Source organism: Pygocentrus nattereri, chromosome 10 (genome assembly GCF_015220715.1).
Source record: "Pygocentrus nattereri isolate fPygNat1 chromosome 10, fPygNat1.pri, whole genome shotgun sequence".
NCBI classification, from domain to species: Eukaryota; Metazoa; Chordata; class Actinopteri; order Characiformes; family Serrasalmidae; genus Pygocentrus; species Pygocentrus nattereri.
In genome coordinates this window covers 30,207,829-30,496,186 of record NC_051220.1, presented here as the reverse complement: position 1 = coordinate 30,496,186, position 288,358 = coordinate 30,207,829, and the positions used below count along the sequence as shown (strand labels likewise).

Sequence of the window (288,358 nt, the reverse complement as noted above, 5' to 3'; positions counted from 1 at the left end):
CTTAAAGCAATTTTATTGGCCTGGTTTAAAATCTGATGTTATGACGTTCTGTCATTCATGTCACACTTGCCAACTTGTGGGGAAGCCTAATCGGTGCATTCCCCCTGCGCCTCTTCATCCCATACCCGTTATAGGTGAGCCATTTCAGCATATGATATTATTGTGTGTAGGGCCTCTTCCAAAAACAAAATCTGGGAATCAATATTTATTAATTTTGTGTACTGCCACACGGTATCCAGAAGCAATTCCATTGTGCTCATTGCAAGCTAAAAGCACTGTAAAAGCTTTGGTAAAATTTTTTCCATATTTGGTTTACCAACATTTTTTCAAACAGATCAAGGCTTTAATTTTATGTCTCGGTTGTTTGATCAAGTATTAGAACAGCTGTCTATTAAGCACAATGTGTCTAGTGCCTATCATCCTGAATCTCAGTTTAATTGAGCGTCTTCATCTAATCTAAAATCAATGTTGAGGAAATATTGTTTTGATTCTGGTTGGGAGTGAGATGAGGGAATTCCACTTGTGCTTTTTGCTGTGTGTGAATCAGTTCAGGAGTCACTGGGTTTTGGTCCTTCTGAACTGGTTTTTACACACTCCTTTTGTGGTCCTTTGCTGAAGGAACAATTCCTCTCCGATCAGCCAAAACCAAGGAACAATGTCTTGGATTATGCTAGCTCCTTTTGAGAATGCTTGCATAGAGCTTGTTCCTTGGCTAAAGATGCGTTGCTAACTTCACAAAGAAAATGATGGGAAGTCTGTTTCTAGTGGTTTCCAGTTCGGTGACCATGTAGGAAATTGAGCAAGACAGATTGTCAAACGCACTCCAGAAAGAAGACATAAACTCCGAGTTTGTCACATCAATATGCTGAAGCGCTACATTCCTCATGAGGCTGCGTATGCAAACCCGATAGGTGAGGAAAAATGCACTGCTGCATTTTCTCTTTTGACGCCTGTTACTATGGCTGCATTTTTTTTTAAAATCACTTTTCCCCTAGGATTGGTGTTTGGAGAGTCTGATTGGATACAATAGGGGGCCGCTCCTGTTACTTAAGGGCCGTTGCAGCACTGCAGAAGGAGGAGAGGGCTGTTCCAGTGGTCGCACTGTGCCAACAGCCTCCACCTGACCAGACGAAGCACCTGAACCTTTTTGTGAACTCGTGTTATTGTTGTATGAGTTTGCCTAAATACCTGTAAAGCTCTCTTTTTCTAAGGGGGTGAGTGCTTTTGTTTTTTTTTTTGTATTTTCTCCTGGTTTGGTACAGTGAGAATTGTCATTTTGTTTTGAGTTAGATTAGTTTAGTCATCTTGTATCTAGTTTGTTTTGGCCTAATCTCACCCCTTGAAGGTATCTCTTGCATAAGCTCATTTGTATTTGACCAGTTTAAAATTAGACTTTCCAGCTTTAATAAGATGGTGCCTTTAACTTGAACAAGTTAAAAGAAAGAAATGCAGATAATTGGTCAAATATTTCTATTTGGTGGTGTCTTGATCTGGCAGTTGGGTGGCGTTGGCTTGGTTTCTTTTATGTACAGCATAAAAGCATTTACACTTTTATGTAAAGTGTTCCCGTAGACATAGTAGGTTGTATAAATATTTTCAAAAGGGCAGAGAGATAGATGCAGGGGTATAAAAGGCAAAAAGGCAGCCAATGAAAGCTTTTTCCCCACTATTGTATCATTATCCCAATTACATATAACTCACTGGATGTATTTGCTTTGTAGACCTCACAACCCCAAACATTATTTTTTGTTGCTGATGCAAACACTTGAAAAAGAAACGGATGTCTTATTTAGCAATTTTAACTTGGCTTGATCAAATTTTGGTTCTCAGTCCTGCTTTCATTATTTATGACAGCCTGAAAAGACCTGATGTTGTTTATGCTACCTTACCAATCTTTCTTCCTGTCCATTACAGGTTCCAGAGCATTTATATGTTCATCTTTAATTTATTTACAACACATTGAAACAACCTGTTAAATGAAACTGTCCCACTGTGAAAAAGTTCCTCAAAGTTCATGGTGGAGGAAGTGCTCATCTGATGACGGTTTTCCAGAGTCAGATCAGAAGGAAAAGACCTTGTTTTGGGAAGTTAAATCACAGTGAGGTGTATTTTCAGTTATTGGTTCACAATAAAGCTCCACGCTGAACTGTGTGTGCTCCTGAAGCCCTGCTTAGCTACCCTGTGCTCCAGTCAGTATAAGAATCATTCTGCAAGTTCAAAACTCATTTCAGACTTTTCAGAGTTGGATTTTAGTGATTGTGTGTATTTGAAAACAGGGTAAAATCACAGCAGATATGTTAGCATGGATAAACATGTCATGGCAGATGTCATATACTGTCATGACAGATCATGTCCTGCAGTATAAAATTCTCATGCTACCATTACTTTTAACTGGCATGACAATTGCAATAATGTTTGATGTCTAACTTGATGTCTAAACATCTGCCATGACATGTTTATAGCATGGTTATGTCAATTTTATAAAGTATATAAGAAATAGTTATACAAAGTTCAAGTAAAATGATATTCTATTATGGGCTTCCATGAAATTGAGGTAAATGCTCTTATTGGTGATTTGAAATGTTCTTTGAAATAAGTGAAAGGTAAAAATATGAGCTGTTTCTTCCTGGTAAGTTAACATTTACTGTGTGAATGTGGCAAGAACTCAGAAAAGCTATAAAAGTCATTTAATAAGTCAAAGAGAACAGTTTCTAAAATAATGACAGTGTGTGCATTAGACATGGACAAAAAGGAGCAGTGATCATAGTTAAATCTCACTGAATGCAACAGAAAAGAGAACATGGGAGCATCAGAAAACATTGGGCTTCATTCACCAACCGTTTTTAGGAAGAACTTTCTTCTTAAAACGCACTTACAGTTTTTACGAAGTTTCTGACATTCACAAATGTTTTCTTATTTGGGATTTGTTTTGGGGTAAGATCAGAATCTACACACACTCAAGCAGAACACTGCAAACAATTCTGTGCTTTAAGAACACATTATGAATCTGACATAGACGTTTTTCTTAGGGCCTTTTGTCAAGCACAAACTTAAGAACAAACTTAGGGAAATATTGGTGAATGAGGCCCATTGTCTCTGTGACTCAGTCTAATAAGATCTGTGTGCTATGAGCTTCACAAAGCTGTAAGTTATTTCTTTCCTTGAGTAATCCCACTACATTCAAGACTGGTACAACATTCCAAAGATTACAGCTGTTCTGAGGGTAGTCCTATTCCTTGTTATTAGGAGTTTGATAGCAATGTCTTGTTAAGGATTTGCATTATTGTGTCAAATTATGTTCCATTTTCTTAATTTATTACGCCTGTCTATTTAAATGTATAAAGGAAAGTTAGTTTGCTCACAACTGTGTAATCAGGGGTGAATATACACCTTGTTCTTGAGATATAGAGTCTCACAGAACTCTTAAATCTTAACAAGCTAGATCAGGAATGTTACATAAGAGCTGGAGCTGAACAGGGAGTTGGATCTCTATAAGCAGAGCTGTGCTGTTCTGTTCTAATTGCGAATACTGTTTATTTTTTTGTCTAAGGAATTACTCATATCATCTCTTATTTTAAATTTTTGCTGTTTTGAGAAAAGTTTCTACTATCGTGAGAATTAACATTTTGGTAACAATCATATCTTCCACCATGTACTAATGACATCACAATGACCAAGGACCTACACCATCCAGCATTTTTACAAATTTTAGTGGCCAATTTATTTCTATACTCTGTATCATCGTCCTTAGCTTTTATAGCCACTGATATTTGGCACACTATGTAAAATGCAAGACATGCTGGTAAATATACCACAGACATGACGTTTGTGGAAATATTGCTATGAAACACTGAAATAAATACCAGTCATAATGACCACATTGCCACCTGCTGGCACATACTGTGTATTGCTGTAATGCCAAACAGGACACTTGAGGACCAGAGATCAGCACAGGTGATCATTTCTCTATTCTAACAAGATCAACTAAACTACTGAGTTGAATCAGGTGTTTGCTCATGGAAATCACTAAACTGAGCAAGATTTAATCCCCTCAGGACAGAGGTTCCACACTAATGTGATAAAGATTGTAAACTAATTGTTCTAAATTCTTCCTCCATTCTAGTAGATGACAAGTTAAATTAATCAATAATTATTTAAAACGATAAGGCCCATAATAAGCATATTTAAAAGTAGACACCTGTAACCTGAGTGAGACAATAACCATTGCAATTTCTAGCAGGATAACGTGAGTAGATTGTATTCGTTTTCGACATCTAACCCTGCATCTAACCCTTTGAAAGTTCATTTGTGGTTTGCATTTCACTTTGAAATGACTTACAGTACAAAAGTCAGAGACCACCCTGCACTTCTTTCTTTTTGAATGAAGACACTATGTATCTTATGTGTATAAGAAGAAAGTGCAAAGAAAACAAGTGAGTTAAAAAGATGAAAGCATGGAAAATCATCCCCACACAAGGGTGGACACACTAAATACTGAAACATTTGATATTATATTTTGTTTATGAGGTTTCTGTATTATTTATCAAATATCCATTTCTGCTCTTTTCCTGTCACAGAAAAATGCATCATTTGTACCTAAAGCAATATTATATAATACGTTTTTGTTAAAACTGAAAGAAACTGATTATGGAGAAATTAGAACACACTAAAATATGCAATGTGTCTCACTGCGAGTCGCCCTGTAAAGCCTGAAATAATCCTTTCAAAGTCAGAGGCGGCGGGACTGATTTGGGGGGAGTTTTTCATGAGTCTTTACCTATTAACATCATGCATAGGGGCTCAAAAAGAAGGTCCAGCCTGATGTTAGGTCTCAGATGTAACATCAACAATATACTGAAGAAGACATGATGACAATAATAGATAATTCACTCACTTCCTCGGACGAAATGTCCTTCAAGTTTTGATTGACCCTGTATTCACTTCCAACACACACAATCAACAGATTCATCCGCTTGTAGGGGCCTGAAGCACAACTGACACTGCAAAATGTTCTTCCCGATATTGCATGCAGTTACATATTTCCAGAGACGTCTCCAAATCTCCAAATCCCCAAATCCTATAGTGCTGCCTTAATGGCCATTTTGACTGGAAGTTAAGTGTTTGACGTTCACATTTCCTGAATCAACCATCTCAATTTAATGAGTACACAAATGATTTATTGAGTATTCTGTCAACTTTGTGATATTATATCAATGTTTTATTGTGTGTGTGTGTGTGTGTGTGTGTGTGTGTGTGTGTGTGTGTGTGTGTGTGCTACATAAAGGCAACATTGTGTATTTTTCCCCAGACAAATCAGTAAACTTGTGATACAATATATTTAGGCAATATAAAAAGTGGTATAACACCATACAGCTTTAACAGTTAACTTCTAGACACCACAGGCAAAGAACCAAAGGTATATATCAATATCTGCATGGATTTCAGTTTGGGAAAATGTCTTTGGAACATGTGTAGCATCTCAGAAGTTGATGTCTGTTCCGCAGCTTTCCGATTACACGAATTTCAAATAGTGACAAAAGTAGTACTGGACTTGCACCACAGTTTTCCAGTACAGAGTATACAAAGTTTAACCACTGACTGGGTTACATTTGTAAATAAAAATGGCTAAGGGTGGGCAGTCCAAAATTATTTGACCAGAGCAGAAAGTTTGCAGTGCACTTCTGCAATGTGCTATGGGCTTTGTAATGCACTTGTCCATCCTACAGAGTCATAAACCCACCACATTTCCATTTGCGATTCTCACTTCACCAACATACACCACAAGTTCCTGTGCTTGGAATTCTAAATCACGACAACCCAGTTCTTCTCAGTTTATAACCAAACTCCTGTTCTTGGGTTAGCCTGGTACTACAATAACTACATATAAGCTTTTAAAAAAGATACAACAGTCATACATTCCATTTGAAGTTATATACAGTCGAATGGCATACCATACCAGAGGTTAATTGTTGCATAGCCTGAAATGTATATATTTTTAACAGCAGTTTCAGATATCGGGTGTAGCATACAGAGCAATAATAGAGAGTATGTTTGTAATAGTATACCATAGTGCATTACCAAGTTACATCACACTGAAAGTACACACAACAGATAATACTCTCGAATACAATATGCGGTCTTATATGGGTGGAAAACCACAATTCTAGTCCTATGGAATACGATAATATACTGTACATCACTTTTATTTGTAAAGTAACCTAACATTCTTTCTGAATACAGGTGATTTGGTTTATGTGACCTCAAGTGCAACATGATTGGAAAGAACAAAACTTTGGGGTTGAAGTTCTATGCTCAAAGTACACTGAGAGGATTTTTGCTTTGTATGTAAAGGCTAGGTCCTCCACGCGAATACTAAACAAGACAAGTAAAATAGTTGTCTTGAAACATCACGTAAGAATCCTGCAGCTGTATTATGATAAAGTAATAGAAAAAGTTATTACTTCTAACATAAGAACACAATGTTGAATTTGGATTATTGCTATGAATGTAATGACTAACGTGGAAAAAAGACATTTCAGAGTATTTGATTCCATTTTGGTAAGTACAGTGTTGAGGACATTCTTATTTTGATATGAGCACAAAGTCTGTCTTAGAGCAAAAGCACCGTTCCCTTAACAGGCTGTGGGCTGCAAGTATTGAGCCATGGACGACATGATTCCTGAGTGACAGGACATGCTCAGTGTTGAGAATCTGTCTTGTTTCTTAAGACATCATTCTCTGGTCAGCATTGGATTCTTCATCCGCACTAATTTGCGTATATTACTGTCCATCAGCTGTGAGTCAGTAAACCCTTATAAGGAGGTCTCCACGCAGGAGCCGTTCCTATGGAAAGAGCGGTGGTTGGGGCAGCTCTCACTGCAGTGGACGATTAGAACTGGGAAGCAGAGGGCATCTTGGTAAGGCGGGGGGTCATCCTCAGCGGTGGCGATGTGGCCAGACAGGCAGCGTGTGTTCTCGCTTGGGCTTTCAGGTTCGTCCAGGCTGCCGCTGCCACTCCTCCAGAAGCAGCTGCGGCGCGAGCCATACAGCCGGCCCAGCGAGAAGCGGCTGCCGCTGAAAGGGACTCGGGGGCTCCCGTTGCAGATGCTGAGGGCGCTGCGGGAGAACACGGAGGAGCTGCTGATGGCACGATGACAGCGCTCACAGTTCTGTCGGAAACCTCCAGAACGTTGGGCCAGGTCCATCAGACCTGCTTCTGAGTAGCTTGGCACCAACTGCTGATTGGAGCGGATGTGCCACTCCAGCTCAGTGCTGTCAATGGTGTTCACTCGAGGGATGCGCCTGCAGTATGGATGCTCGTCACACGGCGTAACTGGAATGTAGTCGACCCCAAAAAGCTTCTCCACTCGGTAGTGGACATAAGCTGTGCGGTACTCTGTCAAAACCCTCAAGGGCCAGGAGAACATGAAGAAGGCAGCCGTCCAGAAGACGTAATTCGAGACATACCAGGGATGGTTGTCTGGGTTTGAGAAGGCAATCATGTACTCTTTGAAGTCTACATTCTTCAGGTGCATCCCCTCACGTGCTTCCATGTAGTCGTCAAGACCCTCGTTGTCGGTGAAGAACCTGGCCCGCTGAGTTAAGTAGGAGTTCTCAGACTCCACGTTAGCAAAGCTAAAGCACTTAGTGAACCTCAGTTTGGTGATAGCTGACTTATCCAGGCCAACCAGCTGCTTGGAAACATCCTTCACCCCACAGTGGCCATAGTCGAATTCAGCCTCAGCCACATGTGTGTTCACCCTCTCGTGATACACCTGAGTGGTAGTGTATGCATCTCCGTTGCGGTAGCGCGTCACCTGCCGTGTTCTCCGTACGTAGTGGTAGCTGATGGCTTTCCACCAGATACAGGGCTTAGCCTGCTGCATCCTCTGAACTCTTTCGTAGATGCCCTCCACATCTACCTTGTACTGCAGCTCATTTCTCGCATGGCAGTGCCAGCACTCCACCAAGTAAACTACATACAGCATGACCAGGAATGCTAAGGGAATGTAGATGTAGCCGTCAGAGCAAGGGCTATCGTGGTACATCATGGATTTCCCTTTGTAGGCAGTGTCGAAGCTCAGCCGGGTGACCTTGGTGACATGACACCACACCATGGCACCCATACATCCGTACATGAGCATGGAGAGCACGAGGCATTTCCAGAAGGCTTCTCTGCACAGGGACTTGCTCAGGGATTGTTTCAGGGGCCTCTGCTGCTTGTTCACAGGGAGACACAACAGAGTACATGTGCAGTAGTTTAGTGAGTTGTAAAGAACAATAATACCTCAGTGTAGATGCACTGATGAACACATGGCTTCTGCAAAGGTGGATTTGAATGACTTTATGCACTTACAGAGGTGGATAATGAAGCCTATTTTCAGTACTTGAACACTGGTGTGGCATTTTATTGATACATAGAAACAGGGAGCACTTTACATGGCTCATATCATGGAAAATTAAAATATTCCTCACTTTTTGAATATAAAGTTTGATGCAGAATGTAAGCATTGGTAAAGTTTTTAAATCGTTCACAGTCTACACACTGAATGCAAGCTGCAAAATGGCCCATTTTGAAGTTGTGGTTTTTGTGATGGCACAAAACAAATGCATTTACATATTCCTGCCATTTCACTCTACACTGTGTGCACAATTATTAGGCAAGTCTTATTTTTGAGGATTATTTTTATTAATGACCAACTACAGTGCTCTCGGTTAATCCAAAATGTTAATAAACCTCAAACATGAATGTTTAAGAAAGTAAAAGTGAGGTTTTGGCTTTCTTAGGAGAATATCTATATGTGCACAATTATTGGGCAACTATTATTGTGACATATTTATTCTGACATATATAAAAAAAAATCAGTGACCAATACAGCCACCCTTCTTTTCAATAACAGTGATAAGCCTTCCATTCATGGAGTCTGTCAGTTTCTTGATGACGATCAACTTTTTGTGCAGCAGCAACCACAGCCTCCCAGCCCCTGTTCAGAGAGGTGTACTGTTTTCCTTCACTGTAAATCTCCCATTTAAGAATTGCCCACAAGTTCTCAGTTGGGTTCAGGTCAGGTGAGGAAGGGGGCCATGTCATAAGTTTTTCATCTTTAATGCCTTTACTGGCGAGCCATGCAGAGGAGTACTTGGATGCAAGTGATGGAGCATTGTCCTGCATAAAAATCATTGTCTTTTTGAAAGATGCAGACTTCTTCCTGTACCACTGCTTAAAGAAAGTGTCTTCTAAAAACTGTCAGTAGGCTTGGGAGTTGATTTTGAGCCCATCTTCAACACGAAAAGGTCCAACCAGCTCATCTTTAATAATACCAGCCCATACCAGTACCCCACCTCCACCTTGCTGGTGTCTGACTCGAAGTGGAGCTCTGTGCCCGTTACTGATCCAGCTACGGGCCCATCCATCTGGTCCGTCAAGAGTCACTCTCATTTCATCAGTCCATAAAACCTTTGAAAAATCTGTCTTCAGATATTTCTTGGACTAGTCCAGACACTTCAGCTTATGTGTCTTGTTCAGTGGTGGTCAGGTTTCAGTGTTCCTTACCTTGGCCATGTCTCTGAGCACTGAACATCTTGTACTTCTTGGTAGTCCAGGTAGGTTGCAGTTCTGGAATATGACAGAACTGGAAGATAATGGGTTCCTGGTAGCTTCATGCTTGATTCTTCTCAAATCCTTGGCAGTTAATTTGCATCTTTTTTTCTCAACATGTTTCTTGCGACCCTGTTGACTGTTTGCAACAAAACATTTGATGGTTCTGTGATCTCGCCCCAATATCTTAGCTTTCAAGAGTGCTGCATCCCTCTAGAGACTTTTGGTAATTTTTGACTTTTCAGAGTCAGTTAAATCTCTTTCTTGGCCCATTTTGCCTAAAGAAAAAAGCTGCTTAATAATTAAGCAACCCTTGATATAGGGTGTTGACTTCCTTAGGCCACACCCTCCGTCATTACACAGTTACACATCACCTGCTATGCTTAAATCCATTAAGCAATCAAGTTTATCCAGCTTGGAGTTAGAAAATATCCCTAAAAATCATATTATGTTCAAAATACTCACTTGCCTAATAAATGTGCACACAGTGTACTGTAGTGTTCAAGTTGATTATGAATGGCCCACAATACACGGCAGCCAATCAGGTAAACGTTACTTGCACATGCCTGCCTTAAATGCACATTAAATGCAAATTAAGAAAAACAGTCTGCTTAATTTTAAGGGATAAAGGGAGGCTGGGAAATGGTCATGTATAAAGGCATCATGATTACTTTGCATAAACCCACCACAAACATCACGATAAGACTGCAGGGGGAATAATGGATAGATAGATAGATAGATAGATAGATAGATAGATAGATAGATAGATAAGAAAAACGATGGCTATGGACCCTTTAAATGCAGCCTGGTCACTTTCATGTGACGTGATATCACATTTATTTAACACTGATTTCCCATTTACAGTCCTTCATATTGGTGCTAGTACTGTGCATTGGAAACACGCATAACTTCCTCTGCTGCAGTGGTCTCCACATCGCCTGCGCGGCCCAGTTTAGACCACAGGGATGAAAAGCCCCTATAAGACTGTATCAGGCGCGAGAGCAGGCTAATTAATGTGTTTGCTAATAAAATGACCATTAATACCTCCTCTCTGGGGCTGTCCGTGTCGTCCTCGAAAACCGTGGTGGTGCTGCTCTCACTAGCCGTCGCAGCCGAGGCTGGAGGGGACATGGCAGCTCTGAGAGCAGCGCTGGGCCCTGGAGCACCTCAGCCGAGAAAGGAAAATCCCAAACTGCTGAGTCGAGCCCTGAACAGCCTAATGTGGAGGAAAAAACTCGCTGTTTCCTGACTAACCGCCTGCCGTGTCGCCGTCCAGCAGCCTGAAATCAAATCTCTTCGCCAGATCTTCAGCGGAATGAGTGCTGCGGCTCTCGGCTAATAACAGGAAGATGGCAGCAGAGGGTTAAACGATATGAAGGGAAAGACGGAGGAGGCGAAACATGCGCTGGAAACGTCTGTGAGTCGCAGTGTTTGTGTCTGATTCAGCACTCAGCCTCGCTCCATACCTCAGGTTTGGTACAGACGATTTAAGACGGATTCTTGACGCCATTAAAGGATGAAGAGAAAGATGAACCCGTTTGCTCTCAGTTTTGGTCCTGCTGAAGGGGATTTGGAGGTCTAGTTGGAGGTTTGGAGGCTGAGATGTTGGCTCAGGGTGGAACCATGATGTGTCGTTGGGCCGCTAGAGGGCGCGCTGCTGCAAGCTTTGGCCTCACGCCTTAAGGCGACAATTGAGGGAAAATTCAATTAATGGTGGAAATTGACTGTTTTAATCAGGGGGATAGGGTTTTAATCTGGAAAAGCTGGAAACAGGACTGAAAAGGTTTTAATTTTCCTGCTTTTCTTGCTTTCATCTTTTCTTGTCATCTCCTTGTTTGTGGGTGTAAGAATAGTGAGTTTATTTACAGTTTATTTTGTCCTAACTGTCTTGTACGCCCTGAGAAATAAAATGTCCTAAAATTTGTCTTGTGCTTACAGTGCATAGTACCCTAGAGAAACCTTATCAATTTAGATTTCTTCACAGTGGTGGTGATGGGAACTCTAGATCATAATGCCTGCCGTTTTTATTTACTCTCTAATCTATCCAGTGAACCTACATGTGTCTCCTGTTTTTAGATATAATGTGGTAGATTTGAAAATATTTTTTTTTTGCCTTATAATGACGTGCATGTACATCTCCACCATGGATGGATTAAAACAAACTTACTTTAGACCAAAACTTTACCACAGAAGTGAATGGAGTTTAAAATAAAACCTTTTCTGAGAATAATGTCTCATATTTCTAACAGTTTGTGTTACAGCTTTCTGTGAGGTAGCTTTTAGAGGTATTGTCTGCTCTGGACATCTGGTTCCTATAACCACCACTGAACACTTTTGACTGAACTTTCTCTACCCTCTTAAAAAAGATGGTGCTTCAAGGTTTCCTTAGGAAATAAAAAAAACGTTCTATCTAGAACCTTCAACACTCAAAGAACCCTTGGCATGATTAAAGAGTTTTGCATAATGAAAGGGTTCTTTGGACTGATGGAAAATGTGCATGAATATGCTATAGATGGTTCTGTATAGCACCTTCTTGAAAAGGTTCTATATAGGATTCTTCTGTTGTTACAAGCTGGATGACCTTTTGGGTGCTTTATAGAAACATTTGTAAAAAGGTTCAATATAGAACCATCTACTGCACATTCTCCATCAGACTGAAGACCTCATGATGCATAGTGCACTTTAGTTATGAAAAGGATTCTCTGAGTGTTAATGATTCTATATAGAACCATTTTCTTTACTAAAGAACACTTGAAGCACCATCGTTTTCAGAGAGTAAATTGAACATTTCACACCAAACCACTCTGAATGAATCATTTACAATAAAAGTTCTTTGGCTATCCATTTGGTTCTTCCATTTAAAGGTCTGAGGTTCTGATTCTTGGGTCTTCATTTTGATTCAGCACATTGTGATGGCACACCTGTTACAGGAACAGATAGTACACAGTGGGGTGTTTATCTGTGGATTAGGTAAGAAGCCCAATGCAAATTCCTGAATAATCAGTATGAGTCTGTATCATGGAATATAGAAAATTTGGCAGTACTTATACATAAGTTGCATGTAGTATTAATATATATATATATATATATATATATATATATATATATTTTTTTTTTTTTTTTTTTATTATTATAAGTCATATTATATCTAATTATACTTTTAAGTAACTTGTATATAACATTTTGTTCAAAGGTAATAATTATAGTAGCTAATAATAGTCATCTAGGTTGCATTCCTATTGGATTCATTCTAGCAATTGTTAGCTTTTATGCTATGCATTTCTCAGTAAGGAGTATTGGGTCTAACATATTTCAGTCATGGACACATTGGAGAGCAGCCTAAACTGCAGTAATAAAACTGCAAACAGAAAATGAGATTTGGGTTTATTACACAGCCTGTAGAAAGAATACAGCATCCATCAATGGCCCAGTCTGTCTCTGTGGACTCTTCAGCACCACGGACAGCGCTCTAGTGCTTTACTACCGCGCCTCTCAAGCTTCAGGCTACCCTGAATGGGCTTCGAACACTATCATGTCTTTTATTTGATATTTTCCACATTTCTTTCCTATTTTTCATATTGGTTTTTTTCACCCATTACAACCTTTTCTTTTCTTTTTTTGTTGTATTGTTTTTTTTTTTATATTTACCTTAGACGGATTAAGTATATGAACAAAGCAACAAACGTTTAATGGGGAATTCCACCAATTATCAAAATGCCTTCATGAGTAAATTAGCATGTTAACAAACTCATTCAGAGTGGTTGAATGTGAAATTCTCCCATTCTAGAGACACTTACCAAGTCATTCACAGTGATGGTGAAGAGTTTAATGGATCAGAAAGCTACATCACAGAAAGTTATTACATTAAATGATTATGAATTTTCTGCTTGATGCCTGAGACAGTGTTCTAATTTTGAAAGGTTTTAGCCTTTTAAAAACCCTTTCATGGTAGAGAGAAACATGCAGTTTTCTAGCGCAAGCTAGTCCCTTCAAAGAACTCCTTTATTTCAAATTGATCTGTTTCATCATTATGAACATTACCTATAAAAACTCAGGGGACATGTGTATGAAATAAAATGGCAATATTTGTACTATGGCTATTTAGACATTGTGACCCCTGCATTACTGCCACTGTAAAGAAATCCAAGCTAATAAGTTTCTGTACAATGAATCAATTCATATCAAATCACTCTGAATGAGTGAAATTCCAATTTAAGAAGCGGGGGTGTATCCAGGAGAGTTACTTATTGCTATATTTTGCTATTATTCATAAGAAGTTATATTAGTAGCCATTATGGCGGGTTAGTAAGCTGTTTTGAAGTTTTAAATAGAAATCAGCAGCTTAATTTCATAAGTTAGACTGTCAGCTCTATTAATATTTGGCCTTTTCTCTGTCATTTTATACTGTGTAACAACACTAAAAGCGCTGGTGACAGGTTATTATTTAATTGAATATTAGAAGTGATATTTTCACTGTCCACCAGAGAGCAGCATCACCTCATGCTTGTTTTGCCATTGGTTCTCATTGGGGCAACTTGGAATTAACTCTTTGGAGCTTTACCTGATGATGTTCTCTTGTTTTTCAGTCTCCGTCTGGAGAAAGATGACATCAATATTAAGAGAAAATGCTGCTATTCTCTGTGAACAGCCTTCGTTAAACATTACGACTTCCTTCTATTGATGGTGAACCTTATGGAGCTTTTGAAGTTTGTAAATGTGGTTAGTTTGAGGATAAGACAACTTTTGCATATTAGATAATCAGATATATTGACTGATTTCTCTGCTTGCATGGCAAAAGTCTTGTAGTTCAATACCTGTACATTGTTTCTGAACACTTTCACCAATTTTCATGTACATTCTTGAAAGATATTTCTTAAGATATTGAACTCCAAATTTCATTGACATTCATGCAACTGTTTCCCCAAAAGTCTTCAGTGTATTACAAACTAGGACTTTTATTCTTCTCTGGGCACAAGCTAGAAATAACAACAGAGCTTATTTATCCAATTAGGTAAAATTATTGTCAAAAATCACAGCATCTTAGTGAGTATCTTTCAGTGGTGCATGCAAGACATAGAAGTTACTTATCGTTGTTGTGGGAAGAAAACCTCGCATTGCCATTTTTGATGTTTTTCAGTTTTTGAAATATGTCAAAAGTACTTGTTGCCCTTTACATTGTTCATAAATTTCATGATGATTGAACCTAAAATAATGACCCAGCATGACTTGGAAAAAGGTCTGATTCCATTGACTTACATGAAAAGTAAAAAGTGTGTTTTTCCTTCTCCTGTGAAGTTACCATTTTGGAGATACAAGGTTTTCTTCTGACAACAGTGTTATGATGTTCGTAGAATCTGCATTGCTGAAGTCAATTAAGACTTCCCAAACGACAGGAAGAATGTGTTGAGGATGACTGAGAAAGAAAAGGAAAGCTGGTGCAGCAGGAACTATGTTGCACAGTGATGAAAAATGTGCTAGGTTTATATAAGACAGCTAGCTAAAAAGAAATCAAAGTTCTTTGGGTTGCAGCTTTTTTTTACTACAGAATCTGGATGACTTTAATGTTGGATCTTTGAGTAGGTTGTTATGTTCAGGCCTTGGGTCTTTCTGCGACTAATATGGGGAAACTTTTTTGTCTCTCATCATGACGGCAAGTTCCTGAAGATCAAATCTCAAATCTGTTAGGTTCAAAGTGAAGCTGCTTCTGAAATCCATGTTAAGTTAAAAGCAATAATTCATGGAATAAAATTGTCAGATTTAACCATCACAGATGTACAATTCTCGCAATGCTTTTAGAAACAGCTGGAGGCCGAATGTGAGCCTTTCCAACCATGGGACAACACAGATCACCTACTTATTTCAAAACGTAATATGCATACAATCTGTAACATTACATATTAAAGAGCCATTGTTCAACATTGTCATGTATTTTGTCCACTTCTGACATGTGTGTGGTTTTATATACCAGAGGCTAATTTTAATTAATTTTACATGAGCAATCCAATGAATATCCAGAGTTTCATTTTGAGATCTTTATGATCTCACTGGTTCAAGTTTTGAGAAAACACACCAGAAACAGAGAGGACTGGGAATACTGAACTGCCTTTCTGCTTACAGTAATTAATTAGCATATTAGCGGGGCTTTTGCTTGTTCAGATATTGGTTGTTTACAGTGCCAGAGTCTATAATCCTCACTAAACAGTGCTGAGCTGATGCTATGAAATTATTCTCCTACAGGAGTGTTTGCCGAGCACATTGTCGTTTCTATGAAATATGGCTCCCACTCTGTTATGTATGTGACACAGATACAGGAAAGGAAATATTCATCATATTCAGTGAATGTGACTTTCCATTGATGTCCATCCATGATGCACGTTTTAAATCATATCTAATTGCCTTTTTTTCAATCGCATTCAAAGAAATACCAATGATATGACAAGCTAGTCTGCCTTTGTGCTTATTTGTGATATCTTTGCTATTATAAATGTAGAAAACACAAAGAAAAAGAAAACAAAGTAAAATAAAAACAACAAATCTCATGTGAGCTCAATAGTATTGTGATTTGATGCCGCTTCCATCTACAAAGATGCAAACGCAACTAGCTTTTGAAATTGAGGATAACTGAAAATCCTCCAATGTAGTTAACATTGAAATTGGAGATTACATTGTCTCCTTATTGTGCACTCACTGTGGATGGAAACCCTTATAGAGTTAGTATCTTTCTAATGATTTATGCAGTATTTGTTCATTGAAGCAATTACCTTTTTAATCATATCCTTTCATTAAAAAGCTTCATTTGCACTTTCCTGAATTATTCAAATTGAATTTGTGCATTAACATACAAATTAAATAATGTTTCGAGTCTTCCAACATGTGATAAGTTGCTGCCAAGAAGCCCATTTAAGTTTCTCTTTGAAATGTCACTTCTGACACTAAGATAACAATCTTGAAAGCAGGCATCCTCATTTTAGAACAATGACCACAGAGGCAACGAGAAGAAGAGCGTCACACAACGATAAAGCGGAAAATACTCTTCAAATGAATCTGGTTAAACTTCCTTTGCCGCTAGTAATACCTCTGGTATAATTTCAGCTCTGAATTGTGGTTCATTTTCTGCTGCAGTTCACAGGCGGTTTTCAGACAATTGAGGAAAACACTATCGAACTTTCAGAGCCAGTTCTTAAGCCTAGACTTGGATTTAATTGCACTGTCAGTGAGTGTTCTTCATTGACAAACCATTTTACTGCCAGAATGAAGTTTCATCTGCATCCTGCAAGCCAGCCGTACAGCTGGCAGTCCTTTCCCATCAGCCTGCGGTAAAGATACAGGTTCCTCTTTTCACACTGTTTTAATTGCTATGCCAGGCAGGTAATCGATACCAGTGCTGAAAACACAACAATACTAACTCGCTCTCAGCAGTCAGTTTTCATGACTCACTGGCTGCTCATTCAGCTTCCCATAATAAGCACCACACATTGATATTGGTTGAGTCATTCTATTCACAACCTTTGTGCTTGTACCATAAGAGTTCACTTGTTCTTAGTTTCTAGATGAATTTTGTTTGGGCCAGGATCAAATGGCATTCCTTCTCCCCCTCTGTGCCTTTTTCTCAGGGTCATATCCTGCTCTTTGTTTGTTGAGGAATTGAATTTTTGTGTTATTTGACATAATATCTTTATCTAATATCATAATATCTAAAGTTTCTGTTGATAGCTTTTAAAATAATATAAAATTCTAAAATAATTTTTAAATTATAATATTGAAAAGTAATGTCACTATTTAGAGACCATGTGTCAAAGGCCTACTGGCCACATCAGGCCCGGCACGTATAAATATTTTAATTTTCTATCAATATTAGCCTGTTTGACACCAGCAATGCATTACAGTCCTCAGCATGCACTGCAACGTAATGTACTCTGACTCTCCTGCCCCAGCAACACTCTCGCAGATCAACCAATATAAACACGGCACAGTTGCTCAGTAGCTCGGAAATTGAGCACAAGTATTAATGAAGTTAGTTAAATAGGTAAGTTTAAAAGACAGAGAACATTTACTTTTGGAATATTTCAAGTGTCCATGTAATATTTCAAGGTCTACTACAAGTGTCTACTACATTTCCCTGTTGAACTTTTTAATATTACCCTCTTTTACTGGTTGAGTTTGATGCCTCTGATTTAGAGTATAGGACAAAATACAAAACTTTAATGAAGTTCTTCATTAAAAATGCAAACAAAACATTTCAAAGAGGATCTGCTAATCATATCAAATTTTACTTGCGTAAACACTGTGACAAAGAACAATGCAGACCCAGCAGATATCTTTGACTGACAATGCTGGAGTATTCCTTTAAACAAAGCTACTTGGGTCACACAGATATACTAGCATCTGTTAACTAAGCTAATGACCAGTGTTAAAAATATATCAAAGCTCTGGCGGGCTTCAGATTAGTTGGTAATATATGTGACATTCTTTTTGAGTATATATACTAGGTCATTTCAAAATGACTGTAAGGCAACTTCAGGAAAGAAGAGTTCCTGCAGGGATTGATAGACACAAAGCCAATTACAAATCACAACAGGCTTTCCATCTGAAGGGAATGTGATAATAGACAATTCATTAAAAGTTCAAATTAATATTCATGATTGTTGCGTTATGAGAGTGTGTTGTTCAATTGACCGAGGACCAAAAATTCATGGATCTCACAGTAAGGGCATATTTATCCATATGCTTCACACTGAAGTGATCATTTAATCTTTGTTACAGACAATAGGTTATTTTTAAGCATGGAGAACATGTCGTTTCATCTAGAGCTCCACACTGGAAATAGCTCAGCTCTACTGGCTAGCATCTGGTGCAAATATCCTTCTGTATAAATCGAGGTGGTCAGAAAATTGCATTTCATTAAAAATGCAAACAAAACATTTCAAAGAGGACCTGCTGATAATATCAAATTTTACTTGTGGAAACACTGAGACAAAGTAACTTTAAAGAAATCTACATTCAGCCCAATAATGAGCATCGCTGAGGGCAAGAGTGGAAAGAACAAAATATCTATAATAACATGAAGTAAAATGTCTAAGAGGAGCAAAGACTTAAAAATGGGTGATACCGGATAGTGGAATTATAGCAAGTAGCAAGTTTACAAGTGAGAATAAAGTAATACATAATAATAATAATAATAATAATAATAATAATAATAATGAAGTAATAACCATATCTCTATATGTTACATCTGTAGTGTGTGGAAAAGAAAGAACACAGCAGAACAGAACCAATGAAAAGAATATCTGTTGACTCAAAGCCCTTTTGAAATAGAAGGCATTTACCATTTAAAAGCTCAATTTCATCACTTAATATGTATGCAATTGTTCTAATACAGGTATTTATAAATTAAGCTGTAAATTTGTATATTTCACTCTTTCATAGACAGCACACGTTGTTCAGAGGGGACAATTTGTGATAATACTAAGATTTATTCACAGATTTCAGCCTGTACTGTAAAAGTGCAGTGGTTGTATTTTTTAAATTTTCATTACAGATCTGTGCAAACGTCAGAGCCCATCAAATATAAGTTATTCATTTTTCAGGGGATATGTCTGAGGAGATTAGATATAGTATAATTTACTTGCTTAAGGAAGAGGAAAGACTTTTCAAAATTGGATTGAAAATTTAATGAGTAAATAAACACAGAGAGTAAAGGTAAAATGCATGTGACCAACAAATAATTTATGTTCTAAGATTTCCTACTGACCACCCAAAGTGGTGAGTCAGGTAGGGACAGATGCTTGCAGTTGCACACAATGCTCTGCTCACACAGATGTTCTCTAGGAGTCTGACATTCTGATTGAATCAAACCTTTGACAGTCATGACATATAATACTGTGAGAGGGTCAGCGACCGCAATTTATTTATTTAAATTTTCAGTCAAAATGGCCACATATTCATTTTTCAGCAGATATTTCATTACATGTAAGATAAGTCAATGGAAAAACCTTTCAGTTTCCAAAACATTTCCATTTTTAGAATATAAAAAGAAAAATAATACACCTAACAACAATTTGCCACCTGGAAGACCCAAACCTGTCACTATCATCTAAACAGCGCTTAAAGCTGTCATCTTTCAGAGAGAGGAGAAAATCAAGCTCCACTCTCACTTCAGATTTGAAAAATCCACAGTTGTTTCTGTCCATCCTTCCGCTGTGAAGAGACAATTCAACACTGTGAGTCTGAAAGGATGTGTAGCGGTCAAGAAGCCCTTACTGAGAAAAGAAATGGGCAAAATAGAAGACAATTTGCCAATTAAACAAAGAAGCTGCTGGTGTTGTCAGAACAATAGACTGGCCACCACAGAGTCCAGACCTCAACATCACTGAATGTGTGTAGGATTGTGAGAAGCATAAAATGCAACCAACTTCTAAGACTAAGATGGTTCGATCCCATTTCACCCCCTTGCCCCTACCACTCTGCCCTTACCCCTCTGATCTGTGTGTTCACACCTTGAACTTTATATAATCACCACAATGGCTTGATTAACTTTATATAACCTTACAAGCAGCCAACGAAAACCACAAATGTGAGTATTTTTTCTGTTTTCAAACACAATAACGTAGCATGATTTTGTTGCTAGCCAGCTAAATTTCCCATTCCACCTTAAGTGGAACAGGAAAATTAAAACAAGAAGCTAGTGAATAGCTAACTTCAGCTTCATATCACCAGGCAATAATAAATAATTGTCACATCCCCTCTATTGGACAGCATATGATGCCCTAAATTTAACCTTAGACGTGCGTGGGGTTGCCGGGAGTAACCTGTTAATGAAATAATGTTCCTTTTAATTTGAGGGCTGTCCCATTTTGTTGGGAAAGATTTCAACTACTACCCCTTGTAACTCAGTTCCAAGCAGCAAGGTGACATTTGAAAACGTAGTAGGGGTAAACACAGGAAATATGATTGGGCCCAAGTCTCTTTAAAAGAACTGAAACTGTAATAAAGGACATAATAATGTAATAAATGGGCATATTAAACACTGAAAAATGCAATATATTTAACTGTTGAGTTTTCTTTTAAATGTATTTTCCTGTTTTTGCCTGATGCTGAAAAATGAATATTCATTTACCTCATGGCAGTTTTGAATAGAAATAAAATAAATGAAAGATAATCTCTGACTTTTGCACAGTGCTGTATATGATCATGTATTATTAGTGAGTTTCAAGCAAGTTTGTTTTTATTTATTTCCTAAGGACAGAGAAACACATTAAAATTATTGTTTGTGGAGTTACTGTACAATGCAGATATATTTCATTGACAACGCTGGGGTATTCCTTTAAACAAAAGCTAGCTAATGACCAGTGTTAAAAATATGTCAAAGCTCTGGTGGACTTCAGATTAGTTGGTCATATATGTGACATTCTTTTTGAGTATATATACTAGGTAATTTCAAAATGACTTTAAGGCAACTTCAAGAAAGAAGTTATGAGTTCCTGCAGGGATTGATAGACACAAAGCCAATTACAAATCATGACAGATTTTCCATTTGAGGGGAATGTGATAATAGACAATTCATTAAAAGTTCAAATTAATATTCATGAATGTTGCGTTATTTAATGGTGGGGAGCGAGGAGGCGGATGCATACACTGAGATAAGCGACTCTTATTGAGGGCAAATCCAGGGTCGTGGTCAGAACAGTCCAGGTTCATATATCCAACATGGATAGATCGATAAGCAGACATGATGAACACAAAATACAAAAATCCAAAGCACTTCAAATAAACTCAAACAATCAGCACATCAAAACCAGCATACAAACAAATCAAACATGCATCCAAACAAAGACCTGCAACCACACAGGGGAAAACACAGGGCTTAAATACATGAAGGTAAACAAGGGACAAGTGGAAACACAGGTGGAGACAATTAGGGTGGAGTCATGAAACAAGAGGGCAGGACTGAAAACCAAAACAAAGAAGCATATGGACAGGACTGGGAAGTAAACACAACACGAACACATGGACAGGACTGGGAGGAGCCAATCACGGCATGTTACAAGAGTTTGTTGTTCAATTGACCGAGGACCAAAAATACATGCATCTCACAGTAAGGGCATATTTATCCACATGCTTCACACTGAAGTGATAATTTAATCTTTGTTACAGACAATAGGTTATTTTTAAGCATGGAGAACATGTCGTTTCGTCTAGAGCTCCACACTGGAAATAGCTCAGCTCTACTGGCTAGCATCTGGTGTAAATATCCTCCTGTATAAATCAAGGTGGTCAGAGAGTTAGTCTTTGGGGGGGCTTTAGGAAATCACTATTGTTCAGCCAGTACACCACTCCAATAATGCCTCAGGTACCTGGAGGCATATACAACTGGGCTAGTGTATTTGACTAAAACAGCAGCAGACACATACTGCCAAGAGGGATATTCAAGTACATCTGTCCAAAAGCCAACACCTTTCCATTTTCTTGCAAGAGTGTGTCCATCAGGGAATTAGCAGCAGGCCAACAACGAGTGCTAGCCGTTCCAAGCAAACCTCCAGTAGGGCAGGAAATTGGTCCCGTGGCAGCGGTGCACAAAGCTGCAAATGGACAGCAAGTGCAAGGCAGCAGTGCGACCTGAGGCCAGCTAAGACTGGACTACAGCTAACAGCCTGCTGCAGCTGATAAAGAGCACACGCTCCTCCATCACACAAATCCCAATCACCACTAACAGCCACAGACCACTGCTTGAAAACTGCCATGGGTTTATTTTCAGAATGGGCACCGGTCTGCTGAACTTACTTAACCAAGCGTTACTTTGTGCGAAGCTGGCCATATGCATTCCCCTGCAGCACTACAGCTCTGGATGCAGTTACACATTGCACTGCGCTGAAAAAATCATGCATTGAATTTCCCTGACTGAAATGTGTTTGTTTTTTTTTTCAGCGAATACATTTCATAACAGTGCTGTGAAAAGTCAAACCCCCCTACATATATTACATTTTCTGTCAAAACTGCTATTAAGTTCAAGTTACTCATCTTGAAATAAGCCCAAAACATATTTAACAAATGGTTACACAAAAGTCTCAACAAATAAATGTAATATCAGTTTTGTCAGTATAGTATTTAGTGTGTCCATTCTCTGGCTTCATTACAGCTTACATTGTTTTCAGAAGCCGTGCTTTCAGTTTCTCAAAGACATCTGCAGGGATATTTTTCCACACCTCCAAAGTTCATCTTAGTAGTTGGTTGCATTTTCTATTTCTCATGATCCAAGCAAACAGAAACACATTCTGTGTTGTTGAGGTCTGGACTCTGGGGTGGTCCATCCATTGTTCTCTCTTCAGAAATATCTCCTGAGAAATATGTGTCTTGTACCTAATGGTTGTTTAAACTGGATATGAATAAATGAAATAAATGAAGGGGTTTTAGCTCTTGCTCAATACTCCAGTGCAAACCTGAGAAGCTAAACATTTTGTTTATCTTACTGTGTATCAGTACTAAATTCAACGCTATTTTTTATTTACAGCAATAGATGCCATTACATTGGTTAATTAATGGTGTGACATATGAGTTTTAATGATTTACAATCATAAATCCCAAATGATGTCTGAAGGACAATAGAAGAGCTCTTTTTTGTGTTCAAGTCACGATTGCCCCTCCAGGTCCTGTCCATGTGTTCATGTTTTGTTTTGGTCTAGTCCACGTGTTCTTTGTTTTGGTTTCCTAGTCCGGCCCCTTGTTTTGTGACCCCCTCCCTGATAGTCGCCACCTGTTTTCCGCCTGTCCCTTGTTATCCCTGTGTTTTATAAGCCCCGTGTTTGCCCTTTGTATTTGTTGGTCTTTGTACTGTGTGTATGTACTGTGTGTATGTACTGTGTGCAGTTTGACATTATGGCATTGTTTGGATTCCGTGTTTCTGTTCGTCATGTCTAACTTTCATTCTGTTCATGTTGGCTATTTGAACCTGGACCATATTGACCATGACCCTGGATTTGCCCATAATAAAAGTCACTTATCTCAGCACGTGTGTCCGCTTCCTCGCTCCCTGTTACAGTTCACATTAGGATGTTGCACTTTGTCAGTGTATCAATGCCTAAAAAGCCCACAGAACATTACTGTACACTCTTACAAATGATGGTTATTCAAGGGTTCTTTAGTAAAGGGAGCAGTTCTATTTAGAACCATGAGTTCTATAGAGGCATTTCATACTTAAATGATTCTTTGCATGGTGAAGTTGATCTTCAGATTGATGCTGAATGTATTGTATATATTCTATGTAGCACCAAAAGGGTTCTGTAAGCTTGACACTGTCAGATATTGGTTCTATATAGATTCTTTTTCAAAAAGGTTCTATATACACATTTGTCATCAATCTGAAGAACCATTTCATAATGCACAGAACCATTTAGGCATGAAATAGTTCTATATAGAACTCATGGTTCTGAATAGAACCATTCCTTTTACTATAGAACCTTTGAAGGACCATTTTTTTTTATATGTACACCAACACAGTTACTGCCAACGTAACTAAAAAAGGCAACACTGTGTGTGTAAGTGATGTACTTACCTGAATCAATCAAATTCAGTGCTTTATGTTTTTTTCATTATGTTCTTTATGTTGTTTATGGGCTAAACAACTGCCTTCATTCTTCAGCCATGCATTAGTTATGCCAGAAAAGCTAAACATCCACATGAGGCTGACAACAAGACCTGATTTTGTGATTAAAAATGAATTAATTTAGGCTGATTTCTTTGTGATACCCTCCTGTTTCAACAATCGCTTAATCTGTGCACAGTGACTAGTTTTTAATATTAACAAGCCCTTTCCTGCAGAGATTTATATCATCTTGTTTATTTGAAAAATAACTCCCTGCTTCTCAAAATTAAGTGCGCCTCCAAGGACCAAAAACATGCTGTTCTGGACACGTGAAGCTGTGACTACATCGCAGTGTCTCTGTGTGCAGTGGGACATGAGAAATTTTATAAAGAATTCATAGAATGTAGACGTTTAATGAAAATGTCACATACCTCTCCACTCATTTCAGTGGGAACAGGGGTGATAGGGCGGATAAAGACTTTGCTAAAATTATATAAAATTGTTATATAACGATAATCAGGGTTAAAACAGATCCTTGACAGAAGGAAATGAACTAGGTGAGGATTCACTCCGACGCATTTTAATAGGTGTTCCATTTGGCAGGGTGTCCTTTTTGCAGTCTTTTTGGTTTAGCAGAAGTATATTCATTGTGTCAGACTCGACCCTGTTAAAGGCTGACTCCCTGCAGTGCACCCTACAGCACACTGCTTCAGTTCCGAACAATCAACTCAGCTGATCTCGCCTTTCTGCGCAATTTATTTCCATACCATTTAAAGCTCAGTTACGTATTCAAAGGAAATGCCGATTTAAAAAAGCTATGAAGGCAGAATACAGGATACATTTATCACTGTCAAAGTTGCCCCTAAAGCCAGTCAAAAGAGGCTTGTTAGCATGTCAAATTCTCCATTTTTAACCATAATCAACATTTTACGGCGCACTAATGGTGCTACACATTCAAGAAACAGCTCAGGTACTCAGGTATATTAGTAAAGCAGAGAAAGCAAAGAGAAAGACCAGACATTGTTGAATCGAGCAACGCTCATTTAAACTGTCTGTCTGCACCTACATATCAGGTCTAAATAATGCTTGATAGCAAGAACAATTAAGTCAGCAGTAAAGGGAATGGCAACATACACAATGCACCATGATGAAGCATCTGAGGTACAGGCAGACAGTGATTACTCCACCGAGTGCACAGTTCTACTGAGTTAGAAAGGAAATAAATACCTCGCTGAGCAATACAAAAGCAACAAGTAGGAATTAGATTGAGAGAGGGAAAGAAAACTTAAATGGCACATTGTAAATTTACATAATGGAAAACTGTGTATTTGCACTAGTTTTAAAAATAAAATGGCTTGATGTAGAGTGTGGTTTCAGGGTGTACCATTAACTCCCATGTCTATACACTCCATATGTGGAAATGAAGCAACAAAAATGGCCTGTTTTGAAATAATGGGGCCAACGCGTTTACGTGGAATTATGATTCCACCATGTTGGTTTGTAAACTTAGTTTTTTGTGTATACAAGTACTCACACAGAGCTTAAAGAGGCAATAAACAATGTTTATGACTAAAACAAACAAACAGAGAACAGGGCATCATCTATAAAAGTGATTTGTCATTGTGTGTATGTTTGTTTAATAACGTAGTCTCGCCTGAGTTGAAGCCTTAAATGACTTTGTAAGCCTGTATGAACCATTTTATCATAACAGGCCGCAGGCAGCGCCATGTTTTGATCAGGACAACAGTTGACCAAGCTCAATGTCGAATAAAAGAATTGATTGGTTAAAGCTGCTAAGGTTATGCTGGACACATTCTGACATACGATTCAATGCAGTACTGGACAAGTGAGTTCTGTATTGCCGAATATTGAATACTGAATGGAAAAAAATCTCATGGAGGATATACTATGCTTGTTAGCAAGTAACAGTTGGCTGTGTAAAAAATGCAAAATAAACAAAGGTAGAAAACTAAGAGAGCAGCATCAGCATAGAAGCAGGGTGAGCATCAGCATCAGGTTTTCCTGCTGGAAAGCCCTCATGAAGGATGAGTGCTCACACTTTTCATGCTACAGACTGAGCGAGCTTGTCAATCTGTCTGAAAACAGAAGTTTCCATTCTGCCGCGATGTAGTATTGATGTAATAGTGCTTTGTCCTTACCAGGTAGAGTGAATAATTCACTTGCTGTAAGTCACTTTTTCAGTATTGTCAGCTGCAAATATCAGCAAATTTAGGGAATAATTTTACATTTGAAGACAGATATCACTCCACATCAAACATCAAACAGCCAACATAATTCTGCTTGTTGCACTCGGTAGCTGCCATGTGTTGCTTAAACAGATAACTGTGGCTATAACTAAACTTTATCGTTATGACAACAGCCATGTCAGTTTTTGTCTACACAGAATCCAAAAACAAACATTTCTCGCAGTTACCAGTTAACTTACATCTGACTACAATATCTTTTGAGCGACACTGACAACACAGCTGTAGGCTTTCGTTCCACTGTTGAATGAGGAGAGGGCCCTCTCCAAAACACCGGGGGGCAGTAAAGAAGCTTTGTATCACCCATCAAAGTCAAAGTCAAACTTAAAGTCAGCTTTGCTGTCATTTCTTCTCATGTGTGTTGAGAGAGGAATGGAATGCAGTTTCTCCTGGACACAGTGCTACATTTAACTGAACAGCAGCAGACTACAGTGCAGACAATAAATAAACATTCTGTACCAACACTATACAATAAGACCATCTCTACAGTATACAATAACTACGACTATGCACAGGACAACAGACAAAATAGTCCACCTGCTGGTTCACAGCAGCAATATAAGTTGTGCATGTATTGATTATCATATTCTCTTTGTCTTATAAAGATTCTTCATGAGTTCTTTAGTAAAGAAAATGGTTCTGTATAGAACCATGAATACTCAAAGAAACCAATGCATCATTAAATTGTTCCTCACACTGATGGAGAATATGCTATAGATGGTTCTATATAAAGCCTTTTTGAAAAGGGTTCTACATAGCACCAAAATGGATTATTCTATTGTTATAGTGCCAAGCATGTAATAACCAAAGAACATTTTTGGTGCTATATAGAACCCTTCAAAAGGTTTTATATAGAACCATGTAAAACTCCATCAATCTGAAGAAGATTTCATGATGCAAAGAACCCATTAATCATGCAAGGGTTCTTTGAGTGCTCATCATTCCATAAAGAACCCTTGAGGAATCATAATTTTTAGCGTAGAGTTAATTAGTGGCATCTTTCACTGACATATTTACCTCAGTTACTGACAAATGCAACACAACTACTCTAGGTCTAACTCAGTTAGTGACATATTCAACTCAGTTAGTGACATGTTTCTCTCAGCCACTAGCAAATTTCATAAGCTATGGGCATATTTTACATTAAATAGTCTTGTAGTAAGACATGCTAGTATAGCTAGGTGATTAGCTAATGACAATACTGTGTATATTACATCCAAAAAATCCAAAGTACATCATTTGTGACTTGATGCTGAACATTTTATTCTATTAAATCTATGAAAGTACAGTACCAAATGAGCTTGGGCTTGGTGTTTATTCGCATTTTCACTGTAATGCATCCTATGTGATATTCGACTAGGGGTGTAGTTGAAAGAAAATGGTTCCTTTCCTATCTGTTTTCATTGATTTTGTCAGATCTGTAGCCAGTGGGATCCACATCCTAGTCTGCCAATGTTCTAATGAGCCCATGGGCTACAGATCAGGAAGGCAGATTCAATCAACTATTCAGAACCAGCGTAGATTGATTAACCCTGCCAAAATGGCAGACCACCCGTAAGACATGTTAAGACATCTTGTTCACACACCCAACATGCATTCATTCAGCTTACAGCAGTTTAGCTCTGTCTGTTCACATTGAGGTTGCAATAAACATGCCTTGGCACAACACAGTCAATCAGATCATATACATATATCAGTCTTAAAGGTGTGATGATAGATATGACGAAGAGCTGGTTAATGCTAAGGTATAAAACATAGTTAGAAATAGCCATTTACAAGTGAACAATGATTGATTTTCTACATAAAAGCACACAGATGTCTTAACTGGACCTCAGGGGAAAAAAATGAGAAAAATGTAGGACATAGGCCTTTTAGAAGTGAAGAAAAACTGTCTTGACAACGTTAGAAATTACTCAGAAAGTTATTGAGAAACATATTATAGGATCAGTATAATTTTTTTCCTGTATTTTAATGACCACCAGATGATGATGAATGAAACCACATTTATGGGAGACAAGAGTCATCAAGTATAAATTATTCCATAGTGATCCACTGATCACACGGCACAGAGGCAGAGAAATGATGGAGCGAATTAGATTCAGTCCAGTCAGTCCTCATGGAATCCCCATCCAGTCAACTCTTTTGTTCTCTTTCTTTTCCAGCTTCTAACAGGGAGTCAGTCAAAGTGCCTTGAATGCTGATTACCTGGGGCTGGAACAAAACAAGATCTGATTTAGGAGACTCTGAATTAGCAAGCATTTCACAGCAGCTCTTTACTCATACTGCAGCAAATATTTTACAACAAAGCAAAAAGAATAACTGATTTTGAGCTTTATGACTAACGTGTTGATCATTTATTGATCATGGGGTGGGAGGATACTTCTATAGTGCCAACACTTATATGTTTAACAGAAAATGACACAGAAGTCTCAATCATTAAACATGAGGTCAGATTTTTTCAGTTTTTATCTATATGTCCTTTGCCTTTATTACACTTTCTGTTCTCTAAGGAGACTTGCTTTTCAAAGAAATTTGCGAGAATATCTTTCTACAACTCCAAAGTTCAGTCTGAGAAGTTGGTTGCATTTTCTGCTTTCTGCTCTCTTGATCCAAATACTAATAATCCATATACATTCAGTGATGTAGAGGTGTGGACTCTGGGGTGAGAACACCAGCAGCTTCTTTGTTGCCTATTTTCTTTAACAGCTTTTTCTCTATGACATGTCCTTTCTGACCAATAAGTCTGACTCGTTGAGTTTTGGAAATGTATTATATTTCGAAACTTGTTCTTTGTATCCAGACAGATGTTTCTATTTATGCAACACTTGTATCCTGTGACACAGATATGTCATTGTGGCAGTCATTGTCTCTTGTGATATTTTGAGGAGGGAATATTTAGAGCTGTCAAAAATGTAAATAATGAAGTGGTGAGAAAGGAGCAATACAGTCTCAGTAGGTGTAATGAAAGTCTTTAATTATGCACAGATGAACAGACCTTTTGAATTCATTATGGTTAAGGATGTGCTAAATGGGCCATATCTACAGATCTAGCCCCCCTTCTCTTTTCGTTCTGTTCAGGAACATTCCTGGAATCATAATGCTTTAAGAATCTCAAAATCATGATGTATTTTGGTTGCCATGTCTCTGTCTCTGTTGCAGCCAAGCTTGCCATGTGAAGTTACAGTGCACTTGAGAAGCCATACTCGAGTGCCACAGATGTCATTTACTTCTACTGTCACTCATGCATGCAGAAGAGAAGTACCAGGGGACATGAGTGCTGGGCAGGCACAGAACATCGAGTTTTTATTGGATTGCTCAGCACAGGGCTGACAAAATGTGGGCTAATTGGAATGGAATGGGACTAATCCAGAATTTATATAGGCCACTGCAGAGGGCACGTCTAGGTCGCACAGCTACCTGACTTCAATAACAACAGGGAATAGAGTCTGGAAAGGTAGAGAGGTTTTTTTAAAACACTTGAAGCCTGCGGCCGTCCTAATGTGTATACTTATGACCTGTGCTGTATCCATATTGATAACAAGCCTTCGTAAACTTTATGTAAATCTATTAGTTTGAAAATGACTAAGATCAAAGTTATGCATTTGAGTTTATACTCATTTTTAAAATAGTTTAACATGTAAACATTATTAAAGATTTAAAACACACCGCTCACTCCCCATTCCACTAACTCAGCTGTGAAACCTGCCCGTTTTGAATTCAGTGTTTTTGTGATATTATAAACACAATGCGTTTACATATAGCTGCTAATTCAGCCTCCTGCAGTTTCATTTAGGCTTCAGTTATAAGGAGACTGCTTTTTGAACAGTTTGTCAATGACAAAGAGAGGTGGGAAAATGCTAAAATAAAAAATAAATACAACTGGTTTTACTACATAAAGCCACACAAATTTTATAAATGGACTTACAAAGTGGACAATTAGTGTAGGTTATGAGCCCTTTTTTCATAGCAGTACTTTAGACCAGATACGCCTACTGTTTTCCTATAGAAAATAATGTGTTTGAAAGTGTGTAAAAACAGCTTGACACATACATGAAATGCATATAGCTTCATACCAATATTAACATTCAAATAGAGCTAAAGGTATTTTTCTTTCTTATTGGCAAACTACATAGGTACTGAAAAATATTATGTTTGGTTAATCAAGCTAAATGCAAGCTAATTATTATCCGCAAGCAGTGGCTTGCACTGTACAATCATAAAAAACAGATCTCAGGATCTATATTGATAAGCTATTTTATAGAATCATGTTGCCTACATATCTAACAAAAAATAAAAAAATAAAACAGATCCAGAAAAGACAGAAACAGCATAACGGAAGGAGAGAGTTGAAACAGAGAGATCAATGAACAGACTGGATGAAAGTAGTATGGAATAGAGAATAGCGTCAGACAGGGAGGAGGCCTCTGGTGTGGTACTTCACCAGAGCATGGAATGTACCGAAGTTCATCCTTCAAGGTAACTTGTTTAATAAAATACTAAAGTAGTTCAGTTCATGAGTGTGTTTATTCAGCCAAATGTTAAATGTTTTTCTCTTGTTGTTGTTCTGTGCAGGTACATTTTTCATTCATCACAGTTTTTAACATACAGCAGCGGCCACTTTTATGCCTCACACACACACACACACACACACACACACACACATACATACATATATATATATATATATATATATATATATATATATATATATATATATATATATATATCCAATCGGGAGGCAGCTGTCTAAATAGGCAGCATTTGCGCACTCCTTAGACAACGGCTGTCCCATTCGGCACACACTAATAGACTCTATATTATAAATACATAGCTGAGAGAGGGTGCACTACTGAAGATGCTGCTCAAGTGGTGCATATTCCCCTGTAGGTACACATTAAATATCTTGCCATGGGCCACAATTTGTGTGTTGTTATAGCTAAATGCAGTACACAGTATAAAGTGGTCTACCAGAACAAGCCAAGACTCTGAGCATCATGGACAGATGCTAGAGAGCACAACCTGACTGAAGGACCATTTCTCATTTTTGGAAATACTATAAGATCTTCTAGAACCTCATGATTACACCTGAACAGCCCACCCATGCTCTCCCTCAGCAGCTGCAAAGAACAGGGCTGGGACATGGACAAAGATAAGAAAACTAACTATCAAACCTAACTTGCACCACCTGACTCCTGAACCATTCCACCTCAGAGGCCTTCATAGCAGAATCATGGTTGCCTCTGGCAATGAAAAACAGACCAAAGAGTGGGAGGAGGTAGCAGTCAGGATAAAGGATGGCAGTTTTGTTAGGAAAAAGAATCCTGAACATTTCCGAACTCCCACAAATGGACACCTCGTGTTCTTTGGATCACACTTCATTATGATAGTCCTCTATAGACTGTCTACAGATGTTTTAATTTTTTACAAACGATCTGTCTCAAAAGTGTTAGGTTTAAATTTAGGATTTGATGCTATTAAATGTTCATTAAACAAAATTTAGTTGCCTGTAATAAATTTTTGTTTTTAGTGATAGTTAAAGAGGTGGGCACCAACAAAGAATCTATGGTGGAACCTTATTTTTTTCTTTTCTTTTTTGTACCAATTCATCCTCTACCATGTCTACACCATATTGGCATCACTGCTGTGCTGGGAGTGATCCACCCACCCAAATATAGGCTATTAAAAGCATCTATTTTATGGACAGAATACATTAGTAGCAGAACTATAATCTCTACTAAATCATGTAAAGACCCAACTTACTTTACTGATAAATAAGCTCATATAAGCAGAAGATGGTATGATTTTTATGACAGCAATAAGCTAATGGATCATAACTTGGATGGCCTTTTAAAACTCATGTGCTGACCTGCATTTCAAGCCCAGGTGCTGTATAATATCACTCATGCGTTCATGTGCAATGGCACAAAAATAAACATCGGTTCTGCTGAATGAACAAGTAAACCTGCATGTGTAGAACTAAAAAGCCCACAGTAACAGTTCTACATAACCTTAAAATAACATGTTTGTTTGTTGTTGAATTATATTAATGTCAGACAAACATTCATTGTTTATGTATGATAGGGCATTGTGTAGTGAGAGACAGATGTGGTTAGTCAGTGTTTAGCTTCAGAGCTTCTGAACTTTAGGCTATATTGCAGTAAAGCCTTAGCTGCAGTGTTTGTGCTCTGAGGAGGGGCATTTTTTTAAAAGTATAATGAGTACATGAGCTCAGCTGTAAGTAAACTGCAGTCTGTGCCCATTTTGGACAGAAACATGGCACAGAAGGAGAATAAATTAGCCCTGTCTGAAAACACATGCCTATTTTTAGCCTTTTTAAGAGGTCCCAGTCCATATGTGACCATGGATGCACCTTCACACCACAAAAGCTTTCCTAACATAGTCTAGCCATTTGTGACCCCTCACTTTCAGGTCAGGTGAGCCAGTGATAGGAACAGAAGAGGCAGACAGGCGGCTGGAACACTGTCGGTGCATTTCAAGCACTCAGACATTACAAGCGATAAATGAAAACTCTTAAAATTAAAAGTCACGAAACTTTTTTTGAAGAGCAGCCATGCAATCTGAAAAACTATGCTTTTCAGGATGTAATTGATGTCTTTGTGGTGGTGCCCTCAAGGGTACATCTTCAGTGCCTTTAGTTAGTGAACTGTCTCATATTATGTTGCAGTTTTTTAAATTGCCTTGACTCTATACACCCTGTCTTGACTTCAGGCTTTTATTTTATTTTTCTATTTCAAAATAGGTACAAATATGCCTCTTTCCCTGGGAAAGTGAGTGTAAAGTACCCTTAAAACTCCTTCTTACTACAAAATCTGACCTTGTAGGTCCATTTAAATAGTTTGTAACTTGGGGACGGAGCCAGTTGGCCCTGCAATGGACCACGCAAATTATGCAAGGGTCACCTTTGTGTCAATGCTGCTTATTATTTACCACTTCAGGGAAAGGATGAAGTGGAGCTATCCATCTGGGAAATATTTCACAAAGCAAGATTTCTCAATTTACCAGATAACCTAAGCCCAAAATGAGGACTGGTCAACAGGAACACCCCTCAGGGTTGACTTTGGGTGTAAATTGTCTGGCTCAACTGAGAAACCCTGCTTTTTGAAATAAACCCGCAGGTCATGATGAAGGTGACTTGCAGGAACAACAATGAGGTAAACTTATATTTTCTCCTTTCCAAGTTTGATGTCAGCAAATAACAGTAACATTTAACAAATAAAAGAGTTTATGTTCTATGTTTGATGAATAACAACGGCCAACAGTGATTACAAACGGCAGCTTGGAGAAGATAAATGCATTGTGCATGAACATGTGTTCATAAGTGCGTGCATGAAATAAAACTCCTCTGTGGAGACAAATCCAGTCCAGACAACATATGGGCATGAGATACACTCTTCATAGGCACACATAATTTTAAAACAAGACAATGATTATCTGGTCTCTCAGTCAAAGTTGGAACACAATAGATTGACATTGACTATACTGAACTTAAAATGTTGATTAGGGGCTAAACTGGACAATATGGATGGACATTTCTCAATATATAATAACCATCTAGTTTTCAGCCAAGCCCTAGTATAAATAACATTTTATATTTGTTTATTTAAATATTTATTATTTTATTTTCAGTGGTCCTTCGTAGATGATTAATAAACTCTTAACAGAGTATCAGTAACACATCAATGACATATCAGTGAAGTAGCAGTAATCTGCAGTAACATCTGAATACATTGAGGTAAATAACTTGAAGATACTGTTTGATTATACTTTGATTATATAGTATAACTTGATTATACTGTTGATACATTACTTATGTTAAGTAGATGTGCTGTTTATACCTCGGATCATTTTGGCTCCATAAAGAACCTTTCAGTGGATGGTTCACTGAAGAATTATGAGATGCGCAAGAACTTTTTAAAATTAAAGGACTCCCAGAAACCAAATGTTTTTTTAGAACTGTATGTCCAAGTGAAAAAAAAACATTTAGGATCATATTATAGAATTCTTCATTGTCTTTTCCATGTTCTCTACATCCAGGATCCCAAAGGGTTTTTAAAGACATGCAGAAGTAATGATTATTTTAAGCAACCCAGTAGGAGGACTCTGGCTACATTTAATTCCGTTTTAAGGGTCAGATCTTTATTTTAATAATCTCTAACCCAGACTCTAGTAAATGAAATTTCATGTCACCAGGATACCCAGCCTAATGCTACAATGGCAGCAAATGGCAATTTGATGTACAATGATTTCCCATGGCTTCTCAGCTGCGTGGTCTCCCTCATCCATAATGAATAACACCAGGATCTAAGCCCCTACATTCTGAAAGGCTTTTTCCCCCCTTATCCCACTCACTGCCGTTTGATGCCACACATGTACAAGGTGTCATCACCACACCGCTCAGATTGAGTTTCAGATGAAAAGCCCACATTATCAGAGAATTGTGCTAATTAAAATGCTTGTTAATATGCATTTGCCTTTATTCTTTCTGCACTCTCTGAGACAATTGTTATTCTTTCAGTGGTGCTATTTGGGGATAAGTTGTCCAGTACATGCCATTTGAGCAGAATGAGGTATTTATATGTACTGTTCTGATTTCTATGTAATGTTCTGTTGTCTAGACACTCTCAGAAAAAAAGGTATGACACTATCACTGGGGCAGTGCCCTTTTTGTCACTGTGGTGGTACCCTCAGGAGATCATAACTGTACCATAATCCATTGAAATGATATGTTCTAAGATGTACTCACCCTACACACCCTGTCTCGTCTCCAGGCTTTTTATTTTATTGTTCTGTTTTAAAACATTAGTTTATAAAAAGATACAAATGTCTACTTTTCCACTAGGAAAAACTTACTTAAGATACGCAGTTGGACCTAAAAACCGCTGTTGCACCTTCGAGGGTACACTTACATTGTTTGTACCTTGATGAACGAATCATGTACCTGCATGGTACCTTTATTTCTAACAGCGTAATTTACTCTAATGCAAGTCAGATCATACATTTTATACCTGAACTTAGTACTTTTTGAAGAAATGTATGTCATGTACATTCCTGTGCAAAAGTCAGAGATTTACTTATAGACACTTTACTTATTTAATTTCCAGTCAACACAACCGAGAGGCTTGCTTTCAGTTCTCAAAGAACTCTTCAGGAATATTTTTTTACACCTCCAAAGTTCAGTCTTAGAAGTTAGTTGTATTTTCTGTTTCTCTCAATCCAAGTAAACCCAAACTCATTTTGAGGTTTGGACTGTTCTGAGAACACCAGCAGCTTTTGTTTGATTTGCAAATGTTCTTCCTTTTTGTCTGTTTTCTTTTCTCAGTAGCAGCTTCTTGAAAGCTACACATCCTTTCACACTCATAGTGTCGTATTGTCTTCTCACAGTGTAGGGATGGACAGAAACACCTGTGGATTTTTCAGATCTAATGTAGGAGTGGAGCTTAATTTTCTCCTCTCTTTTAAAGATGAAAGCTTCGAGTGTTGTTAAATGAATGAAGGGTAGCCTCTTTTACCCAGAAATGGAAATGAGATAACTAAAGATAACGAGATAACATGGTCTGCAAACCATGAGGAAGTATCTACAGTCTGGTTTCTTAGTTGGACAAACAACAAGTATCAAGCTAAATCACTTACAAATGTACATTATACAAAAAACATATGGGAGATTGGATGTAAACAGAGACATGGCACTGAACGTTTTATAGAACTAGAAGTTCATCTGTGAGGAGCATGAGTGAATGATAGTTATATGCTTCTAACTTTAATGGAAATGGAAAAAGATGATGCTAAATGCTTCAGCTCACTGTGGGAGAAAATGCCATGTTGCCATTACAATAATACTAGAACAAAACAATAGGTCACATGATTGTATTGAAAAAGTGGACTGAGTTTGGATAACTCATGTATCATTTGCACATGAATAGAATATATTACACAGATATCGACTCAGTTTGCTCACTTTTGGCAGGTATTGTGTTCATGTATTATGTTTTATTCATGTGAGAATGATGTAAACATTTGAATCAAGTCATTTCAGTGCATTGGTTCCACTGAGCTTGTGGGAGAAAAATGTAAGAGTATAGAAAACAAATGTTAATAGAGTATAGATCACTAGACCATTAGACAATGTCTACAAGCATGTTAAGGTTTTTATAATAAGATGTTAAGTTGTACCTTAGGGAGGCAGGGGTTGGGTTGGGGGGGGGGGGGGGGGTAAGATGGGATAAGTTAAGACAGCAAAGTGAGTAAAGTATGTTCTTCAATGCTTGATGATTGACACAATGGAAACTAATTTAAAGGGGATCTTGCATAGTTTTTCTACTTTCATACATTTAAAAATGATCATCAATTGATGTTTTCCACTGTTGTTTTGAAAGAAAAGCCAATAACAAGCTCTGATTCTTCACTTCTAAAGGGATCAGTGTTGTCTTTCATCTTCAATTACAGAAAGGTGTATATGTTGATGAAACAGAAGAGACCTGCAGAGGAATGAAAGCAGGAAAGATTTTAGAATCTTCACTACAGGATGCAGTAGAGGAGTGAAGACCTGACCCACATGATAAAAGATTAACTTCGTCCTCGTAATCATCAACCTCCTCATTATAAAATATATGATGCATGCATAACATTAGAGAATGTAGTTCAAAGACTGTACTATTTAATTTTATGTTAATAAACAACAACTACAAATGGGCAAGGGTTCCTAAGGGAGGTCCATCTGACCCAGAGGGTTGTGTCCTATCTCCAGCATCTTAGTTCAATAACCAGTAAAGCAGCATCCATCCCTGACCTCTTCCTCATAGAGAGCACAGCAGGCCCTGCTTCTCTCAGGGTGAAAGAATTGTTCAACTCCTCTCTCAAGGTCCATCTACAGTGATGTAGAAACATGAGCTTCTTTTAGGTCATGTGCTGCACACTGGGCGGTCATCACTCCCCCCCAAGCACACGCTGCTGTCCTAGGATGTTGCATAAGCAGAAAAAATGCCTCAGAGACAAAAAAACATTGCTGCCTTCACATTTCAAGATGTGTTGGTGCTACACAATAGAGGAGATTCAGACAGGATGGGAATTGGAATTGGAACGGGCAAAACTCCAAATGCATTATTAAAAAATAATTCAAAAAGGCAAAGTAATAAATAAATAATACCACCAAATGTTCCTAATGCGTTCTCCATTAATGAGTCTCGTTGCATTTTTGTTTGTTTGTTTTAAGTGGCTGAAGTTGTAAAACATTAATAGCTTCATGGCTCGTACTGTTTGTTCTTGTTTTCTATGGCCTAAAGAAAACTAAATGTAATCAAAATTACCATGAATTTATTCCTTGCCTCAGTGTCATGACTGCAAACAGTAGTCTAAAAACAATATTGGTAATGAGTTAAAATCCTGGAGTTTAAAGTTATTTTGCCCTGTTCCAGGGTTACTAGTGTTGTAGTACAACCCCAACATTCCAATGAAGTTGGGATGTTGTGTAAAACATAAATAAAAACAGAATACGATGATTTGCAAATCCTTTTCAACCTATATTCAATTGAATACACTACAAAGACAAGATATTTAGTTTTCAAACGGATAAACTTTATTGTTTTTTTGCAAATATTCACTCATTTTGAATTTGATGCCTATAACACATTCCAAAGAAGTTGGGACAGGGGCAACAAAAGACTGGGAAAGTTGAGGAATGCTCAAAAAACACCTGTTTGGAACATTCCACAGGTGAACAGGTTAATTGAAAACAGATGAGTGTCATGATTGGGTATAAAGGGAGCATCGCTGAAAGGCTCAGTCGTTCACAAGCAAGGATGGGGCGAGGTTCAATACTTTGTGAACAACAGTTTAAGAACAATGTTTCTCAACATGCAATTGCAAGGAATTTAGGGATTTCATCATCTACAGTCCATAATATCATCAAAAGATTCAGAGAATCTGGAGGAATCTCTGCAAGTAAGCGGCAAGGCAGAAAACCAACATTGAAAGACCATGACCTTCGATCCTTCAGGCGACACTGCATTAAAAACTGACATCATTTTGTAATGGATATTACCACATGGGCTCAGGAACACTTCAGAAAACCGTTGTCAGTTAAGACAGTTCGTCGCTCCATCTACAAGTGCAAGTTAAAACTCTGCCATGCAAAGCGAAAGTCATATATCAACAACACCCAGAAACGCTGCCGGCTTCTCTGGGCCCGATGGACTGACGGAAAGTGGAAAAGTGTCCTGTGGTCTGACGAGTCCACATTTCAAATTGTTTTTGGAAATCATGGATGTCGTGTCCTCCGGGCCAAAGAGGAAAAGGACTGTCTGGATTGTTATCAGCGCAAAGTTCAAAAGCCAGCGTCTCTGATGGTATGGGGGTGTGTTAGTGCCCATGGCATGGGTAACTTGCACATCTGTGAAGGCACCATTAATGCTGATAGGTACATACATGTTTTGGACTAACATATGCTGCCTTCCAAGCAGCGTCTTTTTCAGGGACGTCCCTGCTTATTTCATCAAGACAATGCCAAGCCACATTCTGCACGTGTTACAACAGTGTGGCTTCGTAGTAAAAGAGTGCGGGTACTAGACTGGCCTGCCTGCAGTCCAGACCTGTCTCCCATTGAAAATGTGTGGTGCATTAGGAAGCACAAAATATGACAACAGAGACCCCGGACTGTTGAGCAACTGAAGTTGTACATCAAGCAAGAATGGGAAAGAATTCCACCTACAAAGCAGAGGTGTCCTCAGTTCCCAAACGCTTATTGAGTGTTTTTAAAAGGAAAGGTGATGTAACACAGTGGTAAACATGCCCCTGTCCCAACTTCTTTGGAACATGTTGCAGGCATCAAATTCAAAATGAGTGAATATTTGCAAAAAACAATAAAGTTTATCAGTTTGAACATTAAATGTCTTGTCTTTGTAGTGTATTCAATTGAATAGAGGTTGAAAAGGAGTTGCTAATCATCGTAATCTGTTTTTATTTATGTTTTACACAACGTCCCAACTTCATTGGAATTGGAATTGGGGTTTCATTTTAGTCCCAAGGGTTTATGAGTTTAAAGGTAGTCCCCTGGGTTTAGTCCCAGGGTTCATTTTAGAACCTTTTGGATTCAGTCTTATCTTGGAGTCAGGGTAAGCTGGACTTGGAGCTTTTGTCAAGACCATCTGAGACCTTTTTACGTTGTTGAATATTAACAACATCTTCATACAAAATAAAGCAGTCCTTTGTCTACATGAAGTAAACTTTTGCAACTCATGACCCACACAAACCAATATGAAAGCCTCCATGGTCCACAAGACTTAGCCGATCAGATAGATTTTTCTGACTTACCCAATATGATAGCTTGTTTGACACTACTGAGTGCTGGATGTCAGGCTGAAGAAAGGAAAGCTGCAACCAGAGTTCTGACTCAGTTCAATAGGTTTAGATACATATTCAGTGTGTTTAATCTCTGAGTAACTGTGTAAAATTAATACATTATTTGAAAAGACCCCTGAGCAGCATTCCCAGTTCTCCCACACATGAAACACGCCAATGTATTTATTTCATTTCGGTTATAATTGCAACAAAAAATTATAGTGAGCTCAATATAAATATAATGGTTTTGAAAATAATCAAAAACGTTTATCCAATTTAAAATTGCATAAGGTTAAATGTCTATATTATATAAAATTTTCAATGTAAAAAAACAGCACCACACTAGCAGTACCACCATAGTCCAATATAATAATATAATAAAATCTGTGTGCTGCCAGTTGAGAATCTAATTGATTCTGCTTATATTTCCATGATGATTTATTATTTTTATTACTTATTATTTTTCTCTTGATGTTCTTTGGTTCCAAAATTCAAACATCCGCTTAGAGTAGATTGGAATGTTTTATTATTTCCATGTTATCGTTTAATAATAAAAATGGATGTATGTTGTTGGTTTATGTTCAGTTGGCTTTAGGTGGTGATTCTAAATAAGGTTTAGAGAAGAAGGACAGAAAATAACTTCACCACCCATTCCAGTAACAATGCAAAGCTGGACTAAGGCTATGACAGTGGTGCACAGTAACTAAGTAAATGTAATTTGTTACTGTACTTAAGTAGTTTTTTCATGTATCTGTACTTAAGTATTTCCATTTTGGGTGACTTTTTACTTCCACTCCACTACATTTCAAAGTCAGTTCTACTCAGTTCTACCTGATGAAAACTGTTTACCTTCAGTGTTTTGTGCTTATGATCATTTTAATAGACGTCAGCATCACTAATTAATGACATTCTATTAAAAGACTGGTTTACCAAGAGAGACACTGGATGATTTTCACCTAAAACGAATTCATGAAGTGAGTCTTGTTACAAAAATGATAACAGGACATCAGAGTCATAATTAATATTTTAATACTTTTACTTTCAATACTTAAGTATGTTTGAAGGCAAATACTTTTGTACTTTTACTCAAGTTGAAGTCTAGAGTAAGGACTTCTACTTTTACTGGAGTAGTATTTTATCTTGGGTATCTCTACTTTAACTCAAGTACATGATTTCTGTACTTCATCCACCTCTGGGCTATGATGTAAAAATTATAATGTAATAATGTTTAAGGCTATTTTTTTTAAGTAATGTTATATTTCAAAATATAGTATTATGTATTAATATACATGATATATGATATGATTCAAGTTCATTAATTACAATTAACTACAAACATGTTTCAGTATTTATATATATATATATATATATGTGTGTGTGTGTGTGTGTGTGTGTGTGTTTGTGTGTATAATGGAGTTTGAGTCTTGAGATCTTGAGTCTTGGTCTTGACTTGATTGTATGTGTCTAGGTCTCGGTCGTGACTCATAAATATGCATACATATATAGTCCAACACTTAGAAAATGGATGGATGGATGGATATAGTCCAATATATATATGTAGTTAAACAGGTTTCAGTAGAAGGTGCTTTTAATCATTTTTCAGCATTCACACCAAAATATTGTTTATATTACTATTTTCTTTTTTGAAAAAGGACCCTTTTCCCTCTTTGAGAATTCACACCTCTATTATTTCTTTGCCTTCTTGCTGGCTGTTATACAGCACCTTTTTGAAGCATGTATACAGCTTATAGTGGGAGTTAGTCAGGCTAAAGTATAGCCCTCGCATGGTGGCGTTAGTTTTAACTGTGACATATAAGCTTCCTTATATAAATAATTAGCCCATATCCCCCATATACATTCAAAACAGTTAATCTTTTTATTTTTGTTTTTGTTTTAATGTACAGATTCATCAGTAATGCACTGTAGATTATTTACTGTATATGAATAAAATATATTTCATTTATACTGTTCTCATATTTGCTTTTCTGTTCCTATGTTTGACTCTTTGACACTGACTCTTTTCAGTGATATATATTTCAATATCCTTTGAAATATTTAGGTTGGAAACCTTCTCTGGGTCAGACAGCATAGAACTGCATTGGATTAGTTGTTTTGCATTGATTTTTCAGACTTTTTAGTGATTGTTACAAGTAGCCGTTAGAATTAATCCCACCTACGGTTGTAACATTCAGTACTCACTCTTCTTTCAGATGAATAGGATTATGATAGAAAGGATATAATCTACACTACTGCATGTTTTAAATATTCTACTTTTTCTTGCCTTTTTTCCAAATTTGAAGTTGAGCTTTCTAGAAAGCAGGAATGCAAAGGAGAGAACTTCTTGAAAGAAATGAAGTCTCTTAAGTTTGCAGCTACAGTGTGTTATAGAGCTTTCAAAATGGTATGTCTATAAGATAAAAATGTGACTTTGTTGTATTGTCATTATTTTTACGGAGTCCTTCACGCCTGTCTAAAATGCATGAGCTGCCTCCCACAGTCAACACAATACAGCGTAAGCAATACATTTATATTCCTCCACAGCCGCAGTGTGGCTGAACATTTGATATCAAAGAGAAACCTGACTTTGATGTGCGACTCTGGCTGGAGATCTAACAGTTGACTGTGACAAATGAGCACAACTGCACTGAATAAGATGAAATGTTTTAACAAAGTTATGGAGCTCTGCTGATATTTCACATGGGCCAAAGTGAGCTATGTCATCACGTTCGGGACGGAGGGGAATTGCAAGATCACTAACACTGATTGGTGATAACATGTTAAAATGCTTTATCTTCCACAATTCCCAGGCTTATTGCAGCATAAGGCTTATTATTCAGCAGCTACATAGAAAGCAGTGCAACTCGCTGAATTATTCCTAAGTTATAAAAGTGAGGAATGGAAGTCTGGTGGCTCCTGGTAGCTGAAGGGATTAAAGGCATGAAGCTGGAGGCGGTCAGTGGAGTAAAGGCCGTAGATTAACTGACAAGGAATCAAAATACTTCACATGGGTTTCAATTATGCATGGTGTTGGAAGTAAGTTTGCTTTTTGGGTTACTGTTTGCAATAGCATGATAATGAGGGGAAGAAAAAACTCCCAGTATGTTTTGTTCCCTTTAAGAGTGGAAACCAAGAACAAACAGCTCAAGCTGCATAAACATAAACATAAAACTATTAATATTTTATGACTTCAGCCATTTAAAACAAATAAATGTGCAAGGAATCATTAATGTACAATTCATTGAGAAGATTTCCCATTTGGTGTGGTGATGAGTGACAGAGTATAATACTTTTAGTATTTATATTGAATTACACATTCTCTTTACATAACACAGACCTATGTCCAGTTGTTTTCCAATAGGACATCTAGGAAGGCACAATATGATGAAGGATGTAAAAGAACTCCAATAGCCCCCCCTTATAAATACAAATGTTATGTCATGTAATGGGGGATGTTGATGGTAACTGAGCTGAACAAATTCAATAGATTTACATTTGCCTTTCCAAAATGTATTGCACTAAATTTACCTGATTCAAATGCATCCAAATTAATAACATATGCATCAACATAATTGTTGCCAAAAGTAAGTAAACCTAAAGAAAGAATTCACAAAATATTGATGTGATACACACTGTATGGCTTAAAGTATGTGGATATCTGACCAACACAGCTATGTGAGCTTGTCAGACATTCCATTCCAAAACCATGGTCATTAATATGGAGTTGCCTCTCCTCCGCTTTTCTTAAAAGGCTTTCCACAAGATGAATAGTGTGTCTCCGGGAATTTATGCTCGTTCAGTCAAAAGAGCATTTGTGAGATTGATCACTCCAGAGGACACGTCTCCACTGCTTCAGAGTCCAGTGCAGTGTGCTTTACACCACTTCTGCCCATGCTTGGCACTGCACATAGTGATCTTAGGCCTGTGTGCAGCAGCTTGACCTTGGAAAGTCAAGTCACGCAGCTCCTGATGCACAGTGAGTTGGCATGGTCTATTGCTTTGTTGCTGAGCTGTTGTTGATCTTAGACACATTCATTTCACAATAATAGCACTTACAGCTGACCAGGACAGATTTAGCAGAGCAGAAATTTAAACAAACTGGCTTGCTGCAAATGTGACATCCTATGATGGTGCCACGTTTAAAGTCGCTGAGCTCTTCAGGACGACTGCCAAAATGTGTCTTTGGAAATTGCCTTAATTTTATACATCTGTTAGCAAGGAGTGTGGCTGACTCATCTGAATTCAATGTTCACATACGTTTTGCCATGTAGTGTATTTTATTCATGTGGAAGTTATACATACTTTACATATGCAATCGCAGTTATGATTCTTTACAGTGAAAAAAATTTAAATCCTTAAAAAATACAGTATGCTGTATATGCTACAGCAAGCTAACCACAGTTGATCAGGTCCTGTTCATGCTATTAGCTTTCATTTTAATTTTCAACAACATCAAATGAGCCATTAGGAAATTATAGCATGCTGGTCATGCTAGGAATTATAGTCATTTATAACAGAAATTCCTAATTTGCCCAAAGGCTTTGCTACATGCATTTGCTACATGCCTTTTTAAACCCGAGAGCAGCAATAATCAAAAATCATTAGCTTAGAAATCCATATATTCATTAATGATAGATCAGGAGTCATCCATGCATGAAATCTGCTTCTCTGGGCTTCTGTGAGCACAGCGAGAATGATTTGCGCAGATTGAAAGAGAGACACAGTGGAAAGCCATTCAAAAGAGACGGGTGACAGGAAGGGGGGAGGTGAGTGGGCTCGAGATGGGGATGGCTTTAGACATCATGACTGAAATATTTTACCAAAGTCTGCTGATAGCAGGGAAATCCCCATAACATCTTGTGCCAACTGCTCCAGTATGTACGACTGCGGACAGTTTCATTTGGAACTGCTTCAAAGAGATGGCACTGGATCTGTGAGCAAACTTAAATAATCTGACTGCTACATTTACGTGTCTGATTAATGTCATTTATGCCAAATGCTTCAGTTCTGTATTATATTTCAGTAACAGAACACAGGAATTTTACTAGCAAGTATTATATGAAGCATAACAAATGAAATTAGACCATAGTGAACTAGTGAAGGAGAATGCTGACACAAGTTTTCAAAATAAGAGCAAACCAGTTCCTTTAGGGCCGTCCCAAGTATGTAGTCAGGTTTTCACAATCAATTAAAAAACATCTGTTTTCGTTACATTACAAGACTGGATGCAAGGCTAAATATCGCATGTAAATTACCTTTTACAAGCCCATTTCCATTTCCAAAAAAATTGCAAAGCTGTGCAAACTGTGAATAAAAACAGAATGCAATGACGTATAAATCATTTAAATCCTATATTCAATTGAAAACAGTACAAAGATAGCATATCAAATGTTGAGAATGAGAAATTTTAGCATTTTTAAGAAATTTTTGCCCATTTGAATTTGATGCCAGCAACACATTTCAAAAAATTAATGTTATGCTACATATTATATTTTATGACTGTGGCATCAGTGTAGAATAAGATGTGGGAAATGCTTACAGGCAAATTTTATTGAATAGCTGGCAAGGAAAACCACCAGCCCAGGGCTAATCAATAACAGTGGATAGCAAGCAGGTCACTCCTAGCCATATGATTTCTCTTTATGGTAGACACTTAGAGCTTCTGCGCATGGCTAAACCTCCCAAGCTTCCATGGCAGTGCGGCCTGTGGCGGACACCACAACATTATTATTTTTTTCAATGTGCTTATCTTTTAATGGAATAATATTTGCAGAAAAAGCCATATTTAAGTGTGTTCCCTGTAGAGGATGAGCAGAACAAAGGCAGAGAGGGACAATGAATTAACTAATCTTCACTTAGAAAGATCAACGCAACATATCATTTGACCAGGGTATTAAGACTTTTGCATACGACAGCATGTGCAAATATTCCAACAACATAACTTTAGTCAAAACATGCAGATGAGACAATGTTGATCTCCTTCATCTGATTATAATCATATGCTCCTCTGGTACTTGCACTGGTGCTTCTGCTGGCACAGAGGGCACAGAGAGCTGTTTAGCCTACATCTCTTATGTTACCTTAGAACTTTGATACTTTTCTCTTAGAAGTAGCTGAAAGGCTGCGTTCCATAAATGAGATCAGTGTTCTTATTCTGAGCAGATAGATAGATAATCTAGATCACTAACACCGATCAGTGTTTGCGATCTAGGTCAAAAAAATGTACTTTTTCAAAGAAATCTACAGGGATATTTTCCCACACCACCAAAGTTCAGTGTTAGAAGTTGATTGCCTTCCCTGTTTCTCATGATCCAAGTAATCCCAAACATATCCATTCATGTTGAGGTCTGGACTCTGACATGGCCAGTCCATTGTTTTGAGAACACTAGCAGCTTTTTTGTTTGATTTGGAAAAATTGTCCTTTTCTCTTGACAGTTACCTATTCTTTCAGACTCATAGTGTTCTCACAGTGGAAGGATGGACAGAAACACCTATGGATTTTTTCAGATCTGTAGCAAGAGTGGACCTTGATTATCTACTCTCTCTAAAAGCTTCATTTGTTGTGACAGTTTTGGTGTTCTATCAGCTCTTCTCAGTTCTATTTTCTATGTATCTTTTAAGAATTTTCTTCTTTTTTTTACTTGTAGTCATATATATATATATAAATACAGTACTGTGCAAAAGTCTTAGGCACCTAAGACATTTTCAAAATCTATTTATTTGTGTAGTATGTGTATGTGTTTATTTGCTGAGACAAGTGTTAATATTTAAATAAACAAAATTTATAGAATTTTAATTAATAATGGTTTTATATATATTTATATATATATACACACACATATATGGATGTTAGTGTGTTTGTTTAATCATTTTCAAACCAAGGAAGCCCAGTATTATGTGTAGTTAAAAAGCAACTCCTGGTTTGACCAATCAGTGCTTCAGGAAATTGTGCTCATTATGTAATTGATGATATTAATAAGGCTCTCTGGTGGCTGTGAAGGTGTCAAGGAAAAATATGGACCCAAGAAATTCTTGTTACTTTTTATTGTTTTTATGTTTATTTGAATTATGAATATGACTTTATTCTAATGTATATTGTGATAATCTCACTGCTGAGGTTAATTGTTTAAAAATTAGCTTAGATGCCTAAAACTTTAATACAGTACTGTGTGTGTGTATATATACATATACACATATACAAAAAAATAATGGGAACACTCAAATAACACATCCTAGATCTGAATGAATGAAATATTCTCATTGAATACTTTGTTCTGTACAAATTTATTAACCAATGGGGGTCTGGATTTGGAGTCACACAAAATTAAAGTGGAAAAACACACTACAGGCTGATCCAACTTTGATGTGATGTCCTTAAAACAAGTGAATGAGGCTCAGTATCGTGTATGGCCTCCACGTGCCTGTATGACCTCCCTACAATGCCTGGGCATGCTCCTGATGAGGTGGCAGATGGTCTCCTGAGGGATCTCCTCCCAGACCTGGACTAAAGCATCCGCCAACTCCTGGACAGTCTGTGGTGCAACGTGGCGTTGGTGGATGGAGCGAGACATGATGTCCCAGATGCGTTCAATCAGATTCAGGTCTGGGGAACGGGTGGGCCAGTCCATAGCTTCAATGCCTTCATCTTGCAGGAACTGCTGACACACTCCAGCCACATGAGGTCTAGCATTGTCCTGCATTAGGAGGCACCCAGGGCCAACAGCACCAGCATATGGTATCACAAGGGGTCTGAGGATCTCATCTTGGTACCTAATGGCAGTCAGACTACCTCTGGCGAGCACATGGAGGACTGTGCGGCCCTCCAAAGAAATGCCACCCCACACCATTACTGACCCACTGCCAAACCGGTCATGCTGAAGGATGTTGCAGGCAGCAGATCGCTCTCCATGGCGTCTCCAGACTCTGTCACGTCTGTCACATGTGCTCAGTGTGAACCTGCTTTCATCTGTGAAGAGCACAGGGCGCCAGTGGCGAATTTGCCAATCCGGGTGTTCTCTGGCAAATGCCAAGCGTTCTGCACAGTGTCTGCACACCGCAAACCTTCTTGCCGCAGCTCGCATTGATGTGCCATCCTGGATGAGCTGCACTACCTGAGCCACTTGTGTGGGTTGTAGAGTCCGTCTCATGCTACCACAAGTGTGAAAGCACCACCAACATTCAAAAGTGACCAAAACATCAGCCAGAAAGCAACGGTACTGAGAAGTGGTCTGTGGTCCCCACCTGCAGAACCACTCCTTTATTGAGTGTGTCTTGCTAATTGCCAATAATTTCCACCTGTTGTCTGTTCCATTTGCACAACAGCTGTGAAATTGATTGTCAATCAGTGTTGCTTCCTAAGTGGACAGTTTGATTTCACAGAAGATATATATATATATATATATATATATATATATATACACACACACATACAGAAAGGCTGAACAGTGACAAGGCAATTTCACATTCGAAAAAGACGCGGACCTCTCTCACTTTCTTAGCTAGTGAACACCAAGCTGGAAAAAATGGCATGCCAAAATACATGACAACTAACAAGCCTCTCCAAAAGTTTCTTTGTTACAGCTGATCAAACTTTACATGCTCGTATCTGTCACTGTTGTTTGAGAAAGAGACAGAGATTGATAGTAAAGATGCACTACAATATCCTTCTGTGTCTGACTGCACTCTGAAGCATCCTTTCTTCAGCAGTGCTGCTCACTGAACTTTTGCATTTCTCAGTCTCAGTCCTGACAGGCTCCCGATCAGTCCCCTAGATTATGAAAGGCAGCGCAGGATCATGGCAGCTTTTCCAGTTGAAGAGCTAATGATCTCCTAGCCTCAAATCCAGAAGACCTCAGTGCTGCTGTACACTCCCACTCTGTGTTTTACTCTGCCCTGTGACTGTCAGTCCAGGCACATGTTAATCACTAAAAGAGGAATAAAAGGCTTATACAATCATTCTAAGGCCTTCAGGAAGCCCTTTTGCTCTGATACTCACCAGAACAGTGTGACTTTCCTGACAAAAGCTCTGATGTCTTACTTATCTTAGCAGCAGACGTTCTTTTTATTAAATCTCACAGCAGCTTATCACTTTGCGGGGCTGTTGTCTTTTTGTGGAAGAAGTGCATCAGGGACTCATCCATGTAATTTACACTGAATGTCGATTTCATCATTAAACAGGAGACTTTATATCCAATGTAATCCCTGGGGCTCATCTGCAAATAAGACCTTTTACTGCAGCACAATATCACAATATGTGTGCACCAACAAGAATACTGCAGAAAAAAGAACAAAAACACAAAATGAAAAAAGCACTTATGGGTTGTAATTTGTTGACAAATATCACAAGTGATTACAGGTAATTATTACAAATCATTTGGAAATAAATGGAAATGCAATTTATGCAATAAACTGATTACATGTAACCATTTCTTCCTCGACCACACTTGGTCCTTCTAACCAGCTCAGGTGTTAACTACTTTTATGAAAACAAAATTTTTTAATGCAAAAATATTTGTCATTCTGTTATACATCTATTTGAATCTTATATAGTGTTTTCAGGCAAAAGCCTTACTGAGCAGATAAATGGTACTGCATATCATTGCAGATGAAACAAAAGCTTGTATCTCCAGAACAGCAACTGTACAGGAGAAGGAGCCATTCTAATCTTTTAAAGGAACTTAATGTTACAAGTACAAGCATGTAAAAATAGTCACGAAAGTAGCTTTTTATCATTTGAGAAATATTGCTCAATGTGTCCTTTTCTATCTCAGAGCAACGAAGAGAAACTTGTTCATGCATTTGTTACAAGCAGAGTTGATTACTATGATGATCTTCTCACTGGACTTCCTAAGAAAACAATACATCCTTTACAACTCATACAAAATGCAGCAGCATGGATCCTAACAAAACCTAAACAGAGAGAGCACATCAATCCCAGTTTAAAAGAGCTGCACTGGCTTCCTGTATCTTTCAGGATAGATCTTAAAGTTCTGCTTCTAGGTTTTAAGGCTCTAAATGACCCTAAAGCACTGCTTACAACACAGAGTGTCTGTCTGTTTATGTTCCAACATGGAGAGGCTCTTTCAATTATTCTGCTTCTTAACTGTCTCAAGGTCTCAATTCCGACTTTTATTAGACAGTCAAGCTCAGTGCTCACTTTTGAGAAGCGTCTAAAATGTATCTCTTTAACTTCGCGTTTCAGTAAAACTCTACACCTCGTGTTATTTATCTTTTGATTTGAGTCATTTTGTGCCATTTCTTTTTGGTCCAGTCATCATCAAATTGGACACAATGTGAAGGGCAGCTGACTTTTTTAAATGGTGTCAAAAAACTAAAAATGACAAAAAATTGAGATTTAACATTTGTGTTGACAGTGACAAGACACATCCAAACCTGTAGTCATGGGGACAATAAAGAGTGCAGAGTTTACCACTTTTCTTAATTATATAGACAGTATACATCGTATTCATGATGTTTTAATGTACATGCTGACATTAATTTACTTCACTGTTTGAAGGGGGACCTACTTTTAAAATAGGAAACGGACAGACACTGGAACCTGTGCACTGTAAACATACTGACTGTATGCCCTCAATGTATATTACTAATTTTATCAGTACTATGCTGAACATACAGATATCATTTGTCTTCATTACAACCAAGACTGTTCCTTATGGCACTAATGCTGAATATTCTAACATCACTCAGAAACGTGCCACTGCCTCTCATATGTGTTAAGCAAACAAGTCAAACTGATTTTAATTAAAGTGTCACAATTTAAAAATGTATTTAAAGTGCTACCATTGAAAAAAACAGAATTATCCTAAGTGTTAAACAAGTCAAATTGAACTGTGTTTTTCAAGTCTCATGATATTTCCACCAGCTATCATGAGACCCACACACACACACACACACACACACACACACACACACACACACACATTTTCTAAGCTGCTTCTCCCTCAGGGTTGGGGGGGGTGCGGTGCTGGAGCCTATCCCAGCGGTCATCAGGTGGAAGGCAGGAAACACCCTGGACAGGTCGCCAGTCCATCGCAAGGCTCATGAGACACATCGCCAAATAAATAAAATCTGTTGTACTGAAAGCAGGACAGGAATAGGACTGACTGGCCAACACCTTCCTTCCACACTCTTCATCCATTTTATCAGACTTACTTACCACATAAATTGTTGGTCTACCTTGTAGATGTAAAGTCAGAGACGATAGCTCATCTGTTGCTGCACAGTTTGTGTTAGTTATCCTTTAGTCCAGGAGTGGAGACCTAAGGGCCAGCACAGTCTGGTGTTTTCCCTGCTTTACAGCTAAACCTGACAATGAACTGATGAGTCGAATCAGGTATATTTGAGCAACAATCTGGCCCTCCAGGACTAGAGTTCCCCACCCCTGCTCTAGTCTTCATCAGTTGTCACGGGACACTGCCTACAGGACGCTTTTGGGTGGATGTTTTAGTTGATGGATTATTCTCAGTCCAGCAGTGACACTGAGGTGTTTAAAAACTCCAGCAGCACTGCTGTCTCTGATCCACTCATACTAGCATGACACACACTAACACACCACCACCATATTAGTGTCACTGCAGTGCTAAGAATGATCCACCGTGCAAATAATACCTGCTCTGTGGTGGTCCAGTGGGGGTTCTGACCACTGAAGAACAGGACGAAAGGGGGCTGACAAAGTATGCAAACAGATTTACTAGTCTGTACTTGTAGAACTGCATCTACATGGTAAGTGGAGCTGATAAAATGGACAATGAGTATAGATTCAAGAAGGTGCACTTAATGAAGTGGCCAGATGGAGAATCCCACATTACTCAGCTATTTTGAGTTTGGGGAACCTTTTTTGATGATTTCATGTATTCAAATGAGATTTTCTAGTTGAATCAATGTATTGAAATTTAGTTTCATCTGTTGCCATCAGTAGCTAGAGAAACTGGCACAGTAGACAAGATTTTATTGGATTCTCGCTCCATCTGTTTGCATATTGGGCATAAACATTACATTTAGCCAATTTACATTTAGCCAAACTGTGTTGGATCACAGATAAAAATCCAGCCCAAAGTTTCCTTAAAGCCTAAAGCCACAGATCAGAAGCTGGAACTGATAATGTTATGCTAGGGTTGCATTTTCAAATCAGTTCAATTTGGTGGGAAAACTTGGCAACCCTGCAGGTAAAGAACTCATTTTTAAGTAACAAATACAGGTGATCTTGATTAAATCAGTGACATTATTTGTAACAATACTCTTACGCGCCACATGATAGGACAGAGACAATATTGTGGTGTCAGAGTAGAATAAGATGTGGGAAACTGCATTGCACTTTAAAGGTGAATGCTCTTTTATTGAACAGACACCAAGGGAAAACAACTGCTTGGTGGCTGGGATAGCAGGAAGGTCACGTCTAGACTTCTAGCCATACATCTTCCCTTTATGGTAGACACTAATACTGACACTACTACCCCACAGCTCAACACAGTAATGCACGAGAAAACATCAGCACCTCATTAAGCGAACAACTACTTATTTACAAAGAATGTTTCTCCTAGCTCCTCGCTTCCCGAGAGCACTCTTCATATTGTCGTTTTGCATGACCACGCCTCCTACAGTCAGTGGCGCAGTTTGCTTATCTGCCTTTTCAACACAAGCAATTCTATCTTCATTTTTTTCTATATCTCTTTTCTTTCTCAGAGCAACTAGACAAGATCTGTTGTCTGTGAAACATTAGACACCTGCACTCTCCCTCTCAAAGCAATGATATTCTGATCCCCAATCAAATTGGTGGTCTTTCACAAACAGACCCCTGCTGCCAGTGCAAATGAGAACACTGCTTGGAGAAGCCCAGGTCACATCCCACAGCCCCCGGATTTGAGAGGCTGCTCTGAATCCTGAGCAAGTTGCAGTTATATTGGTCGAAATGAGCCCAATATATAACAGACAACAGCAAAGCTGGAGGAATGGGAAAATTCAGCATCTGAAGAAAATGTGAAAACAGTAATAAGTTTCACTGCTGCATTTCACAAGCCTCAACCTCAGGGGTATGCCACAAACTCTGCAAAGAGCTACATGAGAGATCATGAAAGCCAGAATATTCTCTACATGTCACTGGATGTGCATCTTAAAAAGAAGTATGAAGGCAGACACTTGTGGATCTGTTAATTGAGGTAAAATTCCTGATATGATCTGCCCTCTGCAGAGTGAGAAGCATAGTGACTCATGCATATTTCAAAACAATTATAGCTCCCCAGCTCATATTAATGTATTCATATGATTTTATTGACAAAAAATGTGAAGTACTAATCTAGTTTAATGAGTACTTGAATTGAAATACACTATGTTAATTACAGGCAGCACTGTATGTATTTCAGAACAGTGTAGTGTTGCTTGAATGCTGTTAAACATACATAAATAATCTATACAAAGCAGTTAATAGCCATTTGTTGAAAAATCTCCCTCTCCAGGTTTTTATGTACAAAAAAAAAATCTTGATCGATATAAATGAGTTTGAAGCAAGTATGGGGAAGTGAGAGGAGAAATTATGCTTTGATGCCAAATTGTTGATGCAGCTTTCCTTGAAAATGTGAAATTTCTCCAGGGTGACCCACATCCTGACACGCAAGGAATAACAAACCATCGCAGAGGAGGTGAACAAAGCTGCCTCACAGGCCCATAGGAAGGTGTCTCCTACCACCTTGGCTAACTGCTTTGTCATGCTGCATTCTGCTGAGCACACCAGGACGTGGGTGGCACGAATGTTGGACCCCCCTCCTTTTCCCCTTGCCAAAGTTGAGCCCCTGTTGTTCGTAGAGGCCCTTCTGTCAGGGTCCCTGTGTGAAATGAATGTTTATCAGCAAGGCCATTTGAGCAACGGTGACCAACTCTTTCTGGAGCCAAGCTGCTGGATCTGTAGTTGGCCCCGTGCCCAGCCAGCCACGCTTTACCTCCCACATCTCATCACCCTGCATGTAGCATCACAGCAGGAAAGCACAAGTAAGGCGTTGAAACACTCTTTCACCATGCAGCGTGTGGCTTACAGCACCTCGGACTTGTGAAAGGCAGGAGAAAAAGAGGCCCATTAAATTTTCAGCTTTCACCTACGGGCCTGCTGGCCTTATCAGAACTGAAACAGCATCATCCAGAATGGTTAACACTAAGCAATGCAGTAATCAAATTGTGAAGAAATGAGGTTGAGCATCAGAACAGTGTAGAAGCAGGTTTTATGTTTGCTACATGTTATGGGCCATAATCAATTACCATCTACACAGGGCTTTCTGTGATATGTAAACGGCAGAAAATGCTTTACTTCACTTCTGCAACCTTTCATTTAAGTAACACAGGCCAAAAAGAATAACGTCTATGGCCGATGGCAGGCATCTCCTTAGTGTATTATAATGTAGGTCACTTGAGAATCCTTGCACAGCGCCGAGGTGAAGACACAGAAAAGGTTGCTAGTGCCCTCTAGCAGCACTCATGATCATCTTTGCTCGTTCATAGGCATCCCCAAAACGGCCTTACTTGGGCTATAAAGAACATAAAGCCTTTGAACTGTAGACTATACTATTCTGTTTCATTTCCTTCTCCTCTGAATTATTCTCAGCGCTTCAAACCGAAGGATCCACTTCACACGACAGAGCCGCTGGATAACCGCGTCGTGGCTAACAGTTTCAGCAGGCAGGCGCTTAACGGTTAAACCGTTGCCGTAGCAAACAGGCAGCAGGTGGAGAAGGAAACATGCAGTGCACCCGTATTCCGCAAAACCTGCCTCACGCGCTTGGGATTGGCTAGCAGTTCAGGCTCAAAAGCAGCCCTCTGAATCGGCCAATCCGGTTCTGCGAAGTGCTTGCGAGCATGAGCTACTAGCCAATCCTAGCTCACGACGCGGGAAAGGCATGGCCAATAAACAAGCTGAGGAGGCGGGACTGTCTGGAAAACGGGTGGGGTAAAAATAACGTACATCAGCCCGCTTGCCTTAGAACGGAACGGCGTCTACAACTTAAGACAGCGGTGTAACGGATTCGGAGGGACAGTCGAAACTTCATCTACTGCGTGAACTATGTTTCTTTTAAATCATTTTTCCTGTGTATTTCACTAAATCACTTCTGGTGGATGTCCTTAAAAGCTGGCACCGTTCAAGTAACCTTAGTGCACCGTGTAGCTTGACGCTTTTTTTCATTTTTTTTAAACCTGACAAGTTAGCCGTTTGTACGACTGAATTCCTCTCTCTAAACGGGATGAGCGGGAGATGCTCGGGTTTCTCCTTCTTCTGCAGTGCACGGAAAGACGACCACGGTGAACCTCGTTAACCGGGTAATACTGGATAAATGACTGAGCAAAGTGTGTTTGACTCCAGCGGACTAAGCCAGCGGCTGCATGGGAAATGAACGTGGCCGGCAAACATCAACCCGATCTGTTAGAGCGACCTGCTAGCCTTTTAGTACCAACATGGGTGAGCAAAGACTAACGTTAACTACTATTCTTGAAACTACACATTTGGAAAATGTGGTTTATTTAACTAGTGGACATGTAATGCCCATCTAAACAAGAGAGGCTTTTTTTGTTTTAACGGAAACGTACGAAAGGGAAATTATTGAAATGTTAACTACCCCTTATATTGATTTGTTATAGCTAGGCGAGCTTGCCTAACTAACTTTGTTAGCTAATGTCTGAGGTGAATGTGAGCATTGCCTTTTTAAACGCTGAAATAATATTCAGAAAAAAGTAAAGGTGAGTTTGAAATGCGAACTACTGAGTTCTTGGCTGACATGATGTAACTTGATGTTTATAGTGGGGGTGGGGTTAATGTCACTTAATAAGATAAGGATTTATGTCTTAATAAGGTCTCATGTTTCACCCTCCAAGTAGCAAGTGTTTAAGGTAAAAACTAAAACTGCAATTTTGTAATAGAAGATGTTAAACAAGACATTTTACCACAGGATGTGACACTTGAATGTGCCAGTACTACATGAGTATTTTATTACAATGCAAGGGTTTCCTTATGATAACAGCTGCCTGTATCAGATTTGCACAAATTCATGTTTGAGAGTGAGAGAAACCTCCAGCATACAGTATCTCTGGCTGGAGTATGAATAATTTGTGAAATAAAAATAAATACTGAAATCTATTTAGAAAGACCCCCTTATAGACAGAGGACTGCCTGAAACACAAGACATACCAGGAATCTGAAGCTGGAATTGACAAAAATAAGCTACGTCATTTTACAGTGCAGTATCATTTCGCTGTTTTTGTGATTGTTGTGGTTCCCACATTCCCGTTCAGAGAGATGATGTGTGACAGTGTATGGAACATTTCTATTCTCACCATTCACAGGACAGTCTCCGAGGTATTTTTTAAGAGCAGAGCTGTGCTTAGGCAGCTGCTTGAGAAGTAGCCGAAATGTGCTCTTTCTCAGCTTTTACTCATGGGCTAGTGGTGTTTCCCATAAGGTTGAAAACCACGTCCTTTTATTCGTCCTTTTGACGTCTGTATAAAACTGTTGGTCATAATTGGTCTTTTTTGGTACTTAGATAAAGGTTAATTCTAGGTATGTGTTTTAAGGTGTGCTCATTTTGAGAAGCAGGACTGGAAAAAGGTCAGGTTCCTCCTTTTTCCATTAATGCACAATAACTGTTTATAGCCTTCGTCAAAATGACCAAAAACAAGGAAATGCAGATTAAGTTCCAAAAAAAAAAAAACATATACCTTACGTATATCTTAGAAGAGACAATGTTTAATCAATTTAATGGGCCCTTCATGGACCGTTTGAATTTTCCTCAAATGTGTTTGATGTAGTAAGAACCCTATTGCAAAATAGTTGTGAGTAACAAAAAAATGCAAATAAAAACAGAAAGCAGTGGATTTTTAAAGTCAATTGCCTGCATTTAAATGAAAATAGTATAAACACAAGATATTTAATGTTTAGTTTTTTGAGCTTAATTATTTTTGTAAATATATACTTATTCTGAAACTGATGTCTGCAACACATTCCAAAAAAGTTGTGACGAGGCAATTTGAGACTTGAAATGTTACAAAATATCTAAGACAGGTGATGCAACAAGGCTTGGTTATGAAAGGAAAATCCTTTATGAGTGAGTCCTTTGTGAGTGAAGATGGGTAGAGGCTCATCCCTTTGCTAAAAAGGTGTCAAAATGCATTAGTAGTGAAGATTTTATTTATTTAGCCTTCTGTACTGCAGAATATCATCAAAATATTTAGAGAATCCACAGATTCAGAAATCCGTCACATGGGGGATCTCTGAGTGGAGCATCACAAACCAACATGCTTCTGTAATAAATACAACCACATGGTTTCAGAAAACCCTTGTCAGTAAACACAGTCTGTTGCCGCATGTACAAAACGCCACTGACTTCTCTGGGCTCAAGCTCATCTCAGATAGACTGACACAAAGTGGAAACGTGCTCTGGTCCGAATCAAATCATCGAATTCAAGTTGTTTTTGGAAATAATGGATGTTGTGTTCTCTGGGGGAAAGATGAAAAGGATGATCTCGATTTTTACCAAGAAAAAGTTCGAAAGCCAGCATCTGTCATGGCATGGGGGTACATTAGTGATGTGGGTCGTAACTTGTACATCTGTGAAGGCACTATTAATGCTGAGGGGTACATATGTTGCCATCAAGACTATGTCTTTTTCAGGGATGTCTTTGAATGTTTCAGCAAGACAATCCCAAGCGTTCTGGATGTGTTTGTAGTAAGAGAGTGCAGCCCATCTGCCTTCAATAATAAGAGTGCAGACTGGTGTGCCTGCAACCCAGACCTGTCTTCCTTTGAAAATGTATTAAGCACAGTACATGACAATGGAGACCCTGGACTGTTGAGCAGCTGAAATGTTATCAAGCAAGAACGAAAAGAAAATCCACTTTCATAACTACAACAACTGTGTGACATAACACAGTGGAATTATTAGTCCCACAACAGGGAAATTTCACCATCACGTTTAACCTATCCGTGAAGTGAAACACCATATCATACTAGTGAGCACACACACACTAGGGGGCAGTGAGCGCACCTGCCCAGACCGGTGGGTTATCCGGGGAGCAGTTGGGGCTTGGCTCTCCGGACACAGGGCTGGTTCTAGCCTATGACTGCCCCCATTCAAGGGCACTTCAGTCACATACTGCTGCCTCAGGGGATTGAACCAGTGACCATCCAGTCACAAGACTGGTTCCCTAACCTCCAGCCCACAACTGCTCACAACTGTGAGGTTAATTAGTTAAAACATGAAATACTTGTACTGGTTTTAATTGAATACAGATAAATAAGGTTTGCAAATTGCTGCTTTCTGGTTTTTATTTGCATTTAACCTACTGTACTAATTGAGTTTGTGTGTAAACATTGTTTACTCCCTATTCTGAACAGTCCATATGTTGAAATTAAGGTACAAAAACAGTTTGTTTTGAACACATTATTGTAATGTCACAAAAAATGAACATATTTACAAATATATGTCGCTCAGTTTAGTGTCACCCATTTAAGGAGTGTTTCAGCTCAGACGGTGTTTTGAACAAGGCGCAATAGTGAGCAGCCAATCAGAACAGAAATTGTGTACATATGTCAGTTGTAAAGGCAGATTAACATAAAAGCCTTTTAACTCTAAAGGATAAAAAGTGTTTGCAAAATGGTCATATAAAAATTAATTATGATGATTTTTGGTGCACACAACATAAAGGACAAGGCAAAATGCAGGATAAGGGCCCTTACCCCAGGAGGTGTGAAAATTAGCTTAGATAATACCAATTTTTTCTGGTCTGACTCTGATATTAACCCTGGGTAAATACCAATACCAATCCAGTCATTTTCTCTTGCAAAAAGTAACATACATTCAAACTTGGCATCTTCCAACAAAATTAGCTGTTTTTAATGAATATGCCACTCAGCATGAATCACATAGATTTGAAAAGTTTTTCATGTTGACTAGGTAGAGGGGCGGGTCAGCAGCAGTTCAGGGTCGTTATTCAGCCAAACCACAGATATAATATTTCATTTTATGGAAAAAAATAATTGTTTTCAGATGTTTCGGAGATGTGAAAAGAGAGCCACATTTTGTGAATGGTTGCATTCATTTTTGTGTGTTCAGATTTCTTTGATAGCTTTTGATCAGTGGCCAAAAAAATTGTAAGTTACCATTTGTGTGCACCCAAGAAAGCCAGCATTTATTTTTTGTTGAAATCGATGTACTTGAATTCTGTTGAATATCATAACAGCTATGAGAGCTTATCTGCTGACTATAATTTACATTGCAAATTGCGATTGTTGGGGTCCAAGCATAGCGCACCATTATGGAGATAATACAACTTAATTCATGGGCAAAGTGGGCCTGTGTCTTATTAATTGTAGGGTGTCAAAAGAAGATCTAAACTCTACAGCACTGTGGCTCACCAGGACTAGAGTCTGGCACTCCTGCCTTACCCGTATAACACAAAGTCAGAACAGTTAATCCATGATGACTATTGGCGTGGGATGTGAGAAGGCTACAGCATATTTTGCCTGCCAGTCAGACACAGAACTCAGAAGGGGAGTTGAGATGCTTTTGAGAAGTTTTCATCCTATGAATGAATGTGTGATTGAAAAAGACGCCCTTTGATTACTGTCTGATGATTGAAGAGGAATGCATCAACCTCTGTTGAAATAAGAAGGACAAAAGAGTAGGGGTTTGGGTCCCTACAAGGCCCCATCTTTATACGTACATGTTTAGATATGCAATCAGGATTTCTCTACATGCTCTAGCTTCCCTCTCAGGAGCTATGGTGTTAGAAGCCTTAAATAGCGCATGCTGGAGGTGCCGCAGCTCAAGGGAAACTCACATGGCAGGCAGTGGTCGGCACTTATGAATGTGTGGGTTTCAGGTTATTTCAATGTACCCATGGCTCAGATTAGATGCTTTTTGGCCAGGACAGCATTTTTGCACAAGCATTGACAAGTCTCAGAAGATCTGCATTGGCTGTCAACAATTATTGACCAATTAAATCCTCTTCTGTACATGACTTTTCAGTTTAAAATGAATCTGATTTGTGTTTGTAGTACTGGGAGGCTGTAATTAATGGATTCCTGTCGCATCATTCTTTAAAATCCAGGCCACGTTTGTAGCTGTCTTGTTTGAAAGATGGCTTTGTCATTTTTTGGCCATTGTGGCTGCAACACCCCAGCATATCTATCAGAAAAACACATTTATTGAAGGTCTTGCATGACAGATTTTGAACAGTGAACATTAATTAATCTATTTTTTGATCATTTGCTCTTCAGCGATATGGCTTGATGTTTGAATACCCATGAGCAACTAGCTACTTTCAAATTTACGTTTGTGTTTGGTTTCCATGCTGCTTATGTGTTCTGTGTCATGCTGTTTGAAATGCAGATTTTGGGGAAAAAACCTTTGCCAAAAAGTCTGCATTTGCAAAGGCAGATTCTACTCTCAGAGCAAAAGAGTCTTTCTGTGGAAAAACATAGCAAGCAGAATTTCTCTGCAGCCATTTGTAATGTCAAGCAGAGGACACTATAATCCCCCTAAACAGATGCTCAAAGAGACATGCAAATCTTGTGGAAATATGAGTACGGTCATGACTGTTCTTAGTTGGTTGTATAACAATATTTTCAAGCTCAAGATCATTTTTGATTCTGAAGTGAAGATTAGTTTGGCTTTGTAACAAGGTAAAGCCCAAACATTGATACCCCTAGAATTTACAAGCGACGTCAGAAGACGTCGGAAGAGAAGCTCAGTCATGTGTACTAGTGGATGCATGCAGTGCAGAAGCCCCCACTCCACACACACACACACACACACACACACACACACACACACACACACACACACACACACACATTACTTTAATACGGTGCACACAGATGCCTCATTTTGAAAATTGACAGTCATTTCCTCAAAAGACACATAATCAGAGACCTTCAGAGTTTCAAAATGTAATACACTGTTTCAGGTTTTTTTAAATACTGTGTAGAAATCATTGCATCCTTAGTACTTGAAATATTGACATTGGAAGTATGACATTATACTGTTTTGGTACCACTGGTACCACTTTTCAGCACTTTTTATGGATTTAATGCACTGAAACCTTCACATCAAGTCTGATGCACTGTTTTTAACACTTAGAATGCGAGAAGAAGACTCCAACAAGTACTTACTGCAAATAAGTTATCATTTTTCTTCTTTCCATTATGACTCAGAGACAGACACCAATCAACAGCCCATTCTCCTAAAATAAGTTAAATAAAAAAGTGTTTCAACATGGTGCCATGAACATTAAAATTTGTGAACAGGGGCAACTATGAGCTTTGATGTGAATTATATTAATGTTTTTAAAACATACATGTATGAAAAATGACAAAAAAAATCAGTAGCATTATTTTTGGCTTTTCGATTTATCAATTTCTCAAAGTTGCTTATTGTCTCAGCTCTAATTCTTATAGTTGATAAGATAAGGATTTTGGTCACGTGCATAAGTAATATTGTCTGCAAGTGTGAGACTTCTGCCTGGTTGTCCGTAAAACAGAACTGAGCATACTCAGGAAGTATTCTTCAGTTGTCATTCTGTCACCTGTGTGTCAGCTCTGTATACAGCTCTACAATCTCTACGGGATTCCTTATACCTTTAGAAAAAAAACCCTTATTCCTTACGTTTAACAGGTTAATATGTATTGCCGCCTTCCATTATAATCTGTAGAGAAGATGATGTATGTCAGTAACCTACATTTTATTCAATGCAAAATCCAATTTTTATCATACATGTCCCCACAAAATACTGCATGATAAATGAACTGTGGGATATTTTGTCAATATGTTGTCATTTAGCCATAATTTTACCTCTACTGCATCTTCCATCTGCACAAATAATGAAATACATTTACCTAAACATCACCTGAATGAAATGCCCAAAGTAATAGATGTAGTTCAGCATGAACTGGAATTGAAGCTGCTAGCAGACATGAATCATTTAGATTCGCATGTTGGCAGATGCATAGACTGCACGTTTGGATTCCCTTGAGGAATTATGAAATAAAACCTTCTGCCTATCTTTACATACCAGAATAAATAAATAAAGCAAAGATCTCCAGCAGTGGCTACCAGACATTTCCACCAGACTGATTTCTGTACATATCTTGCTGTTGTCTTTGGGAGTTGAGGGGTTTCCTAATCTGGGGTCTCGTGATGATTGCTGCCTGCTTTATATATATTTCATGTCAAGGTTATCTTATTGTATGTCTTATTTATGTATGTATGTATGTAAGAATTTTTTTATACAGTTATACAGTCAATTCACCATGTGTTTTACCAGGGCCCAATCCAGTAATACTAAGTACGTACACACTAGATCATTAGGTGTGCCATTTCACTGGCTTATGCTAATCCTCCTCAGTGGCTTTTAACATCACTGACTCATACAGACAACCATAATACAATCTCAGCTTCCAAATGATCCTGCAATTATTCTTGAGATCAGCTGGGTGGTACAGTATTAATGCTGTCCTGATTTGTTTACTGACCCAATAAAAGGGCCCGTATCCTTCCTTCATTATTCCTCCTCACCCCAGCTTTGCCTTTTCATTTCCATTTTGATCCAAAACAGGTATGAATTTTAATGCACACCCTTGCATTTTAAGCTTTCTCTCCTGAATGTTGAGATATTTTTAAAGAAAATGAGAATGATTGTTAAGGAAATGGCATAGATGAAGATGACACTGGCAAAGAAGTCATTTGTCTTTATCAGGTTCATAAAATTTTGAATAGAATGGAGCCCAACTAAAATATGATTAGGATGTGCCCATGTCAAAAGAAGGCTAGACGTTTCTTATTCAGTTATGACATTTTCTGAGTAAACAGAAAATGCTACAAATGATCTCATAGCAAATCATTGGCCTCTTTTCTATGGGAGGCAAATCCTGCCAAAAAGGAAATGAAAATGAAAGCAATAAAATGTAAATGCAAACCTCTTTTTGCTATTTCTTTTTCCAAACATCTGCACAAATATCCTGCCAAAATTGAAAATGAAATGAAATGCCTTCATTTGCAATTTCTGGCCAACATGCAAATATATGTTAATTAGCACTAGGCGGGGCTACGGGGTAAATTTTAGGATATCCTCAGCCGTCTGCGGCAGAATCGCCATCATTCCTCAAGATAAAAGACTTCGAGTCTCCAGAAAAAACACCGTCATGACTCAGATCTGGTGAAACTGAACATCAGACCAAACGCCGTCAGACCAAACGGTCTCAGAGAAAAGTTATCAGACCAAACTGTCCTAAAATGTACCCCATAGCCCCGCCTAGTGCTAATTAACATGTATTTGCACGTTGGTCAGATAGAAAAAGAAAAAGAAAACTGGAAAATGAAAAGTGAATCTCCAGCAGGTGGCACTGATGTTCGTTTTCATTTGCCTTTTCATTCTGACAGTTAAAGCGTGTCAGCGCTGAAAACAGAATCACAGACAGTCACTTTGCTGTTGATTTATCCATTTTCATTTGAATTTTGTCAGGTTTGCAGCCAATCGCTATAAAAAAGAAATCAGAAAGTAAACTTTGCATTTTGATTTTAGTTTTGACACCTATTCTGCGTTTCATGAAGAAAACCCAAAGTCAAAGTGAAGTTTGTGTTTTCTTTTGTCTGTTACCTTTTTCATTTTAGATTTGGCCGTGAAAAACCAGAATAATGACTAAAATGAAATGACAAATACACGTTTTCAATTTATTTTTATTTTTGTCACAAACGGCTCATGCTCATGTGGAAAAAGCCATTTCATTTCATTTTCAATTTTGGCAGGATATTTGCGCAGATGTTTGGAAAAAGAAATGGCAAAAAGAGGTTTGCATTTACATTTTATTGTTTTCATTTTCATTTCCTTTTTGCCAGGATTTGCCTCTCATACTTTTCCACTGCAGGGCTAAATGGTTCTGAGCCCAGAGGGCAATCGTTCCTTTGGCATTTCCACACGGAGAGCTTTAAAAAACCAGACGCAAGTTTTTTTGTCAGCGGGGTTTGCCAACTGTCCTTGGGGCAACGGAACCATTTGGTCAGATGACGTAGTGCTGCTAACCAGGAGAGAGTAGCATTAGCTTAGTTGCTATGCTGCTAGCTCTGCAGCTCTGCTTACCACAAAACAAGTTCGATTTTGCCTAACGAAAGCTTTACTGATGCAAGTTTAGGCAAAGTCAAGTGGCTGGTATTAAAGGGGCAGAAAGCCGAAATTAAACGTGCTCTCTGGTGTTTGGAGCGTTAGCCTCCTGGCAAAGCTAATGCCAGGTGGCTCCTCTGTCCTAGCTAACTTAGCTTAGTTAATGAGATTCAAACACCCAGTACAGATTGGATTCCACCAACAGTGCTCTGTTCGTCAGATGTATAGATAGTAAAAATATATGACAACAAGAGCAAAATCGGCTGATTGGTGTTGGAATGACGGCAAGCCAAAATCAAATCTGTTTTGTAGTATTTTAAGCTGTAACCTGCAAGGCTAAGCTAACATAAGCATGCGGTGCCTCCCACTGCAGTGCAGGCTCGGCACCAGTGAGTCGATGCTTAAAAACAGGAGGTTAAATCACACAAATGTCTGGTGTTGATAGTTTTGTGTTTTAGAATTGTTTTGTGGTTGTTTAGCTGTGCTCTGCTCACTAATGCTAACATTGTTAGCCGACTACAAGTGCAACCACCAAAGTAGAGGCTCAGTTTCAGTAACTGATGTTCAATTAACTCCTGTTTCGAGTATAAAGAATCTGAGAGCATGCCGAGAGACTGGTGTGGCAGTAACAGGTGGTACCAAATGTGTTTTGTGGTGTAGGTATTAGCCTGTTAACCAATATTTTGTGTAATTTTCTTTAATATTTATTGGTACTGATGTAGTGGCAACAGATGGAAAAAGAAAGTGTAATCGGTCTCATTAGTCCGCACAGTACGGCCCTGAGAACCATTTGGTTCGACGGTGAAAAAGAAGCCACTAATGCTTTACTGTTATCGTGTACTGTATTTAGTTAGAACGTTTCTTTTTAGCATTCATTTATGAACCATTTTTGTTGATATGGCACATCTGCCATCTTTGCCTCTCACAGGCAAAAACTAAGAAAGGTTAAGTTTCTTATTGTACCTTGAATATCACTATTGGACAGTAGAATGATGACTGCAATAATCTACATCTTTAAAAATGATGTTAAGACTAATGTTTTTTCGTGACCTTGGTCTGTTCAGCTATTTATGTCATTAGCTCAGTCACTTCACCAGCAGTTACTTTGCTTTGTCCCTGTACTGTAGATGCTGGTATTGTTTTAGGTGTTGGGTTGTGAAAGAAAACTCCTGCAATTACAGTTTGTTTCTGACAAGATTAGAGCAGGAAGAAGCATTTTAGGCTGAGAATGGGTACCTATCCTCCCCTTGACTGTGGGAATCCCTGTTGGAGTTTGCTGAAAAAATCTATTAAACTCATTATAGCCTTGAGTTTCATGGCAGTCATCAAGTCCATATGATTTGTCCCCATGCAGTGCTTTTCCGTCTTCCAGACAATCAGAATTGGTGCACAGGGCACAGTTCTGGAATATAGATTCAGCAGATTTACACTTTGCACCTTAGAGGGACTGTATATCTTTGATATGTGACAAGTCAAGAAACAAACTATTGTAATAGGTCTGATGCACCTAACACAGACTCTGTTTCCCTTTGAATTATGTTTTGGATGTTTAAGGATGTAATAAAAGCAGTTTTTCACTTGTCCTAGCTGTGGAGAAAGATGATATTCTTGGCTAACAGTGTGAGAGAACCAGCCCTGGAGGAGAGTAACATTATCAGGTCTGATCTCCAGTCAGCAGTTGACCTCCAGTCTCCTTCTAAAATTGCTTTGATTGAGGCAAGCCAGTGCCCAGATTCTCTGAGAAGATGCTGTGGCACTCTTCCCTGTATAAAACAAAGAGCAGTGTGTGTGGTTAATTATTTGAAGCAGGTTTCAGGGCATTTAGGTATATTTAAATAAAGACTTTCATATGATGTGTTGGCGTATTTTGTGCTGAAAAAACGCTGTCCTTCAGAAGGAAATACCCCGAAGAAAGAGAAATATCAGTAGATTTATGGCATTTACCGCTTGGTTGAGTTTACCACATCCACTCCTCATCAGCTGCAATGTTTCCTGTGCGGCATTGCAAAGTTGTTACGATTTGTAGCATGGAAAACACTGTTCAGTGTGCTTAAGCAGTGATTTTATGCAGTAAAGCCCTTTCTCTTGGGCTACTCCTGATTCTGCACTGTCTTCATAACCTTTAAAGTGAAACGGAAGATATATCAATCTTGGCAAAGAGCTACAAGCTCTCTAGCCAAAAACTCCATCCAGAGCTTGTCAATGTTGTTCCATAAGTACTGAAGTCGGTATATTTTGTATTAGTTGGTATGGTAAAACACATCCCAGACACTTTGAAATCCATGTAGATCTGTCATGATTACTTGATTAAAATCTAATACTCAATTTAAAATGGTCTGTTACGTTTACTTTCTCATTAAAATGGCTTAGAGATTCATCTGCAATTGACATGATACTTAGGATATCCACTGGTCTTTATAAAGCCTTATTTAGCAGGCATTGAAGTCACTTTTGCACATGACTGAAAGAGAGGAACCTACACCAGCTGGATCTAACTGATGCACATTTAGCTACAAATTACATGTAAATGAAACAAAATCATTTTTATAGATACAAATTGTGTGTATATGAAGTAAAAGATTTTGTGATTTTGTGAAGTAAAATGATTTTTTGACAGGCTAACAGACTCCTCCAATAATATTGAGAATTTGGCTTGTTATTTGTCTGTGCTTCATGCTAACATAACATATAGAAGCAGTAACAGCTTGTTAGCTTAACTATTTCTAGACCTCTCCTTAAGGAATTCCAGTATTTACAGTTACCATCCACTACCTGCTTCAGCTAATTTATCCTTGGTCATGTTAAATAAGGTGTGCTGCTGATGAAATTGAACAAATCCATATAGTGGATGATATATTTCATATCTGTATTTCAAGTACTACATGTGCCTTATTTAATTTGAAATAGTTTGCTAAATAATATTTATTATTATCTGAAATCTTTTATTGTTCTTTATAGATATTGACCAGTGAGTCACAAACAGTGGATTAGGGTTAGTCAGGGCATTAACAATCCATTCATTTATGTAAACACATTTCCCGTCGTCTCTGCTGTGAGTTTTCCAGATAATGATGTTCTAAGCATTTTCTATACAGTGCATTTGTAACTGTGGTGTTGTAATCAATAAACCTGCCTTTTTAAAACAAGATGATTATTGGAAGATGTTGTACAGTTTTATCTTACACCTTGTTAATCATTAGTCAACATTTTTTGGTTGTGACATTCACATGGGTCAGCAGACCAGCAGTGAACTTCATAATACAGTGTAGTTTATTATTAGCCTCACAGAGACTTACAGTAATGTGCTCCTGTCTTTGCCACTCTAGCTGCAGTTTGAATCCCAGAAGGCAGACATGCAGAGCCCAGTGGTGATCCCCTAGTGCATACTGTACCAGTGTTCTCATAGAGTCAGACCATGACTCAAAACTTTGATTAATTATCCTATCCCTGAGGAGCTATAGGGGGAGTCACTTGACCTAAATCTGTGTCTCATGGGAAAAATGTTTGCGGTGCTGGCAAGAGAACTAGGCCCGGACAAAGTGGCTGTAGATCTAGTTGTGGCTACAAGAATCAGTAGTGTCACTCTCACTGGGAGCAGCAAATATGACCATAATTAAAGCAATGTGTAATTTGTAACACATTCATCTCTTAGTGTGTCTTTATGGTACATTTTTTCTTTTTATGCTCTGTGTTTGTCATAGCAAGGTCAGTATAGAGGAGGATAGAATTGCTGACAGCAAGGATCTCTATAAATTAAGCAGTGAGGCACAAGCAGTTGTGCTTAGATTGCTTTTGACACTCTGCTTCCTGAATTTCCACTCGAAAAGTAGATGGAACCAGGAGGGCAAATCTTCTTTCTTCCATTTTATTCGTTCACAATCATTACAGACCTGTTTATATTTCACTCACGTTCTGAAGAATATTTTTCAATTTAACAGCTACAGGAATGTGCTCTTGGGATTAATTTCTGAGTGTAACTAAATTAACTCAGCCTGTAAAGCTTCATGTTATCTGTCCTTTGTGCCTTATTTTCCTGAAACAATGTTTCAAAGTGATGCAGACCTGAAAGCAAGTTTTCTTTACCACATATTTCAATTAACCCCTTGAAGTAGACAAATCTCTCAGTAGAAGTGTAAGATCAGTCCTCTGGACTGTGCCTTTAATCTGGTCTTGTAGTGGAAGAATAAATAATTGCTTTTTGTTCTCTGCAACTAAGAACTGGCTTGTCAACAAAGTCAAAAATTCTAAATATGTTTGCCTCCTAGATGCTTTTCGTATTTTTAAACAGCATTCTTGGTAAATTAAGATAGATTTCAGAGTCAACTGGAATGCTTAGGCAATTCAATATCCTTTGTTTTCATTTGAAAGCTGATAAATACTTCCACCGGAACATGCCGGATCAGCAGCTATTGAGACTAATACAATTTAGAGTGTTAGGAGTGTAGAAAGGGGCTTTAATAAATATAAAAACTCTTTATTTGCAGCACACTGACTAACCCTAATCCCAAATCATTCAAATAATTCAGCATTTTCCCTCTCTGTTTTGCAGACAAAAACTGGACTGGCCCTGCTGTATGACGAAGACACCAATAATACCTATGATATCCGTTTGAAGTTAACAAAAGAAATGTTGACCATACAGAAACAAGATGTGGTCTGCATAGGCGGTGGTGCACATCACTTAAACGTAAGTACTAAAGCTTTTTTCTCTTTCAATTTCACTGATGCCCTAGCTTTTTTAGTTGGTTGTTAAGAGCTGAACATACATCAACATTTTTTTGGCCTTGTGTGCAGTACCAGTGCAGTGTTGTGGGAGAGTTGCTGTGCTACTGACAGATTGCAGAGGATCAGCAAAAGGAGAGGCATTAGAATATTTTTCATTACATTTGATATTCCAGTGAAGCGGCTCATTCTAATTCATAGTTTGGAAGAGAGACACTTTTTCTTTCACAGTTTACATCATTTGGCCTTTCCTCAGTACCCTGGTACTGTCTTTGCACTGTGAAGTGCATTATATACAGTTTCTCACAGATATCATCGCGTTTGGGCTGGTACTGAATAAATATGTAATCAGGATGTGCATGCCAAGTTATCAGTGTTGTCATTGTCAAACATATCATCCTGATGAACCTGATGCTTAAATAATTTTACCAACTAAATTCCCATTTTTTAAAGCACAGAACTGTTGTACTCCGAAGACAGGCAACTGGAGGCCTTGGTCTGAGTATCAAAGTAGGTTTATTTTGTCTGCTTTGTTAAAATACATAAAGTCATTTCAAGGAACTTTACTGAGCATCCTTATGTATTAAGATGATCACCCTTTACCACAGACAAGAAGGATGATTGTTCAATATGAATCTGTTTTAGGGATCAAAGAGAGCTTTGTAGTAGAGATTAAGGCTCATTACACCATCCAGAAGAAACTTTGATGAGGCAATAGAGCTGGATGGGGCTCTAAGTTATGAAGTGTGGCTTCTATAATTAGTAGGCGGTAGGTGTGCTACTAAATCACCTTGATGGACTTTTATTTATTTCAGGGAGGAGCTGAGCATAAAGTGCCTGTGGTCATTTCGAAGATTTTCAAAGATCAAGTAGGTGAGGCACTATCAAGTTTTCCTCCCAATTACTGCACAACAATAAATTAGTTGAGGCTCAAGCAAGGAGTATATTCTACTCTCTCACAACTATCGACAGCGATTACCTCTTTTCAAGTTTGTAATTTAGACTGTCCGCAGTGCCGTGCTGAAATCCACTTGATCTGTAGCAGCAGTCCGTTTGAAAGCGTGTAATTAGAGGCCATCACCCGTGTTGGTTTGCTTATCCCAAGTGTGCAGAAGCTCTAGGATAGCACTGAGTTGTGGCTCTTATGCTGCCTCTGAACCATGAAAAATGAAAGGCTTTCTATAAGCATGCAACAGAACTTCTAAAATTCTAGTACATTAATAGGTTCTTTTCCAGGGAGAAAGGGAACGGCATCCATTACAAATCGTCTTCTGTGGGTAAATGTGAGTGAGTGTGTGTATGTGCGTGTGCAGGATTGTGAGAGCAGCTTTTTTATTTGAAGTGTTCTACACAATGGCTGCCATATTAGTTCTCTCATGCCAGAAATGACAGTGCTGATGATTTTTCTAGTGGCTTCCTGAGCCGACTTTCTCTCATGAGTAGATACAATCAATAGTTTGAAATTTCTGCTTCCATTAATGGTAGGTTGGGTGCAGGCCGATATCATACATGAACTTCAGGCTTCTCTGGCTCTGTAAAACAGCAAGAAAAATCCTGTAGAGTGACTGAGAGAGCTGCGGTACAGACTCATCAATCAAAAGAAAGAGGATGAAGAAAGGTGTGAAACGATTGCCCATAGCATCAGACATTAGGCTACATCTGCAGTATCTCAGCAAAAACTAATGACGGGAGCTTTCCCAAAGCAGGCATGGAGCCATATGTTCTGTTGCAGTAATACAAACATGTCAGCACAGAGTGTGCAGAGTGTTACGTTTGGAAACTCACAGCAGAGGCTTGGTGTGGGTTTTGGAAACCCATTTCATAATGGTTTGATTATATTTTGGTTAGGTTTTATAACTTGCAGTAAAAGATTATTAGCCTCTCTCATCTCCAGCTTAGCTATGCCTCTGAGACAGTTTGGCTCTTTTTAATTCACGCTAACTTTCAGAGCCGCATGAAAGTGTTTGGAAAGCTAATAAAGTCCCATTGTATTTGTCAGTCACGATAAAATTAACTAAATTCCAGATTTGTGTGAAATTTGGATTAAATTCCGTCTTGTCTAGCACATTGCTCAGGGCTTTATGGTGGGATTCATCAGCTGCCATTGCTGATTGCCATTTCTATCACATTAGCACATATGAAATGAGTAATTATATTCTAATGTTTCTATTAACCTTTGACTCTGTGTGTCTGGCCTACAGCGGATCAGACAGGAATGCTGTTTATCGGCGATGCCGTGTTACAGGTTAGTGCAGTGAGCATTAGCTCACTCTTATTCCTCACACTGCCCAGGGCCATAGGTGCATGTCAGTGCAATGTGCTTTCTGCATTCTAATGATGTCCTCCTCTGATTCATTTTCTCCAGGTTGACTGCTGGTTTAACCTTTGATCTCATTATACGAATCTGAAGAATAGCAATAATGAGGCTTTTAAAAAAGCGTAATCTTTTTTTGGGCCTTGTTACCACAAGTGTCTCAAATGGAAAAGAAGCAACGTAATGAAATGTTATACCTTTCATCTTCTAATTTAGAGCGGTGTCCTATTTTCTCCTAGACTAATTTCATTGGACTGTTTTTCTGCAGTAGATGGGATGTGTAGACATTTAGCTCTGTACAATAAACAAAGCTTCTATGTGCTCATCATTGAAGAGAGACCTAAATATATCAGTGACCTTGTAGTGTAAGTTCAGGTATCCTCGCTTTACCATGCTGTGGCACATTTATCAAGAAGACTGAAGTTTTGCTGGGTTTGACTTTGGAAGGCTAATAGGATTATGTATTAAAATACAGTACAAACTGGACAAAAAAGTAGTGTTTAGATTGAAATAATGTAGGGAAAAAGGGCTGATTGGGAGATTGAGCTACATTTATTGTAGTACTTACTTTGGGTTGGATATGAATATTAAACTAAACTAAAATTTACTATATTTTATGCAGATAGTCTAAGGTTATAATTGGATGCAGCTGTTCCAGTCTGTTCAGGTGCAACTTGGACCTCTCCTGCCATATAAATACATATGAAAAAATCCTGCACCATTAGTGCTATCCATGAAAGTTTATGTCCTTCAGAGATCAGGGCAAGGGCACACAGCAGAAGTGGCAAAGACCCCTAGGGCTACAGCTAATGCATCTCCTGCATTTGATAACAACTGTGTTCATGACTCACATGGTTGCTCCTCAGTTCTACTGAAACAAAGTTCCTAAGATACACATTTTTGATAAATGTAAACAGCATTACATTTGCAAAAAACAAAACACTGCGTACCAACATTAGATCATCAGCCCGGCTGTGAAGTATGGTGGTGGGAAAAAAGCTGCTTTATGCTGTCCCAGGGCCTGAATTAAAAAAAAACATAAAACACCAAAGACAAAACAAAAGCAATCCTTTACACGTTTGTCATTGGTTGACATTGTCCAATAACAATAAGTGCAAAATAGAAGCTGTCAATACAGATTGTTAAAGTTTATTAAATGTAAATGTTTATAAATGTGTCTCAAATTATTTAATTATGCATGTATTTACATTTTGCAGAGTGCAAAGGTTTAGGCACCCCAGGCCACAAATTACATTTATCTGCAATTGTTAATGCACATTTTATATTTGATGAATTTAAAAAATAGTAGCTGAGATGAGCAAAGGTTTTGACACCCTTCCAGTTGTGAAGTCTCATAACCTTAAATGACTCGTTAAGACTGGTTAGCCAGGTCAAGAATTGTCATTAGGAATTATCAGCTTATAGTAATTCCAGAGCACAATAAAGTCTGTGACTTTTCAAAATTTTGCTAACGCTGAGCAAATATGGTTTCTTTAGCATCTGGCTAAAGACATAGCAAATAAAGCTAATTGATGTCTACAAAGCAGGAGAGGCTTTAAAAAGATATTGAAGCAATTCTAGTTTGTAAATTCCACTGTCTGATATGGCATTAAGGAACGGTAGTTAAGAGAAACTGTAGAAGAACTGGAAGACTAAGAAGAATCTCAGATAGAACTGCTTGTATGTTGGCTAAAAAGGCAAAGCAAATCCCTTATATGAAAAAGGACCTGCAGGCAGTCAGGAGTCATGGTGTACCATTCTGATGTGCGTCATTGCTGATTTAAAAATGGAACTCTTTGGCCACGATCACTGTATTAACGTTTGGAGAAAAGAAGGAGCAGCATTTGATGAAAAGTACATCTTGCTGACTGTTAAACATGGAGGTGGACCTATTGTGCTTTGGGGTTCTGTGGCAGCCAGTGAAAGAGGAAACATTGCACAGGTAGATGGAATAATGAATTTCACTAAATATCAGCAAATCCTGGAAGGAAAGTTGACAAAATCCACCATCAACTACTTCAGAAAACACAAGCTGAAGTTTTTAGATTGGCCCTAGCAGTTCCTTGCCATAAATGTCATTGAAAAATGTCTGAGTAAATCTTAAACATGCTGTGCTTGCAAGGCAGCCAGTGAATATTGCAGAACTGTTCTGCAAGTAAGAGTGGGTGAAGATTGTCATTTGTCAGTTTAGAAAGTCTGCTAACTGACTACAAAATGTGTTTGCAAGCTGTAATATCTGCCAAAGGAGGTGGTACTGATTTAGTCCACTTTTGCACATGCCACAGTCACTATTTTTTTCTCAGGTCAGATGTAAAGTTAATAATAACATTAACATTTGTGGGGAAAAATGCATAATTTGCTGCAGGAGTCATGTTTATTTTACATCAAAAATGAACACAATATCAACAAATATGTAATTAAAAGTATGCCATTTGTTGCATCCTTTCCATTCATAACAGCAAGTGTACAAACATACTTAGTTTTCTATGAAAACAATTTCTAATGAGAACTCTTGTTTTGTGCAGGTCAATGGCATTAATGTGGAGAAGTGCACACACGAAGAAGTTGTGAGTATTTGCTCATCAATTGTTCCATTATTCCTGCCTGCAGTGTTGAATGGCAGTGATGTAGCATTGATCAAAGGTGCAGCAGATGTCTCATTGAAGCACATGCAGTCCTTTTATTTCTAACAAATGTTTCTCTTTTTTTCTTCCTGGACCTCAACCATAACAAATCGATAGGGAGTAGATTCATCACACGCAGGCCCTAGTGAGAATGAGCTGACACTTTCAGAGGGCTGTGATACACTGATGATTCTCTCTCTCTCTCTCTCTCTCTCTCTCTCTCTCTCTCTCTCTGTCTCTCTCTCTCTCTTTCTCTCTCTCTCTGTCTCTCTCTCACTCTGTCTCTCACTCTCACACTCCAAACAGCTGCGTTCTTACATCCAGGAAGTCAAAAGACATGATTAATGATCTTACTCACAGAAACCACTACCTGACAAAGCCAAGCTGTCTTAACAGTAACAATTTCTCAGTGGCCACTGATACTTGAGGGATAGATACTGAGGGAATCATGATCATTGTGGGTGTTAGTGAGGCTGTGAAGAGACACGGTTAGATTAAACGTATTCTAAGCTCAACAATGAAGGAAACCATTTAAGGCACAATTGTAAGCCACAGGAAGAGATTTGTATCTTTATTTACTGTTTTTTACCTGGTTTATGTGAAATAATTGTCATGGGATTATGTGACTATCTTGGTCTCACAAATTGCAAAATTCTAAACATTCACACAAGTCAATGTATGAAGTTATATTATCATTCAAAGGTTTGGTTGTGGATTTGGTTGCAGGTGCATGTATAAAATGATTCTAATATGATGTTAGTACTCCGCAACTTTATATGATTCAACTTATAAGAACAAAAGTATAAAAATATGACATTTTACTTAGGCCCAAAATAATGAACACAGCTGAGGATGATTCTAAAATGACTGGGAAAGCGGTATGGCCTTGAGTTATAATAGAATTAACACCCAAAATGCTTTGTATTTAAAAAGTGGTGATCTTGAAGTAATGTATTACAGTAAATAGATGATTACAGTGTATGCTGTTCCCAAAACACCTGAAATGTGAAATTTGGTCTTGGTTTGTTACAACGGTACTGGTTCAACCTCACCATGTATTGACTGTTTTGGTAGCAGTGCTTAAAACAGAGTTGTAGCATATACTGGTTTAAGCCTTATCCTGCCTGTTTTTTTGGATTATGAATATTGATTTGCTTCAGTTAACACTGCTATCTGCTAGTAATTTTGACCTGCTTGACATTCCAGTGAGTGCTGCAAAAGTCATAATGATTGCTCAACATGATTACAGCCTACTATCTCCTTTTCCCCTTATGACACAGTTAGATTTTATAGACTAAATCTCTCTATGCAGTGTCATTGACATGTCCCGAAGTTGTAATGAAAAGATGATAGGGTACTTTAAATTGTTCCATTTCACAGTCAGGATTTAGCCCCTTTCTTGAACTATATTCCTCTAAGAAAGGCTACTTTATGGGGACAAATGTTAATCTGGGTTTTTTTTTTAAATAATGCCATTTTAATAAAATATGTCTGAAGCATGAGGTGCCAAGCATATTACCAACCATGTTTTAACTTTGTTCAATCAAGAGTGGATTCATTTGAAGTGTTTTTTTTCTTTTTATTTCTAAGCATGACCTAAATAATGCCATACGTTGTGCCTAAGCATGTCAAAACAGGGAACAGACTCCACAGGGGTGTTTCTGGGAAAACACCCAATTTAATTTGGTGTCAGCCCTCTGTGGAAATGCTTTACGAGTACTTCAAGTTGATCAGAGAGGAAAAAATTGACTTCAAAAATGTAGTAATTCCTCTGTTTATGGTTATAATTATATGATCAAAGGCATATAGCAGATATAATCATGTACTGAACCAGTTCTGTTAAAGGGACAAAATGTACCAGGGTATTTGGAAAGTATTAAACAGCTGTTTAGAAAATGGAAAAGCAAAAATATTTCAGCACTGAGTTTTCTCGTGTTTGGACTGTGGTTTTAAATCCTGATGCATAGCGGATGATGCAATTTGAAGCTAGCAGACACTGAGAGGGTAATTACTTGTCTGAGCAGCAGTTAGCCAGCCTCTTACAATCACATGAAAACCCGGCTGAGGTTACAGAACTCTTTGTAATTATTCATGGAAGTTAACTTGAACTCTGCTGTGCGCTTACATTTTGATTACATTTGATTGTAATTCAAATGTTAGTCAATTAAGTGTGAAGTATTCATTTTATGCATTTGCAAGCTGTTCTTTTAACGATATCATCTTATCTGCTTATCATGTAGACTGTCCTGCAATGTTAAGAGGATCTCTGCCTCTATATCCCTCCCTCTTACTGCTTCTCTCTCTCTCTTTCTCTTTCCCTATTCAGGTTCATCTCTTACGAACTGCTGGAGATGAAGTTACCATCACTGTGAGGTACCTCAGGGAGGCACCAGCCTTTTTAAAGCTCCCATTAGGTGAGCTCTCAAAGCGCTGCTCACAGCGCATCTTCACAAGGCAAAGCTCTGCAGGGGGCTACAACAAAGTTTTAAAAAACTATAAAGCTAAGACCGTTCCGTGAAATGTAATGCTGCTGCTGCATAATGGCGTTTTACTGGATTGTTCAGTTTCACTATTGAATAAGTGCCTTTTAAAATATATGTAATCTTTTTTTTTTTAATTTATGCATTGTGTAAAGAAGCTTTGTGACAGAACTGCAGTCCTACTTGTCCAGTCGACGTCAGTGTTTTAGTAAACACAACCAGGCATAGTAGGGAAGCTAGACATTGTTACAATATTGTAGTTGTATATTTAACAAGCTGTCATGTTTTTTAGGCTCTCCAGGACCATCCAGTGATCAAAGTAGCAGAGCATCTTCTCCTCTTTTTGACAGTGGTTTACATTTAAATGGGAACTCAAGCAACACAGTAAGTGCATCTCTCTTTATATACAGCTTCCCACAGACAGTAGTGTAGTATTGTGTCAGCTGAAACATTATTCCTATGTAATGGATCTCATTCACAGCAGTTGAAAGCTGACTGAATGACAGTATCAGGTTGTAAATATAGCATTGTCAGGCAGAGAACCTTAAGAAGTTTACTAGAAGCACATTGTGTCAGGCTTGATAGTCAATAGAAATTACTGTCTTTGCTGTTTGGGCTTGTGTTCTATTTATAACCATGAAACTTTTGTTGTGGCTTCTGTGCATAGTAGTGAAAACCCTGTGCTCTGATTGGCCAGCATTACAAACATGAATTTCAAACATCTGTCCCAATGTTAAGAGGTGTGAATGAGATTTCAGTGGCTTGCTGAGGTGAGAAAAGAACGGGCACACATACCACACAGTACCTTGGAACAGTGTAATCTAGAGGCTGCTGGTGAATGGGGTCTTTTCTCACTGACGTTGGGGGGATCAGACACCTCCTCCATGTCTTGATTTCACATTACAGAGTTATATTAATACATTTCTAAGGATGTGATTTAGTGTTTTTTTCCATAGAGCGTCAGTGTCATGTCTACATTAGTAACTCCACATCTGAATTGGTATTCTGTACAAGAAAAAATTATTGGTGGTTACAGTAATGACTGCTATGACACCTTGTGGTAAACAAAAAATGTTCCAAATCTGATGCAGATATCTTTCCACCAAACATCGCTGGAATTTCTGAATTAAGAGGCTGGTCAAGAGGCAAAATTTGATAAGTTGATGTCATAAGACTGGCAACCTCACCAAAATACCCCACACAATCCAGCAGGTCAAATATGGTAGTTTGTCAGTAGTAGAGTACAGTTGTGTTTACCCCTGTTTTTCTTCTTCTGCTGATGCTACAGTACCCTGTGAAACCCAGCAAATTTTTTTAATTGTGATGAATTGTGATTCAATTGTGAAGTGACTTTGGCTACATCTTTGGTTTAGGTTACAATTTGAGTAGCAGATGTTATAGTGTAGTGTTGAAGAGTGGATGGTCACTGTAGTAATCTTGCTCACATGCAACTTAATGACATCTATTAAATGTGCAGAGAAGCTAGTTTGCTTGTAGCATGAATATAGCAAGATTTGACTACTATTTCCATTTAGTAACTACTTAATGAATTCGGTTTTAGCATTCAGTGTAAAAATACTTAGAATAAAGCATATCTGCCCTAGCGCGTTTTTGTTTGCTACACGCTGTGATAGTGGCAGAAACCACTACTTTTTTCCATACACTTTCAGAATGTACTAGACTGTCGGCATCCCTCTTGTCACTGGGAAGAACCCTCAAGGATGGGTTTCGAGGACCTTTAGTTTGGGAACATGAGTTTACTGTATTTCATTCTATTTTTTATTTTACCATATTCCATTCTATTCTGTAACATTAGGTTATGAAAGGTACACGCATGTACCATTTGATTACCTGATGAAACATTTATTGAAGGTACACAGTTGGACCTTGATGAATAAAAATGTACCTCCAGTGTAACTTTTTCTGACACCGTAGGCAAAAACAGCCCAAGCTCTGTGCGTTAATTATTAATTTGGTCTGTGTGGTAGATGGAGTTCAGCTTGTGCTCTGGCTGTGCTTGGAAGGGCGGGATTGACCTAATCATGTACTGAACCAACCAATAACAAGACAGCAGGTCATAAGGTTGCGTGTGGCCTGCTCCCTCTCAGACAGGTCAGGTAGCTGACACAGACTATTAGGCAGCTCTCTACCAAACAGAGCGTGCAGTGCCAAGGTCAACATGCAGTGGCCACAGTGTCTGTTCCACCAAAGCACCAGAGGTTTTCTCCAGATGAGTATTATTGCATATGTTTTTGAGTAAAATGATTGAATAAATAGCCTTCTCAAAGCTTAATGATTTCTTAATTGAGTATTAAGAGCACTGAAACAACGTTACTTAAAGTAGTAAATGATCTGAGAATAAATGCTAATACAGGTGATGTCTCTGTTCTTATGCTTCTGGATTTAATCTCTGCATTTGATACTGTGGACCACAGAACAATCCTAAATCTACTCGAAAACTCTGTTGATTGTACTGAATCTGTGTTAAATTGGTATTCTACATATTTAACAGAAAGACAGTACTTTGTGAGTATAGGTGAACATATTTCAGATAATCATGACATTCTGGGTGGTGTACCACAAGGCTCTGTTCTTGGTCCACTTTCATTTTCTTTGTATATTTTGCCACTGGCTGAGATTACTAAAAAGCAGGACATCAATTTTCATAGTTATGCAGACGACAAGCAACTGTATCTGTATTACCAGATGATGTCTCTGAAGTAGACAAGCTTGTAAATATATCTGTCCAGCATTATTAGCTAGATGAATATCAAATTTTGAAAACTTTACCCAAGACAGAAGTAATTATAATTGGTATTGATGCAAAGAGGAAAAAGCTATATGAAAGACTTGGACATCTGGCACTACCAATAAAAAAAGAAGTTAGGAATTTTGGTGTAACTCTAAACTCTGATTTAAATTTGCCAATCAATGAGAAGATACAATGTAATCAATTATTTATTTTTAATTAGGTTTAAAATAATGGTTTGGTGAAAAAAATCTAATTTACACAAATTTCTTCTTAACAATAGATCAAACATCTTTACTGTACCAGTTTTGCCTCTTTAGTTTAACACTGGAACTACGAGACTACAGACAACATATTGCGCCAAACTTCAAGACTTACTGGACATCATACACACATTTGGACACAGATTACATTCCAAGTTCTGTTCCTAATTTGTATAAACTGTTCATCTTTAAATTTATTTGAAAAGTTTGTAAATGGAAGCAGAAATCACAAGTCTAATCTAATGTCTCTACAAATGTGTGACATGGCTTCTGTGGGTGTGTTGAAATTTGGCACAACACTGCCATTGTCTGAAGTGACTGTCCGCTGAGTTTAACTAAACTGTTTATTTTTGTTTATTTTCATAGCTCCCAGTAAATCATACTGTTCTCTAAACCACATCCACAAGTCTTTATTGAACACCTGAATGCAGTTTGATTAGGTAGAGAGACGTTTTGAGAATGGACTTATGGAACATATTGAGTGCCTTTTGACTGTGAGCAAAACAAGCCTCGTAGCATCACTGCAAAACTACAAAAGAAAATTTGGACACCAATCATGTTGTGGCTAATTAACAACATTTGTGGTTAAGTGAAAAAAAAGGATTTTTGATCAAACCATTCTTTTGTATTTTTTAATAAAGTTTAATCGAATAAGCATGTTAGTCGGAATCATATGAATTACCATGCACCTTAAATGAGATGCTTTGTAATTGCCGAGGACAACAATTGTTCCGTGAGACATGGGCGCTCTTGACACTGTTGTGAGTGTGTGTTAATCAGCTCAATCATCGGCTCTCTCCTTTACAGATGTCGATGCCCTCGAAAGGCTGGATGGGGTATGTTTTAATGAAGTCCTCTGAATGAAATATGCTCTGCTCCATGACAGGCTAAGAGGAGTGAAGGGATTGTTTCTTTTTCATGGAAAACAAATGAGCAAACAAACCATCTACAATCTTTGCTGCTTCATTATTAAACACTGAGTGGCAGCCACTACATCCAATTACCAGACATGGAGGGAAAAAAGTTGAGTGCATTTCTTCTTTTGACGCGCTCTTTCTCTCTTTTGCTTTCTCTCACATCCTCTCAGTTGGAAGCCACAGATGAGCTAAAATGCTAAAACATGAGCCTACCTAATTGCTGAGTCAACAAGAAGTGTGCCTCCTTGTGTTCTCTAAATGAGAGCTTTTTTTTATCTGTCTATATTCTTGGCATTTCCTTCCCTGCGGGTGATTAGAATTCGCAGAGCTTGTCGTCCCCTCTAGGCTCCTCCGACATTGAGTTGACTGACAGTGTTTTGCTTTCATTGCACCCGCGGGTGAACATTGATTCATTTACATGCCTTCCAATAATTAGTGTCGCACCTCTCATTGCCTCAGAAATATCTCGAGGTATGGCAGGGAGACTAATATGAAGGACAACAATGTCAGCTGTGCTGGCGTTTGGCAAGGTCCTCTGTAGCAAACAGACATTCTGTCACCATAATCCATCTTGACACACTGACAATATTTTATTCCTTGTCATCTCAGGCTCTCTCTAGCATAGCACCACATGAAAGTCAAATCAACTTTAATTATCCAGCCTTGGTGTGCATAAACAGTGCAGAAGAGAGCATCTTTCTTGAGAAAGCACCTCAGACATAGGCCTAATTGGCAGTGGCACCAAACTTTTGATTTGATTGCAAGCACACGATTTGATTCTACTGAAGCCCTTCTAAGCGTTCTGTGCTAGGTAGTTATTAATACCTTCCTTTTCATCTGAAATAACTACAGTAATGCAAAGACCTTGTAGCTTTGAGTGCTTGTTATATGATCTAAACTGTTATTTCTGTTCATTTCTTCAGTCATCTACTAATAATCTTGCTGCAAATCAAATTAATAGCTACTTTCATTTTTATTCAGAGGTAATGCAGCCTGTAATCCAGATTATGGATTCACAGAGCCATTTGAAATTTTTCACTGTTAGATATGAAGTATAATTGTAGCACACTTGTGATTAGTGTTTATTGGTAGGGAAATATCATGAAACTACCGTTACTGTAGTAACAGTACTGTACTGTTACTGCTAATGTTACTACAGATTATAACAGTCATGTGCCATGGGCTAATTTAATTAAGGTTCAAATAATTATAAGCTTCTTTCTGACATTTTTGTCAAAATTGAGTTTGAATTTCAAATTGAATTTAAATATAGATCTTACATGCTACAGTTTTCTTTCCATTTATTTTTTCCTCTAAGATTAACTTATATATATGTGTTATATATATTATAACATATGTGTGGGTTTATGAACCAAAAACGTCATAATTCATTTTTACACAACCATTTTCAAAACTCTCTTTATCCCTTAGAATTAAACAGGCTGCTTTTGTTACTGTGCCTTCAAGACAGATATAGGTATATGATCTCTGCTGTGACTGGCTACCTTTTATTGTGCAGACCAAGCTGAAACACTCCTTATAACTTTAATATGAATGGGCGGGGTTTAACTACTGTAGGCTAAATGGGTGGATGTGTGTAAATGTTTTTAGAGAGGACAGTTATACAAAGACAGTTGCATTTTATGTAAAATGGTATGGTTGAATCTGTATTTTTATAAAGTGAAAGATTCCCCAGTGAAAATACTAATTAGTCATTCTATGCTTCTTTCTGTAGTGCACCAGGTGCATCTCCAAAGTGGCAGTTTTACCAAAGAAGGAAAAGATGTTCTTTTAATGGGAGTTGTATGTAGTAATGTAGTAATTTTCCAAGTGATTTTAGACATATTTCTGTTGGTATATTCATCATCAAATTTTTGCACAGTCTAAAGGAGGCTGTTTTCAAATACACAACTAAAAACAATTATAGTCATTGGACTTCTCTGTATAAGAGAACAGTAGTAAAATTTAAAATACACATTATCATAATGCAAACTGACAACTGAACCCTGTCGATTTATCAATGCAGTAAATTTTATTCACATTTTTTTTTTGCTTATCAGCATATCTGGCCTTATGCCCCAATCTCCACCAGTTTCTGAAGGCGGTTTTTCAATGTATTTAGATACCATAAAGACTCTTATTTAAGATTTGTAGAACAATGCACTTTTTGCTCTTGTTCATGCAGTTTCTGCAAGGGTTTTTTTTCACTTTCTAAGTAAATGCTCCCTGAAGTAAAAATACTTCCAGTACAGCTTTTCAGTCCTCTTTCCGCTATTGCTGTTTGGCACTGAAGCAGGGACGTGTAATCTGCGGAGGGTATAATTTGTGGACTAGACAATCTGAGCTTTTCTGGGTCAAGTTAAAAGACTGTGAAGCTCTTGAGGTCTCTATACAACAGAGCGAATTTTACTCTGCCACAACAGTTTCTTGGCTGTTTTAACAGAGATGCCTGACTGAAAAAATGCATATAAAGATGTAAACAAGGTGTTCTAGAACATGTTTGCCGGACAATATCATACAAGCACATTAACTGTTTTTGTAAAATCCAGCAAGATTTGGATCAGAATCATACAAATCTGCAAAGCATGTCCATCACTACATTAGCTGAGTTCTTAACTGTTGTAACATGACTCATGATAGAGTCAGTGTTTTATCTCGGTCCTTTAATGTTTCTGAGCCTTGGATCCAGTTCTAGGACAGGATTTAGGCTATAGTAGTTTCTAGGCTCTTTTAAAGACTAACATGAATAGTCTACAAACACTAATTTGTTTCAGCCTTTCATCCCTTGTATATCTTAAAAGGCTCAGAAGTTCCCATGCTGTTTGCATATCCGTGAAAGAGTATCATGCTTTCATATAAAGCACCCCCCTGGTTTTCAATCAAATCCTTATTCATTTATTAAATACTCAAGGATGATGGTGTTCTAATGAGCCAAAGTTATTATCTGTGGGTGGGTAGGCAGCATGCAGCTTCGCAACTTAAAGGGCTGCAGATACTACTGAATTATGAGACCCAGTTGTTGTTGGGCCGCCTGCACGCTGATCAAAGCACAGCGTAGAGAGGCTAAGATGAGATACTTGTCCTCTCCTCCTCACACTCTCTCTCTCTCTCCTCATTTCTCTCTCTCTCGCTCTCATTTATTCCATCTAGGCTCCGTCTTCGCCCTCCTCACCCTCGGCTAATGAACCAAAGTACGAGAAGCGCTGGCTGGATGCCGTCTCCCTCCCCCTGTCCATGGCCCGAGTCTCTAGACACAAAGCTGGAAGCGATAAATTAAGGTAATCCACTGTGATGCAATACCAGCCTCAAAGTGTGCCACAACCTGGCTGGCTGTTGGTTTTGTAAGCATTTTTCATTTATGTGAGAGGATGTTAAGTCTAATATCTATGCAGCGGCATGCAGCGTCTGAAAAGGTCACTGATGCACATCGCCAATAGAGGGACACTAAGGCACAGAGGTTGATGAGAAGTAGCTCTAACTTTAGTACACTGGCCTTGGATTGTGCGGAAATATCATGTATTGTTCCGGACCCAGTAGTCCTTGCAATAAGCAGCATAGCAAATCAATTAAAGAGAAAAATAAATATATAAAATCATTGCATTGAAGTTTAAAGATCATATATTCAATATGTAAAGTGCATCTCTTATGCTTCATTCATAATTGGGAAAGATGCCTCAGAGTGGATATATTTTATATCATAGTCTAATTTGATTAGACCTCACTCACTCTGAAAGGAATCGATTTATTGCTTTGCTCCAGGCACCTCTGCACTTGGTACTTTAAATGCCCAAGTCTAAACAGTTTGAAAGTGCCAGCTAACTTAAAGGAGAATTCCACTGATTTTTCCAGATTTCTGCATGGTCGTTAAGATGTAAACAAATTAATTCGGTGGGGTTTGATGTGAAATGCTCCATTTTAGAGAGAATTGCCAAGTTAGAATTGTCCAGTGGTGGTGATAGGATCCCGACATCCAAAGTGTTTAATGCTTCCAAAAGCTACTTTACAGAAAGTTATTATACAAAATGGTTATGAATACATGACCTGATGCTCAAGAATCCCATTGTTTTAGAATAGTTTTTTAGATAAGGTTTTGGCCTAAAATGTGTTTTAAAAGACGTTTGATTTACATTCTAATATCTATGCAGATTCTCCTCTGAAAATAGCTATTAGTCCCAGATTAAGGCTTCGTCTTGGATTCCTTGACTAAACTTTAACTGTACAAGTTTTCTTTAGATTATGCATCATGTGCTCATTCCCAGACTGTATCATATCCCCAGAAAGAGAGATTCATTGATTTTATCATGCAAAACACCTTTGTGAGCCTGCCTCCCTAGAGAGCCTGTATTCACATCACCCTTTTTAGACCTGAATTCTTTTGCCTTTCCACACCTTTCCTTCTCATCTTATTTGTTTCCACTCATTCTGTTATTCTTTGTCTCTGTTACAGCCCTTTCGCAATGTATGCCTAGGCCCAGTGAAAATGCACTACTCCAGACTAATGGATTTTTTATTGTGTTCTGTCACTCACACAGACAGTTTCTTGGTTTCAGAGGACTTGGCGGCAGTCCGCTGGTAGTTCAAGCAGAACATTACATTCTCCAGGCAATTTCTATCAGAATCAGGCCAAGCAGGGAATAGATGTACTGTGCACATGACCTGCATTAATTGGAATGATGGTACTCTAGACAACAACATTGAAAACACCCTAATTGTAATATACTGTGGTACTTTAGCTGTACTTACCTGTCTTCCTCGTCATGTTCATATATCCTTGTATGGATGACAGCTACAAATTAATTCCAGAGACTGACGATTCTTGGTGAGTCTTAAAATCAGTTAAATCAAGTAAATCTACATTTACTGCTATTGTGATAGCATTGGCATTCCTGCTGAGTACAGTTATGAGTAGAGTCTGTTCTCACTGGATTTTTTTGATAATTCCATTCATTTACAGTTCTCAGTTTTCAGTTACTTCTATCATGCTGTATGTGTCACCACATCATGAATCCACAGAGGCAGGTTTAACTATCTGTGGGTTAAAATTAGAATAATTAAATAATTAAATTACTGCCGTTCCTGTTCAGTGTGCAGTGTTCATGTGGTGTCCAGTTTTCACTTGAATGGTTTTCTTGCGTGCAGTGCTGTAATGAAATGGTAAAATGTCTGATATGCATTCTGTTCATAAAATATGGTTCTATGAAATTTGCAAATCATTACATTTTGATTTTATTTACATTTATTTACATTTTACACAGCATCCCAAATTTTTTGGATTTGGGATTGTAGTTTTAGTTAACAGGTATTAACCTGTCACTTAATGCAGCAGTTAAAAGGAATCAGAAGTTCATTTGCTCAGCAGGTTTGATTCAGAGTCAGTTTTTCTTTTTCCCATCCTCTGTTAGCTTATTTTAAAATAATACAGACATTAGTTTTGAGAGCTGTGCCGTGAGGTCTTAGAGACCATCATGATGAATGCAGTTGCTCAACCATTATCCAGATGTGTTTTGCCACTGTAGTCACAGTCATGTCACATTCTGTTGAATACAACGGATAGCTGTCATTAAATACTCAGTCCACCACATCAAAAGGTAATTCATCTGTGCCGTAGTCCAACCACACACTGAAATTAAATGTCAAAAACATCCCATTAAATACAATTGATGACAAGCGGCTACCGTGTCACGTTTTTCTTTTTATGAATCTATTCCATGGCCTGGTATCAACTGGTATCAATAACTACCTCACATGGAAACAAAAACAAACTGCATAGCAATGATGTAACTGCATACATGCATGACTATTTTTTCTGATTGTGAAAACTATGATTAATAAAGGATGTTCATATAAAAAGAATCCCCTGATAAAAGAATTTCAGACAGAAGAAATGTGTAGTTCTGCTAATTATATATATATATATATATATACACACATACATATATATATATATATAGACACAGTCTATAAAGTCTTATTTGTTGACATGTCATTAAGAGCAGAAAGCGGCTGTATTGCTGTAAAAAATTGATTACCATGGTATCAACAGAGAACTGCTCTTCTGAAGGCAATGAATTTTTCTATGCTTTTTAATATCAATGCATTCAGTATCTCCTCCTCCCACTCTCCCTCTCACCCTCTCCCTCTTCCCCCTCCCTCTCTTTCAATCAGGTCAAATAGTTTTGAAGTATTTGCCTTAGATGGAGTATGCACCAATGTTCTACAGTTTTGCACTGCAGCCGAAAGCACAGATTGGCTTCAAGCAATATCAACCAATATCAATGATCTGACCCAGGAGAGTGTGAGTATTGTCCACCATGCCTAGCACTGATGAGTGTGTGAGTTTATAGGATGCTGACTGCCTCATGAATATTTGCATTCCGAAAACACTGCTAGACACTGGAAGCTCAGCTAGGTGAAGCTAACGGAAATAAGACAATTACACCTAATGCTCATTTTCCACCCACTGGCGTATTCACAGCAGAGGATGGTGATGGAGAAATTGTCGATTGCAGCAGAGAGGTGAGGTAAAAGCAGCCCATTATTCTGTTTGAGCTGAAGCATAGCCACAGGAAGTACGAGTATCTGACAATAATAATGAAAAGCCCAGAATTTCAGCTGTGTCCTCTGCATCATGGTCAATTTCATGTAATACTCTTTTACTTCAAGCACTGACAGTTCTACTAATGCACTGTTCCATTGCATAATAAAATGAAAATTTCTGCCCTGTATCCAGAATCTTGTATCCTCATGCCCACTTCTCCTGTTGCAGTGTTCAAAAATCCTGCAAGAATATTGCCTAATGATCTCATTTCCTGTGCAGCATCTTAATTAGAGCACTGATGATCCAGTGGGCCTTTTCTATAGCCGAGCTCAAACATGCTCTGATTTACTGCCACGCAGCTGCCTGGTTTACACGCAATTACTGCCCTTACGTCAGCTAATTATGGATACAGAGACTGATTGCTAAATGTTCAATTAAGAACTGATTGTATGTGAGACTGGGAAACGGAACTCTGACTTTTATTGTGGTGACCTATAACCCATAAATAGACTGTGTGACACATGGCTTGGCACTGACGAGTAGGGGCGTTTAGAAAGATGTTATTTGACAGGTCCTGACCTGCATTTTCTCTGACAAGGATGTCATTACATGAGAAGTCAGCCTTGGCTCTGATTCAGTGCTTCATTAATATACTGTCAGTCATTTTTTCAACACAGTGGCTCATTAACAGAGAAGCAGCCCAGGGTGAAATTGTCAGATTTTGCAGTGGAAGATTTGAAAGTTGTAAAATTGTTGAAAGGTCAAATAAGATTTAACGAATGTGCAAAAACATTCCTGCATTTTATAAAGATAAAAACCCTTTCTCCTGCTCACCGGAAGTGAATTGCTGTGTTGTTTAGTTTTCTTTTGCAGCAAAACAAAACAAAAAATCATATTCTACCCCTAGCCTAGCAAAGCAGCCTTACATTTACAGCACATCGTCAGAACACTACAGCAGAAATTGTATCGCTTTACTGCATGATGCATGCATATTAAACACAGTGGGAATAAAAGAAATGACAGTGCTAGCTGCAGAGACGGTCTCTCTGATTACACTTGTATGCAGGGAACACGTGGTTGTAATTAAGGGCTGATTTTCCAGACACAGGTCTAGCTCTCAACAATGACACTTTGGATAGATAACCATCTTTAAGAGTACTTTAGTCCACTGCTACATTTAATCTATATCCAGAAGCACAGCCCTATGGCCTGCCTTGTACTTATGACAAGCATGAAACAGGTCAGTGGATAGCATCCCTCTCAGATAGATGGTTTGTACTCTTTGACCCTTAAGCTCCTTGTGCGGCAGGTGCACTGCAGGCTGACCCTGTGTTCTTATAACCCCACCTATACTCATGTGATCATGCTAATCATTGGTCTACTGTTCAGAAGGCCATACTTCTTTTATTTAACCCCTTCACATTCCAGGCTTATTACATACTAAGGCTTATTATTCAGTAACTACAGGCACTTCAATGTAAACTAACAGAGCTTTTCTTAGGTTATAGTGTGTAATTAAACTTTTGCAAAAGGATTGCAAAATCATCATATTCTGTTTTTATTTATGTTTTACACAACATCGCAACTTCATTGGAATTGGGGTTGTAATAAAGACAAAGAGTAGACACATTAAATGTTGAAAAATGTTATATTGTGTAATTTTGTGTTAAATATATGTTCTTGATGCTGAAAATAATATTTGCTTGATGCTGAATAACTTGTACTTAATGGATGCTTGACTGGAAATATAGTGTGGTCTCTGACTTTCACAGAGCAAAAGGATTGTAGACAGTGGTTCTCAACTTTTTTTGAATATTAAAAAAAAACATTTATCTGTAAATAAAACACATGAACCTCAGCTATCTATTTTGGAGTTTTGAAATATGGGAATATTTTGCAAACGTCTAACAACCCTTTCACTTGGTCAGTCTGAGCAAAGCAGTATCTCTATTTTCATATGCCTAAGCGTAGTACGCCAGTAGTCAAGTAATACTGATACTTTTGTAATGTAGTAAACTGAGCTGAAAGGTTAGCTATTTGGCTAAACACTGCTGCACACCATCACCAGTAGACTTCTTTTGCTGCCAGTCTCTGTTTTAGCATGTAACATGATACATTCTGTGTGGGAGATTTTATGGAGAAAAAAAAGCCTTTTCAAAATACGGCCTGCGTGAGTTTTAAAAAATAATCTTACGTTGCTATTCATAACTAAAAACATAATAAGATGTTAAATGTCTGTCTTTTAAATCTCTTAATCTCTTAAATGTTTGTTTTTTTCAGATAAAAACAGCAAACAAATTCTATTCTCCTGATGAGCAGGTAGGTTTTCATGTTTATTACTATATGTATATCACTATTATTTGGCTATGTCACGTATACATTTACAGAGAGCAAAAAATATTTGTATTTATACAACATTAACAGTACTTGCACTCTTAGTTTGTTGTATTTTTTCTAGCCATACCCACCATCTGTGGGCTAAAATGCACAATTGAGAGATGTGTCATATCACATCAAGTCCTTTCAAATGTGTAGGTGCCTTTTGTCAGTACTATTCTATTGTCAGTACTGTTTTGTGTCATTGTAACTTAGAATGCCAAGGGAAGAAGAAAGCCATTTGTTTCTATCATCCTGTGACAGTTTATTATTTCATGCTTATATCTGCATCGTCACAATTACTTAAGCAACTGAAAACAGAAATATTGCAGATTTACTCACAAGCAGGCCACGACTGGTGTGGGGGGAAAAAAGTCCCGTTGGTGTGTGTGCTGTGCTCAGCATGAGAAACTCTCTCAGCTGAGAGAATTTCTGCAGTTTCAGGGCAATTGATTTTTAGCTTGTGAATGTTTTTCTGTGCAGATCATCCATATGGGTTGGGTCTGTGAGCACCTTCACGGGAGTGATGCCAACCAGATTCAAAACTACAAGTTTCTGGCATTGAAAGGATCCTCTCTCTTCATTCTCAGGGGCCCTCCTGTAAGTCTGTAGCTATACAGAGTAAAAGTCAAAACACTTTTGCACAAAACATAAATCACAAAGAGCACAGCCCCACCCAAGGACACACTTTTGAGTCAAGGGGATAGGGCAGTCAATCATGAGCTTGGCTACATGTCACATAAACATCCTTTAGGCATCTTTGGTGCTTTGCAGATCTCAGCGCATCCTTCATAATCATGTATAATGAATCCATTTGTTTTTAATGGATTGTGTAGAGGGAAAGCTATTACCATGTTACCTATATTAATTGTGACAAATGTTTTGTCTTCTCCTTCCTTCAGTTGTGAAATGCAGCCTTATATTGTGTTTGTATCCATTTAAGTATTACGCATAAAACTTTCTCCTCTGCAATTCAGTGTGCTGTCACATTGGATTACAGTCATCCACTCAGTACAAACTGTTCTTTTTTTTAGATTTAGTAACATTGGCGTAAATGATAAGCATTACTTTATTAAAAAAAAGTATAGTATTGTGAAAAAGTATGAGACCATTTATTTGATTTCTAGTACAAATGACTGTGAAATACAAGTCATTAATTTTTCCACAGATTTTTGTGGAAAAGATTAGATTAGATATAAGACTCTCTTGCCTAAGGAAGGACAAAGTCAAAGGAAAATAAGTGAGAAAAAGGAGTTTCCAGATCTGGAGTTCAAAACATTATTGAGAGATATAGACAAAGTGGGACTCTCAACAACTGTGGAAGATCTGGGAGACCACTAAAACTGTCACTATCAGATAATCAGCACTTCAAGCTTTCATCTTTGAGAGAAAGGAGAAAATCAAGCTCCACTCTTGCTTCAGATCCACAGGTGTGTCTGTCCATTCTTCCACTGTGAGAAGACAACACTATGAGTCTAAAAGGATATGTACCTCTCAGGAAGCCATTACTGAGAAGGAAACAGACAAAAAAGAAGAACATTTGCAAGTTTCACAAGCTGTTGGTGTTCCCTAAACAGTGGGCCACCCACTCCAAACTCCACATCTGAACATCATTGAATGTATTTGGGATTACTTGTATCATAAGAAGCAAACAATGCAACCAACTTCTAAGACTGAACTTTGAGGGTGTGGATAATTACTTCAGCAGATTTCTTTGAAAAAAGCAGGCCTTCTGAAAAGAATAGAATCTATTATAAAGGCAAAGGTGAAAACACTAAATATTGGGAGGAAAACATATGACTTGACATGACTTTTTACCTAATGTATCAAATCTGTGGGTCATAAGGAGCTGAACTGCACAGATATGCCACTTTGTTAGCAGACAAAATTTGCCGAGCTGTGGTGCCACACAGAATATTTAAAGGGACCAAAAACCTATGAATGCTGAGCAGTCTGTAGTACAGTTTTCCTTTACTGTCTGCTGAAGGTTGTTAGCGGTATATGAGCACTAAATTGGATCTCACTGCAGTGTTTACTGTTTGTTTTCTCACATCAGGCTAGCGCGTCAGACTGGGCTCAAGCCGAGGCCACATTTAACCTCTGTGAGGTTCTCTTTAAGGTTCATAAGGTACAGTTTATTTCTTTGTTATTAGCATGTTATTGCAATGGTAGTACGTGCTCAGCTTGTGAAAAACAGGGCCACCATAAATGATCATGCTCTGTAGAACGCAATGGATAAAAACAGCTGTACTCTGTTGTAATCTGAATCTGTTTGTATGTGTGACTGTAGCTGTGGATAGCGGAGGACTGCTGGATTCAGATGAAGCTGTACCCAGGCCTGCAGCAGGACTGTGAGTTGCGGGACAATGAGCCTTTCTGCTTCAGTGTACTGGTGGGTCACGGGCATAGCCACTGCTTTAGTGTGGAGTTGGGCACAGAGCTGGCGCTCTGGGAGAAGGCCTTCCAGAGAGCCGTATTCATGGAGGTGCAGAGAGTAGGGGTGAGTATGGGGCCCAATGTGTAAAAATGCTAAGTTGTCAAAAATCTCAAGCTGGCAGCCAATGAAGTGTATTTTAACCAGATGTTTGGAGACATTATAAAGTCTCTAAAGATAACCCCTTCTAAAATATGTTGAACAGTTGAGTTGGATACTGCCATGATTTTAAAAAATGGGAGAAAAGTAGAATATAGTAATAATCATGGCCATTCTCTCTCTTGCGCTGTAATTCTCTCTAATCCTTTATAAGTAATATTTATTATAAACACACGGCCCAGTAATTTGCTATTAATTAACTTATAATAACTTACTCTTCTTTATTAGCTTTCAGTTAAATTTGAGTCTACATTCTTATGAATTGTAAATGAGTATGATTACTCATTTTAATAATTCACGCCCATTGTCATTTCCATCCAGTGCTTAATTTATTTTTCCAGACAATCTATATTACATAGCTCATGTAATTGTAAGAGATATTTTTAACATTAAAACAGTTGCAAGAGCAGACCCCAACACAAGCAGTCCACATAGACGATACAATTACAATTTCTAATTTACAAGCGAACCATTACTTTTAATTATCCTCAACAAGGCAGTCCATAACATGAAGAAATGGAGGCAAGCCTGAGTTCAACGTCTGATTTGTTCCTTTTCAAACATAATTTTTTTTTAATTAAATTTCTCTGAAGAACCTGTTTTGTAAAACCTCTCCTCATTGAGCCGTTAAATTGCCTCTCCTACACAAAGGTCGGCGGCATCATTGGTCTACTGATGAACTCCTTCTGGGTAACTCTTGTAAAGTATGAGCTGCCATGAATTCACGAGGTGAAGGATTTAAGTTTCAAGCTTTCGTTCTGCTCATTTCTCTTTAAAGTCTGTCAAAATCAGACCACAGATTCTCATTACAGCCCTACATGCATGCTTTGGATATATATGCAGTATTTTAGTATGGCTCCCATGCCCGACTATGTAATGAGCTGGTAAAGTCTGGCTACTAACTTGTGTTAAATTATGTGATTTGATGCTGCTGTATTGCACTCTGTCACTCTGTGTAAGCCATGCTGTGAATTACTATTGTTGCCAGTCTTCTTTACTTGATGTTATCTCTGGAAGGCTAGCTGTTAGAAAAGATTAAAATTATATTCATTCTAAGGATTCAAATTTAAAATCACATGTGATTATCCAATAAATTGCATCTTGTTAGGTTTTGTTTTCCTTCAAATGTATCTTTTGTAAAAAGTATATATTAAGATTGTGCCAGTTGTCAAGGATTTCAGAAAATGGCCTGCAGTGCTTGGTATAAATTTCCCTTTTCACTGAATAGAAGTAAAGGCTGAAAAAAGGAGCTCTGAGCCTGAGGGCTGTGATGCTTGGTACCCTTAACTAGAGACATTTATAAATAATAGAATGGAAGAAACCAGTCAAAAGAGATTTAAATTACTAAAATACTCAAATACAGCAAGCGCAAAGTAGCAAAGTGTAACCCCCCGCCATATCCTAGGCTATGGTTCGGTGACGACGTTCCTTACAAACCAAAAGCCACCGCTCCTGCAATTATCTGCCTCACATAGTATTTTCTATACCAGCCGTTTATAGCTTTGCAAGTGTATAAGCTGGGAGTACCGTAAGTAGACAGTCTGAGGGGTCTATGAAAGATATAATAATCATATAATGTTCTGTGGAGTATTCATGAGGAGAAGTCACGGGGAGTTCAGGATCGTGATTCATCCTAGTTCAATTTCATTCCCATTTAACTGTGTGAACAATAGATTCTAAGGCGAGCGCCTAACTCAAGAGGTGGAAAATGTTCACATTTGATATGGAGGGGAAAGCGAGGACAGCACTGCTCTTTCAGACCATATTAAGTGAGATTAAATATTGGTTGCTGTTAATCCACTCTGGCCAAGTGCTTGTAGGCAATGTGCACAACTGCAGTCATCAATGGTTCTGCAGCATGTAGTGCCATTACTTAGATGTAATTAAGATTAATGTCTCCATTAAGCGATTTGTGAACTTGCTTTTTGAAAGCTAGCGGCTTGGCTACCACATCATCATGCCACCAACGTGGTTCTGCGCATGATTAATTAAGATTTTACTGCTTGGTTTTGGTGTTGGATTTTGTAATTCATGATGCTGAGAAATTGATGGCTGGCTTAAAAGAGCAGAGTTAATGCTCCATGTGGTTTGGTTGCTGTCAACTTTCAGAGCCACTCAGGATGCTGATGAGTTTATTCTGCATGTGTGAGCATGCCCAGTGTGAGGATTATCCCGAGGTGTTTTTTTCCGAGATGTGCAGAGAAGGGTTGCACGCTAGGCTTCCTAAGTGCTAAGCACTTTTTCATGAAAAAGAAACAACCAAAAAAAGCACAGAAAATGATCAGCCCTCTTTCCCGCCTTAATGATGTAAACTTGAGACATTGTCCTGTGGGAGGCTACTGAATGTGATGGAGGATTTCAGTTTGTGGGTGATTCTCTGTTCTCCAGCCAATTAGTCAAACCTCCTGTGGTCTACAATAAGTGCTCAGCAGCTCATCTTCAACTGAGACTTGCAACTCAACAGGACACGGTATGAAATAAACATGAGTGAGCAAGAAAATAAAGGCTCTTTGTGTTTGTCCAGCTCATTTAAACATGATGGCTGTTTTAAGATCTGCAAATAACACCATGTCTCTTTGAACACATTGCAGGGAGCTACACTGTTTGAGGCATTGTTGTTTTTGCCACCAGTTGAAGAAGTCAGAGGAGGTTCAGATGCTTTAAGCATGCTGCAGCATTAAGCTTGTATGTTCTGAGTTGCTGCCTTCGTGCTTTGTTAAGGAGCCACTCACTGTTTGCCGACACTGCTGATCAGACTTCAGCTTCACTCAAGCTGACAGGAAGATCCTAGAGCACACCTCACTATGTGTTTTCCCAAATTCCCAGAGGAAGCTCTCCAATTAGCGCTGTGTAGTCTGCATTTTACATGTCACAGACAGCACTCACACTGGGTGACAGTAAGCAGTGGAAATCCGCCTCAGCAGCATCTTGCTTTTCTTGGCAGCTGAATTTGTCGTGCCTTCTAAAGCATGGCAGCGCATCTAGGAGGAGAACATGAAGCCCTGCTTCAGTTATTGCTGACGGGGCTCTGTGATTAAGGCTATTAGCAGTCCATCCCTGTCCTAGCTGGAGCATGGGCGCTAAAGTGCATCCCTGCTTAAAACCAACAAGTGCACACACATACAGCTTGCTAACGTGTCTCCACTGACGCGAAATTGGGTGTTCCACATTCAGGCCGCTTGAATTCCATTTGTACAATGATGAAGCAGGGGGTGTAGACATGCAGCAGTAGCGGAGAAGTACAAAGTGCTGCTGAAAAGGTTTATGCAGCACAGAAATGTTTCCAAAAGGACAGCATGTAAATGAGCTTAGGAACCTATTGACTTTGTGTGTACATTTTATAGTAGATAGATAAGAAAATAATGGAGCCCACGAGAAATCGCGAGAAAGCTAGTGCACATAATTTACACATTCTCTCCATATCAGTCGAGGATATGGAGTCATATGCAGGAAAGATGGTTTGTATACTTTAATAGCATTCTTCAAACCGAATAGATTCGCTGCTGTTGTCGGGTGATCAAAATGTTACTGCTAGGTGAACATAAAATCACTTTCTGGCTCTGCTTAATTGATTTAATGTGACCACTGACTCCATTCCCATGGATTTCATGCATACAAATGTATCCTCTCCCTGGAGGACTTGATGGAGATTTTAAACAGAACCCAGCAGCTTCGTATTGAGCAGCACAGCTGTGATGGAGAGCTTTGGTCAAATCTGGGCATTGTTCCCCTTTAATCATATTGGCTAAACACATACTGCCAATAATCTAATTACGGTGAAGGTTGAGCAGGAGATTATTAAACAGCTGAAGAAAAAGAAACACAATTACACCAGGCCTTTCTGGTCGCCACTGCTATCTTGACTCCTTTTCCATCAACGTCCATTAGCATGTGGCTCTTATTTCTGAGCGAAAGCAAAGGAAAACAGACTTAATTAGCAAAACACCCTCTGGCAGTCTGTCCTGTAAGATAGTTTACTAATAATATCTAAATTGTTCTCTATTGACTGCATAATATATTCATTAGATTTCAAACCCTTTGATTTTTCTAATTTCCCTTTCTGCTAAGGAGAGAAGTGCCGGGCAGCTGTTGCCATAGCGACTAAACTATACCTGTCCTATTCCTGGGGAAAGTGACTGCTCCACTGACAGTGGAAGTGCTGAAAATATTCACTTATTTACATAAATATGAATGAAACCTTTGGAAAGTATGGCAATAATAACAGGCAATAATGAACTGATGTGCTAAAATGTCCTTTGGATGCTGCCTGGTGTTTATTATGTTCATTATTAGTGTCATTTTGCAGGTTTAATATTAACTGAAATCATTCTTTTCATTTGACAGTCAAAAACCTACATGTGCAGTAGCCAAGGGAAGATACTGTGCTTTACAATTGACTTTGAATCCGGCTTCTCTTGTTCAGAGAGCATTTCAAAGGTAAGATGACTGAGAATATGGCAGTCTTTACTGTCTCTTCACTCTGAGGCTGCTCATTTTTGGTTTTAATCAGGCAACTAGAATATTTGTGTGTGCTCCGAAAGGAAGGAGAGCATTTAGAGTCCTCACAGCTATCAGCTTGTGCTCTGATCATTTCCTAAAGTACATTTTGAGGATACTTGCTCCTTATTACCAAAACATGGTTAGATGAAATGGCTCGGTATTATATCAGGATTACTATAATCTAGACTTATAGAGCAGTTTGAATATTAATAGGCTAACACGAGTAGATTTCAAGGCTGACAGACTGGCCTAAATCTGGGCTTTATTGTTAATCATTCCAAACTTATTTGCATAGGAGTGAGTGCGTGTTAGCTGATCGGTTTCACTCTGTAAGGCAGCCGTTACAATGAGTGGGAATGACGTATATGCAAACGAGGCCCGATCAGGCCTTTGAGCAGCTCATAATGAGCTGCTTTCAGTACAGACTCCAGCTGTCCGTCTTTGTTTGGGACTAAGTACAGCATGATTTTCATGGACCGCTACAGCAGTCCATTTGCAGAGTCACTCTATATGAAGCAGGTAATTAATACATTCCATTTAGGATGATGATGCGGATGCAGCTTGAAAAACTGCTAAAAATAGTGTACACATCCGGTGTGGGCATATTGTATCATTATTTGTCATATAATAACTATACATCATTGCCTGTAGAGTAAATAACTCTTACCATATCCTTTATTTTTAGTCTAAAATCTCCATGTGACCTAGCAAAAGGAAAATGTGCTTTGTTTGAATCCATTATTTTTATCGGTTTCCACTCAAGGTTTAAAACTGAAAGCAAACCCAGACGGAGTGACGAATTCTGTTCTTCAGTAGTTTGTGATGATCAATCCCAAAAAAGCCATTGCAATTCTGTATTCTATACACATAGCTCTGTAGTAATGGACATTTCTCAACTTTGACTTTGCTTTAGCTTTTTGACCTGCCTGCTATATTTGATTTCCTCTGGTCTCGTCATCCACAGAAAGTCATTTGGAGATATAAATTCTCTCAGCTAAAGGGTTCCTCTGATGATGGAAAGACAAGAGTGAAACTCTTATTCAAGAACTCGGAAAGCAAACAGATAGAAATGAAGGTAAGGTCTACGTCTGCAGCTCTCAGTATTAACAAAGTGAATACAATCTACAATTATCCAGTCAATAATGAAAATAACTACAGAAGTAATGTTCTAGTTATAGCACACCCCATACTCATTATTCACACAGAAATAAACCGCTCAAGTTTTATTTTTAAAGATCTCTTCATTTATTCTTCCATTTGGCCCAACCAGGAGCTGGAGTTTGCTAACCTGACGGCTGTTCTTCACTGTATCCACTCCTTCATCGCTGCCAAAGTGGCCTCAGTGGACCCGCTCTTTGTCAACAATCAAACCATCACACGAAAGTACATGTACAACAGCTAGGAGTACAAGTGTTGTCAAGAACACGTACCATCTCGTCTGTGGATTCAGTCTGCTATTTTATGCACAATATCTATGAATATATCTAGTTCTTGTTATTTTTATATGACTCTTATAAACCAAGAACGATGTAAAAAAAACATGAAAAAAAACTTTTGGACTAGATGATATTTTGACATGCATTGATTAACGGTTTGGTACTCAACTTCAATATGTTCATTGATCTGCTTCAAATCAGTTTATGTTGATCATGTAGCAAAGCAAATGTTCACATGTGGTATATGGCATTATGAGTTTGTTAATGCATGCATTGCATTTAACAATTTACAGACTAAAACGGGTGAACCTGGGAAGAACTTAAAGTTATATATGAACTCAATTTGTATTTAACTTCTGTCTCTGTCTCTTTCTTTAAGGGTATCAACTAATGGGTTTCACTGAAACTGTATACAGGTGCAACTCTTGAAAAAGATTTTTCACAATTATGAACTCCATCTTACTTCAAATATTATTTTGAAGTAATACTGATGTATATTAAAATTTGCAGACATCAAAAATCAACTGAAACAAGGCCTCAACTTAAACATTTTTTATTCTTTCGGCATGATCTCAAAACTATTAAATTTTGTAATCAATGTCCATAGTTTTTATTTTCTTTTAAATCTGAAATACCTTAATTATAACCACATCACACAGATTTGTAGTGTAGCTGTAAGATAATTGTTTAATTGAACAGTAATTAGATCATGTAGGGTAGCCAACAGCTGTCCTAAGAAATTTTCTTCTTTTTTCTAATCTGTGATAAAACTGAAGGCCCCTCATTTGCAGCTCTGTTCTGTATGGTGTTATCCACTACCTTTCCAAATAAAGGAACAGTTAATGAACTGTTGACAAAGAGGCGTATGATCTTTTTTGTGTTTAGATTACTGAGAAAACTGCATGTTCAAAACTAACTGGTCTTTTTGCTGTTGTCTCTGCTCATTTTTCATGTTTTTGGAATAATTAGTTAAAGAAAAATGATTATTTAGCACAGCTGCAAATACAGATACCAGATAAAAGTCCCTTACTTTCCTGAAATAGTGATTATAGAGTACATTGCTTTTCAGCAAACATTACTATGAAAAACATTTGCACTCATTATCTTTATTTTTAAGTGTATCATGATGCAATTTTCTTTGTTCTGTCCAGTACAGTACCCTGTCAACAGCAGAATATAGTTTTCAGGAGGCAGCACAAGCTCTTTGAACAAAAGAACCATCTGAAGCACTTGGATGCAAGGCAAAAAGCTTTGCAGGGTGAATTCTAAAGTAGCACTACTCAAAGTTAGATTCAAAGAGCTCCTGCAGTCCACTGGGCAACAGCGAGGCAGTCACTGGAAAGTGAAAATTGTGGTAAAATAAATGTTGTGAGGGAACAGAAATGTTGGAAGCAAAAGAATAAGCTGCTTTAAATCAAAAGACCTGCACACTGTCTATTACAATCTCAAAAGAGATGACGACACCAAGCTTTGTGGAGCACTTCAACACGAGCTCCTCACTGCTCAATTACCCACACATCTTCAAGGGAAAACATTCTTTACTGAAGAGTTTGTGATGCTCAGGCTTTACGTCGTGAGTTATTGTTCTCACAACAGTGATGGCAGAGCTACTGATGCAAGTTATACACAATGTTAACTCACGGATTGTGTGCACATTTTCTGACACTACAGAAATTTTTAAACTGTCTTTTATAATGTTACCCATTAAATATAGGTTTAACTCTTATTTTGGTAGATGTATTTAACATAGTAGTGCTACAGTTCTTAGTAAAATTTTTTTGAAGTTAAAAAAAATGGGATTTCCAGATGAACTGTTACAAAAAGGCAATCTAATCATCTATTTCATAATTCTAATGTATTTTAACATTTTATTTATTAAACACAATTTGTGTTTATCTTTATTGAAAAGATGGTTTAAACATGTTAGGTCAACTTGATGAAAAAAAACTTACCTTTGCATTCAGTGATCAGCTCCTTTACAGGCTGATCTTTACTACATAGTGGTTAGGATGTGTTTTGGTCCTTACACAAAACTGGCTCAGTATATTTTTGTGATGAACAGTTTTAATGGTCTGCTTTAGGTGACAACACAGTCTTTCATGGGGATTCAGTTCAGGACTCTGAGGTGACCCTTTTCAAAAGCAAAATCTCTTATGTTTAAGTCACTCTGTCACAAAGTTTCTGGATACTAGCCTGAAACTTGATTCTTCTGTGATAGAACTCCACATGACTATACTCCCTCCGCCATGCTTCACTGTTGGAATGAGTCTGGCGTTGGTCTGCAGCTTTTTCTCCAAACGTAACTGTATATTTATGTTTTGATGTGGAGGAGATGCCTGTAGACTCCTAGCTGTTTGAGAATTCTACTGCTTGCACTTGCACCGATTTTTGTTGGACAACCACGAGAGACGGAGAGCAGCAGCGGTTCTGAATTCCATCCCATTTTTAAGATGTCTGCCTGACTGTGGGCTGGTGGAGGGCTGAGATTTCAGAAATCCTCTTGTAACCCTCCTCAGAACTTCAACGTCTGAGGCTGCCTGAGATCTCTTTTGATCAGTCTACATTTCTCTTGAACACAATTTGCTTCTGAAGAATATGTAATCATCACTGTGTGGTTTTCATATTGCAAATCCACATCTGAATTGATCAGAACACCTGATTGACAGGAATACTTTATAAAGACATCATTTTGCATCAATTACTTTGACTGTTTATACCAGGGCTATGAAACCATTATTACTAAATGTGGGCCACAAATCATTTCTTTTGTTAGTAGACTTACTTCACCCACCAGACACCGTGGCTGGTTACTCAACATAGGCTATATTAAATCAGCTTAAACTGATGTTCATGAGTTTAAAAGTGAGCTGCATTCTGGAGGACCCAAGCATGAATGCTGTACACTGAGCAGGCATACTTGTCATTTAGCCATAGCAGACTTAGCTATTATTCTAGTAAAATAGATTAGAACAGATAGATAGTTAAGTCTGTAAGTCTTGCATAGTAAAGTTTGTTTGATGAACTCCACCGATTTTGCTAAATTACTGGAACATTTAATGGTTTAGATGTAAACTTAATCATTCGGAGTGGTTCGGCGTGAAATCCGCCTGTCTGGAGAAATTTCCAGAATGAAAATTGTTCACCATTGTACTAGGAACCAGACGTCCTTATGTCTACACTGCACATATCCCCATTTTATCTGCTATCCAAAATGTCCAGTGAACTTACATGTGTCGCAGACGTTGTATATGTCACGCTGATAATGGTAAAACAGTACTAAATGTAAAAAAACACGTTTTTTTCTGGGTACTGTTTTTTCCTTACAACGCCCTGCATGTACCCCTCCGCCCTGCACGCCCTCTGTGTGTGAGTGTTTCTCAGAGCGGGGACAGGTCACAGTCGCAGCTTGCCGGTTAGGTGTTCGCTTGGAGAAAATACAGTACGTTTTTTTCTGTTACTGTTAATACAAGGCGTTTTTAAAGTTGTGGCTAATTGTTTTTAACACACAAATACCGAAGTAGAATAACTAGTTGCATATTTGGGGTTTGTAGCAACCACTTCACCAACGAAGACTTCTCAAGGCCAGTAAAAAAATACAGATTTGTTCAAAGGCCGTCTGCTAAGGAAAACTGGTATATTTCCACAACAGAAACGCAAATCAAGTTAAGAAACCTAAGTGAGTGAAATAAATTAGCCGTCATTAGCCACTGTTCTGCCCTGCGATGGACTGGCGACCCATCCAGGGTGTATCCTGCCTTCCGCCCGAAGACTGCTGGGATAGGCTCCAGCACCCCCCCGCGACCCTGACGGAGAAGCGGCTTAGAAAATTGGATGGATGGATGGATAGCCACTGTTCGCTATTAGCTTACAGGCTGTCTAAAGTGGGCAACGCAATAAAATAACTGGCTGCCTCGCTATCCCACCTCATGAACTGGATAGCAGATTAGCAAGTACTTTGTTGTTGACACCATCAATGTCCATTCGTTCTGGGTTGTTCTGCTTCGTCGCCGGCGGGTTCAGTCTCAGTCTGTTTCTCTCTCTCCCTCCCTTGTTTGCTCTCTATTTAAGCCGCAGCAACTCATTTATGTCTCTGGTTCAAATCGATTTAGCTCTACGACATTTTGGAAACACCCCTCCTCGAGGTCCTCCGCAAACTCTGCCATCTTCCAAAATGGGTAAGAAACCCGTGAAAATAAACAGAAGACGTTACTGGCGTCAGCCGCGTTGAACGGCTGTAACAACAGGAGCACGTTAGCTCGCATTGATCTCGGTTGACAATGTGGTTTTGAGAGGAAACACGGACGTGATCCTGGAGTAATAGTTTATACTAAAATACGTTTTAGGCCAAAACTATTACAAAACTAGCACAGAACAATGTCTCAGGCAACAAGCAACGCATTCATTACCACGGGGTGTAGTTTTAAGAGCCGTTAGATGCGTCTGGTTCCTACCACTAACTACAAAGGTGAACATTCCTTATTGGAAAGGCGAATTTTCCACCGAACCGTTCAGAATTATTTTGTTTACATCTAAACCATTAAATGATTAATAATAACTATTTTAATAATAATAATAATTATTATTATTATTATTAGTAGTAATTGTGGTGGTAATAGTAAATTTAGTTAGTAGTGATATTAATAGTAGTAATGGTTGTGATTGGACAAAAATTACAAATAAACATTTACTAAAATGTGCTGAAGTGATTGTGCTTCTAAGTGTTATGTCATTAAAATTCAAACGAGAATTTTTTTCACATATTTTTGTTTAAATGTAAATATTAACATTTTACATAATTTAATATTCATAGATAAAAATGTTGGGACACTTTTGCATGGTCTGGCTAGTGGCCCCCAGGGCACTGGAGTTCGAGACCCCAGGTTCAGTAGAGACATGGCACGTAGTCTGTAAAATGTTGTGTGTGGTTGTTTAATTAAACTATAAAAATAAGTCTTTGCATATCAAGATTTTGTTCTGAAATTTCAAAACCATTCATACAATAAACCACTGACTTTCAAAAGGTTTTATCTCACAGCTGTATGTGTTTGTGGAGGTGTTTTGAGGTAATGTTGGACTTATCTAAGTGCACTATTAATGGGAACAGTATACAAGCTAACTGCTCTCCTTCTGAGTAAAGACACCGAGATTAAAGATAGACAGGCCTGGAATGAGAGACTGAAAATGAAGTTTAATTCCAACAAAGTCTGAAAATTCCATTCAAAACGTAAGCATCTGCTCTTTTCCAGGATCAGGCAGCCTCATTTCTGCCCAAGGACAGGATAAGAGAACTTCAAACAGTTGAAGGTTTTCTTAACTTCTTATAAATTCTCTAAACCACAAGGATTTTAATGGTAATCGGACTGTGATTTCAAAGCCCTGAAAAATTTGACATACATAGCTGTGCTGTGTGTTTATAGTTGATCTTCCCACCTACGTAAATCATGTGCTTGAAGAGCAGCAAAAGACTAGAGAATCAAGTGGCTTTTGTGTGGAGTCAGCAGGGTATGACTAGGCCCTCTCTGGAAGAGAGAACTCTGATGCAGAGAGAGAAGAGCGTAAACAGTCAGACTCTGCCAGAGATCACACCAGGAGAACACAGTAAGGAAATATTTACTTTTTAAATACTTACTTTTTTAATGTTTGACCTAAAAGATCTTCATTTCTGAGTGATTAGATAAAAGGTCTGGTGTTTGGAGATTTACATAATGTTAAACTTGGCTTGATGTTAAGCATTGAAAAAGAAAATAAATGTGTTACTTATGCGAGTAATTGCACAGTAATTATGGTTTGTAATGCATTTTTGATTTATGCCATGGGATGTTTTTTTATGATTAGTCTTGCTTCGCTTTCTAAGGTTGTGACAAAATGCATGGAGGGTTGGTCATGTGCCTTTCAGTACTGTGCAAAAGTAATAATAATAAATAATAATATAAAGTAAATAATTTCCAGTAAAAAATGCCTTTAAGTGAAGGTTCACTTTTCAGTGTCAGGAAAAGGGCAGGAAACAAATATTTGGGAGAAAATTACACAGAAGCCTTGGCAAGTAAAGATAATGTAATTTTTCAGTATTTGGTGTTTCCATGCTTTGCTTTACTCATTACTCGTTATTGCTTCTCATAATCCGTGTAATCCCCATCTATACTGAATGATGTGAAAATGAAATAAATGAGGGGTGGTCTCTGACGTTTGCACAGCACTGTAGATTTTCTTTTCTTTTGAAAAATAATGTTTTTGTTGTTGTTTTCTTTGTGTTAGCACTGTAGCAATGTCCAGCTCTTTGTCCTGGGTCCTGCTTTGCTGCACTTTGCTTTCGTGCTTGTCTGCAGATGCAACATCTATACGTAGGTCACATCTTTTACCTTTTCGCATCTTATTATATTGGCATCTTCTGGTTTGTTTTCAGTGCATGTTTCACTGTTAAAATGCCGACTGTATAATAGTAGTAGTATGTTAGTATATTAGTGTATTATTTGTATATTGCCATGGTAGTGAATAGTAGTGCAGTGATAATAGTGTAATATAAACTGGTCGTGTGGGCTGCGATGTACTGCCAACCTGTCCAGGGTGTTTCCTGCCTGCTGCCCAGTGACCACTGGAATAGGCTTCAGCACCTCCAGCAAACCAGAAGGATAAGTGGATTAAATAATGTGTGTATGTGTGTAGTCGGGTGGGTTAGGTGATAATATGATTGTGCAATTGTGATGAATTATGTCACAATGTGGTTTTTGAATATATCATAGATATTTTAAGTATCGTGTAATAGCATATGGGCTCAAGTATCATACAGTATATAATACACTATGTTGCCAAAAGTGTTCACTCGTCTGCCTTTACACACATATGAAATTGAGTGAGATTCCATTCTTAATCCATAGGGTTTACTATGATGTCGGCCCACCCTTTGCAGCTATAACGGCTTCAACTCTTCTGATAAGCACCTCCTTTCCACAACGTTTAGGAGTGTGTTTATGGGAATTTGTGACTGTTCTTCCAGAAGTGCATTTGTGAGGTCGGACACTGATGTTAGGCGAGAAGGCCTGGCTCGCAGTCTCTGCTCTAATTTATTCTATTGGGTTGAGGTCAGTCCAGTCAGTTCTTCCACACCAAACTCGCTTATCCATGTCTTTATGGACCTTGCTTTGTGCACTGGTGTGTAGTCATGTTGGAACAGGAAGGGGCCGTCCCCTAACTGTTCCCACAAAGTTGGGAGCATGAAATTGTCCAAAATCTCATGGTCTGCTGAAGCATTAAGAGTTCCTTTCACTGGAACTAAGGGGTCGAGCCCAACTCTAGAAAAACAACACCACACCATAATCCCCCCTCCTTCAAAATTTACACTTGGTGCAGTGCAGTCAGACAATTACCATTCTCTTGGCAACGTCCACCCAGACTCGTCTATCAGATTGTCAGACGGAGAAGCGTGATTCGTCACTCCAGAGAACACGTCTCCACTGTTTTAGAATCCAGTGGTGGAACTTTACGCTCTGTCATTTTATGTGGCCTACCACTTCGTGGCTGTGTTGTTGTCATTCCCAATCGCTTCCACTTTATTATAATACCACTGACAGTTGACTGTGGAATATTTAGTAGTAAGGAAATTTCACGACTGGACTTGTGGCACAGGTGGCTTCCTATCATGATACCACCCTGGAATTCACAGAGCTCCTGAGAGCGACCCATTCTTTCACAAATGTTTGTAGAAGCAGTCTGCATGCCTAGGTGCTTGGTTTTGTACATCTCTGGCCATGGAAATGATTGTATCACCTGAATTCAATGATTTGGATGGGTGAGTGCATACTTTTGGCAATATAGTGTAACACTGAACACCTGCATACTGTCAGGAAAATGGTGCAAAGCAGGTACAAAGGTACAAACAATGTAAATGTAATGGTTTTAATTATGTGTACCTCCAATATGTGTTTCCTTTAGGAAAAGTACATATTTGTATGTTCTCAAACCTAATGTTTTAAAATAGGACAGTAAAATAAAAAGCCTGGAGATAAGATAGGATATGTTGAGTGAGTACAACTTTAAATAATAATACTTTAAATAACTTTAAATAATAGTAGTGTTTCAAAGGATTATAAATTTATGGTCCCTAACTATAGGTACTGAAGATGTACCCTGAGAGTACATCTTCTGAGAGTGCATCTACATACAATAACATACAAAGGATTCAGACCTAGTATACAGATCCTGTACATAACAACAACCACTATGAAGTATCTGCATAAATTGTATAGTACCAAGCATTTGATTGGATCTCAGTCCATTTAGTTAGTTATTAATGATATTTAAATCTAATGAGAATGCCTGCAGTGTAAAAATAAATTATTAGTTACCTGTGCACTAGTTTGTTTGTGACTGTCTTAGCTCTGGTTTGAGTGCTTGTGTCCCTGATGATTAACTCAACTCTGATTTCTTTTAACTTCAGCTGCACTCAACTGGCAGCAGATGCATTATAGTTTATTCAGTATTTTCTGACGTTTATCTTGCAGTTTCCAGCCCAGCTGTTTTACTGCATTTGGCACCTCACGTTCCCCTGTGGCTCATTTGATTATATTTGCTGACAGATTAGGCATCATCCTTATTCACATGGGATGGCCATATAGCCATACATCCCCATAACATAATATGGAAAGTTGAAGTGATACAGGATGTTAGTGCACTATATGTGGTAAGACAGGCAGGATGACTCACTGTGTTGAACTCGTTTTATAATTAAGCCAATGAAGTGTGTTTTGTTCATGTCTGTAAAGTCCTTAATTAGACACAGCGTAGGCAGGGTACAATTATACCTGTTTGCATCATAAATCAGTTTGCTATATCAGAAGACGTTTCACCATTCACCTGGAACTTTTTCATGGTGCACTAGCCCCAGAGATTAACCTTCTGTGGTGCTTGCCATCACAATTCTGCAGCCTAAGATTAGTAAAAACTTGAGTTTGGTTCTATTCTTTCATTCAGCCAAGAAATCAAGACACACTTTCAGTTCAAACTTTCAGTTCTTTAGCAGTTTGCTGCTTTGTGATGTATTTTGAATTTAAATCTCCAGCTGTGGTCCAAAGACGTGCCTAGATGTGTAGACTACAGTAGAGGTAGAGTGTCACTTCCATACTCATTTACAAAGCACAAAACACATTTATAAAATGTCAGCTTGTGTTGCAAAGTCTTTGATCTGTGAATTTGGTACTTACAGTGGTCTTTTACTACAAAAGCTAAAAGCAAACATCTATGATTCCTGCATAAAGTCATCAATGGTAAGATAAAACTGTTCATAAACAGTTTTTTCATGCCTGCTGTGGCACTATCTATGCTACTCCTGTCACCCCTTTACTACCCCAGTAAAACTTTCTTAATCCACCACCGACTGGCGACATGTTTCAGTCAAGAAGATTTGACTGACAATGTATCAAGTTCAACAGATTAATTCAGTCTAATAACTGGGCATAGTGAATTGTTTTATGCATTGAGTTGCAGCCATGTGATTGGCTGATTAGCTATTTGTGTTAACAAGCAGTGTATATCGGTGAGTGTATATCATGAGTCATTGGTGGGTCTTTCATTTTCCATTTCATTGTATGTCACAGGGTGGATTTTTGCTGTTACAGTCTAACTTACACATTCATTCTTACGTGTATATTTGCCAGGAAAACTATACAAGCCTGAACATTTGCTACAATCGTCAATAGAGGAGAGTTTTCAGATGGTCAACACTGCATTAGAACATTCAGAAAAAGGGTAAACAATTTTCTTTTGAACTATAAAATGTGACTTTCTATTGAATAATAACATAAGCAGTACTTTTATCTTTGTTTTTTCTTTCTTTCTTTCTTTCTTTCTTTCTTTCTTTCTTTCTTTCTTTCTTTGTGAACAGCAGGAATTATACTCAGTCATCTTGCCTGCAGATGTTTGCTTTCTCCAGGCAAGCAGCAGCTACTCAGGGGATATCAAGAGCAGCAGAGGTCTTTCAAATGACTTTGCAACTTTTAAAGGATGAAGCAAGAAGGAGACAGAAACGATCTGTCCCTGTGGCAGGTAATTTAGAGCTCCAGTTCAATCCAAAACATAAATTATACTTTGTAAATGATACACTGAGCTAAAGGAAATGATGTTATATGCAGACGTGATCACATATTTTCATAAAAAATTACTGCAGTTTCCAAATGAAATAAGGTTCAGTGCATAAATGCAGGAAAACACTGCAGAGGTAGCAGCAGCATTATTGACCAGCAGTGAAATGTCAGATTTAATGTATTCGCACAGGTTGATGAGAGGTGCTACATTAAGTCCAGAAATGGATGCCGCTCAAACTTAAAGGGACTGTTTAGTTGAAGTATTGATTGTAATTGAGCTACCTATGGTCCACCCACAAATGTGCTTGTATTTAGAAACTGTTGTGAAGTTGGGCAAGTTTTACAGAATCTTAGGGGGGAAAAAATCATTCAGTATATTCAGAAACTCAAAATGCATTAATATTCAAATTGGACCATTATGATATTTGTTTGGAAAAATTTTGTCTACTAAGTTGCATTATGTAGTTGCAACATATATTGGTATGATGTTGTTACCAGAATGTTTACCTTAGTATCAAGATCACTGCACATCTTGGTAAAAAATTTAAGTACCATTGTTTTTAATGAAGGTGCACACACCATCACTGACCATAACTTGGGTGACCATATTTAGTTTTTCAAAAAAGAAGACATGGGGAAGGAAGACAGCATGGCGTAGACTGTAGAGGTCAAATTCAATGTGAAAGCAAAGCCAAATCCCAGACATTTTAGCCAATTTAGAAATACTGGAAAATGGAAATGGAATGGGGAAAAAACTACATCACCAGAAATATATTGGAAAAAGAGGATCAGAATTGTGCAGAATACTAGTGATGAAAATAGTAGTCATGGCTAAATATTGAACATACTCTTTTATTGCATTCAGTAATGTTTTCCATTGCAAGACTTAAAAAGTATCGTACTTAGAATACAACTAGAATACTTCTTCATATAGGGATGCACTCTAAATTTACATTTATTTTATGTTGTTTCTCTCTGTTTTCTTCGTATAATTCCTCTTTTAATATGTTTCCTGAAAAATTCACTGCCATCTCTCAGGAACAGAATCTTGCGAATTTGATCATAAAGTGGGCAGCTATGTGATTTTCTGTTAATGAGAAATATAGCTTGCTATGAAATGCCTGCATGAGTCCAGTACAACAACAATGTTTATATTTACAACAATGTTTATCACTGGTGAACATGCCCACTATGAGGAGAGTGTTCAGTTCCATCATCCCTCAAACTGCTTCAGTAGAACTGAGATTAATAACTGGCTCACATTGATTTATCAGTCTACTCAGGCTTTAGCAAGACTTTCAGTGTTTTCATGGAAGCTTTTTCTTGAGTTCTTCTGTAGAGTACATCAGTGTACTCATTTTAAATAGTTCATAAAAAAGCACAGATGGTGTTTCTTTTACCTTAGTACACTTTTTTTAGTGAGTAAGTATTCTAAAAGTATTCTTCTATAAATTTAAATGGTAACTGAATACTCTAACCGAATACGGTTACTTCTATATTCAGAATACAAATAAAGTACCTGTTTTCCATTACAAAGTAATCCTGAAGTGGATGTATGCTCAACCTACATTAACGTACATGCTGCTCAGCAACTTTCTGCAATTCTCATTTTCTTACCACAGAGTTCAATAGTGCACCACTCAGCATTTTATTAGTGGGTTACATGTTGCCTGAAATTTAAGAAATTTTCCCATTCCCACAGAATAACATCTGATCTGTGCTAATAGTGTGACTTGTCACATACATGCAAAATAAATAACATTTGAAGTAAAAACTCACTCTAAGTTTAGCCATTTTAACAAAAAATGAGGTTTGCACTGCAATATCATCATTGAGAAGAATAGGACACTGCTAATGCTCGGTAAAGCTTGATCAACCTGGCAACAGTTTATGAAAGATAGTATTTGTGGGTGGAGCGAGGAAAGGTCAATTACTCAAACTGATTAGCTGATTTTTCCAGAGCTCCTTTCCATGGAGGAAGTGGAGCTGATAGCAAACCTGTCTGGATGTCCTCCAGCCTTTCAACCAGCCCACTGCCCCAACGGTGGTGATTCAGAGAAATACCGCACAATCTCTGGAGTCTGCAATAACAGGTATGTAGCCTCTTTCTTAATAATTCATCCATAATATACTGTTCTGTGGAGCAACAAGGCGCATCTTCTAGGCTGTTCTGAAACCATTCTAATCAGCCGTGTGCTCTCTCAAGCTAACTGGACCCTGGCATTTTGCTGAGGGAACAGGGCCAAGTTGATAAGATGACCCATGACAGATAGGACGGGTCAGGGCTAGTGTAGCAGATGGAGGGCAGGCTAGTCACAGCGTGAGGGGTGAGAGCAACGAGCAAAAACAGCACTAAGCAGCACAAGAATGATGCATTCGTGCACGAAGCTTATCAAGCACACAGAGAGACACTTAGAATCAATATTTAAACCTGTCCATGTGGACTCACAGTGGTGCACCAGACCTCCTGTGAAGGTGGCTCAGAATTCATTTAATTAACTCCATTAAAAACTAAAGATGAAGTCCATTAATATATATGTTGCCTTTTGAGCTTCCACTTGATACTCAATATAAAGATGCTATATGTACATTACATTCATGGGATAAGAGTGTTCTGGCTGTGACCACATACGTACATGCATGTTCTCGTTTCTCCTGATTAGCATTTCTGTGTCTGTAGCAGCTGATGAATGGCTTTACAAACAGGATCAGCTTTACTGTGCATGTAATTACTGTTTCATAATTGTACATAATCGTAAAGATGGTGTCTTTACATGAATAATTTTTTCACAGTGTGCTTCAAGTGACCCCTGAGTCCACGATAAATTTCTAAACTAAAGATTATTTGAGTGGAAATGTAGCCTATATCTCTTTGCCGCACATTATGCAAAGATATGTTTTCTTATGATGCCCCCAGAAACATTTCAGGTCCAACCTATACAGACATACTTTCTTATTCAGAAATAACCCTCTCTGGGGAGCAGCCAGCACTGTCTTGGCCAGATGGCTCCCGGCGGAGTACGAGGATGGAGAAAGCCAACCAAAAGGCTGGAACGATGGGCACCAATACAGCGGCTTCCAACTTCCCGCAGTAAGCCACAGACTGCCACCTTTTTTAATATCACAATCACAAACGAAAAGAAACATGTAGCTTAGTTACTGTATAAAAACAACAATAACTAAATAAATAAATATGTTTTATGTATGTGTACAGTACAGTGTAAAGCTGCCATTAAATAGAAGGTATTCATTTTTTAGCGTGAGAAAAAAAGCAGAAGATATACATGTGGTAACACCAAAGCCTCAACAGATTAATGTAACATCAGATTCTTCAGTGTTTAGTGTGTCCAGCCTTTTTAGCAGACTCACTTTCAGTTTTTCAAACTAATCTGCAGGGATATTTTTCCACAGTTCCAAAGTTTGGTCACAGAATTTGGTTGCTTTTTCTGTTTAGGACCTGCAGCATAATCGTTGGGATAGGGATTAAATTACTCTGCAAGACCCAGTCGTTTTTAATTGTTAATCATTATCAATCTTTGTTTTACGAACATTATTAATTGTGCACCAGCTACTTTTAATAATTTATTTCTAAGCCAGTCAACTAAAACAAGTACAAATAAAGTAAGTATTTGTAAGGTTTTATATATTGCTTTTGTCATTTTATTGCTTTTATTGTTTATTATAATTACAACAGTTTGGAAACTTTTTTTACCTTATCTTACGCATATGTTGTATATTTAATTATGCATATCTTATGTATTACTCATTTATACTTAATGGTTTTCACCATTTTTGAAATCAGTGAGGAACAGTCTCTGCGCAGTACTGCACATATCAAAATTCAGTTGACCAATTCCTCTTTCTGAGTCTATATACTGATAGAATGTATATGATTTTGCCACTACATAACAATCAACACAAGGATAAAACAGTGGAAAGGCCTGCCAAATGAACTAAACAGTGCACATACTTAAGAAATCCCCATTCTGGCTTGTTTAGCCACCACACACTGCCCTTTCTTTGTGGCAATCTCCCATTAAAAATTCAGCACTGTGCACACTGTTTTAAATATGCAGACCCTGAGCCTCCCACTCCAGAGAGGCAGCAGAACACCATCGCCATGCTTTCTCTCCTGAGTGAAAGCATTTTTTAATGAGGATGAACCCAAAACATTTCAGTGTGATAAGTGCCAGGACAAACACGCAGCTCCACGCCTCCTGAGATCAGCAATGATGGCACAAGCGCCGCTCCACAAACACTTTGATCACATATAGCATTTATATGAAGTGGAAGTGTTTCTCTGATGAAACTTTTATGCAGATAAACAAAGGCTAAAAGCAGAGGCTGATTTCACCTATTCTGTGCAACACTGTGCAATAAGATTGAGGATTTTGTCTTAATGTTGTTAACTATATCAGACCTTTTGGATTGTAGTAGATTCAATCTTTTTCACAGTAATGAAACCCGTTTCTTATCTGTCATAGCAAGACTTTATCTGCAAAATGTTAACTTAATAGGAGGAAGGTAAATAGTGTAACAAGATTTTATCAGGACCAATTCTGTAGTTACATTTGTTGTAAAATGTTTAAGCTATACAATGCATGTATTTTCAGATGATACCAGAAAAAATGAGTTACAAAGTTTTGATCTGACAGTGCTGAAATGTTCCAGACTCTGAAACAAACTCTTTGGCCTTCCCTGACCATCTCTTAAGTAAATGGAAAAACTTAGTGTCTACATTAAAATGCATGAGCTTCAGAAAATGTTTTTTTTTTTTTTGGAAAATGTCTGAGGCCTGAAAGCTGAAGAGAGCAGCTATAAAAACAGCACATAAAATTATGGAAGAAGTTTGGAACTGAAGACATTAACCAGATTAGTCTTGTCTGCTTTGAACATCATGCCAATCATGCTTTTGAAGGTTCGGGAAGTCAGCAACAGCATTATGCAAAGCTCCAGCCAGGTCACATTGGAAGATGAGGCATATTCCCAGCTGCTGGTGGACTGGGGTCAGTACATAGACCACGACATTTCCTTCACTCCTCAAAGCACAAGCAAAGCTGCATTTCTGGAGGGTCTCGACTGCTTACACATGTGTGAAAATTCGGATCCGTGCTTTCCAATTCAGGTAACATCTGTTCCAGAAGCTACAAACAAATGACAGTAATTTGCAACAAAAAATGACAAGTGAGATATTTTCAGCTCTGAGTGCTTTGCTTTCACTTTTTAGTCTTTTAAATTGATTGACCTTGTTGTTCTGATAAATTCAGTTCACCTCCTCCATATAAGGGAATATCAGAATTTTTTATTTGCCAAGTATGGCTGATGCTCTTATCCAGAGCAACTTACAATTTGATCAATTTACACAGGTAGGCAAAGGCAGTGTTAGGAGTCTTGCCCAAGGACTCTTATTGGTACAGTGTAGGGTGCTTGTCGAGGCAGGGGATTGAACCCCAGTCTACAGCATAGAAAGCAGAGGTGTTACCCACTACACTATAACAACCACTACGACAGTATAAAAGTACAGTAGTAATAGTAATAATAGTCTAAAAGTATCATGAACGACATGCAGATTGTAATTGTTGTAATATGTCTAAATTGTCTAATCATGCACATCAGCAGTTGAATGTTTTTTCTCTCTGATATGGCCAGCTTCTGTTGTCAGAGGTGTGAATTTGCCACTAGTTCAGGGCAGTTGATTTTAAATGTGGGTTGGGGGTGGGGTTAGATGGAGGGGTTTCAGGGCCTGTGGCAGGAGTTTAAAATTAAAAAGTATATATCTCATTGATTGCTTCTTTATCTCTGTCAAACCACAAACACCAGTGAAAGTAGCGAGTCACTGAGGCGACTCTCTCCGGATAGGGCTGCGTTTGAGACTCCTTCAGGGCAGTGACTGCTCATAGAAATATGGGGGATATTACTGAGCAGTGTTGTTTTGTAACTAATCTCAGTGTCCCCAGCCAGAGGGAAGGAGGCAAGCACCACAGATATACAAAACAGCACATTTTATTCCCATCCATGCTGAGCCCCAGCACACACCAGCCTCTGAATACTAATACTGTGAGATTCATCAGGATAAATGACAGGCCAGAAATATCAGAAAAAGTGTTGATCCATACAGTACACTCTGAAGGACATAGTAACATGTAGCCTTCAACTGATTGCAAGGCAGTGCATTCTGACAAGATCATGACAAACAGATATGACTTGCAGGTGCCTGAAATAAATTCCTGAGGACTTTATCATGTATAAATTCATTGTGCAAATTAAGCGTGCATGATGAATCCTATTTTTATCCTCATTGGGATGTGAGTTTCTGCAATAAACTCATGGCAAAGGCTTTAATAGCTCAAAATAATTACTCATGCACTGCACTAGAGTGAAATCTTTTATGGGTGAATTGATGGTAATTAAATGGCTACGAGTTAAGTGTGAACACAAGCTGGAGTTTGACGTGACAGCTTACCTCCATGAGACTTTACAGTTCCTGGGAAATAACCCAGAGGGCTCATATGCATACAGAAGCTGTTACATTACCAGGAAATAAAGGCCCAATTCAACAGCAACCTAAACATTTCATCCCTCCCCTGCCTGCAGTCCTGTGTAACTGGTTTCCATCTGCATTAGTCACAGCTAAAAAAATGGCCATGTTTACATGCAAAGATTTTTGCCAATTCGATTGAATACGTTCTGAACACACATTCGCACAGCGTATTTAAACTTTCTGATTGGGAATGCAATTGGATACAGGCGTTTATGTGATTGTTATTTTTCTGTTTAATTGATTATTTACAAGATTATCCATCTCGTTTAATCAGATAGAAATTGTGTTCTGAATGGAGTCAATCAGACTAGTCTCATTAAAGTGTATACGTAGACGTATTCTATTCTGTTTGAGCTATTAGTCGGACTATTAACGGATTATAAGGCTGCGTGTAAATGTGGGTAAAAACTGTCATAGATCAGGTTTGTCTTTAGTTGGCTTTATTATCATGTGTCTCTCTTTATGAAGAGCACTTCCCACAGCTAAAGGCTGTTTCTTTAGCATGCAAAAATATAATTAATGTGATTCTTGTGATTGTTTCTAGTTAAAACTATTTTAGAACTTCTGCTTAGAATGAGTTTATTTATTTTACTGTTAGACATTATTTATGCCAATTATTAAATGACAGTTATCATTTTATTTGAGAAATGCATTAATTTGCATAATTTCTCAACACATATCTTAACCCTCTCCAGCCCACACTTGGCTGGTCATTTACATTTACATTTATGGCATTTGGCTGACGCTCTTACCCAGAGCGACTTACAATTTGATCATTTTACACAGGTAGGCCAAGGTGGTGTTAGGATTCTTGCCCAAGGACCCTTATTGGTATAATGTAGGGTGCTTGCCCTGGTCGGGGATTGAACCCCAGTCTAGCGTAGCGTAGAAGGCAGAGGTGTTAACCACTACACTAGCCACCCTGTCCCACCTATGACACTGAAAATAAGCTCTGCACCACAAAATATTGTGTGGACCTGTACTGGGAAAGACAGTGGCATTCACTGTGACCTGCAATGTTGAACATCTCTGCAATGCTTTTGTTTTTACTGTGTTTTCACGAGTAAAAAACTTTACGGCTGTGTATTTTGTGCATGGTTAGTGGAATATCATTAAAGAAAACCAGTAAAAAAAACTGAGATTTGTGTATGTGTGGCGCTGCTGGGCACAGGTTGACTTTTGTTTTTACAGTTGAGTTTGTGTGAGAGAAAAAGGTCACAGGAATGTATTTTGTACATGACTGAGCAATGAAGAAGCTGTCAGACATTCATGCTTACGTGCATTCCTACAGTAATGAACACCGTTTATGAGCTACCCAACTCAACTCCCAAAGCTTAGTCATATAAACTTCAAAGGCAGTTAAGCTCTAGTGTTTATGGTAGTTGAAGTCTGTCAGGTAGACTAAAGGAATTTAAATATTTGTAAAGATTATAAGAAAATCACAAGATAATTAAAATCACACATAGTAAAAAAAATGCCTAAAATTTGTTTAGTTAGGGGCTGTAATGTAATATGAAAAGCCAGCAACAATATATATGCTTTGGATTCACTATCATTCATTAAATCCTTATTCATTAAATCCTTTTTCATTTCCCACAATTATTGTGAGGAAATTTAATCATTTCAATGTCACATACAAACGTGTATATTATAATGACTTCTTATTATTATGATATCTTTGGAATCAAAGTACCTCATAGACCTGGCTAATTCACTCACTCACTCGCCCACTCACTCACTCACTCATGTTTAGCAAGCTTAAGATTGTCCACAAGGGGGTCGCTATTACAACCTAAGTACTTTATAAGGGCACTGCTTTGCATCAATGACACTTTGTGTTCTTGTTAATATTGGTGCTACAATACACTTGCAACTGTTCTAGCATGGGTGCTACTTGCTCAAAAAGTTTACAAATATCAATGAAAATAAAATCAATGAAAAATATTTCTATTTGAAAAAAGTCTTAAACTGGCTACATTAATTACATTACATTAATACATCACAATATCCAGCAACTTTATCATACACTTTTTATCCTCATTGTGCAGCCTCATTCCAAATCAATAAAGCCATTTCAGCTTAATAAACATCCGTCCGATTTAAATACTTTCTAAAGATGGATTACAGGAAATGCAAATAAATACATTGTGCACAGCTAGACATATTTCTCTAAGCATGCTGTAGAGATCAAAACCGACTGCATCTTCAGTATGCGAGCCTGCAGCACTAAGAAGTGCCCCCGAGCAGCAGCGCTATTTTAGGAACATGCAAGCTGTGTTCCAGAGAAGAACTTCACAACAAGCAAAATATAGACCAATTGAAAAGAATGTGACCTGCCAGTAATCGCTGCCTGAGCATGGCCCTTTTTTCAGAAGTATTGCCCTGAACCTCTAGCCTGCAGCTATGGTAACCCTGCTCAGGGGTGTGTAGCTGCAGAGTATGCTCGTTTGCAGATTCCTCGGCTCTGAAACTGAACCAGAGGGGATTAAACATTTTAGAGGAATAAAAGGAAGGCTTTAAAACTGAGTTTATGAAGGTGAGGCAGTGTTAAACTGTCAAAGCACTGCATTAACAACACACAAAGGAACTCTGATATACATTGGCCACTACATTTGGATCCTATTAGGAAACTGTAAAACGTTTTTGCTTACAGGTAAAACATTTATATTCTCATGGTTTCTTTAAGGTGAAGTTCTTTGGACCCTGTTCACCTGGTCCTTTCGTAGGACTTGGTTTGAACCACATGTATTTACACTTATAAAAAGCATCTCTGGCTAGTTTAAATACCTTTTCTGTGTATGCAGTCTGCAGATCAGTTCATAACAACTAATTGCCTGTGTTCCTCATTTGCATTTTTCCTGTTCTATGCAAAGGATGGCTGCTGCCTCAAAAATGTGATTTTATATGCCGTTGCTCTTTTTGTTAAACATTCAGGAAGATGCCAGTCAGTGTTTACAAGATTACAGCTGTTTAGTCTAATTAGCCTTCTGTATTGTCATTGCAGTCATGGACCATGTGTCCTATGACATATTGTATTGTGAGGGGTGTTATTGGCTTGAAACTTGTTTAAAAATGTATAAACTTGTATAATATATGGCTAAAATACATCTCAGACAACTTCCTGAAGTGGTCTTTTAAAGGAGTCTTTCACAGATTTTTCTAAATGTCTATATAATTAAATCACTGAGGTGTAAACAAAGTCATTCAGAGCAGTTTGATGTGAAATGTGCCATTCTAGAGAAACTGCTAGAGGAACGGATAAATCAGAATTGTTCACAGTAGTGAGATAGGAACCTGACGTCTGAAGAGTTTAATGTCTCTAAAAGTTCCCTCACAGAAAGCTATTATACAAAACGATTATGAATATGAAGCCTGATACCTAAGGCATTGTTGGCGGAAATTTTTTAATTACATTCAAGGTGTTATAGGGCAAAATAGTATCCAAAGCGTGGTAAAATAGGTGATGCCTGATTTGCCAAATGGTCTCTGGGCAGTAGGTCTTTAACTTTAAAAAGGTCATTCTTTATATAAGACAGTATAAAGAGTACTACATGAGACTGTTTACAACACTAGCACACCATGTTTGCTTGTATGACAGTTGTGGTGACAGCTGCACAGAGGAGGCAGCTAAAGGTTAACAGGGCAAACATAAATAGAGCAGTTACTCTTCTAATACAATGCACTCTCCTTCTCTCCTCCTTATGTGTGTGCGTGCCACAGATTCCTCCACATGATAAGCTGTTTGGAAGTAAAAGCTGTCTCCCATTTTTCCGTTCTACGCCAGCCTGTCTCAGTAGTCCAACATGCACTCTGCAAGCCCAACAGATGCTACAGAGACAGCAGATGAATTTAATCACGTCATTCCTGGATGCCTCCACTGTCTATGGACACTCTGTGGACTTAGAAAATGCTCTGAGGAACCTCTCGAGCTCTGAGGGCCTGCTGGCGGTGAACAGCAAATACACTGACCATAGCGGTCACCCGTACCTGCCTTTTGTCAACCACGCTCCATCCACATGCATTCAGCAGCCTGGCACTGGGCCGAGGGAGCGGGTGGAGTGTTTCCTTGCTGGAGATAGCAGAGTGAACGAGATTCTGCCCCTCGCTGCTCTACACACAGTGTGGTTGAGGGAGCACAATCGCATTGCCACACAGCTGAAACAACTGAATGCCCACTGGAGCTCAGAGACAACCTATCAGGAGACGCGCAAAATCATTGGAGCTTTGCATCAGGTACGAGATTTCGTATTACAGCACTATCTCTGGCTCTGCTAAATGATCAGCAGGACCAGCAGTGTGACTAGTGATCAGAAACAATCACTCCTTTCTGCATCACAGCACTCACACCATGTGGAGCGAGAAGCATCCATTTCATAAAGCTGGGAAAATCTTATTCAAGTAACACCACAAAACCCAACCATTAATATCAATTCACATGTTGATAAAGTAACATTTAAGACTGGAATGAAAATTAAAAATGATTCCTAAGACCAAAAAAAAAACATACAGTGTGATTAAAATAAAATTAGCTCTAAGCTGAACAATGACTGTAATGGAACCTGACTTCTTAAGTTAATTTATGTAAAATATATTCCACAAATTACTTATGCATCAGAAACTTGACCTCCGAGGGGCAATTTCTAATGCTGAAGTTATGCATATTTGGGTCCTAACTGATCGAAAGTACATGCCTCAGCATTAGAGTGAAAATGAAAATAGTTATAATGTTGTACTATAAACAGCTTTAACACATAGATGTATTCAAATCTCTTGAATATCCACAGATATTTCATTGTTCACATCACTCACCAAATGATTTACATGAAATGCCATGAATCATGTCTTCTGACTGATGACAAGTAGGCTTGACAAAGCCAGCTAATAACATTTCAAAGGTTAAAGTAGTTGCATCACATTGTTGATTATTTTTGATAACTCAGTAGGTTTTATATAGTAATTCCAAATAGTTGCTTTGGTTTTGCTATGTTGTTCCAGTTTGTTGTTGGGGCATTGGATGGTGGATGCTAAACTACTGCTGTGGTATCCAACGTGGTTGTTAAAGTGTTGTAAGGCCATAGTCATGGCATCCCAGGTGGTTGCTAATGTGTTACTGAGCCATTGCTATGGTTTCTTGACATCTTAAGTTAATTAAATGTAAACTATGTTTCATAAGTTATTTGTGCTGCTCAAACCTGATCTCCAAGGGGCAATTACTAATGATGAAGCTATGCCTCCCTGAGTTTTATTCTCTTACCTGGTAGAAAGTACATGCGTCAGCATTAGGGAAAAAATAAAAGTAGAATTAATCACTAATTATGTAGCTACTAAATAGACTTCTGACATGATGTGTTAGTGCATCATGTTACTTATTTTTTTTTTTTTTAGCACTTTATTATACATTCCAATGAAGTTGGGACATTGTCTAAAACATAAATAAAAACAGAATACGATGATTTGAAAATCATTTTCAACGTACATTCAGTTGAATACACTACAAAGACAAGATATTTAATGTTTAAATGGATAAACTTTGTTGTTTTTTGCAAATATTCACTCATTTTGAATTTGATGCCTGCAACACGTTCCAAAGAAGTTGGGACAGGGGCAACAAAAGACTAGGAAAGTTGAGGAATGCCCAAAAAAATGCCTGTTTTGAAACGCCTGATTCCACAGGTGAGCGTCATGATTGGGTATAAAGGGAGCATCCCTGAAAGGCTCTGTCATTCACAAGCAAGGATGGGGTGAGGTTCCACACTTTGTGAACAACTGCGTGAGCAAATAGTCCAACAGTTTAAGAACAACTTTTCTCAACATGCAATTGCAAGGAATTTAGGGATTTCATCATCTACAGTCCATAATATCATCAAAAGATTCAGAGAATCTGGAGAAATCTCTGCAAGTAAGCGCCAAGGCAGAAAAACAACGTTGAATGCCCGTGACCTTCGATCCCTCAGGCGGCACTGCATTAAAAACCGACATCATTCTGTAATGGATATTACCACATGGGCTCAGGAACACTTCAGAAAACCACTGTCAGTGAACACAGTTCGTCGCTCCATCTACAAGTGCAAGTTAAAACTCTGCCATGCAAAGCGAAAGTCATATATCAACAACACCCAGAAACGCTGCCGGCTTCTCTGGGCCCGAGCTCATGTGAGATGGACTGACGCAAAGTGGAAAAGTGTCCTGTGATCTGACGAGTCCACATTTCAAATTGTTTTTGGAAATCATGGATGTCGTGTCCTCCGGGCCAAAGAGGAAAATGACTGTCCGCATTGTTATCAGCCCAAATTTCAAAAGCCAGCATCTCTGATGGTGTGGGGGTGTGTTAGTGCCCATGGCATTGGTAACTTGCACATCTGTGAAGGCACCATTAATGCTGAAAGGTACATACAGGTTTTGGAGCAACATATGTTGCCATCCAAGCATCGTCTTTTTCAGGGACGTCCTGCTTATTTCAGCAAGACAATGCCAAGCCACATTTTGCACGTGTTACAACAGTGTGGCTTCGTAGTAAAAGAGCGCGGGTACTAGACTGGCCTGCCTGCAGTCCAGACCTGTCTCCCATTGAAAACCTGTGGCGCATTATTAATTAAAGTGCAAAATACAACAATGGAGACCCCGGACTGTTGAGCAACTGAAGTTGTACATCAAGCAAGAATGGGAAAGAATTCCACCTACAAAGCTTCAACAATTAGTGTCCTCAGTTCCCAAACGCTTATTGAGTGTTGTTAAAAGGAAAGGTGATGTTTACACAGTGGTAAACATGCCCCTGTCCCAACTTTGGAACATGTTGCAGGCATCAAATTCAAAATGAGTGAATATTTGCAAAAATATTTGAAAATTAAACATTGTTTGAACATTAAATATCTTGTCTTTGTAGTGTATTCAATTGAATATAGGTTGAAAAGGATTTGCAAATCATCGTATTCTGTTTGTATTTCTGTTTTACACAACGTTCCAACTTCATTGGAATTGGGGTTGTATTTATGCATCACTTTATTAGGTGCTCCTACCTTGTATCTATCCCTGTCCATTTTATCAGGTCCACTTTGTAGTTCTACTGTTACTATCACCAAAATAATACCTGTTGAGCAGTGGTCCTTGGGATCACTGATAAACTCAGTAAAGGAGGTTAACAAATTATGCAGTGAAACAGATCAAATCAAATCAAATCAAATCAGATTTATTGTCACATCACAAGAGTACAGGAGTACAGGTGAGTGAAAAACTTGGGTGCAAGTTCCCACTGAATGCAGCGACAGTAAATACAACATGGAGTACAACAAAAAATAAATAAATAAAATAAAATTATATATATATATATATATATATATATATATATATAAATATAGAAATATACAATAAACCAACTTGAACAATATACACAGACATTATATACATAATTATATACATAATCTTATTGCACTGAATGTGAGGTAAAAAGTCATAAAATAAGGATACTGCAATGCTGTGTACATGTGCAATAATCTATGTATGTGTGTAAGTACGGAGATAGTCCAGTAGGTGACTATAATGTGTAACTGTACAAAATGCATCTACAGTGCAAAAGTCAAGACACTGCCCTCTATTTAGTTATTTAATTTCTAGTCAAAACAGCCATTAAGTTCAAGTTCTTGTTTTTAGATATATGTCTGAGAACATTAGATATTAAATAATCCACTAACATAAGGCTGGGATACATCAAAGGAGAATAATTCCTAAAACAGGAGTTAAAACTGGAATTAAACAACAGGTAACACTTTATTTGGATAGTCTACTGTAGGTGCATTGTAGACGCTCAATCTATTTTTCTTAACTAACATTCAATTAAATATCTATTCAATGCAACTGAACTTAAAGTTGTATGTGAAAGGTTCTGTTAAATCTAAACCTAAGCCTAACCTCAAGGCAAAACCTGCACCTACTCCTAGACCTAACCCCGACCTTAATGTTGTTGATAATCAACTGCGTACCACCAGAACATTTGTTAATAATGTGCTGTATCTGTAGATTTTTAATAGATTATTAATTAATTGGACCATCCTATTAATCCAAATTAAGTGTGACAAAAAAATTATAATAATACAAATATAGAGAGAATGGGACTCCTAAGCATTGTGCAAGACTTAGAGGAACACCACACTGTCAAAGCTGGCAAATTTCTAAATTAAAGAAGGTGCTGATGTTCTTGTGTGTTTGTGATTACTTGGACCACAGCAAGCAGAAAATGCAACCAACATCTACAACTGAACTTTATAGGGGTGGAAAACATTCCTGCAAATTTCTTTGAAAAACTGAAAGCAAGTCTAGTGAAAAGAATGGAAGCTGTAGTAAAAGCAAAGAGTGGACAACACGAAACACTGAAAAATATGATATGTTCAGTTGTTGAGATTTCTGTGTAATTTACACTGCAACTTTTAACTGGAAATTAAATAAATGACAGTGGACTCGGACTTTGCACAATACTGTATATGGTGAATATACAAAATTAATTACCATGACAAAATTAATATAAATTAATGACCATTAGGCATTATGCACATGGCAACATGATTTCCTATAGTATGAAGTATGCCTTTTAGCATCTGCAGTTAAAAAAGAAACATTGTGCTCAGAAGCAAAGGTTCATTTATTCCAGGGATTTTGCACAAGCAGCTAGATGGATGTAGAAGCAGATTTTGTTTGACAGCTAGCCAGCTTTATTGAGAAGAGTGTAGGAGGAAAGGTTAGTTTAGTCTTTTTAGACTTCAAATCCACCTCTAAGAATTTCAAGATGCTTCTGTTCTTGCTTGCCCTTTAACCCATACTGAGACTACAGGTATGCCACTTTTATTCTGCAGCAGAGCTGATTCTTTTACATGTGTAATTAATGGTAACAGGAAAATGAATTACCTTATAATTTGCCAAATGATTTCCAACATGGATGCAGGAGCTATTCTCCGCCTTTCAGTGCATTGCTGTATTGTTCCAGTTAGACCAGTGCAGCAATGATCTGGAGTGCAAACAGAAAGGTGATTCACTATACTGGGCAGAGGCAAAATTTGGGGATTAACGGCCTTGAGCCACACAACTAAAGCCTGTCCTCTTTGAGCAGTCTCTGCTGGATCAAAGAAACATTTCATTGCCCACAAAAGGATCTGTAAGGTTGAATGCAGCTCAGGCCCCTTAAATTAAAGTGGCAGAGAAAGAGACTCTGAAGTGTTACAAGAGAAGAAGTAGATGGAATACATCAAGCAGAGTGCACTGTTTTAACAAAGTCCCAAAGGGCCTGACTTCACAAAACCAATAAAAACGCTTTCCACTTTCTGCTACTGAGGCTGTTACATTATAGCTTCATGGACAGTGAGTTTTGATATACACATGCCTGCTGCTAAGGAGACGGTGGAGAGCAACACTTCACTCAGACAGACATGTGTCATTGCAATGCGTGCTGGAACATCTGCAGTGTGGGTGTTGACATTCTGGAGGTGAGCAGGGCTTATTTTAAATGATGTTTTTAATAAACTGTGATAAAGCCAGATGATTTTATGCAGCATATCAAAGAGGAAGGAAACAAGCAAGCAATCTTATCTTATCTCCAGCTCAGGATGTCTCAAATTGTGATCTCAGGCACAGATTTCAGTTGAGTACGTGTATAGACTTCTGTGAGAAAACCTGGCCTCAAACTCGGCCTACTAAAATCTGTTATCATAAGGTTATCTGGAATTTTGAACTATCATTTGATGCATCTTTTCTCATCTTGTAGGTGCAGTCACTTGAGAAATGAGCACTAGAAGTTTCTGAGATCTTTTCCTGAAAAGATATACAAACATAACCGTACATATGTCCACTTTACAGATCATAACCATGAGGGATTATATTCCAAAAGTCCTCGGAAAAGACGCTTTTGATCAAATTATTGGACCCTATGAGGGATATGATGAGACGATAAACCCTTCAGTCTCCAATGTGTTTGCCACCGCTGCATTCCGCTTTGGCCACGCCACCATCTCAGCACAGATGAGGAGACTGAACGAGAGTTTCCAGGAGCATCCACACTTTTCCTCCTTGGATCTGCATAAGACCTTTTTCAGTCCATGGAGGATCGTCAGAGAAGGTACATCACCCTCTCTTTGAAGTGCTGCTGCTAGCTTTACTTCATGGCAGTCGCTGTGTGATTTTCCCAAAGTAAACTCTAGTTGAAGTAAGGAGAACTATCTAACATTAGTGTCTGGTTGAATCACAGATGCAGGACAGTGGACAAAAATATTGAATTTATCAATATTAAATTGTGACTGCTCATCTGAATGAAACTGTGAAGTCCTAGTAGACTCATTAGGGATGGCACTGCATGATCCCCCCCTGGCCCCCCTTTGCTGTGTAATTCTAGAATGAATTATCAGAAGTACACATACTCCTAACTGACATGTCCAGAAGGCATTTTCTGTACTTGTCAGATTGTAGAATATAATGTACAAGAACATGGTTTTAAATGACATACAAATACAGAAGCTGCAATATAACAAAGATCTGTATTACAAATATGAACAAGACTAGGCAAGCTTAGTTTTGCTGGACTGCAGTTGACTGGCATTTGTATCTATGGTACAGGACATAAAAAACTCCAATTAACATTTTGGTCCACTTGCCTGCTGTGTATGGTGAATTCTCACAGCAGTTTTTTACCAGCCACTTTATATAAAATACAAGCATACTGGCATAATAACACATTCTAATGTCTAATTTCTTCTAATGTATAGATCTTAATTTATAATTTCTACTCGCACAAACACACACGAATGTCTACAGTGTGCTGCAGTCACATAGAATCATGTGACGTCAATCAAGTTTACCATTTGCACTTGAAAGTGAGCTAAAACCAGTCATTCTTTAGCTGCTAGCACATAGGCTAATAGCACTATCATAGTACCATCCAAGATAGCTAACGTTCCATTGACAAACTGTCCTGTTTCAATTAATGTTTATTGCATTATTTTATCATTTGCATATTTTAGCGCTACATTCATTTAAATAGGGGTAAATTGACACTCATGGTTCATCTTTGGCAACACTTGCGCATACATGTTGAACTCAAACTATAACGGAATAACTAATGGATGGTGAAAAGCTATATGAATCCACCTATGATACGTGTTATTGTCTATTATTGTCTGGGATTGCGATTTGTTTGTGAAACGCTCATAAATAAATAAATAAATAAATAATCATAGCATCTCTGCTTGGTACACCGAAAAATTTGTGAAACAGCCCTCAATGTACGTGTGTGAGAAGACCCACAGCACATGTACATCTGGGCTTCTGTGTATGCTTTGACTCTAGAAGCAACACCATCTCTGATTTGTTTATATTGAACAGATTCCTGGATGGTTATTATTGATCCAGAAGTTGATTTTGATCTCAGAATATTTTCCTCCTACAGTAAACCTGTTTTACCGATGTTTATACACAGAGCAGGTGAACATTGATCAGTTTAGATGTGAGTTAGCTCTGAACACGTTCTGTTTGGAGCTTTGTTCATAGCGCACATGACTTAAACATTCAAACCTTTGAAGATATTTCCGAATGCTCTACCTACAGTGTACCGTATTTGTTGATGTGTGTAAAAGTTCAAACACAGCCTCCTGGGCTGATTCCTGGTTGGCGTTTACACACTGCAGGAGGATTAGATCCAATACTGCGAGGTCTCCTGGGCAGGCCTGCTGCCAGGCAGAACCAACAGCACCTGATGACTAAGGAACTGACAGAGAAGCTGGTGGTGCTCAATATCCCAGAGGCACTGGACCTGGCAGCTTTAAACCTCCAAAGGGGACGAGATCATGGTCTTCCAGGTGACTGCACAGCCATAACCATTACAGAAATAACACTTCACATGTTTAGACAGTTCATTTTTTTTTGTTTGTTTGATTTTTAACACCTTGCTCCACATGTGAGCATTTTGTATTGTACATTTCTATTTTGGCTCACATCATAATTCTTTCATTTCCATGTGTTAACTCATGTTGCTGAAATTTAGAAAAATGTGCAGTGTTAGGGCATAGAGTTGTAATGTTATTCACATTTCTGCAAATATTTTATTATATCTTTTCATGGGGCAACACTATAGAAATGAAACTTGGATATGACTTAAAGTCCTAAACTAAAGTCCTCTGAAAATAACTCAACACACAACCATTAATGTCTAAATAGCTGGCAACACAAGTGACTACACCTCACAGTGAACATGTCCAAATTGTGCCCTATTGTGTTGTTGTCCCTCCCTGGTGTCATGTGACTCGTTAGAGTTACGAGGTTCCAGGTGTGAAAGGGGAGCAGGGCTGTTAAATTTGGTGTTTTGGGTACAATTCACTCACATACCACTGGATATTCAACATGGCACCTCATGGTAAAAAACCATGAGGTTGTGAGAAATAAAATTGTTGCTCTCCACAAAGATGGCCTAGGCTATAAGAAGTCTGTATATATATAAATATAACTGCTAACACCCTGAAACTGAACTATAACACGGTGGCCAAGGTCATGCAGCAGTTTTCAAGGACAGGTTCCACTCGGAACAGGTCTCACCAGGCTCGACCAAAGAATTTTAGTCCACTTGTTCAGCATCATATCCAGAGGTTGGCTTCAAAAAATAGACGCATGAGTCCTGCCAGCATTGCTGCAGAGGCTGAAGAAGAGGGAGGTCAGCCTGCCAGTGCTCAGACCATATGCCGCACAATTCTTCTGAAGCTGACGCACAAGAAAGCCTGCAAACAGTTTACTGAAGATAAGCAGTCCAAGAACATGGATTACTGGAATCATGTCCTGTGGTCTGACCAGACCAAGATAAACTTGTTTGGCTCACATGATGTCCAGCATGTGTGGTGGCGCTGTGGTGAGGAGTACCAAGACAACTGTTTCTTGCCTGTGGTCAAGCATGGTGGTGGTAGCATCATGGTCTGGAGCTGCATGAGTGCTTCCGGCACTGGGGAGCTGCGGTTCATTGAGGGAAACATGAATTCCACCATGTACTGTGACATTCTGAAGCAGAGCATGATCCCCTCCCTTCGGAAACTGCGCGGGCATGGCAGTTTTCCAACACAATAATGACCCCAAACACACCTCCAAGATGACAACTGCCTTGCTGAAGGTAAAGGTGATGGACTGGCCAAGTATGTCTCCAGACCTAAACCCAGTTGAGCACCTGTGGGCCATCCTTAAGCAAACGGAGGAGGGAGTGCAAGGTGTCTAACATCCACCAGCTCTGTGATGTCATTGTGGAGGAGTGGAAGAGGATTCTAGTAGCAACCTGTGCAGCTCTGGTGAATTCCATGCCCAAGAGGGTATCTAGCAGTGCTAGATAATAATGGTGGTCACAAAAAATATTGACACTTTGAGCACAGTTTGGACATGTTCACTGTGAGGTGTACTCACTTGTGTTGCCAGCTATTTAGACGTTAATGGCTGTGTGATGAGTTATTTTTAGAGGACAATAAATATACTGCTATACAAGCTGTACACTGACTACTTTATATGCAAGTTTCATTTCTATAGTGTTATCCCATACTGTGTCTGTATTCAATTTATCCATTCTTTACTTTTATGCACTCTACTGCACTTTAACTGGGCCATCCTTCCAGTCTTAAAACCAGCCAGTTACAGCTGTGCTTTCCCAACAAAAGCTGCTCCCAAACACTGACGTTATGTTCCCCTTCAAAGTGGCTCTAACATCCACACAAGCAACTACCCAAACTTAACTGCCTTCATTTCTTTCTGATGTGTACCTACAATTGGAGACATTTCTGGGGAGATTAGATGTAAGATAATCTTATTTGCATAAGGAAGGAGTAGGTTGAAGAAAAATAAGTGAAAAAACAAGAATTTCCAAACCTGAAGTTCAAAAATAAATAAAACATACAGAGAAACTGCATAAATAGGTATATAAAGAAGAAGTGAGACTCCCAGCAACTGTGCAAGACCTGGTAGACCACCACATTGTTACCATCAAAAAGAGGAGAAAGCCAGGCTCCACTCTTGCTTGAGTCTGAAAGGATGTGTAGCTGTCAAGAAGCCTTTACTGAGAAAAGAAATAGAACATTTGCACTAAAACAACAAATCTTGAAAGTCACAACCTGAAGAGTCTAAAATTGTAATTGAGATTACTTGGATTGTAAGAAGCAGAAAATTCAACCAACTTTTAAAACTGATCGTTGGAGTGGTTTACAAGAAACACTGAGAAATATCCCTGCAGTCTGCTGTAAAGAATGGAAGCTATACTAAAGGTAAAGGTGTACTTGTATAAACACTGCTGTGCATTTTTTTTGGTGAAAATATGCTTTTTTGTCTTGACAATGAAAAATTAGTAATTTGGACTTAGGGACCATTTTGACTGGAAAAAAATGAAATGATAATCTCCGATTTCTGCACAGTACTATACGTAATAGAGAATTAAATATGAATATGACTCAAACACAATCATCATTAAAACACATTGTACAGACTTCAGAGAGATGCTTCAAGCAACACTTCAGGCTATCTAGTCTATGTGCCTTTAATATCTTCCCTATCAACTGCATTTCAGGTTACAATGACTGGAGGGTGTTCTGTGGATATGACAGAGTGGAAAGCAAAGCAGATCTGAGGGCTGTGGTACGTGACAGGGCTTTGGTTGAAAAGCTAATGGATCTATACGGGCATCCCAGCAATATTGATGTGTGGCTGGCAGGGCTGGTGGAGGATCTGCTACCTGGTGCTAGGATTGGCCCTCTCTTTGCATGCTTGATCGGAAAACAGATGAAGATGCTCAGGGAGGGTGACAGGTAAGACGGTGAGGCCACTGTTATTGTAAGCAATGAATTGTGTTTTCAATTCGGAGGCCTTGTCAAATGAAAAATCATCTCCAAGTCCCATCATGGGTAAACTGCACTATTTTACAGATCAATAAAAGAGAGAAAATGTTATTTTCTCTATATTAAAGTGTTGAAACATACGATTCAATTTATATATTTTATTTTAAACTACACAACTCTGTAATACTCTCTTGAGTGACCTAAATGATATGCCAAAACTACTGGGCCTGTTTCAGGTTTTGGTGGGAAAAGCCTGGCGTGTTCTCTCCATGGCAGAGACAGGAGCTCCAGAGTCACTCCCTGTCTCGAGTCTTCTGCGACAGCAGTGGAGTGACAGAGGTTCCCCTTGATCCATTCACTGTGGGAACCTACCCTGATGACTTTCTTTTGTGCAGTAGTGTACCATCATTAGACCTAAATGCATGGAAGGAGGATCCTGAAAAAGGTAGAACATATTCCTTCACTTTTTTAAAAAAAGCCCATGTGGGAGCTCCCACAGCATGAAATCAAAATTATGTTTAAAACCATGAATAATAAACAGAGGCCATCATTTACCAATGATGAAATTACACAGATAAGTCTACAAGAGAGAAAAAATGCCTATTTACTCTCAAAGTGAATGGCTTAAATCTCTCCCGTTCAATTTGTGGAGAATAACCCTGCAGGCTCCCAGGTGAGATGGAGAGTGGCTAGTTTCTTGCAAAGCTGACAAATTCATTGTGTGGGATTCGTTACTATGGTTATACTTTAGGAAGGTGCTATATTTAAGCACTAAGCGAGCCGACAAAATTTAACAGCTTTTTGAACCACTGCTGCAAGATATCTTTGATTGCCTCGAAAGAAAGGTCCATATTCTACATTGTTCAGGTCCACTAGTGATGTTTGAGTTTATGTACCAAAAACAGTAATAATTCATTAAATGACCATATTGCAACCTCTCTTAATCCCTTAGAATTAAACACACACATTAAATCCCAACTCTCATTGGGCAGAAGGCAGGAAACTCCCTGGACAGGTTGCCAGTTCATCACAGAGCAGACACCCAGACATACACTGATCAGGCACAACATTATGACCACCTCCATTTTTCTGCGCTCATTGTCCATTTTATCAGCTCCACTTACTATATAGGTGCACTTTGTAGTTCTACAGTTACAGACTGTAGTCAATGGACTCTTACAGAGCAGGTGGATCATCCTCAGCACTGCATTAACACCGACGTGGTGGTGGTGTGTTAGTGTGTGTTGTGCTGGTATGAGCACTAGAATTAAACAGTATGTAAGTAACCTCTGTTTTGATTTGCTGCCGTGTAAAAGGCTTTATAATTTCAATGTAAGCAGAACTAAACTGCTGCAGGCTGAATTGTTGTTTTTTGTGATATTACAATGGGTTGTTCTTTTAGCTTTGTTCTTCTTGTACAGACTTGGTAGTAAATATAATGTCATGAAATAATGTTCATTGCATCAAAATGAGTTTTTCCTCGATGTGGGCCCTTTAAAGATTCAAGATTCAAAGATTCAAGAGTTTTATTGTCATGCACAGCAGAGCAGACAGTTAAAATGTACAATGAAATTCTTACTTTGCTGTTCCTCCATTCACCAGTATAATCTTATTATAATCTTAGAAGAAAATAGAAAATATAAGAATAACACAAAACAATAGTAAAAAAAGTACAGTTTTATGTGCAAAGTTGAAAGAAAAATTATTACATGTGCATATGTGCATCTCTGTAGAGCAGCTGTTTCTAAATTGCATGTTGCAAGTAACAGATGTAAACAGTAGTGTTCTGACAAAAGCAGTACAGTGTATATAAGGTGCAGTTATTGAGTGCAAGGTTGGCCAAAGTTAAACTGGTTCAGAGTGGGAGGGGGGGAAGAGGTAGTGAGTGAGGAATTCACAAGCCTGATGGCCTGTGAATTGAAACTGTTAGTCAGTCTTGTAGTCTTGGACTTCACACTCCTGTAGCGTCTGCTTGAAGATAGGAGTGTGAAGAGTCTGTGCTGGGGGTGTGTACTATCCCTGCTGATGTTGTGGGCCCTCCTGATGACCCTGGCATGATAAATGTATTGTAAGGAGGGGAAGGCTGCTCTGAGATGTACTGTGCAGTTTTGATCAGACACTGAAGAGCCTTTCTGTCCTGAGCAGTGCAGTTTCCATACCAGACCGTGATGGAGCTGGTAGGAACACTCTCGATCGTACTCCTGTAGAAGGTGCTGAGAATTTTGGCTGGCATGCCAAATTTCCTCAGCCTTCTCAGAAAGTACAGTCACTGCTGGGACTTCCTGATGATGAGGTCTGTGTTGTGAGACCAGGTGAGATCCTTACTGATGTGGATGCCAAGGAATGTGAAGGTTTTCACCCTCTCCATCTCAATCTCACCTATGTACAGGGGTGTGTGCAGCTCCTGCTTCCTTCTTGGATAAACAGTCATTTCCTTGGTCTTGTCTGCATGGAAATAAAAAGATTGTTGTCATGACACCAGGCCACCACCTCAGCCACCTCCTTCCTGTATGTTGTCTCGTCCCCACCAGTGTTACATGTTAAAATTCTCAAATTGATGATTATAACATGTATTACACTATCAACAGCAATATTTATGCTCAACAAGCTCCTGTTATGGTCAACAAAGTTTTGAATGCCTGTGAAATTTCCTGTAATCGACCTCTTGGATTATTATTGAGCCTCAAAAATCTCAATATCCTCTTTAAAAGGTCTTTAGAGTTGGGAATTTTCATGGGCTCGTAATCTCTTTACTTCTGGAATTCTGCCCAGTGGCAAATATCGATCCATTAGGGAACTGTAGCTGTGCCAAAACAATGAAACACCTGTTACACAGAGGTGTTTATCTTTATAATGAGTAAATACATATTCATTTGTGCATTTGAATTTCGAGCGTACTCCACAGTGCACAGGGATTATTTTATAGTGCATGTGAAAAAGGCTGCATTTGAATCTCTGCCTGTTCTGGATTCTGCTTGTATAAATGGAAGCACTTGTCATTCTGCATAGTTCCAGATATAGAAGCAGAGGCAGATTTACTTTAGCCTGGTCCTCTGACCTCTGAGGTCCTGCCATACTCTAGACCTTTCTCTAGTGTTTATTCAATCTACCTCTGCAACCTGCCTATGTAATAGGCTGCTGCTGGCCTGCCATGGGCTGAGATAATGTCCTTGGGAAAAGATAGAGGCAGGAAATGGATGTCACAGTAATGCCTGGGCCTCAGGCCGCTGAGGGCACACATATATCTCTCGCATGGTAAGGGGCTCCCGACTGACAAAAATGACTCTTTACTCCTATGTGATTGCCTTGACATTCTCAAGAGGTATACAGCAAATAGGTTATTTTAATAAAGCACCAAACAAATAAAGCAGAGAGCACTGTGAATTACACTTAAGAGCCCTTGTCCACCAGAATCCTCTGGATGGGTTCCTGTTTTGTTCATTTCTGTTCATCTGTTGGGGAAAAAGTCCGAAGAGGATATACCTCCATATCTGTTGGATTCACGGATGAGAGCAGATTCTAAAGTCACAGTGACGACCTCAGAGTAGAACATTTCAGATATTCCAAGAGACATGGCTTCAAAATGACACTTTTACGGAGCCATGCCTAGCTTTAATTGCTCATTGCTCTCTGAAGTGAACTTAAACGTCTTCAGAAAAGTGCTTCAGACGCACCTCAAAAAGAATCACACATCAGTGGTTCCTGATTCATGCAGAGCGTCAGACTATTTAATGTATAGCAGCACCTTCTTTAGTTCTTTAACAGGAAACGCAGGATGCACGTCAACCGTGAACACCCTTCTAGAGCTGGCAGATTAAGGCATCTGATTTCCCCTTTTCTCTCGCTAACAAACAAAACAGAAATAACGGAAAACACAGTTTCGGTCACTAAATTACCACAATGCCTTGATTGATGGAGGTCAGCTCTGTCTTAAACTAACTTGTTTAGAAAGCTTTTAAAGTGCTTTGTGTACCTGGTTCTTGTTGTTTGTGCAGTCGCTGTTGCTTTCAGTGCTGTTTAATTAATTTTTTCTGTCTGCAGACATAAGTGCCTTGGACAGCTCAGAAAGGCATGTATGACAGAGGTCATCTGAGTGTCCAAAGGTGTCAACATCACAGCTACCTGGAGGTACACCAGCAAAGGTCTGTGCTAACACCCAGCTGCAACAAGAAAAGCTGAACAAAACTCAAATCAAATAAAATGAATTGTAAAATATCCTGTTTGTGAGTGTTTTTAAAGAATGACTACAATTATGACACATGTTTATGGACAAATGGGTCATTTCTGCACAGAAGGCATTATTATAGAATTTGGCAGCTCTCTTATTGGGCCTGTATTATTCAAAAAATGGAATTTTCCTTGCTTTTCTAAATAATCACACAGTAATTCAGTAATTGCAGAAAGTCATATAATTATATTTCTGCTTTGCAGCCAGCCAATAAAGTCACAGAAGAAGACGTGAGGTAAGCGTAATGTATAACTCAGACTTTATACTGTGGCTATTTTTTTAAACATTGTGCCACTTTACCTGAAAATATGAACATACATCATCTAGAAGATGTCGTCGAGAATGTAGTTTCAGCATCACTCCAAAGCTGTTTTACTGCCATCTTGTAGTAACGCTGCTTGCTTGTTTCCTGTACCACTGTCTGTTTTCCACATGCGCTGCCTGAGAAATCAAAAAAATCTGAGTAAGGGGGTACATGACCTTACTCCGATCCAAAAAAACCCAGAGTATTTTGTTTAAATGATATTTAAATAATCAGATAACTGCAGAATGAGTGCATGTCAACAGAATTTGAGTACATGTAAACTCACTCACGTTTAAAGTTTCAGAACCATTTACTCCCCATGCCATAAAGTCCATAGAAGAGCCAAACCCATTTACATATATCCATTTATCCAGCCTACAGAAATTTAGCTCCACCCACTCGTGCTGAAGTTATAAGGAATGTTTCAGTCCGGACTGCTTTATAAATACACAGCAGCCAATGAGAGATCATTTGAAGAATTTCATTCCAAAATGCTGTATATTTGTTTACTTGAATATCACAAGTAAACCTCAATGGAGAAAGTAAAATTCAAGAAAAATGTAGGACACTGGCTGCCATTACCAGTGGATGAATAATCTTTATAAATGACTGCGCTTTGTTCCTCCACATGGTACAAAAGCACTACCTGCTTTTTGAAAATAACTGGGTATGCCTGTATGCACAAATCTGCAGCAGGTGCACACTAGCACAGACATTCACTGGTTTTATGCCCAAAGGATGAAGTGTGCCCATGAAGAGGAGGACAGGGTGATCCTAAGAAAGAATGTAGCCTTTTCTCCTCTTTGGCTTTAAATGAGCAGGGATATATTCACGGATGTGGGCTACATTTACATCTTAAACATGAGATGGAACTCTTTAAAATGCAAAGGCTCAGGTTTGACAAATAGGCACAACATTTACATAACGTGATATCTCGCCCTGGTTTTGTTTCAGAGATTACAATGCAACAGCAATCAGCTGAGGAAAAGGAGATGGCCTCTGTTCGGGTCCTCAGATCCTTTGAATTAAGTGGAACCTACAATTTTAGGCAGATTAATGCAGTGCTTGATACTTTATCCAATTACATGTTTCTCACATGACTGGTAAATCAGAGCAAAATTTTTAAAGTGTCCAGGCTGGTTTGATGGCATCCTCCATGCATTTCCATCATAATTAAAGTACAGAGATATTCTAAAAGAGAGCAGGTTGTACCCAGACAATAAGCAGAAATTACCAAAAGATAGAATTAGCGCTACTGACGACTACACGAGCTATAGTGATTTCATTTTGTTAAATGGCCAAAAACAATGTGTATCCAGCTTCACTGCAGGATGTCTAACACAGTGTCACAGATATGATCACAGAAGAAAAGCTTTTCTCTGGATAAGAACAGCCAAGGATTACAATGCAAAAAATTCAAATGCACAAAAAGCTCCTTTATACCAGATTTCATCAGATTCAGCCTCTTATCTGATTTTTCTCATACTATGCAAAAGTAAGAGACCACCCTTATAATTATTTCCTAGTGAAAACAGACATTAAGTATAAGATATAAATTTTTTAGGTTATATTTTAACAAAATATTAACCTGATATATAATAATGAACAAAATATCTATAAAAAAAACACTCAACGAATATGGAGTGTGCTAAATCATTACTGGAGCCTATCCCAGCAGTCAATGGGCGGAAGGCAGGATACACCCTGGACAGGTGATAATAGCTATCAATATGTACAAATAAATAACATCAAGTCTAAACTATTGAACGTCATTTGTGGAGTGTCACAAGGTTCCGTTTTAGGACCCATGTTTGTATTTGTTTACATTGTATACAAATGATATCTGTAAAGTGTCGAAATTTCTAAATATTTGTTTTATGATGATAATGATGCTGATGATACTAATTTATATTGCTCTGGGAAAGGTTTGGAACAGCTACTGAATACAGTGGAAAGGGAATTAAAAGTTTTAAAGCAGCGGTTTGATATTAACAAGTTATCTCTAAATTTATGTAAAACAAAGTTTATAATATTTGCAAATTTACAAACCAAGAATAAAGTTAAAATTATGATTGATGATGTTGAAATAGAAAGGGTTTATGAAAACAAATATCTGGGTGTGATAATTAATTTATCATACATTTTGTTCGAAACAGCACACCAATAATGTAAAATCAAAAATGTCTAAAACTATTACAATATTATATAAAACTAAAGATATCTTGAATGAAAATTCACTATATATACTGTACTGTTCCTTCATAATTCCATGCATGACCTACTGTGTGGAAGTAAGTGGAAACACATACAAAATCAACAACAAACCTATTTTCATGATATTTTTATGCTACAGAAGAAAGCTATAAGAATTGTAAGTCGATCAGACAACTATGAACCAACAAATAAACTATTTATTAAATTGCATGCTGTAAAATTCAGTGATCTAGTCGACCTTCAAACTGCACAAATAATGTACAAAGCACAAAATAATTTGCTATCATACTATTCTGAAGCTGTTTGCAATTAGAGAGAGCAAATATGGAAATAGGGAACATGTATGTTAAATTAACCAATAGCAAGGAAAATGTGAAAAATATTTGTATACTATATTTGAGTATTCAGTGACCCATCCAAATCATCAAATTCAGGTGTTCCAGTTACTTCCATGACCACAGGTGTATAGAACCAAGCACTTAGCTAAGCAGACTGCTTCTACAAACATTTGTGAAAGAATGAGTCGCTCTCAGGAGCTCAGTGAATTCCAGCATGGTACCGTGATAGGATGCAACAAGTCCAGTCGTCAAATTTCCTCACTACTAAATATTGCACAGTCAACTGACAGTGGTATTATAACGAAGTGGAAGCGATTGGGAACGACAGCAACTCAGCCACAAAGTGGTAGGCCATGTAAAATGACAGAGCGGGTCAGGCGCATAGTGTGCAGAGGTGGCCAACTTTTTGCAGTCGATTGCTACAGACCTCCAAACTTCATGTGGCCTTCAGATTAGCTGAAGAACAACGTAGAGAGCTTCATGGAATGGGTTTCCATGGCCAAGTAGCTGCATCCAAGCCTTACATCACCAAGCGCATGCAAAGTGTTGAATGCAGTGGTGTAAAGCGCCACCACTGGACTCAAGAGCAGTGGAGACGTGTTCTCTGGAGTGATGAATCACGCTTCTCCATCTGGCAATCCGATGGACGAGTCTGGGTTTGGTAGTTGCCAGGAGAACGGTTCTTGTCTGACTGCATTGTGCCAAGTGTAAAGTTTGGTGGAGGGGGGATTATGGTGTGGGGTTGTTTTTCAGGAGTTGGGCTCAGCCCCTTAGTTCCAGTGAAAGGAACTCTTAATGCTCCAGCAGACCAAGGGATTTTGGCCAATTTCATGCTTCCAACTTTGTGGGAACAGTTTGGGGATGGCCCCTTCCTGTTCCAACATGACTGCGCAAAGACCATAAAGACACGGATGAGCGAGTTTGATGTGGAAGAACTTGACTGGCCTTCACAGAGTCCTGACCTCAACTCGATAGAACACCTTTGGGCTGATATAGAGCGGAGACTGCAAGCCAGGCCTTCTCCTCCAACATCAATGTCTGACCTCATAAATGCGCTTCTGGAAGTATGGTCAAAAATTCCCATAAACACGCTCCTAAACTTTGTGGAAAGCTTTCCCAGAAGAGTTGAAGATGTTATAACTGCAAAGGGTTGGGCAGACACTTTAAACCCTATGGATTAAGAATGGGATCTCACTCAATTTCAAATGAGCGAATACTTTTGGCAATATAGTGTATGTCTGTCAAAGGGGTGTGTTTATGGAATGAGTGTGATAAGGAATTGCAAATGTGAGTTTTGTCCATACTGTAAGAAGACAACTCAACACTATAGGTCTGAAAGGATGTGTAGCTGTCAAGAAGCCATTACTGAGAAAAGAAAACAGACAAAAAGGAAGGAAATTTGCAATGAATAAGCGATAAAACAATGAGCTGACCACCACAGAGTCCAGACCTCAACATCACTGAATGTGTTTGGGATTATTTAGATTGAGAGAAGCAGAAAATACAACCAAATTAAGGCAGAACTTTGGAGGTATGGTGGAGGTGTCCTTGCAAATTTCTTTGAAAAACTGAAATATAGACAAAGAGTGGACACAAATAAGTATAGAGTATGGTATTATATTGAGCTGTCACTGAGAAAAGAATAAGCTGTTTTGACTGGAAATTAACTAAATGAAATGCACAGTATAGTCCCCCCTACATGGTCAAGATAGAAGAGATCATAGACACACATGAAATAAAAGCTAAAAAGGAATTAACCAATATCAAAGGCACAAATGGCCGTAACGTTTGCCGTAACACTCAATGTCATGGCAGCTTTGTGTGAGTAGGTGGCAGAGAAATTTGCATGGCGATGAAAATGTGAATAAAATGCAATATGTTTGAAAAATGTTCAAATAGCACATCTGGGACTCGGTGCTAAACGTCATCTGTTTGAAATGTAACATCAGAAGCGATCAGTACAGTGAGAGGAAACCTGTCACATGTATCTGATCATCCAGAGCATCCATTAACATTCTGTCCAAGCGTCACTGATAGCCACAGTGTGTAATACAGAGCAAAGACAGATACTACATTCACCTCACATCGGCTCGAGCTTCTCATGTTCATTGTTGTAGGATAATGCTAAAATGCAAACATTTTACAATCAGCGCTTATGTATTCCTCATGTAAGATGTATTCTGCCATCTGCTGTTTGAAAAAAAGGACTTGTGGGACAGTTGCCTGCATACTTTATTAGTTAGAATTCACATTGCAACTGCTGTAACAGTCTAACTGAACTACCAACACTTATGGGAACTTCTAAATTAGAAGTATGATCATGTAAAAAAACTGCAGAGAGCCATAAATTATCATAAACTACTTGTAGAGCACACAGAGCGGGTCTCTTTACTTCATTAGTATTAAAAGCAAACGCATTAGTGAGAGCACAGAAAATCCTCAGCGAGTTTTTGTTATGGCTCTATGGTTTTCTCCTGTAAGTGACAGAATCTCTCATTAAACACAAATGTATTTAACTTGAGAAGATCTCTTTCTTTTCTATGCATATGCTAATACTTTATTATACATGGTTGTTTTATACTCACAACTATTAAACACATGACGAAAAATAGATGGCAATGCCAAGGCCTCTAACACATCTTCACAGTGAGCTTCTGTCCCTTCTCTATATTCATACATGACCTGATAACTGCACACAGCTAAGCCTTACAATTGGTATGCAAAAGTTTGAATACACCTTGTTGAATGCTTGATTTTCTGAGTGAAATCCTCATGCGATATTGGGAAAACACACACACACACACTGGAGGCTGGAGCCTATCGGGCGTAAGGCAGAATATACCCTGGACAGGTCTATTGGGAAAACAATAAAATATAAAATATGGTCTAACTTTTGCACAGGCCACGTTTCAAATTTTTCCAAAAGATGTTAAACTTAGCTAATAAGCAGTAAATGTGCATTAAAATGTGCAAGAAGTGTGCTCTCTGTAGAGGATGTCTTCACTCAGAAAATCAACAAAACTGGTCATTCCCAGTTTGGAGTGGGAGACCATGTCACAAAGGTTGCAGGTCTTAAAATAGATACTTAAAATATTAGACACAGTTTCAAAACTTCGTATGTACATTGACACAGTTGACCTAAGATTATATAATACATTTTCCTTATGATTCATCTGATTTTTATGTAAAACAGCTTGTAACAAAATGAATTTTAAACATTTGAGAAACCATTTTTAATATGAAACAATATTTTTAAGAGGTTTAAATGTGGAATTTGTATGAAACTGATTCCTGTTTACTTTTTATATAATTCATGTTATATTACTTTAAAAATTATGTATTTTATTTTTGGTCCCTGGTGTTGTCAGGACTTTAACAACTTTCAACTCTACTAAACTGCTTTTTTGGGTCAAAGCTCATCAGAGAGGAAGCATCTCAAGTCCATACATGCTTATTATATTACATGAACTTATTAATCATTGTTTTAAAAGCAGCACATAACTCTATGTGTCACTGGTGTTATGTGCTTTAATGGCTGGGTAATAAAATATCATCAAAATAATGTTATATATCACTTTTTTATGATTTTAAACAGTTGCACAAGGTCATCTGACCACCAATGAGTCAGCTAATTTACAAAATCCTCAGTTTTAACCAGAATGTCACTGGAGTCACAGTCACTGGTGTTACATTACATTCCTATATAACCAGTGACATGTAAATCATGTTTGGAATTAAGCTCTCTTTTTTGCATATATGATAATAGGAGATAAATAATGGACATATTAAGATTAGTTCTATGTCATAGTCATGTCATAGTGTGTGTAAGTGACTGTTAAAACAAACCTACTTTAGTGAAAAGGCAAATGCATCAGAGAGCAACCAATAATGTAAGTGAAGCCATCAGTCCCCCTCTGCAGATTGTTCATCTGATAAATTTAACAGTTGCCAACAAAGACTCAAACACAAACAACAAATAGTTGTGATTTAGTGATGAGCATCAAAATGTTTCATAATGAACATCCATATCTACTGGGTATTTATATCCTACCACCTCCCCATCTCCCTTCAGTCTTTTTATCTTTAGGTCCTATGCCTCAGTTCTTCAAAGCAGAATATGCCCAAATTCCAATTCCCAGAGTTCTGACAGTCATACAGTCTCTGTTTGTACTACAAACTTAAGTTGAAAGTTATAAACATACACAGTACTAATTAAAAGCTATTTATTTGGGCAGTAATTGTTTAATTGCTCAGAAAAACACTAATATTAGATTAAATACAAGGATTATTAAAATAATGAACAGTGATTATGCCTGTCAGTGTGTTTGTTTAACCATTTCCAGAACTCTCCAAGTGGCAGCAAAATAATATCTGTAGTCATCATCCAAAACCTAATCAATCAGTACTTTATCATGTTAAATGAAGGGTGCAGGTGATGGGATTTAACAAACGCTTGCGATGGCTGAGGGTATCCAGGACAAATCTGGAACCAAGCTTCAAACTAGCTCATTAAATACCAACTACTTAAAATTGTATTTTACTGTAATTATGTTTGTTTAAATTTATTCTAATTATATCTGTTGTTTTTCAAGCATAAACACAGAAACACATAGCCAAAAGAGTTTGATGAGTTTGGTGTAGAGGAACTCCAAGTGACCTGCACAGAGCCCTGACCTGGAACATCAACTGCAAGGTGTCTTCTCATCCAACATCAAGGTGGAGTGGAAGCCGTTATAGCCGCAAAAAGGGGGGGGGGGGGATGTGGCTCATACAGATGTGAATGTCAGGTGTCTATATACTTAAGGCCATATAATATATATATGTATATACACTCACAGCCACTTCATTAGGTACAATAAATTCAATTGCTTGTTAACACAAATCGCTAATCAGCCAATCACATGGCCGCAACTCAATGCATTTAGGCATGTAGAGGTGGCCAAGACAACTTGCTGAAGTGCAGACCGAGCATCAGAATGGGGAAGAAATGATTTAAGTGACTTTGAACATGGCATGGTTGCTGGTGCCAGACGTGCTGGTCTGAGTATTTCAGAAACTGCTGATCTACTGGGATTTTCACACACAACCATCTCTAGGGTTTACAGAGAATGGTCCGAAAAAGAGAAAGTATCCAGTGAGTGACAGTTTTGTGGAGGAAAATGCCTTGTTGATGTGAGAGGTCAGAGGAGAATGGGCAGACTGGTTTGAGATGATAGAAAGGCAACAGTAACTCAAATAACCAACCAAAATCTCTGAGGAATGTTTCCACCACCTTGGTGAAAGTATGCCTTGAAGAATTAAGGCAGTTCTGAAGGCAAAAGGGGGTCCAACCTTTTACTAGCAAGGTGAGTGTATATTGTCACTGTCTACAAAACAGCTCCAAAAAAGTAACTGGAAATCTTCTTCTTCTTTCGGCTGATCCCTTTAGGGGTCGCCACAGTGGATCATCTGCCTCCATCTTGCCCTATACACTGCCTCCTCTACTTTTACACCAACCATCTCCTTGTCCACCTTCACTACATCCATAAATCTTCTCTGAGGTCTACCTCTTCTCCTTCTGCCCGGCAGCTCCATCTCCAACATTCTTTGACCAATATATCCACTATTGCTCCTCAACACATGTCCAAACCATCTCAACCTGGCCCCTCTGGCTTTATCTCCAAACTGCTCCACCTTCACTGTCCCTCTGATCTGCTCATTTCTAATCTTGTCCATCCTTATCACTCCCAACAAAAATCTCAGCATCTCAGCTACCTCCAGCTCAGCCTTCTGTCCTTTAGACAGAGCCACAGTCTCCAAACCATACATCATAGCAGGACGCACTACTGTCTTGTAAACCTTCCCTTTCACTCTTGCTGCTATCCTTCTGTCAGACATCAGCCTTGACACCTGTCTCTACCCACTCCATCCTGCATGCACCCTCTTCTTCACCTCTTTTCTACACTGTCCATTGCTCTGGATGGTTGACCCAAGATATTTGAAGTCATCCACCTTTACGACCTCTACTCCTTGCACCTTCACCTTTCCACCTGCCTCCCTCTCATTCACACACATGTATTCCGTCTTATCTCTACTGATCTTCATTCCTCTCCTCTCCAGTGCAAACCTCCACCTCTCCAGATCCTCTTCCACCTGCTCTCTACTCTCACCACAGATTACAATGTCATCTGCAAACATCATGGTCCATGGAGCCTCCTGCCTGACCTCATCTGTCAACCTGTCCATCACCATTGCAAACAAGAAGGGGCTCAAAGCTGATCCCTGATGTAACCCTACCTTCACCTTGAAACCATTTGTCATTCCAACTGCACACCTCACCACTGTCTCACTATCCTAATACATGTCCTGCACCACCCTAACATACTTTTCATTAATTCTTCAAAGTACTCCTTCCATCTACTCAACACTCTCTGTTCACTCACTAATACATTTCCCTCTCTATCCTTTATCAGCCTAACCTGCTGTACATCCTTTCCAGCTCTATCTCTCTGTTTAGCCAAGCGATACAAGTCCTTTACTCCTTCTTTACAGTCCAGCCTCTCATACAGCTCATCATATGCCTTTGCCACCATGCTTTTCGCTATGCGACTAGCCTCACAGTACTCCTGCCGTCTTCCTTCATTTCTCTGGTTATCCCACTTTTTCTTAGCTGCCTTCTTCTTCTGAATACTCTCCTGGACTTCCTCATTCCACCATCAACTTTCCTTGTCTTCTTTCCTCTGACCAGACGAAACACCCAACACATTCTTGCCAGATTCTCTCACCATCTTAGCTGTATTTTCCCAGTCCTCAGGTAGCTCCTCACTGCCCCCAAGGGCCTGTTGCAATTTTTCCCTGAACTGCCTGCAACCATCCTCCTCCTTCAGCTTCCACCATCTAATCTTTGGCTCTGTCTTCACTCTCTTCCTCTTCTTTGTTTCTAATCTCATTCTACAGACAACCACCCTATGCTGCCTTGCTACACTTTCCCCTGGCACCACTTTACAATCTCCAATCTCCTTTAGGTGGCATCTCCTGCTAAGGATATAATCCACCTGTGTGCACCTCCCTCCACTCTTGTATGTCACCCTGTGTTCTTCCCTCTTCTGAAAATACATGTTCACCACAGCCATTTCCATTCTCTTTGCAAAATCTACAACCATCTGACCTTCTGCATTTCTGACTTTCACACCATACATACCCAGCACCTCTTCATCCCCTCTGTTCCCTTCACCAACATGTCCATTGAAGTCTGCACCAATCACTAATCTCCTCTCTAGGGACACCATCTACCACTTAATCCATCTTACTCCAAAATTCCTCTTTATCCTCTAACTGACAACCAACCTGCTCTCCTGGACACACAGAATATCTACCTTCCTTCTCTCCATCATGCCTGCAAGCTCTCTGCTTTTACCAGTCATTGTCCCTTTGTTCAGAGTCCCTACTCTAACCTCCACACACATCTTTCCTTCTCTCTCGCTGCCTTCTAACCCGCCTTCCTCCTCACCTCTTTGATGGTCTTTGACCTACAGTAGTCCAATTTCCACCGACACCCTGCTGGTCAACAGCACCGGAGGCGGTCGTTGTTAACCCGGGCCTTAACCGATCCGGTATGGCAATAATATTTGTTATCCGCATGATAGTTTTGGCACAAGTTTTACGGTGGAAGCCCTTCCTGACGCAACCCTCACCATTTGTCCGGGCTTGGGACGGGCACCAGAAGTACACAAAGTACACCCCTGAGGAAAAAACTTTGGAAGTTAATAGAACAAGAGTTTTTCAAGTAATCTTTAATTGAATTTTTTTTATTCTTCTAAGTAATTTTGGAGCATGTCTATTGGCCTGTTCAAGTAAAAAAGTAACACAATGTGAGGAACAGTGATAATTTTTAAATTCAGAAAAAAGACAAAATAGAAAACATTGATGTACAATTATATATATATATATATATATATATATATATATATATATATATATACACACACACACACAAAACTTAAACCTGCATTGTTGGATGATTGAAATACCTCTTATAGGTCATTCACCATAATAGTTAATAACATGTCATACTCAGCCTGGAAAAGATTGCTTCAGCTGCATAGATAGAAATTATCCTTGAAATAGGGATTAAATGAGCACTCTTTCATCCCTTCAGAATCTCCCCAGCGCTCATAAAAGCACTTTATCACAGCATATGCTTTTCACAATCATCCTGTCATTTTTCTCATCCTTTTCATCACGTATTCCCACAAACTGTTGTCTTTTTTCCAGCACATTATTTTTGATTCCACTTATGGCTGAGTCAAAATTTTGTCACTCTAAGAAAAAAAAAGGTTGAACGCTTAAACGTGCCATAGCTGAAATGATAATTGCACACTTTCCTGCCAGGCTCCCCCCAAAACAAGGGGCAGAATACATATCTCTGTGTTTGCGTGTGTTAAAATGTCAAACCGTAATCATCTGGTAAGGGGAATAATGACGAAGTGCTTGTGACCTAATTGAAGTTTCTGTCTCTGAGTGGCATTCATGCTATAATTTTAGAACTCCTCCGCTTTAGTTCTGTCTCTTCCACCATGCTGCTCTGACAAATGAGTGGTGTTCACTTTCCTCCACCAGACACATCTACGAGTATCATCTCTAGGGCAGCAGGCCAGAGCGAGTGAGGGAGAGAGCACAGCAGTAACACTGTCCACCCTGTTGAGTGACTACATAATCCCTTCATACAGCAGTAAGTGAATGGATCAGACCTCAGGCTGTCTGCTGCTCCTTAATGCACATTCTCTCTGATACTTCACACAGAGTTCCCTTTCTTTATCCATTTTGTTATTCACCGTGATTATATTACTGGCTTGTGAAATATTCTCAACAGCCAGTGAGTGCATTATGATGGCAGACTCAACCACAGGCAGTGCTTAACAGGTGCATATAATTTAATGTATTTAACTCTGTTGTAATGTTATAACAATCAGTACAATAAGGTCAGGAAAATATTAAGTGCAATAAGAAGGGGGTCAATCTAATTTTGTTGATGACGAATGAGATAAAATAAAAAAACAAATTATTAACATTAATATGGAAGGAGGAAATGGTTTAGGCCTACTAGACAACCAGTGTTGAACACACACACACACATTTTCTAAGCCGCTGTTCCCTCAGGGTCACGGGCCAGTGTTGAACAGTTACTTCCAAAATGAACACATTAGCAAACATATTAGACATACCAGTGGTGTGCCATGACTGTTAGAGCTAAGCATTCAGTTCTGGCCACAGATACCAAACTAAGCCAAACATTAGGGGGAAAAAACACCTCTATGATAATTCTAATTACAGCAACACTTGTGGGTTTTTAGTAGTATATCAGTGCTAACAGTGATTCACATTAACATTTTTGGCTGCTCTAGATTAAATGCAGGCATCTGAAGCTTGTGAAAGACATTTTATGTTTTATTTGAAGCTTGTATCAGACATATTAAAATATATTTTGCCTTGTAGCAGTTTTAAAATGTAAAGAAACCTGACACTGAGCTGCTGCTGTTTCACATCTGTTTTACATCTACATCTCAGTGACGCATTTAAGACTTCTAGAAGGACTAGAGTGATGTTATTTTGCAATTTCTACTAATGTTAGTGGTTAATTTCTAATAATATTATTGGTTAAATAGATATTAGAATGTTCATTGCATTCAATTCAGCTCCTGGATTGCTAACCTAAACTTAATAATGAAATAAAAGATTTACTACAGCACTTTCAGAGATGAAATGCAATATGCATGATGATTTTATGAAATAAAAATGAACAAAAAAGTACAGACATTTAATCATTAGACCTTCTCTGAAGGCCTAGAAGGCCCGGAGGGTTCCCCACTGAGGCCTACTTCTTACTTTAATTTATGGCTAATTAATGCTGCTGTTTTGCCTGAGTAACATTATAAAATTGTAACATTGTAAAATTATATGCTGTATACTATTACCAGACTTGAACAAGCACTAAATAACATGTGCAGGTTTTAGAAGTTGAAGGGTAGACAACGTAAACGTACAGTAAGTTGTGTAAAGTTATATTTCATTCCTACCGACTACTAGATACAATGAAAAGCACAGTACTCATCCTGTGCCTGCAAAAAAAATCAATATCCCAGAATGACCTACTGCCAGATGTGTGAATAGCACCCTTGCTGACTGGCTAACCACTATCTTGAGAGAGCCCTCTCACTAGCACCAATTGCTGCCACAAGTGGTGCCTATACTGTTGGTTTTCCTGAAGTGGTCTGTCTTCAGATACTGCAATAAGGTGACTACTGATGTAAGGCAAGTACTGAAGAATGCTATAAAAGCTATTATTGTGCAGCTAGCTACTGTCTCCATAGCTACCTACACCCAGCAACTTGGCTAAATTTACCACCACCTCATCTACCCCCACCTTACGATAGACCACCACAGCTGATTGTTGCTAAGTGTCTGCCATTATGGCACTTAGCAGAAGCTAAGTCATCTACTAGGTTTATTAGCTGCTTCACCTTCAGAACCAGACCTGGCACTGCAGGTATGCATTTGGCTTTCACCAGGTGTCCACCATCCTGGTGTCTTAACAGTAGTTCAGCAGAAGCTAATGACTACCCCTTGGCTAACAATGCCTGGTTGTGCTCAACACCCAGCACTAGGCAGAAGTTTGCTAAGAAGGCTTTATCTTTACCAGTGGGGTTGCAACAACATTCTAACTCTACTGTGAACAGTGCACCATGTGTTTTATCACAAAGTGTTCAACCTCCTCCCTCCCTGAGAGCCTTTCTATGACTGTAGCGGAGTGCTTTTCAGATACTCTTCAGAGGTAAGGTCATATGTAGTCTCCTGCCTCTGCCGTTCATCATATCACTCCAAATTTGTGTTAGAACAAGCTGAACATCTGAGATGTGGGGTAAGGTTTGATGGACTGATAAATTTCATTTGTAATTTGGATTACTTGGATTATGAGAAGCAGAACATGCAACTAACTTCTAAGACTGAACTTTGATGGTATGGAAAAATATCTCCCTAAGCCAAATAGAAACCTGAAAAGAATAGAAATTGTAACTAGATGTGCATTTCCTGAAGGAACTGCAAGAGTGCTTGAAAAGAGCTGCAAGTGTGTGTGTGTGTGTGTGTGTGTGTGTGTGTGTGTGTTTGTGCGTGTTTCTGTGTAGGTGAACATCACCTTAGGTATGTGTCTGTTTGTGTGTGTCTGTGTGGTGTGTGTGTGAGGGAGAGATGTATGTGTTTGAGAGGCGGTGGGGAGTCATTCAAATGAACTCTCTTATTATGCAGCTCTTAGTGGAGAAGCCTTGTTTGAGTCCAATTTGCATCTGGAAATGCTTACTCTATCGCTTAACTGGATGGATGGTGTGAAATAAGACCCCTTGAGAATTATTTTGGTGTAATGTGTGTATTGAGAAGAAAATGTCTGAGTTATGACGAGTTAAACACAGAGAAAATCTTGAAATAAGCAGATTCTGATTTTGAGAAATGTACATGGGAGTGAATGGGGCAATTTTCTGTGCCTAGTGCCAAACAAATGCTCATAACCCTAAAGCTAGTTGATAAAATGATGAGATATTTTGAGGTTACAGAAAGGACGGGTTTCTCTACCATGTAAAACTGCAATGGAGTTTCTAGGTGAAAGTTTAAGGATTTTAAAGCAGATTCCCTGCGTGATCAGCTGTGTCTGTAAGACTGAGTGGCCTGCTGTGACATCATCAATGTCAGTTAGAATTTGAAGTTCTGAACATTCAGCCATTCATTCTTATGGGAGGTTTTTAATTTTTAAGTTTAATTTTATAAAAACTACCAATCTGATCGACTCCAAAAATACATAGCACAAGTCACAGCGCTGAGACCTTTGAAACGCAGTTTGTATGGAGTCTGTACGTTAAGCGGTTCGGGCTGTATTAATCGCAGAAGAATAATTAATGGAAGAAGAATAAGAAGTATGAGAGATAACAATAGAGTGCTTTTTCAAGCACTCTAATAAAGGCAAAGTGTTGACACCATAAATACTGAAATACTTCATATTTAGTTGTCGAGTCGGCTGTGTATTTTTCTGTTAAATATTTCTTTTCTGAGTTTTTCCCTGATGATAAAAAAAGGAATAAATTGTACTTGGCCATCTTGATTTGAAAGTAAAATAAAAGGCTGGTCTCTGATTTTTGCAGTGTGCGCATGTATTAGTTCTCAGTAGCTATTGAGGAGGATTTGATAATGTTTGATAGAAAATAGTACTCCACATAGTGAGTTTGTAAATTTAGTTTTTTTTTTAAAAAAGGAATCACAGAATTTTCATTCTTATACATTTTACCAGAAGACCAATAAGTAGTATCTAGTCAGTCTATAAAGAGTGGAATAAGGCTATAATTCCATTATTCCTTTCCAATAACTGCAAGAAGATCAATAACAAAATGCTAAACAAAGTATATTATTAGACAGATGACTGTCAATTGTCAGTTATTATCACTATTCTCAGCAGAGTGTGGGTTTACCATCAGGCTGAATACAGCTGAAGAAACATGTAACTGCCTGGTTCTGTCTGTCACAGCAAACACACATTAATGTCCTCTATATCCGTGGGGAGAGAGGAGTCTTGCCGTGCTTTCAAGCTACTGAGAGCATATTTCCGTTTTTTTCTTCAGCATGACTGGACACAGCAATGACTACCTCACTGTACAATATTATGTTGGCTTATATAAAGCATTACTTCAGTAGATTTATGTACAATAACATTCTCAGATCTAGCTTACCCTCCAGAGTTGTCCTAGCCCTGTTTCCCAAAAGCACCTTAGTGTTATAGATTTTGATAGTTTTAACTGGTAGAGATAGCATTCGATGTGATGCTTGCTCATCCATTTAAACACTTCTTATGCTAAGATACTTTCAGGAAATCCATGCCAGTTTGGTTGCTGTACACTAAAGATCTTGCAGAGAATCAAAAACTGTAATGACAGTGTTTTACTAGTAGGTCTGTGTGGTTTCCACTGCTCCTCATGCCAAGGCAAAACAATCCACTCTTTAAGCTGCTAACATGAGGGGATCTCAAATTGCACTGAAAACTGCCCTTTTATTTGCAATTACCTGTTATATTTGTCTAGCTGTGCTCATGGTGGAGTTATATCACTCCACCACAAGGGAACAGTATTCAACAGTGGTGTTATGTAGCATTTCTGACCAGGTTTCAGCCTTTCATTATGCGAATCAGTGGATGGAGTTGGCCTCTGCATTGACAACCAGGATTCATGTTACTCTGTTACACCTGGAGAGGCTATTTGGTCAGCCTGCAGGTTATCTCTATTTTAAGTTATTGCCCTCCCCTTGTTGGTATTCAAAGTCAGTGAGCACCCTTCATTTAAAACAGCCACTGAGCACAAGCTCTATATTTTTTCAGTGTCTGTAGAAAACACACTGCAGAAGCCTCAAGCTAAACAAAATATCAAACATTTTCAGTGTTTAGTGTGTCTACATTTTGCCTTTATTAGCCTTCTATTCTTTTCAGAAGACTTGCTTTCATTTTTTTCTCAGAGAATTCTGCATGGATATATTTGCACACCTCCAAAGTTCAGTCTTAGAAGTTGGTTGTATTCTCTGCCTCTCACAATCCAAGAAATCTTAAACACATTCTGGGCTCAGGTTTGGACTTGGTCAGTTCTGAGGACACCATCAGCTTCTTTGCTGATTTGCAAAGAACCTTCTTTGTCTTGTCTATTATCTTTCTTTTCCACTTAGGGCTTCTTGACAGCTACACATCCCTTGTCTTCTCACAGTGGAAGGATGGACAGAAACACCTTTGGCTGTGTTCAGATCTGAAGTAAGAGTAGAGCTTGATTTTCTCCTCTCTCTCAAAGATAAAAGCTTTAGGTTCTCTTTATCTGATGGTGACAGTTTAGTTGGTCTCCTAGGTCACACATGGCTCTTAGGAGTATAATTTGCTCAGAATCTTTTAAAAATAGTTTTTTTCCTTTAACTTTCCCCTGCATTACGCAAGTGGCTTATCTAATATCTAATGAAACATCTCCTGAAAAATAACGTGTGGCCATTTTGACTGCAAATTTAAATAAATAAATTTTAGTCACTGACCTTCTCACAGTACCATATGTCATGACTGCCAAAGGTTTCAGTCAATCAGAATGTCAGACAAGATTCCTAGAGAACATCTTTGTGAGCAGAGCATTCATACAAACGTCTGCAGGTCACGCAACTGTCCCTAGATGACTTTGTTGGCCTATGAGACCTTTTTTATTTGCACTTCTCACTGCTTCAGGCGGTCAGTAGAAACTTAAATTATTAGAACAGTAGAACATAAATTATTTGTTGGTCACATGCATTTTTCCTATTTGTAATGGCTGCACTTGCATGAAAAAAAAAATCTTCTTGCCTCCATTTCAAGACGGATATCAGCAGCTAAAGAACTGCATCTTCAACAAGGCACTCTAAACATAGATATCATAAAACATCATAAAAATAATGTACACTCATCATAAAAACTTATAGCCCACAGCTTCCTAAGAAATACTCTGCTAGGTTCCATGGTGCAAGTGTTTTTTGCCTTTATTGTACCAAATGGGGAGCAGGCTTGTAAAAATGATGATGCCACCATGATGATTGAAGAAAGGTACATTAATGGTCCTCTAAGCTATTGTTCCCTATGAAAGAAGCTGAGCTTATGTTCCATATTAAGTGCTAACAGACACCCCACAGCACATTCACCCTACAATATAACAAAAGTAGAGAGGTTTGGAATAATTTCCATGAGTAGCTCCAACAATCATTTTACAAAAAAGTAATCCATAAATAAATAAAAACAGTATAAATAAAAATAAACACTAGTGCAAAGGTCCATAGGGAGCAAGAGCAAAAGTCATTTGCCTTTGTATTATTAATTATAGCACAGTATTACAATATGATCTGGGACTGAGGGGTGTTTGATCTGCATAATATAAAACATGTGGGAAGTGCAAGAGAAAAGCCAGTCTGGGCAATAAACACAGGAACAAAAGAGAAAACACATCACCACAAAACACTGCGCTCTGTTTGAACCTCAATACAAATCCTTGATTACTGTGGGAGACTTGGCCAATCCTATGGCAAGCCTGGCAGTGTATAATCCATAACAAAGAGGGCTTGATAGACAAAAGGGGATTTCTTGCAATCCATGGTCAACAACTGTGGTTTCTGCAAGGATCAGCAGGCATTTTATATGGAGGACCATTCAGAAGCTATACATTACAGCAGCTAAATATGGTCCTGTAGGCTTCACTGTGCAACATGCCATAAACAGAAGCCTAAACCAAAGTACACAAGTCTGTGTGAAAACTGCGGGCATTATATTTGAGATGAAAACAACAACTGAGTACAAGTTATTCATTTTCAGTCAGAAACAGGCTCCGACATTCAGTATTACATCAGTTCTATCAGTATTTGATTTGTTCACTCTTTACTTTTGTGCACTCTACTGCACTTTGAACTCTTCCATCTTTTCAATCTTAAAACCAGTTACAGCTGTGTCCTCCCAAGAAAAGCTGCTCCCAAACACTGACACTATGTTCCCCTTCAAAGAGACTCTAACTTTCAAACAAGCAACTACTCAAACTCACCTTAGCCACCTTCAAATTTCTCTCTCATGTGCATCTAAAATAGCTAAAGGAGATATTTCAGATATCAGATGAGATATTTAAGATAATCCAAGGTAAAAATCGATGAAAAAGCTCAAAGTCCAAAACACTTTCAAACAATACAGAGAAAATGGGACTCCTACCAACCATGCATGACCCAGTAGACCCCCAAAACTGTCACCAAAGAGGTGGGAGTAAAAGAAGCTTCACTTTTGCTTCAGATCTTTAAAAATTTCACAGGGTTCTGTCCCTCCTTTTACTGTGAGAAGACAACTCAACACTGTGGGTCTGAAAGGATGTGAATACAAATATACAGAAAAGGAAATAAAATGCGCTAGAACATCCAAACAAACCTCGCAACAAGAATTGGAAGCTGTAAAGAAGCTGAAGTGTGGACACACTAAAGAATTTAGCAGTTTGTTGCTGAGGTTTTGGTGTAACCTTCTGTGTAATATATTTTCTCCTTTGTTTCCTGGTGCTAAAAAACAAATAACATTTACTAACTTGATTGGAAGTGTAGTGTCCTGACTTTTTTGTTGTGTTGATGGAAATTCATCATGTTTTTTAGAAAACAGTGCTCCACATAGAGTATTTGGTACATTCGCATCGTTTCCAAATGAACCACAGACATGGAACAGATTCACTCTCATACACATTTTGCCAAAAAACCTATATGAAATGTCCAGCTTGTCCTCAGTATCAGTTGAATCTATATAGAGAGAAAGAAGGCCTGCTTTTCCAATATTCCTTTCCAAGCACTGCAAGATCAATAACAAAATGCTAACCAAAGTAAACTATTAGACAGACGATTGAATCGTCAGTAATTATTGCCATTATCAAAAGAGTGTAGGTTTCCCATCAGGCTAAACGCACTTCAAGAAAAATGTAACTGCTTGTCTTTGTCTGTGTCATAGCAAACACACATTAATGTCACCTGAATTGATGGGGGAGAGATGAATCCTACCATCCTTTCAAGCCACTGAGAGCATATTATAGGCAATTACAGCCCACTATCCTGGACCCACATGGATAGGGAATGACACTACAGGGGCTCAAATCCAGCTCTAGAGGAAGTGAAGATTCAGCTCATCAGCTTTTTCCAGAGCTCTACACAGCTTTGGAATGATCGCTCTTATTAATATGGCTGAGATGAGGATCATGTCAGTAATGATGGCCATGAAGAAGAGAACAAGAAGACTTTCAAACCTATAGAAATGATGAAACTCCAGGCAATCAGCTGATTAGATATGGACTGCATTATCATGGAAAAAGGAACAGAAGATTCTGCATATAAATGATTTTGACTTTTCATTTCCTGCATTAAAGTTTAAAGCAGTCTGCTTATGTGAATTAGCAGTTAACGTTATACATTACAACAGTATATAACACCTATTAACACATCAGTAACACTTTACAATGCCTCAAGTGCTGTGTCATTTTCTAAGTGTCCAGACAGTGTAACTAAATTATACTGAAAGTTCTGGCTTCTAAGATGAAAAAGGTAAAGTGTTACAAAACCAACTCATAGTTTAGTTCAATTCATGTACAACAGATAAGAACAGCACCTCGTTTGAACTAAATCATTGCTTTGGCATTGCTGACCATCAGTTTCCTGTGTTAAAAAGGAGCGATCCACATATTGATCAACATGTATGCATTTTCTGCTCCTAACAATCCAAATAATCTCAAAACATGTTCAATAGTGCTGAGGTCTAGGCTTTGTGGTGGCCAGGCCTGCTTATCTGATGATAGTTTTGGGGGCCTACCAGGTCTTGCTCGGTTGTTAAAAGTCTCATTTTCTCTCTGCATTTTCATCATTTTTAGAACTCCAGTTTTGGAAACTTTTATCTTTCCCGCTGCAGTTTTTTTTACTTTGCTCTGTGGAGAAAGTAGTTCTTACAGACAGTTCCTAAGCCGTGGATGGTTAATCCTGACTTGGCTTAAAAAGGGTCGAAGATGTCAAGTGTCCAATTAAAGTGTTCAAATACATTATTTGGAAGAAAACTGCGCAACTGACTTCATCCATCTTCTCTGTTTAAGAAAGATATATAACAAAATATATTACAAGTAATAACACATTGAAATTGCTTTATTTTACAATGTCCCAAGTAACAAAGTAAATGTGTGATACAAACTCCAAAGTGTTGTGTAATTATCTTGAAATATTGATAAATACCCAGACAGTATAAATACTTGTAATGAAATTCCACACACATTTTAGCTATTACGGTGAAAGAGGATCTACTAAAATATCTCATTGCTTAATCAAAATCTTTTTAGTGCATTTCAAGTATACACTTATACAGTACAATATGCTCTTCAAAATATTAAGAGAAATAGAAAGAGAAACGCTCACATCATTCTTAAAATATAATCGGGTAAATGCATAGCTAAACATTATTATAGAATATTACAGAAGACTGTCCAATATAACTGTATTGCTAATTCTTAAGCAGGTTAAATATGTAACTATAATGAGAACATTATCTCTGATAGAATAAGCAGTGATGAAAAGTCCAGCTGATAGGCTTTTCACTAGAGAATCAAGCACAGAGGAATCTGATTTGTTCCAGGCAACACAAAAAAAAAATGCATGCACACGCACACAGAAGCCACCTGACTCTAAAAAGCTACACTCCAATGTCCATCCATCACGTTTTGCCTGTTGCATGAAAAACAAATCTATCTAGAAATGCCCTCAAATCTCAGTTAAGGACCTTTACAATAGCTAGTTTATCATTTTACCCCCAAAAACGGTGAAAAATAAAAGCTTTTTGTAAACATCTTTGTGCTCCCCAATACAGTTCTCTAGGGTTCTAGAAGACTGCAAGTGATCTCATAAATATTCAAGTTCTACATTGTGCCCCCTCCTCATTTATTTTCAGTGCACTGTGAATCATTGTGTTTAGTTGATGTCATGACTAACAGTGGAAATCAACCCGAAACAAGATTGGAAAACTAAAGGCAGCCCAATAGGCTCAAAACAGCTCCATAACAAAGAAAATAAGAGCTTCACTGTGAAGGCAGTTCAAATCTTGTGAATTTGACTGAATGCACATATCATAGAGAATACATTCTGCTTAGGATAATTTATTCATGTACAATTGAAGGTTGTGAGTTCTCATGGTTTGCTGTGGCTGATGGGTGAGCATTGTTATTTACTGGCTTATTTATTTATTTGTTTGCTTGCTTGCTTGCTTGCACTACCAGCGTCAGTGTTCTTTCATTCCTCAGATACATATCTTTGTCCAGATTAATGTTTGATGTTTAACTCTCAGATGACATCACCAACATTGTTAATTGTATTAAGACTTGTAATCAAATTACGCTCAAACGAGTGCACCAACTTAAGTAAATGTTTCATATGTCTCTACAAAACTTTTACCCTGAGAGTCTGAACATAAAGTGTTGCAGCCTATAAAAAAATCGAATCAAACACCTTACAGTATACAGTAAACACCAAGCAGGAAATAAAATCTTCTATATAAAAATTGACTATATGAAAACATCTATATAAAAGTTTTTATAAAAGTAATGCCCACTTTCAGGATATATTTACTTAAGCACTGAAACATTAAAATATAAACCTATATATCTATACAAAATACACTTCTTAAACCTTTTATATGTATTTGTTCACATGTGGTCAAGCACCCTACACTATACCAATAAGAGTCCTTGGGCAAGACTCCTAACAACATCTTGGCCTACCTTCATAAAATGATTAAATTGGAAGTCGCTCTGGATAAGAGCGTCTGCCAAATGCCATAAAAGTAAAATGTAAATGGTTAAGAAGTGATCAGTTCTTCTTCTTCTTCATGCTGTGCAGGTGCTACGTCACTCTGGCCTGTAAGAAACACCACAAAGCATCAGTACTGCAACAACAGGTACACAAATGCATAGTACTTATTTCTCCATATCAATTTCAGATGCATCTTACTCAAAATTGGAAGGAAGTTAAAAAGAATGGAAACCTTCCTAAGACTAGAATCAGGAGTGGAGTATAAATGAATGAAGAATTGTTTTTTTTCCATCAGGCAGTACAGTATGACATGGTAAGGTTCTTAATCCAAATCAAGAACTGTCTGAACCCTGGTTGAGTACTTGTGTCCGTTCCCATTATATAATGGTACCATGAAAGTAGATGGATGTCTAAAGGCTGTGTGGTGATGTTTATCAGGAGGAGATGCTAGTGTTAATAGTGAGCAAAAAGAACACTAGCAACAATGGAGGAGCTTCAAGCTTTGATTGAACTTTTACTCTGCTTTTCCAATTCTACTTGCTAGTACACAATGCTAAAAAGCCTAAGGCTAAAGGCTAACATGTGCTTCCTCTGAAAGACGTGAGCCACTACATCTTTTCACTCTGCTGCAAATGTAGCTTCAATGTCCAGTTCAACATTCTTGGAGGAGAACACTACTGCTAGCATTGGCTAGCATCGTGCTGAAGGGGAGGGACAGAGTGGAGCCAGTGTATGAAATACTCTCTTGTAATCAGGGCATCCCCATGCTGGCCGGCTTCTCCGGCATTGGCTAGTTGTTTAACTCAATTGCCATTGCAGTGCTGATGCTAGCCTGAATCGGAACAAAATCTTTGCCATTTATTTAACAATTGCTCTCATGGAAATGGACTTTTCTAGTTCGCTAATGCTCTTTGCCTCACATTGTTGAGATCTTGGTGTCTTTGGTTTGAGTAACAGTTCACTCTTTCCACCAGTCTCTTGGGAAATTGGGCATGTGTTCAGATTCACAGATATGCTGCGGCATATTATGAAGTTTTTCAGAGGAATCGTGAGCATAGTTACAGTTCTGCTCTCTTACATTATGCTCTCTTGGGCTTCTCGCCATTGATGGCTGTGGCATCACTGGGAATCAAACTTTCTAAGATCCAATGACAGAGCCCATGGCGGTTGTCTGACTTGAGTGATGGCGCATTATGATTCTGTAACTATTGTATTTGATTTATCAATGGTCTGCATCACTTCCAGCTCCATCTAAAAATTCTGGCTAAATATTCTTGGTACCCTGGCACAAAAGGTGCCAATTTCAGCACTGGTACCCAGACATGGTACAGTTCACATGGTAGAGGAAATAATGACAACACGCATATTCATGGGTTTGTAACCTTATCATACGGTGTTATATAGCACTGCACAGAGGAAAGACGCCTTACAGTGGGGAACATTTAGAGAATGCAGGTATCCTTGTCCATAACAAGAACATGCTGTAAATAAATATTTTATTAAAAGATGGAGAGTGCTGCTTGTAGGAGTAGAAACATTTTTGGAATGCGGATCAAAAGCATAACAAAAAGTTATAAAAGTTAAAAAAAAAAACTCCCTGATGAAGGCTCACACTAACATGCACAGAGATTTTTGCACATAGACATGCAATTATAAAGGCTTTTTAATTCTATGAAGAGTGCCATGGAGATTTACTATCATTACATATTTATTACTTGTAGCTCATTGAAACAAGTAGAGAAATTCTGTCAGAAGTGGTTTGAAACTTTCAATTCATTTTTTTCACTTTTCATTAGTGAAGAGAAGATTATTACAATTTATAATATAATAGGATTAAAAGTATTTTGTAGTGCAGAGAGTCTTGCTTTGCAGAAAGAAAGTCCATTGATTTTTGCCATATTTTTGTCATTTTCTGACACTGAAACAAAACTAATTCTTAGCTCCTCAATGGGACTTGACTATGTTTTCAGGTCCTGTTTGAGCTGGTTAAATATACCATATTGAAAACCTATGATGTGGGCTTGTGTGATAGCGGCAGGCATGCAAGAGTTGTTTGCAAAACAAAAAAAGGAAAGCATGTTCTCCATGTTTTCATAGACAAAGTTGCCTCAAATATTGGCTGAGAGGCTGCTATTCACCTACACACTGAGGAACCTCTCAGTCAAGGTTCAAGGCATCTTTCTCCAGTATCCTGTTTCAGCATGGCAAGTAATGTGGTAATGGCTTAAACTGAAAATAAACATGCTAATATTTTACTTAGATATGTGCTAACTTACCAAACCAGTTTTTTCTAACTGTGTATGATGTGGTTTGTTTAATAGCACTTTTACAGTCTATAAATCACTTTCTGTCCAAATGGCTAAAGCTTACTGTGTTAATTTGGCTTATATTTCATTGTTATAGACTATTATTGTTATACACTGGTTATAGGCTGTTATAGATCAAATTTTCTTTAGATTTCAACAGCCTTGATGGAATGTCAGAGAGTTAAGCCTTCGTTCATGCGTCACAAGGGAAGATATTCTTTAGGCTGAAGGCTACAGCATGGCTTTATCAGTTCAACAAGAATGCTGCCTTGTTCTGCTTTAGACCATTTTGAAGTTGGAGAACATATTAGGACTGATATAATGCAGGGACTATGCGCTATAAGAAAACAATTTACAAGATGCGTATTGCTGTCGTCGGAACAAAACCTTGCATCTCCAAAATGGTAACTTTACAGAAGGAAAAAACCTACTTTACTTTTAATGTATGTCAATGGAACCAGACATCTTTCCAAGTCATTTTGGGACATGTCTGTTGGTCCATTCATCATGAAATTTACATACAATATAAAGCACAACAGGCATTTTCAAATTATGTAACAAAACTGAAAAATGACAGAAATGGAGAGACGAGGTTTTGTTCCAACAGCTGTGATATACTTTCTTTCTGTGCATCTTAAAGCTGCATTTTCTGACATTTCTAATTGTCTAACTTGACAGCCATTGTACAGTGCATCCGGAAAGTATTCACAGCGCTTCACTTTTTCCACATTTTGTTTTGTTACAGCCTTATTCCAAATTTAATTATATTAATCTTTTTCCTCAAAATTCTACACAAAATACCCCATTGTGACCATGTGAAAAAAGTTTTCTCGAGAGTTTTGAAAATGTATTAAAATTAAAAAACAAAGAAATCATATTTACATAAGTATTCACAGCCTTTGCCATGAAGCTCAAAATTGAGCTCAGGTGCATCCTGTTTCCACTGATCATCCTTGAGATGTTTCTACAGCTTAAATGGAGTCCACCTGTGGTTGATTGGACATGATTTGGAAAGGCACACACCTGTCTATATAAGGTCCCACAGTTGACTGCATGTCAGAGCGCAAACACCAAGCATGAAGTCAAAGGAATTGTCTGTAGACCTCCGAGACAAAATTGTCTCGAGGCACAAATCTGGGGAAGGATACAGAAAAATTACTGCTGCGTTGAAGGTCCCAATGAGCACAGTGGCCTCCATCATTCGTAAATGGAAGAAGTTCGGAACCACCAGGACTCTTCCTAGAGCTGGCCGGCCGTCTAAATTGAGCGATCGGGGGAGAAGGGCCTTGGTCAGGGAGGTGACCAAGAACCCAATGATCACTCTGTCAGAGCTCCAGCGTTCCTCCGTGGAGAGAGGAGAACCTTGCAGAAGGACAACCATCTCTGCAGCAATCCACCAATCAGGCCTGTATGGCAGAGTGGCCAGGCGAAAGCCACTCCTTAGTAAAAGGCACAAGGCAGCCCGTCTGGAATTTGCAAAAAGGCACCTGAAGGACTCTCAGACCATGAGAAACAAAATTCTCTGGTCTGATGAGACAAAGATTGAACTCTTTGGTGTGAATGCCAGGCGTCATGTTTGGAGGAAACCAGGCACTGCTCATCACGAGGCCAATACCATCCCTACAGTCAAGCATGGTGGTGGCAGCATCATGCTATGGGGATGTTTCTCAGCAGCAGGAACTGGCAGACTAGTCAGGATAGAGGGAAAGATGAATGCCGCAATGTACAGAGACATCCTGGATAAAAACCTGCTCCAGAGCGCTCTTGACCTCAGACTGGGGCGACGGTTCATTTTTCAGCAGGACAACGATCCGAAGCACACAGCCAAGATCTCAAAGCAGTGGCTTCAGGACCACTCTGTGAATGTCCTGGAGTGGCCCAGCCAGAGCCCAGACTTGAATCCGATTGAACATCTCTGGAGAGATCTGAAAATGGCTGTGCACAGACGTCTCCCATCCAACCTGATGGAGCTTCAGAGGTACTGCAAAGAAGAATGGGCAAAACTGCCTAAAGATAGGTGTGCCAAGCTTGTGGCATCATATTCAAAAAGACTTGAGGCTGTAGTTGCTGCCAAAGGTGGTTCTACAAAGTATTAAGCAAAGGCTGTGAATACTTATGTAAATATGATTTCTTTGTTTTTTAATTTTAATAAATTTTCAAAACTCTCGAGAAAACGTTTTTCACATGGTCACAATGGGGTATTTTGTGTAGAATTTTGAGGAAAAAGATTAATATAATTAAATTTGGAATAAGGCTGTAACAAAACAAAATGTGGAAAAAGTGAAGCGCTGTGAATACTTTCCGGATGCACTGTAATACATGCAAACTATCTGCAATTCTTAGTTCTAATCATCAGTCGGCTCAAGCCTACCACAGTGACTTTTTTTCAACAGAAGACAAGTGTCCTTGATATACTGTATGATGTATATACATACACTGGATCTGTGTGTATTCTGAAAAAGCATAAGTCTCAAATCTTTGTGCATGTTCTCTACGGCCTGCACAGTGCATCGAATGACAGCTGTAGGTGACTCTGTGCTTTGAGGGTGGTTGAAGAACCACATCAGCTAAAACAGAACAGTATTTTCCCTCAGATCAGCTCAATCGCTTCAGCAGTCTGAGAGAGCATGAGGGATGGAGAAACACTTCACAGGTGTGATTCATTGCACTTTCATAGAGAGAAATGAAAGAATCATGAGCAAGGAGGCATTGTAAAATTGATTTGTGAATGCAAGCTCCTACCTTGATGCTGCGATTTTGAATGGTGCGATTTCAGCAGCTAGGTTAAAAAACAGAAAATCAAAGCAAATAATAAAACAAAAAAGATTGACACAATCCCAGTGAGCAGATAATGATGATATTTAGCTGAAAGTGATAGAATAATTCTGCATTAGAGAAACTAATGCTCTACCTCAGCGATATATTTATCCAGCTTCTCCAGTTGTTCACGCTGGGCTGTCTGGAGCTGTTCAATCTCTTTGGACTGGCTCATGGCAAGCTGTCAGTCAACATCATAAAGCTTATTTGATATAATTAAGGCAAAGCAAGAAATAGCCTTAAGCAGTTCTTTCATGGGGTAAGAGCTCCATACCCGTTTTCTCTCTGTGAGAAATTTTCTGGTGTTGTTGCTGTTCAGCTCTCTAACTCTCCTGTGAGACAGGCAAAAAAACAGAAGATAAAAGAACAACAGCATCACACTGGACACTGGCTACAGACTATTACTCTGTATAAACACAGTCATTTTTGCGCTAACCCATTTATGTTCACTTGTTTATTGCACTAATGTACTTAACCCAGATACAAACAGATTTTTTACTGCAGAGAAACTTTGTATTGGCTGCTTTTCCAGTAATGGAATCATTACCGTTCTCGTTCAGCCTTGTTTTTGATGCTTTTGTCCTGACTTATAGCTCTGCCGTTCTCCATCGAAGACTTTGCTTGGCTGGCTCTCATCTCCTTGCTCTGTCTGAAAGAAAATACAACAAGCAAACAGACCTATTCATCAGATCAGGAGTAATATCTGAAATGGAAATAACATCTACTTGCCTTAGGACATTCAATTCCTATTAACATTACTTGCTAAGTTTATGGCTAATGTTTATAGCCTGTCTCTGTAATATATATGGTAGCCTGCAATGAGGAGGAGGGGGGGGGGGGTCTCAGAGATTATAATATACTATTATAACTTTGGGAACTACTTGAGATGATCAGCAAAAAAAATAATAAATTAGACCAACTATGAGTTTCAGTGCTGAATTGAGCTTATCTATCTTTTTAATGGAAAAATAACTATGGTGTACAATTCTGGGGGGAGAATATCAAAGGCCTGGGTGTTGCAGGATCCAGAAGGCATGCTTGTTTTGTTATAAACAACTGCAGACAGCGCGGCCAGAGCAGAATCCCACAGTAAACAGGCTGACCTGAGGCTATTATTTGGCACTATAGGGAGGCATGAGGCCATCGCTGAGTTTATGAATAAATGAAGTAACACAAAGCTACATCCTTCATGACATATACATAAAGTAGTGAGTAGTGAGTGCACTGTCTCTGTACAGATTCTACAATGGCTGTGGAACGTTTAGTATTCATGAATGTGTTGACGTCCACCTTGCGTGACATACTTGGATAATGCTATAATTCTTTTCCCTACATGGAACCATTGACTGTCCTACATTGAAAGAAAAAAAAAAAAGAAAAACACAAAGCACCTAAAACATACGTGTTAAAACCAACTAATATTGTGCTTTCTTTTAGCACATCTGTGTGTTCAGATGAGGTGAAGACATTTCATGTTACTTTAAACTAAGGAGCCCATTGTGAGCTTCAAGTAAAAAAAAAGCTAAGAAAAATCTGCCAGTGGCCAATTTGACTGTGAAGAAATCAGACTCAGACACAAAAAGTTCATACTTGGTGCATCCCTACTTTTAACACAACCAATGTAACATTTAAAACAGGCAATGTTTTCACCTTTTTAACACTATATTGTGTTTTAATGACACTCTTGTGCTGTGGCCTGACACAAAATGTTTTAATTAACACATTGGCTGAAAATATACAAATAATTAATGTCTTAATAATGATATTGTAATGAACCTATGCTATGGGGGAAAACACATTTGCTTTCATAAACTGAATGGAAGCCTGACAGTTCACAGTTGGCAGTGACAATAATCTCATTCAGTCACTGGAGTATAAAATTATATAAAATTAAATATGAAAACATATAAAAAAAAAGCTGAAAGCACCCTTCATTTATTTAATTCTCAAAATCACTATTAAGGTAAAAGGCAAAGAAAAATATAAGAGAAAATGCAGGAGTTTCCAAAACTAGAGTTAAAAAAAATGTTAGATGATACAGAGAAAGCATGGCACCTAATAACCATACAAGACCTGACAGACCACCAAAACTGTCCCCTCAGATAAACAGTACTTAAGCTTTCATCTTTGAGAGAGAGGAGAAAATCAGGCTCCACTCTTGCTTCAGATCTGAAAAATCCAAAAGGTGTTTTTTGTCCATCCTTCCACTGTGAGAAGACACTCAACACTATGCCTGTTTTAAATAACATGTTACAGTGGTTGTGTTAAAAGTAGGGATGCACCAATTATAACCACCGGCTGCTTTTTATTAGCTTGTCTTTAACTCAAAGCACATAATGGGCCCCTTAGTTAAAAGTAACTGTAGTAAATAAGTAAATTTATTTCTAATTTAATTTAAATATTAATTGTTTTTAACTCGCCTGTTTTGAATTTACTATTCTTTCTTTCAATGTAGGACAGCCAACAGTGTGTTACATTCTCATTTGGCTTAAAGAATTACAGTATTATTAATGTGTGTAATGCCAAGTGGATGTTAACACGTTCAAAAACTCCACTTTTGCTTCAGATCTGAAAAATCCACAGGTGTTTCTGTCCATCCTTCCACTGTGAGAACACTCAATGCTATGAGTCTGAAACGATATGTAGTCAAACAGCTGTTACTGAATAAAGGAAATAAAAAAAGAATGTTTGGACTAGATCACAAAGTTTACACACTACGTACTGAAAACCAATATATTTTGTTGCAATATATTTAGCTTGTATTTAACAACAACAACAAGAATAATGATTATTATTTATGTAGCGCCTTTCATACATTAAAAACGCAGCTCAAAGTGCTTCACAATACAAAGTAAAAACAACAGAGGAAGAAAAGATAATCAAGAACAAACTAATAAACAATAATAGCAGAACATGTATTAATAAATACAATTAAAAAGCACATCATAAAAGTGTAAATAAAAAGAAAAAAGATAATAAAATGCAATTAACAAGAACATAAAAATAATAGTAATATTCCAGTAAAAACAAAGGAAAAGCAATACTTTAACATTTTATTTTTTAAATGTAAGACATACATTAAATGTTTTTTAAAACAATGACAGAAGGAGCCTGATAGATGTTTATTGGTAATACATTCCAGATCTTTGGTGCATATAAACTAAATACTGCCTCTCGGCTATTTTTAAGTTTCATATGTGGAATAAGAAGCAGGCAGCACTGGATGATCTTGAAGCTCGATTAGGAACATAATCTATCAGGCACTCAAAAGTATGAAGGTGCTAAAACATTAGGAGATTTAAAAACTAGTAGTAAAATTTTATATTCGATTCTAAGAGAGACAGGCAGCCAAGCTTAAGAAAATTGCTATTCATCCAGCTAACTATGCTGGACAGATAGACATCTACTGAACTAACATTGTCTGGAGCCATAGATATATATAACTGTGTATTAATCTGCATAACTATGAAAACTGATGCCATTCTTCCTAATAATCATATACAAAGAAAAAAGAAAGTGGACCTAGTACAGAGCCTTGTGGTACATCACAGTGAATATCATGCTTATCTGACATATGCTCACCTATGTTTACAAAATACTGTCTTCCAGTTAAACATGTAGAGAAACAGTTTAACACAGTTCCATTTAGACCAACATTCTCCATTTTACATACACCCAAACAGAACAAAACTAATTCCATCTCCCTACCTTTTTCTGAATAAACAACCACCCACCTGTCCACTGACGGACGACTGCCTGTCGAGCTCTCCTGCTAACCCGCTTCAGACCAGCTGCTGCCACTTGCCTTGGACTAGCTGCCCACCCTACATTGAAGTTTTCATGGAATTCTAGCTATCACTACTACGAATACTACCACTATTAATATTAGTTGTATAATAACTTTGTAGGTAGTTTGACCAGAGGAGGATAGGCCCCACCTTGTGAGCTTTGGTTCCTCCCAAGGTTTCTTCCTCAGCTCTGAGGGAGTTTTTCCTTGCCACTGTCACCCCTGGCTTGCTCACATGGGGGCTTTCACATGTTAAAACTTTGTCTTTACTGGAATTCTCTGAAGCTCCTTTGTGACAACATCAGCTGTAAAAAAGCACTATACAAATAAATTTGATTTGACTTGACCAATCAAGCTCCGATTTAGACGTATTCTATGGTCTATAGTATCAAACGCAGCAGTTAAATCCAGAAGCATAAGAACTGAGACATGCCCCAAATCAGCATTTATTCTTAGATTATTCACTATTTCACTAAAGTGGTTTCAGTGCTGTGATCTGCTCTGAAGCCAGACTGGAATTTATCATGCATATTGTGTTCATTTAGGAATTCATTAAGCTGTGAGAAAACTATTTTTTTTCAATATTTTACTTAAAAAAATGGAAGGTTAGAGGTTGGACTGAAATTTCTAAGAACTGAGGCATCAACACTGTATTTCTTCAATAGAGGTTTTACAACTGCTGTTTTGACTGTGTCTGGAAAAGAGACAGTTTCCAAAAAGTGATTTACAAATGTTCCACACTCTTATACAAAGGTTGTCAAATACTTAAAATGCTGTTGGAATAGGATCTAAAACACAGGCAGGGGAATTTAACTGCATGACAACTTTTTAAAATTGTGTCTCAGTAATCTTTTTAAAACTATTCATAGTGTTTTGCTGTTGAATAAAAAGAGAGTCTACTATTGGTTGAGTTGGAGTTATAAAGTAGTATTTCTATCTTTCTGTACTGCATTGTTATAAATATTAATACAATTTTTAATAATTTCATAATGAATAGCTTAGTTTTCCTCCATTTCAGTTCTGCTTTGCGGCAGTCCCTTTTTAGTTGGTTTGTCTGGTTTATTCATTTTTCCACTGCATTTTTGTAGTCAAAGACTTCATATTTTTTCCTGGTGCAACAATATCTAACACAGATCTTAGGGTACAGTTAAAATGCTGACCATGTTGAGTTAATTGGAAGAGAAGGTTTGCCACTGAGAGCATTACTAAAAGTATCCGCTGTTGATGTGTTAAAATACTGTCTTTTCTTCATTTTTCTTTTAAGCCAACTGAAGCAGACATACTAAAAACACACAGTAGTGATCAGAGATAGTGATATCAAGCATTTCATTTATGTCAATAAATCTCATGACATGAATCTAAAGTGTGGTGGACTAGATATGTGCTGAGTAAAATCAAATGTGTTTAAATAAGTTAATAACATTCAAATTAAATTAAACATTTTACCACTTTAAAATCCAGTATCATGCACATTTTCAAATTGTCCAATCACTAGTCTGGAGAAGACCTCTACAGATTCTAAATATAATATACGGCCAGTGAGGCAGTATCTCTGTGCATTGGAACTCTAAAGGCTTAAAAAAATCCATGTTGATGCTAGGGCACCATGTATTCTCAGCCTAAACATATTCACATTGAAATCTTGGGAGTGCTTCTACAATGAGAAGAGCTCACCGATCATGGTGGTGTGAGAGCTGCTGCGTCTGCTGCTCCTGTGTCATTAGCATGAGCTTTCTGAGCTGCTCACACTGCTGTAGCACATGCTGATCTCCAAGCTCCTGACTTTCAGCACTGAGGGCCTTCATCATCTCAGCCCACTCACAGGCCTGGGCAGCAGCCATATCTTTAACCTGTTGTAATAGTAAGAAAAAAGGGGATTGCAGTCACAGCACTGTCTAACTGAGCACACTGAGCACTACATAAAGCGCCGTGCGAACTGCTCTGGAGACGAAGGAACAAAAGGAATGCAGCACCTTTGTTTTGTGGTCTGTGGTTATAGTCTTCATCTTCATTTCTATTTCTCTCCCCATTTCACAGCAGTTACTTTCACTGAGGTTGCATGAAAAATGGAAAAAGAACTCGTTCGGTTTCGCAGAAAAAAACAAGATTAAAAATACATTCTATTGAAAAACCATGGCCTCCACTCAGCATCTTAAGTGTATGTTTTTATGAGCAGATTATTTCACGCCTCCATGACTCACAGGCCCTGTGTAGGGTGTAGGCTGTATTCATGAGGCTGTCACATACTTCATACCTGACTTTCTTGCTGTTTTTTTCGAGTTGCTTTTCTAGTACTCGCTTTTCCTTTTCGTGTTGCACAGCAATCTTGTCCATTTGAGTGGAATGAGACCTCTGCAATGCAGTGTGCGCCTGTAACATGGAGGAACAACATCATTGCATTAGAGTTCACTACTTCTGCCCCGCAGGCTCACACTCCTGACACTACATCTTGTAAGCAGTAATTACAAAAGCAGGAACAAAGTGCCCATAATCAAATTACCACACTCGAGAAAATCAAAGACTTCACTCACCTTTGCATGCTTTTTCTTCAGTGCATTACGTTCCTTCAGCTGCTTCTTTACTAGTTTTAAGTACGCCTGAAATATTACATAAAAAAAGCCAGAGGTACATCACAGTTCAGTACAATAGACACATAGGAATAAACAGAAATTCATGTAAAGAATACTTTAAGGGCCCAAATTCTACATTTCTCACTTCCATATGACTATTTTCCACCTTCTCTTTATCTTGCAAACTTATAGTGTTTTTGTTCTTGAGTCACTGATATGAGTCATTCCACAAGATTAGTGCCAAGTGGACATGACAATTTATTTACTTATTTATTTTATTTACAAGAAATCAAGAAATTTCATAGCTTTAATGACATTGTTTCAATTACATACTGCTCTCCCCCAAAAACAGATCTTCCCACTTCAGTAACAATGAGAATTATAGCCTCATCACACCAAGGAAATGTGACAAAGTGGAATATCTCAGGCTAAACTGGCTGCCATGCTGCCTGTTATCAAGCTCAGACCTTCTAAAATCAGTTTTTAGACAGTTAATTACAAGACTTTTCTGTAAATATTGCAAATAAATTAATAAAATTCATATGATGGGGCTGTTACGGAATACATGTGTGTGAATGAGAGGGAGGCAGGTGGAAAGGTGAAGATACAAGGAGTAGAGGTCATAAAGGTGGATGACTTCAAATATCTTGGGTCAACCATCCAGAGCAATGGACAGTGCAAAAAAGAGGTGAGGAAGAGGGTGCAGGCAGGATGGAGTGGGTGGAGATGGGTGTCAGGGCTGATGTGTGACAGAAGGATAGCAGCAAGAGTGAAAGGGAAGGTTTACAAGACAGTAGTGCGTCCTTCTATGATGTATGGTTTGGAGACTGTGGCTCTGTCTAAAAGACAGGAGGCTGAGCTGGAGGTGGCGGAGATGAAGATGCTGAGATTTTCGTTGGGAGTGACGAGGATGGACAAGATTAGAAATGAGCAGATCGGAGGGACAGTGAAGGTGGAGCAGTTTGGAGATAAAGCCAGAGAGGCCAGGTTGAGATGGTTTGGACATGTGTTGAGGAGGAATAGTGGATATATTGGGCAAAGAATGTTGGAGATGGAGCTGCCGGGTAGAAGGAGAAGAGGTAGACCTCAGAGAAAGTTTATGGATGTAGTGAAGGGGGACATGGAGATGGTTGGTGTGAAAGTAGAGGAGTCAGTGGATAGGGCAAGATGGAGGCAGATGATCCGCTGTGGCGACCCCTAAAGGGAGCAGCTGAAAGAAGAAGAAGATATGATTGGGCTGTTGCTATGCGTAACAGACCCTGTCAAGATAAAATGAAATAATTTATATTGAACAAAAGAAATATTGACCAGATCTTGAACTCTTCTGAAGATTTAAATTATATTATTTACTTATGTCACTTAATGTGACAATGAGTCATTTTTATAATCAAATGTCACAGATACGTTAAAAAAGTATGCATGAAATTAAATGTTCAGGTTTTAAGCTGATACACATGTTAACATTACTTTTATTTAGTATTATTTGAGATGGAGCTTAAATTACTGTCTACATGAAAATGTATGGCTATTTTTTAAATACATTTTTTTTTCATTTGTAATAATAAAAAATATTATTAAAATTATGTTAATGATGAAAGCCAAATTCATATGTTTATGCATCAAAAACAAATTTCTGCCTCAAATACTAGGCACTGAATGTTGTGGACTCAAATGGCACTCTTTTTATGGAATAACCTGTATACATATATAAATGACTTCCCTTCTAATTGGCCGCCCTGTACGTGCCCTGTTCATTCAAAAAGCTTAAAATTAGTCTGCGCTAAAACAATTCTTATAACTTCAGCCTGAATGAAGAAATGAAGAAAGTGCTGCAGGGTGAATAGATGAATAAATGTAAAACATGTTAGTCTTTGTTACATCACCAAAAGAGTGCATTTAAAACAGGCTGTTTTTGCAGCTCAGTTTCCATGTATGCACTGCATGGACTGGGGAATAAACAGTGAGTTTTGCAAATTCACTTGTCCATGTTATGGGCCCCTATTTCTTCCCCATGTAAAACTTTATACCTTCATCTGTTTCAGGTCATCAACAGTGACTTGAGGCATCGCAGCGGCCATATCTGAAGGTTCAGGAAAATAAAATAATACTGTTAACTTGGGGGGAAAAAAGCAAAACAGAGCCAGGAAGATTATGCAAAACTACAGCAAACCATGGAAAACAAATGGTTCTGAAAGACATGCTTTTCAAGTGTGCTTATGTGATTCAGAATGCATAAACAGGTTGATGAGTGCGTACCCTTTTTACTGAAAATGCTGGCATTCTGTCCTGAAGATGTGCTGTGTGTCTCTGAACTCTTCTGAGGTGACACAGCCTTTACCTGGCTCACCTTTCCCTTCTTACTCCTCTTCGAACTGTCATTCGGCACATCAGCTATCTCCCACTGCACAAACATGTAAAGGAATCCTTCTCAAGAACAGGAATGATCAGTTTGGAATGTCTTCAACTAATTTCAGTCTTTTAAATGCACAATGCAGGCATATGGAACTGAACAGTGACTTTATTTTCTGTAAGTTGGACTTTAAATGAGGTTAAAATGCTGAATATCTGCAGAATGTGACAGATCCTGTCAAATTGAGGGTATTTGTATCTATATCGACTGAACTATATAAGAATAAAAGCCAACATAAACTTCTCATGGTTAGTACTTGGTTACAAATGCTTTACAGGTAATGTCTATGTGAATCTGCAACCCACAGACATTATAAAATCTTCCCTGCTGACACTCTGCCAGCCCTGTACTACAGCCATTTTCAGTTTCTATTAGTTTCAGAAGTTTTTTGTTTTCAGTCAATGAAATGTGTATGCACATGATTGACTTGGATTCATGTTAAGTTCTGGGTTGCTGTCTTGTAGGAAGATGAGGCACCATCAACTAAATTCAAGGAATTTGGTTTGATCTGAGCAGATGTTTCTGTACATTTCAGAATATTATCCAGCTGCTGGTGTCTTTCAATCACATCATCAGTAAAGACGAGTGATCCTGTCATGAGTGTGTGCATCCTAGCAGCCACATGCTCACGCCACCATGTTTCACAGAGGTGGTGTGCTTTGGATTATGAGCACTTTCTTCCTTTCATCACTGTATCATCTCATCTATCCATAAGACTTGGTGCCAGATGTCTACAGCCTTTTCTTGTGGAATAACTGAGGTTTGCCTTTTGCGGATACACCTCTGAGAACCAACTGTTGTATTCTTGCCTTTCTGGTAGTCTTTTGCGCAAGAGTTCAACAGTTTTCCTTCAGTTCTGAAAGGATTTTTTCAGTCATTCAATACTGTGGTCTACCACGCTACCAGGCTCTGGCTGAATTGTTTTGATTTTTCAACCTCATGATGACCTACTTTACTGAAACTTCTTTAGTCCTCGTGTTGAGCAGTAGGCACCAGATGCAAATGCCACATCCTGAATCAACTGTAGTTCATGTACGAGAACTCAAAAAGCTGTAATGATGCAGCTGGCTAAGAAACACCTGAACGTGTAACACTAGGTTTGTTATAAGCAGGCACCTGGCCAATTTTTTTTATAGTCCTCCATAAAGTTGGACTGAATATATGGAAATCAATCTAATTTCCTTCAAACACTAGCTGACATTTTGCACTTTAACCTCACAGTCAAGGTTTCGTTTCAAACCCAATATGCTGGAATACAGAGCCAATCCAACGAAAATTGTCACTGACCGTTCACTTTTGGAGGGCACTGTGTGTATTCTCAGGCAAGGCAATTTCTCACCCACTCACATGCACCTACCAATTTACTCTTGATTAAAGTGGACGTCAACACTGCAGTGATTGTATGAATTTCATTTTTAGAAAACACTCTTACTGATTTCCCTAATTATGAGACAGAGGAAGGAAAACTATTTATTTTGCCTCTTTATTCCTTGTATTGCTTTGCTCTGCAACAGCATGCTAATATTTTTAAACAGATCTGGAAGATATTGTACAGTATTTACTATAGTTATGATTAAATATCAGAAAGTTAATATTGAGGTGAGATACACAATAATGGTAGTGTGTGAAGGCCAGGTGCAGCAATGATAGAGATACTCACTGTCTCAATGCCCATGGCTCTCATTTGGTCTGTTCTCTTTTCACAGATGGACAAGAACTTTTTGGGATCAGACAGGGCATCAACAATGGCTAAAAGGAAAGCATTTAAAAGTTAACACATTGTAGTTAAAAAAAAAATACACAAGATCAACAGACACTGTAGACACTCACGTGTGACGAATAATAGAAATATTGTTTGGTTTGGAAATCAATACGAAGTTAACTCCTTTTTACAGTTATTAACCTTACCTTAAGGCTTATATAGCAATAGCAAAGGTACATATAGCAACAGCTAAAAGTTACAAAGTAACTTCTATCAAACTAGCATGCAAGTCAGGTAGATATAAGAGTGAAACTGAAGTGTTGATCTGCTGACAGCACCTTAGAGACATGAATTTATTTCTTGGAAGTTTAAACTTGCAAGACAAGACAACACTGGCCTCTCTATAGGCATTTGTGTAGCAGATACTGTTAAAACTGCCTGACCTCCAAACCCGTCGGGTACGTATGTTTTTAAGACGATATTGCAGAAGACAGTGGGCAAAGAGAGAGGCTTGTTGCCCTCGTTTCGTAGGGAGATGTGTCTGTAGCCAGCCTCCAGACCGTCCAGGGGGAGAATCCTCTGGCCAATCAGCTTATTGTTGTCATCATACACCGCTATTCTGAGCACTGCAAGGTCCGGTAGGATTACCTTTGGGTTGGCAGAAAGTGTATTATTCACTCTCGGTTGAGTGTGTGTGTGTGTACGCGCGTGTGTGTGTGTACATAAGGAATTTCAGTGATAAGCAGAAATCCACAGTGCAGTGAAGCAAAGACATGAGGACAGAGCAGAGAGGCATGAAAAGACACACAGTAGCTTTTCCTCTTATATTGCTTTTATATTGCTGTAGCTTTCTGTAGATTAAACTTAATGATTTTATAAAGGATTTATGATACCAAATGATAAAATGGTGACAATAAAACATAATTAAATGGTAAAATAAACTGTACTGTGCAGAAGTCAGAGACCATCCTTCATTTATTTAATTTCCAGTCAAAACTGCCACTATGAACCTGCATTTTTCAGTTCCAAGGAAAAAAATAAACAAAAAACAGAAAATTACACTGAAGCCTCAACAACTAAATACATTTTTTTTTTCAGTGTTCAGTGCATCTACCCTTTTGCCTTTATTACAACTTCCATTCTTGTCAAGAGGTTTGCTTTCAGGTTTTGTAATACATCTGCAGGGATACTTTTCATAATTTCTCGTACTCACTGATATTCAGTGATGTCGAGGTCTGGCCTGAGGGGAGGCCAGTCCATTGTTCTGAGAATTCTTGGCTTCATTAATAAAAAATATTTTGTCTGCTCTGTCTGTTCTTTTCTTCCTTTTCTCAGTAATAGCTTATTGACAGCTACACATCCTTTCAGACTTAGTGTTGAGGAGTTGTCTTCTCACAGTGGAAGGATGGACAGAAATAGAAACAACTGTTGATTTTTTCCCCCAGATCTGAAAGCAGAATTGAGCTTCTGTTTATCTCAGGGGTGGCAAACTCCAGTGCTGGAGGGCCAGAGTGCAGCAGTTTGGTGATTTTTTTGTTGTTGTTTTTTCTCAAATACAACTGATTCAACTTGCCAGCTATTTGCCAGGTTTAGTAGGTGTGTTTATTGCAGGAAAAATCACCAAATAATGCTGGACACCGGCCCTCCACGACCCACAGTTTGCCACCCCTAGTTTATCTGATGGTGACAGCTGTTGATACTTTTTTGAACTCCAGTTTTGGAAACTGGATTTTATTTTTTTCTGCAAGTGGATTACCTATTCTCTTTGTAAATCTGATGTAATATTCTCTTAAAAACTGAATAATGTCTAATTTCTAGACTTTTTGACAGGAAATTAAATAATAAGGGGGTATATACATATTTTTGTTAGTTTTTTGGGTAATGTTTACAACACATAAAGGCCACATCAAATACGCTGCAAAAGTCTTAAACACATAAGCAAATAGTTTAAAACCATTTATTATGAAAATAGCTGTGTTTTTGCTCATAAAGAAACACCACATAGCATTCAAGCAAACAGTAAAAGTTAAAAGTAACAAGAATTTATTGGTTTCAAAAAGGTATTTGATATCTTGTGTGTTAGTTAGAAGAACAAAGGTTGGTTCTGGTTGCTGCTCTTCGATGTCCCCAGTCATTGCTTAGATTGGTCTAAATCTATCAGCAGCACACCAGATTTCATTGAATGAAAGGTAACTTCAATTAATACTGGACTGGTAAAAGGAGAGGTCTGGAAAGAGTTAAACTAAAACACTTAAAATCCCTATTTATTGTGTTAATGTTATTTGATTTTTTTCTAATATTAGTGTTTTCTCAGCAGATAAACATTTAATTGTTTTTTTTTTAATCTCAGGTGCCTATAATAATTTATATACAATGCTGTATATGCCCATTCATAGTAATATAGAAGATCTTAAGCTTACCTTTCTGAACACAAAAGGCTCCTCGTTGTAAACAGGATTTAGTCCATTGTTCATTACCATCCTGGTGCGAAACTCTTTGCGAATGGTATCTGTGGGCAGACCATACATGTCCACCTCCACATATGTGCCAATCTTCTTGTCAGACAAAAACTGGCCTGAAATCACCTTAAACATGACAAAAATGAGAAAAATATTTTCTAGCATTCGGCAAGAATTCTTGCAGCAGTTTTAGGCTTCAAAACAGAAACAGAAAAGTTCAAATTCGAGAAGGGGGAATACGAGACTTGGATGCCAAGGCAGAGGATTGCAGGCACTTACATGGCCTTCCTCTGATCTCTGCCATCATACACACAAGTTAAATACCCCAAGTGGCTTTAGCGGGGAGCCCTGTCTCCCCAACCCACTGCACACTTTCAAAAGATCAGATACTACTCAATGCCACCCCCCCCCCTTCTAAACCCCCATCCCCCCCCGCGCCCCCCCCCGAAAAGCCTCAGCACCCCCACCCCCCAAAAAAGGTTTAAAAACAATAATCGACATCTCAAAGGGAATAACCTGGACGCTGCAAGTAGCTGCAATCACTCCATCAACAGGAGTCTCCGAAAAAGGATCAAACATTCGGTCGGGACGACGCATGAAATCTGGCTTCAGCAAATATCTGCCAGGACAAAAAAAAACAAAAAAAAAAAAACACAACAAGCAGGCTGTCAAAAGCAGGGTGGCTTATTTGCATTAAGGTGCCACTGAGTCGTTCATCATTACAGCCATTATCTTCAGTCACCTTAGAGCAATGACCCATTTAATTAAGCCCCGCTTGTCCTATATTCAATTTACACTTCTGAACATAACACTAATGGATACTGCACAGCTTTGCCTTGATGAATGTGTTGATTAATATGTTTAGAGTTTTCACAGTATCACAGCTCTCTTCACAGCGTGCTTCGCACATCGTTACTTGATGCAAGTAATTAACACTGTCAACTGCGGCAGTTCTATGGATTATGTGCTTTTCAAGGAGCAGGTCCACTGCACTCACAACTAATTGGTGCATAATCCAGAGTAAATATACTACAGGATACACACATATTACATCCTCACTCTTTTTTTTAGCTCTGTTTTTAATGAGATTTTAGCCATAGAGAAACTGAGCGTGAAATTGAACACAAATTTCTAAATTTATCTGTTCTAAACTGTTATGAATATTTAACTTTTATCTATTAGAGGCACCACTGAAAGTTAAGTATAGTAGGGACAGTCCCACTTCTCTGCTATATAACAGTATATAATTTCTATTAAATACACAGAATACAGTGATTGAATAAATTGTGTTTGACATATTCAGTTTAATGTTTTACCACTAAATTGTATAACCTTCATGAATTTGGATGCCAGTACCCTGTTCCAAAAACTTGGGAAAGGAGCATGTTTACCATTGTGTTATATCACCTTTCTTTTTAAATACACAATCATTGAGACTGAAAACACCAATTGATCTAGTTTTGAAAGTGGATTTTTTTTGCCATTATACAGGTATTTAGCTGTTGAGCCTCATGAGGTCTTTATGTTTTGCACTTCATTATGTGCCACACGTTTTCAATAAGAGACAGGTCTGGACTAAAGACAGGCCAAGCTAACACTGCTCTGATTACGCAGCTATGCTGTTGTAACACGAAGAATGTGGCTTGGTGTTGTCATGCTAAAATGAGCATGTACATTGCTGAAAAAGACATAGTTTAGAAGGCTAGAAATGTGTTTATGTTTTCAGCTTTAACATCGCCTTCACAGTGCAAGTTGCTCTTGCAGGAGTACTTATACACCCCCATTCCATGACAGGCCCAGACTTCTGAAATTTACATCAGTAACAATTTGGATGGTCCTTTTCTTTTTAGGCCTGGAGAACATGGCATCCATTACTTCCAAAAAGTTGACGTCAGACCACAGGACGTTTCTACTCTGCATCAGTCCATTTCAAAAAAGCTTGAGCTCAGAGAAGTTGGCAGAGTTTCTGGGCATTGTTAATATGTGGCTTCCGCTCTGCATAGTACAGTACAGAACCTGAATTTGTGGATGCGGTGATGAACAGTGCATACTGATAGTTTTTTGTCAAAGTTTTCCTGAACCCATCTGGGGTTGCCCTTGTCCTTTACGAACAGAGATTTCTCCAGGTTCTATCAATCTTTTGATATTATTCACTGCACAGGGTGAAATACTGAAAATCCTTACAATCCCTCTTAAAACTGATGGATTATTCATATTTTTTTTGGCAAATAGCGAGGCTCGACTCATGTTTGCTTATAAAGCTCTAGGCCTTTCCTGGATGCTCCTTTTATACCCAAGCATTATTAAGATGCTTTTTTGAACATTTCTCTGTCTCATTTTTTTTTCTGGAATGTGCTGCAGGGATAAACTTTAGAACGAGTGTATATTTATAAAAAACAGACAAAACATTAAATGACATGTCTTTGTACCGTTTTCATTTAAATACATGGCTAAATGGATTTACAAAATCACTGCTTTCTATTATTATTGTAATTTCATACACTGTTCCAACCTTTCTGGGATTGTGGCTTGTATTTTAACCTTACATTTATGGATGAATTAGCATTATCTAATCTGATCCAACTTTATTAAGTGAATCCAAATGTAATACTATAATTCACGACCAATATTTATAACTGTTTATGACCGCTTTATGATGTTTGACTTGATAGTTTATTTTATATCACATTTATAGCCAAGAAGAAATAGCTCTCCTTCATTAATCAGGTACACATACAGATGCAATCCTAAATCAGCTAAAAAAAACAACTCAAGCCTTATTGGCTGTGTTCTCAGCACTCAAGGAAAGATTAAATATTAGCACAACTATATTATATGCTCATAAAATTGTAATTAAACTTTCAAAATAAATGATCCTCTCTAAAAGCAACTTACGACTTAGTGGTCATCTTTAAATGTTAATGGTGATATAATATTCACTTACCCACATGATCCGTTGTACTCAAACTTTCCTTGGTTCAGCTGCATTGCCAAATCTAGAAAACACAGTAGGTAACACTAACAGGACATCATATACTAAATTAAAAATTTCCACACATGCTTTCCACCATCTGGATTTCAATACTGACTAGGAACTGAGCCTTTTTCAGGCTTCACCATAGAGCTGACAAGACACATGTGGAGATGGGACACTGATATGGTGGGACCAGGCACATGTCTTTTAGCTTAACAACTTCAGGTTTTGGTTTGACTGTATATTTGAGATATTAATATGATTTCTTTGCACGTAGCTGCTATTACTTTCTGTCTCGCGAACAGTGTGTGGCATATTCTGTCTCAGAAGACAGCAGTAGTACAAACAGGCCGCTGATTGCTGAGCACACACTCATCTGCGTTTCAGGTATGCAGAGGATATCAGAACAAGCCCTGAAATATGGCCACTCCAGATGTCTTGGAACAGCACAAAGGTTCCTAGATTGAGAGCTTGTCTTTAGTATTCAAAAATATTCCTTCTCAAATAAGCAGCAAGGTGAGATGTAGTGAGACTTTTTTTAACCCTAAGAAGTCAAGGTACTGCCTTCCTTGGCTACACAATTTAAATGAAATTATGTAATTACGCATTTCTGAAGCCTTTATGATGGTTAAGCAATGAATTACACTTTGATTTATATTCTATGGAGACTATGGACGTGCATTCTATGCACGAGTCTGCAAAACAAGGCATTAAGCACAACAACGTCCAATCAATTTCAAATCACCATAAAATATCTCCTCTTCTACTTAAAAACACAAATGTGTTATTAGCTAGAGGTGGGTAAGATGATATTTTATTGTTATCATGATAAATTACAGTACTGTGAAAAGTAAGCAACCACCCTGCATTTATTTAACTACATATTTTTTCAGTAACTAGCGTTCACTCTTTGCTTTTATTGCAGCTTCCATTATTTTTAGACACATGTTTACAGTTTTTCAAAGAATTTTGGAGGGACATTTTCTGCACCTCAGTCTTAGAAGTTGGTTGCATTTTCTGCTTCTCACAATCCAAGTAATCCCATTTTCTCTATCTTTTAACAATTGAACAAAACTTTGAACTTCTTTGACTTTCTTTTCCTTATGCAAGTTTATCTTGTATCTAATCACCTCAAAAATACATCCTGTAAAAATAATTATTTTTACTTGACTGATGTTTTGATTAAATTAAATAAATGAACGATGGTCTCTGACTTTTGCACAGTACCGTATGTAGCATGCTTTTCTGTGTATTTTGTGGATATCTTTAGTACTTAATTAAGTACAAACAGCAAAAGTAGTGCAGCACTATATGAGAAATGCTGATTTTTTAAAAATGAGACATTATTGATGGATTGGGTTGGGTAAGTTATCAAACTCAGAAAAACTAAATATCATGTATCATGAAAAAGTTTTTCAGTGTAATGATGTTATGTTTCGGCCACACTGACCAGCTATAGTATTGTCTGAAAATTGTAAATCAGCATGTCTGAGCTATAAGCTATAAGTAAGAAACATGTCAAATAAATGTGACGTGTAAGGGTTAATGGTCACATCAACCAGTTTTAATTGCAGTATTTAACATTGCACAATGTTTGACACTTTAAATTTGCAAAAACTGCACCCTAGTTCTGCATCCTGTTCTGATAGGAGTGGAAATGGAACTGACTTTTCTCCTTCATTTACTCACAACACCCAACACTGTTCTACAAGCAGACTATGGTCAAATGTGATGCAGGCGGTTCGATTGTGGCATGCTGTGGAGAATAATGTACGTGTTAGTGTGTCAGTGACCGCAGTGTGAACAGAGGGGGGTTACGGCAGCATGCAACAGCAGCAGTGGTGTCTGCATTACCTGGGGTTTGAAAGTTCAGAGAAACCATCTGGCAGCCGGCGTTCCAGAAGATCTGAGGCATATAATTACTGGAGTCCACTCTGCCTCCTTTGGGGTAGATCCGACTCATCTGCCGCTTGTTGTAGCTGTGCATCTCATTCAGCGAAAAAACCACGGATGATTTTTGAGATTGAAGAGGAAACAGTAGATTATTTATAGGTTACACTAGAATCAGGTTTATTCTATGGGACTGTTGTTTTTGCAGCCCACAAGCACACTCATTTTTAAATTCATCTTTTTGGACTAGAACAGACAGAAATTTCACTCTCTACTCCAGTGACGCTTCTCCAGCTACTCTAGTCTTCTTTCGTTTTTTACACGTTTTTCTTACATGTTCTTAGAAATGCTGTGCATTTCCAGTTCCACAAATATTTTCTCTTCCAAAGGCCAGATAAAAATCTATTCATTCTACTGTTCTTACTCACTTCAAAAAGCATTAAAAGCTTCAGCCAGAGAGGCAGCTCTTAAGCTTGGTATTGTTTCATTCATAGCAAGAGTGCACTTACTATTCACTGCGCACTCCTGCCCCTTGGCAGTATTATGATATATTGCAAGTCACACGCAACATTTGTAAACAGTTAGTCAGAAGCTTAGATTCAAATTCAAGTACAAGTGTATACAAGCCCGAAGGAAATGCAAAGGAATATTTCCCAGTGTAGGCCAAACCCACCACTGACAGCCATATCCAGTTCCAGTTGTGATCAATATAAATATATCACTCATTCTGAAGACAATTTGTAATTCATGGCACAATGATAGAACAGCTCACTTGAGGTAAGTTACCCACTTTATTTCCTTATGGAACTCATCTCATACAAAAGTCAGCCATTCTCAATAAGTCACTCAGACACAGCAGTCCCTAGTTGTGAAGGTTCTGAATATGTCAACTAACTGCCTGTAATGCAAGTCAAAAAACATTAGAACTGGGAGTACATCATGACACTGAACCAGAACCTGTTCAACATGCTGTGTGACAGAGATGGCACTGTAATATTCACAATGTAGAACGTCATAAGCAGAGGTCTAAGCACTACAACAGCTCAAAGGGGTTTCCATAAAAAAATATCCATTAGAGCGCAGTCAGAATGGGCAATAACCTACAAAGGAGCAGCTAAGCCCTTGGAGCTGTATGTCAACCAAATAACTTCCACAGTCCAGAGTGAGAGGCACCGTCTCAACAAAGCGCGGCCTTAAGCCGGTCTGTTGAAACAAACGAACAGTTGCATGCAATGCCAGTCAGTCTTAGAGGCTCTGCTTGCTTGGGTGCGGTGACAGATTATTCTTCCTACAGGGTCCAATGTGCATCAGCTCTGTGCCTCAACCTTGTCATGCCACCTGCTTGGCTGATAGAGGCGAGCAATGGGCTGGCAGCATTAGCACGATAGGCCCAGTGTTGCAAGTACAACAGACTTGTCCTAAACGGCTTGCACAACATTTGTCTTTCCAAAATGCTCTTTATGTGTTCTGTTCAAATATGTGCACGACACCATTTGCAGAACAGGTTTACAGAATGTTTGGAGAAACTGGAATTTTAACACGGAACCAAGATGACAGGTAGTGGCGAGCTTGTGAATTAAGCAGCTATTAGTGGATACACATGCTTGACAATGTAGCAACAGCTAGTCAGTCCAATAAGGGGCAAAAAAGGTAGTCAAGCACTTCTTGCTCCCCAAATCTGGCACTGTAAAGTACTTTTAGAAGCATTTAGCATGAGTAAATATATGCTAGCAAGGCCTGGTAGCAGGGTTTAGCCAACTGTTATCACTGAGGCTGGCTTATGAGGCTGCACACAGCAACAATGGTGGAACAGTATGTTTCCCTGCTTAAATGTGCTGAAGAAGCTTTAAAAAAGCACTAGAATCTGCCTGTGTAGCCAGAAAAACAGTGCAGCATGGCAAGGGAAAAGGGCACTAAAGTACAAGCTGACAGGTTAGGACAGACCGAAAAAAATAGCTCCACTTTTTGTAAGATTAACAATGATTCTGGAGTTGAGAAAGTTTAATATCAGTGCAAGAGAGAAATTATCTAACCAATTTTAGGACAATTAGTCCAACTGCTTTTGCCTGAAGATATAATTAAGTTTTTAATGATTCAGGTGAAACAGCAATTTCCCTTCTGTGTTACACGGATCCTTTTTTACAGAGCTAGCTGTTTAATAAACCCTTACGTTTCTTTTTTCACACATGCTCCATTCACAGCAAAAAGGATACTTGACAAATTCAATGGCATTGGTCCTTAAGTACCCCAGGCCTACAGACTCATTAAAGGAGGACATGTTGTAGTGAATGTTCTTCTCTGCAAAAAGAAGAAAGAATTAGAGAATGTACAGAGTAGGCATTCATAAGAAGAATGCATAAATGGATCCAGTGTTGAAAAGGAACTCTGAAGGCTAAGTAATACAAGAAAACTTGCCTTCAGCCTCCTCAAAGCCTGGGAACTTCACAGCCTGAGCATAGTTGATTATACTGGATAGGTAAGGATGAATATTAGTGGTGGCTGCAACGTATGTGTACGACTGAATCAAAGCCTGCTCATCGGCCACGCTTGGCTCACCAGCCTGTACAGGGGAACGGAGTTCAGACAAGTTAAGAAATAAATGGCATAAATACAGTTGCAGTAAGTACACTGAACTTGAGGAGCCAAGATCCTACAGTTCAAAAGAAACTTAAACAATTAGAAAAGGAAACCAAAATTCACCTTCTTTCCATTTTCTTGACATGAGGCTTCAAGGGGTGTTTGTGCTAATGCGTCTAATACTGCAACATCATCGTTTCCCTTCAGAACATAAAATAGTGATACACTATATGGACAAAAGTATTGGGACACGCCTCTTAATCACTGAATTCAGGTGTTTCATTTAGTCTCATTGCCACAGATGTATAAAATCAAGCACATAGCCATGCAGTCTGCCTTTACAAACATTTGTGAAAGAATGGCTCATTCTAAAGAGCTCACTGAATTTGAGTGTGATACTGTAATAGGACGCCACTGTTGCAACAAGTTTTCTTTCCTCCTAGATATTCCACAAACAACTGTGAGTGGTATTCCTGAAAAGTGGAAGCGTTTAGGAACCCCTTTTGTCCATATAGTGTAGCTGCCATTAATACAAAATAGAGATGTCATTACTACAGTACTGTTTCCTCGATCTGGAACAGAAAGACAGTCTTATCTGACATTTTAAAGTTGGTATGACAGACCATGACAGTTTCAAATAAAAGAAATAAAAATTCATCATAATTACAAAACCTTTTCTAAAATCATTATGGTCACTCAATTAAAAAAAAACAAAACTTAGCAATTAATATTCAATTTGTTTAGCTGTTTGTATAATAATAATTAATATATTTAATAGATAAGAAGAGAATGGTAACAAATCCTGACACATTTATTTATATGGATTTTCATCCAAATAGTGTTTTACACAGTACTGAGAAAAATTAAGAGACCACCTCTTTGTTTAATTTCCATTAAAACAGCTATTAAATACAAGTAATTCATTTTTCAGCAACAGTAAAAAAAGAAAAGAAAAAAAGCATAACAAAGTATTACACAAAAGCCTCCAACACTACATACAGCATCAATATCATCAGTATTTGATTTGTTCACCCTTTACTTTTGTCCACTCTACTGCACTTAAACTCTTCCAACCTTCCACTCTTAAAACAAACCAGTTACAGCTTGTTCTCCCCATCTGCTCCCAAACACTGACATAATGTTCCACTTCAAAGAGACACTGACACTCACACAAACAACTACCCAAACCTTTTAACCTACCCAAACACACTTTAACTGCCTTTTTTTGGGATGTGCACCTAAAATGGCTAAAGGAGGTGCTTCTGAGGAGAAGTTCATATGCATGAACTGTCAGAAAGTCAAGGAAAAACGGTGGAAAAAACAGGAGATTCAAAAACTGGAGCTCTAAAAATGATAAGACGACAGATCAAATGGGGCTCCTAAAAACCGTGCAAGACCTGGTAGACCACCAAAACTGTCACCATCAGATAAACAGCACTTAAAGCTTTCATCTTTGAGAGAGAGGAGAAAATCAAGCTCAACTCTCATTTCAGATCTGAGTTTCTGTCCATCCTTCCACTGTGAGAAGACAACACTATGAATCTGAACGGATGTGTAGCTGTCAAGAAGTTTGTACTGACAAAATTCAACAGATAAAAAAGAAACTGAAATTGACTGGAAATGAAACAAATGAAGGGTGGACTGTATATATTTTCATGTGTCATGTAAGTATACAAAAATTTAGAAAAGCTATACATGGTATGTCTGTGTGCAGTTAAATGTATCTTTACTGATTGGCCTTTTACTCAGGAGTAGTACCTCATCATAAAGCAAGTGAAATGGATATAAAAAGAAAGAAAATGCAAGTGAGGAAATAAATATATGGGACAACCTTTGTGGCCCCGAGCACACTTCCCTCACTATTAGTCGTCTGCCCAATGACAAGGCTGCCACATATCCGCTCTGGGTGAGCTTCATCCACAAGCTCTGCTACACACACACACACACACACACACACACACATGGACACAAATGGGCATATTTCCTCCTTAAAATGAAGACAAAAATCCATCAAGTACTCATTATTCATCTTCACTTCGCAATATAAATGTCTGATCTCAAAATTTCAGCATGATTCAATGTGACTCAGCATGCAGCAGGAATACCATTAGATTTGACTGCATTTAGCTAATGCTCCTACAACATCTAGGGACAACCAAGTGTGCCTTATAATGAGAGTGTGTGCTGTGCATTTTAACAGCTAGAGGACCACCACTGTCCTACCAGAGCCAGTATCCTCCTCGTTCTCATCTTCAGACATGTTGGTGGACATGTTGGCTTCTCCAGCTTCCATATGCTTCCTGAAGTGCTCCAGTTGCTCTGCCAAAAAAAAAAAAAAAAAAGTTTAGTGAGCACTAACCAGTTTCTCTAGTTCTGTTTTTATTATTCATCTCAGCAAGAAAAAATAAAGCACACTTTTTTCAACTTCAGGTTTTAATCTTCTGTTCTTAATGAGAATTTTTCCTTTAAGGTCATTCGGTGAAGGCAGAGGTTGTCCGGGCTCCATCTAAGATGCAAAAAAAAAAAAAAAAAACAAAACAAAAAAAAAAAAGAATCTGTCTTCTACAAGAATGCCATTAAACTTAATGAAGGACATTATCCATTCAAATCAAATGTAAAACTCGTACTGGGAAATAATCTAAAGGCTGTCTGAGAAGCACATCTCCAAAAATGTCTTCACAGTATCTGGCAAGCTTGTACTGTTGATGCCTCCTGAAAAACATGAAAGAAAAAAAATGTGGACAATGTAGGACTGCATGCTTAACATTTGTAAGGAAAAAAAAAGTGGCTAGAATATAAAGGAACAGCTTGAAATTATTCACTCAATCCAATCCTGAACACTTTACTGCAGCCTTACTATTTGATGAGCTGTAAATGAATTAATTTTCTACTTATTAAATCAGTGTAGAAATAAGAAACAGGCAGTAAGGATACATACGAGCAGTGGTTCTCAAATGAAAGAATTACAGGGTACTCAGATGACACAAATGCAGTTTCTTTAATGGCCTGAATGACATCCTGGAAAAGTAATAGATCACACCATTACAAACAAGTTCCAATTTACATGTACTTATAGGCTTTTAAAAGGCAGAACATTGATCAACTTCTTTGCTGATAAGCCTTGAAGGATGAAAAAAGCGATGCTGCTAGATCTTAAACGAACACTTCAGTATCACGAATGTCTCTCAGGATGTGTTTGATGCATTTGGAGGGGCTATTCACCTTGAAAAGCACATCTGTGCACATGGCTTTGCCATGAGTGATAATAGGCTCTTGATCCTCTCCCTTTCCATCCCAGCAGTCTAGCTCCACACACCTACAACCAATATAATCACATCCCGGTTCAGTGTACGCATTTGGACGCAAGGAAGTGCAGTCAGCCCCAAATACTGACCAATTGCATTTGTTTAGCAAATATAATAGGTAATATCAAAATAGCTAAATGCTGTGTAATAAAGATGTGCTCATGTGTACATGTTCATTGTTAATAAATTAATTAAGAAATCCATTTCTAGATAAGACTAAGTAATCAATCTCTGTGTGTGTCATCATAGATAACAGCAAATATTTCCTTTCCAGTTGCCAAAATGTTCCTTTGTTTTGCCAAATTATGAAAATCTGGCTCGTTTTATGACTAGGGTAGAGATAGAAATATGTAAACCCAGAATTATGTCAACATAAAAAATAGACTGCTGGAGTTGACAGATGACACCACATCTCCTCACTCAGATCATCCTATCTTACAGGAATCTATTAAAATTTGTCAGTTATAATGAAAGTCCATTTAAAAAAAGATGTTCTCTACATGGCAAATGGCACAACTCAGTACCAGGTATTTTTAGTATTAAAACAGCAAAAAATGTAATTAAACAATTAACTACATACTTGCCAATTTATTTAAAAGAGAAAAAAACTGATAAACAGCTTTGGATATATGTACAAAAATTTCCAGACACCTGCTCATCTAACATTGATTTCAAAATCAAGGGTATTAATAGGGAGTTTGCTGTAGTAACAGCCTCTACTTTTCTAAGTGTGTCAGGGGGAATGTGTGCCCTTTCAGTCAAAAGAGCATTTCTGAGGCCAGGTAGTGAGAAGGCCCGGCTCACAATCAATGTTCAAAGTTCATCCCACAAGTGCTCAGCAGGGTTGAGGTCAGGGCTCTGTGTAGGCCACTGCAGTTCCTCTCGCTTTGTCAGCAGTCTTCCCCAAACTGTCATCACAAATTTGGAAGAATATACAAAATATACACCTTTGAATTACTACCCTTCACCTGGGCCTAAATCAAACTCTAAAAAACAGCCCCAGACCTATGCACTGCGGTAAGTAGCGTCCCCTGTATCCACCAAACCCAGATTCATCCATCAGACTGCCAGATAGTGAAACGCGATCCATCACTCCAGAGAACATGTAAGCTTAAATGTTTAAAGTCACTGAGGTCTTCAATACGACCCATTCTACTGCCACTGTTTGTCTCAGGAGATTACATGGCTGTGTGTTTGATATTATAAACCTGATAGCAATGGGTGAGGTTGAAAAATTGTAGATAAATAATTAGGAGCGGTGTGTGCATAATTTTGCTGATATGGTGTAAAAGCTGCAATTGAATACCTGTGCCAGTAATAGGCACCTTAAAGAGCTGAATTCACTCTGGACATACAGTGTTTGTTAAGTGGGTTCTTCTACGGATTTTAAATCAGAGGTTTAGCCTCTTTAGAGACAAATGGAAGCCTTTTCTCAGTCGTAGCTCAGATGTACTTAATGCATTTGTATCCTTGAAGCATTTTGTCATATGCAAAAGTTTAGGCATGCCAGACAAATCACATTTTTTGTTAATTTTCTAAGTTAAAATGATGCAACACATCCTCTACTACATTTTAATCCACAATTCCTGTTCATTTACTATAACATTTAACATTATTAAATTGTAAACAAATAAAACATAAGATGTGGCCTGGATGTAAGTTGTGACATATTTTGTAATTTTTGCTTTAGGTTTTTTCAAATAGACAGAAATTGTGCACTAAAATGTTTTGAGAAACAATGTCATAAACTTTCAAACTATTCAAACCTTTGCACTCAGCTGTACATCAGAATTTGAATTAATGCAATAAGCTCTTCTATGTGAGCACTTCAGCAGACAGCACCTGCAGCCGGACAGCAGAACCTGCCGATACATCTCCACTGAAGACTTCCCTCCAAACTGCCTGCCCGTCAGGTAAGTGTTATGGGAGGAGCTGATGAAGTAGTGGGCAAGAGGTTGGTCCATGTCCTGATAGAGTTCCAGTCGGTCTAAAAATACTGGAGCGTTCTCATCAGACATTAGGTATCGACAAAATCCATCACACGACATCAGCCCTGAAAAGCAGACAGTTATTTATGTGTCCTGCAAACAACTGTAATGAGATCCATTCATGCTGTGGATGAACTAAAGAAAGGTCAAGAGTGCCCTACGATTTATCAAGTGCTGACATGCATTAACCACTACAAGGCAACTGTAAAAATGTTTACTTTCCACCACTAGATGGAACTCAGTGATCAAGATGTGGTCAGTTTTACAGCAAGAAATGATCCTGTGGCTGGAAATGAATGAGATTCATGTAAAACAGTTATAATTCATACTTTTATAGATGACACTTCACAATGCCTTTTACCTTTCCTTTTCAGCTTCTCATCAGTCTCATAGATTTCTATGATTTGTCTTGCACGCTTGGAGTCATAAAATGGGAAAAGAATCTCGTTAAGCCGAGGGTCCCGCTGGTTCTGTGTGGAAACAGGCATTTTAACATCAACAAAACAAGATTTTCTATGGGAGCAGCTACAGTGCTTCTGGTTGTAAATTTGTATAGTGATGCCACTTTAAAGTGAAACCACATCAAACACACAAGAAAGCCACACTTACAGAGCATGACCACAGATCACTTAAAACATGAAAAGCTCTTATTATGAGCACTGAATTTAAACTACTGTGCTACTACAAAAACTAGTGATATTGCATTGGTACAGATAATAAAAAACTGTATGCGCTGTAATGATCTCAGTAAGTACGCAAAGTTATGGAGATAACTTGAGATAAATGTTATGCTCTGCATGTAAGTGCTTTAAGAATACTTAATGAAGCTAGATTTAGGAGAGAGTCAGAGAAAATGTGCTTAAATCAGCAGAAGAGTAAGCTTGTGGCAGGAGAGAAAGGACAAAGTTGCACTTTGCTACAAGTTCAGAGTGGCTCTCAAAGGGAGGGAAGCAAGCTGGGTGAGGTACGACTTATGCAACTTTAAAAAACAGGAAGTTCAGTTTGGAACAGGAGCAAGTAAATGAGTGAAAAACTCTTACTTCATTCAGAAAGCTCACTAATTGGTCTATGTTTAAATAATCACTCTTTTCTCCACAGCTGAAAAAATATCAGACGAAAACAATCAATTACACAGTGAAACAAAATCATGACCCTTGTCTATGAATTTAAAATTGCCTTGAAGGTAAAGTGCCCTTTCTGTAAATTAGGCTTAAATAATTTCAGCAGTTTAGTTTGGTGAAGAGGTTAATATTTAAACTGCTACAGTCAGGCACATTTCAGACAAGTTAGTAAAAATGAATGGCATTCAATTATCTATACAGCCTTTTTGGTTATAAAAGATATAAAAGGGCCTATTTTATTGATCAACCAAGAAGCATTCATTGAGGACTTCATATGTATGTCTACTCACAGTTGCTTGAATAGGACCTCAATGTCAGTTCTGGGGCAAATCTTCTGAGTAAGAGAGTAAAACTTCTCAAAGGTGAAAGCTTCTGGCTCAATTTCATCATTCTGCAAGCATCAAGAAAATGGGTCAAAATTAATTAAATCTGAAGCTATCTGTTTAAAGGCATATTTTACATTTTTTGCATAATAAAATTGTGAAGACATAAACAAAGTCATCCAGAGTGGTCGGATATGAAATGTGACGTTCAAGATAAACTTAATATGACAAGTGCTCACAGTGGTGGGGACAGGAACCAGACGTCTGAAGCATTTAATGCCTATGAAAGCTCACTCACAGAAAGTAATTAAACAAAACAATTACAGATACAAATTGTTTTATAATGTATAATATTAGAGTAGGTTTTGGCCTAAAACATACTCTCTAACATACATTCATTACATAGTGTACATGCATGGCTCTGTAAGCCAAAATAGTGCCCCCCCAAAAAAGTATTTTTTCACATTTACCATCATTTTAACATTATAAACACTACACAGAAAAACTCAAACTCAGGTAATTTTGGATAGGAAAGAAAATGGCCACATTTACATTATAGACATCACAACCCCACAACCCTGGTTCCTATCACCACCCCTGTAATGAAAGCCAAATCGCTAACTTTCTCTAGAATTAACCATTTTGCATCAAACCACTCTGACTGACTTTTGAAACTATGAAAATCAGTAGAATTTCCATTTTATTGCATTTAGTTAGAGGTAGAATGTATTAAATGGTCTGCTGACAGTATAATTCATTATACTTAACAACGTCTGAAAACAGATGAGGCCAGTGTATCAATTAGGTCATGATTTAAAGCCCAGCATTGTAGCTTCTCTAAAATCAGCAGCATTTCAAAGTTAAATCAGAATGCTTTCCATTTTACCTTTCCACTGGGTAGGCCAAGATCTTTCAGTGCTTGGAATATAACTTTCTCTGTTTTTCCTGAAGCAAATGTTCTTGTAATGCTACAAACGAAGAAACAAATACCAGCATGCATTAAAAATGGCTTTTTCAAATACCAAACACTGCAGTAATTACACTGAGGTATAAAAGCTACCATTCTACCAATGACGAGACACAGAAGTATTTACAAAGAACTTCACTAATTATGGCTCATTATTTAATTTTGAAAAAATGTCCCCCCCTTCACCTTCTCACTGGGATTTTTCCATTCATGTTGGTCAAAAAGGACAGCCGCATCCAGCTACAGTGGAAAAAGCTCATTATCTATCAAGACAGAAACTTGTGTGATCTGCATTAACAAACATGCTTTCAGCATATTTAGGCATAGCCATAATCAGATGTAGAAACAATGTTTGATCCACTGCTTAGGGCAGAATTATGACCATGAATGCTTTAAAAGACTCACAAATTAGTCTGCATACAATACATTTCTCTCCTAAAATATATCAGGTGACTTATTGCTTGGTTATGTTTGCTAATGGCGGTCTGGCACTCACTGCTTCCTTAGACAGGTCATTGGGCACACATTGTTTGCCCGGCTGTTGTGAATCAATGACCGCAAGCTGTCAGTCCATTGCTGCAAACAGAGGCAGAGTGGAAAATGTATGGGTGAAATTAAAGTGCAAGGGGAATGCTTCTGCAGCAGGCACAGTGTTCTTATGGCAGTGAGAATGAGGTCATATATACAGTAATAATAAATATAAAAATAGACAGAGAAAATATACATATTTTATTTTAAAGATCAAGATTTTTTATTATTTCAAGTGAAAATAGGACATCTTCCAGGCAGGGGAACTGCTCTCATTGAGCATTCATTTCAGGCCTTCTTTTCAACTTTTATGAGAAATTATGGCAGTAAAAACATGAAACTTGTATTTAGATTTAAAGCCCTGAATGATTGATGGGCTGTTTTTGATATGTAAGAAATGATGCCATAAACATCTAGACAGAGCCTTATCACTCTGCATAAAAGTTTCATGAGGGAGCTATTTTTACAGAAAATTCCAGGAGACAGACGATGCCTCTTCTACGGCTTAAGTGTGAGGTCTTCAAATGTACTTGAGACAAGCATTCTCCCCTCCTTGGAAACATAATGATGAATTGAGCTTGTGTTCCAGACAAAACAGTGCGGAGAGACAAGCCTAGTCAAGGCTCAGCGTTGCAGCTACTTGCTGGATCAACATAAGTGCATACAGCCTTGGGGCAATTACAGCCCTTGGGAGGAGAAGCTTAAATCAGTGTCTTTTTAGGAGATGGCTGTGGATTACCCATCAAGATGACAGCATAAAAATGCTTTGTTCTTGATCTCAAAAGCTGAAACCGAAAGTTTAGTGATGGTTCTGGTTTCTGTAAAGCATATTCTCGAGAATAACGAAGGGAACAGATTACCTACTTCTTTGGTGAAGTTACCTTTGCAATGCTAATGTTTTGGGCCACTATGTACATGAAGCTGAGATTGACCAGGTCAGTGCCGCTGCATATGCAGATGATCCTGCCCTCTAAGTCACCCTCACTCTTCCCTGTGGCCTCCAGTGCTGAAAGAATCTTCAGATCCTGCAGGGCCATGAAGCAGAAAGCTGAATACATTACCGTACACGCTACTCTAGAGCACGTACTGCAATGTATGCTGCAGGCTAGGTCATGGATGCAATAAAAGGACAATGATGGCTGCACTCTGGGCCACAACATAACACGAACCAAACAAAATACATTAAGAATCCTCTCTCTTATCACAAGCCTGAGAATGTTTGAACTTTTTATTATAGTTCGTCTTTATGTATGAGATCCAAGTCACATTTAAAAATGCAATAATCTCTGCACGTTAGTGACCTTACCTTAGGCACATTTGTGTTCCGTATGCTGTTGATCAAAGAACACTCCAGAACCTGACCTTCCTATAGTTGAAGCATTGAAACACGGACACCGCATCTGTGACAAATCCCTCACGCACAAAAGCTGAGTCATCAACATCATAGTGCAAACACAGACACGGAGTTAACACAAATTGGCTCTGTAATCCATTGAAATGACTATGAAGTTGATAGCTTTACTGAATTAGTCTCACAGGAATAATCATACCTTTCCTTCGCTCTTCCACGTGACAAAGAAGCCAAAGGTATCCACTCTGAAAAAGCAGTTAGGTTCAAACACAAACGGGTCCTAGAGGAGAAAAGACGTTTAATGAATTTTAATTTAAAGGGGAATCCCACCACTGTTTTTTAAATTTCCACATAATTAAATCATAGATGTAAATAGAGCCTTTCAAAGTGTTCTGATGTGAAACACTTCACAGTAGAGGACTTACCCAGTCAGAAGTGTTCACAGTGGTGATGATAGGAACCAGACGTCTGAAGAATTTAATGTCTGTAAATGCTAACTCACAGAAAGTCCTTACAGACATAATTGTTACAGGTATACTGCATAATGCTCTAAGGCATTGATTAATTATAGTTTTGAGAAGGTTTTAACCCAAAATCCAAAAAGGATCTAAAAAACACACTTGTAGATCCATTCAGGGTGGAGAAATACATGTAGGGAGCTACAAGGCAAAATAGTCCCTAAAGGAAACTATTTTTTTTTTTTTTTAAGATCAACCACTATGTTACCATCAACAACATTACATATAAAAACTCAAAAGCTCAGAAGACATGTAGGTTCACAGGTCATTTTGGATTATAAACAGATATACATGTGTTATAGTCATTGTGACCCCTAGTTCCTGCCACCGCCGCTGTAAAGAAAATCAGAGTCTTATCTTTTCTCTACAATTAACCATTTCACATCAAAACACTCTGATTGACATTGTTGCAATTTTTTTTGTTGCAAGTTTTTATGTGTTATAATTTATCCTCATGGATACATCTTATGTTTCTTATTCTTGCCAAGATGGTGTTCAAAGTTACCACTTCAGTCTGTCTGGTTGTAACAGGAGGGAGCAGGTGGTGACTGGTAGCTTAGCATTCTCTGTAAGCGGTTCCTCACATCAGTGATGTATTACTTGTAACAATAATAAAGCAAGCCACTGATGTGCTTTATTAATAAGATTTTTTTCTGTACTGATAAACCCACAGGACCTCAATGTAGGTTTACTTATGTGCTGATCAGAACCTAATAAACACTACACAAATGAACACACTCAGTGCTGACCTTCATCTGAATACAGAGAGGGTAAACAAGTATTCAGACACTTGTTTGTGTTATTTAATATATTTCCCGTACATATACCAATTTAAAAGTTACACACAATGTATTTTAACTTTGCCCTTATGAATATTAACAAAAAAACTTATTGAAAAAACAGCATTCAGACAGCACATACAACAATAATAATAATAATAATAATAATAATAATAATAATAATAATAATAATACTTTGTAACAGTCATTGTTGGCAATTACTGCTTCAAGACATTTACGTTAAGAAGTAGCTTTTTCTTGCATTGTAGCATTTTTGGCCCATTTCTCTTGGCAAATTGCCTCCAACCCTTGTTGAAACATCCACCTTCTCTACACATGCAGTCTCTCAGCTTATGATATGTTATAATCCATCATTCACTCCTGTTTCCTTCGATAACATGTGATGCCTCAATACCATTTGTAGTGAAGCAGCCCCATATCATCATATATTTCTCCAAAGCTGACTAGAGTACATTATTCCAAACAATTCCTGATTTGTCTAAATGTTCGTGTGCAAAATATATAGACGTGTATCTCAATGCTCCTTTTTTAAGCAGGCAAGTTCTGCATTGGCTGTTGGCACAGTGTAATTGTTGTTCTGCTTCTTTCAAGACACCCTGCAACTCTTTCAAACAGCTGTTGATTTCTCTCTTGCTTTCCTTATCATGAGAAATCTTGCACGCTGTGCTTGTCCAGCGGTGATTAGTTGTGGTTCTCTGAACTTTCTAAATCGCAAACTATTAAATCAACTGCACTGACAGGGACGTTTAAGGTCTTTGCTAGGGCTCTGTAGCTTTTCCCATTTAAGGGTCCATTTAAAAGGCTCCTTCACCTCCACCACTGGAAGTATATTAAATAATGATAACAATAGCGTCTGAATGTTTGTTTCTGCTCATTTTATATATAATCAATTGATTAATATGCAGTAACCTAATAATGTATATACAACTTGTGGCTTTATAAACAGTTGTTTAATTGGTAATTCAAGTTTTTCCATATTTGCATAAGCAGCTCATTTAAGCCAGCAAGGCCTTTAAATCCAGTATCACCTCACTGGCATCTTCAGTTGAAGCACTTTGTGAAACTCAGAGGTACTGTGGGAAATTCTCTCTTTACATCTGTGTCTGAAATAAACTTGAATGGCCTTTTTATTTATGTCCTACCGAACTTCATAGATAAGGCTGTTTTGGGAAAAAATAAACAAAGCAAAGACGCCACATAATAAACATCAACATATTAAGATCTATCCTTGCTAATGCCTGTTTTAGAATTCCTTGTAATTCACAAAAGAAACACAATGGATTTTCAGAGGAGATTCACTAACCAAACAAACATGGCTAAACTTCCTTTTTAATATGAACGGAGAGAGAGAACTCCCAGAGCGCTTTGTGAAGCCCTGGGGAGATTCATACTTTGACAGCTTGAGCCTGGTCACTCACACATCCTACGTGAGAATACAGCCTTCCAAAAATGTCCAGTCCAAGATAAACTTCCATGGCCTGACCAGGAATTCTCAAGGGGCATTTGAGAACACAGATGTCCCCAGCAACTGACGACTTTCAAAGATACAGAATCCATGGAATGACTGCTTTAGACCAAAGGCAACATGAGCTGAAGCACATGCATGCACAGAATCTCTGAGGGAGCGTGCAAATATCTGAAACAAAAACCATTAACTGAAAGCTGCTGTTCTTTAAATTTCTGTGACTGAATAACACTAGACTAAAGATATCTGCACAGAATGAACATTTGTTTTATGAAACGGATAGTTCAGGTCCTAAAAACTGTAATAACCGCTTAAACAACTGAGCCAATATTCCTACATAATGTGCAATTCCGACATAATGCACTGTGTAGGGACAGAGGAGCCATTTCAGATATAGCACCAGTGTGGAAAAAGGGATGCACACTTAGCCTTAAGCTAATAAGACTGCCAATTGCATAGATGCACTAATGGAAATTAGCATTGTCATCACAGTGGTAACTTGCTGCAAAAACTACTTATAAAGCAAAAGATTTTGCATGGAACAGGACTACGGATATGTACACAAACCAGACACTTCATTAAGTACATCACCTTGAATCTACACTTTTTGTTCACTATAACAGGTCCGTCAAACAAAAGCACTTTGTAGTTCTACAACTGCAGACTGTAGTCCATCTATTTCTCTTCATAATAGTCAGGACCCCAATAAGACCACCACAGAACAGGTATTATTTTGGTGGTGGGTCAATCTCAGCACTGCAATGACTAATGACATGGTGGTGGTGTGTTAGTGTGTGTGATGCTGGTATGAGTGGATCAGACACAGCAGTGCTGCTGGATATAAAACATTTATACTCTAAACAAACTTGTTTTATGTTGTGTGCTGTAAAAGCAATAAGCTACACAAGGCAGTGCATAACAGTGATTTTACTCCACGTCAGGCCCCATAACACCTTTACCCACAATAAAATCACTGTTAACACAGGCCAGTATAATAAAAGAAATCTGTCTCAGAGTTTCCATTAGAGTGAGTGAGATATTAGTGCAGTACTTTGTAAGAGGACACATTTATTATCTTTTCTTTCAGGAATGAACTCAAAGGCACTACAATGATGCACTCAGAAAAGGTTTTTGGTGCGATACAAAAGAATTTATTTCTGGTTCTCAAAAGCATCTTTCTGTGGACATGAGATGTGTAAGTGTGAAGAACAGTTTTAAAGTTTAATGTAAGTTTAAAGGTCGTGTCCCGATGAAAAGTTTTCCAAAGACCATTAAGGAACCCTTATTCTCAAGAACGTGGAGTAGATAAAGAATTCAAAATAATAAGTCCTAAGAAACAAATGAACAAAATCAACATATCAACCACATGAAAGACAGAGTAAATGATTTGCTTACCTCATCAAATCTATCAAAATACGCTCCCTCTTGCATACAGTAAGGCACTGGCCGCTGCCAGTTAAACTCATACGCTTTTGCCATTTGACCTACAAGAAAGAGGCAGCAATGTGGGCAGATGGTAACAAAAAAAAAACAAAAGAATGGCATCACAGAGGACACATCAGGAGAAGATACAAACCAGGGCAAGCATCCATAAATACAAGCAATGGGTGGTGCCACAGTGCTCCATTGGTTTGACTGGTTGTAGATGTGACCCAAAACATTAAGCTTCTCTTCTGTTGAAGCTTTTTGAAGCTTTCACAACAAACAGAGATTTATTTATCATTTATTTATTTTGTTTAATCTGTTTACCATCTCAAACTTATATCCCTTTAGATGTGCACTGATATCGATCAGTACCAGGCCAATTCAGTAAGAGTTTGATTTTTTGTGAGTGATTCAGTTCTATTAATTTAGAACAACTCAACTGAATAAGCCCCACATATAAAAATGTTATTAGACCTCTCTATGAACAATAATTGAACTAATGATGTAAAAAGCAGATTAGGCTTCAAAGCGTGCTGTTGTTGTGCGTGTGTGTGCAGATGTATGGGTGCGAGTCTGTGTGCATATGAGTGACACTATTGCTCAGGCCATGTTAAAGCAATCAAAGAGCAGGCATGAGTCCTGAATTCAGAGTTATGCTGTTGCAAATTTAGTCAGTAACTCCCCCTTGTGAGATTGTATGTGAAGGCCTATATCGTAGATGTCACATGAAGTTATGTGCTGGACAGATGATGATGGATTGTTTTCTAGCAAACTCACATAGTGAAAATATTTTTTCATTGTGGTTCTATTATCAGAAACGCTTTTCTTCCCTTTTGATTCAGAAGATTCAGGGCAAAACAATTCAGGGAAAATGCTCAATCAGTCCAATAACAATTCAGTCCTCTACTACTATTAGAGAGTGGTTGCAGTGGAAAGTAGAGGTGGGCAATATGACGATATTTTGTTGTTATTGTAATACTTGTCTATCATGATAAACAATATGACTTCTGAACACATATAGAAGAGTCATATCCGTACTTAAAGGACACTGATCAACTTCATGTTTCATTAAAAAAAATGCTCTGTTTAATTAGATTTATTTATGTGAAATGCTGAATAAAAATCAATGTGCCCAGAGCTTTCGATGGCTATTTTTAAATGTGGCACCATTATTGCTTTCTGTCTGGAGTAAAATATTGTGATATGTGTCATGTAAATGCCTTTAAGAATCATACTATGACATTTTTCACATATCCCCTACCAGTAGTTGAAAGCATTACAACTGGTCACATAATAAAAACTGATTAACTTAAAATGTCAATCTTTTCACTAATTATATTCATATTTCAATGGTCCCTATTGGCCTAATAGTACATTACAATAGTAACGGCTCTAGAAGTGGGTAGCCCAAAAAGAGAACTCATAACTTCCTTATGTTAATTTTACATTTGAATTAGGAATAAAGGAAGTAAAGAAACAATATAAAAAAGTATTTCTTGCTGTTTAGACTAATATATGTAAATGATGTCTGTTCTGATGGGCTGATTTATATTTTGCCTCATTCAAAGAGCAGCCCAGGTTGACACATAATTTGAAAATACATGGTACACTTTACATTGTGTGTAAATGTCTTGATGAATGGACCAAAAGAAAGAACCCAAAATGAATTGTAAAAAATTCTGGTTCCACTGACTTACATTAAAAGTAAAGTAGGTTTTTTTCCTTCTCCTGTGAAGTTACCATTTTGGAGATATGAAGTTTTGTTCCGGGAGCAGCGATATGTTACATGTGACCTGTGTGGGCTGGTTTGCAGTTTAGTTTCCATATATGGGCTGTATGGATTAGAAAGTGAACGGCACATTTACATGTATCTGGAAAAAAGGGTTGAAAACCTCCACGCCAATGAGGTCTTTTACGCCTTACATCAACATGAGTCCAACAATTAAAACTTTCCAGACACACTCAACTGAAGTAATCAAGAGGACCTGAACTGATAAAGCTTGAGTCTGCATATTTTGTCGTCACTGGCTAAGCCCCAAGAAATACTATAACCGAACTTGGCCTTTACAAAATCCACAACTTTACCAACATTCCTGAGGTCTAAGGTAAAACATGTTTGTCATTGTATGTTTGTCTGCTTTTGCTCCATGTTTGTGATCATCTACCAGCAATAGAAAGCTTATCAAATCAGAATGGGCCAACTGGAGTCCATTACAACCACTTCAAGCTGTTGAAACTGTCAAGCTGATTTGAGCTGCTTCACATGTAACATGAAGTATACTGTTCACTCATGATATGTTATACGAGGCCTCAAAGGTCCTGAATTAAGATCTCAGTAATGCATGCTGAACTGAACCAGAAGCTGAGGCTTGATCCTGTGGAGCTCCACAGGAAAAAAAAAACATTATAGACCAAACCTTTCTTGTCGCAAATGCAGCAGGTTTCTCTAGTCCTGCAACTGGCCTGCATCACGATAGCTTTAACAGCAATGTTATATAAACATACACAATCAATCACACCCTCCCTGTCTGGGTGGAGTGCAGCAAGGTGAGAGGCTGGTGCAATGTCAATAGTGACTACAGGTGTTTATCTGATTTAAGACCATTAAGGCCCAACAGAACTGGACCTACCGGACAAATTAAATGGGGGAAAAGTCCTAAATATGAACATGATGTGTTTATTTTGCTAGCACAGACCTAGACATTTTTAGTGATTCATCTACATTTATACAGCACATTTAGACTGACATGATTAACTGTTACTCAGACAAGCAAGGAGGTTTAATGAACCAAAGGAGCAAAGACACCAAACACACAGGCCTGAACGCTGTCTGCTCTGATAACAGTGCAGGAAACAGACATATCAGGGGTTCCTCTCAGTGATGGCACCGTAAAGTTCAGCTGAAGGCCTCGAACAGACTGAATGCTGTAGAAGAAGCACTATAAAAGGACGAAAAACTTAAATGGACTAACTCTGATCTTCCAAGTCAGACTCCTACTTAAATTACTCACACAAGAGACTGAACTGCCACTACTGTCAAGAGAGACTGAGAGAAGAATCCGATGGCAGCTTTAAAGGAAGCCACAACATCTTTTAGCATGTCTCTCCATGGAGATGGCTTCGTTAAAACATGCAGCCCAAGGCAATTCCCACTGCACCGCAGCGCGCATGCTCGGTGAAGTTCCCACACACAGTCAATTACACCAATGCGACCATAACGATTACAATATGTATAGCCTATACCAGGTCCAGGTCCAGATCCAGGTGTACCCAGGTCCACTTCACTACGATCTCAGTGACCATATAGTGACCATGCAAAACACAATCCATGACGCTCACGTGCAACTTTCTCCTCTCACAGCTTCTGTCTGTAGGAACAGCAGCGATTAACTGGCTGATATTTTCCATGGCATGTTAGCCAGCTCTAGGTAACTGGACAGACGCGCGGTCAATGTTTTCCTGGTTCAAGAGCAACACATGAAGTTGTTTGGGTGAAAAGCACTCACCCGCTGCGCCGCTGCTTCCGAGGGAAAGAGTCCATGTGGGACTCCTCTGCATGTGCGGCCCCATGGAGGCTGGAAACCGCGACGCCCACAGGCTGGCAGCGGTACTCACTTTCAGTGCTCTGTACCCGTTTAGTCTGAACTTAAAACTATGAAGAAAAATGCATTATTTTATCATTTTATCACTCACTTTTTCTCATTCAGTATTGAATCTGAAAGCCATTTAAAATGCGTTTACCCATCTCAGGAACAATATGTTTGTACAAGGTTTATTTGCCGACGGCTTAAAGGGGAATTCCACCTATTTTTTCAAACTTTCTGCATAATTCAGTGGTTGAGATATAAATAGTCATTGAGAGTGGTTTGATCTTTATGAGTGGAGAAACTTAGCAACTCTGATGTCTTTACAGTGGTAACAGGGGTTGCAATATGGCCAGTAAAACCACTGAACTGAACTTACTCGTGTCCACTGAGTTTTTTCTATGATACACTAATGATGGTAAAATAGTGAAAAATCTGAAAAAAAAAGCTTTCTTTGGAAAAGTTTTGTCTTAGAACACAATTAGAACATCCCTCTGCCATGAAGGATTAAAACTGCCTACTTTAGACCAAAAACTTTATGACAAACTACAGTAAAACAATGTCTCTGACATCAGGCAGTGGATTCATAACCATTTCATCTTGCTTTCTTAAGGGAGCTTTTAGAGACTCTGGTTCCTGTCACCACCACGGTGAACACTTCTGACTCTGCAGGTTCCTCTTGAAAGAAGTTTCACAACAAAACACTCTGGATGACTTTGTTGGTATCTTCAACATGTCATTTTTATATGAGTTACAGGGATAAAAGTAACAGGGTTAAGCATTTTAGCATAGAATTAGCCAACACAAACTCAGTTAACTAGCATCCATGCTAACAGCACAAGGACATTTAACACACTTGATTCTCTAGAGATTTGATGAAGAAATCCGACAAAGCCGTTATTTTAGCTCAGTATTCAGATTTCTCAGCGCATGTAAACCCTATACAATAAATAGCTAGCAGCACTCAAACATACAGTGCACAGCCAGTAGTCTTGACTATGCATGGTTGGTGTTAGGACATACCACTATATACCACTAGGAAACTGGGAGAATCATTTGACAGATATACTTGGAACTGATGTACTATATTAGGATAGGACCAGCACTGTAACTGTAATCTATGTGTGTACACCACAGCCCTCAGCAATGGACTTGAATGAATGAATCAATAATCAGGCCACAGACTACAGCAAAAAGAACTGGCTTAGAGACCACTGTTTTGGATACGCTCATTAGATACATGCCAATAGATGTAAAGCATACCAAATTCCACATTTCACAAAAATGTTTTATTAAAACTCATTGCACAGCACAAGCACGACTTACATCCAACAATATTCATCTCTGAAAAATGATCATATGGTGATATTGATAATGTAACTAGATTTCTGTTTCTAAGCAGTGTCTGTTTTGTTATTGGAATCAGAAGCATGTCTGAAATAAATTGCCAAAAAAAAAAATAATAATAATAATATATATATGGAAGTGTCACTCAAAAGCATACAGTCAATAATCTGACAGTTAAATATTTTAAAAGTAAATCTTTAGTATAAATGTCTTAAAAGTGCGTGCACAGTGTATACAAAAAAGAGAGCTCTATACATCAACACTTTTTACATTCCACATCTAACACAGGTAACATTCAAAGGCACAGAACCTCACTTTAAAACGATCAAAAATAAGTTCAGTCAGAAAAGTATTTCAAGTAATCTTACATTTGCAAAAAGAGTTTGGTCAAAAGAAAACAACCGTACAGTATTGTAAAAAAAAAAAATTATATAATGTAATTCAATACAGTGACTCTTAAAGGTGACCACACTGAATCACATTTACATGTAAACTATCAAGTGTGGGAATCAGTTCTGATGAACTTGATAATGTTACTGTAGACGCAGCAACATAACGTCATTTTTCCATGACTATAACGTATGTACTGCATTGGATCGCTACTTTGGGCCCAATATACTTTCAAAACGAATGTCAGATTATCATATACATTATTAGTAGATGTCAATCAAGAGATTAAACTGACAGAATTATACAGCTTCATGTTTTGAGGATTCATGTAGGACCTGCACATTTTTGGCACTTTGTTTTAATGGTCCATATCAAACAAATAGTTCAATAAATACAAAATATGAATATAAAAAAAATCTCACGTTTACATGAAGTTAATGTAACAGGTTGAATGCAGTAATCTGTTCATACTAATTAACTTAACCAGAATTAACCCGAAACTATCAGTAGTAAGTGAAAGTAACCAGAGCCAAACACCAAGAAACCACTAAGGGAAGTATGGCACAGTCTGGAAAAGAACCAACACAACATTTCACTTGGCATTGTTAACTATATTTTTGACCATGCTTTACATCCTTAACTGAATCAGTAAAATGGAAACATACTTAAAAGTATCACTCAAGTAGAAAGATTGCATAATAATGGCAATACCTCATGAAATCCAAAGTGCATATCCATATTTCCAACATTATTTCCAATATGGAAATATTTCCATATTCTTTCCTTTATTTTTTTTTGATAGTGACTAGACTATTTAACTATAGTATTTATGGAATGGAGTATAATTCTGTTTGTTAAGTATACTGTAATAAAATTAAAACACTGATGTTAAAAGCTAACAAACACAAAATATGTGAGAAAAATGGTCCCTTAATAAATGAATAAAAATAACTGTATTTAAGATACTGTTAGAACTATATGTAGATTAATATATATTTGTATGCTGTTTAAAAAAAAAAAAAAAAAGATAACACCATTAAACACGCCTTTACAGATAAATAACCACATTACATCACATAACAAGCTACAATGTACAAATGCACAAAATGATCAAAGCACTCTATTCATGCATCCCTGAAAACTTTAACTGTTACAGTCCAGTACAGCGTATTGGTACCACTTAGTTCAAATCTTATAGACTGGAGTATCTAATCAATCCAAAAACTACCAATATCAGCAGCAACATTAGCAAGATAATGAATCTACATCAGCAAGCCACCTGTGCTTGCAACCTAAAGCAAATAGTCCTAAATTCAGTGCAAATGTACAGTGTGAACCATTCACATACCTATACTTACACCTGTAAAAGAGATATGACGGCTACAGTGATGTACCTGTGTGAGCGCCTGCCCTTCATGAGACACATTTCACATCTTCTCCACATCACAACATGGGTGCTCATGCCCTGCACCTTCCTAAACAATGAACACTAGTCAGTTACTGGCCCTAAATCTGTGAGGAGAATCATTATTTATGAAGAACACATAATAGTAAATATAGTAAAAAAAGAATACTATACAAAATTGGTTTTGAAATAAATACTCCATTATTACAGATGAAAGAAGTGTGCACATTATTAAGCCAAACGCTCTGTCATCACAGTCTGGTCCATTATAGTTCAAGTGCTTTAACTGCCATTTCTTTCCTTTTCACAACTGCTGTACATTCTCCCACTGAAACAAAGTTCAACGCTAAAGATGTTAAATATTACAAAAAACAAACAAAACCAAAATGAATTAGGAAGAGTGCCTGTGGCACAACAGAATTCTGTATGCTTCAGTATGTTAGTCTTTTTTCTCCTCTTCCATATCGTCTTCAGACTGTGCTCCTTTATGGCTGAGTTTCTCCAGTGTAGACGAGGAGGGGAGAGACTCCTGATCGCTCCCTTCAGTCTTTCTCTTAGTGGTTTCCTGCACAAACTCCTGAATTTCCACCGGGAGCCGGCGAAACTTGTCCTGATACTCCTGATCCAGTTCGTTTTGAAGCTGCAAAAGACATTTTATCAGATATATTTAAAAAAAGCAGGGCTCCAAATTCTCTCCTAATTAATTAATTAACTTAATGATTAACACTGCAGTTTGATAAAGGTCACAGTAAATGCATCAAAGCAGACATTTCAAAGCTTTCAGTTTTACTTGGAACAAAGAATGCACATCTTTTTTGAGAATAAGTAGATATTTTCTGGCAGTGCTTCCAGTAATACTACCAAACAACCCACTAAATGCATGCTTTCGGCATACAAGAGGCTGAAAGAACAGCAGCTAATGGTGATAGAGACCCGGTGCACTGCGCCTGCATAGTGATGAATACTACAGTATTGACAGCTACAGATCAATATCCATTCACTGAGCTTTAGACATGTTCTCTTTAGAGTAGCGCTATCCGGCAGCAGCATTCCACAGCATTCTCTTTCCAAACACGGATTCCATTTGGTCCAAAAATCAACCCACAACTGATCACTACACTAGAACATACAGTCATGCATAAAAATGTCTGAATACTCCTGTTCAAATTTTTCAAATATGTTTTGATTTTCCTAACGAAAATAAGAAGAAGGGAAGAAACTTCAATAAACCAAGTTTCTGCAATTTTTAATGCACAATCTCTATTTTTTTGCAAGTTTAACATATTGGGGGAAAAATGCCATAACTTTCACAGGCCACTTTTTTAATGTATCCCTTCACAAAAATGTTAAATTCAGCAAATAAACAGTAATTGTGCATTAATCTGTGCAGAAGTGTGTTCTCAACCCAGGATGTGTTTCACCTAGAAAATCAACAAGACATAATTTGACCGGGGCACCCAAACATTTGCATATGACACCAACTTGCCAGTTTACTAGGTACTTCTACACTATAGATACAAAAATATTGGGACACCTACACCTTATACCCACAGGAGCTTTTATGACATCCCATTCTAAATCCATAGGCATTAATATGGAGCTAGTTCCCCCTTTGTAGATATAACAATTTTCTCTCTTCTGGGAAGCTTTCTAAGCCTTCCTCAAGATTTTGGAGTGTCTGTGAGAATTTCGCCCACTCAACCCCTCCCCAGTCCAAATTATGCAATATGATCTTAAGTGTGTAGCTGCTCGGCCATGGAAACCCATTTCGTGAAACTCCTAATGTGCAGTTCTTTTGGTGATGCTTTTTCCAGAGGGAATTTGGAACTTGTTAGTGAGTGATTCAACAGAGGATAGGCACTGTGCGCTTCAGCACTTGCCGGCCCCACTGTATGAGTTTGCGTGGTTTACCATTTTGTGACTTAACTGTTGTTACTCCTAGGTGCTTCACAATAATCGCACTTACTGTTGACAGGGGCAGATATAGCAGGACAGAAATTTCACAACTGACTCGGGGCAGAGCTGGCATCCTATGACAGTTCCATGTTTAAAGTCACTGAGCTCATCAGTACAACCCATTCTACTGCTGGCATTTATCTAGCGAGACTACAAGGCTATGTGCTTAATTTTATCCATTTCATATCAATGGATGTAGCTGAAACACCTGACCTCAATTATTAGGTGTGTCCTAGTACTTTTGTCTATACGGTGTATAATGTACTTAGCTACTTTGCTAATTTACTGGAAACACCTACCATATACACTCACTAGCAACATTATCAGGTCCACTTACTATATAGGTGCACTTTGTCAATGTGTTTCTCTGTATCATCTGTTAGCGCCCCTTACCCTAATCATCAGTGGTCAAGACCCTCACAGGATCACCACGATTGGGTATTATTTGGGTGGTAGGTCTTAGCACAGCAGTAATAATTGGTAGTGTGTGTGTGGTGTTGGGGTTGTTCAAAAGCTCCGTGTCACTGCTCGACTGAGGATAGTGTGCAAACCAAAAATATCCAGCATCTTTCGGCCAAAATCTAACTACTGAAAAAAGGACAAAGTATGACTAACTTAGACTGAGCTGTCATCTCTAACTACATCTAACTAGGTGGACCAACAAGGGTGTACAAAGTGTTGTTAGAGTGAAAGTTTGCAGGTTTACAGTTACTATTAGCCCATATATTGCTGCACAATTTATTAGGCTCCTTCTACTCTGCCTATCAATGGAAAGAGACCACTCTAGGATCAGACATTATTTTGGTGATGGATCATTTGCAGATGTCATAGTTCTCTGGTAGTAGCATGTTAGTGAATTTTAGTTTCAGATAGTATCACATATTTAGTATTTACTGGGGGTTTTAAATACTGTGTACTAGCTTCAGCAGCCAGTAGTTTTATACTTACAATGTACACTTATATGATACAAAAATGCCCAATGAGTGCAGGCTGAGGCAGCAAAATCACATTATTTATTATCAATTATGGTAAATTATGTCACAGTGCATCACAATATGCTTTTCTGTTGTAGATTTCATCAGTCCTAAATGATGCTAAACAAAATCAGAAAAATGTGATGCATGTTGTGTATTGCAATGTAGTTTCATTTATTTGCCACACAGCACCTGCCTAGTGTAGGTTGGGTGGGTATGCCTTATAAACTGCTAGCTCAGCATATAGATCTGAGTTCAAGTTGAGCATGTTCAGTATTTGTGAATAGGAATAGTCTAGGTCCAACACTAACAATATATTTGTGGCATGCACCCAACCCCTAACACTCAGCGGTGACGAACCTTGGTGAGGACGCCAGGGAGAGAGCCGCGAGTGTGGAGGGGGCGAAGTGCAAAGCCCGAGCTCACCGGACGGACGCGAGGTACGAGAGTAGCGGTGGGAGGAGGAGGACGAGGACGCTGGGGCCAACCGTGAGAGGCATCACTGCAAGGAGCAAGTCCCAAGCTCCGCCACCCGGGCCCCGCCTCCTGTTATGCAGCGAGGCCGCTACGTTCGACCCAGGCGGCTGAGCTGCCAGCTGGAGGCGGTAACGGGGAGGCGGAGCAGTGAGCTCTCGTTCCGGCTCTTAATGAGAGCCAGCTGATTCTCATCTGCCTGGCAGCGTGAACGCCTTTAAAAAGAGCTGAGAGGGCAGAGAGCAAGAGGGACAAGCAGCAGCAAGAGACTGAGAGAGCTGAAAAGCTTGAGACAGAGACTGAAAAGTCTAGCTTAAGCCACTGAAAGGTGGCTAGCATAGCTTTGGTTTTGGTTGTTTGGTTGGTGTATGTTTTAACATGGAAAGTTAAAGTGCTACAATATTCATGCTGTAAAATATTACTGCTGATACTGGTAAGCAATGTCTGTTAGCTCTTCAACAGCTTGTGCAGTTTTCACGTCATTTGCAGTCTGTAGCAATTTGTGGGAACAGATATACCTGAGGGTGCCCTAAGGCCTACAGGACTTTGGGGAAAGGGGAGGAGCCTGCAGAGTAGGAAAAAACAGCTCCTGAACCTATCAGAGGCTCAGCAGTACATTCAGTTTGAAATTTCAATACTTCCAAAGCAAAGTTTTCAGAGTGCAAGAACTGTTGCAACTCTATTTGGGCCAAGGATACGCTACTGAAAATATTATTACACTGGAAAGCAGCACAGAAGAATGGTTTGTCAGTGGTAAGTCAGGTGAATGCTCCTGAGAAGTTTAGATTCTTAGATATTTACACATTTAGACACGAACTCTGTAAATGAGCTGGAAATAACATCAATCATTAAACACAGAAGACAACATCAGTGGATGATGCGTCAACCTCATGATGGCTGTGAAATATGCATACACCCGCAGTGTCATGATGCAACAAATGGCGAACATACTGTAACAGTACACAACAATAGTATACTGTCACAGACGTGCTACGAGGTTAACATTGCTAACAAACATCAAAAGTCATGTCACCCAAATTTTTTTCACAAATATGTGCAGAAAGTTATCTTAACCTGCACAAACTGCTACCAGGTCTTCCTTACGGTTGTGCAGATGTGCCTTTGTGGCTAACTGCACTATTCAGCTACACAATGAAGTTTTATTCATTTTTACATTTCACAGTAAGTGACCTTAATACAGGCATGGATGTAGGTTGAGAGAAGTTCTGGGGATGTATTAGGAAAAGGATTTGGGTGACTACTGACTTAGTGTTCATTAGCCTCCAGCGCTAAACTAAAGAAGCAAAGTTTGCCCACCAAGCATATCTTAGCTGATGGATTACATCTGAGGTATGTGACAACTGTATACATTCTCACTGAACCATTCCTTTAGCGTTCAGCACCAAACGGTGTGACACTATTCAAAGTAGGGCTGAAACGAGTAACTCAAATAATTCGATTACAAAAAATGTTTGAGGCAAATTCATTTGTAAGGCGGACAATGTAGTGCAGAGTATACACTGTAAAACGGACCTGGCCTACCATAATAGTACTTCGTCAATGCTGCAGCACCTGAACCGAAAGCATCCTCACATGAACTGCACTTCTCCAGGCGGACTCAGAGCCTCTACAGCATGTGTTTACGATTGCTAACTGATATGAACACTAGCGTTTGGTAGAACGTACAGTATTTGTAATTATTTGTAGCCTGTGTTATGAGTCGATAGTGACAGCAAATGCACCAAGATCTCACTCATGTAATGTATCTCTGCTCGTCTCTCCCTCCCGCACACGCATACACACACACACACACACACTCTCTGATAGGTTACATCTCAAAACACGCCTTCTCCATACATAAGGTAGTAATTATGAATGCAACAGATGGACAAATTAATTTATGACTACATTCACTACACCCTTTTCCCCTTTTTTATTCAGATAGAACTAAGGACAAATAGGCTAGCCTATGTTTGTGAAGCTGTATTTCATAGTTTGTGATGTACATCATAAGTTTCACAGAAAGGTTAAATAAATGGGCTTAGTTCTGGAGCCAATAAGCCAAAGGTTTTAAGCGTTGATCTAGTAAAAGTGTAGAGTTTGAATAAAAACCTTTTGTGAGGAATAACAGCCAAAAGAGGCCTTTCATGTTGTAAAACACACTATCGATATACTTTGGGGCAGTCGTGGGCTGGAGGTTATGGATCTGGCCCTGTGACCGGAAGGTTGCCGGTTCGATCCCCAGAGCCGACAGTCCACGACTGAGGTGTCTTTGAGCAAGACACCTAACCCCCATCTGCTCCCCGGGTGCTGTGGATAGGGCTGCCCACTGCTCCAGGCAAGTGTGCTCACTGCCCCCTAGTGTGTGTGTTCACTAGTGTGTATGTGGTGTTTCACTTCACGGATGGGTTAAATGCGGAGGTGGAATTTCCCCAGTTGTGGGATCAAAAAAGTATCAGTTATTATTATACTTGTAAAGTGGGATTTATCCGATTACTCAATTAATCGATGAAAAAATTGACAGAATACTCGATTCCAAAAATATTCGATAGTTGCAGCCCTAATTCAAAGATCCAGTGATAGAATCTTAACTACAGTAACACAAACCCAAAGTGAGGACACATACCTTGGGTTTTTCTTCTATAATCTGTTGGAGGATGTTCTTATTTGTCTCCACAAGTTTTTCATGTCTTTTGGTTTGAGCATCTTCTAGCTGTAGATAGGATTTAAGAATGTCAACAACAGCAAAAAAAAAATGAACCAAGTTAAAAACAATGAGTTTTGTCGGTGACAAACACAAAGCATCTTACCCTCTTGATATGCTGCACCACTTCATTAACGTAAGATCTATTGATCTCCAGCTTTTCCCTTGGAAACAAAAACAGTTTGTAAAAAAACATTTAGACCATCAATTGAATTCAAAACAGGCAGGTAAAGCTGCTGATACCAGAATACATCCATTACCTTTCTAGTGATGCCAGACTGTATAACAATAGCACAATGATTAATACTGATTACATCACTAGCTGGCTGGTGACAATAACATCACAAAAACAAAAGAGAGCATATTTTTATAGCAGTTGTTTTTTATGTGAATATGACATACAAGGTAATTCGGCAGCTCTAAAGCACAATTCTAGGATATATTTGGTCTTTCACTGCCATCTAGTGGACACTTTAACGTGTTGCTATATTGATCTGATCTGAATCAGCCACAGGCATTGAGTCCCACTTTCATGTGTGAATTTGTGCTTATACTTTTGTATGAATGTTTTCCCAAAATAGTTGAGATCCTTCAAAAACTTACTACTTAAATTTGCTCCTACCATACAAAAAATGTAGAACTGCCTCAAATCACACAAATGCAATATTCACAGGATACCTGAGGACTTATTTAAAATAAGAGGTCTATAAATTAACATTGTTAACATTGTGTTAATCTTTTTTTCACTAGGAAAAAACATCACAGAGCTAATTGTTGGGCTGGGTGTTTTCTCTGCTTGCAAATAAGCATCTGCAGACAGTCTTACTGTCTGACACAGCCTATCAAACAAGCACTTTTAGTCAGGATTATAATTATTTTCAGTGTGATTAGGTAATTTGCATGGCAGATAACAAAGGTGTGGGGACCAGTTATTTTTTCATGGGTTCTAATAATGTGGAAATAATATTGTTAAGTTTGTTTTTATGTAAAGTACTCAGCAAAATATTATTAAAGTAAAATTTATTGTTAATTTCTATCATAATGGTTTAAATTTACCTACAATGGGCAGTCAAGAACCAAAATCTCAGAATTTCTAGTATTTCTTATTTGCTTGCCATGATGGCTACAATATAAAAATATAATCTGTTTGTTTACAATAGGCCTACCTATTTGATTTTGATACCTCAGGTAACAGTTTTATCTGAATATGAGGACTAGGCTAGACACCTGTGCAATGCTTTGGAATTATTCTGGCTGTAACATTACAGCAGAAGAAAAACAACAGCAATAGTCTAGACTCCTATAAGGGTGGTTTAATGGACTTGTACCAAGTTGAAACATTATGAAACAGTGGGAGCACTGAAATCATGCGCATGTGATTCAGCAAATCTGTAGAACGAGAAGAGGAGGAACCACTTCACAAGTCATGATCTTGGAATATGTAAATGCCAGTGGATGCAGGCATATCTAACAGTTGTCTGTCAGAACCATTTATCATACTAACTAGTTAAGTACAATTTATTTATTTCAGTGTCAGGAAAAAATCTTAAATATCTTTAACAGAAAATTACACGGTAACTAAATATGTTTTTCAGCATTTAGTTGGTCCTCTCTTTGCCTTTATTACAACATCCATTCTTTTCAGGAGACTTGCTTTCAGTTTTTCAAAGAAATCTGCCAATAAATGTTGGTTGCATTTTCTGCTTCTCACAATCCAAAAAAACCCCATTACAAATTTAGCCTCATCAGTCCACAAAGTTCATCCTCAGATGTCCACTTTCTGTGTTTTTTTTTTCCAGAGTGGGCTTCTTGACAACTACGCATCCTTTCAGACTCATAGTGCAGAGTTGTCTTCTCACAGAGGAAAGATGGACAGAATACCTGTAGATTATTTCTGATCTGAAGAAAGAGTGGAGCTTGATTTTCTCCTCTCTCTCAAAGACTAAAAACTAAGTACTGTTATCTGATGGGACAGTTTTGGTGGTTAACAGGTCATGCATGGTTATTAGGAGTTCTCTGTATCTTTTAATACATTTTAGAAACTCCTGTTTTTTTTCCCCTTCATATTTTCCCTACATATATTCCTTTGACCACTTTCATAAGTAGATTATCTTATATTTAATCTCTTCATAAATATCTCCTTCGGCCATTTAAAAAGCACATGAGAAAATCTGCTGAGCTTGGGTAGTTGTTTGTGTGAATGTTAATGTCTCTTTGAAGGTGAACATAAAGCCAGTGACTCCCATGGGTGCAGTCTTTGTTGGTATAACACAGCTGTAAAGATTGGAAGGATGGAAGACTTCAAGTGCAGCAGAGTACATGAAAGTAAAGAGTGGACAAATTAAATACTGATAGATCTGATATACTTAGTATTTGAGGCCTTTGTATAGATTTATGTTAAATGTGTTCACTGCTTTTTTGTGAAACTGAAAAATGAATAACTTGTACTTAACCGTCATGACTGGAAGTTAATTAAACAAAAGTGCGGTCTCTGACTTTTGCTCAGTACCCCATGTGTAAAGAACTCAAAGCTCTACTTACTCCTCTGTTAAGTGTTTCTCTTTTGATTTGGCTTCATTGAGCTTCTCTTGTCTTTTCTTGTCCATCTTCTTTTTGAGCTCTTTCTTTTCTCTGAGGACATAAAGACAGCAGTAAGGCTGGTGTCTAAAATGGATGTTATCACTCTTATATTCATTCATCTCTCACTTACTTTTCACACAAGTCTTTCAGTTTCTTCATTTGGTTGCTCTGACTCTCCTCAGCTACCAGGGTTAATTTCTCCATTAGCTGTGTAGCATGACAAATTTCAGTCAATTGTGTTAATAACATAGAAGAATTTTACTGGATAAAACAAAATTCTCTTGAAATCATTTAAATCTCTGTAATTGTGTAGATGTGTGAATAAAACATTTCCTTCATTTTAGCTCTTTAGATGACATGAGATTTATTTTTTCAGACTGATCTCTCTGAGAGACGTTACAGTGAGTTTTCACTGCACCTGCTTGATGTGTTCTTTCTTCAAGTATTTCTCGCTGTAGTACTGCTCCTGTCTGAGGTTCAGTAGCTGCTGCTGCTGCTGCTCTTTGAGCTCAGCCAATTTCTGACCACTTTCCTGGTCCAAGGTCGCCAGCTCCTGCTCAAAGAACGAGGCTCCATGCTCCGGGCTGGAGGAAAGACACCTGAGAAAAACACTGCAGTCTGACTTCCGATCTATTCTAAGTTATTGAGTACTTGTCCATGAGTATGGAGCAGCCTACCTTTGGGCTTCTAAACAGGGAACAACAGTGAATTGAGAGCAGAAGAAGCAGACCTACCTCTTCTTACCGTCTCTTTTTGCAGATTTCTGTAAAACGGCTCTTCTGCGCAGATAGTCATGCTGAAACTCGTTGTATTTGGCCGTGTGTTCTTTGATCATTTCAGTGGTTTTCTTGTGATGCTTCTTCATCAGGTCCTTCATTTCTTTGTAGTGTCTCCTCTGCTCCCTGACAAACACCTTCTGCTGCTTCAGCTCCTCTAATGTATGAGCCTCCATCTCTAAGGTGGTGCAAAATTAAAAAGGGTTGGATTCAGACAAAAAAAAAAAAAAAAGATTTTCGCAAGTGATTATAAATCTTGGTAATATATCTTATTGTTGTAATAATATTCATATTATAAAGATTACTCAAACTACTTCGAGATAGTCCTTTACATCTTTTAAGTCCTTTTATCTAGTGAACCTTTATCTGATTTCATTGACAGATAATTTTGCTTGTTTACTTTAACAACAATGAAGATAATTTCACTTAAGATATCATTTTTGCAATGTATTTGGCACATTTCTCATTAAACTACTATTTACCTGCCTAAATTATGAAACTTTATTTTATACCTACGGACTATTTAAATATTCAAAAAAGGTTAAACTTTCCACACTTGTCAAACCTCTTTGACCCTTTTTACAGCAGCCATAAAATGGTATTTCCACGTTTTAGAGGTCTCTCAGTTAAACTTTGCTTTTTTCCCCTTCAATAACACTGATAGAATACTTTTCAGTGGAAATGTGTATTTACAAAAATGAAATCAAACTGGATTTTCTTCTTCTCTACTCGCGTCAGCAAGCAAGTCAACATTTATGAAAGTGTTCAAGTGTTTTTATTTATTAGTATTGCAGCTGTTCACAATTTTTGATATAAAGAAAACTGCAGTCCATTTCGTCTCCATCTTTGTAGAGTGGTATGAATTGTTTTCTCTTCTCATTGCTCACTAGCATATACAGATATTTTATTTCATTACATTATTATTATTATTATTATTATTATTATTATTAAAGTTGAATACTACTCTTTAGGTGGAATGGCCCCAAGAGGGCATATAGTAAGAGGCTACACTGAATATAAAGCAGAAACTTAGTGTTTAATACTAATCTGGGGTTAAAAATTCTGGTTTTGGTTTCTGTAAAAATCCTGGTGCAGTTGCATCCAAAAAAACAGAAATTATCAGTGCATTATTGCTTATATTTTTGCCAATTTCAATAAAACCGAGGGTTGTAATGTCTGCTGATGTTATGCAATGATGATCATTGCTCAAATGATATCAGCCAGATTCACAGACAACAAATACAAGAGAGCGGAGGTATATTAGTATTCAGACTACCTTGTTTATTAATCTATTTCGGCTGTCATTCTGCATATAAATTGAAGTTACAGGTCCCCTAGATAGTGACCTAATTAGGAATCTCTGATAGCAGTTTCTAGTACAAGCAGTCACTGACCAGTAAGGACACTCTGAATGAGATCTTCGGTCTTTGCTGCAGGTTTAGCTGATCCTGAAACACACACACACAGACACACACACACCTCTGGAGAAATGCTTTGCACATATTCAAGGTGACCACCCTTAAGCTCTAGACAGAATTTTCATATAAAACTGTTCAAACAAACCCATGGAAAACCTCATAAACCAAGCCATGTTCTTTTTTTGTGATTGTGAATTGTTACTGTAGGATGTTACCTGCAGGCTGGGGCTGTGGGGAGAGTTGTGAGGCTGGTTTGGGTGTGGCACTCGGAGCATGGCTCAGCCCATTCTCTATGGGCACAGGTTTGGGCTCACTCTTCACCTCTGACGCCTGCTCGATTCCAGTCTCAGTCTGACAAACACAAGAGTTGAAAATGGAGATGAAGTGGTGAGGAAAATCGCATTCTATAAAGATTGTAGGTAAGAGTTATTTGTTTTTGGTGTGTTTTCAAATGTGAAAGCATTCCAGTCAAATGTCACAGAACAGAGCTTATTTAATGTATGCCTATTATAATCTCAAAGACATTTTGTGGCAGATTTATTAAAAGAGGGAGCAAATTACTGATAGTCTACAGACACTTTGTGTCAGTGGGGGTGGCCAATTTGGCATGCTTTCTACTAAGAATTCTATGCAAATGAACACAAGCTCAACTTCTTGAATAAATGTATTAAAAACACTCCCTTTTTTCTGTTACTTAGCACAAACAATAGTAGCCAGTAACAACTGGTTTTGTCTTATTATGTGCCATTTTAACACTAAAACAAGGTTGAGGACAGTGCAAAATATTAGTAAATCTGGCGCTTTGATCTAAAAATATATGCTTAAACACTTGAAAACTGTTTGTAAGACAGATTTTATTTATATATATATATATATAATTATTTATATAATTATTCATATAAACACCTTCTTGGCCACTTTATAATTTCATGTTGCTTCATAGTTTTGATATATTCACTACTATTCTAAAAAGGACAAAAAAGGTAAAATTAAGGAAAACCCTTTGAAATGTTTGTGTGGTATATTAAAGGAATATATGCAATCATTCCACAGTGTGTCAAGAAATCACACTAAGCCAACACTGGGGTGAACCTGAAGAGAAATATGCAATATATAACAGAGTGTGATAAACAGAAGTATATACACAACACCTCTTTGGCATCTTTCTCCTCTTCTCCCTCCTCCAATGTCAGAGCAGCCAGCTGCTTGGATCTCTGCTCCATTAAGTTGACATATCTAATGGGGTTAGACAGGGCCTCTATGACATCTGTTCCAATGAGAAACGCACAGTCAGTTAACACAAACATGGCAAATGTTATACAATCAGAACATTCCCTGTTTACATAGACTGACACTCCATTTTCTGCATCCACACAATTCTGTCCCTGCTGTCTCTAAAGAATGTGACAAAAATGTTCCCCATCACTGGCGTCAAGGGGTCTACTCTTAACAGGAAATGAGCGCCAGTCAAAAAGAAAGTGTGAATAGTGCTGAAAAGGTCAGAGCTGTTTCTTCCTGTAAGCCCCTGTGGCACAACACATTTTAAGTAAAGTGTCACATGCTGTGCAGTGCTGGGCACAGGAAGCATGAGTGTGTCCCACAAGCCTCTGCCTCACACCTTCAGGCTGTAAGTGGAGCTTTCCCGGCTAAAACCACTGGCACTGCGACCACGATGGAAAATCACATTTGCACAACAGCCTTTCTTAAAGATGGAAAGAAATTATAACATACTAATCTGACACTTGTTTAGTTTACCTGCAAACGTATCTGGCACGTAATCTTTGACTTCAATATGCACAAAAAGGGCAGGAAGAGTGAGAGACTGGTTTTTCTCATTTCTCAGTCCTATATACCGATAACCTGCAACAAAAATAAAGCACATACAACCACTTTCATCATGCAATCGTAAAACGGCTCTAAATCTGGTTTATAGGAGGAAACCTCAGCAATACCTGGTCGGATGGCTGAAACAGGAATTATCCGATGGCCGATGAATTTTCCACCCTCTTCAAATACAGCTATTCTCAGTGAGGCTAGAGTGGGTAGAACCACCTGTCAAAGAAGATGAAATTATTTATTTAATGCATCTGTGTCTCCCTGTATCCAACTTCCCAGTCAGACCCACTGAACTCCCAACCTTTTTGAACACAATTGGCTCCTCGTCCCACACAGGGTTGATGGCATTGTTCTGGGATGTCTTTGTTTTGAAAGCTTTCCGCCTTGTGTCGACTGGGAGTCCAAACATGTCGATCTCCACGTACACACCCACTTTCTTGTCGGTGAGAAACTGTCCTGATATGATCTGATTGAGAAAAATAGTAATCACCAACGACTACTACAGCTGAAGAGAGAAGGTGGTTCATTGAATAGCATGTATTCTTTAGACATATATACATTAAATGCTCTTGTTAATACTTGAGATGCTTGAAATTTCTAAGAAAAAATACACAGTACTGTGCAAAAGTCAGAGACCACTCTTCATTCGTTAAATTTCCAGTCAAAACAGTCATTAAATATGTTTAAGTATCAGGAAAAGCAGAAACGTCCATATTTAATATCACATCCATATCACATAGAAGCCTCAACATTGATTTTCCAGTACTTAATGTACCTAAACTTCATCTGATTTAAAGTTCAGTTTTAGAAGTTGGTTGCATTTTCGGCTTCATGATCCAAGTAATCCCAATTACATTCAATGATGCTGAGGTCTGGCCTGGGCTCTTGAGAACAACAGCAGCTTCTTTGTTTGATTTGTGAATTGTCATCTTGTTTTTCCATTTCCTTTCCCAGTAACAGTGTCCTGAGACCCATAGTATAGGATTGCTTGTCTGGTGGTGAAAGTTTTGGTGGTCTACCAGGTCTTACACAGTTGTTAGGAGTTTGGAAACTAGGATTTTTGTCACTTATTCTTCATTGACCTTCTCCTTCTTTATGCAAGTGGATTATCTCCTCAGAAATACCTCCTGAAAAATGACAAAAATACTTTGTCTTTAATGGCTGTCTGACTGGAAATTAAAGAAATGAAAAGTGATCTCTAAAGAATGCATACATTGTTAACACTTGAAATACGTGGAAATTCTGAAGTGTCTAAGACAAATATAAATAGTGAATCTAATGCCCTCGTATAAACTTATTTGCAATTTTTTTTCAGTTTAGAAAGTATTTATGAAATGCTCCCAATCAAAAAGTTTTTGCAGTCACTAAGTGTTCAGAATATGGAAATTCTTCAAGCCTGTTGGAAAAGCATCCCAGGTGGCTCCTCACGAAGCTGCTTGAGAGAATGCTAAGAGTGTGCAAAGATGCACCAAGGCAAAAAGGTACTACTCTGAAGAGTCAAAAAAAAAATAAAAATAAAAAAAATCAGCCCTCTTGTGGAATTGGAAGATTTGACATTATGCAATTGACACATATAACTCTGAAAAACATTGATGTCAGGCCCCTTAATGTTACTTTATAATGTTTAAACCAAAACACTGGGGAAAAAAATGTGTTCACTGCAGTTCTAAAGTAAAAAGACTCTGAATTGAGGTCAGCCAACTGGGTGCCTCAAGCATCCGTTTATAGTTTGGACCTCGTCCATGAACCAACAGTGTCTAACCTTTATTGATAAGGTGTTGGCTACTATCCCATCCACAGTGCTCTCTGTGAAGGGGTCAAAGTGTTTGTCTGGTCGTCTCATGAATTCTGGCTTGAGCCTGTAGCCACTTTTCCCATTATACTCGTACATTCCCAAGTTCAGCTGCATGGATAGATCTGGATAAGAAGAGACAAAAAGTTTTGGTTCCTCAACTAGCATGAGATTTTTTCTCATTTTACAGTACTATGTACTTTTGGCTTGCTTTTATATGATTTATGTGTTTGTGTTTTTTGTGTCTCTTTGTATGTTTATATTTTAAAAACAGAAGCCAAAGACAAATATTCCACTGTCATGCAAAATAGTTAATTTAGTGAAACATATTACGAAGACAGCTTACAGTACACCATATGACCAATGAGTATTAGGAGTCCCCTACAAACTATTGGTGTCAGGTGCTTTGCAGGAATTTTTAGGAATTTTTTATAACACTGCCCTGTGTTATTATTGTGAAATGGAAGTTTCTAGAAGCAACAACAGGTCTGTCACTAAGCAGTAGAGTATGCAGACTCACAGAGTGGGGTTACTGAATGCTGAAGCTTGTAGCCATAAGCACATGGTTTGGTAAGTTTGCTGTGGGGGACCTCTAGTGGCCTTCATAGTGCCCTGAGCTCAACCCCACTGAACACACTTGGGATGAACTAGCATGTTGATTGAGAGTAGGCTCTCTCATCCAACATCAGTGCCTGACTTCCCAACTGCTCTTTTGACTACAGACACACTTCAAAATTTAGTCAAAAGCCTTCCCAGAAAAGTGGAAGCAATTATAGTAATGGGATGTTTAACAAGCTCACACAGATGTGCTGGTGTCCACAAAGTTTTGGCCATATACGTCACATGGATTGATTTTTCTTTTACCTATTGTCTGAAAGTTTAGTGCCACCAGCTGGCAGCCTGCGTTCCAGAACACTTGAGGCATGTAGTTGGAAGAGTCAACTCGAGTTCCTTTAGGGTAGATTCTACTGAGCTGAAGCTTGTTGTATCTTTGAGCATTTGAGTTAAGGTGCAAATCCATATCAATATTCAAAACAATCAATCAAAACCTCACCTGATAGTTGTAATTTACTGACATAATTAAGCTCAACTTTTCCTTTGACTGCTATGCCTTTTATTCGTACTATGATCAGCAAATGAACTAGACACATCTGATTATTTGGGTCACAAGTAGGGCATAAAAAATGGATGCACTTGTCCTCATTTCTCTTCATGTGCCTAATCAGACACCCATATGGGTTAGGAGTGCTCTTATTAAAACAGAGAGTGATATAAAAACAAAAAGTGCCAGTGCATAAGTTCTGTGTGAAAAGGATGCTCCACAAACTCCACTGGAGTTTTTGTGAGCTGCTCCAGAGCCTTAGTCTCCACAAACGATGACATTTGATAGCTGCGGTTGACTTCTGAAAACAGAAATATGGAACAGGTGTCAACAGCAGTTCTTCTCAGCAGGACCAAACAATTGTAAGGAAAAATGACTACACAATACATGTAATTCTCACTTTTTGAGGTCTCAAAGGAGTGGAACTTTGTGGGTTGGATGTAATTCACTAGAGTGGACATCTCCTCAGTAGCAAAGGCCTCTGAACCTGCTGTCCCCTGCAAAGAGCGCACACAGACATACAGTCAGCTCTGTAATTATTGGCACTCTTGGTAAAGATGTGTTAAAAAAAATATAAAAATGTCTTTGTGGTTCATTAGTTCAATCTGACACTGGTGCAAGGAAACTTTTAACCTTTAATTGTAAATTTAGTCTAAGAAAATAAAAACCCTAATCAAAAATGTACAACTTTTAACATAACCACACATCACAATTATGGGCACCCCAACATGGTGCAACCTCCCTTTTCCAATATAACAGTAAAGAATCTTCTCCTGTAATGCTCGATGAGACAGAAGAATACTGAACAAGCAATCGGAGATGAGATTGAGATTTAGGTCAGGGGACTAGGGTGGCTATGGCAAAGCTTGATTCTGTGGTAATTGAACCCTTTTGTGTGGATTTGGTCATATGTTGTGGATCACTGTTCTGCAAGAAGATCCAACCACAACCCATTTTTTGATTTTTTACAGAGGCAGACAGATTTTCATTTAACATCTCCTGGTATGTTATATATCCTAATAAGCCTCCCAGACTCTTCGGATCAAAAACGGCCCCAAAGCATCATAGACCCTCCACCATACATAACACTGGGGATGATCCTCTTTTTTGTATTACTTTGGTTTTATGCCAAGGCCACTTTGTGTTGTTGTCAAAGAACATAGAACCAGATGCCTATGATTGTGGTTAGATGAAAGAAAAAACCCTTCTAAACAGTTTGATGCCCCAGAGATGGAAACTACTACTTTTGGAGACCCTAAAAGGCTACAGTTTTCTGCAAATCTCCCATTTTTTTGCTTCTCTAACCATCCTTCCTAATGTGTGTAGGGGTGAAATAAATATGTATCCTCTTCCTGGCAGGTTCAATTTATTATATTATAGAGTTATTTAAGTTATTAAAATACATAATGCTTTTGAGTGTGCGCTAGTGACCTGCGGTGTCCCCGAGGGTTCAATTCTTGGGCTGTTCTTATTAAGTAATTTATACATGCTTCCTTTTGGCCAAGTACTACAAGAGTATGTGATACTGTACCACAGCTAACTGGATGCAACAAAACGTTTTAACAATGATAAAATAGAGTTTTTATTATTGGGAAATAGCAATGAGGTACAGACAAGCTGCATGTCTGAAATTGAGAGCCCTAAAATCTAAAGATCTAGCACATAACCTTGGTGTACTTATGGACTCAGATCTCAGTTTTAGCAGTCATGTCAAAGCAGTCACTAAATCAGCATTTTATCACCTTAAGAATATCAACAATATCAGAGATTTTCTGACTAAACCAGAACTGGAGAAACTCATTCATGCCTTTAATTCTAGCAGTATTGATTATGTATTTAATGGTCTCCTACTGGACTCCCAAAAAATGAATATAAAACACATTTAAAGATTCCAAAACTAGCTGCCAGAGTCTCACTAGTAGAAAAAGAAGGGGTCACATCACCCCATTCTTAAATCCTTACACTGGCTACCAGTCTGTTACAGAACAGAGTTTAAGGTACTATTACTGGTCTATAAATCACTTAATGGTGTAAGACCAGCACACTTATCTGGCATGCTGCAGCAATATAAGCCAAACTCTCAGATCATCACCGAAGGTTAAGACTGCTATAATCATTCTGTAATGGATATTACCACATGGTCTCAGGAACACTTCAGAAAACAATTGTCAGTGAACACAGTTCGTCGCTCCATCTACAAGTGCAAGTTAAAACTCGAAAAGCGAAAGTCATATATCAACAACACCCAGAAACGCTGCCGGCTTCTATGGGCCCAAGCTCATCTGAGATGGACTGATGCAAAGTGGAAAAGTGTCCTGTGGTCTGACGAGTCCACATTTCAAATGTTGTTTTTGGAAATCATGGACGCCGTGTCCTTCGGGCCAAAGAGGAAAAGGACTGTCCGGATTGTTATCAGTGCAAAGTTCAAAAGCCAGCATCTCTGATGGTGTGGGGGTGTGTTAGTGCCCATGCCATGGGTAACTTGCATATCTGTGAAGGCACCATTAATGCTGAAAGGTACATACAGGTTTTGGAGCAACATATGCTGCCATCCAAGCAACGTCTTTTTCAGGGACGTCCCTGCTTATTTCAGCAAGACAATGCCACGCCACATTCTGCATGTGTTACAACAGCGTGGCTTCGTAGTAAAAGAGTGCGGGTACTAGACTGGCCTGCCTGCAGTCCAGACCTGTCCCCCTTGAAAATGTGTGGCGCAATTTGAAGTGCAAAATACGACAACGGAGACCCCGGACTGTTGAGCAACTGAAGTTGTACATCAAGCAAGAATGGGAAAGAATTCCACCTACAAAACTTCAACAATTAGTGTCCTCAGTTCCCAAACGCTTATTGAGTGTTGTTAAAAGGAAAGGTGATGTAACACAGTGGTAAACATGCCCCTGTCCCAACTTCTTTGGAACGTGTTGCAGGCATCAAACTCAAAATGAGTGAATATTTGCAAAAATATTTGAAAATTAAACATTGTTTGAACATTAAATATCTTGTCTTTGTAAGGTATTCAATTGAATATAGGTTGAAAAGGTTTTGCAAATCATCGTATTCTGTTTTTATTTATGTTTTACACAACGTTCCAACTTCATTGGAATTGAGGTTGTAGAAAAACAGGCAATAATCTTGCCTTGCCTTGCCTTGCCTAACATTGGTTATGGGCATTTCCAAGCATAAAACTATTTCATAACGATTGCTTGATTTATGAATATGATAATGATGAATGATAATGTTCCCTGTGTTGGTGAATGGATAAGGGAATTTGTCCTTTGTGTCACCTCATATTTATATCCCATTGAACCAGAAGAACACTAATTAATGACAACAACAATATTTTGATGACCTTTTTAATTTTACTTATCTTTACTGGGGTGCCAATAATTCTGGAGCTGAATGTATCAGTTGCTAAGTCTTTTAGGCCTGCAAATATCTAAAAATGATCAAAAAGCCAACTTACTTCATCCATGGACTTCTTACAGTCATCGTAGTCATCATCATCATCTTCATCATCTTCCGCTTCCACCTCTGCTGAAGCTATAAAGTCAGTGTAGAGAAAAATATTGCTGATGATGTAAGCTTGAGTTACCCATTTCATATATGCTGTACCTTCCTATCCATAGCAGATGCTCAATAATTGACGAACCAGACTACAGACAAAGAAAGGGGAGTTAATACAGCTCACACATGGGCTCAAAGGTAGAGGTGATAAAGTCCAGTTTCCTTCCTGATGATTAATTCAAAACACCTACTCACACAAGTTCATGTTCAGAGGAAACTTTCTGGACAGAAGCAAAAAAGTGAAAAGGGAGACATCACACTGAGTAAGTGTTAGCAGGTCACTGTAGCCACAACCTGAATACAGAGATGTAAGAGCTGAAATGTTTTTTTTGTAAAGTGGTCATCATGGGTGGTCTGCTCTCATCCTACATCACCACATCCTACTTTTGCTGAATATGTACTGTATTTGTATGCAGTCAACCACAGTTTTGTGTACACTAGGTTCTCAGCAAGTTCGGTCTCCAGTGATCGAAGTTAAGTGCTTGAGGGTGTTTTGTCCTGTGGAGGAGCCTGCTGTGCAGCAGCTGTTTTCTTCCTTTAGAACAGCCCGGAGTTAACCTTTAGAAGCCAGCTAAGCCTCTTAAAAAGCTCACATGCCTTGGAATTCTAGCAATTTACATTTGAAAAGATAAAGATCAAATCCTTCAAACTGAAGCACCAGAATCTCCTTCACCAATCTACAAAGTTAACAACATAACATTACCATAGTCATAAGATACTCTTTTATAAACATACCACCAGATGGCACTATAAGGTACATTTTCACCTGAAGCAGGTGGTGTGTTAAAAAGCCAGCACTTACTACACTTTTCAGAACTTGTCCTCCCTACTTTCCACTTAATGCTTCTAAAAAGTGGCTAAACTCTTTAAAGTCATGGATACCTGCAGGGCCAGCACTGGGGGAAGATGGCTCAAACACGCTGGAAGAGTCGCTGTTTGTGTTTGAGGCTTGCTCTGACAGCTTCTTCTTTGTGCTCCCATCAGCTGGTTTGGGGTGAGATTTTTTGTTTTTGACGAGTATCTTTCCCATGAGTTCATGTGGGCTGGGTAGTGCAACCCCTGCCTCAAGCTAAAAACACAAGCAGAAACAACCGTTTCTTAACACAGGAATCATGGTGACTTTCTTGTACATTTAATGGACTTTTGTGACAATGGAAAAGATTCTGAACATCACATACGTACAGGATATTTCTCAAGTGGCTCAGTTAAAAGGGCATCTCCAAAGATTGATCGACAATATTCCGCCATCTTGGCCTGTTGCTTTGGACTGTGATTAATTACAAATATAATTGCATTATTAATAATAATAAAAAAAAAAAAAAAACAAGATTCTGAAATGTTAACAACTAACAGTGTGTCTTATTCACAGGCATGCATGCATTAATTTCATGATCCTTTCCTGAAATATGTATATATATCCCTTCTTTACATGAAAACTCTCACTCAGTATAATGAGCTGTCAATTTGGTACACTACATTTTCTTGCATGTGGCGAGGAAACAGAGAGACGTCTCAAGCAGCAACTGTGTATGACATCTCAAGAGAGATGACTGAAAACAAATTATGCATTACAGAGTCTGCTATAATCACTCTACTCCTTGTTGCCATAGTTGCAATCAGCTCTTAGTGCGGAAAACATTGGCACTCCAAGGCGAAAGGTAAAAGAGGCTGCTGGAGGCGGGCAGTGTGGAGCTTTTACTCACGAGTCCACATGGTTCTCGAAGGACAGGATAATAGGAAAAGGAGAGGTTTTAAAAGCACATTCGGCTATGGCCTCGATTACTTCCTGAAAGAGATCAGATTAAGTATGAATTGGTTTAAGAAAGAGGGTAGTAACATATTTCAATGGTCTTCTATTGAAATGCAGGTCATTTCAATGTAATCTTTCAACATTTCAGCCTTTATTTGTGATGTACAAGAGATCCAAGCAATATATTTACATTTTACATTTCAACTATTAATATTATACCTATTACATCTAGATCAGTTTGAGGAAGGCTCAGACATATACAAAGGATATGATAGGACCACTTGTTAACTCTAAACTCTAAAAATGAGTCTCTGGGTTCAGATGAAGATCTGCTTTCTAATAAATTTTGATATTCCAGTTTCATTAACAGTTAATGACCGGATATTCAGTTAACAGCAGGGAACAAGGACCAAAATGAACATAGGACCTTCTGACACCAGTGCTATCACCACCTGACACCAGTGCCAATTGTTCAGGTGATGGCATTGGTGTCAGAAGGTCCTATGTTAAAATATTCAGTAGCACAAAAATTAGCAGCATGCAGAAAAATGCATTTAAAAACATGTTATTATTCAAAATAGCCAAATTGATAGAATAAAACAGCCAAATTTTATGGTCCTGGTAAAACATAAAACTCTGATTCACTAAAATGTTTGCCTAAATATTCTTACACAGTTTAGAATTTAAAAAAGTCTAAGAAAAATCAGCCAAAATATTAACCATCAGCCAATCTGTTTAAAATAAATAAATAAATAAATTGTTCTATTCAAACACAAGTACTTTGAATGGTCAACCCAGTACTTGGATATCACATTCCTAGTTTACACTTCCATTCCTAAACCTCATCACTATGTAACACACAATGCTTCCACAGTTATTGAATAATTCATTAAAGTAAATGAATAATAAGCCTTAACAAGCCCTAACACCTAACATTTAAGGGCTTTATAAGCCCAGTACAGCCTTGCCTATTTAGTATGTCTACCGTGCAACAGAGCCTGGTTTACCTTAAATGAAATTTCAGAGGTCATGGTGAAACCATGGGTGATGACCGGCTCCTCCTCAGCCGTGCGGCCCTTCCAGCAGTCCAGTTCCACACAGCGGCAGCCTGACAGCAGCACCTGCCTGTACATCTCCACAGAGGAGTTCCCTGCCAGCTGGCCAGCTGAAGAGAACACACACCCACACACACACCCACCCACCCACACACACCCACACACAAACACACCCACCCACACCCACACACCCACACACCCACACTTTAGAATACTGAACTGAATTGTTATGTGAAAACTAAAGGGTAAATGCAGTGGTTCTCAGCCCCACTCTTGGGAGTACTCCGGCCTGTTGTGCCTGCTCCAACACACCCACTTCAACTCAAGAAGGCCTTGTTAACCCTATCAAACTTACCATGTCACAACACATTCAAATACTTTGTCAATGTCACTTTCAAAGCTGCTGCCAGAGCAGATATGGTACACTCATGTCCATGTGGGCATGGCAAAATGGATCCACATGTGGAACTGGAGCTTTCTTTGTTCTACAGTTTATCACTACATACTGGAAGCAGGAAGCTGCCTTTATTGTTGGATGTGCTATGGTTTCTCTGTGCATTGCACATATTTAGAATGCAATTCAGATTGGAAGCATTTATTATTGATTGGTTTAACCAGAGTAATAAAACTGACTAAAGTGTATTTATACATATATGTATATATTTTTTTGCTTTGGGTTCATATCCTATATGTTTTATTTTTCCCTCTGAGAACCCCTTATAACATAAATAAATGGCATGGATCTGACGCATTAGAGCAGGAAAAACACTAAAATATGTACTCAAAACACTAGAATTTAGAACCACTACCTAATGGACAGCTATCTGGTGGTTCAGGTCTTATCAACAGTAGTACATTCAAGAGAGATGAGTGCCATAGTAAACAGTAATCAGAGCCTTTGTATACTGACTGTTAGGAGCAGTATTTTGATGGATGTGTGGACAGACCTGTAAGATAGGTGTTGTGGGAAGAGTTGATGAAGTAGTGGGAGAGAGGGAAGGTCATGTCTTCACTCTGGTCCAGTTTCTCAGGTGGGATCACACCATTCTCGTCACTAATCAGATACCTGGAAAACCCTTCCACTGAAATCTGCCCTGTAACACAGTATGACACAGTGTTTACTGTCCTGAATCAGTCAGAATTTGGACACACTTGATTAAATATACATTTTTCACAATCTTAGACATTCTGATTTAAGTATTATGTTTAAAGAGCCCATATCCTACATTTTTCTTGCATTGTATTTTTTTATTGAGGTTACTGTGTCTTTAGGACATATCTGTAAACGAATTCTGTTCTGACCAGCTGCCCTGTATTGTGCCTCATTTTAAAAGCAGCACAGGCTGAAATACTGTTTATAACTTGAGTGTGAATGTTTGTATGACATCACTAAAACAATGACTTTTTGCAGCTTGCTTACCATATATGAACTGTATAGACTGGGGAATGAATTGTATGTTTTAAAACTATCAATGTTTGCATACTACATGAAACTTATTTTTTAAAAAGAAAAAAATCAGTTTTCCATGATATGGCATCTTTAATGCTTGAGATCTGTTTCCATAGGGGCCATTACATAGTTGTAACGACTTAACAATTGTAAAAGCTTCACTTCAATTCAGTGACTGACAGTGTATATTGACATAAATTTCATATTTTCTAGAAGAAATTGCTAATCACAGTCTCAACTTCAAAGTATAACACAGTGTGCCCACCTGAGACAACCAGAAGAACTGAACATTTTGAATAACTGAACAAAAAATGAGCTGTTTCTACCTATAGCAGCAACCTGGCTCATCAAGGAAATTAGCACTGGAATGGCAAACAGACATGAAATTACAAGCGGTAAGATCTGCATTCCCTAAACAGCGAGTGGGCTTGTAGGGAACACACTCATAGATGGGCATCCCCTGTGACAAATTCTCAACAGAAGTTTACATTAATTAAAGCCATTCTCCGCAGAGCTCCAAAGGTAATTAACCGTGGCCCTTTTTGAAAGCAGGGAAGCATTGCATAGCCACACTACATGAAGTGTTTCAGAGTAATCTCAAAGGGACTGCCACTGTCAATGTCACCATGAGGCAAATAGGCTTTGGTTTACATAAGACAGAAACAAACCACCTTGCTCTCCCTGGAAAAGGGAGTCGAATGGATTTTCAAAGACTACAATTACTGTGCCCTTCTGAAACTTAGCAATTGTCTTGTCAACATGGAGGATAGAGTGAAAGTGTAAGAGAAGCAGGGGTACAATTCAGATAATATCTTTGGCTGTGAACAGTCACATTCAATTAAGGGCACAAAGACCGGTCAGTCAGATTTGAATGTAAGGTGCAAAGACTTTATTGACAGTCGCAAGCATAAAATCTGCTCGGACACTTGGGGAACACAGCGTGCTTCATAAGCCAGCCCCATGGCTAACCCAAAAATGTCTACAGTCAATACTCCAAGTAAATCCCCAAGTCTCTTGCGTGGGCTCCTCATATGCCCCCTAACCATTGTTCCCTGCCTGTCTCTGAGAGTGGGCTGGAAGAATAGATAGTTTCTAATCTGTGTGACAGCAAGGTGTCACGCCAGCACTGCAAGCTAAAAAGCTCAATGATCACCCTCATCTATCCCTATCTCTGGCCTCTCCAGGCTAAATATGTCTAATCAATCAGTTGTCACAAGGTAACTGGCTTTCTCATACAATCATCCAGTGACCAGATCCCCCAGTGCAGCTCTGCCTGTAAAATTATATAAATAAACTGGCTCAACTGCAGTGTTGGAAGGCATAGACTGCATCTCAGGAGTTACTGTTGCTATGGAAATGAAACTAAGGGAAAGGTGGAGAAATATATGGATGTTATTTTGTGCAACCAAAAGGAAAAAAACAACAGATTTAATATTACAGTATTTGCAATTCAAAGCTCCAAATTAAATTCATGTAATTTTTCTCAAGAGAATGTACAGACATGCTTCACTGTAGACTGAACCATTCATTTAGTGTTTTTAAGGGGGAATTCCAACATTTTTTTTATTTCTGCATAATCAGTCATATTACAGCCAATATAGAACAACAGTTCTCATGTTCATCAGTATAACTGGTATAATAATGTTAAATTTTCCTAAACTGAAAATAATGCTTTGACTTGTGAAGGTTTTTTTTCCTAATAGTGTTTTAAATTCCCCATGTCGGTAAATGTTGGTGAATAATGAGGAGACAGAGCTGAACATGTGTATGTTTATTAGGCGGAATAACGTTAGCATGGTCTGCTAAAGCATTTGGGAAACTTTTTTTTTTTTTTTTTACATCAGTAAGGGAAGCTAGCTGTCTGGCAAACTAATGTGATTACTTTGTATTGTGATTATGTTTCGGCTGTACACATGGTTGGTTGCTAGGTAACAGGCATTACAGTTGACTTTCGACTTCGATTGAGTTAAGATTTCCTATCTTGAGATGATGCTGTAAGATAAAATTCCTAAAGTGAGATTTGCTTCTGTAATAAGAATTTATTATCTTGACCTGTCAGATCTTGAGTTAAGACAAAAGAAAGGAAGTTTCTGTAATACAGCCCCTGGTTCCCATCACCACCACTATGAAAATTCACACTCAGTTTCTCTAGAATGTCACATTTTACATATGACCACTCTGAATGACTTCATTTGCATCTTAACCATTTCATTGTGCAGAAATTTTGAAAAATAAGTGGGATTCCCCTTTAAGTAATGTGATATGGAAATAGACTTTAGAAAGGATACAAGTTTCTCATCTCAAAAACAAAATGGGAAAAAAGCTAGTAGTAACAAAAAATTAACTAAGGAGGAAACCTTACGGAAGTGTCAGTGTATTCTTAACAACAAAGTTTCTCTTCATATCACAGGTTTCTAAAGTCTAATGTGACATATGCTCAATATTAGTGGCCTAGCACATAGAAAGCAAAGCTTAAGCCTGCCTATTATAGCACTGCTTATGGCTACTTGTCATCCCTGGATGGTGTGGGCTGATGTAACATGACAGCACATCAACCAGCTGAAGGAATCAATGGGCACCTGAGGCAGGCTGTATATGATGGCTAAGAAGAAAGCATGTTTAGGCCTGACCTTTTTGGATCATGCCATGGTTGGGCTCATATTTCTCCATGAGGAACTGTGTCTGCTCCGTCTTCAGTGGAGGGTACAGAATCTCATTGAGACGCGGATCCCTCTGTTTATTGTTGATGAAGTCAGTCATCTGCTCCATGCTCAGATAGTTCTTGCCCTTGGCTCCACTATAAAGGAGAAGAGAGATTCTTCTTTTCAAAAATGTAATTTTACAGACAACTCAAGTGTTAAGCAAATAATCATAAGTACTGAGCAGAAAGTCACTCCTCATTTCTTTAACTTCTAGTCAAAAGAGCCCTTATGAGTTAGTTATTCTTCAGTATTGGGGGGGGGAGCAGAAAACATATTTAACAGAAAATTACACAAAAGCCTCAATAACTAAATATCTTTATGTATTTAGTGTGTCCATTTTTGACCGATATTACAGAGTGCACAGTTTGGACACTGTGTTTGGAGACATCTGTGGGGATATTTTTCCAGCCCTCTAAAATTCTGTCTATATGCTGGATGCATTTTCTGCCTCATTCCAAAAATCATAGGTATAAATTTAGATTCACCTTACACCACATCACAGATTTTCAGTGTCCTATTGATTTTTTTCGTCTATTTTCTTTTCTCGGTAACAGCTTCTTGACTGCTACATATGCTTTCAGACCCATAGTTAAATTGTCTTCTTACAGTTTTCAGAGTGGAGCTTAATTTTCTCTCAAAGATAAAAGCTTTAAGTACTGTTTATCTGATGGTGACAGTGTTGGTGGTCTACCAGGCCTCTATATCTGTGTTAACAATTTACTGAACTCCTATTTTTTCTCCACTTATTTCCTTTGACTTTCATTTTCCTTATAAAAGTGGATTATCTTACAAACCCCATTTCCTGAAAAGATAGGATATTTTGTAAAATCCAACAAACACACAAATCTGTGATTTGTCAATTCTCTTGAATATTGACAGAATTTCATAAAAAAAAACATTTTTTTAATTTGTTGCCTGTAACATAATAAAAAATTGTGACAGAGGCAAAAAAATTAAATATTCTACAATAAGCAGGTGACTTGGTATCATAGGTGAAGGTATCATGAATTGGGTATAAAAGGAGCTTCCACCAAGTCTTGCAAGCAAAGATAGGTCATGGCTCACCTCTTTTGCCAACCTTAGCATGAGAATTATCAAACTGTTCAATATGAACCTTTCTCAATGCAAGATTGCAAAGAATTTAGTCCATCACCAAGTACCATACATAATATTCTTAAAAGATTCTGGGAATCCACAGAAATCTGTCAGTGTAGGGCAAGGCTGGAAAACACTGTTGAATGCGTGTGACCTCCAAGCTCTAAGAAGGCACTGCATGAGAAACTGTCACAGTTTGTGCCATGTTAAACACAGCCACATAGGCTCTGGAGTACTTCAGAAAACCATTATCACGTAACACAGTCTGTCGCTGCATCAAGAAATGCAATTTGAAACTCACTGATGCAAAGAGAAGGTCATACATCAGTTCTATGCAGAAAAACCTCTCTGGGCCCTAGCTAAACTCAGATGGTCTGAAAGACAGTGGAAATGTGTACTGTGGTCAGATGAATCCACATTTCAGCCTGTTTTTGTAAAAAACCTAAAAAAAACCCCCAAATAAATAAATAAATAAATAAAAAAGCTCAGTTATCCATGCCAAAGATGAAAGAGACCATCCAAACTATCAGCAAAATGTGCAAAGCCAACATCTATTATGGTATGGGAGTGTGTCAGTGCATGGGTAACTTGCATAAGTGTGAAGGTACCATTGACACAGGGGTGTACACTGGGATTTTAAAGAGACATATGCAGTCATCAAGGTGGTGTCTTTTCCTGGGAAGTCCATGGATATTTCAGCAAAACAATGCAAAGCAAAGCAAAGCAAAAAATCTTCAGTTCCCAGAAAGCTGAAAAGTGTTATTAAAAGGCAAGGTGCTGTAACACAGTGGTAAACACACCTCTTTCCTTTTTTTTGGAGTGTGCTATAAGTTATACTCACAAAACACAATTAAGGTGGTCAGTGAAACCACTAGAAATATTTTACCTGTACTTTGGTCAGTTAAATAAAAGTTTGAGAATTAACACAACACTACAGATTCTTGTTTTTATTAATTTTGTAAAAGGATCCACTTTTCCTAAAATGGGGTTTTTACATCTAATCTTCTAAGAACTACCCTGAAAAATAAATAACATACATCTGCTTTAACTGGAAATGAAACAAATTAAGGATGGTTTCCTAACTACATCTAATACAACATTATGACTTACAGATCTGCAAAGATTTGGTTGACTTCAGGTCGGGGACAGAGGTTGGCGATGAATGATTTGTAAATATCGGAAGTTAGGTCCTCCAGTGGAACTGAATCATTCTGCATAAACAACAAATGAAAAAAAAAGCCATTCAAATCCCAATCCATGCTTATGCATTTATCTTAATGTATCACAGTAATCATTCATCCTAATGTATTACCATAATCAAAATAGCTACCAAACACAATCATCCAATCCAGAGCAACTTCAAGAGCCTGGGTGCCGTCACATTCATCAAATAGTCAAACCAATTAATTGTGAACATGATCAAACACATCAAGGAGTCTGGACTAAAAATAGAGGATGAGCTGTTGCTTTAATGCCATGCCGCCCAAAATTAATAATGACTAAAAGCTTTAAGCTGGCCTTCAAATTAATTACCGCTTTCTCTCCAAGTCTGGGGACGATCCAGTTAATTTGACTTTAAATCAATTGGATCATTTTAACAAATGCAATAATAAACAAAGTTGTCATAGTGCAAATATTAGTCAGTGTCATCTCAATGTTGTCCTGGATTCGTCACTCCCTGGAAAACATTGAAAATTTTCAAGCAAGGCAGTCAGTCTTGAAGGCCATGCAGAGGCCCAAGGCCGATTAATGCTTTGTTGGTTAAAAAAAATGGAGAGACCCGGAGAGAAAGAGATGAAAGGCTCAGGCAGTGTATGACTCATAGAGGAGGCACTGGGAATTATGAACTTTTTGCTTCAATCTCCAGAGACCTTTTAACATTCTGGATTGGATTCTCTTTTTTTTTTTCCTTTGGCATCACTCCAGCTTAGAACTTCCACAAAAATGAAATAAAATACATATACACAATAAAGCAAATATGCCTTCCCTGCATCTACAAAGATGGAGACATAAAATTACATTTGTTAAACAGTTAGAGCGATAAAATATTAAAAAATAAAAAAATAAATAAAACTGATGGAAATAATAGATTCAGCATGAGTTTGTATTTGATAAAACATGCCTTAAACAAGTCTGTAAAAAGTAGAGTGGTACATCGTTAATATTACTAAACACTAAAAATTGTCATCAATAGAGCAGCGAAGTCATATATGCTATTCACAAATGAGACATCGCCACACTCGACCAACAGGCGTGCCTCAACGCAGTCATTGGTAAAGACGATGTGAACGCTTCCTGTCAGAATGTGAACTCATGCCATCTCCCAGCATGAACCTGGAGTGATTAGCTAGACATATGCTCACCCTGCCTGATGGAAGATTACAGCTCTCCAGCGCAGTTTCTACACGCTTTCTGTCAGTCGAGAACATGCGAAATATGCTGCACAAAAGTGAGATGATAATCGGATTATTCTCACAGGGACTCTTAGTCATTTCTTTATAGCAAAAGTACGAATTTAGAACATTCAGATTGCATCCGGTGACTTACTTCTTCACTGGAATACGTCCCTCTTGGTTTGGCTGCAGCTTCAATCTTGTGTAACTGATTTGGGGAAAAAAAAAACAAAAAACAAAAAAAAACAGGATTTGCAGCGAGAGACCAAAAGCTGTTTAAAATACAGCTCTTACAACGGCATTACAAAAAAAATAACAAAACAAAGGAAGGTGAAATAAAATAAAAGGCAATGCAAACAGATGGGCCTCTTTTGTTAATGTATGAATAGGCTTAGATGCCTTGACAGCTTGGCAATGTAAATTCAGTCTCACATGATGCTGCCCTGAGGCTAATAGTCAGGTGTGAAAAGCTCCTGGTCACAGTCATATTTCATCCAAAGTCACGTTGATGAATTTACACCATGAGAGATTATCTGCAGGTGCTTACGCTTTTTCCAGGCTGGCCTCTCTATTCATGTTCTGAGCCAGCAGGTTGGACGCCAGACTAAACAACTCCTCTGCCCACTCCTTTGTGGATGACAAAACACAACAAAAGAGGCAATATCCATTAAAATAGGTCAAGTGCCCCTCCTGAAAATGTTCTGTAGAGATATCTCAATGACAAAATGCAGCATTAGTGAATATTTCCCACTCTACTGACGGGGAATTCAATTACTGGCATGATAGCCCCTCAGCAGCTGGAACGTCAAATACCTTTGCCACTTCCTCTTGGAAGGCCATGAAGTTTAGATAGGTGATGTTGACCATGTCAGGACCTGTGACCACAGTCAGCATCTTGTTTTCAATCCGTCCCACCAGATTCCCGACATCTAGCAACTCTCGCAGCTTGGCTTCCTGAAAAAAGATTGAGCCCACCGTCGATTAGGGTCAGAGTTAATTAATTAAACAGTGGCTGTGATGAGTAGGATTACATGATTGTAATTTATATAACAGTCATTTAAAACCTATACATACCTACACTTTTAACCAAATTCAAATGTTATCATCTCATCCCTTTTTTAAAAACATAAATGCGGCATTGATTGAAAGTCCACAATCTGCACTTTCAACAGAATTTCACTGCTTATTCGCCCAAGGTATGAAGGACAAATAACTAATAGTGAAAAATACAACACCTAAAGGTGCGATGGGCATCACTTGGAGCATGCTTCTGTTATCACTATCAACAACTGTGGCATTTAAAGGTTAAAGGGTCTGGAGAAAGTCTTTGGTGGACTGGCTTCACTGTCAGGTGAGGCTGATGGGGAGGAAGGGTTAATTAGAGCCTGTACGTTGCACTGTGGGGACTTTCTGGATAAAGAGGAGGGCCCTGTTGCCAGGGGTGACATGCTGGTGGGGGCAAGTAAGCAGTCAGGACTTGAGCTGGGGCTCATTATTGGTGAAAGCAGAAGTATGTGGTGTGCAGAGTGAGCACTACCATTATCTACCACAGCACTGCACCTACAGAGAAAATGCATACTCTGCTGAACCATGCAAGATGGGGTGAAACAACCTAGCCCTCTCCTGACTCATAAAATCCTAGAGCTGTGCAGATATCACACTCACTTAGTAGTGTACCTGTCTTCACACATTCATACCCATTGGTATAGTACTTTAGTGTTACATATAAAGACCTACTCAACACCTATAGATGTCATTAGCAATGAAAGGCCAGCATATTTTGTACGTTTTCTTCTACAGCTTCCGTGTCCAGCTTGCAGTTTGCTAAACATTTGCTCAGGGACAGATATGACATGACACGTAGCACTGATTTTGGATGTGTCAAAACATTTTGACTTTAATAAGACACCAGCCTCATCAATCAAATTTGACACGGTTTGTGCATTGCGTGGTGTCGCAGGTGTGATTCCTTAATTTTGCTGTGGCTACTATGCATGTTAGAAATATTCATAATCCAGAAAGATTTTGGGTAACAGACTTCTATTACATTTCAGTTATATTCACCTCACAGCACCAGTGAAATACTACATAGATGAATTTCAGATACCAAACTCATCAAGTATGTTTGGGAAAACATGCTTTTGTAAACCATTGTGAACTGTGATATTGTGATGCACTATGATTTGAGATGTAAACGATTAACTGATCAACCATTAGCCAACAAATAAACAATTGTTCAATAATTGAGTTATTCAGGTTGAAGAACTTTTTAAACTAGAGGACACAACAGAGAAGTGGTTCTGCAAAAAATGAAGCATCCAGCTAAAAAGGTGTTGTTTTGGACTACTTCTTGATGACGGCACAATTACAATGCACCACATCAAAAGCAGACATCCACAAGCGATAAAGCCAGATGACTATTTTGTCTGTGTTCTCCAAGAGCTGTGCCAATTTCACAGTCACTTAGAATTTGAAGTTTGTTTGCACAATTTTACACTGACACTTTCAACTCTTGCATCCATATTTATTTATTTACCTATCTATGTGTTCATACCCTTTGCTATAGTACTTCTATATGCAGAGGTATCTACTTAACACCTACAGAAATCCTTAGCTATGAAGGATAATCATCTACAGCTGCAAAGTGCATTGTATCGCAGCATTACGAAAACACATAGCTGCGCAAAATTATAGCGGAAGACGTGGATGGCTTTCGCAAGCTATTGAGGTACACTGAGCCAAAACTAGCTCCTGCCATGGCATTTATGTTCATTTTAATGTGGGCTAGTACGGAGTTGATGTAATGAATAAACTTTACAATGCAGAACTTTCACCAGGCCGTCACTGCATATTGTAGTCATTTCACCAACTTTTTAGTTTTAGGTCATATAATCATGAACATAATAATAATTGTCAGCCCCTTAGTTTAAACAAAACTGGGTTCTTAGGTAGAATATGTTTAATACAATATATACGCCCCCATGCCTAACCTCACCTATCAGTACTACAGTCCACTTTTTAATATCTTGGTGCATTAACACAGTACTAAGTTGATGTGTGTGCATATACCAATTTACAATGGATTCAAATGTGGCTCTGCCAATCAGATTTTAGAACTGAATCTGTTTTATCATTGAATCATTCATTTTCATGGGTTGCACCTTAGTCTTAGGCTCAAAGTTGTTTGTCAACTAAAAGAATTGCTATGATATATAAAAATGATGGATTGTGATGAGCATCTTGTCATGTGCTATTCGGCAACACCAAGCCCCATACAAAACACTCTCTCTCTCTCTCTCTCTCTCTCTCTCTCTCTCAGACGCAGCTTTTATCAGTATATGAGCCTGTTCAACAGGTGCATTGGACCCTACTGTTCCTGCATCAGCTGCCAAAGATAATTACAATGAAATGCAATGACTTTCCAATCAAGAAGTGATTTTCTGCGTGCTATCTGTGGCACAGCCGAACGAATGGCTGAACAAATATAATTTGGTGCAAAAAGACAGACTGGAGATTCAGGTTGGATGAGCACAAGCATGATGAAACTGCAGGGAACACAGAGATAAAGCTGAAAAAGGAGACAAAGGAGACAAAAAAATCCTGATTATTTCAGGTTCATAACAAACCGCTACCCGTGGTATACAGAAACGGTGCCTGTTATTCAGCACCTAATACGTTGAAAATGTGCTTTTTATCTAAAGGAGTTTACTAATTCATCAGCCATGTGAAGAGGCTGTAGCACTCTCCAGCCAGAATGGCCTCACACTAAGCATGCAGAAGAAGGTTACATGAGGCAAAGCGGCTAAGAGATGCTTGTCGCTTTTGTATCTGGTTTGCTAGACAACCACCGGTGTGCTTCAGTGATAACCAGAGTGGAGTTCGCTCCTACTCATCATGACTCATAGCTCTGTTCTGGCCCATGTTGGCATCTTTGATATATTTGTTTCAGACGCACAGGCCAATTTTACACTTTAATTCAATGCAGTCCGCCAAAAATAGGTTTGTGAGATTTGACTTCCTGGATTTCCCTGCTCAGTTCTAGTTCATTATCTACCCTTTTTATTTTATTTTCAAATCTTTCAGCTTTTCTAATTTGTGTTTTTTCTACAGATCTTCCTCCAGTCACTGTGGGATGTTAAAGGGCCAACCACATGTTTTCAAGGCGATTTTCAAACTAAAGATTTCTTTTACTGATCTACCCCAGTTAGTCCTGCTCACATACTTTATGATTACATGCCAGTTCTAAAATCATTGGATTTTCTTTACCCTAATGAGAGCTCTATAGTATGGACAGATTAGACTCCAAGAAAATCCTTTAGAGTGGCTACAAGAGATTTCATTGAGAGTGGGGAAGGGCTTGATATCCCCTTGAGGATGTGCCAGTATGCTTAATCTTGCTTCACATTTTAAGGTATGAACTCAGGATTAGAGGAGGGTTTCACTGTTTTTCATCCCACAGTTTATTAAAACTGCTGTCTGTCATTATTTATAATCACGCACTACCTTAATGATGGTTTACATGCTAAGAAATCTTCCGCTTCTATGCCGCTTCTCAGTGGCCTTAAAGACAGTCCAAAGGGGCAGTAGGTTAGGGCCATAGCAACCAAGTCTCCCTTTTGGAAAAACAAACAACACAGTAGAATTATATCTGTCTTTATATGTTCTCTTGGCTACATACCAAAATCATAAAGTTGTAATCCTGGATTAATTGCAGTGTTACTGTTAAAACATGATTTGACTAAACAGTGAATGCAGAAAAACACACATGCCCAGTGAGAAGCTTTGGAAGTTTCAGTATTAAAGCTTTGGTCCATGATTATAAATGACCAGAAACAACAATTTTCATAAGGCCTGAATTTGTAAAACAGTGAACATCTTCTTTAACATTTTGAGTGGTTAAGCAAGTTTTCACATGTTTGGGGCAAAAAAACTGATGGGGTTACATGGAAAGCAAATTGGATTTAGAATTATCTTTACACTTGCAAATATTTTGCCAGTAATGTGATCCAAAACACATTCAACTACGCTTGAGGTCTGGACACTGTCAGTCCATTGTTCTGGGAACACCAGCAGCTTCTTTGTAGGGCTTTTTCAGTAGCAGCTTACTGATAGCTTCCTGTCCTTTGAAACCAACAGTGTTGGTCTTCTCAAAGTGGAAAAATGGAGCTTGATTTTCTTCTCCCACCCAGAGGAGAAGATTGTATGCTGACCTGATGCTGACAATTCTCATAAATCTCCTCATAAAGGAAAAACAGATGACTTGTATTTAATGGCTGTTTTGACTAGAAGAGAAATAAATAAAAGGTGGCCTCCCACTTTTGCACAGCACTGTATTTAACTGTGGGTCATTCTAACAACACTGAAATTCAACATTCAGTAAAAAGAAGGGACTACCTGACTATATTTTTATGCTATTTTTAAGAACACCACACTGCTGCCATGTGCCTTCCTTGCTACACACAAAAAAACAAGAGTCATACCACATGCTTTGTGCACACAGGGATCACTGTCTTTCTTTTTCTTTTAGTAACGTACATCCCAAGTTCCTTCCCCAACCCTCACCTCCACCCACACACAGCAAATCTATGGTAATCAATGATGATTCTGCTCAAACATTCTCTCTCTCACACACACACACACACACACACACACACACACACACACACACACACACACACACACACACACACTTCTGTCCAAGTGAGAATGGTCCAAAATGCATATTCATTATATTCGCCGTGCAGGGGAGGTGGAGGCTTTGGATCGGATGAGTCAGCCGCGAATAAGGGGAGGGCTGCAACCTGTCTGCAGTGAAACACTGTTGTTTGTGTTGTCACCTTGTCCTTGCTCCGGCTCCTCGCCATGTTGGATGCCCTTTCTTCCTACCTCATTAGCTCATGTGCCTATGGCTTTGGTCACACACAGCAAGCCTTTCCACAAGAGTTTCTATGGCAACAATCCATCAAGGCTTTGCTGCCACTGGGAACAGGATTTTGCCAAATGTTTAGCCTGTCTTCTAGCAAAGTGAAGCTCCACAGTGCCTCTGGTTTGACCAGCTTTGTACTCGAGAGGCGCGATGGCTGCGTCTCTCCCTTCCCGAGCACCAGAGCAAATTGACTGCCTGCCCTCTACGACAATGCAATTGTCTGTGCCAGAGAAACAGGGTATTAATTTTGCAGATAAGATCATTATAACAATTCAGAGACATGAGAACAATTAAATTTGTGGCTGCACAACTTTAAGCGATTATTGTAATTGCAAAAATATGGAGAGGGGGTGGAAAAGAACATTTGTTCTTCTTGTGTAACAGCTGAATGAATTGAAGGGCTCTGCTAATGAGTGGTAACTCTATCCTCAATACCATCCTCAGTCTAACAATACATTTTCCTTTATGTGTGACGCATGTCTGAATCACTATATACTGTATTTTAAGCAAAATAAATAAATAATTCAATATAAACTAGAAGTTAGGCTCAGAAGAGGTACAATGGCAGGCTGAGGATTTTAAACCTCTGTTTAGCTTTGACATCCAAACCGACATTCGGGCTCTCCTCTCCTCTAGAAGCGTGTCAACAGATGGGGCGGCCTGATTTCATGGCAATGATGTTGAGCTGCTAATCCTCCTAGAGGCACTTTTTGCTTGAGAAGAAGTGGGCAGGAATCAGAGAGCAGTCTCTTCCTGCACTCCTCCCTGGCCCAGGTCCTGCTCGATCTTCTGCCTGCTGGGCTGAGCATGGATGGCTCAGCGCCCAGAGAGAAGAAAGTTGTTGCTGAGGTAAGGCGTCTTCTTGTGAAATGCAATTTAAAACTTTACATATACACAAATATCCACACACTCAAACACAAATCACATATACATAGCTATTGATATGAATGTATTGTTAATTTCTGGCTAGACAAAATAGTTTCTAGCAAACCATATGTTCATTACCAAGAACAACGCCATCAGCAAAGCACCAGTGGCTTTTCAACAGATGGGTACACAAACAATCCACTACTTAATCCCACAATGTGATTCGTAACAGCGTCTTAATTTGACTCATATACATTTGTGGAATAAATGTCTCATTATCTCTTGCCCAATTTCCATTTTTCCACAGCTTCAGTCGCCTGTTACAGTCCTTGTAGCACTCTACTGAGACGGTCAAACACTCTCACTGAGGCTTTCATGAAACTCTAGAAAATAAAGGGACATCCAGATAGACAAGAGTTTACAGACAAGGGCAGATGTTAGTGTAAGATGACTAACTTTTCTCTGTGATTATGCTTCCCTTTGCTGTGCTATCAAACTGATCATGAATTTAATGGGCATCTCTTCAAAGTTCACACCTCACAACAAATTTTACAACAAGGAAGTGTAACAAACAATAGCATGGCATTTATGTTCCCTCCGTACATAATGGCAATGAAACTGTGTTGTGCAATCATGCGCTGATAACACATTAAAACCAAATGGTTTTCTATTATGGGCTTACTGTGCCTTTGGGAATAACAATAGTGATTAGAGATGGAGATCTCATCATCACTCCTGCCTATTCAGTTTTCACTGCAGCCAAGAGATCATTCAGTGATCTACTGCATCAGCATGACATCATGCTACTTCTCCCAATCGTGTAGAGTTTCACATACAGTACTGAGACCAACCTTCATTTAATTTATAGTCAAGCCATTTAGTTCTTAATTTTTAAGTGTTAGAAAAAAAAACATTCAACATTCTGTATATTCAACAACAAATTACACAGAAGTCTCAACTAAACTAAATACTATACCCCCGTTTTCAGTATTTGTCCATCCTTTGCCTTACTTTTATTTTTTCAAAGAAATCTGCAGGAATATTTCTCTAAACCTCCAAAGTTCAGTCTTAGAAGTTGGTTGCATTTTCTGCTTCTTACAATCGAAATAATTTCAAACGCATCCAATGCATTTTCTTTTTTGTCTGTTTCCTCTTCTCCATAATGGATTTTTTGACAGCTACACATCCTCTCAGACCCATAGAGCTGAGTTGTCTCCTCACAGTGGAAGGAGATTTTAAGTACAGTTTATCTGAAGGTGACGGTTTGGGTGGCCTACACCATTTCTCTTCATTTATTTTTTTAATCATTTTTTAAACTCGAGTTCTGGAAAGTTCTGTTCTTTCACTTATTTTCCTTTGACCGCCTCCTTCCTTATGCAAGTGGATTATCCTATATCTAATCCCCTCAGAAATATCTCCTGGAAAATGAATAACATGTACTTAAAGGCTATTTTGGCAGGAAATTCAAGAAATCAAGAGTGGTCTCTGACTTTTGCCAAGTATTCTATGTTCAGGCAATACTATGAAATTCTTCTGCAGCAGTGTATCTGTCTCGTGCTTCATTTGTCATATTTCATTAGGTGCTGAGTAATACATTCGATCATTCTGGAAACATTCCCTCAGACAGCATCTCAAGCCTCTTGACACGAGATTGAGTTTCTCATTAATTTTCTCTCTTTTTTTCCAAACGGCTTCGACCACGCTGCGCACGGGTGAGTGGATGGTTTGCAGTGAAGCTGCGGGCACCTTCATATGAATGTAAAAGCATAAGATTTATTCAGTCAACTCTGACACAGGCACAGCACATTTCCCCTGACTTAATTTCAGCCGTGACCCTTAAGCCATTCCGCAGCTCTCAGAAATCTCTCTAAGACGATGTCTAAACTGCTGCACAGTTTGCCTCAACAAAGAGGAGGGAAAAGGGAAGTGATACTGATTATAAAACATGTTACACACAACAGCACGTATCCAATCTCAGCAGGAATTAGGGACATTTGGCCTGGTTAACAAAAATAGCCACTTGTTTCACATGTACGAGATGTTAACGACACAGTTTTCCCTCTTTGTCCTTGTCATTTGTAATTAAGTATGCAGATAGCATAGGAACCCTGTAATCTCCTTTTGTTGGTCTAGGATGTGTGCATATGTATTTATATATATTAAAAAAAAATGTCCTTCAAGAGACCTGGAAAACACATACTTTTTTTTGCTGGAACTGTGAGTCCAGATGCCTGCCTCTGGCACTTCAGCCCAGACTCCATAGCCCATTACCCTCATTGAGAGATTCTTATCACCCACGAGTACCATTAATCTATTTTTAGTACAGGGGCAGGACATACAGTAGGTGTAATAGGTAAGCCTGCACTTTAACTACGATGTACTGGAAACCTAATAAGAGGGAACAGATGTAGACAGTTGGGATGGTATGTTCTGAAGAGAACACAAGGGGTCATAACACATAAGGAGCATTAGGGCTGCTGGCTGACACTCTTACCTTTGGTGTTTTGGTGCATTTCCCAGTTCTTGCATCCTTGATATAGGTGATGTCCAGTAGATCAGTTTCCTGTCATGATTAAAAAGAATAAGCATTATGTATTATGTTGTTTACAGTCTCACACATTTGTGAATAACAATAGATACATTTTGCATTTATGCCATTTATCAGATTTTATCCAGAGTGACTTCAGAGGTAGGCAAACTTGCTAAAGGAATCTTATTGGCAGAGGCAAACCATGACTATTTGAGCTAAGCATACAGTTCAGAACATCAGGAAAAAAAAACGCCTATATGTCCCTGCTAATCTCTTTTAGCACCCTTTTAGGATTCTACTAGTATCTTGGCACTAAGCTAACTTCAATGCTCATTAACATTTTTGTTGGCTGTTCTACATTAAAACATGGACATTCGAAGCTTCCATATTCCAGACATTCCATATTTTAAATGAATCTGGCAACTCAAATTAACATTTTAAAGTGATTCAGTCATATCTGTAATATCATCTAGTGATCTAACATGTACAGATTTCTGTTCAGCTCCTGAAAGCCTAACCAATGGGACAGCTCGCTTAGCTACATCTACTTACATGCTACAAAAAAAAAAAATCTGATTGGACATTTTTCTGATCATTGTTTCAAGAATTTAACTCGTTTCCAACCAGACCTTTACAATAAAATAAGTATTACTACAACACTACATGTCTGATGATTTTATTAAATAAAAATGAATAAAAAACTACAGACTTTTTTTTCTTCTACATTATATGTATGACTGGTGTGTATTTCACTGCTGTCGCAAACAAAACAAAACAAAACAAAACAAACAAACAAACAAAAAAACACCTCTCTTTTTATTTCAGATATTGCAAATATATTTGTATAACTCAACTTACAGCGGACAAGGCAACCATGTCAGGTCCAAAGACCCAATGAGCAAACAGGAGAGGAAAAACATTATAATATTTGTAAAGCTCAACAAGATCAACAAGCAATTGTGAACCATATATACACACACCAGTCCATTCACCTTGAAATGTCCATGCTTTGGCAATCAGCATGTTCAATAGTGTTTTTGTTTATTTTTTAATAATGATAATTAAAAAAAATGATGCATGAGTTTTTCTTATAATGAATTCCTGCTTGAATTCCTAACACTGAGAGGCTGCCATGCAGTGCATGACATAAAAGAATGTGACTGACATGGGAGGTAAAAAGAGGTAACATGTAAAACAGAAAGGTTGTTTCTGACTCGGGTCAATGTGATACCAGTTCAAAGGGACAAGCTGACAAATTTAAGCAAAAATATTCTTGAGAATGCAGTTACTGAGCACTCCTACCGCCTAAGAAATACTGACGTTTATGTCTTCAGACAACTGCAGCAAAACCGAGTGCAATCTAAATCTGACAGCGTCCTCATGGCATGTTCGCAGAGCAATGAACTATGCCTGGGCAGGAAAAATTAAGACGACATTTGCTGTTCAAATTCATTCATTCAAAACTGAAAAATGTTCAAATCTAAATATGATGAGATTAATGAGACTCTAGCCATCACTTGCTGTTATCTCTGCTTTTCTAGTTCTTGACAGGAAAAATCCTGTGTTTATATATATGTTTAGTTTATATAATGTATTTTTTATTTTTATTTATTTATTTATTTTTTACACAAAATGTTATTTAGCCAGGGAAAGTAAGAAAGCTCATCCCATGTTTATTATTATAAAAAAAAAGAATGCTGTAATAATCTGTTTCCAGGCATAAAATACTGCTTAAGTCACCAATGATAGCATTACCAATCCTTTCATTAAAGCTCAGTATGTAAGTTTGGAATGAACACATACTGTAATAAATAAATGTAAAAGTGTCCTTTTTAACAAAGATGTAATAAATAGTTTTACACGATTTATACAGTAGTGTAAAATGTATACAATTTTCTTAAGTGTCTAAGACTTCTGTACATACTGATGCTCTTAAATGCCGATTTCTCTTAAACCCAACTGTAATCCTAGAACAGCTTGACTAAAAATCTGGTAATACCAATGCAAAACAGGGTCAGAAGGCTGGAAAGGAGATCAGGTTTCAACACGTTTTCCATTCAGGCTAAAAAAAACAAAAACAAAACTTCAGATTACTATAAATAAATATCCTAAAAGGAGAAGTTTTAAAATAAAAACAGTGAGCAGGACAAGCTTTCTGCTAGGGATGTCTCAGTTGTGGATAAACACTGATATACAGCTTTCAAAGCCACTTTTTTCCTCACTACTGATTAAAAAAAATTGGCTGGGATCAAAAACATGATAAAGTAAGGGTTCAAATTTGAGTATATAATCTTACAGAAGCCAAGACCTTACCTGACAAACAGTACTTATGTAAGAGATAATTACATCAAATATTTCCCACATTTAAAAAAAAAAGTTTAACACACACACACACACACACACACACACACACACACACACACACACACACACACACACACGGGCAATGTAGTATGCCCAATTGGCCTAACTGCATGTCTTTTGACTGTGGGAGGAAATCGGAGAACCCGGAGGAAACCCACGTGGACATCGGGAGAACATGCAAACTCCACACAGAGAAGACCCTGGTCGCCCGGCCGGGGAATCGAACCTAGGCCCTCCTTGCTGTAGTGCTGTCGCCTCACCCACCCTGCCACAGTGCCGCCCAAGTTTAATACAGGGCGATTCAAAAAAGATTCATCCGATTTCAAAGTGCCATATTTTTACAACCGTGAGACACCCAGAAACCAGTCACAGTCCAATTGAAAGAGGAGGTCATAGAGTTTCTGATTGTCACCAGAATATGGCTCTCTTCAGTCTGTGAGGAGATGGCGATCTCTGAGCACAAAGCATTTTGCATTCTTCACTACCATCATAACTGTGCAGTGTGATTTTTGTTGGCAGTGAACCTTCAACAGCTCAGAGCATTCGTCATTGGTTCCACACCACTGGATGATCTCCGAAAATAACCTGAAAGGGCTTTGAGTAGTGACACCTGACATGCTCAACTGAGTATGGGATGAATTCAGATATGGCATTAATGTTGTCCATACAGCTGGAGGAGGTTCATACCAAGCACTTGTAAAATGCACATATGCAAATATACAAAATATACAATTTACTGCATTGCTCTGAAATGAGTTACAAGTGAAATCGGATCAATCTTTTTGAATCACCCTGTATAAGCTATTAAATCTAGCTGTTTTTTTTCCACTTTACAGAACGTCAGAACGTAATGCATCTCGGCCTAATTCTGTCTGTCCTTAATGTGGCAGGGACTATTTTCCCACAATGCTAGGATGGCTATTAGCTCACTCATAGCATATGTTAATCATTACATTTAAGACAGTGAGTCATTACGCTCAGGCAAATGTCATAATGCCAGTGTGGAAAAACTTTAATAGAACAACAGACATCATTAACCAGACAAAAGACATGACTTACACCGGAGGATGGATTTAAAAAACATTCACTCTTTCTATTAGATTGGTTCAAGTGAGAATGTCTACTGTGTCAACTATGCAATATTAATAATGAGGAAATCAATAATTTATACACCAGTTTGAATAATAGGCTTCCATTTTACATGTTCTCTACTCTTTCTCCATCACCTGGAATAACAAGATAACTACGAAAATTTAGACACAGCTATAAGCGCTTGACTAGCACCATGGCAACAAGGGAGGGAGAATGTCTATGAAGGGGACTTTGGGTTATAGCAATTTCAAGGCAGGCATCAGACACACATGAAATAAGCTTGTGGAAGGTACATTCGCAGACAACAGATGTGACCCAACAAGACCTGTGTATTACTTGTTGAGAATCCATTTCATCTAAGTGATCAAACAGTCAGAGTACTATGCTGAACACTGCAGTCTATCGACTTCTAGGCAAAGAAGAAGTCATACAGCTAATACAATGGCAGCAGCCTAGTCCTACTGGGGACTAAATGAGTGTCATGTTTTCCTTGCCTCTCACTGGTGACAAGCCAGACTGCAGTGCTATAAAAATAGAAGCACAAGTATTGATCAAAAGACCCTTGGTTTGCATAACACTACAGCAAGCTATTATTTTACTGCCATGGGCAAATGTTTATGATTTCCTCGCATATCTGTTACAAAAGCAGAAATGCATTAGGACACATAGTAAGCCTATGACTTGGTGAGTGGATTGTTGCTTTTTATTCCCTCAGACACATTCGTCACATGGAACGCTGTTGTTCTGTCCAGAACATAACATGCTTTCTCCTACCCTTCCAGCATATCCTCAAAAGATAAATTACAGAAAGCAGTCAATTTTATCCAATTAGTGTGTACAAATATCGCTCCATGGCTATGTCTTGGTCTCTTCAGTATGTTTTATTCAACAGCATCTGGAATCCAAATTGAATTAATGAATACATGCACACTACTACTTCGCTGCAGAAATCCCCCAAGATGACTTGATTCCTTGATTTCTCTAATAAACGTGATCCTATACAAAGTTTGCTTGTGTTGATATGTGTGTCACAGTGTACTACAGTGCTGTGCAGATGTCAGAGACCGCACTTCTTTTATTTAATTTCCAGTCAAGTTAAGTGACTTGGTTGTTAAGTACAAGTTATGGGGAGGACAAAAACAGAAAACATATTTAACCCAAAGCCTAAATTGATAAATATAACAGTATTTATTCTGTGCACTTGCCTTTATTACACTTTCCATTCTTTCCATTCGGGAGAATTGCTTTCAAGAAATATGCAGCAATGTTTTTACACACCTCAAAAGTTCAGTCTTGAAGTTGGTTGTATTTTCTGCTTTCTGTTGAGGTCTGGACTCTGGGGTGCTCTGTCCATTGTTCTAAGAATGCAGCAGTTTCTTTGTTTAATCTGCACATTTTCTTCTTTTTTGTCCATTTCCTTTTCTCATTAATGTCTTGCCAGCTGCACATCCTTTCAGACCCATAGCGTTGAGCTGTCTTCTCACAGGGAAAGGATGAACAGAAACAACACAGAAATCTGAAGGATCTGAAGAAGAGTCCATATCTTTTGATAATTTTTGAACCCCAGTTTCAGAAATTCTTGTTTTTATCACTTATTTTCTAATCTACTCCCCTGAGAAATATCTCCTAAAAATGAACAACATACACATAATGGTCACTTTGGCTGGAAATTTAAAAAATGAAGTGTGGTCTTTCACTTCTGCACAGTACTATAAGCTGTATTTTGTCAGATGGATCAAATCATTACTGATTTTTACAGAGGACCACAATAGTTAGATGTAAGTCAGCGTTTCCTTCCAAGTGGTCACAAAAAACTGACCCACACAGCACTAGAGTGAGTAGTGTGTCACCAATTTCCAGCTTGATCTTTCTCTTTAGCTATATTACAGGACATTCAACTGTACTTGCTATGCCAAGAAAACACATTCAAGGTCAACACAACACATGCGTGGGTAGCCTTGGTACAACATGAAGAGCAAAAATGCTCCGTTTTCAGAGAAGTACAGCCAGTTTTCCAGACATACAGTACATTAAGCCTAGTACAGTGCCACTTGAGGTCAAGAGAATCAGAGTTGGAAAGATTTAATTCTCGATTTTTGCCTATTATTTGCACATTTAATGATATGGGGACTTGTGGTGAGCATGTCACAGAAGGTGAATCTCATGTAAATGACTCCTATGGGAGGAAGATTTAGATCAAATGCGGTAAACCATCTGAATTGTAAAAATAAAGACTTTGTTTAGCAATTAACAATGTTACCTTAACATGAACTGTAAAGCTGAAATAAATTCATGCACAGTCATCACAATCTACTGTATATTTAAATGTGACTGCAGCCAAGAATATTTCTCAACTAAATGCTTGACTCTTGAGATGTTTAATAAGCACCAAAGGCACCATCCTTTACAGTAAGAGCATAAGCCTTTTCTGCACAGCGCGCTATTTTATCCTAAGGAGAGATAAGTGAAATTCAGCGCTGGTTTGAATAAAATAACACTGCCATCATTTTCTATTCTTGCTGAAGCATCCACTCCCACTGAAGCACAATACTGCCTCATTTCATGATGTGATTTCCTGCACTGGAACCTCACCCACTCATAAATCTATTTGGATCATTTTGAAAGCAATTACTATTGAGCACAAAGTATGAGAAGCTATTCTAATCACCCAACCAGTCATACTATTCTTTAGAAAGATGGCTGCTAGCTGAATTGTAATAAATGAGTAAAATTATTCAAAAACTTTCCAAAACAGTGTTCATTTTGAACAGCATCTACTGAGATTACATCTTCATGCTTATTGAGAATCATTATTTAAATTTAAAAAAGGTCATCCTCAAAACATTTCTAAAGTAGTTAAATAGGCAGACATAGCCATTAGAGATGCACAACATATCGGCACCCTGTTTATTATTCACCAATAAATGAGAAAATCCTTACTAACCTACTAGACATATCTCAAGTTTCTTAACTTTTTAAAACTTCCTACAAATTACTTGAAGATTACTTCAAATTACATCATATTGAACATGTACTCATAACAAAATTTTTATTAAAGAAAAATATGATTCTAAACATTTGAAAGGTGAGTCCAGGCTTTCAAACCGTAGGGTACAGTTTACAGGATTGGGATTCAGATCTTTAAAGGAGCATTAAAAAGCCTCTGCTTTCAAAATACTGGGCGTGTGATATTTGCAGTGGTCATGCCACCTCAATGAGCATGGCATGAAAGCTGGAGTTTACCGCTGAAATCAAGGCTACGCATATCGCAAGCAAAAGCACAGCGAACACATTCACTGACATATACATCAAAAACATATAGAAACTTAAAATTTCTTTATGTGGCTATTCAGTGGCCCAAAGCAACAGCTAAAGGTAAAAAGCACATAATGGAATGCAAACCACACTTCCTCACCACGGCTAGCTTAATCTCAGAACCCAGAACCTTTAACAATCTCATGCTTGACTGGAAAGCAGCCCCTCACTGGTGTAAATAAAATGATTGGCACCACTGAAAAAGCACTGTCTGCCTTGTGTGCTGTGGTTCGCCAAATTAATCCCTATGTCCAAACATCTCCATGCCCACGCTTTTGGGTACTAACCGTCAGACTCTACATTGCTTTGAGGAGTTGTGATACAGAGAATATGCCTGGCTAGTTATGGGCTTCCTATGCCATCCTCACCTCACTGCCCTACTACCTTCTGTGTCTGTTTTTTTTACAGAGATGATAAATAATAACTAACTTCAAAAATAGCAACCTGTGCAGGAATTAATGATGAGACCCAATTTATTGTGGTCTCACAGTGCTAACTATTATAGATGTAACAATACTATGTGAGTAGAGATGGTACTAATTCAATACCAGATATCAGCGTCGTACCTGTACACATAGGACGCAATCAACTTAGAGGGGAACCCCACCATTTTTTTTTCAAAATGTCTGCATATTTAAATTGTTAGGATGTTAACACTTTTATTCAAAGTAGTTGGATGTAAAATGTTCCAGTCTAGAAAAAATGACCATGCCTGAATTTTCCATTTTGTTGGTAATAGGAACCAGATGTCTGAAACATTTAGCATCTTCAAAAGAAAGGTATTATATGAAATGGTTATAAATATGCTGCCTGATGCCTGGTATTATTTTACAACAGTTTTGTGAAAGGGTGGGTAAATAATATTTTATTGTTATTGTAATAAATTGTGACCGTATATTTACATTGTAGACATCACAGAAATATCAGTTGACAATGTTCTCTATGCAGCATTTCACATTAAACCATTCTGAATCCTTTACATGTCTACAACTGAATGAAGAATCTTTGAAAAATCTGTGGAATTCCCCTTCAACCCACACCAATACCTTCATTGTCATTCATCACACTTACAACTCTTGTCTAAATAGCAGTTTGTGCTTTCAAATTGTGAACCCAACATCATGAATTGAATTGTGAGTGGAGCGCATCATTACACCTCTGCTGTACATGAAAAATTGCACCCTGCACCCTTTAAGAATCATTAATTATACATACAAACGTCTCATACACCAATTCCTCAGCAAGCTTTTTAAAATGTCTTCAACATACATTTTCATACACACTGTTCTCTTTTCCCTGATTTTATTTAAAGTGGGACATCTCCATAACTCATACTCCCAGGCTATCTGAGCAGTTGGCGGTGAGCCGTCCATCTGGAATAAGGGCGTATTCTCCCAAATATCTCCCTTCAGGCTAGATTTCAGCTTCAGATCTAAATGTGACACTATATTCTAGATATAATTAGACTGCCATACTATTACTACAAAACAAATCACATTCCCCTCTGCATGCTTCCACTTACACAGCTGACATAAGTGTTACGTCAAAACTGACAATTCTTCCTTTAGTCAGTTGGATCTGCTGAGTTGAACTTGTATGTCAGTTATAAGAACACACCTCACAACCGAATGAAAAGGCATATATTAAGAGAATATTTTCTATGTATACAATAAAAAAATCTTAAACTTGCCTTATTCTGATCAGTCCAGTACAAAAAGTAGCCCTGAGGATCCACGCGTAAGGTCACTGGGGTCACTGTAGAAGAATCCTTAAAGGAAAAAAGGAAAGAACAACATTCATTTGAAGTAATCATCTTCTGCATGCACACTTCATGAGCTCAAGAACATTTATTTTCTAAAATGAACTGAAGTGTTTCAGCATTAAAATGAAATTATGATTCAGTAATGCTGCAAACTGGGCCTAGACAATCGGCTTTATTTTTGTGCGCTGGTACAATAATAATAATAATAATGTTTAAATATGGTACCAGCACCCAAAAATAAGGCTGATTTGGAGGCATACTTCTTACAGTACACATGTTATTCCTCAGCAATCCTATTTAAAATTGACATTGAATATCCTCTTTTAAATATGTGATTTAATACGCTGCATGGCCTCCTGCATGGAGTCCTGGGCTGGATCAAAATTTGAAGTTTGAGTCAGACATTGCATAAGTGTTCTACATAAGTGTGATTCATGTTGGGTTTTTAATAATTTCCCCTGGTGCAAGTCACAAAATTCTAGCAACACGGATTGAGGCACCTCCTCCACACAGATCTGAGACTGTGGTCTTATTTTAAGATTACATGGACCTTCCCATTAAAGAAGGACATTGAAATGGTGTGGTAGCAAGGCAAATATGTCCTCTCGAGAAGGAAAGGGACAATTTTCCCCCTCAGCCCAGAGCACTCTTGTCAAGCAGAGCGCTGTGTACCCTTTAGAGCTCTCTAATTGTGTTATTTTAGATCTTTTGAGGATCTGCCCACATACACGAGCACATCTAAGTTGGGTGGCAGAGCGCATCTTAGCTAATGTAAGGCAGGGAAGACGAAGGAGGATTAAAAGCATGGAAGTTGCCATAGCAACAGACCAATATTTTCAGTTTTATGTGTAGCCTGAGCTTTGAACTGCCAACATTTTCAGCATAAGCATACAACAAGCTTTTATTTAGTGTCTGGCTTTTTTGGTCGCCTTCCAGATTTTGTTGGTTTAATGATGAATAGATCCGAATGGCATTTATCTAACATGTGCAGCTCCCCCCAGAACAACCGCACTACTCTCCTTGACTACAATTAATCAGGTGAGACCACAAAGAATAGCCACCATCTGTGTGACAGACTAAGCCATACAGGCTGTGTTAACCAAAAAATGACATCTTTTCCTTAAGACATCATTTGGTTCCTAAATTAAATGTACATACATTGTCCGCATTAAGTCATTGACTATATTTCGAAGACTGCAATTAAATAATGTGATATGAGGAATGGCAGATATGAGGATTTAGAATTTGACTGAGAACCATCTCAAACATTCTGATGGGCAGAAAGTGTCACAAGGGCAGCATTTTGCAGACACTTCATATTTCAGTCCTGCCAAGAGTCTTTTGCACAGTGCAGTCCTGACAATCCCTCAGAATCACTGATGCCCCTTTATTTCTGCTTTTTTACAGAGGTGTGGCATTAAGTAACATCTCATAAATTATGAATAGGATCAAGAAGGGGACTCTACTATGTGAATTATTAAGGGGTCAAAATCAGGGTCGCAACACTGTGTGCACTACTAGACAAACGTGTGAAACAGAGGGCTGCTTTCAGTTCAGCCATAGCTCTGGCGAGTTTGTAGTGTCTTTGAACAGAACTCTCTCTGAACCAACAGGTGACACAGCAGCATCTTCAGCAGCCGCGTTTCTCCTCCACCATTTACAGCCAGCGCACTGGTGGAGGACTGCATTATGTTTCCCTAATGCTCAACGAGCACCTCATACATAAGTTAAAAGGAAATAAAACGGTATACAGTTCATGGATGGGATATAACTTCCGAATCAAAGTGGGACGTAGAGAAAGGTTCCTTTCTTTAGTTCATTGCTCGGAGTATTAGGACAGTCTATTAAAAGTACCCAGTTCCTAGCATTTCCATAACCGCTGCCACAGCAGCAAACAATGAGAGGAGCGACGTTAGCCTACAACGTAGTCTTCGTTTAACGGATAACTGGATTAAATAACAGACGATTTCATTACTGCGTATGGACGGACATTCAGCCAGTGCGGAAACATGCTGGGGTCAAATTCAGGGCTGGGAGACAAACAGATCTGGTCGGCCAAATCTCAACTGCTGGAAATTTCGCTGTAGCATTTCTTACACTGAATATCTCTGAATGCAGTTCGGACTGAGAGGACAAACGACGCACGGCGAGGCGGCAGCACACGCTTTCTCTCAGCTTTCCAGCGAATTAGCCAACTTGGAATGAAAACAAAGCTCGCCAAGACTGCAGAGACTGCCACACAGCACGGCACAGCACGCACAGATGCCTTACCTCATCCCATTTCATAAACCTGCTGCCTTTCTTCAGACTCTCCGGGACGGACACCGGCTTGAGCTGCAGCGCGTGAACCCCGGGCTGTGCTCCGGCCATTCAGTCTGCACATTTACCTCCAAAGCAGGCAAGAAGAAAAGAAACGCGAAACCCACCAAGGAGGGCTTCCCTGTCTTCTCCGAGCGCCTTGACGGAGGGCTGTTTGAGAGCGAAAATATGTCTGTTGAAGGGGAAGATCTTTATGTACACATTCACTCATTTGCTCGTGGAGCCCGCAATGGACGCTGCGTGTTTTTCTTTCATTTTACGGACGGTCACCGGTGTTGCCTGGGATTCCAGCAGAGGACGAGGAAAAAAATAGAGCAGCAAAGGGAAGAAAAAATGGTCATAAATGATGGAGAGTAATGGGCGCAGCTGCCAGCATGAGTGGCCTCCGCACATTGACTCATGTGCAGCACTCAGAGCCGGAGCTGCTCGCGCACTGGGATCCAGCGCCTCCTAGTGCGCGTGTGAAAAGCTACGGTGAGGGACTTGAGGAGAGAGACCCCACAGTCAGCTTCAGTGATGTCTACATCTCCATCCTTCCTCCCATCTTCAGGCTTCATGTTCACCGGGACGTTCACAAGGGTCAGTGCACAGTGCTGCTGAGGCTCTGTTTTCTTTTGTTTATTTTTATTATTATATATTTTTTGGTGGGGGGGGGGGGGGGGGGGGGGGGGGGGTGTTGGGGGGTTGTCAGTCCTATGGGAGCTGAGGTTTATTTTCTAGCTCTTGGCCTATTTTACATATATCTTTAATATAAATGTGGCACAACAAAATAATGGTTAATTGTCAATATTTACAAGTTACTAGGCCAGGACCAGTTATCCATTCATCGATAATTATTGATAAATGCAATGAAGTCAACAAGTAGTATTGATCTTTCTTTCTTCTTTACTTTTTGTGTGAGCATTCTGCACTCCAATCCATCCAATCCATGATCGGAGACTCCAGTGCTGGTTTTACTTCATTTACATACACACACACAGAGCAGTGAGCACTCCAGTGGGTGACTCATACAGGCACGCTTTATATGTAGAAAACGGCATTAAAAACAGTATTTTTCATTCTTAATGTGAGTTTAATGTTTAGTCATTACAGGGTCTTTTCACCGCAAGTTGAAAAAACACTTGCGCAAAGAAGATAAAAGTAGAAAAATTGTTCCGAGTAATAACTGCAAGGATATTATCATTTCTTCTTCAGCCCAGTGTCCTGGAGATCGAGGCCAAATCCCATTTCACCCTTTGTCCCTACTCCTCTGTTTGTGTGTTCACGCCTAGGGGTAGGGCGTCCCGATTTTTGCTGAGATGAAGAGATAGGGCTAAGTTTTAGAGCTACACAGCACTCCTAACAGACCTTTTATTGTTTATTAGTTATGTTGTTACAGAGGCATAGTTACAGTTGCTAGGTTATGAAGGACCAACTGGTGGAACCAGTCTGCTAGAGCGCCACCCTGAGACAGACCAGTGCTGCAGCTCTAGTTAGTCAAGAATACCTAAGACAGAAGCTCGCTAATTGTGAGTTACACAACTAAGCAATAAGCTTTCCCTGAATTTGTATTTGAGCAGATGTTTTACATCATTTTATTTTTAGAGAACTGGATGCAAACCATGTTTGGAGGTGGTTTGAAATGGGATTCCAATTTTTACAGATGCATCTTAGTCTAGATGCTCGGGCCGCTCAAATCGGATTTCAAAGTGTCTTCTGCGCCACTCGCAAATGCGGCAAACAAGTCTTTTTGAATCCCAGCACTTCCAGAGTGAAGGAAGTGCTGGGATTCAAGAAGAGCACCAAAGACTCAAGCTTATCCCAGAGAATTTTGAAGAGTTTGAAGGGCGAGCTGATCCGCATCACCAGCGTGGCTAGTTACTGACACCAATGTTGATTACTTTTAACTGGTTGCTTCTTTCCTTGGCCCTTATGAAATTATGAAATTTTCCAAGTCGTGTTGGATTGATAAATTTGATGTAGCCAATTTCATCATCTTACTTTTTAAGGGTGTTTGTGTGGTGCCTACTCATTTAGCGAAAAAACTGAGGCCGCTTAAAACCAAAATGTGGATGCATCGATTGGTGACTCAAATCTGGTAAATATAATTGCAATGGATTAAACAGCAAGTCAGACCTATAACTGTACACTTATTCTGGGAAAACCTGTTTTGTTCTAAATAACACAAATGAGGCAACAGCAATATTGGTTCCAAATTTTGTCTGGAGATCGCTCTGATTAGCTAGCAAATTAAGAAAGCTTCCACTGTTATTGCAAGTTAATTCATTCCAAGTTGGCTTGGGCAGAAGGTTCCTCCATTGTTATTATGATAAACACCCAAGCTGTTTTCAAAGCCAGTGTTTCAAATTTCAGTCACTGAATCTCAAGTGGCTCCCTACCCTACCCTTGTTCAGTACACAGATCTTGAAATAAGGACTAACCGCATACTACTATGCTACACATAAGGGCTGCTTAATCCTGGTCCTAAACATTTACCACCCTTGACAATTAAGATCCAATATACCTCAAATTGTCAGATGTTCCTGAAGCCCTTCTTTACCTTGTGTGTAAGATTAAGGTTGGAGCTAAACTCTGCAGGGTGGTAGATCTCCAGCACCCCAGCTATACATACTAAACGAATGAATGCAGATAGCAAGAGGATAACAGGCCACTGATGGCAAAGCTGGCAGCCTACTAGCTTTTTGCTTAGCATTTTCCAGGCAGCCCACTAGTGGTTAAGCAGAGTATTTGACAAAGTGACCCATTTAAACACTTCTTTTCCAATCACGGTCTAACTTACTTTTCATTCGTTTCTTTCTTTCGACATCTTTGTAAATTTGTTTAGCGATAATAATATATAATAAATAATGCTGGTTATACAGCTGTAACCAATGGAGCACAGTGTCATTAATAACTTTTTCAACAAAATCATTTTAGACTAGGCCTAGTCATTATTTTTTCTCTGAGTAGAGTAAAATATTCCAAAACATGAGACTACGTGCATTTACAATCTGCTTGAGGACTAGTTAGACCTTGTACGCAGGGGTATAACCTGGGTGGTCCGGGGTGGAGCAGCGGTGTAATAGTGAGCATCTTATCAAGCCAGCGGTGGTTTAGTAGCTCTGACACACTATTTATAGTAGACTGCTCTTTTGGACGCAGCATATATCTAATTGGGAATCGGCCAACGTGATTGCGATCTAAAGGTTATTAACCAATGTGTAACTCAGCGGCAGAAGCTTATAAGGTCCTCCAGTAGGCTGCTGTGGGAGAGTTTTCTGTAATCGTATTTCTCCATGAGTGAGAGAAGTTACGGGTTTCAAATGAAGACTGAAGCTCTCGTAACACGACGGCTAGCTTAGCTAGCTACCTAACTAGCGCACTGAGGCTGTTAAAGAGCGAAACAACTCAGTCTCTTGTACCTTCACAGTCCAACAGCAAAGCAGTAACGTTAACTTGCTACATGTACACGGAGTACTTGGGTTAAATCCCCTGAACTCGACCACGAAAACATAGCCTGATACAAACCAGTTGCTAGGCTAATTCGGCAAATTATCGGCTGTTTTAGCTAACCTGGTGAATCTAAACTAGAGATGTGATTGGATGATTCATAACTGATCCACAACCAGTTTTGTGTACGGCGTAATGCATAAAATGTACGGATGTTGAAGTACTAAGCTGATTCCAAATCAGTGTCACAAACATTTTCTTATTTTCTTTCTTTCTTACTCTCTCTCTCTCTCTCATATATATATATATATATATATATATATATATATATATATATATATATATATATATATATATATATATATATATAAACATTTTTATCTTTTGAATTTTTTAGAAGTATTCCAAATACTATTCCTCATACATAAAATTATGCTCTAAATGTGGTATTTTTGATACACCTAGCAAGGTTTGGAGAGAGCAGCAGACGTTGAACTGTGGGCGCCAAAGCTACAGTCTACCTTAAAAATTACAGAGGAAGCGATGTGTTTCCTGCTTGCTGGCGAATCATGTGTACTGACAATATGGCGGGACAGAAACGTCCAGGGAAGCTGGAGTGTGCAAGAAATACGTTTTGGTTCTCTTGGTTCTGTGTCGTCTTCATTATTTCGACCGTACATCTACCTAACGTCAGCGCTCAAAGCGAAAGTCGAGTAGTGACAGTCGCTGACGCGAACTGGACCCTTATTCTGGAGGGGGAGTGGATGTTAAAATTGTGAGTAGCGTGTGTTGCTGTGTTTTTGAATCATGCACCGTTGCAGACTACTCGGAATGGGCAGTTTTGCTTCAGCCCGCGTAGAGAGGGACTTTAGGCTGTATGCGAGTGCGTATTTTGTGCTTTTTGAGATTTGACGTGTCACGCCCAGCTCCACAGTGCTAGTCTCTGCATAGAACGGAAGTAAAAATATCAGCCCTTTCTTTCTGTTTTAGCACTGACACACTGATCCTTCATACATGAAACCCACGCCGTCCGTGCAGGCGTTTTTCACAGGCACTGGATGGCCTGCAATGCTGAGTATATCTGTTATTTCTGTGTATGTACTTCAGTAAATGTGGCTGTGCTGCTTAGGCAGCTGCTTGCCAGTGAAGTGCTTGCACAAGACGGAGACTTTCGACCTCATTAGGAATGTATCCACTCACATTTCAGATTCAGTGCGATTTTCAGTTCTGGAGGATTCGTTTTTTGATCATCTGTGTGTTAAAATGTCTTGTTCTGTACTACGTACACATATTTTATGATATACATACGTTGGTTATGATATACATACGTTGGATTTCAAAACAAAAGACTGCACAGTAGCATGTCCTTGTACATAACAGTGGTCTTATAAATAGTGCAGCTGAGCTATAAACAGCATGAAAACAGAGAGGATGTACCCAAGTGCCTAGCTTTGATCACTGAGAGTGTTTTCTGTAAATGAGACCTGATGCAGTTTTAAATTTTAATGCATGGTGGTAAAAGCTGTATTGAACAAGTTCTACACTGATTTTTTCCCCCCTAAATTTCTGCAGGTGTAAACAGTCATTCAGAGTGGTTTGATGTGAAAAGCTCTGATCCTAGAGTAAACTATCAATCAGAATTATTCACAGTGCTGTTGGTGATAGGAACCATACATCTGAAGAGTTTAATTCCTCTAAAAGCTCCCTCGTAGAAAGTTATGTGAAAAGGCTACAAATATGCTGATGACTGATGTGTTGTTTTAGTTTTGAGAAGGTTTTAGGCTAAAAAATGCTTTTTTTTAAAAAAAAGTCTGCTCATGGCCGAGAGATCAAGGTAGGCTGTTTTAAGGCAAAATAGTGCCCAATGAAAACAGATTTACCATTATTTTACCCTCATTCACACTATAGATAAATACTTTAAAGATGGCATTGGCCGTTTTGGATAAAAAATAAAATGGCTATATTTGCGGTGTAGTCCTTGTTACCCTGGTTCGTATCATCACCACTGTAAATAGATTTGAGTTGGTACATTTGTTGACAAGTATTTCACACAAAAACACTTTTACATTAAATTATGCAGAGTTCTCCTTTAATATTCATGTATACATGTTGCTGATTTCAATTAAGATGTTTGTGGCACTGTATGAAATAAACAGATTTGTGAATTTCACCGTAGGCTGACTATACTATACTGTTTGGTTTGTTTGTTTTGTTTTCTATAACACAGCTATGCCCCGTGGTGCCCGGCATGCCAGCACATACAAGCAGACTGGGAGGCATTAGCCAAAGAGAGTGAGAATCTCGGGATTTCGGTTGGAAAGGTTGATGTTACACAACAGCCAGGTTGGTCAATGATTTTCGTGTGGTGCTTTTAACAGCAATAGAGGTACAGTAATATCTTGGTGTGCTGTCTTAATATTAATATGGCATTTGTTTTGCTGGACACGATGATACGGTACAGTGCAGTTACAGATCTGTGATTACAAAGTTTTTCATCTTTACACTGCTAAGTGACCTATACTATATCCGAGTGCCATATTCGGTTACCTAAGCAAGCCGTCCAGGGAGGATTGATGGAACTATTGCAGACCACACATTTCACATTATAAATAATTCCAAATGCAGCGTAAATGGTATCAGACCTTGAAGCTCCTCCACTGTTGCTGCTGTTGTTTGTTTACTGTTAGCATTAAAGTAGCAAGAGAAATCATGTGACCACTACAAAACCTCCACACCCTTTTTCTAAACATCTGCACAAAACTGGCCAGCTAATGTTCATAGAAATTCATAAATATCTGGAGGCCTGAAACACAAAATGTCTGAAGATTTTAGTGCTTTTGTGGAACCAAGAAAAAAAAATCTCTTAAGAGTGGCTTGTTGCGGTCTGGTGTGTGACAACCCCCCAAGTACATGACCTCTTCACAGAACACTAAGTTCAGTTTAAAGGATGTAGCATATTTAGCAGCACACAGATGTATTGCATTACATTTGACCCAAATCTGATCGTAGGGTTTGATTTTGCACTCTCAGTAGTTTCAGGCATTTTCTTAATTTGTATCATTGAGACGTCAGTAAAGTGTAAGCTGGGAGGTGGGATCCTCTTCAAAGAAGAACAGTGGTTCTTTTTATACATAGAATGGAGCACAAGGGCAGAGATAAAAATCCAGCTTCAGTTAAAATGCTTTTATTAAATAGCTTGTTTGGTCACTCTGACTTGCTTCTTTGTTTTACTGCAGTGCCTGTTTATTTATTTATTTATTTTACTGCAGTGACTTTTAACAGATAATTTGATATGTAGCTGTGGCCTCACTAACGGGTACAAATAAACTCAGGTCAGCTGCTTATTAAAACCAATCTTTCAAAAGGACAGCACATAACCTTGGTAAAGACTGACCTGGAGGAGGGAGTGCCAAGGGAGAAGAGGTAGGACAGAGCAGCTAAGGACGTTCAGCACACACATGCTGGCAGCAGCAGCCCAACTGAATTGATGCTATCCTTCAGAGGAGGGAAATGTTACATTTATCCCAAGATACAATAATCACAAATCTTTACAGCCATGAGGATTCCTTATTTAACGGGAAATTCTGATTTTATAATACAGTGTTTGGCTTGTAAGCATTCTTTCAGAGTTGTTTGATTTCTTTACAGTGGAAGGGATATGAACCAGGGGTCACATTGTCTTTAAGCCAAAACCTTACCTCAGACCTATTTTAACACTATGTCTCAGGCATCAGGAAGCGTGTTTGTAAACATGTCATGTAATAACTTTCTATGAGGTAGGTTTTAAAGATATAAAACTGTTTTAGAGGCGTAGAATCCCCTGATGTGTTTCTCTCTCCGCTGTGCTTGACTCTTTAGAATGACTCCACAAACCACTCTGAGTGGCATTGTTTATTTCCTATATTAATGTAATACTCAAAGTTAAAATTAATGCTCAACGTTAACTCCACATTACAATATAATGACAACCTGGGAAAGTGTTTATGCATTTATAGGCAGGAAAGAAAAAAGTGTAAAAATCCCTCAGGAAATTGTAAGATCACAACAATAACTGCTTGAATGCAGGTTAATGATTACATATGCATAATACATGTGATGTGGTACAGCTGTCTTAGTGTAGTGTATTTTCATAAGATTTTAATCTGTGCAAGTAAATATTGTACACTATATGTACAAAAGTATCCCTTTCTAATTGATTCTTGTTGATTCAGCTGCTTTAAAGGCCCCGTATTCTACATTTTTTTTGTACATTTTATCTTTTCCCCTGAGGTCCACTTATAAGGTTTGTGTGGGTTTGTGTACCAATAACAATCTCATTTGATTTTTATGTGACTATTTTCCAACCTCTCTTTCTTTCATAAAATAATTTTTATCTTATTTATCCTACCCTTATTAGATTGTTATATGTAAATGAACTCTGATCTGAATGGCCTTCCTGTATTGTCCCTCATTTAAAAGTAGTCCAAGCCGAAGCCTTTCTTATAATTTCAGTATGAATGTGCAGGGCTGACCTGCTGTAACCTGAATAGGAGGATATCTGTAAATGATGGTTTTTCATGATGTCACAAAAACATTGAATTTAAAGTGGGCTGTGTTTAGTTTAGTATCAGTATGTGAGCTGTATGGACTGGGGAGCGCACAACAGGCCTTCAGACTTTAACGCTGTTTACATACTGTATCAAACACTTTAATTCAAATAAGTGAGAATTTTTAATGATATGGGTCCTCTAAAGTGCATCCACTGCTGACACAGGTGTTCAGTTGTGCACATCCAGCTTGAATAACCTCCATAGAGAAGCATTACTTATAGAATGTGATGCTCTGAAGCAGCTATATGTAAGCCAAAAACATGTCCAAAGCCAAGCATCTGCTAAAGGGGTATAAAGCTGATATACAGCCAGGAGAGTAGAGGTTGTTACTGCGGTGAGCCCTATTTATAGCCTTGATTTCATAAGAAATGTTGAATGAGCAGTATTTTGGACACATGGTGTACATTCCCACTGTACAAGCATGTATGCAGTTTATCATGACATACAGCAGTTCACACAGGGTTCAGCCCATCATGCGCTCACTGCATTTTTCATGATGCTCAGTTTTTGCTGGTAGTTACTTAAGTTTGTGAAGCCGGCTACTCTGGCCATTTTTTTTCCAACAATACCCCAAGCCTGCCTGAATGAGGAGGCTCTCTGTGGAGATCTCAGCTGCTGGGGAAAATGAGCCCCTCACTGCAGCTCACTGTCAGAAAGAAATGGAACTACTTTACTCGTATTACAGCTCTGCTATTGAAGTGATGGAGAACTCCCACACCAGGGAGCTCTGCCTCTAGGCCCCTCTGTAGGGCACTGCACCCTCTGTCTCTACTGGACATATTTTTGTAGCAACTCATTGTCTCTCTCTCTCTCTCTCTCTAGGCCTGAGTGGGCGTTTTCTGGTAACCACACTACCAACTATTTTTCAGTAAGTCTCTATGCCTCTCCCTATACATCTCACACACTTGCAGGCACTGCAAAAATGATATCTTGGCGGGTGAAGTTCTTTTACATGTAGTCTCACAAAATTTGAATTTCCCGTTATGTGTATTTATGTATATGTATGTATATATACACATCCATCCATCCATCCATCCATCCATCCATCCATCCATCCATCCATCCATCCATCCATCCATCCATCCATCCATCCATCCATCCATCCATCCATCCATTATCTTCCGCTTCTCTGGGGTTCAGGTCGCGGGGGCAGCATCCTAAGCAATGAGGCCCAGACCTCCCTTTCCCCAGCCACTTCCACTAGCTTCCCCGGGGGGATTCCGAGGCGCTCTCAGGCCAGCTGGGCGATATAGTCACGCCAGCGTGTCCTGGGTCTTCCCCGGGGTCTCCTCCCAGTTGGACTTGCCTGTGACGCCTCCTGAGGGAGGCATCTAGGAGGCATCCTAGCCAGATGCCCGAACCACCTCAGCTGGCTCCTCTCGACATGGAGAAGCAGCAGCTCTACTCTGAGTCCCTCCCGGGTGACTGAACTTCTCACCCTATCTCTAAGGGAGAGTCCAGACACCCGGCGGAGGAAACTCATTTCGGCTGCCTGTATTCGCGACCTCATTCTTTCGGTCATAACCCAAAGTTCATGACCATAGGTGAGGGTGGGAACGTAGATCAACCAGTAAATCGAGAACCTTGCCTTATGGCTCAGCTCTTTCTTTACCACAACAGACCAATAAAGAGACCACATCATGGCTGACCCAGTACCAATCTACCTGTCAATCTCCCGCTCCCTTTTACCATCATTCGTGATATACATACAGATGTGTGTGTGTGTGTGTGTGTATGTATATATAAAAACTTAAAAAAAAAAAGATGTTTAAGAAGGGCTGTATAATAAATCATATTTTTATCATTATTGCGATATGAGTTTCCATTAGGTCAGCAATGACAGAACAGATCAAATTACTTCATGCATGTAGCACCAGAGAGATGTCATTAGCCAACATTATGGCGCCTTTATGATAATCTTTAGCGGCCAGTTGAGTGTGTCTCTGCGCTGAGAATTGAGCACTGATCTTCCACATGGGGTACAAGTAACTTAACCAATAAGCTAAGTAGCCAATTCCAAAACACATTTTTTTTGCAGCCTTTATAGAAAAAGCTGCTTGGGTAATGACTGTTTCTCAGCCTTTAAGTGCACAAAAATGTGCTTAGTAGCAGTGAATGGTGCTTTTGTATTTTGCTTTTTGCTTAAAGGAGAGGTTAGTTAGATTTCTGATTTTACATCAAAAAAACAAAAAGACTTGCATCATGTCCAGTCAGAGGCACATCATATTAAAAACAATCTCTTCTCATATCATTGTGATATCCAGCAGCTTTATTGAACACCATTTTTTATGTCATTATAGAACAGCCCTTGGTGTAAGCCATTTATCTAAATAAATGTTTTATTCCATTTGTAAATTTTTGGTTTCAAGGACTCTATATTTAAAGATGATTTAATTTGTAAATATATCATTTTTTTCAGTGTGTTGCTCATGTGAACTGTACTTATTAGTGAAGCAAAAATATTTAGTCTGGCTGTTCGTCAAAAGCCTATCAGAGAGCAAAAAGTGGCATGTTCCAGTTTTCTTTCAGTCCTCCAGCCTTTTTACTGAATATGATTAAACCTTACATAAAATTCTGCAGCCGACGTTTCGTCTCTTTTCTGCTGCAGTGCTAAAGATGGAAGTTTCCGAAGATACATGTCATCTCGGACCATTGAGGATATCCAAGCATACGTTGTTCAAAAGAAGTGGGAAGCCGTGGAGCCTCTGCCAGGATGGAAGTCGCCTTCATCTGTTCTGTAAATCACACATTCATTTCTACCTAGATATATTTGGTTCTCCGGCATTCTGGAGAACACAGAGTAATGAATCCTAACTGAGTGTTTTTAACAAAACTGATGCCACCCATATCTTGTCGTTTTTATTTTTTTAAAGAGGAATTCCATATATTTTTCAACATTTAGGCATAATTGCAAAGAATAAGTTATTTAGAATGGTTTAATGTGAAAAGGTCTGTTACAGAGAAACTTAACATTTATTTGTTTGTTTTCACATCTGTTCATGGTGGTGAGGTTCATGCAGGGTGTTGTAAGGCAAAATAAGACCTAAAGTAAACACTGTTTTTAGCCATTTTACTATTATCAACATTACATACAAAAACTCAGAAGACACAGGTAGGTTTACTGTTCATTTTGGTTTTAAATAAAGTGGATATATTTACCTGGTTGATGTTGTACCCTGTTCTGATCACCACTATTTAAAAAAAAAATCTGAAGTTTCTTTAGAATAGATTCACACTATTTTTTAATCGCACCATTCTAAATGACTTTGTTCCCATCTTATCTATTGCATTTGACATTCCATTCTGGAAAAAAGTTTTGAATTCCTCTTCAATATCATTCTTTATAACATTAATACACGTTATGTTAATGCACCTTTAAAACCTTGGGGACATATTGTGTATATCGTATAGGACGTAACATCATTATTACATATATAGAAGGCAGTGGACTTTTTAATCAGGTTGTTTAACAAAATCCTGGAGAGTGAGAGGATGCCTGATGAGTGGAGAAGCAGTGTATTGGTCCCCTTTTTTAAGAACAAGGGTGATGTGCAGAGCTGCAGTAACTACAGAGGTATAAAGTTGATGAGCCACACCATGAAGGTATGGGAAAGAGTTGTTGAAGCAAGGCTAAGGCGAGAGGTTCAGATCAGTGAGCAGCAGTTTGGTTTCATGCCCAGAAAGAGTACCACAGATGCAATTTTTGCGTTGAGAGTGTTGGTAGAGAAGTATGGAGAAGGTCAGAAGGAGCTACATTGTGTCTTTGTGGATCTAGAAGGCATATGATAGGGTGCCAAGAGAGGAACCGTGGTACTGTATGAGGAAGACAGGTGTAGCTGAAAAGTATGTTAGGGTGGTGCAGGACATGTATGAGGATAGTGAGACAGTGGTGAGGTGTGCAGTTGGAGTGACAAATGGTTTCAAGGTGAAGGTAGGGTTACATCAGGGATCAGCTTTGAGCCCCTTCTTGTTTGCAATGGTGATGGACAGGTTGACAGATGAGGTCAGGCAGGAGGCTCCATGAACCATGATGTTTGCAGATGACATTGTAATCTGTGGTGAGAGTAGAGAGCAGGTGGAAGAGAATCTGGAGAGGGAGAATCTGGGAAGGTTTACAAGACAGTAGTGCGTCCTGCTATGATGTATGGTTTGGAGACTGTGGCTCTGTCTAAAAGACAGAAGGTTGAGCTGGAGGTGGTGGAGATGAAGATGCTGAGATTTTCGTTGGGAGTGACAAGGCTGGACAAGATTAGAAATGAGCGGATCCGAGGGACAGTGAAGGTGGAGCAGTTTGGAGATAAAGCCAGAGAGGCCAGGTTGAGATGGTTTGGACATGTGTTGAGGAGGAATAGTGGATATATTGGGCAAAGAGTGTTGGAGATGGAGCTGCTGGGTAGAAGGAGAAGAGGTAGACCTCAGAGAAGGTTTATGGATGTAGTGAAGGTGGACATGGAGATGGTTGGTGTAAAAGTAGAGGAGGCAGTGGATAGGGCAAGATGGAGGCAGATGATCCGCTGTGGCGATGCCTAAAGGGAGCAGCCGAAAGAAGTAGTAGTATAGGACGTAACAGTTAATGACACAAATTTATAAGATACTAGTACATATACTTACTTAATATATGAGTATGAAAGGTTAATTTTAAAAAGAACAGCAGTACAACATAATTTATTTATGTTATTTATTGCTCATTCCTTTTCTAATATATTTCATTCTTCCTCCAGAATGTCAGGAATGGCAGGTCTCTTCCGGCTCTCTGTGTGGATTAGGGTATGAGGCTTTTTTTTCCTTTAGGCTTTGATTAATGATTGTTTTTACATTGTTGAGACTAATGTACACTTCAGTAGAAGTGACATTTAAGAGAAAACAAAAAAAAAATACCATGTCTCTTCTTGTTGAATTCAGCAAATCCACACATACCTCACTGATACTCTTGGCATTCCCTCATGGGGCTCTTACGTAATCTTTGCCATCATCACTCTGTTCATGGGACTAGTCCTCGGCCTGGTAAGTTAAGATCACCTCAGACGTACTGAATTAATTGTCTCTTTGTTTGAAATGATGGAGTGGGATGTCCTAGCTTTTGCATGAAAGGATTTCATTTCCACCGACTGCTGAGAGTGCAGCCCTAAAAGGGTTTTTGACTTCTCCTCTGCATTAACATCAGAGAAACTATACTTGACTTCTCCTTTTCTAATATTCCAATAGCTCTATTGAGCAAATGGCATAAAGAGATACCTGATGACTTGCACCATTAGGAATTATGTAATAAAGTAAAGATGTTTGGCTGCTGTATTATACAACTCTTGGTTGTGTAATCGTTGCCGATTCTACCACCCTTTTGAGGTGGAAGTGGGTGGCACAGGCACCTCACGTATTATAGAAAGATCTTTTGGAAGTGCACTTCAAGCGTGTTTTTCTTTTTTTTTTCTATGTTGCAGATGTTGGTGTTAATCGCTGACTGTATTTGTCCATCTAGGCCAAAGCGAAATGAGGATAAACCTGGTAAGAAGGATAAAAGGAGCTCATATTATTACTTTTTAAAAAAAATATATCTTAAGTGTACTCTCCTTTTGGGACATGCTGTTTTCTACACAATATCTAAAGTGAGTTATGAACTTATGCCGCATGATTGGCTTGGTTTTCTATACATGCAAAATATTAAACTTGGCCTTGGACACAAATTTTTGTGGTGATTCATTTGAAAATCATTTTAAATCTAAGAGCAAACCTGCTCTGTTTCTTTAAAAAAAATTTTTTAATTTTAATTGCTTAGAAAGCATAAAGGTGCTGAACCTACTGCATGTTTAATTTTGTTATTATGTGGGTTTATGTATCAAAAATAGTTTTAATTCATTTTGACATGAACATTTTCCAACCTCTTTCCTTTATTATAACATTATGTTTTTGTTACTGTGCCTTTAAGACTGATATATGTAAATGGCCTCTGCTCTGATTGGCTGCCCTGTATTGTGATTAATTCAAATAGCAGTCTGGACTGAAATATGCAGCCCTCTGTTAGATCACAGTGTTTCGCCAAGTGTTTTCTTTTTAGCAATTTTTGTGTGCTACACTTTTAATTGTTTCAGGTTAAAAATCCATGAAAGTTAAATGTGTAGAAAGTTTACATTCTGTAAATGGGTTTGTACTGTTTTAGGTTCCCTTTTAAGAAATGGATATCATCTTGTATTGTGGTGAAAATATTGTGATATTAAATTTTATCAGTATTGCCCAGCATTATGCTGTAAGCATCCTGATGAATCACAGTACCTGATCAGTGCTCCTCTGTGTTTTAAAGGAATTTTAGATTTTAGATCCAACCAAATGAACCAGTGTAAATTCTTTTGGTCAAGATATTGCAGGCCAGCCTTTAACCATTTCACATTACTGATTCCCTAAAGTATTATATATATATTAAGCAAAAACAACACAATTGCAGTACTAATATTTTATCCATATGGTGTTAATAGTTTTTTAATTTGTATGGAATTGGGGGCAGCTTGGTTTAACATTTCATGCAGTACTGAAATGAAAGATATGAGGTATTGAATGTGTAACAACATTAGCCCTGATTCCAAACACTTTATCACATTAATATCTCATGCAGCAACAGTATCATTCCTAAGCTTTTTCTTCAAGCTTATATGATACACTGAGCTTTATTTTGTATCCAAGGATCTGTAAAAATATCTCTTCACTCAGTGGAAAATGTATTTCTGCCTCTCCAGCGTTGTACGCAAAAGACGAAGGCTCAGAGGATGAGGTGGACGACACTGTGACGGAGGAGAAGCGCACGTCTGACCTGGACAATGAGAGTGAACGAGTGTCTGGTGAGGAGTCCACTGAAGAGGAAGGAGGCGCGGTCACAGAGGTTGCAGCGGGCAGCACTGAGGAGCCTCAGACAGAGGCGCCAGCAGAGGGATCAGTGAGGAAAAGGAAACCTCAGGGGCCTAACAGTCCAGAGGGGACATAACATCTCACCACAAACTACTAATCTGAAATATAGTGCAAACCAAAATAGGGAAGTCCTGCATCTACAGGGCAGTGCTGAATGCCATGCTGTAAGTGCATAATGATCATTTTCTCCTCTGTGCTATTTCTTTAGCTGATTTACGGTATTGCTTACTTTTTCTCCAGCCCGTCCTGATCTCTCTCTACAAGCTTTGCTTATGGAAAAAACAGTATTGGTTGTGTGTCTTAGGAAAAGCCTTGAAAGTAAGTATACTTACTTACAAAATCGTTTGCCAAGAATTTATCACCAAACAGGTGACTTATATGACTTAAAAAAGAGAATATTGTTTAGAATAAGCAAAAATTTGGATAAATGTTGTAGGTTTTAGGTGTCCATGTCTTGTAATACTAAGTGGAATATCTTTGTTTACGCTTTTTTTCATTACAATAATGCTTCCAGTTGTTATTATTATTATTATTATTATTTTATTTTTTAATCACTCTAAAGTGCATGTGTAATCACATTCCAGTGGCAGGGCCACAATATCACCTATAGCCACAGTGGAACTGTTTTAGTAACAGTCGTTTCAGAGACAGCACACCCCAGCACAGCTCTGAGGCGACCGACTGAGGGTATCTAATGTACATGGTGGTGAGTGCACTCCCAATGTGAGGACAATCATCATAATACAGGTGTTGTCAGAGCAGCTTAACATGAAGGTCTCAGGATATGAATTTTCACTCTCTGGATTGTTCTTTATCTGGAAATGAAGAATATATAAACAAAAATAAATATAGGTAGATATCTGTTTATAGAAGCTTAAAGGAATTCTTCATTGTTTTTTAACTGTAATTTCTATGTATTTCCCTGAAATATCCCTATAATGGAAGCTGAAGCCCCTGTCCACAGACTTCTGTAATAAGTATGTTTGGAGTTTTCAGTTCTTTAATTAAGTGTCAAAACTGTGTAGTAGCCAACCTTATCAGCCAGCAGATGGTTGGAAAATAATGGAGATTTCCTTTAAGACCATGGCACACTGATTCAGCATTACCCAACAAACACCAATGTTCTGGTGTTGGCAGTTGCCCTTATAATTAACTGGAAAGCCAAAAAGCCAAAAAAGGATGAGAGTTTTAGAGCTGTGTGAATTGGGCTGAGTGCTCTTGAACACTGGCAGAGGGGGAAGCCATTCTAGAACTGAGTGAATGAAGGGAGAACCTTCTAGAGCAGTGAAAATGGGGGAGAACATTCTAGAACTGAGTGAATGAAGGGAGAACCTTCTAAAGCAGTGAAAATGGGGAGAGCGTTCTAGAACTGTGTGAATGGGGACAGCATTCTAGAGCAGTGCATATAGCAGGGAGCATTGAAGAGCAGGGCAGGGCTTCCCAAAGTATTGGCCTGTTGAAAACAAAACACCCTGGCCCCACCCCCCACCCAATGAAAACAAATGTGTTTTACTATATATATATATATATATATATATATATATATATATAAAACTCTTCACACTTTTATTTACTTTTAAAATAGAGTAAAGTGTTTTAGTGACAAAATAAGGTCAAATGTTATACAAAACACAATTTGGACCGACGATCTGGACGATTTGGGTTTGTATATTTGTCTACTGTTAAGGAATTCACAGTAATCACTCCTACCGATATTGCCAGATAATTGCTTATTGGCATCGGACAAATGTTTAGATTTGGCTAATATTTGATATTTGATGACGTTTTTTGCATTTCAGAAGAGCAGCATTTGTGGTACTGGGCTATTGTGCTAAAATGTCTGCATTTTATTCATTTTAATGTATTTGTAGAATGCAGAAATAAGGGTTGTACTTTTCTGTAGTGAGAATCCTGGTAGATTTAATCAAAGTTTAAAAAAAAATTTTTTTTTAATGTTTTTGCATTGTCATCTGCAGAAATGCACAAGAAAAAATATCATATTCACCTTGGCCAACAGTTCCATCAGTGCATCCTTAATATTTGGCTTTCTTGGCACTCGACCCACTACAATCACTGTACTTTGCTCCCTGAACTGTGCTGTACTCCTGAGACAAAAAGTATGGGCACCCTTGTCTTTAGAGGCTCCCAACAGTCACACAGGTGTGGCACGCCAACCCAACGTTTGTGTCTGTTGTGTTTGTTTTTTTTTTGGTGTGCTGTGGGCTTTAGTGTCTTAGTCTCTGCTGATTGCATTCTGTCAATGAATTTGCACTTTGAGACCATGTAGTATACAGTGTGCCATACTGTACCTGGCAGAAGTATTGGGACAGTAATGTTATTTTGCTGTATATTTAAGCCGTTATCATTGGAGATGAATATGAAGCAGTGATACAGAATGCCATCTCTTTTATGTTTTTCAGCATCCGTGGTTTATTTTGGCACGGTAGCTTTTTTAATGCTTGCTTTCCCCTACGTCCCCATTTTAGAGGTGTGCCTGTATTAGATCTAATTCTTTTTAATTAAGTCACAAAACATGAATATAAGTTAGTACTAGGTATCATATTCCTCATCCACAGTTTTCATCCAATAAATTGTTTATGGAATTTAATGACTATCATGAATATATAAAATTATAAAGTTTTATAATGTGGACAAACATTGAATATGTACCTTGACAAGTATGTTTGTCATGTGTTTGTGTGTCTTTTTTCACATACATTTATACACTATACCAAAATTGTATTGACATCATTGTATTGTTTTATTGCATATGAATTAAATTATGGTCAATACAATATTTTGCAGGCTTAACGATTTTCTGTGTGCATAAGCATTTTTTATTTGAAATAAAACTAAAAGTTTGGGATTAGTGTCAGATTTGGTGTTGCATTTGTGGTGATCTAGATTTAAAAAAGTACATAGTAGACTTGTACACTTCGTATCTCCGAGTAAAATTCCTGTGATGTGAAGTTTGTACATGATTAGACACTGTGTCCTCCTCTGAACTCCGATATTGTGTAGGATACAGAGATGAGATGAGCCCCGCAATACTGTTATGTAAAGCTGCAGAGGAGGATATACAGAGAGGAGGATCCAAACGGCCAGGAATATTAACAGCCTACAACCTACACAGCAGTGTGGTGCAGAATTTCTGCTGAGAGGGAAATCTATGCACATTATCCTAGTGCCAAGTAATACAATAAGATCTACTCATTTAATCATGCTTTCGAACAGGCATGATGGGATTCTTCAGGATGGACTTTTTGCAGAGCTGCAAAGCTGCAGGGTTTTTCTCTGTTCTTACAGAAAACACACAGCATTGATTTTTATTCCTTTCAGTGTGGGCTGCTCAGCATATTTGTGAACCTCTTACAAGGCAAAAGCCCCTGTAGCTATTTCGGGAGCAACTAGGTCTTGGGTAGATAAACATGTGTTGTAAAACTCTGCAAAGTTAACTTTTGTGAGTTAATTATTTATAGGTGGCCCACTGATCCTTGTGAACTGCTGCAGGGGGGGGGGAGAGGCAGACTGAGTGTTGTCTCTCAGGAAACATGTCCGACAAGCCTGTTTGTGTCCGAGATTTTGAGCACCGTGCTAAAAGAGTCTTGCCAAAAGCAGTGTTTGATTATTATTTCTCAGGAGCAGATGAGCAGGAATCTCTAGCTGATAATGTAGCTGCTTTCTCAAGGTATGTATCCTGATGTGGCATGATTTTTCTTACACCTCAGAGAACACAGGAAGAACAGAAATCCTGCAACTGCACTGCTAGAACAGCTCATTCATGTACCATGTACTATTCTCGGCTAAGGCTTAGAGTATGCATCTTTTATGGTGAATCTTTACCCCTTTTTTGTTTTTATTACATTATCTTATTTGTCTCTGGATAATAGGAAATGTAGGAAATATCTGAATTTACCTAGAATACTGTGCAAAATCAGTGACCACCCTTAATTGTTGTTTCCATTCCAAATGGACATTAAATGCAAGTTATTCATTTATCAGGAGATTACATAGAACTCGATTTGCAAGGGGAAAGGGAAAGTCAGAGGATAATAATTGGAAAAACAGACATTTCCAGAACTGCATTAAGAATGAATTCCATTAAAATCAATCGAAGATACAGAGAAAATGGGACTCCTAACAATCGTGCAAGAGCTGGTAGACCAACAAAACTGTCACCATTAAATAAACAGTACTTAAGGCTTTCGTCCTTGATCAAGCTCCACTCTTACTTCAGAGCTGAAAAATCCACAGTTGTTTCTGTCTATCGTTTTATTGTGAGAAGACAACTCGATACTGAGTCTGAAAGGATGTGTAGTGGTCAAGATGCCCCTACTGAGAAAAGAAATAGACAAAAAAAAGAATTTGCAAATCAAATCATGAAGGTGCTGGTGTTCCCAGAACAATGGACTGACTACCCCAAAGTCCAGACCTCAGCAGAATTTAATATGTTTGGGAATTACACAGAACATGTGAAGCAGAAAATCAACCAACTTCAATGACTGAACTTTGGAGGTGTGGAAAAATATCCCTCCAGATTTCTTTGAAACAGAAAACGAGGCTCCTGAAAAGAATGGAAGCTGGAATAAAGAATGAAGAGTTAACACATAAAATAATGAAAATGTAGTATTATATTTAGATGTTGAGGCTTCTGTATATTTTTCTGTTAAATATGTTTTCTGCTTTCTTTTCTGACTAAAAAACTGCTTTGTACCTAAAAGCCATTTTGACTGGAAATGAAAAAACAAGTGGTCTCTGACTTTCACACAATACTGTTTGTCAGTTATCCTCTTGAGCAATACACACATAACTCATTTTACGGCACTCTTGGTAGGTCAGAAAAGTTAATAAAAAATGACTAAACTTTGCTATTCAAAGTGTTGAATCGCAGTCCGAAAAAGAATATTTATTGTGTATTATTGTGGATTATAAGCTTTCAATTATGCTGTAAAAGGAGCATAACAAAGAACACAATGTGGATGTCCTACAGAGGAGCCTGGTAATCAAACGCCTCAGATCTTTGAGTTTTAAACCTGAAAAACAAAGTATTTCTGAAAGAGCTACAGATTATTTGCCATGTACAAGGGCCCCTTTAAACTGTCACTTGGAGACAAGTAACATGGACATGTTCTGGTGGAAATGAGGCCAAAAGTGTTTCTCTGAACGGTGAAACATCAAGCAGGTAATACAGGCCATCACAACAATGGTTTTGGGAAATTGCTTTTCAGACAGCAAGTTAATAGCATGAGTCATTCCATTACAGCACGTCAGTCCGCGCCAATTCAAAGACTAAAATATGCCTTAACTGTTTCAAAACCACACTTTCTGCCTATTTTTAAGAGGACTCTGTTTGGATGTTTGGAGTCAGAGTTATCATTATGGATATTTCTCTAAGCTTTGACCACTTTGCTCGGCTGTGTGGGTGGTCAGACTTTCCGTGAAGACCAACTGAGGTGAGGAAAGTGCCCTGCGGCGGTGGCAACAAAAGAAAAGGCTATCATTATCCGCATAAACAATGCTACATTATTTATGGAATAATCAAGAGCCACCTATAAGTCCTGGTTCCAGACGGTCATTATGGAAAGTTCAAAGATGCAGTCAACCATCCCAGGCCTAATGAGTCTAACCACATCAGCCATTAACAGTGGCAGGCAACAATTAGAGTCCAACAGAGGGTTCTGTTTCTCACCTTATATATGACCTACAAATCACTAAAAAGCAAGCCTGACTTTATGGCAGAGCCTGTCTGTTGCTACATACTTACTTATACAGCATTCTGCTTTGGGAGACAGTAGAAACAGTTCCTAAAGGGATGTCAAAGGAAGGAAGAAAGGGTGGAGAGCAGACACTAAAAGAGATACAATGATGAAACATAATGACAACTTGCATTTTAAAGTGTGGAAACAGTTTGGTAAAATGACTGCTGAAAGCGAAAAGAACGATGAGTCAACAAGATGGAAAAGAAGAATGGAAAAGAGTGTATTGAACTGGAACAGTGCAAAAGTCCAGTCCAAAGTTTGACAGCTTTAGCTTGAAACAAGTGGAAAAATGTCTAGTGTTTTTTAAAGTATCTATGAAGAAGAGATAAAAAAGAAACAATATGTGCAAATGATTGAGCTACATAAGGACAGTTTGAGCTATATTGTATGAGTAAGGAGTAAATTTGAAAAATGAACATATGGGATATGAGAAGAATCCCAATGAATGCAAGCTAACATCATGCAAAGTTAGGAAGCAGTCCACTGTCCAAGCTTTGTAGAACTAATTATTCATTTATTTCCCCTTAACTTTACCCTAATGCTGAATGCTGACTAACTTCAAAAACCTAAGCCTAACTCTGGTTCTAACGATAAACCAGGAAGAGTTCTGTGTTCCCAAGTTCCTACGATCCCTCCGATATGTGTGTTACATCATACCTCAGACATTTAGTCTTATTGTCAAGTATAAAGCAACATGGCTCTGAAACATGAGCCAAGGGAAATCATGGATACTGTCATTAATATATGAAAGAATATGATGCACTTATGATCACAAATAAATCGAACCTATGTCCAATCATAGCTTAGTAACTGTAACTAGACTTGGGCAATTTTGACAAGTTTTGGAATAAAGAAAGGTATGTTTAAATCAGATACTCAGTATTTCATGAGTTTATAAGGGGATGAAATTCGTTGATTTCCTAAACACAGGGGAGAAATACTGGATCATTAGAATACGTCACATCACCTCTGTACTATTCACTCTAGTAGTAAGTAGATATAAAAGCAAGTATGTTCATATAAAGAACACTTCAATTTTTTCTTACTAAGGGTGTCTCTAATTTCACTCAAGTACTGCATTTGTTTTTTTTTTTAATTTGTATTTACAGTTATTACTAAGACAGTTTCCACTAGGGAGTGTATAAGGTTGTTTGCAAAATTACATAGAGAGAGAACAATGAATCTGGGGAACTTAGGGCCCGGGAATCATAAGGAAATCACCAGAAGAACCACAGCAAGTCAGTGACTAAAGGTGCTGTCTGTAAGATTTAGAGGGATCTATTAGCAGAAATGGAATATATAACACAAAGCCATTAGTGCATAATCACTTATAACCAGAGGTGGACGAAGTACACAAATCATGTACTTGAGTTAAAGTAGAGATACCCAAGATAAAATGTTACTCCAGTAAAAGTAGAAGTCCTTACTCTAGACCTCAACTTGAGTAAAAGTATAAAAGTATTTGCCTTCAAATGTACTTAAGTATCGAAAGTAAAAGTACTAAAAGATTAATTATGGCTCCTGTTATCATTTTTATAACAAGACTCGCTTCCTGAACTCATTTCAGGTGAAAATGCTCCAGTGTCTCTCTTGGTAAACCAGTCTTTTAATAGAATGTCAATAATTAGTGACGCTGACGTCTATTAAAATGATCATAAGCACAAAACACTGAAGGTAAACAGTTTCCATCAGGGAGAACCGAGTGGCTCTGAAATCACTTTTACAAACAAGTTTCAGTTTAAGATTACTTTATAAATTTGTTACAAGTTGAATAAAAACTGGCTTTAAACTCAAGTTCACAAATAAGTTTTCCTTTACTGTATTGATCTGTAGGCCTCTGTTCATAAACATAAACCAGCCCAAACTAATTTACTATAAAACGAAAGTGTTTGTATGAATTCAGAAAAAAAGAAACATGACAGTCACAGCTGCATATGTGTATATAATTCTATATTGTGGTTTATTTACACAAAGTTAGGTTAGTTCCATCATTTAGGTAGACGTAAGTGCTCTCAAATTTTTATGCTGCTGCACGGGTCGGTATGATGCTTTGCGCTTCTTTTGTTTTGACATGTTACATTTTTATACACGCAAAAACCAAAAGGAACAACAGATTTTTCAAAATGTAGTGGAGTAAAAAGTAAGATATTTGACTTTGAAATGTAGTGGAGTGAAAGTAAAAAGTCGCCCAAAATGGAAATACTTAAGTAAAGTACAGATACACGAAAAAATTACTTAAGTACAGTAACAAATTATATTTACTTAGTTACAGTCCACCACTGCCTATAACTATGAATCATTGTGTTTGCTTTAGCTCAATCCTGCTTCTGGAGATCTACCACCCTGGAGAGTTCAGGTCCAACACACCTGGCTCCAATATTCAGATGCACCTGAAGGCCTTCATTAACTGAATCAGGTGTGTTTGATTAGAGATAGAACGAAGCTGTAAAGGGTGGTAGATCTCCAGGACCAGGACTGAGCCTTCCTGTTCTAGAGAGTGCCTTTTGTGTTTTTACATTCAAGCCGCAGCTTGAATTTAGTGGCTCCATGGCATCAGTTGGAAGACATGGAAAGAAGAAGAATCATGTGAGAATTGAAGAAACCCAAATTTTCATAAATGAAAGGTCATACTTATTATTTAGCACAAGGAAAAACATAGGAGGTGAATTATCAGTGTCAAAGAAACAGAAACACAATCAGGACTGGTGATGAACGGCCACTGTAGGTTCTACTAAACGCTTGGAAAGGGAGGAGTGAGGGAGGGGTGTTCAGTTGGCTGCAATCTGCAATCTCACTGCTAGATGCCATTAAATCTCACATACAGCTCCTTTGATATTTCACTATCTAATTTTCATTGTAGGTGGTGCTTGTTCCCCCGTGTGCTGAAAGATGTGTCCAGAGTGGACATGTCCACCACAGTGTTGGGCCAGAAGCTCAACATGCCGATATGTGTGGCAGCCACTGCCATGCAGAGGATGGCTCACCCTGATGGAGAAACAGCTACTGCAAGAGGTAAACCATAAAGCTAAGGACCAGTTTACCTGGCATATGGGCCTCTATAATGGGTTGCTAATATAATTCACCACTTGGTGGAGCTCCAGGTCTGTGTTGGATAATACTGCAGCAGGCTTTCAACCACTAAAACAACTTGAGCACTGCTACATACTTCTGGTGAACATTAGGTTTTTCCAAGCAGTCTGTTCTAATTGAGTAACTATTACATGCTCCACTTGTGAGGTTTGGCTGCAAACGATAGAATATCATCCTTACAGCTTAAAACTGTGTATTAAAGCCTGTGGTGGTTGTGGCTTATAGCCTAATGCACCATTTTTTTTGGCTGAAAGTAAGTGAAATAAATGATATCGGCCACATTATGGTCCCATAAAGTTACATTTTTGTCCCAACACTCAGTACTTTGCTTAAGTTATTTCACAGAAGTGTTCTTCTTTCTATGTATATTTTTAAATACATGCTATAAGCCTAATTAGGGCTTTTTCCAGCATTGTATAGCACAAATTTGGGTTGGGCAATATGACAGTATGTTGTCATCTGGAGAAATGATGTCACAAGTATTTCTGAGTATATCATGGGTATATTCAGTACTTCTAGCACAGTGAATGTCTCCGTATATCATAAAAATATGTATAGAGTCCAGTTGAACAGAGCCTGTAAACATCAACAGCAACCAACTGTACAGCAACAAGTAACCATGTGGATGTCGGTGTATGACATCATGAACTTATTTGGTATTTACTGTTATATTTTTCCTCCAATTCCTTCTTAGATTAATTCCGCAGTTGTTCATTTCTTTTTAAATCATTGTGTTTACAGTTTAGAGGGTGATTCTATAATTAAAGAACCATTGCTACTTGAAAGTTTGTGAACCTTTTATCATTTTGAGAATTTCTACATAAATGTGACTTAAAATAAGATCAAATCTTCATTTACCTCATAACAATAGATAAATAGATTTATAAATGTTGATCAGCCCTGCACAATGACTTGGAGGAATCTTGGCCCATTCCTCCTTTCAGAACTGCTTCAACTCTGCTTTGTTGGTGGGCCTTCTTGCATGAACGCCTCACCTTAGGTTCTGCCTCAACATTTTTATTAGATCAAGGACTTTTTAAGGTCTGGACTTTGACTAAACCATTCCAAAATGCATCATTCCATCATTTCTTCTGCTTTAACCATTCTTTTGTTTGCAAAATATTGTGATATGTATCTCATGTATTGTGGAAATGCCTTAAAGTAGCATGATACTATACTTTTATCATATCGCCCAGCCTTATAAATCACAGGCATTCTGTTTTTCTCTGCTGCTCTTCTCCTAGCTTGCCTGTCTGCTGGTACAGGTATGATGCTGAGCTCCTGGGCCACCTCTACTATAGAGGAGGTGGCTGAGGCAGCCCCGGGCGGCCTGCGCTGGATGCAGCTGTACATTTACAAAGACCGTGCTCTGACTCACTCTCTGGTCAGGAGGGCTGAAGAGGCTGGGTATAAGGGTATCTTTGTCACTGTGGACACACCTTATCTTGGCAAGCGGCGTGATGACGTGCGCAACCGCTTTAAGCTGCCCTCTCATTTGAGGTAAAAAAGCTGAGGCAACCACGCGTGACATGCTCCTGAGCCAAGTGCAGGGTTTTAACAGCTATTTGTGAAACGTGGAGGTCTTACTGTGTGTCATACTGAACACATCCTCCAACATCTTTCAACTTTAGTTAACTACTGCATCTGCATCTTTGGGGGAAAAACAATGTCTCCTGTTTTGTTTAAACACACAAAACCCAACAGAAATTATAACAGAGAGAAAACTATCTAGGTCACCACTACACTTTCACCACAGTGAAAATATGCTGGAACTACGTTCGCTGTGGGCAGCTGACCTAAACTCAACATTAGAAAACCACTCATGACTGACTGCATGTCTGAGAGAAGCATCTAATACCGATGTTTCTTGAAAAACAATAGGTTGTCTGAATTTGGCCCAACACAGACGACATCTTTCAGTTTTGTTTTCTCTTGAAAACTGAACTGCTTCCACTCAACAACTTTATGTATTTATGGAAACAGAAATCTGGCTGCTAAACTGGGGAAGCCTTTTCCCAGCATCATACAGTAGATTAGCAAGTCACTCATGGGGATTAATAGGAACTGGTTAATCTTTGCTGCCCCTCGTTATGTTATGCTAAAGAAAAACAGCTTCATGAAAGCAAAGGCTTCCTGTCTTGTACCACGAGGTGAATTATTGCAATCAGAAAACTGAAAAGAAGTTTGTGAGCAGATCGTATATTTTGCAAGACTGCCTCCCCTTTCCATCAGCAATGACACAACACAAGCTTCTTAGGCTTTCCTGAAGATCTTTTGCTTGGCCTCACAAATCAAAGCGCAGCAGCACCAACAAGGTGCCATTCAGCTGCTGGTCGGCTGCTGCTTGGCTAAGTCCTGAGCTCAGCTTTCACACGGTGACCAAAAACAACACGCTCAAAATTAATTCCATTTTTTTTGCCCTCTTTCTTTTCCAGGATGGCCAATTTTGAATCCCCTGATTTAGCGTTCTCCTCAAAGGAGGGCTATGGGGAGGACAGCGGGCTGGCAGTGTATGTGGCACAGGCCATAGATCCCTCGCTGAAGTGGGAGGACATCGCCTGGCTGAAGCGAATCACGTCCCTGCCCGTGGTGGTCAAAGGGGTTTTGAGAGGTTAGCGCTCCAGCCGGGAGGAGCGAGCCCAGCGTCTGCTGAAGGCCGCACTGTGGGTCGGCTCAGCAGTCTGCGGCTTTTCAGCTCCATTATGCTCTCTCACCGCTGGAAGTGGATGGCTGATATGTTGTAAAAGGGTCCATTTACATAATCCAATCCCAATACAAATGATGTGTGACCTGCATGTCAGCAAGAGGGTGTTAATTAAAGACTCCATGTTGTGCATTTTATCTCATGGTAGGGGAGATAAGCAGTGCAGCACACAAGCCCTTCACATAATTGCCTCCATATGTCTGAGAATTGTTATAATTTTTTGAGATAGACCTTTCAGGTCCTGCTGGGTCAGGAGGTAAGAGACTTCCGAAATGGAGTTTAAAGTGATAGTTTGGCCAAAAAAAAAATCAATTCAGCAGTTTTGCCTTACTTACTAACTATAGTCAGATTAGACATGTTTCTCATCTGAGATTAGCTTCCTTAGTTTTGCACTGGAGCTATGAGGCTATTGTATCTAGCATGAAATGCCTGACTAATTAGCATCATGCTATCTGCATGCCTAAATAATTTGTCAACAGTTGTCTCAAAAATGGGCAAAGTATGTTAAATAGGTAAAAACAATCTCCAAAAGTTCCAAAAGACCACTTTCAAGAATGTTTTTTTATTTCATCATATACATTGATAAGAGTGGGCTTTACACATACAGGAAATATCAATGCTATTTTATAAATAATATCAAATTTTATAAGAGAAATAGAAATATTTTCCTTCATATGTCAGCTCTTATTCTTTTCAAAAACCTGTTCAAAATTTGTTACAAGTGAATATGCATTTTGGCAATTTGGCTGAAACCCTTCAATTGTAGCAGCCATGTTAAATCCTCAATTTTGTCCATTTTTTGTAGGTATCAGCCTATAAACCTGTCCATTTTTATAGATTACAGTATGTCATATGGTGTCAGACACCACATAAGCAAGTTTATTTAAGATTAGATGACAGGGATTTCCGCCAGTTTTTCAAATGTTCTGCATGATTAAATCATAAAAGTCATGATTTGTTTATGTGAAATGCTGCTCTAGAAAAAACTTACCGAGTCAGAATTCACAGTGGTGGTGATAGGAACCAGACATCTGACATGTTTAATGTCTCAAAAAGCTCTTTCACAGAAAACTGTTACACTGAGTTTTGAGTCATAGTTTAAGTACACTAAAACAAGTATTTTTTCAGATTTAGTACTATTTTACTCTCATCAACATTACACAGCAAAACTCAGAAGACATGTAGGTTCACAGGTCATTTTGAAATGTGAATAACATGGCTATATTTGTGCTGTAGTCATTGTGACTCCTGGTTCCTATCACCACCACTGTAAAGAAATCAGAGTCAGTTTCTTTACAGTGAACCATTCTACATCAAACTACTCTAAATGGTTTTGTTTATATCTCATCAACTAAATAAATGGGTAGAAAAAAGTGAAACATGGGTGGAGTATCCACTTTAACAACATGATTTGTGACAAGTATGTGATGATTTAGGTATGCAGTTTCTATGATGCTAATTGGTGGCATAAAAGCTTTGATTACTTTTTAGTCTTGAAGGTAGGAGAAGGTAAAACATCCTTGTAATGCAAGTTAAGATAAAGGCAACGTTGGACCGTTTCTTTTGGTCCAAGCTTGTTCCTAGTGTGGAACAATGTATATAACCCAGCAATATTTACAAATTGTATTCACCACACAAAGACTGATTAACAGTTTAGAGCTCTGAAAACGACGCTGCTTCCTTTAAACATCTATATCACTCAAAGAGGGATTTGTATGCTTAACTCCCATAACAAGAGCTGCCATAATAAAGGGATTGCAACATTGTGTTTATGCTCAATCTTTGTTGCAGCGGAAGAAGCCAAAGAAGCTCTGAAATATGGTGTTGATGGGATACTTGTGTCAAACCATGGAGCAAGACAGCTTGATGGTGTTCTAGCCACTGTAAGTGCCTGGTGAAATAATAAAAGCAGTACTTATTCTCTAGAGTTCTCCAGGCCACATGTTGTCTTTTCGGTAATCTACTGGGGCCTGAAAATTGCAACTCAGCTACTTCAAAATGCAGTTGGTAGTAACTTAAAATGTGACACTGAGGAGCGAATGAAAGCTTTGATTTAATGCATGCTGTTAAATAGTATTATAGAGTTTTATAGTTGTCATATAGTGCTTGGGCGGTATGCATAGCCAGTCATAATTCAGTCGTGATGTTTTTTCTGTTTGGGTTGCTCGTCACCTTTATTTTTAGAAGTTAAAGGCTTATTTCAGCACAATATCACTCAAACATGATTGACATTGCCGTCGTTTTAAATGAAAGGTTTACCAAATAAGTAAATGTACACAATTTTCTCTGTACCTTTTCCAGTTAAGGTAGCCAAAACACTGATTACCCCCTGCAATAAAATCTTTCAGAATAAAAATAAATAGAAATAAGTTTGAAATACGTCAAATGAGCTAAAATGTACCTAATCTCAGCAAAACATGTGTAGCTACATGTGCATATTTGTGATGTGTAAGAGCAGATTGATGCTTTGCCTGAGATCGTGGAGGCGGTGGACGGTCAGGTAGAGGTTTACCTGGATGGAGGGATACAGAAGGGTACAGACGTGCTGAAGGCTCTTGCACTGGGGGCGAAGGCCGTGTTTGTGGGGAGACCCATCCTGTGGGGTCTGGCCTGTGAGGTGAGACCTAGAGAATATTCCGCTTTCATCATGTTATAGCTAATGATAGTACCACAGTGTGAAAGTTTCTGAGTCCCATGAGGTCAATGCTCTGTACTAGTGAATGTCTCTTGCCGTTATTAGGGAGAGAAAGGTGTCAGCGATGTGCTCCAGCTGCTGCGAGAGGAGCTTCACCTTGCATTAGCCCTTTCAGGTAGTTCCTTCTTCCTGTTCATGGATAGGACTGGGACGATAAGCAATTTTGAAAAAAAAAACGTATACATTGTGACAAAACTCAAACTGTGACAAAACAGTTTTAAAAACATAAGTATTAACACAATCTTTCTTTAAAGTTCATGGGTGCTCCTGTAGTTAGTTTGCTCTTTTTAATGCTCAAAGCTCTGAGCTAAAACCAATCCTGAAGGTCCACCACACACTCAGAACCTCTCCACTGTGAGGGTTGGTGGATGTGCTGTCCTCCAGTGGAGCTCTATGTGACATCTTTTAGCAGAATAGGCTGTTACCCTGGGGAAGTGTCTTTGTGTTGCCCTGGCTTTAAAAAGTTAACAATGTTGCTGTTACTACTTTTTATTTTTTCTTCCTCTTTGCCTTCTTATCTTCTCAGAAGAAAATCTGCATTGGACTTGATGTGAAGGTTTCAGTGCATTAAGTCCATTAAAATATGTGGTTGGTATAGAGTAGTGGGTAACACCTCTGCCCTCTATGCTGTAAACTGGGGTTCAATCCCCACCTGGGTAAACACCCTGCACTGTACCAATAAAAGTTCTTGGGCAAGTGTAACGAGGAGCGATGAGGCGGATGCATACGCTGAGATAAGCACGTTTTATTGAGGGCAAATCCAGGGTCGTGGTCGAAACAGTCCAGGGTCAATGAGCCAGTATGTTGAGCAGGAGGGCCAGACATAATGAAAATAAACAAGTTACACAAACAACAGGGCCAGAAGATCAATCAACATACAACGCATCAAACCTCAAACATGAAACATATCAAACAAAGACCAGCACAAGACTAGGGAAAACACAGGGCTTAAATACAAGAGGGCTAACAAGGGATAACAGGACGCAGATGGAAAATAGGTGGGAACAATCAGTGGCAGAGTCAGAAAACAAGGGGGCTGTGAAGAAATCAAAAGAAAAGCACATGACAAGACTAAAAGGTAAACAAAAGCACATGAGGAGACTGGGAGGGGCCAATCGTGACAGCAAGACTCCTAACACTACCTTCGTCTAACTGTGTAAAATGATTAAACTGTAAGTCGCTCTGGATAAGAGCGTCTGCTAAATGCCGTAAATGTAGTGAATATCTACTCTGTGTGAATAGACAAGTAAACATTACTAATTCTCTTTATCAGGTTAATGGCCATTACCTATAATCGTTGACAAGTCAAATGAATTTGTGCTCAATAGTTGCTCCCAGTGCTATTCACATTTATCCAATAAAAAAATCCACTTAAAAAATGTCACACCATGGAAAATGTAGATATACTGTACATATGTGCATTTTGATTTGTCAGTATTACATCATATATTGTTGCATTACATTTGTCATTTTAAGATATTTTATCATGTTGTGTTCCCTAAGGATGCCGTTCTTTGAAGGAAGTTGATAGAACCCTTGTGAGAAGATCTGGACACGTCTCAAGGATCTGACGGTCTGGACAAATTTATCATTAAAGTGTCAGGGCTTGGAAACTCTGGGTTTCAGTTAAAACACCATCCAAGTTAAATTGTTGCCAAAAAGTCATTAGAATGATGTTGTTTATTGCTTTTCAAAATAAACTAGCGTCCAATTGAACTGCATTCTGTACAACATCAAATCACTTTCTCCTAAATAATTTCTGCATAACTTTACAATGAGATAAAAATGTGTGGAATTGTGAATATATATAATATATAATGTTTTATCCTAGTAAATCAACCAAAATAAAGGTGGAATTAATCCAAACTATTACACTTTGTCATTCTTTTCTAAAAGCACCCATTAGAATGGGCTCATTCTTATCAAAGTGTCCTCATTACATGACTGTATTAAAAACAGCAGCATGCTCTTCTGGCTTTTTGTGTGTTTGGATGTTTTCTAGGTTGTGGTAACAGTGAGGGAAAATCATATGTCCTGATATAGCCTCTCATGCCACACTGTTGCTGCTGGGTGTCTCTCATGAATATGTAAACTCCCCTGACGAGGCCTAAAAAGGCAAACGGGTTTGTAAGAAGTTCAGGAAGGTCACCCAAATGCTTTGGGATTTCTTTACTAGCTCTTTCCATGGCTGAGCTGCCGCTCCTGAATGAAGCCATTATATGCGTGGACTCGGAGCAGGAAAACAAACTTTGTCAGGACTCTGTTCATTAGCACCTAGCACTTTGTTTGAACCTCCTCCGTTCACAGGGGCCAGCGAAGGGAACATTTCCCTCCTGCTGAAATCAAATGAAATGTACAGCATATGAAGGAGGCACTGGGGGTTTTCACAGTGAGCTTAAACTCTGTAAGATATAAAACCTCCACACCACATCTGAGCAATTAAATATGAGGAAAAAAATGTTCTAATGCAAACATGACCCACATGAACTGTAGGTCTTAAATTGAAAAAAATGGAAGGAGGTATTTTATTTATATCCTTATTAAAGTAGATCAGAGAACTGCAGTTATCATGGTGATGATTAATAATTCTCTCTTTCATTAAGTAACAGAGTGGAGTGGACACACCTGTTTCTACACATTTTTCACTGAAAAATATTTTTATATTTTTGCATCAGTGAAGAAGGCAAATGCTCTGTTATTGAACAGTCAGTGAGGGAGGACTGCCACTGAAATAGCTGAGATAGCCAGCAGGCCACTTCTAGCCATACACTTTCACCTGATGGTAGGCACTAACACTGCATGAGCTATCCTATTGCCCAGGAAAGCATAGCACAAACAACACGTATGCACATCTATGTTGTTGTTGTTATGCTAGCAACAACTTACCAAAGAACCTCTTTGGGCAGTCGCTCTGCATGGCAACATCTCCCCCGCACTCATGGCAGTGTGAGCCATTGCAATATATTTTTAATAAAATCTTTTGTCAAAATATGTATAAATAAAATATGTATAAATAAAAATATGTCAACTAATTTTTTTTAACCTCTGAGAAGGCCAGGGCCCGTCAGCAGGCCCAAAATTTTACTACACACGTGTACAACTTAAGAATAGATCAACCAGTTTGCAATGAAGTCCTAGTACTGAATAATAAGCCTTAGTATGTAATAAATGAGATTTTAAAAGGTTAACATAGGCTGCTGCATACATAAACTGTTGACTACTGTTGGGCAGCAGTTTACTGGAAGAAGCCGATGACAAGTGATTATTCAAACCAATCAGAATGTCAGGCTATTTGCTTGACCAAATACCACAGAGAAAGTGAGCTGAAGCTCATTAGAAAACCTCTTAATTGTAGCAAAATCAAATATAAAGCATCGATTTAATGAAAAAAAAAAAGTGATATTGGGCTTTGGAGGGCAGCATGTTGTTTCTTCTCTCTCTCGCTCTCTCTCTCACTCTTTCTCTCCCTCTCTCTCTTTCTCGCTCTCTCTCTCACTCTCTCACTTGATGGATGACCAGGTTGAACATAACTATACCTCCATAATCCAATGTTCCACACAGATTCAAGGACTGACCTCTGGCAGAAAATAAAAGCTTAACACTGCTGCCATGGAGTTGTTTACTTTGCTGTGGCTATACTATGCTTGATTATTGTGCCTATACAGTCCTGATCAGGCCGTGAAGTGTTTTTACAGCTTTTCACTCCATTTGCAATATCCATCCATCCATCCATTTTTTAAGCCGCTTCTCCGTCAGGGTCGCGGGGGGATGCTGGAGCCTATCCCAGCAGTCTTCGGGCGAAAGGCAGGATACACCCTGGACAGGTCGCCAGTCCATCGCAGGGCAGACAGACAGACACAGACAGTCACTCACACACTCACACCTAGGGGCAATTTAGCATGTCCAATTGGCCTGACTGCATGTCTTTGGACTGTGGGAGGAAACCAGAGAACCCGGAGGAAACCCACGCAGACACGGGGAGAACATGCAAACTCCACACAGAGAGGACCCTGGCCGCCCGGCCGGGGAATCGAACCCAGGCCCTCCTCGCTGTGAGGCGACAGCGCTACCCACCACGCCACCGTGCCGCCCCATTTGCAATATAGTTTAGTTTTTTTTTTTGCAAATCTTGTTAGAGATATTTTTAAGATTTACGATCGAGTTGCCAGTTTAAAGCAGTCTCATATATCTTTTTCTAGCAAAGTTCTTCAAAAGGCTATTTGTGGTTTGTTACTGTTCAGTTATATCTGTTTGGCATTTTTAAAACTTTGATAACTTGATGCATTTTCAAAATGGTTTATAGATTATTCAATGACTAATACAGTCAGTAGTGGTGGTCCTTTGTTGAGTATTGCTGCCACGACTGTCCTATTTCAACCAGTATCCAGTCTTAATTACTGTTCAGAAGTATATGTCTGTGTTGGGTTATATTTGACCTGGCTGTTGAGTGTAACTGTGGTGGTGATCTTTGGTGTGGTAGTTGAAGCTAGCCCATCACCAATGCTGGCAAAGCTGAGCTTCAGTTATCTCAATATATCCCTGCCTGTGCACCACAGAGATAAAGAGAGAGAGAGAGAGGTTTGCATTTTGAGAATCGCTTATATTCCTGCTCCGCTCCACTGAAAACAGCCAGCATCACACAGCCGTTGCTCTAATTTGTTTGAACGTTTGCAAATAGCACAGAGACCACACTGGCCGTAAAAGTTCGCAGAGGTTTTGCTTAACAAGGCACTTTGGCCTGACCAAAGTTAGGGCCGTCTGCCCAACATGCAAACTGAGAAGAAGGAGACAAAAGCCACTCATCACAGGCCCTGAGAGGAAAGAAGATTGTGATTATTGCTCTCTCAGTGGGAGAGCGCATAGTAGGAAAGCATAAAGAGGACAAAAATAAAGAGTTTTTTACAGTTGAAAAAAAAGCTGTAACCAGTGAGTAAACATTTAGTGATGGTATGGGGTCTTTGGGATAATACATTTGAAATTGTGTGTTATATTAAGGACATGTTAAGAACAAAAAAGAACATTTACAGTACTAACGTCAGAGACCACCATTTATTCATTTAATGTCAAGTCAAAACAGACATTACATTTTCAGGAGGTGTTTATGAAGACCATCCAATTGCATTGGGAAGAGGAAAGTCAAAGGAACCCATCAGATAAACAGTACTTAAAGCTTTAATCTTTGAGAGAGAGGAGAAAGTCAAACTTCACTCTTGAACCTAAACAAACGAAGGGTGGTCTCTGACTTTTGCACAGTACACATGACTTTGGGTTTTTCAGTAGTAAGGGCTGTAGAGGGTGCCTGCACTGGACAGGCTGTGCCTTGTTGACTCTTATGGTCAAAGTGACAAGAAACAGTATGCAGTCTGAGTGCCTTTTTGCTGACAGTGTACTATACCCGTGCACACACACACACACACACACACACGCACACGCACAAACAGAACATGTATGCTAGACTGTAAACAAAAAGAAAAATAAGCATAAGCTTTGAATAACACTAAATAACATTAATAAACGAATTCTTGAAAATATAAGAGGCCTTAAACTAAAGTATTGTACAGTATTTCCATTTATAACACTATGATGACTCACCATGTGGAAGTAATGGAACTTGAAAGGGGAAGTAGTTAAGAGCACTATGTCCCCTCGAACATTAGTGATCATTTATATGTTAATGTTCTTTAATGTACATATCCTGTAGTGAGTAGAAGTAGAAATGAAAAAATATTACTGCAGTAAAAGGTCCCTGTCTGTACTTTTTTATGAGTAGAAAAAGAAAAACATTTTAATTGTACTTAAGTACCAAATTTATAGCTACCTTACATTGTTAAGGTTATTGTGCTAGATTATTTTGATGAAGTTCGTGTTTAGAGGACATGAATCCACACAGACCTTCTTTACAGAAACTGTATTTATATGTTTTAGTTTGAGTAGAAATATATAGAACCTGATACAGGCTTCTGCCCTATGAGTCCCGTTACTTGGGAATGAATGTTCATAACAGTAACAAACAGAACAAATGTCCATCACTTTAGTTTAAGGGCTCTTATGTCAGTACAATGGACATTCACTTCATAAAATGTCTTCTTGCGATGACTTGTATTAGCTCTTTATAAATATACAATAACTGCTTAAGAAATGTTATTCTATGCATATGCCTGTGTTATAAACTCCCTATGTAGGTAGCCTTCAAAGTGACACCCATAATTCTCTTCAAGATCTGTAAGTAGTAAAATTAAAAAAAAAAAAATGTAGAAAACATTGAGAATAAAGGACATTTATTATGATATAGTGACAAAAAGAGTGGCATTCCACAGAAAAGAGAATAAGAACATCTGAAGAACAAAATATGAAAAGATAAGATACAGGGGAATGTAACATGATTTGGCACAGTGAAAAGACAAGTCTTTGACTGGGATTTGAAGGCTGAGATGGAGGAGATGCTACGGAGGCTCTGTGGGAGTTTCTTCCAGAGTTAAGGCGCCGCAACTCTGAAAGACCTTCTACCCATAGAAGAGAGTCAAACAACTTGTGAAGTAAACCATGACTAGAGGATCTGAGAGTGCAGGCAGGGGGGTAAGGATGGAGTAGATATGCTACAAGTTACAGGTCAAAGAAATATTCCAATGTTTTTCAAATGTTTAATGCCCAGACAATCACCAAAGACAGTCAATTTTTTGTTTTTGTCACCAATAAAAGATGCATTTTTTGGTTAGAAAGTAACTGTTGTAGTTTCAGATTTCTGCTATACAGTAATCAGAAAAGAGGAAAACAAACAAGCAAACAAAAACAAAAAGTGAAAATACTTAATCAAAATCTTGGTCAGTCAAAAGTGGAAGTATGCCATCAAATAAAAGCAGTATATTGGTTTAAATTTAATCAAGCATATAAAAGTAAAATGTAGATGTTTTAATAAATAAATGAAAAGTTTTCTTTATATGGTGGCACATGATGAAGTGACTTGAGGTACAGTGACTAATTAGCGAATTTGGTTGGGCATTTTAATCAATTAATGATTAAATGATTGACATGAGGGTGGCATGGTGGTGTGGTGGGTAGTGCTGTCACCTCACGGTGAGGAGGGCCTATGTTCGATTCCCTGGTCCTCTCTGTGTGGAGTTTGCATGTTCCCCCTGTGTTTGCGTGGGTTTCTTCCGGCATCTTTTATATGTCTGTCTGTCTGTTTGCCCTGCGATAGACTGGCGACCTGTCCATGGTGTATCCTGCCTTCCGCCCGATGACCACTGGGATAGGCTCCAGCACCCCCCTGCGACCCTGAGATAGAAGCGGCTTAGAAAATGGACGGATGGATGATTGACATGAACTGCAACTCAATTGATTGGAAAGAGAAAAAAGAGAAAAATCTCCTAGAAATGTGTACTTTAAAGGCATACATGGAAAATGTAATTAATAAAAAGTGTTTTTTTTCTCTTTCGGCTGCTCCCTTTAGGGGTCGCCACAGCGGATCATCTGCCTCCATCTTGCCCTATCCATTGCCTCCTCTACTTTCACACCAACCATCTCCATGTCCACCTTAACTACATCCATAAACCTTCTCTGAGGTCTACCTCTTCTCCTTCTACCCAGCAGCTCCATCTCCAGCATTCTTTGCCCAATATATCCACTATTCCTCCTTAACACATGTCCGAACCATCTCAACCTGGCCTCTCTGGCTTTATCTCCAAACTGCTCCACCTTCACTGTCCCTCTGATCTGCTCATTTCTAATCTTGTCCATCCTTGTCACTCCCAAATTTCTCTTTGAAATGTAATTGAGTAAAAGTACAAGTATTTGCTTTCAAGTAAAGCAAAAAAACCCAGAATAATCCAAAATAATGCTTAAAACTTTAAATTCCCCAGCTTATGACATACTAAAGCTTACCATTCAGTAAGTACAGGCACTGGTTGAGCTATTCTTAGGTTATAGCAGTGCATAATTAAACTTTGGGCCTGCTGGTGCATGAGCTGGAGAATACTGCACCATATTGAGTGTGGAGTCTCCAGCAGAGGGCAATGTTTCACTTCTTAGCACCTTTTCTAAGACAGCTCACTCTTTGCTAAGG

The 288,358-nt window shown here is 38.5% G+C and overlaps 7 protein-coding genes across 12 annotated transcripts; 4 read left to right on the top strand and 3 right to left on the bottom strand.

Annotated features, from left to right (window-relative positions):
• Positions 1–5,216: 5,216 nt before the first annotated feature.
• On the bottom strand, positions 5,217–11,225 carry tmem151bb (transmembrane protein 151Bb). The gene is made up of 2 exons (XM_017690737.2): positions 10,643–11,225; positions 5,217–8,216 (listed from the first exon to the last, which is right to left on the bottom strand). Exons 1-2 carry the CDS (start codon positions 10,727–10,729, stop codon positions 6,813–6,815), a joined length of 1,491 nt encoding a protein of 496 aa, XP_017546226.1. The 5' UTR covers positions 10,730–11,225; the 3' UTR covers positions 5,217–6,812.
• A 43,533-nt stretch (positions 11,226–54,758) lies between these two features.
• Positions 54,759–98,307, top strand: sntg2 (syntrophin, gamma 2). The gene is made up of 17 exons (XM_017690941.2): positions 54,759–55,247; positions 68,487–68,624; positions 69,113–69,169; positions 69,475–69,532; positions 70,861–70,904; positions 73,499–73,540; positions 75,924–76,011; positions 76,370–76,461; positions 83,157–83,284; positions 86,172–86,301; positions 88,825–88,863; positions 89,404–89,520; positions 90,977–91,048; positions 91,211–91,420; positions 95,858–95,950; positions 96,978–97,088; positions 97,284–98,307. The coding sequence occupies exons 1-17, from the start codon at positions 55,179–55,181 to the stop codon at positions 97,413–97,415; spliced, it is 1,620 nt and encodes a 539-aa protein (XP_017546430.1). The 5' UTR covers positions 54,759–55,178; the 3' UTR covers positions 97,416–98,307.
• A 4,716-nt stretch (positions 98,308–103,023) lies between these two features.
• On the top strand, positions 103,024–133,106 carry tpo (thyroid peroxidase). The gene is made up of 13 exons (XM_037541833.1): positions 103,024–103,047; positions 103,705–103,790; positions 107,100–107,190; positions 107,330–107,487; positions 109,486–109,618; positions 110,487–110,616; positions 112,444–112,650; positions 117,787–118,299; positions 123,907–124,165; positions 125,727–125,897; positions 128,624–128,861; positions 129,128–129,336; positions 132,933–133,106. Exons 2-13 carry the CDS (start codon positions 103,715–103,717, stop codon positions 132,968–132,970), a joined length of 2,223 nt encoding a protein of 740 aa, XP_037397730.1. The 5' UTR covers positions 103,024–103,047; positions 103,705–103,714; the 3' UTR covers positions 132,971–133,106.
• Positions 133,107–153,660: 20,554 nt separating this feature from the next.
• Positions 153,661–198,175, bottom strand: LOC108423550 (1-phosphatidylinositol 4,5-bisphosphate phosphodiesterase beta-4). 6 transcript variants are annotated; one of them, XM_017690942.2, is made up of 38 exons: positions 198,121–198,175; positions 194,585–194,673; positions 190,606–190,686; positions 190,362–190,421; positions 189,937–190,080; positions 189,024–189,103; positions 188,714–188,767; positions 188,447–188,528; positions 187,528–187,628; positions 187,157–187,214; positions 186,478–186,586; positions 185,971–186,181; positions 184,046–184,139; positions 183,762–183,841; positions 183,451–183,535; positions 183,239–183,329; positions 183,047–183,142; positions 182,655–182,752; positions 180,947–181,024; positions 180,662–180,806; positions 180,460–180,544; positions 178,211–178,335; positions 176,327–176,378; positions 173,899–174,001; positions 173,344–173,508; positions 171,367–171,571; positions 170,882–170,970; positions 169,068–169,212; positions 168,839–168,891; positions 166,773–166,838; positions 166,496–166,611; positions 166,215–166,290; positions 165,916–166,091; positions 161,002–161,103; positions 160,729–160,786; positions 160,549–160,635; positions 160,380–160,416; positions 153,661–155,436 (listed from the first exon to the last, which is right to left on the bottom strand). In XM_017690942.2, the coding sequence occupies exons 1-38, from the start codon at positions 198,170–198,172 to the stop codon at positions 155,378–155,380; spliced, it is 3,687 nt and encodes a 1,228-aa protein (XP_017546431.1). In that variant the 5' UTR covers positions 198,173–198,175; the 3' UTR covers positions 153,661–155,377. The 6 variants fall into 6 exon arrangements, with proteins under 6 accessions (XP_017546431.1, XP_017546433.1, XP_017546435.1 ...); XM_017690944.2 differs by having other exon boundaries at positions 182,655–182,749; XM_017690946.2 differs by lacking the exon at positions 198,121–198,175 and adding an exon at positions 197,858–198,085.
• A 1,293-nt stretch (positions 198,176–199,468) lies between these two features.
• On the bottom strand, positions 199,469–251,560 carry LOC108423552 (1-phosphatidylinositol 4,5-bisphosphate phosphodiesterase beta-1). The gene is made up of 32 exons (XM_017690947.2): positions 251,089–251,560; positions 248,746–248,823; positions 240,249–240,317; positions 231,775–231,915; positions 231,509–231,588; positions 231,116–231,169; positions 230,932–231,007; positions 229,679–229,779; positions 227,402–227,568; positions 224,269–224,415; positions 223,274–223,431; positions 222,220–222,302; positions 221,699–221,783; positions 221,399–221,585; positions 220,416–220,492; positions 217,353–217,449; positions 217,169–217,253; positions 216,715–216,839; positions 215,821–215,975; positions 214,360–214,524; positions 214,175–214,274; positions 213,978–214,082; positions 213,374–213,489; positions 212,438–212,573; positions 212,199–212,252; positions 210,763–210,982; positions 210,447–210,627; positions 210,159–210,235; positions 209,990–210,079; positions 207,555–207,612; positions 207,371–207,457; positions 199,469–201,980 (listed from the first exon to the last, which is right to left on the bottom strand). Exons 1-32 carry the CDS (start codon positions 251,185–251,187, stop codon positions 201,780–201,782), a joined length of 3,654 nt encoding a protein of 1,217 aa, XP_017546436.1. The 5' UTR covers positions 251,188–251,560; the 3' UTR covers positions 199,469–201,779.
• tmx4 (thioredoxin-related transmembrane protein 4) lies at positions 251,493–268,917 on the top strand. Its single transcript, XM_017690948.2, has 9 exons — positions 251,493–251,715; positions 255,058–255,340; positions 256,793–256,908; positions 259,977–260,022; positions 261,763–261,891; positions 263,876–263,921; positions 264,057–264,158; positions 264,593–264,656; positions 265,880–268,917. Exons 1-9 carry the CDS (start codon positions 251,493–251,495, stop codon positions 266,122–266,124), a joined length of 1,254 nt encoding a protein of 417 aa, XP_017546437.2. The 3' UTR covers positions 266,125–268,917.
• Positions 268,918–269,571: 654 nt separating this feature from the next.
• hao1 (hydroxyacid oxidase (glycolate oxidase) 1) lies at positions 269,572–282,165 on the top strand. The gene is made up of 8 exons (XM_017690949.2): positions 269,572–269,736; positions 274,668–274,819; positions 276,142–276,397; positions 277,333–277,508; positions 279,393–279,484; positions 280,060–280,218; positions 280,342–280,411; positions 281,800–282,165. The coding sequence occupies exons 1-8, from the start codon at positions 269,600–269,602 to the stop codon at positions 281,865–281,867; spliced, it is 1,110 nt and encodes a 369-aa protein (XP_017546438.1). The 5' UTR covers positions 269,572–269,599; the 3' UTR covers positions 281,868–282,165.
• The last annotated feature ends 6,193 nt before the right edge of the window (positions 282,166–288,358 follow it).

Bases quoted from the DNA above. Each gene is read 5' to 3' on its own strand.
- hao1 (XM_017690949.2), top strand. From the start codon at position 269,600: ATGTCCGACAAGCCTGTTTGTGTCCGAGATTTTGAGCACCGTGCTAAA. The intron at 269,737-274,667 runs GTATGTATCCTG...TTTTCATTGTAG, and splicing joins AATGTAGCTGCTTTCTCAAG to GTGGTGCTTGTTCCCCCGTG. The intron at 277,509-279,392 runs GTTAGCGCTCCA...TCTTTGTTGCAG, and splicing joins GGTCAAAGGGGTTTTGAGAG to CGGAAGAAGCCAAAGAAGCT.
- LOC108423550 (XM_017690942.2), bottom strand. From the start codon at position 198,172: ATGCAGAGGAGTCCCACATGGACTCTTTCCCTCGGAAGCAGCGGCGCA. The intron at 187,629-188,446 runs GTAAAATGGAAA...TGATGCTTGCAG, and splicing joins TTGGCCTACCCAGTGGAAAG to AATGATGAAATTGAGCCAGA. The intron at 182,753-183,046 runs GTAGGACAGTGG...GTGTGTGTGTAG, and splicing joins CGAGGAGGATACTGGCTCTG to CAGAGCTTGTGGATGAAGCT.
- tmem151bb (XM_017690737.2), bottom strand. From the start codon at position 10,729: ATGTCCCCTCCAGCCTCGGCTGCGACGGCTAGTGAGAGCAGCACCACC. The intron at 8,217-10,642 runs GTATTAATGGTC...GTGAACAAGCAG, and splicing joins CGGACAGCCCCAGAGAGGAG to CAGAGGCCCCTGAAACAATC.
- sntg2 (XM_017690941.2), top strand. From the start codon at position 55,179: ATGAACGTGGCCGGCAAACATCAACCCGATCTGTTAGAGCGACCTGCT. The intron at 69,170-69,474 runs GTAGGTTTATTT...TATTTATTTCAG, and splicing joins GCCTTGGTCTGAGTATCAAA to GGAGGAGCTGAGCATAAAGT. The intron at 70,905-73,498 runs GTTAGTGCAGTG...TGTTTTGTGCAG, and splicing joins TCGGCGATGCCGTGTTACAG to GTCAATGGCATTAATGTGGA.
- tpo (XM_037541833.1), top strand. From the start codon at position 103,715: ATGTCCAGCTCTTTGTCCTGGGTCCTGCTTTGCTGCACTTTGCTTTCG. The intron at 103,791-107,099 runs GTAGGTCACATC...TATATTTGCCAG, and splicing joins TGCAGATGCAACATCTATAC to GAAAACTATACAAGCCTGAA. The intron at 128,862-129,127 runs GTAAGACGGTGA...GGCCTGTTTCAG, and splicing joins ATGCTCAGGGAGGGTGACAG to GTTTTGGTGGGAAAAGCCTG.
- LOC108423552 (XM_017690947.2), bottom strand. From the start codon at position 251,187: ATGGCCGGAGCACAGCCCGGGGTTCACGCGCTGCAGCTCAAGCCGGTG. The intron at 210,080-210,158 runs GTAAGTGAGAGA...TTATGTCCTCAG, and splicing joins CTGAAAGACTTGTGTGAAAA to AGAAAAGAAAGAGCTCAAAA. The intron at 207,613-209,989 runs GTAAGTAGAGCT...TTTGTTTCCAAG, and splicing joins GAGAAACACTTAACAGAGGA to GGAAAAGCTGGAGATCAATA.
- tmx4 (XM_017690948.2), top strand. From the start codon at position 251,493: ATGGGCGCAGCTGCCAGCATGAGTGGCCTCCGCACATTGACTCATGTG. The intron at 260,023-261,762 runs GTAAGTCTCTAT...TTTCTGCTGCAG, and splicing joins ACACTACCAACTATTTTTCA to TGCTAAAGATGGAAGTTTCC. The intron at 263,922-264,056 runs GTATGAGGCTTT...TGTTGAATTCAG, and splicing joins GGCTCTCTGTGTGGATTAGG to CAAATCCACACATACCTCAC.